At 36.3% G+C, this 237971-nt stretch overlaps 1 protein-coding gene across 1 annotated transcript; it reads right to left on the bottom strand.

Annotated features, from left to right (window-relative positions):
- Positions 1-2536: 2536 nt before the first annotated feature.
- LOC306866589 (serine/threonine-protein kinase BRSK2-like) lies at positions 2537-234572 on the bottom strand (the record flags this gene model as incomplete). Its single annotated transcript, XM_079411847.1, has 20 exons — positions 2537-2744; positions 11723-11816; positions 12845-13025; positions 15377-15500; positions 17968-18016; positions 20493-21174; positions 23275-23335; positions 31513-31581; positions 33258-33408; positions 35304-35401; positions 35558-35722; positions 40587-40618; positions 45855-46001; positions 48508-48576; positions 48683-48716; positions 60111-60227; positions 69792-69932; positions 76542-76627; positions 110588-110682; positions 234479-234572. 20 exons carry the CDS (start codon positions 234570-234572, stop codon positions 2537-2539), a joined length of 2697 nt encoding a protein of 898 aa, XP_079267973.1.
- Positions 234573-237971: the final 3399 nt, after the last annotated feature.

Genomic DNA, 237971 nt, shown 5'->3' with positions numbered 1-237971 from the left:
AAAGAAAGATTCGTAAAGTCCACGGTACTTTAACAAATCAAGACATGAGAAAGGTTCTTTAAACGAACAAAATTGTGCTGCCCTGAAACAAACAATCACATTATTGTCATAAATAACATTCAAGTTTTCATATATATATATCATTTAGATGATAATAAATAAGGACAGAGATAAAACAGAAGGAGAAATACAAAAATATCCACAATGTATTCAACATTTGTTGTATCTGCTGGTAGCGAACATGAGAATGATCGGAAAAAATGAAATAAAACAGACAAATCACTGTATTTCAATGTCTACCGAAATCGATTAAATGAAACAAGTTGTTCCATCACATAATAAATACAGAAATAAAAGGGTTAAATAATAATTAAAAGACTGGCAACACAATATTTCAAATCTGAATCTACAACAGAACTAAAGCTAGTGTCACATCTAGACATTTTATTTGTACATAATTATGTTCAATCTGTACAACAGAGATTCATTCATTAGGATAAATTCATTCAGTACTACCCCCCCCCCGCCCACCCCATCCCATCCCAAACTCACTGAAATCCATGTTTCAGTCCTTTTGCAGCAATGATTTCAGATCAAGTGATGTTCTTCAAACATAGTCATAAATAAATAAAATAAATGAGAGCGCAAATAGAAACCATTCAATTTGAAAAAGTCCACATCCTCCAGCACAAGCTCTTAAAGTCATCTTTTACTTCTTGATTTGTGTTCCCATTTTTTATTTTCTTTTTTATATGGTCTTTATGAATCAATGAGTATGTGCTTATGTCTAGTATTTTAAATGTGAATCTGTTCCAAACCTAGTGAGCTGCCTTCTAAAGCACAATAAACACTTTTGCAAATATTTTGTTTAATGAAAATTTGTCTTTGATGGCAAAATCAAGGCAAAAATGTTGCATACCAGGCTTAAGGCAGTTTCTTAACTCATTTTTAACCCCAAAAATAATGCGCTTTATTAAGGAAGCTTATTTCCAGCAGGAAAAAAAGTTAAGCCGTATTGCGACTTTTTTTAATAACAATTCTGACTATTCAAAAATGTGAGATAGGCCTATAAACTCACAATTATGAGAAAAAAATCTTATTGCTAGTTTATAACTTGCATTTGCGAATTCTTTGAAGTCAGAATTGTGAGATATAAAACTCGCAATTGAAAGAAAAAAGTTCGAATTGTGTTTTGTTTTCCTTACTTGTGAGTTTTTATCTCAATTCAGACTTTTCTTCTCAGAATATCATGCAATTCTGAGTTTACATCTCATATATGTGAGTAAAAAGTCAGAATTGCGATATAAAATGTCTGAGATAAGTCACAATTACCTTTAAAAAAAAATTATTCTGTGGCAAAAATAAGCTTCTGTGTAACATACAACAAACAACTCGATTCTCAATACATTCAGTAAAGTTTGCCATTAGCATGTTGCTAAGCTAACAACTTCCCTCTTCATAGGAAGCAACTCCATGTGACATACAAATGGCATTCCTTACACTGTGCACACTGGATACTTGATTCTTAATTGATTTCTGCAGCGTTTGCCATTAGCATGTTGCTAAGCTAACAACTTATCTGAAACACTCATAGGCACCAACTCCATGTGACACATGGCTCTCTTCAAGTTTGTGCACAAGAGACTCGATTTTTAACTGACTTTAGTACAGCTTGCAATTAACGTGTTGCTATGCTAACAACTAACTGCACAGAGAGACTCGATGTTCAGTTGATTTCAACAGAGTTTGACATTAGCATGTTGCTATGCCAATAGCTCCAAACTTTAATGTGCATAAAAATACATAACATACAAATACGGAGTCCTCAGTTTTATGAAATTGATTTAAGTGCTTTCTCTGTCATATTTAATGGATTTTTATGAAGTTTGTTGCATTGAATTAAGGGTATCTTAATCAAAGTGAGATACCTTGAGGAAGCTCACTACATTTTGGAACAGAGCCAGTTTTTTTGCAGTCGGTTCCCACCGGCTGGTCAACCATTTTAACAGGTTGGTGTGCTGAGGTGATGGCAGGAGAGCACACAGGTTGAGTAGGAACAAGTGTGGGTGTTTGTATTTTAGGCCTCGGAGAGATCGGAGAACGGGAAGGAAAGAGTATGATGAAGGATGAAGCGTCCATCTTCTTGGAAACCTGCATGTTCATCATGAAAAGTGCCGTCTGTCAATAACTGTCCATCTCAGGATGTGCAGGGAAGTGGGGGGCGGAGTTTTAATACGTTTTCTGGATAATTCCTAGCAGCAAAGACAAGCCGTCACAAAGGTGAGGAAAACGGGAAGACAGACGTAAAGACATGAAAATATCTGGGGTAGAAACGACAGGGGTTCGGGAAGGGGACTGTCACAACGACATGGCAGAGACGGTGAAAGGGAAAATGTGTCTGGATTTGTGTCAGAATTTGTTTTTAAGTCAATCCATCATACAAAAGTTTGTCCAAATATAAATTCCATCACCTATAAGATTATGTACATTTTGAGTTCTTTTGTAGGTACATTTGAAAAGCTCGATTGGTAAAGTTTTAGGGCTGCTCCTGTGCCCCAATGGATGCCACCAGCATGGCATTGTCCCTGGGATTGCCCGCTGGGCATTTAGAGTCACTAGGCTGAGGGTCGTGGCGACGGGCGTTAGGTGGGTGTCTGTTGGGTGTGCCAGGTGGAAGAGGCACCTGACCGCTCTTCTCGTCTGAAAAAAGTTGTTTAATTACGTCAAAGAAGTTACTCAATGGGCTGCCTAGGTACACAGACAGGAAGAAAAGGAAAAAAAGAGAGAACAAATAGAGAAATGAACAATGGGCTCACACGAGGAGTAGTGGACAGAAAGGGGTAAAGAGATAGGAGGGGGAGAGAAAGAGGAGGAAAATGGGAAGACTAAGACTTGGAGAAGCTTTAATGGCCACACAAACATTTAAAGTTGGAAATTCTGTACAAGATATGAGGATTCCCTGGTTAAACCTAATAAAACCAGCTTAAAATGGTACACTCTAAAAAAATGCTGGGTTAAATACAACCCAGCGCTGGGTAATATATAGACGAACCCAGCGATTGGGTTACAGCCCAGAATGTTGGGTTAAACATTAATTAACCCAACTGTTGGTTGAAAACAACCCAGCATGTGCTCTGTCCAATATTTACCCAGCGCTGGGTTGCATCAAACCCAGCATTTTTTAGAGTGTAGCTAGCTGGTTCCTAGCTGGCCATTAGCTGGTGGAAGTTGGCTTGCAACTGGAAATAAAAACCATAATGAAAACCTAGTGCTATGCTCTACGTGTTGAGCAACAGGAACATAGTCACAGCAACATAATTAGCTGCAGTTTAAATGGATGATGAGCTGGACTACCAGATTGGTTGAGCTAGTAGACCATATTGCACCAGATAAATCACCTTAACTGCCAAAAATAAACTTGACCTGTGTTTTTTTCCCAACCCAAGTTCAACTAGGTTCCCACTAGCAGCTCAGCCAAATTAACACTCTTGGACCAGCAATAAACCAGCTTGCATGTTCTAAAAGCAACTTGACCATCTTAAGATGGTATGACCTGGTTTTTACAGCAATGTCCTTTGATCAAGTGTACTAGCTCAACAGGGTTCCCAACCGCTGGTAGTTCAGCTGGTCAACCTCTTAATCCAGTTTGGGACTAGCTATAATCCAGATACTGTGTTCCATAACAGAGCTACCACTTTAAAATCAACGTGAAACAGCATTTACAACACATTTTACTACTGACAAGATATATATCTGAGCAAAACAGAATATTCCCTCCAAAAACTAAGGTGGGACTTTATTTTTCTCATAAGCAATTGTTTTCTGAGGTTCAAGATGGAATCAAATGTGAGTTTGTTGTTGATTGTTGTAGACTACTACATTTTGAGGAGGCTATTTGACCTGGAGGTGGAGGTTAAAGGTCATCTCCAAGAGCATCTTTGACCTCTTTTCAAATCTATTATTTACTACTATTTGAAGTACCTACTTTAAAAGGCATTAAATTGCTTGCTAACAGGTGAGATTGGTGTAACAACAGTAACTAAAACAAATAAATAGCTTTAGCTAACATTATTTCTAGCCAGGGGGCGCCAGTCGGGAAGGTTAGTTGCTCCATTTTGCTGAAAGACAAACATCTTTTCATTACGTTGTACTTGTAAATCATTTGAAATAAAACCAGGAACATGTATTACTAAGGTAAAGAGAGTTGATTTTGATTTCATGTTGATTTTAAAGATGGTTTTAGCCCTGGAAGGGGTGAGGCACATGGGCTCACATGGCTTTATACAGCCAACATAAAAAAGGCTAGATAATTAGAAAATGGCCTAAAGTAATGAGAGAAGCGATGTGGCGTCTGTACATCTGTCATTGCAGAGAGAATGACACGTAGATCAGTCAGGAAACCCACACATGAGTACAATGTACCCTTTAATCTTCATTCTGCTCACACCTCAAAGTCACATAAGCCTATGAAGTGTCCTCTGTCTGGTTCAATTACACACCCTCTTACACAGGTGGAATATACATCAACAAGATATAATCAAGCACTCTATATTCGGCCTTGTTTTTGTAATTATGTTCATGAAAAATAATTTTGGATGAAAGACTACAATGTCTACAAACATTTTTCACAAATGTTTTAACCAAAGTCTGTACAGGCTTAGTCAATCAAAATTGTATTAGTCGCAGAATTATATTAAATTATATTAAATCGTGGCTTTGGCGCTTTTATATACGCGCACGGATCACTGTATACTCGGCCAGGGGCGGACTGGCCATCTGGCAGACCGGGCATTTTCCCGCTGGGCCAATGTACTTTTTGGGCCGGGCCTATACATCTTCTCATACCATGTTTGTCTGATCGGCCCATAAAACTCTTAGCAGCCTATAGTTTTTCTGCCTAAATAGTTGATGGCGCTGTGGTCTTTGCGGCTGTTTAATGTATTTGTCAAAAAAAGTCGGTTTAGGATTTTTTCCCCCCAGACAGACCGGCCCATGAGACATTTAATCAGCAGCCGATTGGTTATTTTCTTAATTGACATTGGGCTGACCCAATCACATCTTTAAACAACTCCCCTTTTGGGCTCTCTCTCTCTCTCTCTCTCTCTCTCTCTCTCTCTCTCTCCACACACACACACACAGTGGTGTATTGTAACGAAGTAACAGTACTTAAGTATTTTTTGGGAGTATCTGTAGCCTACTTGAGTTTATATATTTCAGCCAACTTTTACTTTTACTCCGATACATTTCCCCGAAGCATGTTCCTTACTTTCAACAAAATAGTCAGAAGAACACAGACTGCAGGAAAGCAGGTTTGAGAATCAGTGGTCTGGCGTTTTTAAGTTAGAACAGCTTTGCTCATGTGCAAACCGTGCAAACAAGTGCGCGCACAATCACGGGCGATTCATTTTCCACTCAAAGTGGAGTCTGGGGTGTGTGATATACAGTATATCTTCTGCAATAATAGGGTAAGTGTTGTTGTAATGATGTGTGATCTGACATTATCAAGTAGGCTATATCATCAAATCACACACAGAGTGCACGCACTTGATTTATTAATGTATTAAACAATTCCAGGCATTCTAAATTGTAGACGGCAAAAATGCTCCTGTATGCTTTTTATATTTATATAATATAGTTAATTTCTAAATTCTACATTTTAGACTTATTGCTTGTTTTTGCTCAATTTTGCCAAAGAAAATAGTTCCAAACAAAGATCACAGCACTGTTTTGCGTCTCTGAGCAATGGACGGAGTACTTATTGAATGAATCAGTCGTTTTGAATGAATCGGTTGAATCTCAATGACTCACTCATTAATGGTCACTTTCTGTCACCAAAGTCTTTACTGTCACCTACTAGCGGTTTTAATTTCACATTTTGTCTATTTTTTTCATGTTTTAAATTATTTCAAATATCAGTATTCGATGTTTTATGTTAAAAACACAACATTAGGCCTATTTATGCATCTGTAACTGCAGTTTAAATGCATCCATGTCCCCCTGAGATACATTAAACTGTGTAAATAAATACATCTTAATGCTATTTCAGATGCAGATTCCAGAAATGTTTTCTTATGTTGGAATGAAAGACACTAAGTACCGGATGAAGTGCTTCTTTCTCTTACCCAAAAATACAAAATGGAAGAAAGAGTTAAAACTGAATACAATCTTGCTACTAAAGCTGCATGAATATTTTATATATATATATATATATATATATATATATATATATATATATATATATATATATATATATATATATATATATATATATATATATATATATATATATATATATATATATATATTTATTTGCTTCTTTTCCATTTTGCATTTACTTGTACTTTTACTTTCAATACTTAAGTACGTTTAAGATTTTTTTAAATACTTTTCGTACTTAAGTACAATAAATATCATATACTTTAAGACTTTTACTCAAGTAATATTCTAAACGAAGACTTCAACTTCTAGCAACGTCATTTTTTGGTAAGATACCTGTACTTTTACTTGAGTATGGCTTTCGGGTACTTTATACACCACTGCGCGCACGCACGCACACACACACACACACACACACACACACACACACACACAGGATGCCTTCTTATGCTTTTAAAGGTTCATCCAAGGAGTTTACAGATTTGACTAAGTAAGTTTACAGTTGAATGCTATACTATGGGAAACTATGATCATCTGATCAACAATTTATCATGTCTCTTCCCTTTCTCCCTCAAACACACAGGCACATACACAGGAAGTCATAACTATATAGGCCTATAGTTTTAGGATTCATCAGTGTGGATTATAGTTTTATTATATTAATAAATTACACTTTTTAGAAGTTTTTAATGTGTCAATTCTCACTCTTTCCTACCTATTATTATATGGCTTTAGTGCTTTTATGGAATAAGAGCTGGTATACATATTCAAGGGCGTGCAAAGATGGGTAGTATTTTGATCGTATATAGTGGGCCGGTCTGGGCCAAAATGCCAGGGCCGATTTTTTGTCCCAGTCCAGCCCTGTACTCGGCGTGCGTTCACCGGCACGCTCAAGAATTGTGATAAGATTTGTGGGAGCCATTCCTATCTGATGGTAAAATGTGCGATCTATTTGAATTCTATTGAGAAATTGCCAGTTTAAAATGCTATAGAGAAAGTTGATCATTTACTTAAAAAGGCAAATAAACTAAAAAGACTGATAAAAAGAGAAAACAATCTTGCACCAGCACTAACATTAATTAAAGTCTTTTTAAGCTACTCATGACCACCTTTAGAATGTATCACGTTTTATTGAAGGCTTATTTATTATGGTAAACTTTATCTAACTTGTAAAATGTATAATAGATAATAGATTTTTCCTATAGATGTATATTACAACTGTGGCATGTTGTAGCTATTGTTTCTGTATTGTTAAGAGCCTGATGAACAGTTGGAGTAAGAAATAAACAATATCAATATAAGAAAACAGTAAGTTCGATTTTCCCATGGCATGCTGAATTAGAAAATTCTGTCAAACTATAGCCTATAAGTGCCGAAAAAATATAAAATACGTTTTATCCTATGTAAACGAGTATTTTTAACTAGGCTAGGTTGTTACTTTATTGCAGTATGGATGGTTTTACAAAAATAAACATATAGCCTAAGTAAACAAACCAATAAATAAAGCTTATGAGGGAACATGACCCAGGACTCCACTAAAACAGTTCACGCTTCAACCCCCCCAATGTTCAAACCAAAACTACGCCCTTGCTTAAAATACTCATTTTTGCTCATACAGATAAGAGTAATACATCTTTCGAATCTGTAAAAGGTCTACTTTCGTTGTGTGCACTCACAATAACAAAACATTGTGCTTTTGTAAAATAATGAAACAAATAGGGTGCACTTTATGGCATTTAGGTCTCTGTAAACTTCAGTACGTAAAAAAAAAAAAAAGAACCTAAACTTGGTGCTTGCCTCATAGACATGAAAACTATATCTACAGAAAGCGAAATGTGTACTTTTAATTGAACCAGTTCAAATGGAAAACAAATATTTTAAGATTATGTAATCCATATGTAATGTGCACGTCCACTGTGGAGATGTCGAGTCAGTGTCGTCGACTTTGTCACTGCAGCTCAAAATACAGAAAACACTAGTTTATCAATGAATTATTATAATGTTAAGGCAGTCTTCTTGCTGTTTTTTTCCCTGAAGCATTCATAATCATTACTTCTGCCGGTGCGCTGTGGCAAGCTTTATGCGTGCGCTTGAATGCGTGCAATTAAAGGCCCATTATTATGAATGATATGCACTGAAAAAAAAAATATTCATTCAATTTACAAAATTGTTTTAAGGTAAGTGGTTTTGTTGACTAACTTTCAACTTTTTTTATTTAGATGTAGCTAAAATAGATTGTATGCAATCACTTACCTTAAAAAAAATGTGATTTTTGATATGAATGTGATTAGTTGATTATACTGCTTCAAATTCAAATAACTTTCAAATACTGAATGGCATAAACCTCAAACTTTGGCAAATGCAGTAACTAGTTCCTTCCCTCATTCTAAGAAAAGTTCTGTAAACTTGTTTTTCGAAAGGCTATTAAAAACCTGGGAATCCTGATTGCTGGAACTGGTGACTGGAAATGGCGATTTTCAAGTTATTGGCATTTGTGTGTAATATGCAGCAGACGGTCTGTGAATAGTCCATCTGAGGCTCAGACAAGCCTTGAGCTAACTCTGACAGCATGAGAAAACCCCCTTTAGTGTACTTGATTTAGGATACTTCCAAGCTCATGAATACACATGCAAACCTGCACAACTACACCAACTGGCACACAGTGGTGTAGGGTTCGCTTGAACATTTAGGGGCACATCAGAGCCTCTGGTGTACATATGCACAGTCTCATATGTTTTGCTCACATAGTCAAGAAATTAAGACAAGATTTGTAAGCCACATACACACTAAGAAGGTAATAACCAGTTTATGTTGTGCTCATTTTAACAGTAAGCGCATTAAACCTAAACAAACAAAACAAAACTGTGCCACACTTACTGATTCAATTACGTTACACGTGAAAGGATATTTATGGGGTTGGGTGCGCTTTAAATAGGATGTAAGGACATGCGTCATTACAAGTGCTGTGATTATCACAGGTTTATATAAAGGCGGCGGATGTGTGCGTGATAAATTAGTTAGTGACCCCAAAAACTTTGTACATGATTACAGTGTTGCAGAAATGTATATAGAGGCCGGTATTTTCATGAGCCTGGGTTGCACACTTAAAATGAATGTCAATGTATTAGACGAGTGGTCCCTAAACAGGGGGCCTCAGCAAACTGTTAAGCGAGCCACAGGATTAAAACTCAATATTAATATATTTTCCAATTTACTGTAAAAACATACAGATCTTGAAATTTCTGGAATCCCAAACTGAATCATGGTTAATTATATCAATACTCCCAGTTTCTGTTAAAGGACTAGTTCTCCCAGGAATGAATGGGTCAATGGGTGTCGACAGAATGAGAGTCCAAACATCTCATAAAAACATCACAATAATCCACAAGTAATCCACATGACTCAGTCCATCAATTAACATCTTGTGAAAGTGAAGAAAAAACCTGCATGTTTAACTCTAAACCGTTGCTTCTGGCCAAAATACGAGTCCATAATCTATAAAAAAAAACTTCTACCAATGAAAAAGTCCAACCTATTGTCCTCTCGCATCAAAATGCACTCACATTTTTAGAACTGCCCTGAGGGTGAGTGCATTTTCAGCTCATTTTAATTTTGTTAGCTAATGCAATGACATTCAGACATTTTTTAAGTGTGACTCAAGTGTCTAAATACTCTCTGGGCCACTGTAATTGTGCTGCAAGATGGTGTATTTAACACAGAAGCCGTAAGAGTCTTACCACACTTTGACTTTGAGACTTTAGCAGCACACTGAGAGTTCTCTGTGAGAGAGAAACATGCGTGTTGACAGCAGACAACACTATCAGCGCAGCCTGACAATAAAAAAAAAAAAAAGTTTGAAATTCCCTAAATCTTTTTTTGGTTTATAAATTGGATCAGTGCATTAGCTCATTAGATTCGCTGTGTACGCTCTTCATCTTGCCCATGTGAAGCAAATGAGCAATTTCCAATTAACAAGCATGGAGCCAGATGTCTTCATCTAGACTACATTAGGGGCAAGAAGACTTCGGTTGGGTGGTTATTAGACAAGTTTGTGTGGATAATTATTCTTGTTTGGAATAAAAATAGTTTTTATGAATCTAAAGAACGGGAGGTTAGTTATTTGCATACACATAGAAAACCACAACCTCCTACACAAAATAACATAATTAATGTCTATTTTTGGAGCGGTGAGTGAAATCTGACTGCAGTGTGTATGTGCCATTCATCTGCAGTGCAGTAGTGCTTTCAAACCACAGTGAGTCATACAGCGCTGAATGAGACACGGAGTGCATGAATGTGACGTGTTTAAGTGAAAGCAATGGAGTGAGAAAAAAAAAACAGTGAAAGACAGTGGTTAGGGAAAAGAGAAAAACGATAGGAGGAAAAAAACAAAGAACCACTTTCTTGAGATGGTCTGGGATGTCTTTCTATTGCCCAACACTCCCTGAAACCTCCCCATTATTAAATACTACTTCATTATTAAATGCTATTTCATGAACTGTACTAGAAGTTACTAATTACTAACATGTGTGCATAAAAAGTGGGGTTCAAAATGCCACTGGGGGGAAAAAATACTATATTTTGCTTTTTTAACATTTTTAGTTAAAATAAATAAATAAATACATAAAATAAAATAATCATATATATATATTTTAGCCATATACAGAACCATCATATTTTGTCAGAGTGTTGAACAAATACCAGGAAGAGAGCATCAAAGTTTTTCAAATTATCACAAAGTCCCTGGAGATCCATTACCAGTAGTTACTGAAACAATCGTATTGGTGTGCATTGGGGGGGGGGGGGGGTCTGTGGGTTTATATGCATTGTTTTTTTTTTGTATTAGATGCTGTTGTTCACTACAGATCACTAGGTGGAGCTATTATCAGGGAGATGATTGGGACACAGTCAAATAGCATCATGTGTCAAGAAGAGAGGATGTGCACGGGGTGGATGGAGAATAGGATGGAAAAGTTGCTTTTCTTTGCGATTCTCCTTTGAAAAGAAAAACATACTCAGCCATTTATCCTTGAAGCTCTGGATAGTTCAAGGTAATAGAAGGTATATAATGAGGAAACCTTTTCCAGAACCTGATATTTTATAATAATGTGTGTAATAATAATGATTTGTGTGCTCTGGTTGGTTTAGCACAATAGCTGATGCAGACAGAGCAAGACGTTGTTTTAGGATTATCCCGACCTAAAAAGGTAGCAGGAACCATTACATAACAAGTCCAGATTGGTCATCCAACAAGGACACCGTGTCCCAATACTAGAAATCATGAAGCTGTGGTGTTCACATTTGGAGAACTGTCAAAAAATCTACCGTTAATGCCGTCTGAGAAATGGGAGCAGCAGTGTGGCCGAAGGGAATCACCACGAATTGAAAAACTCCCCATGTCTTCTACCGTCCCAGTGGGGATTGCTTTAGGGTGGGATCATGTGGAGAATATTGTGATGCTGTGTTGTGTAGTGCTGACATGCATGATGGAGGAGGGGTATAAACAGGCATGAGAGGGATCGTGGGGCTTGGGACGGAGTGGGGGAAGGGACTGGGGGATTTATACTCACCAGATAGCTGCTGGACTCCCGGCTGGTCGTGTGTGCTTAACAACTGCGCCTGAATTGTTTCTACCACCCGCTTGAAACGCCGGCTTGGACCTACAATACAGTGTCACAGGTCACATATAAAACCCTGTTGACATTTTGAAATAGGAATTTGGGCCTTAATACCGATTAATTGAGTACTCATTCACTTGGTTTGCATTCAAGTAAGAAAAGCTCCACAGACGAAAAAAAATTGGAGCCTTTTAAGAATCTGACAGGAATTTATTGTAAAACTACTTTCTAACTTGCAGTCTTTCTTATCTTTGCTAGGTGGACAACAACATTATTTAACATCACGCTGTAGTGGATACGAGCTGATGCTGGCGCTCTCATGAGTAGACATAATGGATATTAATGGCAGAAAATAAGGGAGAATGATGCATTAGATGATGCATTATTTTTAGGTGTTCTATTTATCTTATGTTGTTATAGTGCAGTATACCGATGGGATAATTTGTGTGTAAGAGGCTATTTGATGGAATTAAATGGAAATGTTTGTAAGAATTGTTCCTTAGAGGACAGAAAGAAAATTCCTGGCAAGACTAAATGTAGGACTGTCAGGAATGGGCTTTATGTTAAATATTTAAAACATTTTGTTTGTCCGTTACGTTTTCTCAAGGCAATGGGTCTCATTCACTAACTACGCGGAAGCACTAATTTGTGAGTGAAATCGTACAAACATTTTACATAACTCATCTAACTTTAGTACTCAAATTTATTTTAAATTAATTAAACATTAAACTATATATATATATATATATATATATATATATATATATATATATATATATATATATATATATATATATATATATATATATATTAGCTTTTTCATCCAGCCATATTGCCAGCTTGACCCAACTAGTGCGCTACATTGGATAATTTTTCCTTTTAAAAATACTGTTGAAGGTTGTTCTGACTGATTTAATGAAATTATCCCAAATATGCTTCAACATCATGGAGAAAAATAAAATAATTCACATTTTACTCAGCTATTTTCTTTTATTTCAAGCTACGCTGGCGTTCTAAGGTCTTGATGAGTGCTGATGTAGCAGAGGCTTGATTGCGGTTGCTGTGGTTACCTGAGAGCAGAGTGAAGGTGACTGAATAGATGCCGTTCTCCTTGGTGGCCGCGGTGCTCTCTGTGTACGTGATGTCGACCTGGAACTTAACAGGCTTCTGGAAGACGGTGGGGCCGGCGGTGGATTTGTACTCGGCCCGAAAACTCGTCTGCGAGATGACGCTGTGACTGAGGCTGGGTATCTGAGGAAGGAGGAAGACAAGGATCGATCCACTGTTACATATTTGGAAGCAGCTATGAAGAACAACAATGAGAAACTTGGAAAAGTGTGGCTGTTTATTAAGGTGCGGTCACATGTACGGTTATTTGGTGAATTTTCACGGGTGAAATCCAGTCATTTCAATAGGAATCTAGGCCTTTGGGAATTTCAGATTTCACAGACTTCACATTAGGTTTAAGTCACCATGGGAACTCTCGATGTTGACTCACAAAATGCTGCTTTATTTAAAAGTGACTTATGAGTTGATTTGTCAGAGTTTCACTATGCTATTGCCGATGGATGTTTTTTTGCCAGCAAAATTTCACTGAAATTTCTCCATATACCATTGCTTGGAAAATGGTCACGAGCAAAATCCAGTCATTTCAATAGGAAAGTTTGTGAATTTCATGTAAGGGTGAAAGATTTCCACATGCAGATTTCATATTGAGTTCAAGTCATGGGAATGCACTGTGCTACACACAACGCTACCAGTGTTGGGTAGTAACTGATTACATGTAATCTCGATCAGATTTAAAAAATTAAAGGATTAGTTTACTTACCAGAATAAAACAAATCCTGATAATTTGCTCACCCCCATGTCATCCAAGATGTTCATGTCTTTCTTTCTTCAGTCGAAAAGAAATCAAGGTATTTGAGGAAAACATTTCAGGATTTTTCTCCATATAGTGGAATTCAATGGGGATCAAACGGCTGAAGGTCCAAATTACAGTTTCAATACAGCTTCAAAGGGCTCTACGTGATCTCAGCCAAGGAATAAGGCTCTTATCTAGTGAAACGATTGGTTATTTTCTTTAAAACCACAAATCCTTGTTTTGCACTAGCTCTGCGATTCGTGTCCACAACTTCACGCAATACTTAATAACATTGGAAAGGTCACGTGTGCTTAGTTCTTCATCTGTGTACTCCGGTTCAAAAAGGTAAAAAAAACTAATTTTCTCCTCCAACTTCAAAATAGTCCAACATCGCTGTTTTACCTCTTATTTGTAAAGTTTGACTTTCTTTGCACGTTCGCTAGGTGTTATACACTGGGTCGGTACTTCCGTGACCTTTCCAACGTGACAACGTAATGCGTGAGGTCGAGCTAGCACAAGACAAGCATTTGTGGTTAAAAAGTCAAAAAAAAAATTTCTTTAATGACCGATCGTGTAGCTAGATAAGACCCTTATTCCTCAGATGGGATTGTGTAGAGCCCTTTGAAACTGCATTGAAACTGCAATTTGGACCTTCAACATGTTGATCCCCATTGAAGTCCACTATATAGAGAAAAATCCTGGAATGTATTCCTCAAAAACCTTAATTTATTTTCGACTGAAGAAAGAAAGACATGAACATCTTGGATGAAATGGGGGTGAGTAAATTATCAGGAAATTGTTATTCTGGAAGTGAACTAATTCTTTATTAAATTACATTTTAAAATACTTGCTATTGGACTACAGTTACTTTTTTATTGATTACATATTCACACAATAGCAATAAATTATTAATAATATTCACCTAATGTATTTACTTGAAGTACCCCATAAGATTTTAAGGTAGCAAGTTAATAATTATGTAACACATTTGCATGTTCACAGTCCTCTGATGCAGGTTAATGGTCACATGACATGGAGGTAAACTAAATATTTTATTTCTCGTTCAACATTTTGCTATTTAAATCAATGTGATAAAAGAGTTAGGTCAAAAGTAATCAAAAAGTAGTCCAATTTTATAAAATGTTTAAATGTAACTGATTACATAACTACAATTTTTGTCAAGTAATTTGGAATAAGTACCAGACCACAATTAGTAAGTAATCTACCTAGCACTGCTACACTATTGACACTTGACTTTTACCCTGCAAAATTCTGCAGAAACTGCGATCATATGACCACACCTTTACTTTTGCATAGCTGAAGGCGAAGAAAACGTCGCTAAGCGTGACAAGCAACTTTTTAAGCGCACATTTAAAACACTTGCAGGTTTAAACGGCAGACTAAACTCCCTTCCCTTCTGCACAAACCTCTCGAGGCACAACATCTATATGCTAATGATTCATGCCCTGCGTTGATTTTCCATTGACCTCTAATGAAAAAGGCAGCCACGGGAAGGATTTACATCACAGACTAGCATTTTACAGAATTGAAACACAAATCAGAAAGGTATTTGCCAATGTAAAAACACAGGCTTCCGGCCAAGCCTTTCAAAACTGGAGCACCGGGCAAAATCTTTCAATCTGATAGAGAGAAGGCAAAAGCATATATTCAAATATTCATAGCTGTCGTTTACAACAGAGGAATGAAACGGGATTGGAGGCATGCAAAAGAGATTGCTTACCGAGAGAAAGGCGTGGACGATGTCGGCTTTTATAGAGCTCAGTGGTTTGTCCCTAATAACCACGAAGATCTGCTCCTCTTTCTCTAGGTTGATGAAGTTACCAAACCAAGATTTTTTGGCAAGTCTGCAGAGTGAGAGAAATATGAAACAAAGTTTTTATGAAGTCTTCAGGGGATACAAGATCAGTCCTCATCAGAGCTCAGAATAAGATAGATCCTATGGCGCTTATGCAAAATAAATTGATATTGAATAATTTATAAAAGAGACTATGCGAAAGAACGGCACACAGCAGAGGGTCTACAAATTAACATGATGAACTTTGCATGAGGTCATATTGATGGATGGGAAAATAATCAAATAAGTCATATAAAAATCCATAAGGCGCTCTTGTCTCAAAGCTAAAAAAAAAACAACTGTTTGGACATTTATTCATTTTTTGAACCTAAAATGCGTATAAGGAAGTCAATGGTTACAAAATTGAAAAATATGACTGAATAATGTGTTGTGACAAAAAAAGACTTGCCAAGTGGGATCACGTATTTAGAGGCGCACAACGCAGTTGCACTGACCTCTACAAAGTCTTGGGTATAAATTTTCCATAAAATTGGCTATGATAAAAAATATTTGGAAGATATATCTATAATTGAATGAATGGGCTCTGAATTGTTAATCAGTAGCACCCACTGTTGCATTTCTGTAAAATTCATAAAAGATGCATCTACAAGTTTGAATATTTCTGGAATGTTGCCATGTTTAATTTTTTTTTTTTATATATAATTACATATTTTAAATTCAATATTTTAAGAACTGTAAATAAAAATATACTTTATTGTGAATCTGTAATTATTTACATTTATAAATCTGATTAAATAATCCGGAATATATGATGATTGTAAATCTCAATATCTTTTACAATTGTATATGCAGTATTTTTAATTAAATATATATTCTATATATATAACTGTTTATATATCAGTTTTTTATATCATTTTTAATACTTTTACTCAGCAAGGATGCATTATATTGACCAAGTGACAGTAAAGACTTTTTTGTTTTTATATAAATGATGTTCTTTTGGACCCCATTTGTCAGAGTCCAGAGTCCTACGGATGAATCACAGCCATGCTGACAGAGCGATGCCACATTTTTTTTAATATTGTTGAATTTGTTTTGACAATTAATAATACTAAGAAATGTCTCTTGATATTTTAAAGTGTAATACTCTTTACCATTTAATATATCAGTGAACATGTTGACTTTGCATTGCTAGAAAATTTCAATATGTGTAGATACTGTAAATATATTTCTGTATGTTGCTACGATAAATTTCTGAGTATAAGTCATATTTATATCAAAAGACAAGTATTATTAAACAACTGTTGCATTTTTGCTGCAGTAGGTCTCTCAAAATTAAAGCATCTATGTTGATGGAAAAATCAAGAAAAACCCCTGGTGTTTAAACTAGCAGCTGTAATTTGGTCTCGTTTTAGTATATAAAGGAATAACCGTCTGTCTAAACATCGTTCTAGCTCTAAAAAGCTTCAGTCCGCCGCTGTTGTGTATCAACAAAGCACAGTCGCTCGCAACTTAGCTTCCAGAAACTGATTTATGGCAGAGGATGACAAAAGAAAGCAGAGAGCGCCGCGGCTTATCCAGCTGGCGTGGAAAGCGAGAGAGAGGCGGATAAGTTATGGAAGACAAAATAGAAAACAAAAGAGGATGAGGCATCACTCCGTGTGGGGGAGAGAGTTTGTGACTGCTGTCTGCTGTGCTCTGAGACCCGCCTCAGTGGGAGAAAGATATGACTGAGCTTCCATTAGACTGGAAAAAAAAGACTAAATGGTTTAACAGAGGCCAACATAACTCACAATGATTTCTGAAGTGCTGAGGGGGGTTTATATCAACACTGTTGTTGGGTAAGTATTGTTCAAGGTCTACTATTCGTCTTTTTTGTCTTGGACGTTTCTTGGCGGCTGTGTTTCCAGCATAGAACTGACCTAATGGTAAGCTGGAAACGCATTATGACATTTTTATGGAAACCAAATGTCCCGATACTAATAATAAAACGTCAAATCACCTACAGTGTAGGAACCTCCCAACGGTACACATGATAACAACAGCTAAATAAAGGGAGTAAATAAAATTTACATATAATTTATAAGACAATATTAATTAAAAGTACACTAAGCCAGGTCTTATCATGAGTAGCAAAAAAAAAAAAAACCTATTAAAAATATAAAAAAATTTAAAATTATATATATATATATATATATATATATATATATATATATATATATATATATATATATATATATATATATATATATATATATATAATTAAATAAAAAAAATAAAAAAATTCCTAGCAGTAAGTGATCCAAGAATTCCAAGAAGGCACACACTCTCTCTCTCTCAAATAAATAAAATAATAGAATAAATGCATAGAAAATAAATTCAAATAATACTGCTTTCTCTCTCTCTCTCATGATAAACGTTCATGACTACTACAATTAAGTATAATAAGCCTAATAAAAAAGACAACAGCAGTCAATGGGAAATCTGTAACATACTATAAAAAGCTGTGTACTCACTCTGGGGAAGACTCTGGCGTGAGGCTGGACATTTCCTCTTGAGTAGGAACTGTCCAGAATAAAGCAAGGATGTTAGCATGTTCCATTTTTGTCATTCATCAAAAGTTGTGTATCATTTTACAATAGCTTTCTAACTAATTCAACATCTCAGTATGTAGGACAGATATAATTAGAGCCTATATTTGCATGCAAATGTGCATTGTTTGTGAGTATGTCACATGTAGCCCGTTTGGCTTGGGATTAAAGGTTATGTCAACAATAAAACTGGATCATTAAGAGGTCGCATGCAGGAGTAGTTATTTAGAAATGGAAACTGATGCTACTGAAACAACTTGAAGTGGTAACCATGGTAGCAGGCTTAATATTAGTTTACAGTCAGTATGTACATCAGAGCATTTAGACAACAAGCCATGAAACAGATCCAGTCAAACTGGAGGAGGTAAGAGCTATATTTTAGGCCTGTAATGACTCAATGTAGAGTGACTGCATTAAGAGGGATTTGGAAGAACTAGTCAAAATCATCTTATTCTCTCTTTGTTGGCCACCCAAACAATTCCAGGTGTTTGTGACCTGCAGTATTACTGAGCCAATAGCAAACCAAGTTTATTTAAACACCCCATGAAACAGTTGGGGGGGGGGGGGTTTCTTTGTCGATAAAGTTGAGATACTGGAAAAGTCCAACAGAAGTTGGGGCAGGACTGTTTTTAAGTAGCCAGTAGTCTTTAGTCTATGATGCAGCCTGACAAAACCAGAAGACACAACAGTTTTCTATTTCTAGTTTGGGGCAGGTTGAATTTAAAATTAAAGGGATAGTTCACTCAAAAATGAAAATTCTGTTATGAATTACTCATCCTCATGTCGTTCCAAACCCGTAAGTTCGTTTTTCATCTTCAGAACACAAATTAAGATATTTTTGATGAAATCCAAGAGTTTTCTGACTCTCCATAGACAGTATCGGAACTACCACGTTCATGGCCCAGAAAGGTAGTAAGGACATTGTTAACATAGTACATGCGACATTCAGCGGTTCAACCGTAAAAAGCTACGACAAAGCTACGACAATACGTTTTCTGCACAAAGAAAACAAAAATAACAAATTTATTCAACAATTCCATCTCTTCCGTGTCAGTCTTCAACGTGTGTTCACAAGAGTATCACGACACATGTGTATGGTGCTGCTGACGCAGAAGCCGGCGTTCTGATGTCGAACCCAGCTGCGCTGTGGCTTATTTACAAGCTGAGGAATGCATTCGCATGCGTCGTGGTACTCTCGTGAATGGCAGCAGAGACTGACCCGAAAAAGAATAAATTGTTGAAAAAAGTTATGATGTTTGTTTTCATTACGCATGTAGTATTATCGTAGCTTCATAAAATTACAGCTGAACCACTGTCACAGACTATTTTAACGATGTCCTTACTACCTTTCTGAGCCTTGAATGTGGTAGTTCTGATACGGTCTATGGAGAGTCAGAAAACTCTCGGATTTCATAAAAATATCTTAATTTGAGTTCTGAAGATAAACAAAAGCCTTATGGGTTTGGAAGGACATGAGGGAGAGTAATTAATGACAGAATTTGTATTTTTGGGTGAACTAACCCATTAAGACTACAATATACTTCAAGTGAAATCAAAGAATGCACTGGCGTGTTTACTTTGGCTGGTAAACACTTTTGAGCAACCACTGGTCACTGGTCATAGGTAGGTGTGCTCTTACATACTTATCTAAACCCGCTCACAGCAGTGTGGGTGGTGTCTGGATGTTCATTAACACTATATCGCTGCAAATATATTTAGAATTTCTTTTTACTCCTAAGCAAAGAACAAATAAGAAATATACCGTGAGTATATAATGGGCTTTAAGGGGTCAGGGCATTCTCATTCTAGACCAGGGGCGTCCAAACCTGTTCCTGGAGGGCTATTGTCCTGTAGAGTTTATCTCCAACACAAATTAAACACATCTGAACAAGCTTATCAAGGTCACTAGAAACTTCCAGCCGAGTGTGTTGGAGCTGGTTGGAACTAAACTCTGCAGGACGTTGGCCCTCCATGAACAGGATTGGACACCCCTCTAGAGCCTTTTATTGGACAAGAATCTCTAAGACAGGGGTTCTGAACTCTGGCCCTTGAGGCCCACTGTAGGGTTTAGCTCCAACCCTAATCAAACACAACTGTCTATAGCTTTCTAGTTGAGAAAAAACTGCTATAAGATAAGATGACATCATTAACATTGTTGGCTCATCATTGGTTTTCCCAAAAGAGAATGCATTATTCTTGTCAACTTTTATGAGTACAATAATATCTAGATTTGCCTCAAAGCTAACATAAATGGATTAAACACCACACACTGTAACTATAATTTTAATTTCATAGTGTCGTGAATCGTAGCCTGGCCATCCGTCCAGAGTTTTACCTTTCTTCGGCCCAAGATGCTGGGATAGGCTCCAACATCTCCGTGACCCTACTTAGGACAAGTGGTTTGGAGAATGCATAAAGAATTGTAGCTTGTTTACTCTATCCACCAATACCTTGCAGTTTCCTGCGGTGAAAGCGTGGTGAGCCCAGGAAGCTGTTCTTGATGGAGTTGAGGCGCGTCTTCCAGGGCATTCCCCCGATGGAGGGGCTAGGGGGTGGCGTAGGGGTCGGCGTTCCCGCTGGACTGTCCTTAGGCGTGTGCACGGGCGTTCCTTTGGGGGTGGGGATTGGGCTGCCCCTTGGAGAGGGGTGAGGGGTCACCTGTATGGTGGGGATAGATTTGGTGGTGTGGTCAGAGTTGGGAACAGGGTGGAAGTGGTGTAGTCGGATAGGGGAAAGAGGGACAACAGGCCTAAAGGGGACCGAGAGTTGCGGGGGTATGATGGAGGCTGGGGTTGCCCGCCGCACCAGTGGGCTGCCCGGTATACAGGGTGCTTGAGGTTGACATGGAGTCGAAGGTTCTGACTTGACTGTCGAAATGTGTTCGGGCTCAGATTCGGGTAGTGGGTTTGATCGGGCGGATTGTAAGGGTTTGTCTTTGGGTTTGGCTGGAAGAGTTTGGGTCTTTGGGCAGGGCAGGAGAGACTCAGATATAGAGTTTGGCGTCAGGAAGTTAGAAGTGGGTTTTTTTGACTCGTTCTGATCTGAGTTTGGTTTTAGGGAGTCGGTGATACTAGAACTGGGGGACAAGAGCAGCTCAGTGGACTGAGGCGGGACACAGAACTTTCGGACAGGCTTTAGGGGAAGGTGAGAACCAGAGCAGAACACATCGATATATGCAGGCACGAGTCAAAGCATTGTGGGTAAAACACACAAAAAGGGAAGGAATAATTTAAGGAGGAATAAGGAACCATGGTGGTGTAGAAGAAACAAAAAAGCATGCAGTTAGCCAAGACCGGTGAGCTAAAGATGCAACAAGACCATTGTGAAGAGAAAATGAAGTCTTTTCAGGCACACCAAAGAAAGCTGCCAATGGGAAAAAAGGGATTTAAGAGCAAATTTTCTGCCATGAAATGAGCAATTTGGGTATCAAACAATAAATCATGTATGAGAGGTGTGGACAATGTAATTTGCAGTATGATATTGGACTTATGCTCAGAATCATCTGTTAACAAACTAATGTCAAAGAAATGCAATGCCTGACTGTGTCCAAGTTCTGAATCATGCATAAACCTTCTGAATGTGAATGTCTCAAAACAAAAAAAAGCTACCAAGTTGCAGAAATACTTCAAGCACTAATCGTCTCTTCACAGTTGGAATCCAGAAAAGTAATCAAAGCAAACAAATTCACAAAAGTAACATTAACCTAATTTATGTCAAACATGAAAAGACTGACTGCACATCCTCAATTTTCATGTGACATACAGAAAAGAGGTTTAGAGTGAATTTCTAAATCAATTTCCTCTTGGAATCAGCACTATACGTTGGCCAGCTTTAGGGTAAAGCCTTGATAATCTGTGAGCCGTCTTAAACAAGCCAACTGGAAAAGTTTAGCCAAGAGCTTCTGTGCTAATCAGAGGAGAGGGATTTTCTACAGCGTTCCCTGAGCTGGATTTCCACTTGGGGAAAGACACAGAGAGCAGCAGATAGGATGAAAGAGTATATCTCCATGAAACAAAAACTGCTGTCTTCTGAAACTCACTCTTGCACGATTTCCTTCCTTGTTTACTTTGCTTGCTATAGGACAGAAAGCTGTTTCCAGGGTTCCAACACCTTATGACTGGTTCATTTTCATGAGCTTTTAAGTCATTCATGCTGGATAAGGATTTTTAGAAATAATAATTTCCGTCTCAATCAAAAAGACCTGAATTGTCAGTGATCACTAAAACACCTAGTGGTTTTGTTAACTGAAATAAAATATACATACATAAATAAAATTAAATATTAAAAAAGGATAACTTTTTTTACACTACTTGCCAAAGAAACATTTCTGATTTTCATTTAGATTCATTTGACATTCCAAAATAACTAAACTAAAAAACTGAAATTCTAATTAATGAAAGCTATTTAGCCATATTTAAAAATAAAAACCTGACACTTAAAATTAACGGGGGAAAAAAAATATTTTTTAACTTATAAATAATAATATAAATATATTATAATAAAATAAAAATGACAAAACTTTACAATTATAATAAAAAGATATTAAAATTAAATTAAATTGAATATATACACACATTAAAATAATGTCACTAATATATCACTAATATAACTAAAAACAGCACTACATACTCTGTATCATGAGCACTTTGCTTCTTAATACCATATGACATGTATGTATATATACAGTATCTCACAGAAGTGAGTACACCCCTCACATTTTTTTAAATATTTGATTATATCTTTTGATGTGACAACACTGAAGAAATGACACTTTGCTACAATGTAAAGTAGTGAGTGTACAGCTTGTATAACAGCTTGTATAATTTGCTGTCTCCTCAAAATAACTCAACACACAGCCATTAATGTATAAACCGCTGACCACAAAAGTGAGTACACCCCCAAGTGAAAATGTCCAAAGCTGTACACTCACTACTTTACATTGTAGCAAAGTGTCATTTCTTCAGTGTTGTCACATCAAAAGATATAATAAAATATTTACAAAAATGTTAGGGGTGTACTCACTTCTGTGAGATACTGTAGATATATATATATATATATTAGTTTTTATGGAAATCAATACTATGTCACAAATCACAGCTGTGTAATACATACAGTGTGCTACCAACACAAAATGGAGTGATATGTGATATGATTGCCATGATGGTGACTGAGCAGATGTGTGCTGATTGGTGGACAGAGAGAAGCGGGCGCGCTGGGGGCAGGGTTACTCACCCGTGGGCTGCTGAGAGGGCTGGTGGAGAGACCAGAGGACGCGCCGCTGATGGATCGTGACCTGTGAGGACACAGACCATAAAGCACACGCTTACAGCTGAGAGGGGACAGGAAGTGAGAACAGGGTGCTGATGAACACGCAACTGTAGAAACAATAAGAGCCAATCTGATCTCTCATTCTCAGAGATTAAGTAAAATCAGGCTTAATATGTCAGTTTACAGTAATTTTTTTGTTTTAAAAATTTTGGCCACATCAGACCATAAACAATTTTATTAATGGGTATAAAAAGAGTATTTAATATTATTGTTTTTTGTTTGTTTGTTTTGTTTCTTTTTTTAATTAATTAATACTTTTATTCAGCAAGGATGCATTAAATTGCTGTTCTTTTCAACTTTCTTTTCATCAAAGAAGCTAAAAAAAACCTGTATTTTTGATTAAAGAAATGCAGCCTTGATGAGCAGAAGATACTTCTTTCATGAAAAAATCATACTGACTCCAAACTTTTTGAAAGTATAACATGCATAAAACATATGATATAAATCAACAGTGCGCTGCATTTTATTCATCATCAGCCAATTAAAAGATCGAAGATCACAACAAGAGAGCGGCATCAGCAGTGGAAAGATAAGTTACTATACTTTCAGTTTCCTTCACGGCAGTTTGCGCATTGGCTTGCTGGCTATATCCGTGGCAATGCGTGTAGCATTACCGCTGTCATATCTGACTATCACATGTCATATAGCCAATAACACGCGCTCACACATTTGTTTTTTAACATTTTGGTAGGAGTAAAATGTGCATATGTGGTTTCAACAACCAGATGCATTTACACTTGTCCAGTTTCATCTGGAATGTGTCTCAGACAAGTGGTTTGAACGGCTGGATTTAAATCCGGCTCGAAAGCGTTTCGAATTCAGAGGACTGCTTTTTCACGATCGGACAGCTGTCCAACAAGAGAAAACACATGAAGTGACCAGGTGTAAACAGGCCCAGAAAGAGTGTGCGGGTAAGGGCTCTCTGCTCTCTCTCCCTCAGTTAGCATGTGCGCTATCACAAGCGCAGCAGTCATTTACATCACTCATAAATCACATGAACCGATCAAATACGGCTTTGGTGGGACAAAAATTTGTTCAAAAAATTTTCAATGTAGGAAAAACCCTGGAAGTGACATAAAAGTCCAAAACAAGGCACAGAAAATGCAACAAAAACAAGAAAGACCTGATTTATGAGGAGAGCAATCACGCTTATTTTCTAAAACTGAACACCTCAAAATTGCAAAAACAAAGTAAGCAAAAACAATATCCTTCAAAAAGGTCTCTTCAGTATAATGGATAAATAAAATAATGTTAATTAAAATGAAAAAGTCAAAGTCTTCTTGCACTGGATGTGCTGGTTTCGGCCTCATTGCCATGCAGCAGCAGTCATGTATATAATTACATATTACATCTCATATATAAAACAATCTCATATATAAAACACCTGTGATTCACAACTACTGGCTAAGGAACTTCACATAAAGTAAACTTGTTGAAAGGTTTGGGTAAGGGCAAAATGCACAAGATAAAGTTATTTCAGTGCCCTGTAGTTGGCGATATCACATCTTTTGTAGCATAAATAAACTGCTGCAGAAAAGCTAGGTGCCATGCTAAATGTAATGTGTAACTGCAACACTCATTTCAAATGTAGTGGAGTAAAGAGTACAGATACTCGTTAAAAAATGTAGTGAAGTAGAAAGTTGTAAATTTCTTTGATATTCAGTACAACTACAAAGTATTCGAAAAGATACTTAAGTACAGTAATTAGTTACATTTACTCAAGTACTTTTCACCTCTGCTGCTAATTCTGTCTCTTTTTTCTTGACAATAAGTGCATTTATTCAGCCGCATAACGTCTTTGCGAGCACATCAAACAGGAGACGTTTCAGACGCGCGTTTCAGAAAAGGTGGAGTTGAGAGAAAACACGATCCGCATCACGTTCAGCAGCGACATCTCTTAAAGAAATAGCAGCCAAAACAACCAAATAACCAGCTGCTGTGATGTCTGTTTATCAAGAACAAAAATAGGAAATCAATAACTTTATAGTTTAGAATTTAGTGTTTGATAACTTTATTCAATTTCTGTATATTTCTGCTGAGGGGCACTGGTAGATAAATGAGATTTATTATAATGGGTTTATGTGAAGATTGTTTTAAGTTCACTTAAATTAGAAGTTATTTTTAAAGTCTAATAAATGTTCAAATTGATAGCTCTTAATTATAATGTAAAGTAGAATGGCTATAGTCAATGGTTAAATATCAGGGGGAAACATTTTTATAGGGAAATCAGTATGAATTGGTATCAGTCATACTGGCCTTCAGCCATAAAAACAAAAATGCCATTAAAAATCATCTTCAAGAACGAAGCATGTCCATTATCAGCTCACAGTCTGTCTTCATCAGCACAGAGAGCCGCCCAACACAACAATCAGCAGCTGTTCTTTCACTCTCACCCATCATTCTAATCCCAGCACTCCTCAGTCTTTTCTGACATATTCATCTTTCCCCTTACAAACAATGCGCCACTGTACGGTCATATATCTTAAAAAAGGGCCCTAAAAAAAGGGTAAGCGTCACTAAAAACAACACATGCCGTTGTGTCAGCAAGAGCCACAATGTTTTGAGCAAGAGACATACAAGAAAGTGATCACAAGAGCGAGAAAGAAAAAAACACTTAAAGAAAGAAAGGTTAAAGTGAAAGTTCACTGAAAATGAATGGCAGGATTTTTATTTTTGAACATTTGCTGTTAATTTACTCACCCCTCAGGCTATCCAAGATGTAGGCGCCTTTTTGTCTTCAGTAGAACAGTAAAGATTTTGAGCTGAAATCGTGGTCTTTGGTGATTCATATAATGCAAGTCAGCAGCTACCATCACTTTGAGAGTCAAAAAAGCATATCGAGGAACACAGAATTAACACCTGTGGCTCCTGACGATATACTGAGGTCTTACGAAGCAAAACGATCGGTCTGTGCAAGAAACTGAACATTATTTACAACATTATTACCTGTAATCCAGAGCCTCAAGCAAACAAATCTGAGCTTTTTCTGCAAACAGGTTATTTCGGTCGGTTCGTTTCTGGTTCAGTTCACAAGTTTGTTTTGTGTAATCATGCAATGACGTCACATATACAGTGGGGATCGAAAGTTTGGGAACCCCTTGCAGAATCTGTGAAAATGTGGATAATTTTACCAAAATAAGAGAGATCATACAAAATGCATGTTATTTTTTATTTAGTACTGTCCTGAGTAAGATATTTTCCATAAAAGATGTTTACATATAGTCCACAAGACAAAAAAATAGCTGAAATTATTAAAATAACCACATTCAAAAATTTGGGAACCCTTGGTTCTTAATACTGTGTGTGGTTACCTGGATGATCTACGACTGTTTTTTTGTTTTGTGATGGTTGTTCATGAGTCCCTTGTTTGTTCTGAACAGTTAAGAGCCGGGGGTGAAAACTTTTTGAATTTGAAGATCAAGGTAAATTGTACTTCATTTGTCTTCCAGGAAACATGCAAGTATCTTCTGTCGCGTCAGAAGGGCAGTACTAAATGGAAAAATATGATATTTCAACAAAATAAGAAAAATTTGGACATCTTCATCCTGTTCAAAAGTTTTCACCCCCCGGCTCTTAATGCATCATGTTTCCTTCAGGAGCATCAGTGAATGTTTGAACCTTTTTTTATTGTTGTGTTTGAGTCCCTCAATCATCCTCAGCGTGAAAAGGTGGATCTCAAAATCATACAGTTACTGCTGGAAAGGGTTCAAATATGCAAAGGATGCTGGAAAACTGAAGATTCTGCAGGACCTGGAGGATTTTTCTGAAGAACAGTGCTCAGTTGAACTGTTCAGAACAAACAAGGGACTCAAACACAACCATCACAAAACAAAAACACAGTCGTAGATCATCCAGGTAACCACATTATTTTAATAATTTCAGCTATTTTTTTTGTCTTGTGGACTATATGTAAACATCTTTTATGGAAAATATCTTACTCAGGACAGTACTAAATAAAAAATAACATGCATTTTGTATGATCTCTCTTATTTTGGTAAAACTATCCACATTTTCACAGATTCTGCAAGGGGTTCCCAAACTTTTGCATGCCACTGTACACAATTATATTATTAAAGCAGCCAATAATGATGTTTACATGTCTAAAGCATATCAAGTGAATAAACTAGTTTTCTTTAGCTTACCTATTTACATAAACCAAGAGAAACCAAAAAAACGTGAATTTCGTCCCTTGATTCAAGTGCTCGGTTCACGCATTCTCATATCAGCGACTCACCGATCTTTGATTCGAACTGTTTGCTCAGTTCAGTGACTGTTGGAGGAACTGGAGCACTGAATCAGTTCATTCATCATAGGATCCGATACGCCACTATTTCGGCTCATTTTGAGTCAGAGTGACTGTCCAGCATCCCAAAGCGAGTTTTGATTGAGTAACTTGTAGACCTTTGATGCTCGTGCCATGAAATGTTTCAGACACTTTGGTGAATTGGTTCAATGAGTTCACTAAAACTAATCAGTTCAAAAGAACATCACTCCGGACTGTTTTCCTGAGGCTATGGATTACAGGTAATATTGTTGTAAATAATGTTCAGTTTCTTGCACAGACTGATCATTTCTCTTCATAAGACCTCAATATATCATCAGAAGCCATGGGTGTTAATTGTGTCTTCCTTGATATGTTTAATTTTTTTCTCAAAAATAGGCAGCCGCTGACTTGCATTATATGAATCACCAAGGACCACGGTTTCAGCTAAAAATACTTTACTGTTCTACTCAAGAAAAAAAGTTACCTACTTCTTCAATGGCTTGAGGGCGAGTAAATTAACAGCAAATTTTCATTTCTGGGTGAACTGTCCCTTTAAGATAAATGTTGATGTTTCTATTTAAATCAATAGGCCCAGCTGAAACCTTTTAATGAGTGGCATTTCTCTCTTGTGTGGGAGTCTAGAGTGAATAAAGATGCCGTGATGACTGTCAGATGGCTAGACAGAATCCAGCTAATGCTAATTTTAGTTATGATTTTATTTTGGAGTTATACAGGGGTGAGTGGAGACAGACAGTACATGGCTTACTGATATATGCAGAACAGCATATGCAATGCATGATTTTCTAAACCTATATATTTAGATGCGAAAGGCATTAGATGGTGACTAATCAGAGCATTATAATCTTTGTTTACATGTAAATAAAAAAAAGACAAAATGATTTACACAACTGATGATTATTCAAATTAAATCAGTGAAAAAATTTTTTGGAGGCAGTTTGTTTAAAAATAAGGATTGACTTATGTTAACATATCATGATTTTTGACCTAAAACAACCACATAAAAACTCACTTTTTCTTGCTCATGTACTTTCCATTTAAAAAAACTCACTCCTTCCCACATGCTTCATCACACAGATCCAACTTTTAAAAATTACATTTTAAAGTCTCTTTTTAGTCTGACACACACTGATCTCAAGCCTTTTAAAGTCGATAAACAGCACAAAAACACAAATGAAGCATCAGTGTCTGTTTCTGAGGTCGTTTCTAGTTCAAAAAAAGCACTATTTTAGTATAGTAAATCATGATACAGAAAAATTGTTGGCACGAAAACAAACAAAACACTAAATAAAAACAAACCCAAGACACTAAGCAAAAATAAAAATAAAACAAGAAAAAATAAAAACAAACAAACAAAAAAAAGAAGAAAAAACATAACATGCACACACAAAAGACAAGACACAAAACAAAAATAAAACCACAAAAAAATAAAAAACAAAACAAAGAACAAAAACAACACACACACACACACACAAAAACAAAACAAACCAAAAAACAAAACAGGAGAAATATAAACAAAAACAAACAAACAAAACACAGAACAAAAACAAAATAAACTAAACAAAAAACTAAATAAAACCGGAAAAAACAAGACAACAACAATAAATTTAAATTCAAGACTACACTAAAGATGAGATGTATATGACTATGCCATTACATATAAGGTAATGTAATGGCATCTAAAATCACAGCTAAAAACTGGAAAACTAAGTGTATAATCTATCTATACATCTACTGCAAACAGAAGTAAAGATGCAGAGAGTTTCCGAGAACACCTTCCCTTGACCTTCTTAAGCTTAAACAATGATTTCAGGATTATCTTGACTCATTCATTCATTGCAAAGATTTTTTTTGTTTTGTTTTTTACCACAAATGGTAAAATAAACATTGATAACCACTGGAATTTAACATGTGTAATGAATTACCAGGACAAATATAATGTAATTTGACAACAATCTAACATAATTCCTTTTGTAATTGTATTTTTGCACATCTTTGCACTAAATATTATATTTAAGCAGAAAGTGCTCTACTAGCATATAGTGCATATAGTATGCAGTTAGCAGTGGCTAATATCCCACTGAACACAGTCAGCGCGAGACTCGTCTTTCTTCAGATATGCGGCTGCATCCTTCTGAAAGGCAATCAGTGAGAAATCCTCAGGTGGCGTATGTGTCAGTCTCAGGTCGCCTCCTGTCAATTCTCCATTTCAATCCTGCCATCAGATACGCCTGGCCATTTGAGTGGGAATGAAAGGAGTGTAATGAAATTGAGTTTTGAGATGAATAGGAGGAATGAGACCTACTTTGTTATGAAACAGTGGAAGGTGAGGGTTCAAAGTGTAAGTGGAGAAATGGGAGTGAAGAGAGCGGAGACTAAAATAAATAGATGTGGGCTTCATGCATGGTAAGGCTGCAAGGTGATGCTTCAAGATAGATGGCACAACATCGGATATACCGAGAGGTTTCATATACTGTAAGCTACTTCATTTCATGATATACATCTGAGAATTACTGGACCCTTCACAGAGCCTCGATTCACAAACTATATGTTGATTAAATAAAATTAAAAAACGTGTTTTTGTACCACCACATTTACTATTTAAATTGGTTTATTAAAATATATATTTAAAGGGAAGCAGGTGTAGCCTTTAGCATTGTATGTAATCAAATAATATATTTTCAGCCTGATTTCATGAAAATAATTAATATACGATCTGACATTTGTTTTATTATTATTTTATTCACTTAAAAAGTTACGTTTTTTTCTAGCTTTTTCGGAAAGAAAGAAAGAAAGAAAAAGAAAGAAAGAAAATTATTATTTAAATTAATATTACAAAAGAACTTAATAAAATGCTGTCTTGACAGCTAATTAAAATATGATTTATTGGAAGTACTAAAATTACTAAAAAAGTTTAAAATAAAATTTCAATGAATACTGAAAATATAAAAATAAGAGCTAATTAAATTAATAAATATTAGAATAGTATATAAATAATACTGCAATACTGCATCATATCTTAAATTTTTTTAATTTGAAGTACTAAAATTACTGAAAACCGAAATATAAACAAATTAAGGCAAAATAGAATATTAAAGAAAAAAATATCAATTAACAATAGCAATAGTTGACATAAAAAACATCAAATTTATCAAACTTAAAATTAAAGTGAAAAAGAAAAATATTAAAAAAGCTAATTCAAAATATTATTCAATACTACTAAAATAAAACGGTCATAAAATGAGTTTCTTATAGTATGACATCTGATAATAGTGTAAAGATTTACTGTAAAACTTTTAAATGAGTACTTTGTATTATTTTACAGTTAAAATCTAAATATACAACCAAAAAGAAAAAAATATCATAAAAATAAATTAAGAAGCAACACTGCATGAGATAATAAGGCTCAGAATATATTATGTTTCATGTTAATTTAACGTTTCTTATTGATTAATACCACTTTTGTCAGTTTATAATGTACAATTTTGTGAGATTCACCGTTTATGACAGTACTCTGATATTGTATCAAGACGCAATTCATGGCAACGTAGTTTGTCCTAAAGTACTTCACCATCAGCATCATATTACATTTTATATATTAAGTAGAAGTATGCTAATTAGCCTTCAGCAAGTTATTTTTTTTTTTTTTAAACATGAAGTTCAAACTCACATATCAGAACACTATGCAGCCCTAAAGTGTGTTGAAATAGTTTGAACTAAATGATTCTTTCAGTGGATTATTGCAGACAGAAGTCAGGAGCCTGTAATGCAGTGCAGGTCAGTGAGAGGGTCTCTCTGGACAGGAAAAGCGTCTCTGCATCTTCAATGACTACAGCTGGAGGTCAGAGTTCGGCTGGTACCTTTCCTCTTTGCTCTTTGCTTTACGTTTGGCATCCGAGATATCCAAGCTTTTACTGAACGTGCTTTTACTGCAGCGGGAGACAAAGCCAGCGAACAGTGAGTCTCTGAACACTGGACTAACGGCTATAGAGACTAAAAGACAGCGCTGTGGCTTTCTTCTCCCAGGGGAGGAAAGTGCTTTTTTCAATGGTGTTGGTTACGAAAGTATTTCTCTCATTCATTTTTATTTTAGATAGCGTTTTAGAAAGACAACCTGAAACTTGAAGTGTCACATGAAAAATGGAGTTGAGGTTGAGTTGAGAAAAAAACAAGTGATTGGTGAACGACAGGAATAATTTCTCAAGCCTCCGACAGTATTCGCCTCACAGCGGCGTTTCTCAACACAAACAGAATGACAAAGAGCAAACTTGAAAAAAAGCTCTGATTTCTCTGTATTTTGAGATTTTGTTTGAGTATCGAGGAATAGCAGCTCACAGACTCTAGTTAACGTGTGTGTGTGTGTGTTTGTATATTTCTTTGTATCTTTGTATGCTCTATTGACAGATTCCATGACATTGTTGATTAACATAAAATAATAATTCATATTAAAAATACCCTAAAAACAAAAAGTTACAATTATAAAAATAATTTCAACTCGTCCCTTAGTTTGTGAATAAAAAGAAATTACACAATCAGTCAGTTTAGAATAGTTATGATTTTATCAAATGTTTTTTGTAAGAAGTCTCTTATGTTCACCAAGGCTGCAGTTATTATATATATATATACTGTTTTCAGTGATGCAAAGCTGAATTTTCAGCATCATTGCTCCAGTCTTCAGAAATCATTCTAATATGCCGATTCTCAATTATTAATAATGGTTCTAATTATTATCAATGTTAAAAACAGTTTCCGCTGCTTAATATTTTTATGGGAACTGTGATACATTTTCATTTTTGTCAGGATTCTTTGATGAATAGAAAGTTCAATGATTTCAAATAAAAATATTTTATAATATTATAAATGTCTTTGTCACTTTATGCAAAAAAAAAAAAAAAAGTATTTCACACCGAGTCCGAAATATTTGCATGCGTTTTTCAGTTTTTTCGTATTCTCCATCCTTTGCTATCAAAATGCATGCTACAGATGCGAAAACGCAGAAAATCGAGCCTGATCTGAATTTTTTGACAGACGAAAGTTTCGGAGGCTGTGTGCAAACGTGATTGACACAACGTGAGGAGGTATTTATTTTTTAACGTGTCAACATTTGGGATGAAAATTTCAGACTCAGTGTGCAGTGACCTTTACTCTTTTCTTAGTTATGATTAATTACTTACTTATTTGATTTTACTTACCCTAAAGTTTTGAATGGTATTGTATCACAGTTTCCATAAAAAATAGTAAGCAGCACAACTGTTTTCATCATCGATAATAATCAGAAATGTTTCTTGAGCAGCAAATCAGTATATCAGAATGATTTCTGGAGGATCATGTGACACTGAAGACTGGAGTTATGATGATGAAAATTCAGCTTTACATCACAGAAATAAATTACATTTTATAATATATTCACATAGAAAAGTTATTTTATATTGTAATAATATTTCACAATATTATTGTTTTTTTACTGTATTTTTGTTTAAATAAATGCAGCCTCAATGAACATAAGAGACAATAGAAGTCATCATCAGAAGTATCCTCATGAATGTTGATGGATGGATGGAAATGGAGAATATCAGCAGTGTGTGTGTGTGTGTGTTTTCTGCACCTCTGTCCATGTTGTGTCATGTCGATGGCTCGTCGTGCCGGTACAGGTGAACCTCCATCCGTAACGCTTAGCACCTCCATAGACTTCCTCTCCGGCCTCCTCTTCCCGTGTCTGTTCAGCATGGGTGAGTCGACGCGCTTCCGCGGTGGATCTGCATACACACACACACACACAGAACCCAATTCAATACTTTACACCAATGGCTGTGCTCATCTTCAGCATAAAGCAGTGGTCTGAAAAGCCACTTCTGATTGTGAATTAAACATTAGCACCAGCGCCTGCTGCAATTAATGCATTTGTAAAAGCACATTTGAGGGCAGTTCCGTGAACCACATTTGCATACATTTTTATAAAAGCTATATACTTGTATATGTAATAAGACGTTAATAAATAAGTTATATTTTAGACACAATATTGTCAGTTTTACTTACTGCAGCAGAACAATTGTGCATCTCTGATTCATTTCTGAATGAATCAGTGTTTTGAACAAATCATTGTAACTTTTACTGCAACCCATTTATCAAACAATGGTTTTGATAACATTGACTTCCATTGTGTGAGAAAAAAATTAAAAATACTACAAATACTAAAATACTAATACTAAAAAAATACTACAAAAGAAGACATTTCTCAAATTGTCTTCTTTTATATTCCACAGCAGAAATAAAGTCATACAGATTTGAAATCATGTCATGGTGATGAAATGATGGTGAATTTTCATTTTGGAGTGAACTCAATCACCCATTAAAACCCATCAATCTAATGGCGTTATGCAATTGTAACTGCAGTATAAATGCACTCATGACACCTTTGAGCTGCAATAAACTGCCTGTAAATATAGGTTGCCCAGGTTGCTTTGATAAGGCATCTGCATTGTTGGGTCTGGTGTCTCTCATCTTCCTCTTGACAATACCCCATAGATTCTCTAGGGGTTCAGGTCAGGAGAGTTTGCTGGCCAATCAAGCACAGTAACACCATGGTCATTGAACCAGCTTTTGGTCCTTTGGCAGTTTGGGCTGGTGCCAAGTCCTGCTGGAAAATGAAATCAGCATCTCCATAAAGCTTGTCAGCAGAAGGAAGCATGAAGTGCTCTAAAATTTCCTGGTAGATGGCTGCGTTGACTGTGGACTTCAGAAAACACAGTGGACCAACACCAGCAGATGACATGGCAGCCCAAATCATCACTGACTGTGGAAACTTCACACTGGACTTCAAGCAACATGGATTCTGTGCCCCTCCACTTTTCCTCCAGACTCTGGGACCTTGATTTCCAAATGAAATGCAAAATTTACTTTCATTTGAAAAGAGGACTTTGGACCACTGAGCAACAGTGCAGTTCTTTTTCTCCACAGCCCAGGTAAGATGCTTCTGACGTTGTCTCTGGTTCAGAAGTGGCTTGGTAGCCCTTTTTCTGAAGACCTCTGAGTGTGGTGACTCTTGATGCACTGACTCCAGCTTCAGTCCACTCCTTATGAAGCTCTCCCAAGTGTTTGAATCAGCTTTGCTTGACAGTATTCTCAAGCTTGTGGTCATCCCTGTTGCTTGTGCACCTTTTTCTACCCAAATTCTTCCTTCCAGTCAACTTTGCATTTAATATGCTTTGATACAGCACTCTGTAAACAGCCACACCTTTCAGTAATGACCCTCTGTGACTTACCCTCTTTGTGGAGGGCGTCAATGTTCATCTTCTGGATCATTGCCAAGTCAGCAATCTTCCCCATTATTGTGGTTTCAAAGAACAAGAGATACCCAGAATTTATACTGTAGTGATGGTCATTAATTGAAACTCAAATGTAAATATTCTAATATTTTGAGATACTGATTTTTGACTTTCATGAGCTGTAAGCTGTAAATGTTTTACGTTACATGCAATGAATCTAAAATATATGAAAGTTTCACTTTTTAAATAAGTTTCAAGAAAAAATTAACTTTTTCATGATATTCAATTTTTTTTAGATGTACCTGTATATAGTATAGACTCAAAATTCTGTATAATACACTTCTGTATTCATTTTGGTTTCATTATTTAGAGTTACTGTTTCATACCTATATCGTTGCGAGGAGGGAGGTTCTGGTCTTCATGGCTGGGGTATCTCTCTTTACGATCCAACAGAAGGAAATAGATCATCTTCTCCTGATTCTCACTGATGAGACAGAGGACGAGAAACAGCCATTTATAAAAAAAACATTAAAAACTAAATAAAATGCTAATTTCCCTTTGTTGCCTTCTAGCTAGAAAAAAACTATTTAATAGATCTAACAGAAGATATAAAGACAAAACTAACTAAAAGATCACTCACTCATCCGACAGCAGGTCCTTCATCAGCTTGTTCTTGTCCCGGAAGCAGCCCAGCGAGTGCATGCTCTCCAGGACGTCCGGGTCGATTTCTTCAGCTGACGGGATGCAGCGGATCGCCACCTTCCTGGGCACTGGCTGCTCCGGCTCCGGCTCGTTCTTCCCTCCTCTGAGGAGAGCAGAAGCCAGTCAGTGACACTGACATACCACACATACAACAACAACACAAGCTCACTACTCCTGCCATCAGAGAAAATATTCCTGAGCAAACACAGTCACACGGTTTTGGAAAGAACTGTCAATCACTCAGCAAAAGAATAGCGAAAATGAATCTTTACTAAAAATTTCCAATGCTAGAGAAAACATGGATTGACTCGATTGAATTTTTGCTCCCATCAATATAAATATGCTGTCTATTTGACATGTGGATAGATATTGCAGCATGGGGCATAACTTGTTACTTTACTTTGCTTAATTTCTTGCGTCCAACTGCAGCAAGTATGCCAAAATAAAGCTTTGTCGTCACAGAAATCCTGATTTATAGTGGTAAATTAATCATTTTACTTCTGTAGTGCAACATATTTCTGTGTGAATGCTGGATATTGGCTATTAGATAATATTAATATGAATTAATGTTAATATGAATAATTAACATATAGTACATATAAGATGTATAGTGGGTGTTTATTAAATTAATTAAAGGCACAATATGTAAGTTTTTGTTGCTAGAGGGCGCATATTCAAAACAAACAGAGAAACGAAAGCGTAGATTGATGACATAATGCCTGCATCCCAATGTGCATACTATCCATCCTAAATTCTGTGTGATATTAGTAATTTGCAATACTATTTAGGACAGATAGTGTGGATAGTATGCACATTGGGACACAGGGAATGTATTATAGATTTATTAGGTGACTGTAGTATGAAGCAGGGTGGGGCTGAAAGTCGTTGAAGCGAAATGAGGACGCTGGAGCGATTGCTAATGAAGGACGAGCGTGATCATAGACTGTAAAAAAAAGATGGACGACGCGTCTCCACTTCCTTCCACTATAGAAAAGTGAAGCCAAAAGGATCTCAATATGGCTGTTGCCATCTTGAGAAAATGGCGTTATTTGGAGCCAGAGTCTGCGCAGTAGAGATTCGTTTGGAGCCAAAGTCTGCGTAGTAGAGATTCATTTGGAGCCAGAGTCTGCGCAGTAGAGATTCGTTTGGAGCCAAAGTCTGCGTAGTAGAGATTCATTTGGAGTCAGAGTCTGCGTAGTAGAGATTCGTTTGGAGCCAGAGTCTGCGCAGTAGAGATTCGTTTGGAGCCAAAGTCTGCGTAGTAGAGATTCATTTGGAGCCAGAGTCTGCGCAGTAGAGATTCGTTTGGAGCCAAAGTCTGCGTAGTAGAGATTCATTTGGAGTCAGAGTCTGCGTAGTAGAGATTCGTTTGGAGCCAGAGTCTGCGCAGTAGAGATTCGTTTGGAGCCAAAGTCTGCGTAGTAGAGATTCATTTGGAGTCAGAGTCTGCGCAGTAGAGATTTGTTTGGAGCCAGAGTCTGCGTAGTAGAGATTCGTTTGGAGCCAGAGTCTGTGCAGTAGAAATTAGTTTGGAGCCAGAGTCTGCGTAGTAGAGATTCATTTGGAGCCAGAGTCTGTGCAGTAGAGATTCGTTTGGAGTCAGAGTCTGCGCAGTAGAGATTCGTTTTGGAGCCAGAGTCTGCGTAGTAGAGATTCGTTTGGAGCCAGAGTCTGCGTAGTAGAGATTCGTTTGGAGTCAGAGTCTGCGTAGTAGAGATTCGTTTGGAGCCAGAGTCTGCGTAGTAGAAATTCGTTTGGAGCCAGAGTCTGCGTAGTAGAGATTCGTTTGGAGCCAGAGTCTGCGTAGTAGAAATTCGTTTGGAGCCAGAGTCTGCGTAGTAGAGATTCGTTTGGAGCCAGAGTCTGCGCAGTAGAGATTCGTTTGGAGCCAGAGTCTGCGCAGTAGAGATTCGTTTGGAGCCAGAGTCTGCGTAGTAGAAATTCGTTTGGAGCCAGAGTCTGCGTAGTAGAGATTCGTTTGGAGCCAGAGTCTGCGCAGTAGAGATTCGTTTGGAGCCAGAGTCTGCGCAGTAGAGTAGAGATTCGTTTGGAGCCAGAGTCTGCGTAGTAGAGATTCGTTTGGAGCCAGAGTCTGCGTAGTAGAAATTCGTTTGGAGCCAGAGTCTGCGTAGTAGAGATTCGTTTGGAGCCAGAGTCTGCGCAGTAGAGTAGAGATTCGTTTGGAGCCAGAGTCTGCGTAGTAGAGATTCGTTTGGAGCCAGAGTCTGCGTAGTAGAAATTCGTTTGGAGCCAGAGTCTGCGTAGTAGAGATTCGTTTGGAGCCAGAGTCTGCGCAGTAGAGTAGAGATTCGTTTGGAGCCAGAGTCTGCGCAGTAGAGTAGAGATTCGTTTGGAGCCAGAGTCTGCGTAGTAGAGATTCGTTTGGAGCCAGAGTCTGCGTAGTAGAAATTCGTTTGGAGCCAGAGTCTGCGTAGTAGAGATTCGTTTGGAGCCAGAGTCTGCGCAGTAGAGATTCGTTTGGAGCCAGAGTCTGCGCAGTAGAGATTCGTTTGGAGTCAGAGTCTGCGCAGTAGAGATTCGTTTGGAGCCAGAGTCTGCGCAGTAGAGATTCGTTTGGAGTCAGAGTCTGCGCAGTAGAGATTCGTTTGGAGCCAGAGTCTGCGCAGTAGAGATTCGTTTGGAGTCAGAGTCTGATCAACCATAACATCACGCCCCGTTTTTATGGCATCAAATTACTAGATAAAATGAAACTTATCACAAAAACGAACAATTGAACATACATCAACATGATAACAACTACCTTAAATGACCAAAGCCATATTTCAGAAAATTGTATTGGAAGTGTAATTTATTTTTTTATTTTGACTCAAGTCCCATTCATTTACATGGAGAGGGCGGGGTTTATAGCCTGTACTGCAGACAGCCACCAGGGGGCGATCAACGAGCCCGTAGCTTCACTTTTCAGGATGGGTGAAGTACACCCGAGCGTGATACACGGTTCGAAAGCAGCAGAGCTTTTATTATGCCAGTCGACCGCTTCCGCTTCTTCCGGTCGTGCGTATGTAGAAAAAAGCAGCGCTGTTTTATCATACTGGATACATTTGAGTGTGTTGAAGGATTTATACATTCTTCGAAACATTTGGGATAATGTAAGTACACAAGTCAGCAAAATATACAACACTGTTCCAGTGGTTTTTGGATATTTTAATATAAAAGTCTTACATATTGTGGCTTTAAACTGAATATTTTTATATTTTCCAAAACATTAACAAAAAACTTAATATAATTGCATAACTGATTTTTTTCTCTCTCCCACACTAACCCCTTCCACCAAAACAAATCTTTTAAATATGCATAAAATATAAATAAATGAACAAATACATGAATAAATAACAGGCTACATTTAGTTATGTAAAAATAAGGTAAAAGTATACAGAATAAAGCTAGGCTCGTTTGTTCAGTAGCCTAAATCAATGCTTATTTATTGGGCTATTGGATAATATTAATATTAGTATGAAGATAATTAACAGAGCACTATATATACCATGCATAATCATTCATAATTGAATTCATTAATTGCAAAAAAAAAAAACTAGAAAAAAAAACTTGTAAACCTTGGACATATTCAACAGCGAAACAACAAATGACAATTTTTTAAATTTAATTTTACATCCTTGCTAAATAAATGTATTTACAAAAATGTATATATATATATATTCATCATAAAATCCTGAAAACATTTACTCAACTATTTTGAATATTGATAATAATAAATGTTTTTTGAGCAGCAAATCAGAATATTAGAATGATTTCTGAAGGATCGTGTGACTGGAGTAATGATGCTGAAAATACAGCTTTTAAATCACAGGAATAAATTTACTAAATTAATAATAAAAGTATAATATAATAATAAGAATACATTAAAATATATTCAAATAGAAAACCGTTATTTTAAATAGTAAAGATATTTCACAGTATTACTGCTTTTGCTGTATTTTGGATCAAATAAATGCAGGCTTGGTGAGCAAAAGAGAATTCTTAAAAAAATTATAATAATAAATCTTACTGTCCAAAAACTTTGACTGGCACTGTAAAATGTGTTGCTGCAATTAGTTATAACAACTTAAAATTTGTTAAGATAACTTAAATATCCAACTTAACTAAACTTGTAATTTTAAGTCAAGCACAAACACTTACTTTTTTAAGTTGAAAATTTACATTTTATTTTATTTTATTACTTATTCTAATGCTTTTTTGTTGTTGTTGTTGTTATAACTAATTGCAGCAATAGTACAGTGTAAGTAATACACATTCACTAGTGAACAACAATATAAAATGAGTTGTGATCCAATAGCCTGTGTGTCCTCTGTGATATCAGTGAAAGGGCAAATCATTTCAAAGGCTTTTTAATGAAAGATTATAAAGACAAACAATTGTGTCATTAGAATAACGTGTGCTAATTAACTGTGCACATACATCCCACAGCATAATCTACATACGGACGTGAACGGACTGCTTTCTGTGTCAAGTCACAATTAATAAAGCAACACAAGCATGTGTTTCATTCTCAGCCTCGCAGCCCTAACAACCCCAGCCAGTTCTGACCCTAAATCCACAACACGCGTCTTCATAACCTTCCCTCTCAGATCCGCTCCAAATATTTGCTGTCGCCATCTGTTAGAAAAGACGGTGGAGCAGCGATAAACATAAGTATTCTGCTTAAAAACGCAGGCGGCGTGTCTGGCGTGTCTTTGACCCGAGAGAGGGACGACCTTCGCCTGCTGTCTCTGTCTCTGGAGGAAACCAGACGAGGCGAGCGGCTGGAGGAAAAGTGTCCTTGCTGCTGACATGTGGGGTCTGTGCCGTTTATCACACGCGATATAACACTGCATCTCTGAGACAGACACACTTTTGATCCTGTCTATCCGTCCCTAACACCCAGTCCGCTGTTTCTGTGTCACAACGATTGTTTCCTGCCCCCAAAATCATGTGAGTTCAGTACTTACATGTACCACGTGTGCTTCTGGATCAGCTCTAACTGTAAGAGAAACACACAGAGAGAGATGGTTAAAGTCCCAGCAGAAAAACAGCAGCCATTAATGAAACATTCAGAGAACAGGTCTCAATGAATCACTCCAAATTATACTTGCTAATCTAATTTCAAGTCAATTTGAAAATAATATTAAAATAAAAACAAAATTGGAAAAGCAAAGCCTCATTAATTTTGCAATGTGTATTGCTGTAGTGCTATGACTAAATAAATAAACAAACAAACAAATAAATAAATGAATAAATACATACATATATATATATATATGTATATATGTATGTATATGTGTGTGTGTGTGTGTGTGTGTGTGCATTTTTATGTGGTTTATGAGGACACAAATTAGTATAATGACATGGGTATGACAGAGGTATTACAATATGAAGGTGGTTTATGAGGACACTGTCTATGTCCCCGTAATTCAAAAGGCTTAAAAAACTTACTAAATGGTGTTTTTTTGAAAATCTAAAAATGCACAAAGTCTCCTGTGAGGGCTAAGTTTAGGTGTAGGGTTGGTGTAGGGCAATAGCACACACAGTTTGTTCAGTATAAAAACCATTACGCCTATGGAGAGTCTCCATAAACCACAAAAACCAACATGTGTGTGTGTGTGTGTGACCATGGATCACAAAACCAGTTTTAAGTATGAATTTTTCGAAATTGAGATTTATACATAATCTGAAAGCTGAATAAATAAGCTTTCCATTGATGTCTGGTTTATTAGGATAGGACAATACTACTATAGAGATACAACTATTTGAAAATCTGGAATCTGAGGGTGCAAAAAAAAAAATCTAAATATTGAGAAAATCACCTTTAAAGTTGTCAAAGTTCTTAGCAATGCATATTACTAAGTTTTGATATATTTACGGTAAGAAATTTACAAAATATCTTCATGGAACATGATCTTTACTTAATATCCTAATGATTTTTGGCATAAAAGAAAAATTGATAATTTTGACCCATACAATGTATTTTTGGCTATTGCTACAAATATACCGCAGCGACTTAAGACTGGTTTTGTGCTCCAGGGTCACATATATATACCATTATATATCATATATATGTATATATGTACATGTATATGTATGTATATATATATATATATAAGGGATATTCCGTATGTGTTTTTTATATGAATATTATAATCTTAATATGATCAAATAATTAGGGCTGTCTATTTTAAATGGTAATTTAGTGTTACTAATTATAAGGAAAAAAAATGCATACTCATGACCCCTGTTTTTTAGTATCAATTCAATATCAAATATTATATTTCTTCCTTATATTTTCTGTTACAATTCTTATTAATTTTAGATATTGTTGTTTTCATTTAAATTTTATTTAAAGTTCTTGTCATTTTGTTCAGTAATTTTTTGTTTTGTTTTTCTTAATTTCAATAGGTTTATTTCATTAATTAATTTTAAATAGTATTTTTTATGATTTTTTTTTATTCCCGTTTTAGTTTCCGTCATTTTATTATGCATCAAGTTAAACTACATGTAAGAGAGAAATGTTGCCTGAAATAAAAATGAATAAATAATAAAATAAAATAAGCTGAAATAAAATGCGTTTTTGTATATATCATTTTAATTTAGTTAATGTTTAATTTCTTTCAAGTAATGGATATTTAAAATCTATTTTATTATAATTATCTATTCTATTATATTTTTGAATTGCTATTCATTTAAAACATTATCTATGTGCAGTTAACTATAAGTAAAAAGTGATTAAAAATTTAAGATTCCCCCAGCCTATGCAATATATTATTTCATAATAAGGAATATATTTGATATATATTTATATAATATATATATATTTTTTATATTATCACATAAGGACTGTCAATTTAAACATGAATTTAGTGCGATTTATGACTGGCTGGATCTGGAGTTTGTGAGTTTCACTATATCAAATCTCTGAAAGACTTCAAGATTTGACATTTACACAGCACATAAAAACAAAACAAACGAGGTTGTTCGCTTTACACATCAGTCTGCCAGTCTCTTCCTCTCAATCAGCTCTTGGCTAAAATGAGTTGCAAAGACCAGCAGCCTTTAAAGACGTCAGTGCAGTAGTCCGCTGTGAACTCTAGTGTTGTAGGCTTGGTAAAAGAGCCGCAGAAAGCAACCCTTCTGAAAAATGACAAATGGGACAGGCTACGGTCTCGTGACCTTCATGGAAATGTGTAAGAAAAGGCCACGAGGCCGCAAGTCTACATCCAGCACCCAAAGTCTGGTTCCAGAAGACGAATACTAGAGCGAGTCCAGCTGAGAGGTAATGGAGACGTTTCATCTGAGAGCAGATACATCCGCGTCTGATGACAAATGACCGGCTGTGTAGAGATGAGATCCAATTATTATTTGCATATCTGTGCTCGAGGGGGTCATAACTGCTGTCTACTGTTTTCCTCAATCATCTGTTTCTATGATATGTATTTCACATATGCTAACTCACAAACAAATTTGTGTAAAAACATGCATGTGTCCATTTTGCTTTAAACTGAATGTGTTGATGGATGGATGGATGGATGGATGGATGGATGGATGGATGGATGGATGGATGGATGGATGGATGGATGGATGGATGGATGGATGGATGGATGGATGGATGGATGGATGGATGGATGGATGGATGGATGGATGGATGGATGGATGGATGGATGGATGGATGGATGGATGGATGGATGGATGGATAAATGTAATATGTAGATGTACCTTATATTGTTGAGGCCTGTTTATGTTATTAGGGTTCATTACTAATATCTTACCAAAAAAATAAATTTCCAATATGCTATAAGAAACAGCTGTCTGATATGCTGTCAGGAATGTTTGTTGTGAATTTTGCATTGAGAAAATGAATCATTGCTCATTGCAAAGATCATTTTTTTCATTGTCTTTCTTCACAATTCAGCCACTATCAAACTCCATCAGTGCTCTTAAAGACGTGTGTTTCCTACAGGCTTGTCCTTGAAAGCCATTGTGACTCATTAAAATGCCACACTCGTAAAAGGTAACGAGAACAAGCTAACGAGACGAGGGACGTGATCACGAGACGTGTTCTGTGAGATTGACGACTGTCATGCAGGAGATCTCAGCTCGGTTGCTTTTAACTAACAGCTTTTTCTCTGAATTTTTCTTCTGAAATAGCAAAGAAATGAGACTGAAATCTCTTGTGCAAAGTGTCCATTTGTAGTCTAGGGGAAAAAATGGAGATATTAATATAGAACTTTCATGTGGAGCCAGAGTTCCACTTCCTGTTTAAGCTGTTTCTCCATGGAAACACAGTCTTGAGACGGTCTTCCTGCGGAGCGAGTGAATGCCTGTATAGAAGTGTGACGTAACCACGACGGAGGAGCCTCACTCATGAAGAGAACAGATTTCATAAGAACTACAAAAACTACCTCAGCTCCTTGAGGTTACTGTGATATTTCAGGAAAGAAATCAAAAGGAAAAATTTAATAAATATTGAGTTGTGCTCTTTCTAAAGAAAGTGAAGCCTTTTTGCGTTACACCATTATTTTCATGACGATTAAAAACATTTTCTGCCTAAAACTCCCTTAATGTGTCAAAACCTTTTTAACTCATTAAAACTAAAATTAAATAAAGATGTTTAATTTAGCCTAAAACGAAATATTGCATAAACTAAATGAATTAAATGCAAGACAAAAACTATCATCATACTGTATGTAAATACTTTTCAAATTAATAACATATAACATTTTATATTCACATTCAAACTATTTTAATTAAAAACTAAAATAAAAAACATCCAATGTAAAAACATAAAAATGAGTGATAAAAATAAAAATGTTATTTTGTATTACATACTTTTTTACAAATTAATTACATACAATTTTTTTATTCAATTACAACACTGAGAATTAGATGTATTAAACATTTACAAAATGCAAAAGATCAATAAAAATGAGTGATGATAAAAAAAACACATACACATTTTTTAAGTGATTTCACTTTTTTAAACATTCGTTAGTATGTATACTGTTGCTGTTTGAGCATAAACAATATCGGCAAAGTTACGACGCTGAAAGTTCAATGCATGTCTTTTAAAATTCTGGCAGTTAAATGCCTACGAAAACGGCTCGTAGAGACTACAATGAGTTACTTCCCGGGTTTGTGACGTCACAAACCCAAATAAACCCCGCCCCCGGGAACATGCAACAAAGGGGGCGGGGCCATGTTGTGCTGCTTAACAGAAGAGTAAGAGTTGTTGTTATATATACAATTTTATTTTGATTATGGGGTGAAAAATAAACCAGATCAGATGTTCCTTACAGGTTTTAAGAGATTCAGACTGAGACTTGACCTTTGACCCTTGAATTCTCTTGACCCTTGCACCAAGAAAAAGGTCAATCTGACCCTAGATTTGTTGCTGATTTGGATTCAACAGTGTTCTATAGTATTTCAGCAAATATTCTGATCCCTGTCTCTCGTGTCAAAACGTGAATCACAGTCTGACAAACAGAAGGACTCTGATTTCAGCATTTATTCAAGTCAAAAGCAGATTTGTATTGTTTAGTATCTGCGTCCTCTGTGAGGAGAGAAAGGTCAAAGTGATAGCAGATGTGTCTGGACACGCGGAGCTGATCTCCAAACACACAAACGCACTACCTTTGAACTGTCCGACTAGCTTTACTATCTGCACATCAAACTTACATTTCAAACTCCTCTTTCTCTTTATCGCCATGTCACAGTATCAAGATTCCCCACTGAATCCAAATCAAGAGAGTCAGAAAACACCAGAGAAACGTGTTTTCAAAATAAAATCCTACCTTTCTCTAACTGCTAACTACTAACATCTTATTTAGCATCTCCTCACATTAATCATGCATGAAAAACATGCAGAAGACATCTGCGACCAAAGGAACAAGATCCACAGCATGTTGTCTGACTTGTTATTGTATAAAGCCCAAAATATACTTTGGTTGTTACGTGTAAGTGAGGGTCCGTGTACTCTACACCAATTTTTGTAACCCACATACTTTGTACACGCAGGTCGCACACGTGCACTGAATTTGTTTTGCAGTAATCAGTTGTTCCTCAAGGTGGCAGCACTTTTTTGGTCAGTTGCAAAATGTTGACAGAACAAATACTTACTTTTACTGTAACAGTTGGTGTTTACTTAGTTACTAGGATTAAATAATTAAATCTAGCTTTTATATCTATAAAACTGATGTTATATAACTAACCCCATGAAAATGTCTTACCGTTAACCGATTGCTGGCGTTGACCTCGATCATTCCTCGCAGAAGGTTCTGGCAGTCCGGTGGGATAAAATGGGGCATGTGAAAGACACCCAGCTTCACTTTTTCTAACAAGTTTCTTAAATTATCATCATCAAACGGTAGAGCCCCCTAAAAGAAAGACACAGACAACAAAAAGAAAATGCATCAGTCTTGAGAGAAGTTCTGAGTAAATGAGGATTTCTGGAGAAGAAGAACAAATCAGAATAAAAGTGCTCAGAGGATTGACCCATAAATGCTAAGTTTTCATAAAATAACTCTCGCGTCGCTGCTTTTTCTTATGTAAGGGGTCGGTCGGTACTGCTGACATGCTACAGATGAGGGTGATGAGGTTTCATTTGAATTTCTGATGAAAAACAAAACAGAGGAAGTACAAAAAACAAAAGAGACAGTACAAGAGCATAAATGCACTCCAATCACTTTGGATCGGAGAGGATTTTGTGCATTCAGCATCGTGTCAGTCTGCCAAAGCACAGTCTGTCAGAAGTCAATTATATTTTTGGTTTTGGTGCTGTCTGCCTTTCCACAGCAGGTCAATATATATTTCATAAAGGGACGACCGAATGAACTTCAGCAGAAAAGAAAAGAAAAGAAAAGAAAAGAAAAGAAAAGAAAAGAAAAGAAAAACAAAAACAAACGCGAGACGAGACGAGACAAAAGACACAATGAGATATTAAGATGAGTCAAAATGAGACAAAAAGAAATGCAATGAGATGAGGCAAAATTTAAATAGAGAAGAGACAAAATAAGATGAGATGAAACAAGACAAGCCAAAAGAAATGCAATGAGACAAAATAATTAGATGAGAGAAGAAAATAGAAGAGATGAAACAATATGGAACAAGACCAAACAAAAGACAAAATGAGATGTAATGAGATGAGGCAAAATAAGAGACAACAATGAGACGAGACAAAACAAGACGGAATGAAATGAGACTAGAGAGGAGAACAGAAGAAATGAGACACAAAAAGGCAAAATAAAAGTAGATAATATAAAACAGAGAACAAAAATGAGACGAGGTGAGATTACAATAAATGAGACTAGATTAGATGAGACAATATGAAAAAGTGCAGAGACAAAATGAGACGAGACAAAAACAGATGCAATATGATGAGACAAAACTAATGAAGAGAATAGACAAACCGAGATAAGGAGACGTGACACGAGGTGAGACAAAAAATAAATGAGGGAGGAAAACAGGAGACAAAACAATATGACATAAGACTAAACAAAAGAAGACTAAATGAGAAAAAGAGACAAAAATGAGACAGGATGAAACAAGGTGACAAGAGTTGAGATAAAATAAAATGCAGGTGAGATGAGAAAGAAAACGGAAAAAGAAAAGAAAAAACTATTTGAAATGAGAAAAAAAATTTGAAAACAAAATGAGACAAGATGAGGTGAAATAAGAAAAGACAGAAAGAGACGCAACAAGCTGAGTCAAAACCAAAGAAGAGAATAGATCAAAATGAGACAAGGTGACATGAGATGAGACAGGAAAACGGAAGAAAAGAGACAAAACAACATGAGACGAGATCAAAATGAAATGGAATAAGACAAAACAAAATGAAAGAAGTCAATAGACAGTGCAAGCTGACATGTGATGATATGAGATGAAAGAGGAAAACAGAAGAGACAAAACAACATGAGACGAGACCAAACAAAACGAGACAAAATGCAAGAAGATGTGAAAGAAAGCACAAAAATTAGACGAGACGAGGTGACGTGAGACGGAAAATGAGATACAATGAGATGAGAAAAGAAAACAGACAAGAGACAAAACAATGAAGACCAAACAAAACTAGACAAATTGAGATGCAACAAGATGAGACAAAATAACAGACAAAAATGAGACAAGATAAGGAGTCATGAGATGAAGAAAGTCACTGAATGATCTCTAAAGAAAGGACTCGGTCATCATAATTTCTAGAACGTCAAAAACAATCCAGCTCGGCTTTAAAATGCAGGCCACTAGCTCTGTGTGGAGAGATAAACCTCTCAAAATTGAACAAGAGCATTTCAAATGAGCTGGAACTCTCTGCGGTTCAGACGCGCAGGTAAAACATTTCGAATAAAATCAGCTAATAATGCAGTGCAGAGGTGCGTCCCATACTTGCTCTAAATTTTATTGTCTTTGGGACTGAGAAACATCAATTCCCAGCCTTCATTCAAATATGCCTGTTCATTTCCACAAAATACCATTTCTGATGAAAAAGGATCTCTGATGACATTCTGAAAGCGTGAGTTTAACCTTAATATCCATCACACTGTCAAAACAAGCAACGTAATACAATGTGTTTCAATGCTGTTTGTGTCTTTCTACGCAATTTAAGCGAACTGAAGAGAAGATATTTGCCATAATCAAGATATAGTTCATGCAAAAATTTAAATTCTGTTAAACCTTTATGACTTTCTTTCCTTTACCAAAAGGAGATATTTGGTTGTCGTGTTTATGCTGCTCTTTTCCATACACTAAAATTGTATTTTTAAATATATAATGTTTCTCAGAATAAATGTAGTCATATGAGTTTAGAGCAACAAGAAGGTGAGTAATTGTTGACAGAAATGTTATATTTGGGTGAACTATTCCTGTAAGGTAAAGTCTGGAGTGACTCACCACCAACAGAGCAAACAGAATGACCCCACAGCTCCAAACGTCTGCTTTCCTTCCGTCATACTTCTCTCCCTGACAGAGACAAGACAAAGTCAAAACGCAATGACTCCAGATCAGGTCACACATTCAGAGTTCTCATGTTTACTTCCACAAAGCAGAAAGTCTGACAGTCACTCACCCGGATGACTTCAGGACACGCGTAATGAGGAGATCTGTGAAAAGACAACATTAGCTTGAGTTACCCACACCGCTATTCATTTCCCAATATGTTTGTCTTATTTTAATTGTTATATTTGTAACCCCCCCCCCCCCCCCCCCATTTTTATCCTTCATTAAACAGTACATACAGTAAATACATTAAAATGTGTAAAGCAAGACATTAAATAACATTTTACAATAAAAATTCAATAGTATAATTGTAAAAATATATAACATAATTAGGTCGTTTCCCATACAAAATGTCTCAATATATAGTGATTTTTTTAAAAATTCTAAATAAATACAATTTTATAAAATATTGACATTTAATTACATGTAATCAATATTTAGCGTGTGAGAATGACATTTTTCACAGCACTGAAACAAACCATTACCATATTTTAATATAATATTTTATATTTGTAATTGTCCCCCGTTTTTATCCTTCATTAAACAGCCTTTGCTGCCAAATACATTAAAATGTTTAAAGCAAGACATTTTACAGTAAAAATGCAATTTTATAATAAAAATAAAATATTATAATTGTAAAAGTGTAACATAATTCAGCTGTTTTCTATACAAAATGTCTCAATATATAGTGATTTTTTATTCTAAATAATAAATAAAAAGTTTACATTTAATTACATGTAATCAATATTTAGCGTGTGAGAATGACTCTTTTTTTTTGCAGAACTGTAAAAACACATTACCATATAATTTTAATAAAATATTTTTTAAAAAGCCTCCCGGGGACTCATATTTTGAACTGATTTACTGAAACAAACAATTCAAAAGTACTGATTTGCAGTACATATATAGTACATTACATTTCTATTTCATATTCATTTTACAATGTTTATTACTTTGAATTTCAAATTGTTCAGATAGATAGATAGATAGATAGATAGATAGATAGATAGATAGATAGATAGATAGATAGATAGATATTAAAAAAAATTATATACACAATATTTTTCAACAATTTTTCAAACAATATAAAGAGAGTTTTACAAAACATTAAAAACTAAAATTATATATATATATATATATATATATATATATATATATATATATATATATATATATATATATATATATATATATATATATATATACATATATATATATATATATACATATCAAATAAAAAATTGCATAAAAAAAAATTAAAAATCACAGCTGTGGTGCTCATTGGGATGACAGCGGTTCGAGTCTGACCTACAACATCTCCTAAACTCTTTCCAATAATTTTAATTACTATACTATTTTTGTCAAATAAACATATAAAACCATAGAAGGCAAGCTGTAATTCCCCGAAGCAAAAGTGCTCTGAATTTCAGCAGACGTTTCTCATCTGCACTGATCCGTGACGTGCGATACTGTTTGCTCAGAATGATTAATATCAAGATCTGGTTGGAGGGACAAAGATACACTAAAGAAGACGATAACATCTTCCCAGAGTAATTAGGGTCACCAAATGTTGACGGTACTTCCTGTTTCACCAGCTGACATCCTGTCTCCATTAATCTTTCTTGACAAATCCTCTTCTACAACAGTCCTGTGCATCATAACGCTCTTCCCATCGACGCAAGAGTAAACGTGTTTTTGCAGAGATAAATAGGCATGTTCAGAGTTAATCATATTATTTAGAGAGTTTCTCAGTGAGCTGTCAGCATCTCCCATGATCCCTCGAATACCTTCGCAAGCGTGCACCTATGCAAATATGAATATCCTGTTAGTGAGAGCTTTGGCTTATCATCTAATGTATTCAACTTGAAGAACTCAACTGCATACAGAAACACTAGAAACGTCAAGAGAAAAGCTCGAGAGATGATGTGGAGATGTAGGAGGAAGACCTTCATGTGAGGAAGCTTGTTTCGGCCATAGAATAAAAATAAATAAAACTTTTTTAATTGCAAGTTTCTCACAATCCCCCCCCCCCCCCCCCCCTTAGAGCTTATATCTCAAAATTCAGACTTTATCAGAATTGTTTTCTCAGAGTTTGTATCTTGTAATTCTGTTTTTGTTGTTTCTGCCATGGAATTAAAAATAAAAACGGTAATTGCAATGTTTTTCTCTCACAATTCTCTCGGCGTATTGCAATTCCGTTATTTGTGTCCGCCACAGAATTAAAAATAAAAACGGTAACCGCAACTTTCTTATCTCGCAATTTAGACTTGTTTCCTCAGAATTGCGAGTTTGTGTCTAGTAATTCTGTTTTACCTCAATATTTAGACATTTTTTTCCTCCCGATTGTGAATCCATACCTCAATTTGGACTTCTCTTTTTAGCTTCTTATCTCACAATTTAGAATTTTTTTCTTGCAAATTGTGAGTTTATATATCACAATTCTAACTTTTTTCTCAGAATTGCACGTTTATATCTCACAATTGCAAGTTATAAACTTGTACTTGTAAGTTTACATCTTATAATCCTGAATTGTTTCTCTGAATTCGGAGTTTACAGTACATTTCATAATGCTGTTATTTTGTTTGGTAAAAAAAAGGTAATTGCAACTTTAAATCTGACAATTCTGACTTTTTTTCTCCCAGTTTATATCCCACAATTTCATTTTTTTTTTTTTTTTATAAACTCAGAATTTGTGAGTTGTTATTTTCAATTTTGAGAAGAAAAGTGTGAATTGTGAGATATAAATTGCAATCATGAGGAAAAAAATTCCGAATTATAAAACTGCATTCAACTTTTTTTATTGTTTCTTGTTGAAAGCAAAATAATAGAATTGAGGGATGCAATCTCAGAATTTAGAGAAAAGAAGTCCAAATTGAAAGTTAACATATCAAATTTTCAAGTTTGTATCTCGAAATTCTGAGAATTTGAGAAAAATGTCAGAATTTTGATTAAAAATAAAAATATAAAATTATAATTGTGAGATTAAAAAAAAAACTGCAATTACTTTATTTATTTTTTAATCTCGTGGCAGAAATAATCTTTCATATTCATGGACAACTCCGAGAGAAAGAGTAGAATTGTGTAATAATTCTGACTTTATCTCAGATAGAGATGTCAATGCACATGGTATCATCCAGAATACTCTACAAATATGCATCACAAAAAAGTGTTTTTCATAATTCATAAGTCGGTTCTCGGACTGGTGAATTTATTGATTCTATCATTATGTGTTTTATAATAAAATATTGCTGAATCTGTAAACATTAAACTCTAAAAAGACACAGTTTCACTCCAAACTCATTGCCCTCAACACATCAGCTCAACAGCACTTTTGCTTATTACATTTCTGAAGGCGTAACGATCGCAGCATTTCAGTGTTTTCCTCCGCGGCAGGTGCGCTGAATTGCAGGCATCAAAACGAATTGGATGTTTTAAGGCCGTAAAATGTTTTCATTGTTTATGTTGATAAGGAAGCTAAATTAGAGATAAAAATACATCCATTAAGGGATGAGTTTATGGAGGACCCCTGCAGCGCATGGTGCCAGATCATTTTTCTACTCCAAGCTGTTTGCTAAAGCTCATTTCCTCGCTCATTTCTGCAAAACTCGTCAACCAATGACTTCATAACTGATGTGGGTGTGTATGAACCATCAGACATATGGGTTCAAATGTCTCTTTTTGGTACGATGTACAATGATCATTAAGCCAAAATAGTGCGTGGTAATTGGGATATGACAATAAACACCATAAACTCCAGCGGAAGGCATCCATGAAGCTCTGAATCAATAGAGCCTGTATTATTTCGAGAGTGTAGGTCAGACTGAGCCAAAGTGGGGCTGTTTTAGGTTGCATCTGTCAAACCCTGAGTGTATCTACATGACAATTTGGATAAAAATGTGCTTATTTATTCATTTCATATAAATGAGAGTATACAAATTAATGAATAAACATATTGTTTTTTTAAGAATCAGTGATTAAATAAATATCAAATATTTTTGAATGAATGAAATAATAAATAATGTCTGAATAAATAAATAAAAAATGTTTCAAATAAATAAATGAATTGTTAAATTAAACAAATAAAATGAATGAACAAATATTTTGAATGAATTCTGAAAAATAAATAAAAATGTTTCAAATGAATAAATGAATGATTAAATTAACAAACAAAAAAAAATGAATGCACAAATATGTTTTACAAATAATGAATGAATGAATTAATTAATTAATGAAAGGAATGCACGCATTTAAAACCAGTAAATAAAACTAAATTATTTTTTTTTGAATGTTTGAATAAACAAATATTTTAAAAATGAGCAAATATAAATAAATAAATAAATTCAAACATCTGTCTCTCCCTAAAGGTGCTCTTCTTTTGCATAAAAGTGAACATGTATGCATCTATTTATTAAGCATCTGTGTAAGTAATAATCTGTGTGATGTACAGACATAAGAAACTGAATGTACAGTCAGCCAGACGCTGTCACAAAATAAACCCTTTCATGAGGGTTTAAAATAGTTGTGGGGTCACTGTAAAACATCAAGGACACTGGGTTCAGAATCAGCCCAGATCGGCTTCGGAGCTGATGGGAGATTTACAGATTCATCCCGATAGATGTTGAGTCACGCCGCTGCGAGGAGACTGTCCTGTAGCTTCTGACCCACGGTGAGCGGAGCTCATTATATAACGTGAGGTGACTCTGTACAGAAACTGTCCCGCTGATTTCCCTGCAGTCAGCTTTAATCTATGGCCACGGCTGGCTGTAATCCTAAAGGTCGGGCGAACACGGCAAAATTAATCTACTGACGAAAGACAAGAGGCTTTGTGGCATATGTGGGGGGCCAAGTCAGTTATTGAAAGGAGAAATAATGATAGAAAGAAATGAAGGGCAATAAATGAGTTCTGCTCGTTTTTCTCCAGCCCAGGCCTCGATGAAGCGAGAAGAAAAGAGAGGGCTGATGATGTCAGAAGTGGTGGGTCATACATTTCAGCTCAAAGTTCATTGGTTGCTTCCACATATCTGACTTCCCATTAAAGTCCACATTTTTTAAACTCAACTGGAAATGTATGAATAAAAGCAATGCAAAGATTTTTTAAATTTGATTTAGAATGATTCATGTATTTTTTCTGCTTCACATTTGATTTAAATATATTTTGAATGTGAACTAACTTACACTAAGTACACTGAAAAAAATTTAGAATATATTTTTTTAAGGTAAGTGGCTGCAAACTATTTATTTTAGCTACATTTAAATAAAAAAAAAAGTTGAAAGTTAGTCAACTAATTTGTATTTTTATTTTAATGTAGCTAAATACATTGATTGCAAGCACTCACCTTAAAATTTGTTTGTAAATTCAATGAATAATTGTTTTTCAGTTTATTTTGAAATACTTCTAAATGACACTACTTTTTTCCAAGACATTTATACTTTCATTCGAAAAAAAGCACACATTATATCGATTAAAAGTGAAATTATAGACTTTTACAGTATTATATTTATTGTTCAAATAAATTATGTTCTTTTGGACTTTCTATCTACTATGACTGAGATATAGAGATTTTACTATAATTAGGGATGCACGATATTATCGGACTGATATCGAAATCGGCCGATAATGACTTTAAATGTAAATATCGGCATCGGCCTGACATGCAAAATTATGCCGATATGTCTTGCCGATAAGGGGTTAACTCGCATGTGCTCAGGGTGTGCTAGCGATTAGATCACGTCAGCAATGTGGCTCATTCTTGAAGCAAAGTTTTGTCTGAATGATGAATAGATTGACTGTTTTGGATCGCTGCATTTAATGTGTGAAGGCATGTACAGAATGACGCGTTCGGTGTGGGATAGAGTAAACAGTTATTATAGCACAAGCAGGGGCAGCAGTGACAGCCTCCCCCAGGTCCTAATGCCCGTTCGGTAAGGAGTTTTAATCTGTAGGGGGCGCTGTTGGCCTACTACTAATTAAATGAAAAGTAAAATAGCCTACACAAATAACATTTAGACTGTTTCGGATTAAATAAATCAGTAATTGATGTAATAAAATAAGTATGTTTTGATTTAATGGTCAGAAGCTATAGCTTACATGAAAAAAAAAAAATCACAAACATGACACTTGTAAATTAAATAATTTTATATATACTGATTTATTCATTAATGTGTAACGTTTAATTTTTTAAACAAATCATGAGCTCTAAAAGATTTTCAGAATTTTTACAACTCTTTTGTTTTAGACCATCTACAAATGTTAAATCTTAAAATAAAATATTAGGGTTAACACTGCATCTTTCTGGGGGGAAAAATGCAGCGATTGATATAGTTGATTTATATTTATTTTCAAAGCTTCAATGTACTGTTAAAAAACCTTTATTATTTTTTATTTAATTCTAATAAATAAGTTCTTGTTAAAAACTAACCAAAATTAATAATATTTTGCTTATAATTTCTGCACAGGAGAGACTTGGTGTTGTTTCCAAACAAAAGGAAATATATTGGTATCGGCATCGATATCGGCCAAAACGAGTTGCAAAATATCGGCATATCGAATATCGGCAGAATTCCAATATCGTGCATCCCTAACTATAATTTTTATTAATATTTTGAAATAGTTTTTATTTACACATTTTTCATTTAAATTTTAGTTAAATTTACAAATTTTGTTGTGCGTTTTTGTCATAATTTTTTATTATGATGATTACATTTTCTATACATTTTTAATTTTCTATTCAGTATATATATATATATAAAACCTATTATACACACACACACACACACACAGACAGAGATATATAGACAGACAGACAGAAACGCACACAGATACATGGATAGATGGATGTTATTGAAAATAAGAACTTGTTCTTAATGACTTGCCTGGTTAAATAAAAGATATATATATATATATATATATATATATATATATATATATATATATATACACACACACAGTATCTCAGAAGTGAGTACACCCCTCACATTTTTGTAAATATTTTATTATATCTTTCCTGTGACAACACTGAAGAAATGACACTTTGCTACAATGTAAAGTAGTGAGTGTACAGCTTGTGTAAATGTGCTGCCCCCTCAAAATAACTCAACACATTGCCATTAATGTCTAAACCGCCGAGTACACCCTTAACCTGTTAACCTTCACCCCCATTTGGGGCTCGCAGGTTAAAATAACCTACCTAAATTAAAATGGTAACAGTTTGTGACAAAGTGTGCTTACACAAACAAATTAGGTATCTTTGGAAAGAAGAGACTCTGGGCTTTACTATCTATCATCCAGAGTTGATAATGCTCAAAAAGATAAAAAGTTATAGGCACTGACGTGCCTTGAAAAATATTTTTCCACACTGAATGTTTTTTTATTTCATATACAAATACATGAAATAAGTCCTGGAGCAATCCAGAAAAGTAATGGATCGAAAGCCATGTGTCTCATGAGTTATATTTCAAATTTGAAGAAGATACCATGAAAAATGAGATTCCTGCAATATTTTTTCTGAAACTATTTATAGTCCCCCGCACCCCCCTGTTTGAGGAAAAATAACCACCAAATGTATTGCAGAATTATACAAACTATTTTAGTCATTATACATGTTCCTGCATAGTTTTTCAATTATAAAATAATAGACAGATTTATTTGAGCACTAAAAAATACAAAAATAATTATTTGAGTAATAAAAAAGGAAAAAAAAAATAGAAAAAAAATGCTTTGTATATAGTATGTATACTGACGTATTCTGATTGCCAGACATGAAGTGATATTGCCAGACATGGTCATAGAGTCAGTAATCACACGCTGATGTGCTTCCATTCAGATGATAATCATACAGATGGGCCATATAATCAATAATAGCTGATCAATGAATCACAATGATAGCCGTCATAGAGTCGGTAATAAACACGCTGATGTCCGTCCATACATATTATAATCATGCAGACACGGCCACATTCCCCACACAATACACACACACACATATAAAAATGTAGAAGAAAAAAAAAACAGTTTTTTATGGATAAAGCAGATCGCTAAGTTACGCCCCGCTCAGATGACAGTTGCGTCACAGAAGCGTCACTGCCGGCAGGAGGGAGCGCCAAATCAAATAATCTATATTCCGCTTTTCTGAGACTTTTTTTTCCGTGGACGGTCTCATTATGTTTGTAAAACCGTATGCTGCAACACCGTGTTGTTTTTTTACCACCAAGACGCTGTTTTTGAGCGTAATTTATTCCATAACGGACGCGAACAATAACTCTCTGAAGAAATGAAATGTAAACAAAAGAATATTCATCCTTATTACAACGTTATTGTTTCGCTGGACTAAAAGTGCTCACTGGGATGTTGTTCTGTGGACCCTTACCTCTCTAACTAAACTGGGATTTCAGCAGTGGACGCGTTTGTGGCTCGTTATTACAATGATAAAGGTACGTACGGCTTTTTTACTCTGCGTGTTTGGATGTGTACTGCTTACACAAATGTAGCAAATTTGTGCCACTCATTCCTTATAAGCTTTCCATTGAAAAACAGCGATCTGTCGTCGATGCTTGAGGCTTAGACCCTCAGAATGATATATAGTTTGTCAAGATTAACTTTGTCCCGTTTCATTTATTCTATTAGAAAACAATGACACATGCAAACAAAGAGCGTTCAGTGCGACGTCGCTCTGGTGAACGGTAACAGGTTAAGTGAAAATGTCCAAATTGGGCCCAATTAGCCATTTTCTCTCCCCGGTGTCATGTGACTCATTAGTGTTACAAGGTCTCAGGTGTGAATGGGGAGCAGGTGTGTTAAATTTGGTGTTATCGCTCTCACTCTCTCATACTGGTCACTGAAAGTTCAACATGGCACCTCATGGCAAAGAACTCTCTGAGGATCTGAAAAAAATAATTGTTGCTCTACATAAAGATGGAGTAGGCTATAAGAAGATGGCCAAGACCCTGAAACTGAGCTGCAGCATGGTGGCCAAGACCATACTGCGGTTTAACAGAACAGGTTCCACTCAGAACAGGCCTCGCCATGGTTGACCAAAGAAGTTCAGTGCACGTGCTCAGCGTCATATCCAGAGGTTGTGTTTGGGAAATAGATGTATGAGTGCTGCCAGCATTGCTGCAGAGGTTGAAGGGGTCGGGGGTCAGCCTGTCAGTGCTCAGACCATACGCCGCACACTGCATCAAATTATTCTGCATGGCTGTCGTCCCAGAAGGAAGCCTCTTCTAAAGATAATGCACAAGAAAGCCCGCAAACAGACAAGCAGACTAAGGACATGGATTACTGGAACCATGTCCTGTGGTCTGATGAGACGAAGATAAACTTATTTGGTTCAGATGGTGTCAAGCGTGTGTGGCGGCAACCAGGTGAGGAGTACAAAGGCAAGCGTGTCTTGCCTACAGTCAAGCATGCTGGTGGGAGTGTCATGGTCTGGGGCTGCATGAGTGCTGCCAGCACTGGGGAGCAACAGTTCATTGAGGGAACCATGAATGCCAGCATGTACTGTGACCATACTGAAACAGAGACTGGGCCGCAGGGCAGTATTCCAACATGATAACAACCCCAAACACACCTCCAAGACGACCACTGCCTTGCTAAAGAAGCTGAAGGTAAAGGTGATGGACTGGCCAAGCATGTCTCCAGACCTAAACCCTATTGAGCATCTGTGGGGCATCCTCAAACAGAAGGTTGAGGAACGCAAGGTAGCTCTGTGATTTCGTCATGGAGGAGTGGAAGAGGACTCCAGTGGCAACCTGTGAAGCTCTGGTGAACTCCATGCCCAAGAGGCTTAAGGCAGTGCTGGAAAATAATGGTGGCCACACAAAAATATTGACACTTTGGACATTTTCACTTACAAGCAGACTAATATATATATATATATGATGAAATATGTAGCAGATATTTCTGGACAGTTTTCATGAGATTTGCCTAATTAGTAACTACTTCTGACAGTTCACAATTTAGATGAAGGAAAACAAGCAGCTGATATGTGATGCAGACTGTGACAGTTTCATGAGTTAAAGATGTACATTTATAATGATGAAAAACAGGATATTTTTTGCTCGTTTGATTCAAAAATACTGAATATTCACTCTTCAAGACAAAGCTCCTTGCTAATCTGTCCCAACAGTTTGCAGAGATGCTGTTACTCATTTCATATAAAAAAAAAAAAATCATAACAGACCAATCATAAAAAAGCCAATCATAAGAGACATGATTCATATATTGACGTCTTAAAGGTACAGTAGCAAAAACCTGTTTAATGTGGGTCAGAGAGAGGATGGAAAATGCTTATGAAGAACTGAATTACTATCTATTTTCAATGTACTCCAGAGTTGCCTGTAACGATGAGTGAAAGCACATCACAGCAGAGTCACAATCGCATTTGTATTTGTGTCAGATTATATTATATATGGTGATTACACTTATTAGGGTCTTTCTAGATGTTTGTATTTTATTTTGTTCTCCTGAACTCCAGTTATATTGCTAGTTAAGCTTTCTTGATATTTTGGACCGAAAGAGTGAAATATTTAGGCCTAAATTTAAGATTTATGTATTTGAATTACACATTTTTTTTCATCCATTTAAATTACAGAGTTTTAACAAAGAAACTAACAAAATGCGATGCAGCAAATTAAATTAGTTACAGAATAAAACAAATTCATGGTTACAGAAATATTTACCATTGCATTTATATGATTATATTTAAAACGATCATATATAAAATGCATACAAATTGCTTAGAATAAGCAAACGTTCTCAATTCATTTGCTGCCCTATTTTTCGCTGTGCAAGTTTTACACTTAACTGTTTATTTATTTTATTTTTAATTAAAAAAACAATATTTATATTTATTATTTTTTTTGAACGTCCTTGAATCTGGATCTGCACTTGCCTGCGCCGCTGTGGAGGACGAGGAAGACCGTTTACGATTGTGAGCAAAACAATACATGATGTTTTGAAAGTAAAAATCTTTCCTGTAATTTGATTTTATTTAAATTTTCACAAAGCACTGCTTCAAACTGAATCAGCATAAATCTGTTTATTGTGAAAACAATTAAATTTATGCATTTAAAAAGTATGAACATGGTTAAATTTGCCTTGCTGTGTAACATGCAATATTTTATTAGTTAAGTAAGATTAAAACAAACGGGTTTATATACATACATATATATATATATATATATATATATATATATATATATATATATATATATATATATATACACACACAGTATAACCCAATTTATATAAACCTAGTAGTTAAAACACATTTACTTTGTTAGTAATATTACAGAAGTCTTACCAGTTTCTATGTATGCCTAACAAATATGCATCACATTAAGTTTATAAGATGTTTATGTTACTGTGTAATCCAAGTGGATGGACATTTTTCATATGCAATTACATCAATCTTAAATTTAGATCTAAAGATTTTCAGTCTGAGCTGAAGGCATTGACTGTCCTGATCATTAGTGTTATAATGACACTTGGTTTCACTCACCCACAGCTGGTTTCCAGCAGACTGTCTCCCACCTGCAGGGATGCCATGCCGAAATCTGCTATTCTGATGTTATTCTTCTCATCCAGCAACAGGTTCTCCGGCTTCAGGTCCCTGTGACTGTACAAGAGCAAATGAAGGAGAAGAAAACAAAATGTGAAAACTGTAGCTTGAGTTCTCACAGTAACACTGCATATTACAGTATATTTGGCCTTGTATCAGCTAGACTAGTTGCGTCCCTGAACTTGTAATGAGATTTCTTCTGTTTCTCTCTTTCAGCACTACTAGTCTACAAGAGCCTGTGGGAGCCCATCATGAGAGATGTGTCAGTGTGTGATGTTAAGTGCTCATCTGACCACAGGCGAACATGAATTAACAGCTTCCAACCATAGAAATGAATTAAAAACTTTCTCTTAATTAACTTGCTGCCCCACTTTTCACTGTGTGAAGCAAGATGACAGTTTTGAAGACTTTTTCAAATAAACAAGTGTTGTGAAAAAATAAAACAAAACAAAACACAAAAGCAAAACCAAAAAACTAAGTAAAACACAAACAAAACAAAGCAAGGCAAAACAGTGCAAAATAAACAACACAAAAAACAAAATGACAAAACAAAAAGCAAAACAAATATAAAAGCAAAAAGTAAAGAAGAAAAAAAAGAGCAAAACGAAGCAAAACAACACAAACCAATAACAAAAAGCAAGGCAAAACGAAAACACAAAAAGCAAAAAAAGCAAGGCAAAAACACAAAACAAAGTAAAATAACAAAAACAAAAGGCAAAAAATAAAACAACAAACAAAACAAAAAACAAAGCAAGGCAAAACAGTGCAAAACAAAACAAACAAACACAAAACAGAGCAAAATAACAAAACAAAAAGAAAAAGAAATATAAATATAAAACAAAAAGCAAAGCAAAAAAAAAAAAAAAAAAAACAAGCAAAAACAAAGCAAGGAAAAACAATGCAAAACAAAAACACAAAAAGCAACAAAAAAGCTAGACAAAATAAAGCAAAATAAAGCAAAAAGCACGGCAAAATAACAAAACAAAAGGCAAAACAACAACAAAACAAATCAAGGCAAAAAAACAACAAGGCAAGTCAACAAAGCAAAATGACAAAATGCAAAACAAAGCATGTTTTGAATGTTTAAATGTAACAAAATAAATAGAGAAATTGTGAAAAACATGACAAAAAAAATAACAGCTCAAATTAATACTTATTTAAAAAAAAAAAAAAATCTAGTCTACTTAATTTCAGGTAAATTAGCCTAACAAAGTTGCCTGAACAAACTTAGATTTTAGAAAGTGAATAATTTATGCGATTACTGATGCAAGATTTTTTGTTTTGCTGTGTGCTGATTCATTGTTAAATATTTGTAGCGTTGTGTGGTATTTTTAATTGATGCTCATTGATTCTCAATATCGTTGATATTTAATTGATCATTCTTAATGTGTCTCTATATTAATGTAATTTCTTTACTTTGCAAGATGTTCACTTCATCACAGAAGAAATTTAACTTTTAGTCTGCGAAAATTTAGAGTGACAGTGTCACTCCAAATGGGCATAAAACGAACACACAAACATATTATGAACCCGAATCTCACATGGGCTAATAAAAGTGAGTATGAAGAGATTTACGCCTCAACGACGTTCATGGGACAAATTGCAGAGGTGGGGTTTATTAGCTGTCACACCGGTAACATCCATAACGGCTCTTTAAAGTCACTTGCTGACATATTAATGTTGTAATCTCTCCTGAACAGAAACTGTGTGTTGATATGATCAGCGGCTGACCGTATATTTTCCTAATCAAAGAGCAGTGAGGTTAATTTCAACGCCTCTGGTCTGCAGGTTAATGGAGAAACGGGGCAAATCGATCTGCATGTTAGTTTGGTTTTTGATAGGATCAGGTTTGTATTTGCCACCGAGGCACCAAATGTTTCCCTCAGTCCGCCAAGTAAATTGCATATTTATTGGCCCAGTGATAGTTTAAAATTGTAACACACATGTTGTTATGTTGTTTGCTGATAGAGATCTGCATTTAAATGATGCTTAATATATTTTTTATGGTTCCAATCAGTTCTGGCTGAAGTGTTTCTTCCTATAAAAACCTAATAAAGAGTATCTGTTTAGCATCTTTATGTCGAAGGATTGCTGTATTTATTATTATAAATACAAACATGGTGGGAAACGTGGCCTGCTGGGTCATGCCAGTTCTGATGTGTTGTGTTTTGGTGCTTATCTGCATACGACAGAAGTTTAAACGCAACTTTATTTCTGAAACCAAGCCATCCTACCACCTTCATGTCTTCTCTAGTCGTATTTAATAAAACAGCAAAAAGCTCATTGGAATGAATGAAAAAATGAATGAATGAATGTCTGGAATGGATGAATGACTAAATTTGTAAATAAAACGAATGGGAAAATATAATAAATGAAATAAAAAAATAAAGAAAATGAACAAATGATTTAAAATGATTGAATGAATAAATAAACAAACAATAAATTTCAATGAATAAATGATTAAATCAAATAAATGTTTTGAATGAATTAATGGAAATGAATTAACAAATATTCTTGAATGAATGAATAAATCAAATAAATAAAATTAAATTAAATAAACGAGCAATGAATTACTGAATAAATCAAATAAATCAACATTGAAATTAAATGATCACTAAAATAATTTTTAAAAGAATGAACAACTAAATAAATAATTTTTAAATGAATTAAATAAATTAACAAATATTTTTAAACAATAAATGAATTAATGAATACAATGAATGAACAGTAGTTTTACAGTAATTGATTATTAAATATATTTTAAGTGAATGAACGAATGAATGAAAGAATAAAATAATGAATGAACAAATATTATTGAAAGAATTAACAACTAAAATTGATAATGATTAAATAAACTGTTTTGAATGAATGAAAATTGACTTTTATTTTCAAATGAATAAAAGATTAAATGTTTTAATTGAATAAAATAAAATGCATAAACAAATATTCTTTAATTAATTAATTAATCAATAAAATGAAAGTAAATATTTTAAATGAATTAATTAATATGAACAAATGTTTTTAAAAATGTCTGTAAATAGATAAGTTAAATAACGAAATATGCTTCAATGAATGAATAAATGAATGAACAACAAAAGAATACATTTTTAAATGAGTAAAATGAATACATATTTATAAAGAAATAAATTGGCCCAATTAGCACTCAAACAAGCTTTACATTATTGTAATGTAAAGAGCAGCAGGTGGCACATGCAATAGTACATTAGCTATCTTAATTACATGCTGTTCACAGCGGTCTAATTATGAGAGAGTTTAATTACAGAACATGTATGTCTACATGTGTAGTGGTGCTTTGGCTTTTCTGCATGCTGGCTATTTAATGTTGGCTAATTTACTTTCTTAATACATATTCTTGGTATTATGTGCACAATTTCTCAGTACACACTGAGCTCAAGAACACTTTCCCTACTCAGTGACATACAACAAAATTCGAAGACCCTCTGTAAAGGGTGACAAGGAGCTCCGCCCACAACTTATGACATCATGCATTTATATCAGGTACAAAATAGAGGAATATTAGTTTTAACCAACAGGTGCCAGTGGTGCAATTCTCAACATTTAACTGAAAACTCTAGGAATGCTTACTTTTATGATGCAATCCATTCCCAATAGATCAAATCAAATCATGTACCACTTTTTTTAAAAGGCATAGTTCACCAAAAACATAGCTGGCAATTTATGCAGTCTCAGGCCATCCAAGATGTAGATGAATTTGTTTTTATAGTATAGGATTTGGAGAAATGTAACAATACATCATTTACTCGTCACCAGTGGATCCTCTGCAGTGAATGGGTGCCGTCAGAATGAGAGTCCAAACAGCTGAGAAAAACATCACAATAATCTACACCACTCCAGTTCATCAGTTAACATCTTGTGAAGCAAAAAGCTACATGTTTGTAAGAAACAAAGTTTTTTTTACACAATTTTAGCCTGTGGAGTCTGTAATCCATAAGAACGCTTTCTCCATTGAAAAAAAACCCTGTCTTGCCTGAATCAGGAGAGAAATATGCACAGAAGCGATGGTTAAACATCAAAAGTTAAAAATATTAAAGATGGATTTGTTTCTTACAAACACACGGCATTCCACTTTTCAAGTCATTAATTGATGGACAGGTGTGGTGTGGATTATTGATGTTTTTATCATTTTTTTGGACTCTCATTATGACGGCACCCATTCACTGCAGAGCATCCATTGGTGAGCAAGTGATGTAATGCTACATTTCTCCAAATACTATGAAGAAACAAACTAATGCATTTTGACAGCAAGACAAAAGTGATCGTATTTTTCCACCAAAAGCCAAACATGATGATTATCATCCATTACCACTGACAGTTTTCCACACATTCCCTGAATTGACAGCTGGGATTTCACTGTGGGATCCAACACAGTGGCAACCTACAAAACCATTACAAGAGTTGAGATCTCATCCAAAACGTTCTCTAGTGGCACATAAAAACCTTTTAACACAGTTGGGCACTCAGAAAGCCAAATAACAGAAGCAAAGAAAGTGCATTTGTACTGATTTCAGATTTCTTAAACGATCTCCTTGTGACTCTTATTACCGCTGAGAGATTGAGGGGGTCCTACTGTACAGATCTTCATATTTGGCCATTATTTCTGAGTGTCAAGTGAGTCAATATAGGAAGAATCAGTAAAAATGGACTGGGGGAGGTTTTCTTTCCTTTCAGACAGACTGCTTGTTATATATGTATACTCTGTCTGACAGCTGTTGTCATACATGGACTCTATTAGTATGTATATTTGGAAGAATATTCATGTCTAGCAGCTCCAGAAGGACGATTTCGTAGGTGGACAGAAAGACACTGAATGAGCAGTCAGCCTTCAGCTTTTAAAACATCTAAACCGTTATGCTTCAAATAGCCATGTCAATCTGTCAATCACAATAAATAACCAGCACCCATTTAAAAAAAGGTCTAGGCCTACATTTCAGGAGAGATTATGTATGGACACTCAACGGTAGAACATGTGCTCTGTTCCAAAAGCAGGTAAAGCAGGACCGGCAAATAGCCCTTGACGCAATGGATTCAAATGGAGTTTGATGTTAGCATGTTGCTATGCTAAAAACATGATAAGATGTGTAGGAAGACCAAATGTCTTATTTTTCCTGGACATGTCCTGTTTGGGATTTCTAAATTTCCTATGTCTGGGTTTTGGCTTTGTTTTCCTATTGTTTTCATACTTGCAGAAGATAATGACTGAATAGTAGTTTGACCAATAGCGTTCCCCCACGCGAAACTCTCGACTGTGCAGATTCCTATTTAAATGACTGGATGTCACCTGCAAATTTTTGTCAAATAAGTGTGAACATACCTATACTGTATTGAGCATAAAAATCCACAACACTAAATAATGGGGAAAATAGTACATTTTTAAATTAAGTTAATAATTTCTATTGACACTTGAAATGAAATGTTCAATGACTGGCGATAAATGTTAATGCTCAATTACAGAAAACATGAGATAAAAATGTTTTTATACTGAAGCAACCATGTTAAGTTAACTTGCTTCTACAAGTCTTTGAGATCTTTTATTGTGACTCGTGTTTAACAGGACTCATACTAGAGCATTTCACTTCACAAGTGTTGCTGTACCGGGTGCAATTAACCCAAAAAAGGTGAAAAATGGAGGTGAAAATTATTGTAATTATGCATACAATGGTTAATTAGTGTAATTAATGCACATACTGAAGCATAAATATGCTGCCTACCATTTGGACCAGCCGTCACACACACCTGTGATGCCTTAAAATGCTGTCTAAGCAGGTTATCGAAAATATATAAGCTGTGTTTGTGGGCAAAGAGAACTATAAAAAAATGACAGACAACAAAAAGACAGACTGCAAGACAAACTGTGAGACGAATAATGAAATGGGAAAGGACGGACGTGTAAAACGAGAACATTGGGTGGGTATTTCTCCCATCATCCCCTGCTGACTGTCCCAGCATGAGATCAGAGGGGCCGGGCGGCTCTCAGTCACATATGAAGTAAGCAAACAGCCGGGAAAGTATGACAGCATGACAGGGACATTTTTCATGGCTGCTGCAGCATACTGCCCTACTGCTGCTCTGTGTGAGGCCTGCAGCTCTGAGAAATGAAGCAGGGACCAGAGACGGCAAGACATGGAGTCTGTGGGGCTCAGCAGACACACTAAAGGTGCACAAAAGAGAACTTTATTGCTGATCTGAGATCAGTGTGTGGCTGCCATTCATCATATATGACACTCACATGATGGTATGTGTTTAGAACAGAAAGATTGTGTTGAGATTGCATGTTTTATTTTTGTTAATTGTATCCAGTTTCTTGTTTTATTTAAATAATATATCTTTTTATTTTTTCCATTTGCACTATTTAAGTGTGTGTGTGTGTATACAAACCCTGATTATACTGTATATTAATACATTTGATGAGACAAATACACTTATATAATTTATAATATACATTCTGAAGTGAAATAAAACTATACTATAACTTTAGACCATATATTTAAAATGATAACTTCATGTATATTCCACTTCACATTATTTCCTGTTTGGTCCTTCATATATGGAAATATTGATAATGAAAAATAGTCTATTTTTGACAACAAATTCATGAAAATGATACATATGCATATTCAAGCATGTTTTAAGAATGTGAAATTAAAAATTAAACTATAAAATATACATTGACAGAGAACTATTGATAAAGGAATGGTACCATGGTTTGTTTGCATTTGTTTATTTATTATTATTATTATTAATATTTGTATTTAGCTAGTCCATTTACCATGGTAACACCATCATATCCTTTGAGATATGTAAACACCATGGTACATGATTATTGTAATTATTCAGTTCCATAGTAAATATCAAAGTACCACAGTATATCTGGCTGGCAGGACTATCATCTGCTAATAAAAAATAAAAAAAATTGTGCAAAGATGCCTCCCAGTCTAGTTTCTCCAGTCTTAGTTCCCAGTCCTAGTCTTGTTCTTTGCCTGATTTTCCATGTATCCTAGCCTGTGTATCTCGATTCTGTGTTTCCCTGCCTACTCTGGATTTTGCTTGCTCTGGATTACCCCTGTTGTCGCACCCTGTTTGGATATAGTTTGCCCCTCGTCTGGACTATAGTCTGTCTGTTGGATTTCCTGTTTGCCTTGCCCTCTGGATTACGTTTGCTGTTGACTGACCCATGCCTGTCTCTGGATTACTCTTTGTCTTACCTGTGCTATATCTGTTTGCTGGTGTTCGACCCTTGCCTGTCTTGACCATGTCTTTGAATAAAGTTTTGCATTTGGATCCACACGTCTCTCTCAGTCGCCTCGTTACACAACCCTTGAGACATGGAAAGTTGTTGCAGATGGATGGACAGAGGTTTCAAGATGGTAGAATCTAATTAGGGGTATAATTTTGATTTTCAAACCTCTGAGAATCTAGCTGCATGATGGTGTGTGTTTACAACAGAAATATTCTAGAGGGGTTTCAAAGGGTCAGCTTGTTCTGTTTATTGTGAAGATGATTTTGGACAATTGTGTATGACTCTTTCTATGCAAAATCCCAAAAAAATTTAACCCCCCCCCCCCACACACACACACAGAAAAAATAAAAGAAATACTACCACAGTAGTACCACCTGATACAGTCAAAGTACCATGGTACCACCACAGTACTTTTTCTAAGGTAATTTTTTCATCTTGCCAGTAATATGGATGCAAAAAATGCAAATGTGTATATACACTGATTACCCATAATACCTCTCTTTTATCTCTAAATAAATCAGTTTGATATCACCCTCTCACGTTAAATAATAGTATTTGCTTGTTTATCCAGGTGTCAGTGTTTCAGAGCTGCAGCTCAAAGCAAAGATTCTGCCTTCAAGTCACCGTTGTCTGAATGATCATATTTACGAGATGAGAGCACATGAACGGCACCATAATCCTCTAAAAATGTATTTGTGGCACTGCCAGAAGTTTGCCACAGGGGCTTCCTGAACACTATGCTAATGTCTTAATTAGCAGTGGGGAAACTGGAGATTTCTGGGTTTCTGAGATTTCTGAGGCAAAATCATACCAGAACCTAATTGGTATTGATGATAAAGAGGTTATGTACTGTTGATGAAGAACTTGCAGAAAATCATTCTCTAATGACCGTCCTTTGCTCTTCGTTTTGCGTTTTGTCTCATTAGCATTTGGAAAAAATAGAGAAAGGTCCATTTGGATTCGACCAAAATCATTTTAACGCACATCATGTTGTAATTTATCGTAAGCAGGAACTTCGCAGAAGGTCTTGAAAGCAGCATAAGTGCATTTATGGGGGTTAAAGACCATTTCACAGTATTTGTCCAAAGTTTGCTTCAGTGCAACAAGGCATTTGCAAAACAAAAGGCCCGATTAAAGCTGATGACGTGGTTCAGAAGTCAATATTTGCTAATGATGTTTGTAAAAGAACATGATCATTATACATCGTCGGTTAAGCCCTCACCTTTTTCAATTTTCATAACCCTTGTTTTATGCTTCAGTGAACCAAACAGGACCAATTATCAAAAACAAACGAAAATACCAGCTTACAGAAATAACAGCCTCAGATATTTTGTCAAATTAAATGCGCTTACGCTGTGGTTTTATTGTGATGGCAAACTGTAATCAATGCAGAGTTTTTGGTTTAAAAAGTGCAAAAGCCACTGATGTGTGATAAGCTATCAAGAAGCTCATGAACACGGTTCAATTTTACTTTGAGTTAAAAAACATTTTGTCTTCAACTGATGTGGTCATGCTGTTCTGGCATATAATTAATAGCCTGGAAACACACAAAACGTGTCACTCAATCCTCACTTGGACATGCAAATTGGAAATATCACATCCAAAAAGCAGTTCAGATGAGGACTCTGATCATAAATCAAGAACAGAAACTATAAGAGGCGACGTGACTTGCTTTGCCTTTCCTTGGACGTCTTTTGAGAGAAAAAAAGAGCTTGAGTCTGATATCTTGATATGGTTATAATCGAAAGCCCCGGGGTATGAATATGAATTTAACGAGCACAAGAGGGAAGAGCTCTCGCCAGCTCGCCGGTCGCCTCTAATCTATTAAGTGTGAAAAAGGTGGGAAAGACTAGGCTGGACTGGCTTTTAGGACGCATTGCTGAGGTTTTGTGTTAGGATCAACTCTTCTTTTGTGTTTTCTGTCTGCTTATTCAACCCTAATTCAGTACACATTTCAACCTTGTTTGTGTAATACCTTTGGATTAAGGTTGGAGACCAAATGTTCCCAACAACAAAAAATAAAATAAAAAATGATGAGACAAACAAACAAATCAAAAGAATTAATAATTAATTTCAACCCTAATAAACTTCACATTTTTGACTTGTTTGTGTAGCATTGTTTGTTTGTTCTCAAATGGATGGATGGACAGATAGCAGGATAGATATCGAATGATTGGACAAGGATGGATGGATGGATGGATAAAGAAAGCTCTTGACACAAAAAGAGATCTTGGCACAGTTTGTAGTGGCTTATTGCTTTACGTGCCTCAATCCGAGAACATGACCATATTGATTTTAATTAAAACACATCAACATGTTCAGGAATGACTGGTCACACTCACCATATTGAGTGACTGTGGCAGAAGTCCAGAGCTGAGATGATCTGTCTGAAGAACTTTCGAGCTTCTTTGGGTGTTAATCGGCCTTTCTTTACCAGATAGTCAAACAGCTCTCCACCCGACACGTGCTCTAAAACCAAATACCTGCAAACAGAAACAAGACAGAGAGAAATAACATAATAGACCCTGACATAATCCTTACTGAAACAGGGAGTTTGTGCAGGACATATAGATGAGCCAGACTTTGCTTAATATAACAGTCAGCACCCTTTTGTGTACGATAAACCATGGCTGAATTTGGAATAGCAAGCTTTGCATACTAGATATAAAAATGAACTAAAAATATTAAGGAAGTATGCTAGCATGTTATTCCAAATTCAGCCCATGACTTACTTGCAATTGACCTATCGGTAAGCCCCGCCCCCCTTAGTTACTGTTGCTCACTCGGACAAACAAATGGAGTTGCTAACTGTCTTACAATGACAGCTGCAGTGTGAAAACCTTGTCACAGAATGATTTTTTTTTTAATTGAACACAGAAGGACCATCATTCATATGCCATGGAGGGATAGATAAAATAAATATGTAAAAACACAGATCACGATACAAACAGGAGAAGCCTTATGTTACGATTGTCACGATTGCAATGACAACATCCTGGATAAACACCGTTCATGTAATGCAGTGTAAGATTAAGGCACTAAAATGTAGACCTTTGTTTATGTGATTTTGACCTACACTGTACATGACGTGAGAACAGTCCGCCATTTATGTTTGTATGTTAGCATGGACTCACTAACTTTAACGTTAGCTAGTTTTAGCCAGAGATACCTTGCTGAAACGCAAGATGACATTAACGGTCTGCTTGAGCAGATGAAAATTGTAAATGAGAGTACGGCAACCAGAAAATGAACATTTTCAATTTCACTGGGATTGGGGTTGAATGCTTAGGAACATTTTACTCTGTTTTGTTTGGGTTTATGAAATGGAATAAAGTATAAAGTATAATAAGTACCCAAAGCACATCGTTTTATTATTTTTGTAGCATAAACACCATCAAACCGATCAAAGCTTCCAATGTTTCTCTATAGCGCTGAAACCTAAAGATGTCCGAGTTCATGTGCAACTGATACTCAACTGCCATTGGCTCATCCAGGGGCGTCATGCACTCATGATTTTTGAGGGGGCACGTGGCGGGATGGGGTCATGCTTGTCATGTGACACAGCAGCCACGATAGCACTTGTATAACTGATATAGGTTTATGTTTTATTTATTTTTTTACTTTTTATTCAAAATATTTACAAACCTGTTAACTATATCAGGAAATATCTTGATTCTAAAATATGTGTAAGTAAATGCGTTTTGCACCTTTATAGATTGTTATTTGATCAATAAATGGTGATGGGCAAAGTAAACTAATAGTGTAATCTATTAACTATACATAAAAGCCCTAATTTTTACTTAAGTACCAGATATGGGTGTCATGCCATAAAATATTTTTAATACGACTTTGTATTTAATGTGAATTTAATAACAATATTGTAAGTTACTAATTATAACACTTTCATTTTACAGAGAGCATAGAACATTTACATTATCAAAGAACATTTTCACTCAGTCTAGCCAGAGTTCAGGCACTCTCAAAAACTCCCATTAAAATCACTGAAGCTGTTCACACTGTGAAATGAATATCTTAAATTAGTATTTTGTACGCACATTTGCACTTTGTTGTTTCTGATGAGAGAATTCGACAGATAATTTAGTCAGCTACTAAGTGAACAAAACACCGTTTCAGCGATGACTCATCTGAATGTCTCTGGCCATTGCATTCATAAGCTCAACAGAATCGTGAGTGATTGGTTATAATGCACAGTGCTATAAAAACGCATCTATATCTGGCTCAGCGCCAACCAGCGAATACAGATTTGAATTTAGCAGCTGATGCTGTGCCGCACTGAAAAATCTAATCACAAATGATTGTATCAAATACAAAAAATATTATTCGGCTATTTTTTGTCTTTTGGAAGCTGCATTCAAAATCCACTTGGCTCAGAAATCTGAGGGGGCACGTGCCTCCTCACTTTGAATGGGCATGACGCCTCTGGGCTCATCTGCGTTCGAGGGGAGGGGCTTACCGATAGGTCAATTGTTAGTCAGTGGCAGTTGGTATAGAGTGCAACTGTTGGGTTTCGCTGGTAAAAAAAAAATAAAAAAAAATTATAATCAAAATTTTTTTTTCATTAGGTGAACTGATTTTGTACGATAATTTATAAACCTTTAAAGAAAGACCTACTGTAAGCTATGAGGTTGTAATCGATAGTACATGCTTTTTTTCAGCCATCAGGCTGCATTATTTATACATATTTTTAAATAATCACATTCAATAGCAGAATTCCTGGTGTAAACCTACATTACCCATAATTCTGCTGAGGAATTTCACCAATCAGTGAAGATCTCTTTTAACACCCTTTAAGCACAAATTATGTAATGTGGCTCCATCCAAAATCACATACTTCCCTACTATTAGGCAAAAAACTTAACTATCAAATGAGGCCACAAGAGAGAATTTGCAGTAAATCAAGCAACTGACGAATGTAGATTACATTCATAGTCAACAGTGTACATTCTCCATCATTTATAATTTATTTATGTCATTCGCAATGCTTCATGGGATTGTAGTTCTTTCCCTCGTGGACTAAAAATTGATTGGGTAGAAATCTGGACTAGACCAGGGGCCTGTACCATGAAGCCGGATTAGGTGGCTAGCCAGCTATGTTTCAGCTTAGTTTCCGCCAACCCTGGGTTTTAGGTACTATGAAAGTAGCTCGGCTTTAATCGGTGTTCGTTGCCATGGTATCTTACGCTGCACAGCTAACCTGCTCCGGGGCAGGTTATGTTCTGGTTTAGAGATCTCAATCTGAAATTTGACCAATCAGCTTCAAGCAAAGGGACACATCTCTGACGCAATAAAGCCACTCCTCCAGTTTCTCTTACTCCAAATTAAAGGACACTACATAAAACATTTTTAAAGATAAAATCATGTGATTTTTAGACATGATTATTTTTTATTATTTATATAATTAGTATACCCTTAATCCATTACACAAGACAGCTTAATTTAATAGTAATTATTAAGCTTTTATTTTAAATTAATATAAACATAGATAATATGCAATATAAATACGTTTTAGAATCAATAGCTGTAAACATGACTACATATGAGTTTCAATTTTTAAGTGTTGTTATATCTATAAATATTATAAACTTTACAAATTTTACTTGCACTTATATGGTAAGATAAGTTTTCCTCTTTAATGGATCGATTGTTTCATTTTGCTGTGTAAATGTGTTTAAATTCTTCATATTGTTCAATCTTTTAATCTTTGGTAGTGAATTCGCACTGACTCTCTCACGAGAAGTGAATCCCAGTTTCAAGGCATGTGATTGGCTGCTCATTATGATGTCACACTTTCATGTGCACAAGCTCCATTAACTCAGGATCAAGCCTGAGTTGACAGAGAAAGTTGATGATCAGCTTCATGGTACCAACAAAGCCGGATTGAACTGGTTTGGTTTTGTCAACTCAAAACTAATCCTGTAACCCTGAGTTTGTTTAGCCACCATCATGGTACAGGCCCCAGGAGTCGTCAATATTTTAGGTACATTTTTAAACATTTCAGTTTGTAAATATTTAGGAGAACACTAGCATGTAAAGTGAATAGCATCAAAGCTAACAAATGTGGATTTCATGAAGTCTATACAGAAACCTTGTTAACAGAACTAATGCTTTCCTCAAGATGCTTTTCAAAGCATCTATTACAATCTCAAAGAGAATAGAAAATTGCATCCTCCTAGTATGGGAGATATTCATTTAAACAAGCAAACAGCGTCGAGAGTGATTCTCTTTGGTTGAAGGTTGTACCCCTGATAGCACACGTACATCTCTGAGACGTCTATTTGATGTCTGCATGCTGAGAAATACTGGACTGACAGCATCCGTTCTACAGCGGCCGAGCGGCGAGAACTGAGAGCGCACAATGGAAGGTGAGTGTGAAGATAAAAGGGATACCAGCAAGTAAACACAATAAAACTTTTAGTTAGTTTTAGTTTAGTTTTTTTTTAAGTCTCCTTGGCGATAACGTGCTGTTATGGTTTGAAATTAGGCTGTTTCTGAAAGATGTTCTTGTCAGGGAAAGTTTGGAGTGACTAGAGTTAAATCTTCAAATACAAACACACACACTACGAGTCAAAAGAAGCGAGTCATAAACAATAATGAAACAACATTTGAGCATGTGTGTGTTACTCTGCCAAGCCAAAACAATAGCCAGCGAGTGGTTTGTATCTGTGTCTAGATGCTGACAGCTTGGTGTCATAGCTTGATTTACCTCCACTCGATTCTTTCTTTTTGCTACTAAACTGAATCTCAAGCCATTAAATTTACCACTCTGTTTCATCACTGTCAATGCATTTTCTAATGCTCAAACAATACAAACGCAAGTGTGAGATTGCTTTTTCACAATAGCTCAATACACAAGTTAATGCTTAGATACTTACATCTTAGACATATATTGCGATTTATTTAGTCTTTTTTACTCCATTAACAAAACTAGTTCTAACGGAAGTAACAACAATCATTGCAGCTGCTCGGAGCAATGCATAAGAGGTGTTTTCAATCATTGTTTGAACAAATCGATTGAGTGAATAATTCAGTGACTACTGACGTAACCTGATAGAGTCACTGAAAAGAAGTGTTAAGAACACAACACTGTTATATAGCATAGAATGACTGTCATATTCATATACCATGTTTTTAGCATCGTAAAAACAATAAACATGGGAAAATAGTGCCATATTACCATGATAAGTGATGTGAATAAAACCCGTGGAGTGCCTCAAAATTGACAAAAATACATCGAATTGACGAGGTGAACAGAAACAAACAACACGATTTGTAGTGTAAGATTACTTTTACATAAAAGTGCAAATTAATAAAAGAGAATCACATTGGCATTGTTTTGTATTTTTTGCCCCATTAGCAAAATAGCTCTAAAAGAAGTCACAACAATCATTCAAAGCATCTCTAAATAACACAGTAGAAGTGATTCAGCTCTTAAAGAGCCCCTATTATGGGTAATGAAAGGTTCATATTTTGGTTTTGGGAGTCCCCAACAACAGGTTGACATGCATGCAAGGTCAAAAATACTTTCATTGTCTTATAATATGTAATTATTTTTTACCTTACTTGCTCAACGACTCCCAAACGATTCGCTCAACGATTCATTTTTCCAAACCCCTCCTTTCCGTGACGCTAATCTGCAGTGATTGGGCCGATTGGTCTCATTTTTATTTCATCATGCCTATAATGCCTGATAATGCTGCGTTTGTGAGCGCAGTGCTGATTTGTGTACAGCATTACTGGTGAAACCACTATTTTTACCGCTCCAAATGCGGCACCTAGTGGCAAAGAACAAATCTGCATTTTCATTCAGACTAAGGCAATAAAACCAACAAGTGGGCGGGCAATTTGCTAATGTTTCATGTTGACGTCAACATGAAATGGCTTGGGATTAGTTTTAAAAATGACTTGCTTCAATGATTCAGGGTCGACTCTTTATTTGAGAGACAAGAACTTTATACACGGTGCACTTTCAGATTGAAAATTTTCGTAGGATGGTTTCATTTACTTAGAGATGTGTTTCACACTGCATGAAAGGTAATTTTCAAAAATCCATAATAGGGGCACTTTAATGAATATGTCAGTCCTCTGTCGTGTGTGTCATGTGTTCCCGCCTCGTATCCATATTTGGTTTGTTTCCTGTCCTTGTTTAATGTGATCATTAGTTAATTCTTGTCCAGCTGTGTTCGTCTCATTATCTATGATTAACCTGTGTATTTATAGTCCTGTCTGTTCAGTTAGATTTTGTCTGGTCTACTCGTTACTCCCCGGTGTTCCTGTCTGTGTCAGCCTTGCCTTGTCTTGCTCTGTATTGTTTGGAGTTATTAAACACTGTATTTTGAGTTTACTCCTCGTCTGCATCTCGTTCCTCCCTGCTGTGTGCACCGTGACAGAATCAGTGTTTGAACAAATTGGTTGAGTGAACGATTCAATTAAATCACTTGTCGCCACCTAGTGAAAGTCACTGATAGAAGAAATAACACCATGACACTGTGTTATATAGCTAGAATGAGTCGTATTCACATACCATGGTAAGAATGGTAAACATGGTAAAAAAGTACATATTACCATGATACTAAGTGATGTAAAAAAAAATATGTATAAAACTCATGCGGTGCTTCAAACTGAAGAAAATATAAACAAGTGAGTGATGAGGTAAACATAAATCATTTTTATGAAGATTTCTTGATGGCAAAAAATGCTAAGTGAATTATCATGGTGTTTACATGAAGGATGACTCGTGGCCCCGTTAGCAGCTCTTAAACTGCTGTGACTAACAGGCTGCTTCACACTTTCATCATTAAGATTGTTTTAGCACCAACAGAATCACTTTCTTACAAAACCTTTTAAGATCAAACACATTTACACTTGCATTTCTGCCAAACTTTTAGGCTATAGACACCAAACTTTGTTTGTTTTTGGTTTGCAATCCTAATCATATTTCATCTTTATTAAATAATTATTTATTAATAATATCTGTTTTATATATTTATTAATAATGTATATAATGATACTGAATACTACAAATTAATACAAAAATAAGTAGAGCAATACTCTATCAAGATTCTTATACTTACAAATATTTCTTATTTTCGTAGACGTCGTGCAACTTTAATACATGTGGGTGTTCTATTAGCTTCAAGATGCCGATCTCTCGCTCCACCTGTGGAAAATAAGAGTTAAAAAAGATTGAATTCAGAGCACCTATAATTCAACTATAGTAAGCAACAATACTAATCAAAACATGTAACATTTCATTCATACATTCATTCATGTATCTATCTTTCATTTGATAATTAATACTGACAAAACCTATAATGGGTACTTTAACTACACATTGGCATATAAACAATCAGTAGTTAGATATAAGATCAAGCTGCATTTTTATATGTTGTATGCTTTTTATTCACTAAAAAGAATTGACTCATAAGATTCATTTATTCATGAATCGGACTGTACTGTGGTGCATTTCCCAAAAGCATCATAAGCTACCTATATAGTCGCAAGTTCCATTGAACTTGATCGCGATGGAACTTGCAACCATAGATACTTTTGGGAAACCCCTGGTTGCATTTTATGTTTTTGATTCACTACAAAGAATTGACTCATTAGAGTCATTAATTCAGGAATCAAACTGTACAGATCACATTTTATGTTTTTGAATCACTAAAAATAATAGAATCATTAGAGTCATTTATTCGGGAATTGGACTACACCAGCTGCACTGTATATTTCTGATTCACTAAAAGAACCGACTCATTGGTGTCACTGTTCGGGCAGTGTATGTTTTTGATTCACTAAAAAGAATTGGCTCATTACACTCATCAATTTGTGAATCGGACTGTACTGGTCATGTTTCTAGTTCACTAAAACAAACCGACTCCTTGGAGTCATGAATAAGAAATTCTGATTCACTAAAAGTATCAACTCAGAGTCATTTGTGTGAGAATTAAACTACACGGATCACTGTGTTTTACGTGAATCATTTAACCCTAGCTAGATGGTTTGGCCAAGCCAAATAGACAACATTTTTCTGATTTGGACCGAGTGACCTTCAATATGTCACTGCATCTGCAATGTTTGAGCTGATACTGCAGTATTTGGGACCTGAGAGCAGCCAAATTGCAACTTATCCTCCATCAGACGGCTGAACTCTGAGAGGTTTCATAAATGTGAAATGAAAAATGACAGATCAGCAACAAAACCTTCAAGTTCAGATGCCCATGTCAAGTAGAGCAAACCTTTGCAGAATTCTTCAGGAACAGTCCATAGCGCTACTTTGATACATAAGCATCCTTGTCAGTCTATTGAATAGACTAAGCTTATAAATTGATTCCCACATGCACAATAAACATATTTTCTCATAGAATCTAGCTTAAGACGACTAATAAGGCGAGTCTACATGAAAGATCTCTCTGACCTGACAGAGAACCAAAGGAAATCTTAAAATCACAAGCACTTCACAAAGAACTGAGCTCATAAGTCACAGACTGAACCTAAGATTGTGCCAGTTGTAAGCAAGACAATCGTGTTTGATTTACATCAATGTCTTCTGGAATATTCCTAGCATGCACACCTGCCACTGCAGATCAGAGCAGAGGATGGGGACATAGACGATATTTCCCGAACCCATGTGACCCTAATGTTCCACAGCAGCACTTTTGATCTGGCCTCTCGAAATCTCCTGAATTACTTACGCTCATTCCAACTCACTACACTCCAGTACAGACCGCTCATGTGACTCGAGTCAGAGGACCCCAATGCTTTGAACTCTGTGGAGTCAGCCTTCAAGCTTCAGTTGTAACTCTGCAACTTGACTTTGACCTTGTTTGCTGTTGACCTTTGAAATCGCAATCAATGATATACAGAACATTTGCATCATGTTACATGTATGATGACACAAAATCGTTCAGAGAAAAAAAATTCTAATTCTATATGAGACCACATCTCACAGTTGATGTATTGTGTTTGAAAACATTATCTTATGAAAATTACATTTGAACATTTTTGGAATAAATGGACCAACGTCTTAATCTTGCTATGGTTAAATTAATTGGTACTTTGCTACATTGAATCTAATGCATCCTAAATAAATAAAATGAAATAATAATTTCACTTTTTTGCATTTTTTGATGAATTATATGTTCAAAACAACAGTATTTGTTAAAATAGAAATCCTTTGTAACATTATGTCTTTACCATCACTTTTGATCAATTTAATGCATCTTTGCTGAATAAAAATAAAATAATAATTTAATAATAGCTCTTGCTGACCCGATGGAAAAGTGGTGTACCTCCTTATTTTATTCACACATATATCAAGTTCTACACTCACATTGTTTTTTCCTTGGTCACAAAATAAACTTTTGAAAGAAAAAATAATAATTCTGGAGAAAATGATGATGAAAAAACTATAAATAAACAATTAATACAAATTATTAATTGTTTAAAAAAATATATATTAAATTATTGTGTCACAATAAATTTTACATGTGTTTATGATTATTTCACTCTGATTAGATTACCATAGTTTTTATCATTTTATCATTACCAAAAATTGTATCATTCTTTTTTTTTTCATGCATTTTAATATTGAAATAATCTGGGACAAGAATAAATAAAATCCACAATAAAATCATACATACAGTAAGTGCCATTTGAAAATGAAAAAGTTACCAAGATTTAAACGTGAACTTTATATAAACTCAAATTTGTTCGTTTCAATAAAGTCAACCCCTGGGACAAAGTACAACCGGAAGTTAAAGAAACCCAATTCTGCAGCCCACAGGTTTGTTCTCCACAAGGAGAACGATCCTGTTCCCTTCAGCAAAGCACTTAAACCCAGGTTTCTCCAGAGGGGATTGTCACTGTAATAATTTGTGCCGCTGCTCTATGCTGAAGTCGTAGAAACACATTCGGTGCTGCTACAGTGGGGGGGAAATGATTTGATCCCCTGCTGATTTTGTACGTTTGCCCACTGACAAAGAAATGATCAGTCTATCAATGGTAGGTTTAATGGTAGGTTTATTTGAACAGTGAGAGACAAAATAACAACAAAAAAAATCTAGAAAGACGCATTTCAAAAAAGTTATAAATTGATTTGCATTTTAATGAGTCAAATAAGTATTGATCCCCTGTCAATCAGCAAGATTTCTGGCTCCCAGGTGTCTTTTATACAGGTGATCTGAGATTAGGAGCACTCTCTTAAAGGGACCGCTCCTAATCTCATCTTGTTACCTGTATAAAAGAAGCAATCAATCAATCAGATTCCAGACTCTCCACCATGGCCAAGACCAAATAGCTGTCCAAGGATGTCAGGGACAAGATTGTAGACCTACACAAGGCTGGAATGGGCTACAAGACCATCACCAAGCAGCTTGGTGAGAAGGTGACAACAGTTGGTGCGATTATTCACAAATGAAAGAAACACAAAATAACTGTCAATCTCCCTCGGACTGGGGCTCCATTCAAGATCTCACCTCGTGGAGTTTCAATGATCATGAGAACGGTGAGGAATCAGCCCAGAACTACACAGGAGGATCTTGTCAATGATCTCAAGGCAACTGGGACCATAGTCATTAAGAAAACAATTGATAACACACTACGTCGTGAAGGACTGAAATCCTGCAGCACCTTCAAGGTCCCTCTGCTCAAGAAAGCACATGTACAGCCCGTCTGAAGTTTTCCAATGATTCAGAGGAGAACTGGGTGAAAGTGTTGCGGTCAGATGAGACCAAATCCAGCTCTTAGGCATCAACTCAACTCGCCGTGTTTGGAGGAGGAGGAATGCTGCCTATGACCCCCAGAACACCATCCCCACTGTCAAACATGGAGGTGTAAACATTATGCTTTGGTGGTGTTTTTCTGCTAAGGGGACAGGACAACTGCAACGCATCAAAGGGACGATGGACGGGCCATGTACCGTCAGGGCTAGGGCATTGCAAATGGGTAGTGGATGGGTATTCCAGCATGACAATGACCCAAAACACATGGCCAAGGCAACAAATGAGTGGCTCAAGAAGAAGCACATTAAGGTCCTGGAGTGGCCTAGCAAGTCTCCAGACCTTAATCCCTTAGAAAATCTGTGGAGGGAGCTGAAGGTTCGAGTTGCCAAACGTCAGCCTCAAAACCTTAATGACTTGGAGAGGATCTGCAAAGAGGAGTGGGACAAAATCCCTCCTGAGATGTGTGCAAACCTGGTGGCCAACTACAAGAAACGTCTGACCTCTGTTATTGCCAACAAGGGTTTTGGGTAACACGTTAGAATAGGGAACACTTCTTTACTATTAACTACGACTTTTCCCTCAATAAATTCCTAATTTGCTGCTTAATAATAGTTAGTAAGGTAGTTTAGGTATTTGGTAGCATTAGGGATGTAGAATAAAGTCATGTAGAATAAGGCATTTATATGTGCTTAATTACTACTATTAAATGGCTAATATTCTTGTAATTTGCATGCTAATAAACAACTAGTTAAGAGACCCTAAAATAAAGTGTTACCGGGTTTTCCCAACAAGTACTAAGTCATGTTTTGCGAAGAGGTCAAATACTTATTTCACTCATTAAAATGCAAATCAATTTATAACTTTTTTGAAAAGCATTTTTCTGGATTTTTTTGTTGTTATTCTATCTCTCACTGTACAAATAAACCTACCATTAAAATTATAGACTGATCATTTATTTGTCAGTTTGGCAAACGTACAAAATCAGCAGGGGATCGAATATTTTTTTTCCCCCACTGTATATGTGGCAAAAACAAAGATCCTGATCCATGCTAATCCAATCTGTCCTAACATTCTATAACTAGCCTCAGTATTCTGCTAAATGTCTGGATTGATTTGGCTTCATCAACTGACATCATTTGCTCAACATTGAGTCAAAGTCCTTCTCTTGCTGTTTTAATCAGGCATACAGATGTGATATGACTATTCAGGGAATAAACAATCTGGCCAATAGCTGAAGAGAGCACTGGAAGAGCCACGGAAATCCCGGACAAAGCCATCTTGACAAACGTGGCACCAGACCAAACCTCACTGAATGGCTGATCCAAAGCCAGTCCGAAGAGCCAAGCAGGAAATTTGGCTGAGTGGAATGTCATTTAACACAAGGATGTGCCACAGGATCTCTGCTGAACATAAACTGCGCTCAGGGGCTTGAGGAAAGCCATGGGATGAGAAATCTCTACTGCAGAAGACTACTCAATAAAAGCAAATGAAGTTGAGGATGTCTATAATAGCAAGAAAAAGCTATCCGTAAGCATTTCAGTAGCATTCATCTCAATGGCAGTAGCTCAACAGGCACATGCCAACTTGAAAGTTTGTGCGCTGGCAAATTTAATCAATTCTGGAAACATTTTCTGAGCAAATCACATAAGCTGTAAAAAAAAAAAAAAAAAACGTAACCGTCAAGTAAAAAGTAATGACATATTTTTATCAAACTCTGAATATGTATATAAGTGTACATCATTATTTTCAATATATATTAGTGCTGTCAAATGATTAATTGTGATTAATCACATCCAAAATAAAAGTTTGTGTACATAATGTGTGTGTACTGTGTATATTTATTATTTATATATATATATATATATATATATATATATATATATATATATATATATATATATACACATTCATGTTTATATTTAAGAAAATATGTTGTTTATATATTAAATATATTTATATATAATATAAATTATATTAATATAAATATATAGATTTAAATATGTAAATATGTTCAAAATATATACTGTATGTGTGTGTCTTTATATATAATAAATATACACAGTACACACACATATATTACATAAACAAAAACTTTTATTTTGGATGCGATTGATCGCAATTAATCATTTGACAGTACAAATATATATACATTTAAATGTGAATTATTATCAGGTTTTTTGGGGAGTCGTACAACATGACATTTTACAACCTAAACTAAACTCGCCTTGTCATAAAAAGGTCAAATTATGTAATATTTTAATAGACTTATTGATAAAGACAAAAAAATTGCTATTTGTTCATTATTTTTTTCTGCACGTTGGTTGCACCACATGACTTTAGTCATGCCTCTTGTGCAATTTCAAATAATAATAAGCAACAAAGCAGTTTTGTTCATTTGATTGTATTCTAAAATAGTAATAAATTTAATGTCAAATCTGATGTTATTTTCAAGAATTTCATAATTTTTTTTTTCTTTATTATTATATCAGAACAGTTCCCCTTAACCTTTAAAAATTAATTAAAAACGTTCATCATAGAAAAGGTGTATTCAAGACACTGTATGTAGAAGAAAAAAAAAACCTGTCACATATTTGGCCCAGATGCCATAAATCTGTCATCTCAAAGTATTAGGTCTAAATTATTAAATGATTAGTGCTAATTACACTGTGAATATATTTGAAGTTGAAGTTTTAAGTTGAAGGTGAAAGTGGTACCATCTAGACTGAAAATATCGATTTTAACCACTCATTGCCTATGACAAGCCCTTGAAATAGCTCTTCTAAATCTGTGAAATTTAGAAGCTCTGCAGCAGCAGTAGCGTGAAGTTATTCCTCGTGATTAAAATGTTGCTGCAAATGAGCCCGACTCTCTCCTCCATCCATTAACATCATGTCCACCCTACGCTCTCCAACTTCTCATTGCTCCATCTTACCATACTGACCCATTCCCTCAAAATGTCAGTTTGCTGGCACCTGTGCACCTACTTCTATGAATAGCCGAGCGTTAATTAACTCTACACATCTGTGTGCATGCAGCCATCCAATTTCCATATAACTTCATTAGTGAGTTATTACACCAGGTCTGGCCTCGACTCCACGCCACTGAGTCAACGTGGGCCGGCAGAGATTCGGGCTCAGATTGCAGGTTCTTGATTTGTGGGAGTGAGTTGAGATGAAGGCAATCAACCGAGCCAAATCGTTAAAACGAAGGCAGATCATTAGATTCAAGCGAGAACACCTCTGCGTGTCGGTGAGTTCGTGAGCTCTTGTGGGTCACTGGGTTTCGAAGTCCGATAATTAGCGATAATGTAACTGCCGTGCTGTATTAAAGACCAACGTGAACCTCATTTTCTGAAACGACCCTGAAAAGTTTCTTTCGACACTCCGTCGCACAAAGTCAAGGTCGAGTAAGTGCGCAAGACTGACGCTAATCCAAATTGGTTATTTGACTGGGAAATAATTTGTCTTGTAGATTCTCTCACAATCATTATTGAGTTGGCAACTCAAAATGTACAGGAATCATTTGCACAAATTCGCTGATCGTTATTGGTCTGTGGAGAGCAGTCATGGAGGTCATCTCCACTCGAGCTAAGGGAGCTAATGATTGAATACTACTGTAGGTTTTTTCATGCTATCTTTCTTTTTCATCTTTTTTGTGGAAACAAATTGAGTTGGAGAATACTGTGGCTTTGCAGTGATACATTTTAAAACTAAAACACACAGCAGTTCTTTAAGGGGTTCAACATAATTAATTATGCACAATCATAGTGTAATTTCAAGGTACAGATGGTGTGTCGAAAAGGGGTAATAAAACATCCCATGGAAAGGGGGTCTGGAAATGGGATGGTTTAGATAAATTAACCATGGCGGAGTGCTAAACCAACAGCTGTTTCAATGCAAGTGTGCTTTAGAGCCAGTTGGTTGAAATTTCCACACAGGATCGAGGCTTCATTAGTGAAACAGCTAGAGTGGTTCGTAAACCGCTATCTTGGCCGTAGTCTAGCACAGGCATACATGGCATGATTACAGCAAACATTCAGCGTAATTCTGCAACTGAATGCGTTTTATTGTAATTAGAATTGGTATATTATCAACAACTTCTGAAATTCAACAAACGAGTTGATACTGAACAGCTAACATTAGCATTAGCGAAAAAAATAAACATTGACAACTTTAACAGTAACAAGATGTTTACAATTTCTGAGCAAAAAGTGATGGTACTTACCCTAATGTCACAATGCTAGTGTGGTGAGTGTTTTCCAGATTGTTTCTTAGGGAGTTCTAAGTGGGTTTTATTGGCTTTCTATGATTTAGCACCGCTGTTTACAATGGAAGTATTTTTTTTTTTTTTTTAGATTTATTTTTGGCATGTTTGCCTTTACTATGGCAGGACAGATCAGAAAAAAAATCAGAACAGGGGGGCACTGCTGAGGTGCACATGGAGTAGATGTGTTTCATCGAGCTCCTCCAAGCCAAGCTCCTCCAAACTTTATAATAGGTGGTGATTTTAATTGTTACTTAGATCTTTATATGTATAGACTTTCTTCAAATCCACCACCTACAGTTATTTCAACACAAACACTTTGCCAAAGCGAAATTACTGTTGGAGTTTCAACCCAATGTTAATCAAAGATTCAACTTTTATATCACATTTAACTGGAAAAATGGATGAGTTTTTCACAATTAATTACAATGGAGAGGTCTCAGATTCAATCCTATGGGATACTTTTAAAGCTGTAATACGAGGTCATATCATATCTTTTGAGTCATTCAAAAAACATGCTCTGAATAGTCGACTTCGGGAAATAGAGGAAACGCTACCAGTATACGAACAAGCATACAGAGTGTTACTTTCAAAGTCTGATTATAATAAAATTAAAGTACGAGTATAATTCTATCCTGAATAAACAAATAAGTAACCTTCTCCGTAAACTTAAACAGAAAAATTTTGAGTTGGGAGATAAACCTGGAAGGTTGCTTGCAAGACAGTTGAGTGAAGAAAAGACCAAAAAGGCAATTCATATGATAAAATCAAAAACAGGAAGTTTAATAACTAATCCAAAGGAGATAAATTAATGTTTTAGGGAATTCTACTCAGAATTACATACCTACATTACATACCTATCTTGGTTTGAAAATTCCAAAGAACCCTAAATATTTGTTTAGATAAAATTATTTTGACATATTTAACAGAGTAAACATTGAAAGCTGGAAACTGCTCCCTTTATCACTAATTGGCTGTGTGAATGTGATAAAGATGGTTGTTCTCCCTAAGTTTTATATCTCCTATTCCAAAATCTTCCTATTTATTTACCTGCAACTTTTTTTAAACAACTTGATTCAGTTATTCTTTCATTTGTATGGAATTATAAAACACCTTGCATAGCAAAAGCCCACATAAAAAACCTACTGTCTTGGCCTTCCCATTTTTAAGCAGTATTATAGGGCAGCAAATGCCAGGGCTCTCACTTTTTGGCAAAGGGGCATCTGAGACCTCTCCATTATGGGTTTGTGCAGAGGATATGTCAGTGCCAGAGTCCTCTCTCCCAGCTTTGCTTTGTACAGAGTGTAAATCTATCAGTAAATTAGGAAGCAGTAATTTTGCGTTGAGAAATTCTTTGAAGATTTTTGAATCAGATTAATAAATTTTATAAATTAACAAAAGTTTCAGTCAATACACCAATATCATGTAATCCTTCGTTTGAGCCTTCTCAGATTGATGGTACTTTTTCAGAATGGAGGAGAAAAGATTTATACTGTATAGGAGATCTCTATATAGAGGGTCAATTTGCATCTTTTTCACAATTTAAAAGTAAGTTTACACTCCCACCGTCTCACTTTTTCCGTTATTTGCAAATTAGAAATTATGTAAAGAAAAATATTCCACAGTTTATAAAAAAACCTGAAAATCATATTATGCATAATCTTTTATCCTCTCATCCTGAAACCAGACATCTGGTATCTTGCTTTGTTCGTGCTTTTGCAACATCTGTATGCACTAAGCACCTTAAAGCAGTCTGGTCTACTGAATTGAACGATGAAGCGGCTGATGAGATCTGGGAAGAAGCCTTGTTGAGAATAAAGAGTAAATTCGAGATATAAATTAATCCAGTTCAAAGTTATACATCATCTTCATTATTCCAAAACTAGATTAAATAAAATATTTCCCTCTATATCTTCTCAAATGATCGATGCAATAGGGCGGAGGGGACACTGGCACATTTATTTTGGCTTTGTCCTGTTCTGTATGTTTTCAGGTCTAAAATTTTCTAATTGTTTTCTAGTGCTTACAAAATTAATATTCAACCTGACCACAGTCTGGTTATTTTTGGCAATTCTGATGTAATGGATGCTCTTCCCCATATTCATTAACAGGCTCTAATGGTAGGCATGATTGCAGCCAAAAAAGTGATACTACTCAATTGGAAATCTCCACAAGTCCCTTGTTTTCAGAGATGGTTGAATGAGATGTTCTACATTATCCAAAATGGAACAGTTACGTTTTGGTGAGCTCTCCTCACAGAAAAGATTTGAATCCACATGGGGACCTATCGTGAGACTCTTGGGAATTTAATTTCTATTTTTATATATTTTTTTAATATACATTCCTGAAGTATTGAATTTATAAAACAATTGTGAATATTGTAATTTATGTTTATATATATATATATATATATATACACATTTTTTTTTTTTTTTTCAATAACTATGTTGTATATATTTGTTAATTGAGGCATGAGTCCGTTTTTTTTTTTTTTTGTCTGTGTGGGTGTAAATATAACTTCTAAAGTTTAAATAAAATATAAAAAAATAAAAGAACAAATCAGAACAGAGTGATGAGGGCGGAATCAGGAAAGGTCCTCGAGTTGGGATTCGAACTCAGGACGCCCGTAACACGACAGCACTGTATGTCGGCGTGCTGCCCACAAGGCTATCAGCACAGACACAATGGAATTCTACGGCCAGTTTTTATTTTTCTAACATTGCAAGAAGAAATGACAAAAAAATAAGAGGAAACTACGCTCTGAGTACGGCATAAAAGAAAGGTATCCTAACAATCTTAACGAGGTGAAATGCTGCTGCTGTACGAACACAGGGCCACAGAAGGGACAAACAGTGACAAATTAAATGTTGAATTATACGATGGTTTGACATTACACTGAGAGAAGCTTCTGAAAATAGTGTTTTCAATTGACATGTGGCCTTAAGAGTTTGGTGTTCCATGGTGCATTGGATTCTAACTTTGTTGTTGTACTTTAGACCTAAATCCTTCTAATTTGTTCGCGCTGAACAATTAAGCCAGTACTTATGCAATAATAATCAGCTTCAACGATGGTTAATTTTTCTTGCTCAAAGGCATTCCCATGGATAGCGTTTCTAATGCTGCAGCTTTGCTCCTACTATAGTTAATTAGGGTAATTACATTGCTAGCAAGGTAAATCAATTGTTTCGATTTAATTCAAAATGCTTTAATTGCATAACAAAAATGGGTTCTCAAGACAAAGACTTTCTTGTAAAGATGGTAAAGCAGTAAATACAAATTATGGCAATTTACTTCCCCTAGTGGTTGGGAGCAACTTGAGATGCAGTGTTTTACAAAAGCTCCCTTTCCAATTAATGAGGTTGTGTTGTGGACTAATATTGTTGTGTTGTGTCACGCTTAGCTGTTTTCTTAGCTTGGTCAGGTTGGAGTGTTTGCTGGTTTTAAAGAGGCTTTAGGTACTTTGTAGACCAGCTGAAAACCAGTTTGGTAGGGAAAGAAGACTAGCTTAAACCAACTAAGGCCAGCAAATCAGCTCAGGCTGGTTCAGCAGGGAGAGATGTGCAAAACTACAAATTTTTTGTAAACTTTTTGTGGCTCAAGTTTCTAAATGTATTCTGCTAACTGTCAACATGCTGAAACCCTTTCTGAGAAGTTGTATCTCTTCATTCATCGCCTGTGAAGCAGCCTCTAAAATATTAAAGATAAAAAAAACAACTAGAAACACAAGAAAAGCTAAAATCCTCCTATAGCTTGTTTTGCTGTTAGCAATGTTTTGACAATCCTGTCATGGAAAAATAAAGATAATCAAATGTGGCCAAAATTATTAGAACACTAGTATTTTCACCAGCTGAAAATGGTTTTAAGTCAGCTATTTCTATCTTTTGCTGTAGTGTGCCAGTAGGAAATATCAGTTTGCATTTCCAAACATTCATTTTTGCCATTAATTGTAATAATCCAGTGAGATTTTTGTTTGCACAAGGAGTCTGACAACAGCCAGTGCCCCACACAGAGATCTGATCTGATCATCATCCAGTCTGTCTGGAATGACATGAAGAAACAGAACAAACTGAGACAAACTAAATCTAGAAGAACTGTGGCAAAGTTTCCAAGATACTATAAGAAACCTTTTCACAAAAATGAGTTCATTAAGCCCTCATCTAGCGATCCCAGTGCTCCAAATAGTAATTATACATCTAAAAGTATCTTTATTTGTACGCTTTCTGAGAGGAGTACCTTTTCTTCGCTCGCTAATCACACTGCCTCTCATCCGAAGCACAAGCATAAAGACGACAGACACCGACGGCGCTCTATACCGATTCACATATACACAGTAGGTTAAATATATTTAAGTATTCACGCAAACATAATCTGTTATGTTTTAAGTGAACCTTTGGGGAAAAACGTTGGATGTGTAACATTATATTTGACCTGTGCATTATACTATGTTTTAATACAGGCAGTCTGTCTCAATGTTAATCAAACAATAAATGAAAAGAGGGAATCACTCGCTGCTTGACTGAACTGCTTTTGTAGTTTTAATGAGCAATTTATTTTTAATGAACACACTTAAGTGATTTTTACATTTTACTATTCATTTTTCTTACTTGAATGCTTATGTTTAGATGTGAAATAAAAGTAGGTAATACACTTGTTTCTTATTTCTAACAACAAAGATAATTAATCATTAATCTAGTAATGATTCTTAAGAAAATATTTAATGTTGCTAGGTGATTTTGCTTTGGAACCTTCAGAAAACTTTAAATAGTTTTCTCTTTAAATTTACTTTGATGACTCCATCGACTTCAAACAGGTGTAGCTCAGTCATGTTTCATCCCATTCCAACAAATCATTTTGAAGGTCCTTTAATAGAGCATGTAAAAATAATATTTTTTTTTATTTTTTTTTATAATTTGCTCATTGTGACTCATTTTGACAGCAGAGGTCATATATATTATGAAAACACAAACTTTTGGATGTGATTAATCGTGATTAATCGATTTGCCAGACCTAGTTTCAGTTAGAATCAGTATACACCTACTACAATGCCACATATTTTTTAATGATGCAAACATTAGCATTAGCAATCCAAACACAAAATTTACAGCAACATAATTTTTTTATTTGCTGAAGAATATCTCAGTGGGTGCTTGCATGTACTAAACTTAATCAACTTTATTAATCAGCTAGTCAGTTACTGGATTAGTAGGAAGTTTCATTTCTGTAAAAGTTGTGCTGTTAACCTGTGTTAGGTTTGCTAATAGCATTATTTTGCAACTCACATTGCATGTTTTAATGACTGTAAAGTTTTGACATAGAAAAATAAAAATAATTGTTTATTTATTGCAATGAGAATTGATAAAGAAAACTGAGAAAAGACTATGTCAGAGAAGCACAGAAGTTTGATCAAGACCTTGCAGAACAGAACATGAGAAACTATTTCATCCACCAAAGTAGTGAAGATGGACATGCTGTCATGTCAAATAAAATGTTGCTAGCTTCACAATGGAGGAATATCTAGTCTCACTGTAACAAAGGAAAAAGTGAAGTGATCGCTACATGATGAAACAATTAGCAAACACGTTCAGCAACTGAGCCCAATAGGACCCATAGTACCATGATGCTGTGCTGCCATGTTTTCCTCTTTTTCCTCTCCTCACTCATTCCCTTCATAATGGAATCCCAGAGCTCTATCACTCACTTTCAAGACCAAGAGCCCTTTACGTACCATGAGATCAGAAAGGGAGTGACAGACTGACAGCCATGAATCAAAGTTGCATTTGGCCATTTGATCTGAGCTCATTCCTCTGACTCCATTTCTTCAGATTTTTGGAAAGTTGTATAGTCCTTGAAAAGCACAAAGGGGAAACATTTGGGCTGAGTTAAGCCAAAGCGCATCTATTCCCCAGTCGTGGTGCTGATGGTACGAGCCATGTTGGTGCCCTGGGACTTAACCGCATCTCTGTTCCTCATTAACACAACATGTGCTGAGCGTGAATGTTCTTTGCAGTGACTAGAAGCCATAGCGGTGTGAACACAGCTGTTAGCATTGCACAGCAGTGACAAAGACAAAGATAACTGGAGGAGAAGTGCAGGAAAGGGAGGGGGACTGGTATATTATACCTCTGAGCTAAAAGCCTTGCGTTACAAGAGACAAGAGCAGTTTGATGAGTCATTTAAACCACATTAACCTTAACTGTTCATCTTTAATATCGATAACGTAATATTTACATTATGGCCAAACTGCACACAAAACAATCAAGGAGCCAGACTCTTTAGTAATAAATGGTGGATAAACAAGATTTTCAGATTTACAGAACAAAATTATTAGCAGTTATTGTATGGTGGGAGTATTGACAATTGTGGCTCAAGATGCATAAATCACCTACAATAAAATAACGCCATACACCTTCAAGAAAATAATTTGGTTCTGTTATCTTCATATATATTTTTTTTTTATGTAAGCAGTCCATACACTCAGTTTCCAACCTTATGTGTGAAGGTTTATTATTTAAGACAATTAATAGAAGAATGGCCTCTCTTAATAATACTATAGCTGTCAATCAAATGGGTCTCTGGTGAACCGCAGTAGCAAAAAGAAAGTTGTTTCTGAGAGTTTGAGTGCATTCGTCCTTCTGCAAAGTGTACTTAAGACTCTTTTTTCCTGAAGATCAGACACCAAAGGATAACGTCCTGAATGCATAAAACCTTACCAATGGGACAAACACAAGGAAAGATGAAGTGCTACCTGCCCAAACAGTTTGTCTCAAGGTCATGCAAATACACACGAGGCCCCCGCGTCTGATTTGCTTCTGTGTGCTGTGTGTCGCCCTTTATTTGTACAGCTAGCAGCCGGAAGGCTGTTATGCTTCTCCTGTTTAACTCTCTGCTCAGGGATCAGCACGGCTGTGTGACATTTGTTGGCATGTTTCAGGAGTACTGAGGGATTCTGCTTCACCTCCTTGTCAGGATAATCTACAGATTCCGGTCCAAGACAGCAGAATGCTGCCTACTCATCTTTTACCTCTTGATTTAAAAATCGCACTACGCCAGGGAAAACTAATGCAGTGGGAAATGACAGGAAGTTCAGTTCAGAAATCAGCTGAGACAAGAGCATTAACTGTGAGAGTATAAAGTACACTATTCTGAACAATGTCAGAGACAAGGAGATCTTGTCTCCAGGTTCTTTTCAAATTGGAAAGGCTTCAAGAAAGTCCTTAAATATGTAACAAATCAAAACAGCAGTTCTTTACCGAGAGCTGCTGTCAAAACAAGGTCCATTGTGTAAGTGATGTTATCTCTACCAGAGCAGGCACTTTAAGGTGTTGTTTGTAGGGTTAACAGGGCTATGGGTAGTCAATAACAGCATGTTGTATTTGATTTCTACCTTGCTTTTTACCAAGGGTAAATTGCACTCACATTGACTTTATTTGAGACAGAAAGCAGTACCCTAATACACACTTGCATCCACATAGGCAGGTTCCAAGTTAATCTCAGTGGTGCTCATCTCCTTTACCGTGAATCCCAAGATCCTAACAAGGGTGCATTATCAATACCTCGGAAATGATGATCGATCTGAAAAAACCTTGCCTGGATCAGCTCGATGTAACTACAGCAAGAGGACAGATGTGATGACTCTCTCTCATTCACAGATATATTTTGATTCTCCTTCTACTACGACCAGCCCAATTCCTGCAGGATACTCAGTCTTGCCCCTCCAAGGACACAGTCTTGCTTCCTTCGGTCAAGCTCAAAGCTAAAACAGCCTCTTTCAGAAAAAGCCCCTCTCCCAATCACCGAGCTGACATGCAATGACAACTCCATCATGCTGTCAATCTAAGCGCTGATGGCAGCTGAGTTATGACTGAACCAAGGCACTAGTCGGTGCTAAAGGACATATCCTATAATATTTATGATGTGTAGTGCTGGAGAGAAAGGTCATCTGAGGTTTCATTCCACATGGCTCCCTTTCCCGTGATTGCATGGAGAATAATGGGAATGATTTATCATTCTGAGACTTTTTATCATGGTTAAACTGAGGCACCGCAGGTCAAATCCAGGGAATCCTCTATGTGGGTAAAGCTGAATGGGGTGGACCACAACAGATCTACTGCCCTTGGCTAAATTTGGCTTGAGCTCAGCACCATCATATTTGGATGATTTCAAACATGATTGGGATAACTGATAATTGCAATACTTCTGCCCTCTAGGTTTACAGCTTCTCTGCAACATCAGGAATGAACAGCGATCCAAAAGAGAGGAAAGAACACTACTTGTACAAGAATATATGGTCCTCTGAATAAAGTTGAAGTTCACATTCCTTTCTATAGATCTTGATAGCCTCAGCTGGCCAGCAGGTCAGTGACGAGGTTAAGCCTTCTAGAGACTGAACCAATCAATATAAGTTGGCAGACCATTATGGCCAGACCTATAGCCAAGTGACAAATAATAGGTTATTTCTTTTTTATCAAAGTAACTCCAATAGAAAAGTATCTTATTATTTGTTGAAAAGCTTGGGGTAAAGAATAAATTCAGTCTAGGTTTGAGTTCTTCTGGCAGTTCCAGAGGAAATACTTGGTCAATAAAGCTTCAGTGATCTGTATTGGTGTTGCTACATGCTTAACTTCTGGCTCAACTTGACTGCCAATTGTTTTCCTGTCTGGAAAGAGCTTGGCACAAGTGCCTATTGACACATTTAAAATGGAGGACAGCTTTGGCCATGAGCCCTTATGGAATATCAGGATTCCTGAAGCACTGGAACTTGAGCATGATTGAGCAATTAGGGCTTTCAATCTGCAGGGAGCAGTCACCACTCATTAGCTCTCACCAGCAGAATCCACATTTCACACCCACCACCAACCTGAGGGTGGTCAGTCGGAATGATGTTAAGCAAAACACTTCAACATGCTTATTAGCACAAGCTGCCAGACGCCAAGATGGTCAAGACGGACCATTTGCCATAAATGAGGACATGATAAAGATGGAACGGCATGAAATTTAATCCAGTGTGGACAAAGATAACCTTGGTTGTGGGTGGCAGAGTTTTAATTCTTTGTTCTTGTCTTCTGTCCTGCAGCAAAGACCACTATTATTTAGATAACTTGCACCTCTGCAAAACCGAAAAATTAAAAAAAACAACGAAAAAAATTCAAAGCAAGAGACATGTCAAATGGTACACAGTAATAACAGCCCATTTGGGCTATACATTTATCCTTCGTTAAGTGTCAAATTGCATATGGCATCTTCTATCATCTGAGCAAGAATAGATCTCATTATTAAAAATATTTCAAATTGTAAGCTGTAAATGTCAGTCCTCTGTCGTGTGTGTCTTGTGTTCCCGCCTCTTGTTTCCTTATTTGGTTTGTTTCCTGTCCTTGTTTAGTGTCATTATTAGTTAATTCTTGTCCAGCTGTGTTTATCTAATTATCTATGATTATCCTGTGTATTTAAGTCCTGTCTGTTCAGTTAGATTTTGTCTGATCTACTCATTACTCCCCTGTGTTCCTGTCTGTCTCAGCCTTGCCTTGTCTTGCCCTGCCTTGTTTGAAGTAAAGACCGTAATATTTTGAGTTTTATCCTCGTCTGCGTGTTCCTCGTCCCTCCCTGCTGTGTGCACAGTGACAGTAAAGACCAAGCCTAAATCAAGGTTTGGTGAAATACACCTAAAGAATTGTACCCTGTTCACACTGACAGTGACTTGAAGAATCAAAGAGATGGAAAGTCATTCATTTTAAATGAGAGTTGGCGATTTTCAGTGACATAAGCTGCAGTGACTATGGCCTAACAAATATAAGCATGTCCTGGTTCTTGACAAGGTTGACTGTACTACATGAATCGTCTATAAAATATAATATGTGGAAAACCATGTCAGAAACTGTTAGAGTGGTCACAGGATATACAGAGACCTGGCAACCTCTGAATGTGGTTTAATAGATAAAAACATTGATTATTCTGTAAAATTACTTAAACTTCCAGCTACATCATTATAAGTAATAAGTGTTCATCAAGTTTGTGGACTTTCCAATCTCGACATGAAAGAACACAGTGACACAGGTTTCATTTTGAAAAAAAGAGGGTTGAGGCAACAGACAATTGCACACTAAGACCACAAAGAGATAGACAGAGAAAGTGAAAAGTTTATGGCAGTGCCATTTTACTGTGTTGGAGTGACCAGCTGCAAAGTAATCTGAACTTCAAAAATACCCACAGTAATTCAGCAATTTCAGACGTTCAGAAACTGCATTGGTCTCTGACATTTCAAGCGGTGCAAAACATTTTGGAACAAAAATCCATTCCCAATTTAGAGCAGAAAGGAGCGATCCATACTCGCTAGAATTCATGTCTAGGACAAAGGAAAATCTACAGAGAACGGGGAACAAAATTAGAGAGGAATGTCAGATGACCTTCCATTGATTAGGTCACATCATGGACTTCAGAAAAATAAATCCGTAATAGGAAGGATATTGACATACCCCCAAAGTAACATGGAACAACTAATAAAATAACTAAAGAATACATACTCGCATAACCGAAATTACATGGTAATGACATGCTATACTCCATGTTAAAGTATAATTAAAAATACAATAAAATAAAGTTTAGAGATGGAGATGTGAACAACTCACTTATAATTATTAGTATTATTTTATTATTCCATCTTATTATTGTGCATTATATTATATGTATATGTGTGTGTATATATATATATATATATATATATGTGTATGTGTATGTGTATGTGTATGTGTGTGTGTGTGTGTGTGTATATATATATATTCACTTTTGAGCTTTGCACACATGAATAGTTGTAAAATAACATTATGTTATTTTACAACTATTCATGTGTGCAAAGCTCAAAAGTTGCACATAAAAGTAAATTTTTTTGCCTCACATTTCATTAAAAAAAAAATAACAGAAGGTGGGGGTGGGGGTGGAGGTAGACAAGACGAACGTATAAATAAGATCCGTGAAGAAGTCGTGGAACACTTGAGGGTGCTTAAGGACTTTATGAGGAGGAAACGCAGCAGGGAGGGAGCGAGGCCGGGAATCCTCAGCAGGGAGACACCTCTGTGGCTCTGGAAGAAATGAAGGGAGCATCTATATTCATTTGGCGGTGTGGAACGAAATGGGGGGGGGGCTTGCACTGTCATCGCAGTGTCAGGATAACCTGATTAGAGCCAGCCATGATTCATCTATCGCTCCCACTCTTTCATCTGAGCTGTTTGGAAAACTTCTCCTTTTTCGCGTTCCCTCCATCAAGCTGTAGCTTTCTGCCTCTCAATTACTTATTTTTCCTACTCTGTTTGATGCTTTTTGTATTTTCTCGCTCTCCCGAGGAACGCTTTCCACTTGTCTCATCTTTCTGTCACATGAGGAATTAATGGCTCAGACTCACATAATCGTGCACATTCAAAAGCATAAAAATCTACATACCCCAAAAAAATATAGAGTACACAATTTGTGCATTTGTACATGCTTCAGATTGTCTATTGCTGGGCTGATTTTTTTGAAAACAATATTGCACCAATACTTTATATTCATGGATGTGTATTTGTCCACTAATTTTTGAACTAGGAAAATAATGTATTAATTTCTGAAATGAATATGGAATGTTTAATGCAGGGGTCACCAAACTTGTTCCTGGAGGACCGGTGTCCTGCAGAGTTTAGCTCCAAACCTAATCAAATACACCCGAACCAGTCAATCACGGTGTTTAGGATGACTTGATCACCCTACAGGTAATGTAGGTTTGTTGGAGCGGGGTTGGAACTAAAGTCTTCAGGAAAAAGTCTTCAGGTCTTGAGGACCCAGACCTTAAGATGGTGGCAGAAGGTCTGGACTCCATTGCAGCTTTAATTAGCCAAAGATGTCCCAACAGGCAATCTGACAGACAACCACAGTTAGTTTAACCCTCGTGTACTGTTCAAAAACAGGTGACTTCCTGTATGGTCCGGGTCAAATTGACCCGTATTGGATTCAATGTAATTCCACAAAAATTATGACATAAAAAAAAACATACAATCAAATACAATTAATAAACTTTTAATATCAGTACTTTTCACACATTTCAAAGAATGAATATCTGAATTTACGATTTATAAAAATGTTTTTAACCACTATTTTTGATTGCCACTCCCCCAGACATATGAGATGTTTGCGACTGTACATATTTTAACGATAATATCTTGGTCTAAACCTAAAGTAATCTTGACAAATTATATATCATTTGAAAGGTTTCGGACTCTAGTGCAATAGACAGTGCAATAGATAAATAGCGATAGATTCTCCATTTATGATATGGTGATTTACTCTTATTCTATACGTATGAATCTTATTCTATTTTATGTATTTCAGAGATAGAATTCAAATCAAATATTAAAGTTACTGCCCAAACTATTTCTGAATAGGATGTCTACTTCATAAATATTTAAAAAAATTAAGGAAATATATAGTTCAGAACACTCAAACAATAAATGGGAATCAAGAGTCCCTGTATATCATCTAGTGGAAAAGTTTGGTACTGCATACACAAAATCGTACTTAAAAGTAAATTGTTTGAGATATCAACCTAAAATTTGGCACAAAACTTAATCAGATGATTGGCTTTGATTTTCTTGAAGATTTGGTAGTAAACATGTTTTGTAAAATTGCTATTTTAAATAAAATATAAAAAATATATATTTTTATATTTTACATTTTCATACATTTAAACTTCTATTACTTTTTATAAATGTACTTTTATAACTGTGTTTTACTTCTACAATAACCTGTGATGTTTCACCTTTAAAAAGATACCAATCTTAAGTCTGTGCTCTGACGTATTCAAGTTTTATAACAATTTTAGCCAGAAAAGTCATTTTTATTTCTATGCTCAAGAACTGTGACTTACAGTTAAAAGGATAAACAGTTTTGTTTTCACAAACTTTGAAATTAAAAAGATGTTAAACTCATCAAGGCACTGACACTAGGAGGCACTTCAGGACTAGAGTTGAGGAGCTCTGAAATACAAGAAAGGAATTTGTTGTTATTTTGTGTTTTTCAGTTGCATTTGAATGGATGCCTATGCGGGTCAAATTGACCCACGAACATCACAAACTTATAATAATTTCTGTATGTACATTTCACAACACATCATGACCCTAAACGAGAAAAAGTAACAAAACTATAGATAGATGAAAAAAGAAATTATAGCTCATTTTTACCACTTTGACTGACAAAATATTTTTTCTGTATTGAAATGAATGGGGAAAAGCTACTTTTTTTGCTTCATAGGATAGTAAAAAACTAAAATAAAATCTAACCAAGAAATGTTATTATTTTGGGTCTGTAGAGTTGCCTTAGAGCATTAAAATTGGCGGGTCAAATTTACCCGGGAACAGTATGAACGTAAGAAATTTGTCAAAACACATCAGCGTGTTGAAACTTTGCAAGCATGTTCATGACCCTAAATGAAAAAAAGTCACAAAATGTCTAGAGAAAAACCCTAAGTTAACTGATATTTCCAACAACTCAAAAATCTAAACGGGTCAAATTGACCCGGAACAGTACATGAGGGTTAAAGCAACCAACCACAGTTAGTTTTGTTCAGCATTATGGTGTGAAAGGTAAGGGTGTACCTTGGGTGTACCCTACAGTAACAGACTGGCATGCAACCAATAATTCATTTATTCAAGAATAATGTTGTGCAACTTTACTGCAACAATGGTGCAGAATCATATGATACATTTTTTAGTTACTCAAGGCTCATTTCACCCATCCATTAATATAGCTGTTATTTCTCTCTTGTTAAAAAAAGATAAAGATCCGACTTCCTGTTCTAGTTACTGGCCACTTTCTTTGATAGGGACTGATGTTAAATTATATGCTAAAGTACTATCTTGTCGTCTAGAGAACTTTACGAATAGGCTAGTTCATCATGAGTCATGACCAAACAGGATTCATTAAATCTTGCTCAGCTCCGGATAACTCAAAGAATAAGGGCATTGAGGGCATAGAATAGTTTGTCCTCTCCTTGCACAGTATTATCTCTAGATGCGATGAAAGCTTTTGACCAGCTAGAATGGAACTATATACGGGTGGTTCTACAGCATCTGGGTCTAGAATCGAGTTTCATAAATATGATAAAAGTTCTGTATGCCAATTCAGCAGCCACTGTTCTCATAGGTGCTGTTCACTCTAACCCATTCTTTATACATCGAGGTACTCGTCAGGGTTGCCCACTTTCTCCTCTGTTATTTGCCCTATCCTTGGAACCCTTAGCTCAAGCGGTCCGACAATCTTAAACTATTTCTCCCATTAATATACGGAATACTCATCATATTTCTTTGTTTGCTGATGATATCTTATTGTTTTTGGAGAAGCTGTTATATTCTATTCCTCGTGTGCTGAATTTATTTGACCATTTTGGATCTCTCTCAGGGTTTAGAATTAATTGGAGTAAGTCATGTTTACTTCCCCTCAATTCTAAAATTGATTCCATGTCCCTTTCTATATCTATTCCATTGGTTCAAAACTTTAAATACTTGAGGATAGATGTTTTTCCTTCCCTGCAGGAAATAGTCTCAAAAAACTATAATGGTATTCTAGCCAAAGTATCCTCAGATTTGGAAAATTGGTCTAGTCTTCCTACTTCTTTTCAGGCCCTTATATCGGTGATTAAAATGAACGTTCTCCCAGGTATCAATTTCTTTTCTTCCATGATTCCTCTCGCTCCACCGGTTGGCTACTGGAACAAACTAGATGCATGTGTTTCACGGTATATATGGGATGGGAAACGTCCTCGTATTAAATTGACTACCTTACAACGATGTAGATTACATGGAGGTCTTTCTTTCCCTAATTTTAGACTGTATGCTCAAACCTTTTCCCTGCACCCTTTAGCAGTTTGGTTTGATCCTGACGTTTCTGTGTCTTGGAGAGCAATTGAGGAATGTATGGTTTATCCGTATAAATTGATGCATCTTTGTTTTTTCGGGGAGTTCCGCTTAGGCAGTGTAAATCTCGGTTTGGTCCCATTGTAACCCACCTCCTCTCCACATGGAGGGATGTTGAAAGACGTTCACAACTAGCTACAAACTGGCATAGGCATTCACCTATTTTCCACAATAATAACCTTTTGTCAGGCAGTACTCCATTTCATTGTCCGCAATGGACTCATAGTAAAGTAAACACTCTAGGAGATATCTATGATGATAGTGGTTTAAAATCCTTCCAGAATCTTAAAACTCAATATAATCTGCAAGGCACCTCCTTTTTTATGTATTTGCGTATTAGATGGCCCTACGGGCATATGGGGTGCCTTGGGACTCTCAACTGCCTGTTCACCCTTTGCGCAAACTAATCCTTCCTTCTGAGGAATCTCCCTCCTCTGCTTCTATTTCTTCTTGAGCATTCATGCAAACCTTTATCTATTACAACTGTTTGGGCTAAGGATCTTAATGAGGATGTGCATGTTTTATTTTCCTATCAGGTATGGGGTATGTTTAAATTGTCTTCTAAAAACCCTAATCACCAAATTAATCATTGGAAATTGCTGCATAGGGTTTACTTGACTACAATGAAATGTTTTTAAATGAATCTGTCATCTTCTCCTAAGCGTAATCTCTGTTCCCAAGGAGTTTTAGGCACGTATTTGCATTTTTTGGGGAGTGCCCCTCTCTCTCACCTTTTTGGACTCAGCTCTCACTGGACCTATCATATTTGTTGGGTACTGAGATATGTTTGACTCCACACCATTTTTTAATTAATGAATTTTGGTACTTCACCTTGTCTGTCCAACAAAGATCTTTACTGTTAGCTACTCTCACAGCAGCAAAAAAATTGCTGGTCAACCGTTGGAATCCTCCTCACACAATGGACAGACAAACCTGGACTGTGGTGCCCTGCACTTCGGAACATTCATTCACAGACTTGCTCTACGCTACTGCCTGCAGTGTCTTCACACAAAGAGGAAACTTACTAGAGAACTGTAACAACAATTTAAGAACAATTTAAATTCACGTCTCGCACACTTTAATGTCCTTTCAATGGAATATATACACTCCCGTCGAACTGGAATCTTGGCAGAATATCCAGTGATGTCCACGTCGCAGGGCACTTACGGTTGAATAGAACAAACGTCTGAAGTGATATGTGAGGACTGGAATTGAGAACCACTGATGTAGGCAATGGCAATAGTGACAGGTCCACTTGTGCTTCTGGAAATCCAGTTTGTGGCATTGCATCATCTGACATTTCCCATACCCTCTAAATGATTTTACCCATTCATATCCAACAAATGCTCCATTAAATGTTTCTCAATTGGTAAGTGGCATAACCTCTTAGCCTAAAGTAACGCACATGAAAACAGATGTCTTCCAATATTTCATTGAGGGCATCCTGGCCAGAACAATAAAATAAACCAACAGCCTTTGCAAGGAGCCACCTGAATTGGTACCTCTGTACTGAGATCAGAGTGGATATTGAGCGCTAGTCACTGGACGCATCAAATCAATACCAGCAGAAGCCAAGGGGAGACGGTGCAGATAGTGGGATGATTCATGCCTCGCAAAGAGCGTCTAATACTCTGTTCAGAGCGTGATAGGCTCTACTAGGGCAGAAGCAATGATGGAATCTATAGCTATTTGATTCAAGAGTGCATAGCACAGATCTGCAAACCCAACGGGAAAAACTGTCTCAGCTTTTCTCTGTTGGGATAATTCATTTCGGAACAGAGTGTATGACTGCTCGAGGAGAGAATGAAGTATTCAACATGCTACATCAGTAGCTGAGAGGTCTACAGTTCTACATCACAATGGAGTGTTGCAACCTGCATAAGAAGATGAGCTGTATCCCATTTTGATTCAATCACTTGAATTATAGCCAGATGTCGACAAAGGTGCATTCGCACTGACAGAGATTAAATTGCTTGGAACTCTCTGTTCTATTTGTTGCAATATTCTGTAGTGCCGCTTCTCCTACTACAACCAGCTGAATTGGGAGATTAATCAAAAGAGCTACACCAAGGGTTTTTGAGGCCAAGGACCCCAAAATATGATGATTACCTTGTGTGGGACTCTCTTTCTAAAATACGATGGCAGCTATTCAATGTCCTGTATGAAAACCATATATACAGCATGAGAGGTTCTAGAGCGTTCCAATGCGTCCAACATGGATGTGGTGATGGCGCAGTGGATAAGACAGATGCCTTTGGTGTGAGAGACCCGGGTTCGAATCCACTGTGAGACACCAATGTGTCCCTGAGCAAGACAAACTTAACCCCCTAGTTGCTCCAGAGGCGTGCGACCTCTGACATACATAGCAATTGTAAGTCACTTTGGATAAAAGCGTCAGCTAAATGAATAAATGTAAAATGTAAATGTAAACATAGCCAGTGTTACAGAAAATCAAAAATAGTACTTTAACTCACATACATTTTCCCACACTCTATATTACTGCATTTCTCCTTCCATTCCTCTTGGTCTCCTTATCTGTATCCATCTATTCCATGTTTCCCTCTCTCCCTCTATCGTTCTGTTGGTTGTGTCTCTTTGATGCTGTGTCAGTAGAGGAGAGCGAGATACCGTGGATAATGAGCTTTAATCAGGCCCAGAGCTTACAGGAAGCACAATCATCAGAGCCCTGATGTTCAGACTAGCCACTCGCTGTGCTCAACACACACACACACACACACACACACACATACATACATACATACATACATACAGACTATGTTCACAATGCAGTATTACCTGCTATTTTATATATTTAATTTAGTAAATACTGCAGTGCAAAAGTATGTAGTATACAGTGTGTACTGTGCAGTACACTGGCATTCAATTCTAAAAAAAACAATAAGCTCTACCTCAAAGTCCCAGATCAAATAAACTCCAGTTTGTGTGTTTATATTTGTGTGTTTGCAGTTCTTATCCCTCTAAACCCTGATATGCTAATGCTAATCTATTTACTTGACCGATTTTGAAACTTGCCTGAAATCTAGATTAAAGCTCTAGTTTTTAGAGACGCACTGAACCGCTCACATGAAGAAAAGCATACATGAATATATTTATATTTATGTACACACACACACAGGGACTTATCTACTTTCTGCAGACTACGGTGTGTGTATGTGTAGCTATGAGTCAATGTAAACTCTATAATCTCGGGAGTTACAAATGTTAAATATTCCCTTAGGCCTCGACAAGGCGCCACATCCCACTCGCATTCACACACGTACACTATACACTCATGTTCAATCACAGAGACCATCAGATACACACCCGCTATCAAACAAAAGCTCTAGTGTTTACACAGTCAGCTACCTTCTGAGGTACGCAAAAAAAATAGAAGCAAGTGATTTAAAACACTCAATGCTGACAGCAAATAGCACTCCTCAAGTGAAGCACATGAGCCAGGCGACTCACAATTGATAGCATGTTGCTAAGCTAACAATGTGATACTCTTATAAGCTTAACAATGCACATAGCTGACACATTTATTGGGAAAATAGTCAATTTTAGTTAGATATAATCACATTTTTATTGATACTGCCATCCACCATTTTGGGTGTTTTTATTATTATTAGTAGTAGTAGTAGTATGAAGCTGCCTTAAAGTAAATTCGGTCACAATTCAGACAAAAGCAACAACACAAAACGTCAGTGTATACTTTCCTCATGGTCACTAACTAACTAAATAAATAAATGGCCAGTTCACACAAAAAAAATAAAAAAATTAATTAGAATCACTTTTTTACATTCATGTTGTTCTGAAACTGTGACTTTTTCGTCCATGAATTACATAAGAAGTTTAGCAGAATGTCTAAGTTGCTCTTTCCATACAATAAAAGTGGGTAGGGACTGAAGAACTCCAGTGTTATTATTAACTAAAACAACTAAAAATAGTTTTTTGGTAATTGAAATAAAATAAAATTCCATCAACCTTCCTAGATGAGCTGGACGGACTGCTGTCCTCTTTCATGGAGGATGGCACTCCACTCTTAGTCTTCGGCGATTTCAGCATTAACCTAGACAGGCCTTATGCTACAAACTTCCAGTCACTCCTAGCTTCATTTGATCTCAAACGCCTCACCACTACTAGCACGCACAAATCAGGCAACCAACTTGACTTAATTTACACACGCAATTGTACTACAGATAACATTCTGGTACAACCACTACATATCTCTGGCCATTTATTCATTACATTTACTTTACATTTTGCTACCCAGGTGCCACCATCTCCCTTACCGGTTACTTTCAGACGCAACCTACGCTCCCTTTCCCCCTCCCTTCTTTCCTCTGTAGTATCCTCCTCTCTTCCCTCGCCTACCCATTTCTCATCTCTGGATGTGAATGCAGCTACTGACACTTCATGCTTTACCTTAACCTCTTGTCTAGACAACATCTGTCCTCTCTCCTCCAGGCCAGCACGGGCTGCCCCTTCTAACTCCTGGTTATCCGATGTTCTTCGTGAGAATCGGACCAAACTCAGAGTGGCAGAGAGAAAATGGCGCAAATCAAACGATCCATCGGACCTGAGTAGGTATCAGTCTTTGCTTTCATCTTTCTCTACTGAAGTCCACACTGCCAAATCTTCACATTTCCACAACAAGATCAACAGCGCTCCAGACATGCGTAATCTCTTCAGAACATTTAATTCTCTCCTCTGTCCCCCTCCTCCACCTCCCACCACTTCGATAACCACTGACGACTTTGCCTCTTTTTTCACAGACAAAACTAGAACAATCAGTAACCAGTTCTCAACTCCACAGGACCTCCAATCAACCACATCCACTGCTCTAACTCCCATCTTCTCCTTCTGTCCCCTCACAGAGGCAGAAGTATCCAAACTTCTCCTCTCCAGCCATCCTACAACATGTCCTCTCGACCCAATCCCCTCACACCTTCTCCAAACAATCTCTCCCACAATCTTACCGGCACTCACACACATTATCAACACATCTCTCCTCACAGGCATCTTCCCCACAGCATTCAAGCAGGCTCGGGTAACGCCACTGCTCAAAAAACCTACATTAACCACTTCTCTTTTAGAAAACTACAGACCTGTCTCTCTCCTTCCATTCGTAGGGAAAACACTCGAACAAGTTGTCTTCAACCAGCTCTCATGGTTTCTTTCACAGTACAACAAACTGGATGCTAAACAGTCAGGTTTCAGGAGTGGCCATTCAACAGAGACTGCCCTACTCTGTCACTGAAGCCCTGCAAATTGCAAAGGCTGATTCCAAATCATCAGTCCTCATTCTGCTGGATCTTTCTGCCGCTTTTGACACTGTCAATCATCAGATTCTCCTGTCTACCCTCTCATCACTGGGCATCACTGGGATTCCACTTCGCTGGTTTGAATCCTATCTCACCGGTAGATCTTTCGCCTGGGGAGGGGAGGTATCCAAACCACATCAACTGGTCACTGGAGTTCCTCAGGGATCGGTTCTTGGACCCCTCCTCTTCTCCACATACACTACATCACTGGGTCCCATCATACATGCACATGGCTTCTCCTATCACTGCTACGCCGATGACACACAGCTCTATCTCTCTTTTCAACCAGAAGACCCAACGGTAGCTGCACGGATCTCAGGCTGCCTGGCGGACATCTCGGCATGGATGAAAGAACATCACCTACAGTTCAACCTGGCAAAGACGGAGCTTCTTGTCTTCCCTGCCACTCCGACTCTACAGCATGACTTCACGATTCAGTTAGAAATCTTGGTGTAATCTTTGATGACCAGCTGACCTTCAAAGATTACATTGCAAAGACTGCTCGATCCTGCAGGTTTGCACTACACAACATCAGAAAGATCAGGCCCTTTCTGACAAAACATACTGCACAACTTCTTGTCCAGGCCCTTGTCGTTTCTAGACTGGACTACTGCAATGCTCTTCTGGCTGGTCTACCATCAAACACAATCAAACCTCTACAAATGATTCAGAATGCAGCGGCACGACTGATCTTCAACGAGCCCAAAAGAGAGCATGTTACACCTCTCTTCATCTCCTTGCACTGGCTACCAGTGGCAGCTCGCATCAAGTTCAAGGCACTGATGCTTGCATACAGAACTACCACAGGCTCAGCACCCTCCTACTTCCACTCACTTTTACGAACCTACATCCCCTCCAGAAGCCTGAGATGTTGTTTTGGCAACTAACTGAAATAAATAAGTGTAAGTTGAAGTACTAAAATAACAAAATAACTAAAACTGAAATAATAATAATAATAATAATGACAAAATCTAACAAAATTACTAAAACAAACATTTTAATTAAAACTGAAAATATAAACATAAAATCTAATTCTAAATATTAATCAATACTATAATGGTATATAAATATTAAGGTACTAAAATAACCAAAACTAAAATAAAAAATAACTAAAACAAAAATAAAGATAGCAATAATAAAAATGACAACAGCTAACAAAATTACTAAAACATTAGTAATTTAAAACGTTAAAATGGAAATGATAACAGAACCTACAAAAAATTAATTCAAAATATTTATAAATACAACAATGATATATAAATGTTACTAAAATAACACAAAGGATGTGAAAACACATAAAGGTATCATAACATTGGTCTATATTACATATTTCAAATCGTCTTATGCTATATGATAGCATTGTGTGATAAACAGACCGAAATGAAACAAGTTATTCGAGTTTCATGTTTGGCTGAAGTGTTTCGTTAAACCCAAACTGAAATCCTTATCTAATGCTCATAGCTTCCATAACATCATCTTTTTTTTTTTTTTATCTAATCCTCTTTCTTATAATCCCTTAACACGGCTGCTGTGAGTTTGGCCATGTGCGCTTGTGTGGACTTCATGCGGTTACGTCCTCGATATAAAATCAGAGGTGTGGACACTCCAGAGAATGACTGTGAGAATCTCATTCCCAGCAGTACATGGCGTCTGGACCGAGGTGCCAGGACAGAAACAGAGAATGCAACATTTGCATTTAAAAAGGTGACATTTGCAATGCTGGTCTGGAGGCGCAGGCATGAGAGGAGAGACAGGTGCTGGGATAGCCCATATTCATCTCGGTGACAGGAGGACAACAATGAGAATGTCAAAGCCAAGAGTTAGACAGCACACCAAATCACACACACACACGCTCCGAAACGAAAGACGCTGTCCAAAATAACCCTGACAATCCACCCCCTCATCTCTCAAACCCTTGTGGAGATAAATTGGTGGCTGTTCGAATTGACTTTTACCGCATACCGAAGTAATTACATGAAAACAAGAACTGGAAATTGCAATATCTGTTGTAGTCGCATTAAACTTCAAGTTCAGGCGAAGTGGTACATGCATTATTTATGTGAAATGTGGAATAAATGATAATGTAAACACAGACTGTTTAGACCTGAGGAGAATATGATTAATGTGAGTTGAGTTGTCTTCATTGTTAGTGAAGTGCAGGCGGGTCGTTTGGAGTTCATGTTGCGGTTTTGGTGCTGATGAGAATCAGATATAAGGTTTGTTCGCTCTGTGAGGGGTTCTGACTGGCTGCTGTGATCAGAGAGCTGCGCTTGAACAATGAACTGCTAGATGCAGAGTGGAAAAGTACGTTAAAGAATTTCAATGTTTTATGAACAAGACAAAATGGTAATGTTATGAATTTTTGGCCATGTACCATGTTAACAGCATGTTTCTTTAAATATGTACATTACCTGTAATTTATATATACAGTATATATATAAATAGATATGTATATATACAGTATATATATATATATATATATATATATATATATATATATATATATATATACAATTTATATATTTAAAATACGATTAAAACAACCTAATATATATATATATATTAGTGCTGTCAAAATTACCGCGTTAATGCAGGCGATTAATTTTTTCAGTTTAATGTGTTAAAATTATTTAACGCCGTTAACGCAGGAGCGGGGCTAGGGATGGCCACCCCACTCATAACTGCTAATTCTGTCTCTTTTTTTCTTGACAAGAAGTGCATTTATTCAGTCGCAGAACCTCTTTACGAGCACATCAAAAAGGAGACGTTTTCGGCCCTGTGTGAAAAAGTACTTGCCCCCTAAACCTAATAACTGGTTGGGCCACCCTTAGCAGCAACAACTGCAATCAAGCGTTTGTGGTAACTTGCTATGAGTCTGTTACAGCGCTGTGGAGGAATTTTGGCCCACTCATCTTGGCAGAATTGTGGTAACTTAGCCACATTGGAGGGTTTTCGAGCATGAACCGCCTTTTTAAGGTCATGCCACAGCATCTCAATAGGATTCAGGTCAGGACTTTGACTAGCAAAACAGCAAAACAGCCCCAGACCATCACACTACCACCACCATATTTTACTGTTGGTATGATGTTCTTTTTCTGAAATGCTGTGTTACTTTTACGCCAGATGTAATGGGACACACACCTTCCAAAAAGTTCAACTTTTGTCTCGTCAGTCGTATTTTCCCAAAAGTCTTGGGGATCATCAAGATGTTTTCAGGCAAAACTGAGACTTATGTTCTTTTTGCTCAGCAGCGGTTTTCGTCTTGGAACTCTGCCATGCAGGCCATTTTTCCCAATCTTTTCCCAGTCTCTTTCTTATGGTGGAGTCATGAACACTGACCTTAACGGAGGCAAGTGAGGCCTGCAGTTCTTTAGATGTTGTTGTGGGGTCTTTTGTGACCTCTTGGATGAGTCGTCGCTGCGCTCTTGGGGTAATTTTGGTCGGCCGGCCACTCCTGGGAAGGTTCACCACTGTTCCATGTTTTCGTCATTTGTGGATAATTGCTCTCACTGTGGTTCGCTGGAGTCCCAAAGCTTTAGAAATGGCTTTACAACCTTTTCCAGACTGATAGATCTCTGATGGGGGGGGGGGGGGTGCAAACACTTTTTCACACAGGGCCATGTGGGTTTGGATTTTGTTTTCCCTTCATAAAAAAACCCTTCATTTCAAAATGTCATGTTGTGTTTACTTGTGTTATCTTTGTTTAATATTTAAATTTGTTTGATGATCTGAAACATTAACGTGTGACAAACATGCAAAAAAAATAAAAATCAGGAAGGGGGCCAACACTTTTTCACACCACTGTATACACTGTACATACATATATTTATTTGTTTATACATATACATATGTATACAATATACATATATTTATTTTTTTAATACATATAGAATTGAATGAATATTTATATTAATATATTCTACAAATGGTATTCATATTAAAATGTATTAAAAGAAAAAACATAACTGTATTGTGTTGGCAGTCCTACAAAACCATAAGTCACTGAGCCTCAGGTGCTGCTTGTTTCCAGCAAGATCTTAATTTGGGCCTCTGCCTTCTGGCGAAACCTCAAATGTGCAAATATCTGAAAGAATTGCAGTGTTTAAGGTCTCTAATCTTGCTGAGTTTATTCATTGCTGCTCGTCCCAGCCAAATCCCTTCCTCATTAATATCCGTTGAACCAAAAGGAAAACAGTTACTCTAGGTTTGCATGCAAAATTATACATTTTAAGCATATGTATTTGGGGATATTCTAATATTAAAGGCATTCCACAAGCTTGCCCCCATTTCCAAATAATAATAAGCATCTCATATTTTAATATGCCTCCCTTGAAAGACAATTATCTTTAATCAGGATCTTTCGTCTCCAGTTTCATTCTCTGTGTTCCCATGACTGCTTTTATCAGAGGAGATGATTATGGGCCAACTATTACCCAGAGTATAGTTTTACAGGCAATAAATAACATTATACTGTTGTAAGCGCTGTTTATTCATTAATTCATTTGTTTTATCTTTATTTATGACTTTAGGATAAAGAAGAGGCGGAAATGAGAGCATTAAACATTCAAACATACGTTGAAAATTCTGTCATTATTCACTGTTGACTACTTTTGTGATGCTTTTTGGTCACCATTCACTTTCATTATATGGAAAGGGTCAGCATTAACATTCTGCTAAATTTCTCCTTTTATGTTTCACAGAAGAAAGTAACTTATAAATATTCACAGAAAAAACAACAACAACAACAACTGAATTTTCATTTGGGACCTTTTCTTTTTAAAAAACAAGATTTTAAAAAATATATATGAAAAATATTTTTGTGAGCTGCAGCAGAGGGGAAGATTTTCACTGAATAACAATTTAAATTGTTTTCTCTTTTTTTTTTGTTCACACAAAGACAGACAGATAGATATGTGTGTGTGTGTGTAGCGTTTGATTTACACTGATTAGTTTCATAATGATTTTTGTCATTTTTGGAGTTTGAGAGAAATTGGTCACCATTGACTTATATTGCATGGAAAAGGGCAGCCTTAACATTTTCCTAAATTTCTCCTTTTGTGTTTCACGGATGAAAGTAAGTAATAAAGACCTTGATAAGAGTAAATATTCAGAATTTTATTTTGGACTTAATTATTTCTTTACTGAATGAATATGTTTCGATATATGCAAAACAATTGTGAGAGCTGTGGCAAAGAGGAAGATTTTTAGTGAATAATGACAAATTGAATCTTAATTCACACAAAGATATCATATAACTTCAGAATACTTAACATATATAGTGCATGAGTTACACAGATTACTTTTATGGTGATTTTTGTTGTTTTTGGAGCTTGAGAGCCCTTCGTTGCCAAAAGGGCAGCGTTAACATTCTGCTAAACTTCTCTTTTTGGTTTCACAGAAGAGAGTTACTTATAAAGACTCTGATAAGAGATAAGTTTAACTATTTCTTTAAGAAAGAAGAAATATTTTTCAATATATGCCAAGTATGTTTGAAAGCAGCTGTAGAGGGGAAGCTTTTCAGTGAATAACAACCTAATTTTTTTTTTTTTTTTTCACAACTTTTTTTTAAGATAACTTCAGAAGACTTGAAATATATAGCATATGATTTACACTGACTACTTTTATGGTACTTTTTGTCATTTTTAAAGCTTGAGAGAACTTATATTGTATCATTGTCAGAATACACTTTAATTGCATGGACAAGGGCAGCGTTAACATTCTGCTAAATCCTTCCTTTCGCGTTTCACAGAAGAAAGCTTGTTTTTTCGAGTAAATATTCAGAATTTTCATTTTGGACTGAATTATTAATTTGAGGAAGAACAGGAGGACATTCTAGTGTGTAAAGCTGACATGTCCATCCATCCATGAAATGAAATCTTACCTTCATTAAGACGGATTCACTGAGCTTTTCTCGGTTTACAATCTTTATGGCGACTTTCTGACATGTGACACAGTGGACCCCGAGCTTTACAAGACCTAGAGAAAACAAAAAGAAAGAAAGAAAAGGTTAAAAGAAAAAAATATTAGTCTAATCTTTGGTCTGCAACATGGCTGAGCAATGTTTTCGCTCACAATTTAATCAGGAAACCCCTCTCACGGGCCATTTCCTGTTACACACAAGCACGTTTCCCTCGGCATCTGCCAGACACTTCATTCATATCTCAAGACAAACAGCGTCAGGTACAGGAGATAAGCAAAACTGCGAGAGGAACTGATGGCGAACAGCTACCTAAAGGCCTGTCTGCTTTATCACTCGTGACGTGGAGCTTCATGGTGCGTAAGCAGCACGGTGTCTTGAGGAAATCATTTCTCACAAACATCCGCCACACGCTTAACACTTTTATTAGTCAAAGTGCTAAATGTTCACAGGCTTTAAGCTTCATGCTTCCCCCTCACTTCTCGATACTACACCACGTTCAAGGACTTTCCAAAGAAAAATCTTCAGCGTAAACACCTCGGGTCCTTCGGTGATTGTTGAGCAAGCGTTTTCAAATGAGACAAAAGCCACTAAAGACGATTCAGCAAAGTTGTTTGCTGCTCCGCACATAGTAGAGTTTGAATTGTTGGGTAGATAGGGAGGGTTGGACGCCTGTGCGAGACAAGATAATGAATGTTTCGTATCCTAAGGTGCACATGTATCAGAAAACTGACAGGAGCGTGAACGGAAAACGCTGTGATTTGCAAAGAGGATGCTGTGAATGTTTTTGGTTTGTATTAAAGTATAAGAAACCCCCACCTCATCCCTACCAAAGCCTCAACCCTGATGACACTCAACAGACACTCCTGACCAACCTCTAATCTCATGTGACTCAACGGCTCTTTATGAGCTGTGGAAAAATGGCTGGTTTTGAAGAGTCTTAAGATGGAGTGCAAAACTGTCCACTGCTGAAGAGGAGACGAAACAGCGAATACTATTTTTATGCTTTTAAAGGAACTGGGCTGTTCAATTATATTATATTATATTATATACAGTGGCATGCGAAAGTTTGGGAACCCCTTGCAGAATCTGTGAAAATGTGGATAATTTTACCAAAATAAGAGAGATCATACAAAATGCATGTTATTTTTTATTTAGTACTGTCCTGAGTAAGATATTTTCCATAAAATATGTTTACATATAGTCCACAAGACAAAAAAATAGCTGAAATTATTAAAATAACCACATTCAAAAGTTTGGGAACCCTTGGTTCTTAATACTGTGTGTGGTTACCTGGATGATCTACGACTGTTTTTTTGTTTTGTGATGGTTGTGTTTGAGTCCCTTGTTTGTTCTGAACAGTTCAACTGAGCACTGTTCTTCAGAAAAATCCTCCACGTCCTGCAGAATCTTCAGTTTTCCAGCATCTTTTGCATATTTGAACCCTTTCCAGCAGTAACTGTATGATTTTGAGATCCACCTTTTCACGCTGAGGATGATTGAGGGACTCAAACACAACAATTAAAAAAGGTTCAAACATTCACTGATGCTCCTGAAGGAAACATGATGCATTAAGAGCCGGGGGGTGAAAACTTTTGAACAGGATGATGTCGTCCAAATTTTTCTTATTTTGTTGAAATATCATATTTTTCCATTTAGTACTGCCCTTCTGACGCGACAGAAGATACTTGCATGTTTCCTGGAAGACAAATGAAGTACAATTTACCTTGATCTTCAAATTCAAAAAGTTTGACTCAACAAACAAGGGACTCAAACACAACCATCACAAAACAAAAAAACAGTCGTAGATCATCCAGGTAACCACACAGTATTAAGAACCAAGGGTTCCCAAACTTTTGAATGTGGTTATTTTAATAATTTCAGCTATTTTTTTGTCTTGTGGACTATATGTAAACATATTTTATGGAAAATATCTTACTCAGGACAGTACTAAATAAAAAATAACATGCATTTTGTATGATCTCTCTTATTTTGGTAAAATTATCCACATTTTCACAGATTCTGCAAGGGGTTCCCAAACTTTCGATCCCCACTGTATCACATGATATATCATATTATATCACATTATATTATGTTATATTATATATTACATTAAATATCATAGTATACTATAAAGATATATTTGTATAGCACTTTTCACAATACAAATCATCATTCAGCTCAAGTTTTTCTGTCCACTGTGCGTGTGAAGCTATAAGTAGCAGATAAACTGAACTGATTCCATGACAATCATTTTTGCTTATTTTTTTTATTAATTAATTTTTAAAAAGTATACCGTCACTTCATTACATTTTTAATTTCTTTTAAAAATTGATATTAAAAAACAAGAGTAAAACAGTTGTCTTGATAATCTAATAAAAAAGCCTCATTAAAAAAATAATTCTTACTTTTGATACTTAAGAAAATCTTTGATTATCTTTGATTACTATTTCAAAACATTAAGAAAAGTATCTGAATTATTGTTGTTCAATAACACATTAAAATGCAATTCATACAGTAACTTCAGTACACCTTTTCTTATTAACACTTTACATTTTGTATTCATTTTTTAAATGCCTTAATTAGGCTTAAAAAAATTATTTTTTAAAATGAATTTTCAAATTAGTCATGTGGTTCAACCAACACGCAGGAACATGCACAAAAATAAAGTTAATAAGTCTCTTAAAATATCAGATCTGACCTTTTAGGACAAGGCAAGGATAGTACAGCTTGTAAAATGTCATGTGGTGCGACTCCTTAATGATATTTATGAATTAATAATGTAAAATATTATGTTCACCATGACAATTATATAGACCAAATCTAAAATCCATATCAGCTTCAGCTTCTCTTCAGTGGAGAGAAAAAAAAAAACCTGCTACAATTACATTAATGTATGATAAACGATTCACAGTCCGGGTAGAACCAGTCTCAGGTCTGGATCTGGACTGCAAACTGCTAATTGGTGACCTCTGATATAGGGTGCACCAAACGGTTTCACCCTTCAGGTGAGAGAAAGAGTGGGAATATCATTCAAATGTCAGCCGCAGCTAATTAAACAATAATGACACTTGACGGCAAACCCAACAGAGAGAGAGAGAGTGTGTGTGTGTGGGCAAAACCATTAGTATGGATCCAATCATCAGAGGTCATTGGCTAGAAATAAAGAAAGAAAATCTCATAATGAGGAAAACACAAACAAAAACACCCCAAAAATAAAAAACCATCACTCAAAATGTCCTTTATAATCAAAGCCCTCTGTTTATAAGACTCGAGGAAAAGAGTTCCATGCACTTTGAGCGCTGTGACCTATTCCAGCTAGCTATGATAATACACAAAGACATTAGCACAAAATATATATGTGGAGAGCATTTCAGTGTCAGACGTCATACCGCATGACATTATCACAAAGATACAGCGCATTAAGTCCAAGGGCAGAAGAAATGGCCTTATCAAAAAGAAGAGAAAAGCCATGCGACGCGGAAAATGCTTGGCAGAACCCTTCGTGTGCGCTTCATCTGCTCTGATAAGGATTCAAGAACACTTGGTGGAGTCTCGGCGTATGACTGACGACAGGGCGGCCGCTCGCTCTGTATCGATTACAGTCTTTGTGTGCCTTCCCGATCAATGAAATTAAAAGAGCTGCTGTCAACATCATAATAATGGTCAAAAACACAATATTCACCTTGACCCAAGAGTTAATATATGCCTTAACGTATATATTGCAGTTGTCAATACTTGAGGAGATATACTTAACATATTTTTTTTAATATAACATAATATTTTATCTTCTTGGCTGAAGAGCTGCTGAATTATAGAAATGGCATATTGTGTCATTTTAATCAGTAACTTAGAATTTTTGAGTCACTGTTCTTCCAAAAAAAATAAAAAATACTGTTATGGTACTGCTTGACTTCCATTAAAAAATAAAAATAAAATACAAGCCATCAAGTGTAAGTTCCAAAAAATACTTGACTACTTTTCTGGACGACTAGTTATTTATTATAAATAAGCAATCCTGAAAGCCTGACTACTATATAATTTAAAGTTTTAAAGTTTTTTTTTTAAAGTCGTGACGTATTGTCAAGTATGGTGACCCATACTCGAAATTGGTGCTCTGCGTTTAACCCATCCAAGTGCACACACACAGCAGTGAGTAGTGAACAAATGCACACACACACACACACACCGTGAACACACACCCGGAGCAGTGGGCAGCCATGCTGCGGCGCCCGGGGAGCAATTGGGGGTTCGGTGCCTTGCTCAAGGGCACCTCAGTCGTGGTGTTGAGGGTGGAGAGAGCGCTGTACATTCACTCCCCCCACCTACAATCCCTGCCGGCCGGGGACTCGAACCCGCAACCTTTCGATTACGAGTCCGACTCTCTAACCATTAGCCCACGAAGTCTTATATACAACAAGACTTACTGTACATTACCAAAAATAAATAAATAAAGGAATACTTTACTCAAAAATTTAAATTGTACATCAAGCCTTCAAAGATGTAGTGCTCAGGTCATCCAAGATGTAGATGTGTAGCATTACATGACTTGCTCACCAATGGATGCTCTGTAGTGAATGGGTGCCGTCAGAATGAGAGTCCAAACAGCTGATAAAAACATCACAATAATCCACACCACTCCAGTCCATCAGTTAACATCTTGTGAAGTGAAAAGATGCGTATTTGTACAAAACAAATCCATCAAGACATTTAACTTCAAACTGTTGCTTCCAGGTAAATCACGAGTCCTCTATCCATAATATTGCTTTCTCCAGTGAAAAGGTCATCTGGTCTGAATCAGGAGAGACATATGCACAAATTAAGCAAAGTTTACAAGTCAAAGCAACTCTAAACAAATATGTTGGTGGATTTTGATGTGAGAGACAACAGGGGATGGACTTTTTCACTGAAGGAAGCGTTATTATGAATTATGGACTATGGATTATGGATTTTGGCCAGAAGTGAGCATTTAAAGTTATAACTGTCAGACTTTGTTTTCCTGTGTCTTGTGTTTCCACATGCCCCCATGCCCATATTTGGTCTTCCAGTTCCTGTCCTCGTTTCATGTCATCATTAGTTTATTAGTCCTCAGCCCTGTGTTGTCAATTATCTAGTTTAGTCTCCCCTTTAATAGCCCTGTGTTTCCCTGCCTCTGTGTCCAGTCTTATCGTCAGTGATCGTCTTCATGTCGGTTTCCATGTCTCCAGCGATTCCTAAGTTTACGGAGTTATTTGAAGAAGCTTCTCGTCTTTGCGTTTCCCTGCTCCAGAGTGTGTTGTGACAATAACACCTTGAATAGTTTTGTTTCTTACAAACACGCAGCTTTTCATCATAGTTCATTTATGGAGTGGTGTGGATTATTATATTATTATCAGCTGTTTGGACTCTCATTCTGACGGCACCCATTCACTGCAGAGCATCCCTTGTTGAGCAAGTGATGTAATGCTAAATTTATCCAAATATGTTCCTATAAAGAAACAAACTTATCTACATCTTGGACGGCCTGAGGGTGAGTAAATTTTCAGCAAATGTTCAGTTTTTTTCGGATGAACTATTCTTTTAAAATAGCGAAACAGAAATAATAATGTTTAATATCAAAATGTTTGAAAGGGAATAATGTTTAGTTAAAATTGTTGATACTAGCTTGAAGATCTTATCTAGTGTTCCCTTTGTGTTATGATCATACTGCAAAATTGACCTGTTTTGCTCAGAAATAACTGACTCCAGATTCTTTTAATTTCTCCTAAGGCAATGAAATAAGTTTTCTGAAGCTCTAATTTTGTTATCGTTAATTCTGTATATTCACACAAACTTGCAGACAATTTGTCTTCATGTCTGCTGGCTCATGACTTCTGAGAATTAAGGGAATTACCAGTAACAATCATCTTGTGACTATTGTGATGCTAGCTCTTCTATGAGAGGGGCTTTATTAGATTTTAGCACATTGTAGTTGTGAACCTACTGTGCAAAATATCCAGGTTCTCCTTAGGCAGGCATCAGTTTAAGGACTTTCTACCTCTGGGCATTTTCCAAAAATGAAGAATGATGGGAAAAAATAAAAATAAATAAAAGATAATGGGAAAATGTGTCTTGCGGTAGAAAATGGTTTTGGGCACTCAGGGCATTTTCTTGCTAGTTAAGGATAGATAATAATAATAATTTGAATGTTGGTTTGACAAATATAAACAAAAAGAAATAATGAAAGATAGATGGATGGATGGAGAGAGAGAGATCTAGTGTTTCCTCTCCAAGAAACATGGACAATGCTGTTTAAAAGGTGAGCTCTACCTTAAAATTCCGAACAACAAATGGAAAAGTTTCAGGCACATATGTGGCTCCCATAACCACCTCCTTATTCAAATGAGCCCCTCATGAATTATTCAGGAATCTATAATTATGCATTCCTTTTGCTGACGTGGAGATTGAGGCATTAAAAATAGATCTGAGCGGAACGGCAGCACAAGCCCCAGTGGAGTCCCGTCGCTGTTATTTTGACTACCTCTCTTTTTCTCGCCATCGCTAGATCCGCAATGCTCTCGGCCTGTCGTCCAGGAGGATGTGTTTTTCTGACAGGCCCTATCTCACTGTCCCCGTCCCGCTCTGGACGCGTCACTGACAGGCTGCAGGAAATCTGGATCCCTCACAACAGCGCTGCTAAATTCGGTTGATGGGGCGGCCAGGGGTTTTGCCGAAAGCAATTTTTAGCGTACGAGTTTGCTTCAAAAGCACAATGAGTCGCCGCTGCAACTTCCAGGCCTGGCGCTTTTCCCGGCAGTGTACGAATACATGCTTTTGTATATGTGGGCGTCTATCATTTATGCCGAAAGACCTTTACTGCTCAGCCCTACGATACCTTCCTCCCGGTAGGGGTGATCAAAATTTGAGGAGGTGCATGCATACATTTGAATGTCAATTAGACTCCGCTGACAGGTTTGGCGACGTGTGCAGACAGTCAAGTGTTTGGTTGTTGAAGCAAACGCAGTCACACGTGACAAACTGGGCCACCTACCGTCATCCGTACCAACATAAGGTGGGTAAATATTCAGTGTAAGGTTTAACCTCTGTCTACAACAGGATATTATATCTATATTCTAGATACTATATTCTATCATTTTTTTCTACACATTTTTCACATTGTTACCAGTGCCCTTCTTTACCTGAATTCACCCTATATTTTTTCTGTGAAGTTCATTTATAATGCAAGTCAAGCAGTGCTAATTTACATTTTTTCACAGACGAAAAATAAGATGATAGCGAAATAAAAACTCTTTTTGAATGACAAAAACAATGACAAAAATATATTGACATTTTCGTCAAAGAATAAAAATTAGACAAAAAATGTTAGGGAGGAACGATTGGAAAGAGATCCAGTCAGAACAAATCTGCTGCGTGGAAAGGAGGGTAGATGAGCACATTTCAGCTGTAATGCTCTGATCATACGCTTGCATACACTTGCTGTGCGTCTCTTAAAACGTTACGAGAAGAGCAGAAATATGAATACAGTAAATTTAAAAAGTGTGATGACATAAAAGAGCAATTAATTCAGTCTGGTTTTCTGAGCACACACAGCCGAATCTCGCACACAGAAAAGCGCCTCTCAAACAGCACACGATTACTGAATGCAGTCTTCTTTCGCATCTTAACGGAGAAATACACACAAAAAGATGACAAGTATTCATGTAAACACACTCTGAAGTCAAGGTTTCTTAGGTTTACATGACCAACTTTTAACACCCACTGACCTTTAGAATAGAACTTCTTAAGGCCAAAATTTTAAGGCAAATATACCTTTAAAATGTCTATATGTAAATGAGCATGGTTATGACTGGCTAACCTCAGGATAATAAATAAGCATTAATTAAACTGACATTTAAGAGAATTTTTATTAAATTTATGGCTTAAAATCAAATTAAAAGCTGTTTTTTTGAAGGCTGCTGTACCTTTAAGATCTCTATACAATATGTAAATTGATTATGATTTGCTAACCTCAGCATAGTAAATAAGCCCTGTTTAAACTGAAATTTAAAGGCTGTTTTTAAAGGCCACTGTACCTTCAGGACGTTTCTATGTAAATGAGCTCTGTTATGATTGATCAATTTCAGCATACCATTATCTTAAATAAGCACTGATTAAACTTTTTAAGTCTAAAATTAAAATTCAAGTCTGTTTCAAAGGCTACTGTACCTTTAAGACATCTCTATGTAAAGGAGCTCTGTAATGATTGGCTAATCTCAGCAAATCGCCATAGTAAATAAGCATTGATTAAACTTTAAGAATAAAATTTAAATTAAAGGCTGTTTTTAAAAGGATTGAACTTTCTAAATCTTAAAATTCATGGCTCTCTTTGAAGGCTACCGTCCCTTTAAGACCACTATACTGTATGTAAATTAGGTATGTTATGATTGGTTAAACTCAACATTCCAGCATAATAAATAAGCATTGATACATGCACTGAAATATGGGCGGTCACATGTTAATGAGCACAAAGTCCATTTAAGGCAAATTGGTTAATTTGATGGCCATCTTGACCATGAACGAACTATTTTCCAGTCAGGAAGTCCTTGAATGAAGAAAGATCTTCAAAACTGCTAGCAAAGCTTATATTTGGTATGTACAACAATGTAATACGCTAAAGCATTAATTTGACAACAACTATAATTTAAAAGCTGTTCAGACTGCTCCAGCTAATGCTCATGCTAATGTGCATGCTAATGTAAACAGTCAATTTCTCTATCAAAATGGCTCTTTGGAAGAAGACAATGGAAGTGTGGCGTTACACGAGGGTTGTGAGGAATCAATAACAGGATTCACAGTCTCACGATGTGATTGTAGTCATTAGGTTTCTTTCTCCACAAGATCTGCTTGCATTATTTTGTTCCTCTACACGGCCAGTGAGGCTATAAAGGGGCTTCCCCATAATGTTCCTCGCGTTCCTCCAGGAGTCGGTCCATAAGCTGGTTCATACCCACAGATGAGCTTTAACCTCTCATTGTGTGTGAGTAACTACACAGCGTTTGCGCGTGCATGGATACGGCTTGTGTCATGTGTCTCTGCGAGTGTGATCAGGGACTCCTGGTCCAGGCCAGCAGCAGATGTTTGCTGCTGAACAGATTAGCGTGGACAGCCCCAGAGGCTCTTTTGGACCGGTCGACATGCTTGTGTAACGGTGGCGACCGCAGCGGTTTGCACATGCTGTGTCTCTTCCATTATTATCTTGTCATTAATGCCATAATGTTACGCAACAACCACAGACTCCTCCACCAGGCCCAGCGAGGAATTCTACACATCATTAAATAACCATTTTTGATGGCTATTATCAATATTTGAGACACAGTAATACAAAAAAGAAAAGAAAATAATATCAAGTGAATATTTGGCACTGACAAATAAGAGTGACAATGTTGTTTTAGTATTTATATACTATTATAGCTTTTATTAATATTTTGAATTAGCTTTTAATATCATTTTCAGTTGTCATTTTATTTTTCTCTCGCGCGAAGCGAGCACACAGAGAGAGAGGCGCGATTCACACAGATTGAGTCCTCTCTCATTTCTTTTTGAACGGAAACATACACACAAACTTATATTTAAATACCCGTTTTGGCAAGTATTCTGCTAAACACAGTCGGTTATCTCCGAAACAGAAACAGCTGAGAAAGAAACCGGATGTGTGTCAGTATTAAGTACGTGCATTTGGTCTTAAAGAGACAGCAGCCTATAAATGAAATGCCTACTTCTGTCTACTATATTTAACTTGTGCAGTGAAGAGCACTATTGTGTTATTTTACAATTATTACATTCTGCACCTGAACACTAGTGTTACTGACTTTATAAGTATCTTTGTCGTACTCATCTACGTGTGTAATTTGTGTAATTGTTCTTGTTTTATTACCGACTTTGTTAATTCAGCTAGTAGTTTTTACTGTGGTATAGAAGTACTTAAAATAAACTTTCAGTAATAATTGAAAAGCAAACTTTTTTTTGTTTGTTTTTTGTTGATCCGAAAAATGATCCGATCCGTGACTCAAAATCCGCAATATGATCCAAACATTGAGTTTTGTGATCCGTTGCTCCACTAGAGCTTACTCTCGCGAGACTACAGTCTTCTTTCCGGATCTTACGTTACGCCTTTCGTTACGCCTACGTTATACGCTCGACCTCCTTGTTGTGAATGCGTCTGTTAGAGAGACCGGAAGCTGCACATTTCAGTTTATAAAGGTTTAAGAATCAAAATCTTTCTTAAACTAACGCATTGTTTCTCTTCAGAAGTACTTTATTAACACCCCGGAGCCATGTGGAGTAGTTTTGTGATGGATGGATACTTTTTTTTTCGGATTCAGAAACGGGCACCACTCACTGCAACTATACAGATTGGAACAGACAGGACAATGTCGAATATAACTAAGAATGTGTTCGTCTGAAAGAGGAATATCAGACACGCCTAGGATGCCCTGTGGGTGAGTAAATCTTGGACTAATTTTAATTTTTGGGTGAACTATCCCTTTTAAGTTTTAAGGAAGTCGCACCATATGACATTTTACAACCTAAAATAACTTTGCCTTATCAAAAACATCTGCATAATTTACTTTGAAAGTTTCAGATATTTGGGGGTTAGAGAGATAAAGCGAGAAAAAAGATCACCCTTACACAGAATGAAACAGCTTTTATTAGGCCACTTATAAGATTCCATTTCATCATGCGAGTTGCATACTCTTGCATATATTTTGGATTTGTCACGTGGAGTCCTGAATATCACGTGGAATGTGTTCAGTGAATGCGGATGAGATTGCATTACTGCTGTATCACGCACACGCTCCTCCGCGGCTTCATGAATGCACTTTGTTGTGTTGTTGCTGACGGAGGAGACTGTGTGCTTTCTGTGGCTCAAACTTCCAGACTCAAAGTACATCTCCTGCGTTTGAAGCTGTCAGAAAGCAGATCCACTGCACACATCCATCTGGAGTAAGAACATTGCCGCTGGAGTTCGGAAGGACACTTCTAGAAGAAGATGATGTGGGTTTTTTTGCACTGCACAGCTCCCTTGTGGTATGAGATAAACACATATGTATAAATATGGAAATGTACATAAAACTCAATGGTTTAATATTCTATCTATCTTCACCGAATAAGAACAATAAGAGAGCACAGCCCGTCAGATCGGATCTCCCACTGCGAAAGTGGTAAAATCCAGACAGAAACTGTTATTTATCCACCCTTTAATTCCGCTCATCCGTTTTCCACTCGTGGTAAGACCTCCCTCTCTGCTGGAGATAAAGCTATCAGAGGATCGAGCGATCTTTAAACTGCGGAGCGGCGAGGAAACCAGGTGGAGAGGAGGCAGGGAGGCCTGCTATCCGTGTGTGTGTGTGTGTGTGTAAGTACGGGAGCCGCACCGTCTTCTCGGCTGGATCGATGGACTGGGATACCATCTCCCACAGCTTGAGTCTCTCACAGCCTCATTTATCCTACATGAGTGTATGTGGCGCGCCGCAGTGGCCAAACAGCCCTGAAAGACTATTACACGTCTCTGCTGGCTTCAGGGGCAAATGGATCATGTGTGTGGTATTTTTTTTGGTTTGTTTTACGAGGCAGAGACCTTGTGGTGCAGATTCCAGCAGATGTTGGATTTGTTTACAGTTTTTACAAACTTTTTGGTTTTGCTCTGAAATGAGGTTTAAAATATTAGTGGTTTTTGTTAATATTTAGAATTGTGTATATACATATATACATACATACATACACATATATAGTCTTTCACTTCTGTACGCATGTGTACCAAATGAATACAGCGCTGTTTTAACCACTGTGTAGAAGTAGAATTTTCAATTTTTCCAAGAATTCTGCTATTCTGCTAAAAATGCTATTTTGAGGCTTGTTGGTGCAGATCAGTGTATACGGATACTTTTGGGATGGTTTCTTTTTCTGTGAGGTTACAGCTGCCGTTTCTGGATTACATTACATTACATTACATAAAATAAGTTTAGATTTTTATCCTCACAACTGCAAATTTATTTCTCACAATTCTGACTTTCCTCTTCAGAACTGTGAACTTATATCTTACAGTTGTGAATTATTAACTCACAATTGCTAAGTTACATTTTATAACTAGCTATTCTGATCTTATCTCATAAGTCTTTTTTTCCACCACAGAAAATAATAAATAAATAAAATGGGTAATTGTGAATTTTTAATCACACTATTTTGATGTTTTTTTCACGCAATTTTGAAAAACAAACAACTTACCTTGTAATTCTGAGAAAAATAGGCATAATTGTATGATAAAAAGTCGCACTTTATTTTGTGTTTATAATCCTGTGGTGGAAACAAGCTTCCATCATGATCACTTAGATATTTTTAAAATTGTTTAATCTGAATTCAGATAGAATTATTGCATGACTTTAATAGCCACAATGAAAGCAACTATGGATAATTTACCTCAAATTTGGAAAATAACTTAAAGGGAACATGAACATTCAAACTGTGAAAAAAGTGTGTTCCCTTATCAAAAGCTACTCTCGATGCTGCGCTTAAAGCGCTATTGGGGACATACTCATTATATACTCAGAACTACTCATTATGGCAGATCAGGAGAGGAGATGTTTACCTCCTTGTCAGAGGCAGCTCTCTGATGAAGATCTCCATGCTTTCTGCTTTGAGTGTTTAGGGAAAGAGCACGCGATCCTCGGGCTCAAGGGCGAGTGCGAGCACTGCGATCTCCTTACGATCAAAGTGCTTAGCGCGCGCTTCACCTTCTTTAGAAGCTCGTGGGGATCGCGTATTGATCTGGCTGAGGCACGTGAGACGGACTCGCCTCTTTCTCTCACGCTCTCGCCGGATCATGAAGCCCTCGCGTCCGTTTCTCAAGCACGCTCCGGCGTTTCTTCTGAACGGGCCGAGGAGACTTCATCTCTTGCTTCTGCGGAGGTAGAAAGTGCCACCTCAGAGCACTCCTCTCATGATGAGGAGTTACTCGAGATGGTTACTTGGGCAGTCGATCGATTTACATCTACAGTAGATTGGCCGCAGGAGCAAGAGGCCCCCAAACATTCAAAGTTAGACGACAGATATCTGTCGGGTGGCCGGGGGAGGGGCCTCAGCGACGGTCTCTCCCCTTCTTCGGTGATCTCCATGACGAGGTAACTCATTCATGGAATAAACCATATTCGTCCCGTATTTTTGTGCCATCAACGTCGATGTACTTGACTATCGTTGATGCAAAGGCACGGGGCTATATGATGATGCCCCAGATTGAAGAGATGCTCGCGGGCTCTCTCTCTCCTGGGAGCTCATCATCAATAAATAAGTCAACTCTCCCCACCAAGCCATGCAGAGTAACATCTTCACTGGTGGGGAAAGCCTTTCAAGCAGCTGTGAAAGATTTGAGCACAGTTGACGAAGTTGACGAAGAGGCGTTGACGAAGAGGCGTTTTTAGAACTTCGCCGGGCCACAGGTTTGTCTCTCCGTGCGAACAAGCAGACCATCAGCCATTCTATGGCTGCCATGGTTTCCATCTGTGGCTCAACCTCACGGGCATCAGGGACAAAGACCGCGCTTTCCTCCTTGATGCCCCAATCTCACCTTCCGACCTATTTGGCGATGCCATTAACACCGTCGCCACTAGCTTCCGGGAGGCAAAACGCTATGAGGAGGCATTTGTGAGGTTTCTTCCCCGCCATGCTCAAGAGTCAGGACCGTCGGCCACCCGGTTCCTTGGAGGCGTGAAGCACAAAAAGAGAGTGTGGCGAGCCAAGTACCCCCTTGTAGGGACTGGGGTGCGGCTCGCCGCGCTTCACAGTCTGCCTCAAAGAGACCGGACCTGAGGAGCATCATCTCCTCCAAGAAAAAGTACTGAGGCTTGCGTGCCCAGGACTGCGGGGGTGTGCTCCGGGAGGGGCGCGAAAATTTCCAACAGAGAATAAAGACTCCTACTGGCACCCTCAGGAGGCCGTTGTTCAAGCTCCGTCTCCACTGGTGTTTCAGGGAGCAGCGGTCTCCAGTGAAATGTTACATGTTCGGTTGCTTCCTGCCATGTTTCAGGACACCGCACATCTAACATCCCCCCCCCATCAAAGTGAAGTGTCAAAACTAGTGCCCCTTTCAGAGAAGCTGGCAGCGTGGAAGCTACTGCCAAATATCTCTCCGTGGGTAGAAAGGACTGTAGAGAGAGGCTACAGGATTCAGTTTGCATATCGGCCCCCGCGTTTCAATGGCGTGGTCTCCACTTCTGTGAAACCGGAACGAGTGTATTTGTTGACACAGGACTCTGCTGGACAAAGGGGCCATAGAGCATGTTCCCCTGCCAGACAGAGGGTCAGGCTATTACAGCCAGTATTTTCTGGTTCCCAAGAAAGATGGGGGGTTGCGTCCAATTTTAGATCTTCGTGGGTTGAACCGCTACCTCAGAACTTACAGGTTCAATATGTTGACAATCAAAATGATTGTGTCTCAGCTCCAATCGGGGGATTGGTTCGTGACAATCGATCTCAAGGACGCATATTTTCACGTAGAAATATTGCCACAACAAAGGAAGTTCCTGAGGTTCGCTTTCAGGGACGAAGCTTACCAGTATCGGGTTCTTCCATTCGGCCTAGCTTTGTCACCCTGCATGTGCACGAAATGCATGGACGCAGCACTGGGTCCTCTGTGACTCCAGGGCATCCGCATTTTAAATTACATAGACGACTGGCTGATTCTGGCACAGTCACAAGAGCTTGCGCTTCGACATCGAGATGCCGTCTTAGCTCATCTCGAATCTCTGAGACTCAATGCCAAGAAAAGCGTTCTCTCTCCTGCTCAGAGGACAACGTATTTGGGGGTTGTATGGGATTCGATCACGATGCAGGCAGAGCTGTCTCCTGCACACGTTGAATCCATTCTAAACGCCCTAAAGAACATCAAGTTAGGCCAGATAATTACTGTTCATTACCTTCAGAGAGTTCTAGGTCTCATTGCAGCTGCATCCACGGTGATACCCTTGGGCCTCCTGCACATGAGATCGTTTCAGTTGTGGCTCAGAGCCAGGGGATTTCATCCAAGGACCAATCCCCAGAGGCAAATAAGGGTTACGCGCCAGGGGCTTCGTACCCTTTCTATGTGGTTCAGACCCCGGTTTCTGACTTTGGGTCCCACTCTAGGTCCGTGTTGTCATCGCAAGATGCTAACGACAGACGCTTCCCTCACGGGCTGGGGTGCGGTCTTGGATGGCCGTCCAGCCCAAGGGATCTGGAGAGGCCATCTTCTCGAATGGCACATCAATTGCCTCGAAATGATGGCTCTATTTCGGGCCCTGAAATACTTCCTCCAGCAGTTGAGAGGCTACCATGTCCTAGTGCGGGTGGACAACACTGCGGTAGTCTCTTACATAAATCACCAGGGCGGACTGCGTTCGCGCCGCCTGAACAGGCTAGCGCAGCAGGTTCTGCTTTGGGCACAGGACAAGTTCCTGTCCCTCAGGGCGATGTACATCCCTGGGCATATGAATGTGGGAGCAGACTTGCTGTCCAGACAAGCTGTGACAAATGGGGAATGGAAACTCCACCCCGAAGTAGTCAGTCAAATCTGGGAAAGATTTTACGAAGCGGAGGTGGACCTCTTTGCTTCACAGGGTCTGGTCGCTATGGCCCATACGTGGCGCACACGAGGTCTTTGTAATGTAAATTGTCCTCAGGCACATGTCCAGGTATTCTCAGAGTCTATGTGGCCGCCATTTTGGCTTGCCATGTTCTCATTGATGGGGTTTCTGTGGGAAAGCACCCTCTAGTTCCCCACTTCATTCGGGGAGCTAAGCGGTTGAGTCTGCCCACCAGAGCGACAGTCCCTTTGTGGGATTTAGCTATTGTGCTCGACGGTCTGGTCACGACCCCTTTCAAACCACTAGAGTCAGCGCCTATTAGGTTTCTGACTCTAAAGATGTTTTTTTTTTAATGGCCATTACTTCTCTTAAGAGAATTGGGGATTTGCAGGCTCTGTCAATCTCGCCATCCTGCCTAGACTTTGCCCCTGGGCTGGTCAAAGCTATTTTGCATCCTCACCCAAATTATCTTCCGAAAGTTCCATTCTCGACCATGAATCCGGTCGTTCTTGAAGCTTTCTGCCCTCCGCCGTTCACGACACCGGAGCAGGAAAGACTTCACTTACTGTGTCCAGTACGTGCTCTTCAAATCTACGTCCACCGCACTAGCCAGTGGCGTAAGTCGGAGCAGATTTTCATATGCTATGGGGGCCGCAACCGGGGGGCGGCTGCCACGAAGCATACTGTATCGCATTGGGCGAGGAATGCTATTGCCCTAGCCTATAAGGCGCGCGGTCAAGCTTCGCCTCTAGGAGTTAGGGCCCATTCTCAATAATGACATTCAACCAGGGGGGTTGCATCTTCTATGGCTTTGGCAAGAGGTGTCCCCTTGAAGCAAGTTTGTGATGTGGCAGGTTGGTCCTCTCCACACACATTTGTTAGATTCTATAGTTTGGATGTTCATGCTACTCCGGGCTCGCACGTCCTTGAGTCGACATCCCAGAGTCATGTCTGAGACCTCTTCAATGTTTGTGCACACACTACACAACGTTGGGGGTCCAGACTCTTCCAGTGCGGCGGCGTTGGTATTGTCGTTCCCAATAGCGCTTTAAGCACAGCATCGAGAGTAGCTTTTGATAAGGGAACGTCTCGGGTTACTTGACTGTAACCCTGTTCCCTGAAAAAGCGGGAACAAGATGCTGCACCTCTATGCCGCACTGTAAGCGTGACTGGACGTCCTTTCAGACAAAAGTTTGAACTGAGGAGGTTTCCGCGTCACATCTATTTATAACCTCCAGGTGTTCGTAATCGAGTGACGTCACCTAACCGAGGTTATATAAGCCAAAGTTTGGCGTGTTTGACACACGTGCTTCAACAACCGGTCGAACAAAGAATGTTCCCAATAGCACTTTAAGCGCAGCATCTCGTTCCCGCTTTTTCAGGGAACAGGGTTACAGTCAAGTAACCCGAGACATTCCATGAAAGTTTGTATCAGATTGTGTTTTTTTTTTTTTTTTTTTTTTTTTTGCAATGATTATGTGTGCACTTTAGCGCTCTGACCACACACTCTTCTGACTGGCTGTGATTTCTGATTGATTTTGTTGTGTCTTGTAGCTCTGTCACATCTGGTGTGAACAGGCTTTTTTGTCAATTGCTTGTTGCTGAAAACTTACTGTACCAGATCTGATCAAAATTCACTAACACATTTATGCTTCTTTGCTTTTATAAACTGTGGCAACAGCAATATAATGCTTGTGTACTTAAATGTTATTAGGACTCCAACTACAACAAGAATGCAAGTGTAAGTGCTTGGTGAAATGGATTAGTCCTAGAAATTCCAACCATAACTAGAAATTTATAACCATAAAACTCCAAGGATGACCGTTTTAACTAGACATTTATAGTTGCTGAGCAACGTAGCAACTTCGTGAATTAATATAAAGTGTGTGTTACACAATGGCTTTGTACGAGTCAGAACTATCCATTTTATAATAGGCCTATACATTTCATAACAACTGCTCCTTTGAAAAACTCCATTCTGAATACACATTTCTGAGACTCATCAAGAACTACAAAATAAACTTCTCTTGAAAACGTCTGTGCATCTCAATGCTGAATATTTCGATCACTTCATCCCTGCTTTCACACTTTCTCAGCTTTCGCTCATTGGCATCTTTCTGTTTCTGTTAAACACCTCATTACTGACTCAACACTGACATTTCAGCTAATCGGAGAGAGTTTCCCGAATGGTTATACGGCTGCATCTATATGACATTTTTGGCCATGAAGTACTTTGTTCAGTTTGTCAAATGTTTGATTCTTTCATGCATCGATAATGAATATTATTTTTGATACCTCATGCAAACACTGTTAACATAATTGATTTCCTGGCTTGATACTCAATGTTCAGTTGATCAGAATGTGTATAAAACACCTGCTTTGGCATGACTGGGCCCAGTGCTATCAAATGCTAACAAGTTAATGCAAGCAATTACATTTAGCTACTTAGGCTGCTAATAAATTTTTTGAGAAAATCCATTTGATGCTTACAAGTGCAAGCCAAATTTAAAAATAAATAAAAAATAAGAAAAGTAGAAAATAAAAGTTACATATTGGGACATTTTTTCTATATATAGAAGCTAAAATATTGGCTTCTTTTCAAATTGGTAGGTTGATTTTTATTAGTGCTGTCAAATGATTAATCGCGATTAATCGCATCCAAAATAAAAGTTTTTGTTTACATACTATATGTATGTGTTGTAAGATATCAGAGACTGAATCAGACAAAGTGAAGAGGCGGTCAGAACATTGAAACCTGAGGAGCTGGAATTCAGAGAGGCTCCAAGAAACAGGATGTAATAAATCTGTCCAGATCCAGCACCAGCTAGTTTGAAAGCCTAATCAGCAAACCTCTTTCACAAAACAGCTTGCAACATTGAGACAAAACAACACTTATTGATAATTCCAATTCAAGAAGGAGACTGTCAAATTTGTTGCAAGTAATCAAGACTGATGTTCACATGTAAACCTGTGATAGAAAATCACGAGCTACAGACTCTCTTGGGCTGGTCCCCACACATAGAAGACAGACCAAACCAAAATTCCTTTGTCTAAAGAACATGCCTTCGTTCTCCATAGAACTACATAAAAGACTTTCATTTTCAATTTTTAATGAAACTAATAATTTCTATGCAGAACCCCATATTATGTTTGTACCCACATATGATTTGAATATCCTGGTTTTAATCACTCATTGTGTATGTCTTGCTTTTAATAAGTATTTAATAAGATGAAGGATTAATATTCATGTTTAGTATGTATGAGTTTGAAAATTCATGCTTTAAATGTTTCTTTCAATCAATTCTTTGTCAAATGCATCATAGTCTTGTTATAGAAATCATGTTCAAAAGGTATGCTTTGCAAGAGCCTGTAAAGTTCGGACCTCTGGCTGAACAGATTACCACGGTTTATTAGTGGGGTGGAGACACAAAGCAATACCCCAAGCAAGGACAGTATCTAATTGGTCAAGACGTCCAGATGGGACGGTCTGAAAGCAGAGTTTAAAAACTCAGGACATCCATCAAACGCCCTCTTGGCTCTCTCTCTTGTCACTCTTTCTTCTTTGTAAAAATGCTCTTGTAGTTACTCTCTCTCTTCAATTTTGCCACCGCATGCTGCTCTTTGAGCGTGCTCTGGCCCACATGCCAGCTGCTACCGCGATGGAAAGAAAACCAACCTAGTCTCGTCACATCCTTTTATTTTTATTCTTTTACTTTAGTTTCTTTTCTTTCCGTGGAGTTTCGTGTTCTAATGTAAGTTTGCTACAAAGTCCAGCTCCGACTGCACTCGCTTCAAACTTCGACCAGACCAACTCCGCATCCTCAGCCAACGCCCAAGACCTCACTTCAAAGACTACTGAACTTCCAGCCAATCAGACACTTCGGGGAACCCCCTGTCTGCAACGAGGCACAAAAGGAAACCCGTAACACAGGCAATGCAAGCAAGTAATGCCTCCAAGTTCTGAATTGGTGCATTTAATATAAACTTAGCCTCATTGAGAAACTCAAAGCGAGGGTTAAATAAGTGATTGATGGTTGTTCAGGTCTATGCAATTGAACATATTGCTGTAAACTTGGGAATTCACATTTCCATTCTCTTAAACTCATCCTTTCCTCACTTTCTGCAACGTGTGAATGTGTGAATGCTTGTGTTCATGTGTTAGATTAGTTTATGTCTAAGGTTTATATAAATAAAATCTGATTTATATTGAAAAGAGAAGTATCTTGTGTTTTCTGCTCACAAGTTAATGTCTTAATCTGCCGATTTTGTTACTGTGCTATTTAATATTGTTTTCACTATATTTGAATTTTAATATCCAGTGCAGAGTTTGTTATACGGCTCGTTCAGTGAATCGCCGTAACACTGATTCTGTTCAAATCCCTATAAAATCATAAATTATTCCCTTTGAGCTAAATTAAACTTTCTTTAAATTACATAATATTACTTGTATTACGTTACAGTGTACTGTGTACATTTATTATGTATATATACAGTCGTGATCAGAATTATTGGCACCCTTGGTAAATATGATCAAAAAAGGCTGTGAAAATTCATCTGCATTGTTAATCCTTTTGATATTTTATAATCTTTTTAGAAATCTAACCTTTCATTGGAGAATAAGAATTTAAAATGGGGGAAAATATCGTTATGAAATGTTTTTCTCTAATACACATTGGCCACAATTAACGGCACCTTTTTATTCAATACTTTTTGAAACCTCCATTTGCCAGTTTAAAAGCTCCTATAATGCCTGATGAGGTTAGAGAACACCTGACAAGAGATCAGAGACCATTCCTTCATCCAAAATCTCTCCAGATCCTTCAGATTCAGAGCTCCATGTTGGTGCTTCATCTCTTCAGTTCACCTCACCTCACTCATTTACTATAGGGTTCAGGTCAGAGGACTGGAATGGCCAGCAGAAGCTTGGTTTTGTGCTCAGTGACCCATTTTTGTGTTGTTTTTGAGGTTTATGTTTGGATTATTGTACGGCTGGAAGATCCAAACATGGCCCATTATAAGATTTCTAACAGAGTCAGTCACTTATTGATTTTTTTTATCTCTTGCTATTTGATATAATCCATGATGGCATGTGTCTAAACAAGATGTCCAGGACCTCCAGCAGAAATATAGGCCCACAACATCAAAAATACACAGCAGTATATTTCATTGTACTCATGGGGTACTTTTTATCCCTGTGTTCGCCAAACCCATCTTGAGAGTTTGCTGCAAAAAATCTCATTTTTTAGTTTCATCTGACCATAGAAGCCAGTCCCATTTGAAGTTCCAGTTGTGTCTGATAACTGAATATGCTGGAGTTTGTTTTTGGATGAGCTAGGAGAATTTTTCGTGAAACCCACCCAAACAACATGTGGTGATGTAGATGCTGTTTGACAATTTGTTTTTTAAGGTTTTCTGACCCGAGACTCAACTATTTTCTACAATTCTCCAGCTGTGGTCCTTGGCGAGTCTTTAGCCACTCAAACTCTCCTCCTCACCGTGCATTAGGATGAATTATACCACGGGCCGTTGAATGCTTGAATCTGATTGGCTGACGAACGTTCTAAGGTGTGCAAATATTTTCAGGGAATTAAACACGGCGAACGTAGTTCCAGGCACCGCATTACATGTCCATATCACTTTGCCAAATGATTTGCGTTATTTCAAATGTCCTTAAAGCCTAAAACAGCAAAAGAACCAAAACCCACAACGACACTGACCAAACAAATACATATAGTAAACATAAGGATACAAACGACAGATTATATTCATGTTTTTGCCACAAAATTACGTTTTATGTACGGAAAGCACACACGCTATCTCTCCCGCTCTCTCTCCCTCACAGACAGTTTGCACACACGTCAACAGACGCGCTAATGTTGTTAGCGCTACTCTGACGATTTTATCAGTAACAAAGTTTAACAGCTTAAAAAGTACATGACTTCTCACAAGCGAGGTAACAACAACGGCGCTGTTCGTGAAGAATGTTAACTTTAAGTTTCACTATAACTATCGTTAGAGACATTGCTGCCGAACACTTTTGAGAGACACACAGACTCGCAGAGGTAATCTTTCTCTCTCTCTCTCTCCTCTCATAACTTGGTTATTAACTGTATTAACTGCATTAGTCTGCTATCAACGGCTCAAGCCTCCGTTATGGTTTAAAATGACATTTTGTAATTTGCAAGGGAGGCGTTGGATGAGATGCGGAAGAAATAATCTTACTCACAATAGCGATTTAAGTAGAAAAACCGGATGAATGCCTTGAAATATATAATCCCATCAATGTCTTGAGGTGTGGCAACCGTAGTACAAGCGGAATAATTTACTTCGGTCCGTTGAATTATTAGAAAAATAATGCACATCAGTGCAATAGTGGCCGCATCACCACCTCGGGTATGCATTATTTTTCTAATAAATTATTCAATTATTCCTTACATAGACACAAGACCTCTTCCAGGCAGTTTTGTAACATTTTATGTTGATTGGAAATTCTTAATTATTGCCCTGATTGGGGAAATGGGAATTTTCACTGCTCCAGCTCTTTTCTTAAAGCCACTTCACTAATTTGTGAAGCTCAATTATCTTTTGCAGCACATCGGAAATATATTTGAGAAAAACATTTATTTCATAATGATATTTCCCCACATTTTAAATTCTTATTATCCAATGAAAGGTTAGTTTTTTGTGATTTAAAAAAAAAAAAAAAGATCAAAAGGATTAACGATGCAGATTAATTTTCACAGCCTTCTTTGAGCATATTTACCAAGGGTGCCGATATTTTTGGCTTTGACTGTATATACATTTATATATTTATCTTATTATATTTTATATTATATACAGACATTTTTAATACATAAACTTAGCATATTTTTCTTAAATATTTACATGCATGTGTTTGTATTTATATATACACATAATAAATATACAAAGTACACACTATGTAAACAAACTTATTTTGGATGTGATTAATCATGATTAATCGTTTGACAGCACTAATTTTTATAAAAAATAATAGATTACAACTTTTTACTTTTTGTTATATATGACTGACTGTCACGTAACTTATCAATTATATAAATATATTTTATATATTTTAACATATTTGATACTATATCTTCATTTATTTTAGATGCTTTTCTAATTGTATATTATTTATAGTATTCATAGCATACTATGTATAGTAAAGTATATTATGTATGTACAGCATATTATGTATAGTATACCGTATGTGTATGCATAGTTTATATTATTATATTATTGAGAAATGTGTGAGCAAAGGAAAAAAAAACATGACATTTTGTGTCATTCCCAATCAAGCTGTAATTTTGTTCAATTATACAAAGTGATGAAACTAACTGTGCATTTAGAATTTATGCTAGCTCTGAAATCAGCCAAGACAAAGGAACCAAACGTTTTGTTAAATAAAATGTATTTTCCACTACAAAATGAAACAATGGCACTGAGGTGTAAATGCTCAACACATTTCAGAGGAAAAAAAGGCATATTTCTCCTCTCATGCATTTATATACACTGTTTGACAGCTTTAGCAGACAAATTACATGAACTAGTGAGAGTGTGAAGTGTGTTTTACACGATCCTCTGACAGACCTCAGGAGCCCATAGCTGAAAAAACACCCATCTTGTAGTTTCTGCTGCATCCCAGGTGAATTCTAGATGAGTTCCTTCAAAAGTCTTAGGAAAACAACCACGTTTCATGTCAGCTTTAATTAAAATTTTCCCAAACCTGGACTATCTTTGGTGCTTGTCAATGTGCTCTTGCCCTCCAGAGCCCTTCTACGCCGTGGACATTCATACACATTCACCGCACATACATAAACAAGGTAATTATAAGCTCAACTTCCATTACAATTCAGGAGGTCAACTTAAATTTGAATAAGGAGTCGATGCATACCGATTATTGTTGCCAAGTGCCTGAGGGGTTAGAATGGCTAAGCAAGGAAAGCTCGATCTCAGAGCTCAATAGATCCCCGATATCAGCGTGCACATATGGTGTGGTGAAATTAATCAAGCGCTCCGAACTTCCCAATCTATTCTTCAACTTCATTTGTTTCTTTAATGGTGTTTTTGTTCCATTGTTCTGTATGAGTTATTTACCACCATCACAAGGGCTTATGGGAGACCGCAGTGAGGTGCTTTCCTTAATGAGCTCTCAACAGCTACTTTCATGTGAGAATTAGATGACTTTCTGGAAATGAAGAGACGCTACATCAAGAGGGGTACAGGAAGTCAAACTCGCCTCTTTAATTGAAAACTCATTTCTAAGACTGCGAGAACCACAAGGGAAGGATATTGGTTTTGCACAATGTCACAATCGGTCTTTCCTAACTCCTTGTAAATGAATTAACAGGAGATTTTAATTAAAAGGTGATATAGAAGCCAATGAATTAAAAAACAGACAAACTCATAAAAGAATACATTTTCTCGGATAAATCTCAGCAAGGCGAAGTATTCAAGTTTCCCCAAAATGTTGCTGATTTAAGGGTTCGAAAGCTCAACTTTTCACTTTTAAGCAGTGAAGGTCATTAACATACATTGGCAGAAATTGTCAGTCTTCTTTGAGACACATAATGCCACGAGTTGACTGGGGAATGGCGTGAGGGTGTGTGCATGCATTTGCATGTGTGTGGGTTTAATTGTTTCGAGTCTGGACGCTATGTGATAACCTCCTGCCGAGCAGAAAGAGGAAATGTCAAAAATCCCTTCAACCTCAGAGTGGTCGAACATGTTCAAAACAGACAGCGCCATAGGAGGTCTCACCCCACCTCATTGCAGTCTCTCCTTCACAGGTAAGCCACACTTTCTGAAGCGTTCGTGCTGAAGGTCATCCACTGACCCCTCCGTTGTCTGGAAATGTTGTTAACCAGCATAATTAATGCACTGGTAGTTCTTCATATAAAGATAAGGCCTAAACCAAATTATTCTGTCAATATTGTTTGTCTATTGAGAAATCTCCTTGGTCCAAGGCTTAACTCTGACACCAAGGAATTGGTATTTAAAGTTTCTGTCGTTTTCTTTGGTGAAACTTAAACCATCTCAACCATCATTTGGAATTTTGGTATTCAAACCTATAATCTTATAAGCAGGGGTAGGCAATGTCGGTCCTGGAGTGCCACTGTTTGATTAGGGTTGGAGCTAAGCTCTACAGGACAGCGGCACTCCAGGACCGACGTTGCCTATCCCTGCCTTAAAGGGATAGTTCACACAAAAATGAAAATTGCCCCATCACTTACTCAAGCCTGTGTAATACTTTCCACATGGGCAATCTGGACACGTAAACGGACAGCGCGGATGCGGACTACTTGTATTTATACTACTGAAAGTGTACGCCGATGGTGCGTTCCACGGACGTGTTCCATACATGTGCAGTAGATCGGCTTTAACAGTAAACAAACATGTGAACAAACAATTGCCCAGAGTTATTGCACATCTGGCTGTCTTTATATATTGTTTTATCGACGGATTGTGCAGGTTCATGTAGCAACGGGCTTCTTCACACAGCCTGAGCAGTTGGTGCTTTTGTAGCCTACTGACTGCACGTACTGTACTTGTCCGCGTGGTCACAAAAAAATTAGAGGCATGCAGATGTCCGCGCACACCCTCCGATGACCATTTTTACGTCACGCGGACCCTAGCGGACTCACGCATGCGGAAAGTATAACACAGGCTTAACCCTCAATCCTTCCTAGGTGTATAAGACTTTTTTCTTTCAGACAAATCAGAATATTAAAAATGTCCTGGAGCTTCCAAGCTTTATAATGGCAGTGAATGGCTGTTGATTTAAGTACAAAACAATGTGACCATCTATCATAAAAAATTGCTCCATATGGCTCCGGGGGTTTAATTAAGGCCTTCTGAAGTGAATCGATGCATTTGTGTAAGAAAAATATCCATATTTAAAACTTTACAAAATGTAATCTCTAGCTTCCACTAACTGTCAGGACATAGAGTAAGCTATGGTAAGAAGTGACAAATGCAGAAGCGCAGAGGAGAGAGCAAAACAAAACACCAGTCATGAATTAGAAATACAAAAAGGTCAGCGCCCGTAGCCTCGTGGGCAGCGTGTTGACATGCAGCACCGTTGCGCTTCGGGCGTCGTGAGTTCAAGTCCCGGCTCGCAGACATTTCCTGATCCCGTTCCCCCTCTCTCTCTCTCTCTCTCCCACTTCGCTTCCTGTCAACTTTGATCTGTCCTATCAAAATTAAAGGCAAAACCGCCAAAAATATATCTTTAAAAAAAGAAAAGTACAAAAAGAAAAATTTTGTAATAAAAAATGTCAGAGGTTTTCAGTATAAGCCAAGAGGAGACTGGTTTTCCTTTACTGTAAACAAAACTTGGTTCTCGCGAGACTAGCATATTCTCACCAGAGCTTACGCTACACCTACGTCATCTGCTGGAATGCCACTCTCTCACGAACGTGTGTACGACAGTTAGAGGAAGCTAGAGATGGCAGTTTATAAAAGTTTTAAACTTCAGAAGGCCTTTATTAACCCCTGGAGTTTTTTTTAGAATGAGGACTTTTATAATGGATGGATGCACTTTTTTAGGCTTCAAAATCTCAATGCCCATTCACTGTCATTATAAACCTTGGAAGAACCAGGACATTTAATATATCTCTGATCATATTCGTTTGAAAGAAGAAAGTCATATACACCTAGGATTTTTGGGTGAACTATCCCTTTAAACCATCTCAACCTACAATTGAAATTTTGGGAATCGAATCTATAACCTTAAGCATTTTTTTGCGGGAAGCTCTAGTTGAAACCTTTTCATATTCATAAACCCTACCATGATGATACATTGACAGTATTCGCTACAAAGGGTTCTTTTCAAGTCCATTTTTACTGATTGTGTTTGTATGATTTTGGTTTACTTTTGGCCACAAGACAGAGATCAGACAGACAATATTCCCAAAGGAAGAGCATGGATGGATGGTTTGCCGGGACAGACAGCAGAATGTACCAGCAGACAGATGGCTAGATGGATGGATACGCTGTAAAATTAATATTTCATACAACAACAGTCACTTTCAGTAAGCCAACTAGACATTTTTCAACATCCATTCCATTGCAGCATCAGCATTACTAAATACTCAGTCAGGCCAGAGGTGTAAATAAATGACCTGCAATTCAAAATTTGCTCAGATCAGCTACAAAATTAATACAACATGAGAGAGCATATAGTCTGACAAGTTAGAATATATGATATACAACTGATACATAAAAGATGCTGGTGTAGCTAAGAATGGCAGCCACAACTGTCAGACTGTCAGAATGGCTGTGAAAGATAAAATTGACTGCGAAAGATAAAATTGACTGCCATTTTCCTGCCCGGTTGTTTATAGTTATCAAATCGTCAAAAATTCCCAGGCCTCAACACAGAGGGAGGGATGGAGGGACAGCTTGGGTGGAAGTAATTACTGTTGCAGTCATTGTTGGGGCCCTTGACAGTTCCCTCTGGAGGGGCGCTTCATTTTAGTACGGCCCTACCACCTCAATCTATGCAGGCACTGCAGCTGGCTCATTACCTCAGCATCTACTGCATGCAAATGAACCAAGCTGAGAATTCCTATTAGCCTCCCTCTCTATTTCTCTTCTTTACAAAGGATGGAAAATGCAAAGAAAGAGTGCGCATATAGTTTTTGCATATAGTCTTTTTCCACCTGTTACGTCTTATGTACATATAACCAATCTAGATTTTAGATAGGTGGTTCCCAAACACTAGCACTTCACATTTTGCATGTATCCTTAGTCTGACACACCAATTTCAGGTCATGTGTCCAAAAATCGCCCCTATACCCTTAAATAGGACACTATTTGAGGGGACAGCCATTAGCACTGGTGTCCAAAACCATAGTCGACACTATCGAGTGCACTCACTTGATCAAATAATGCACCGCAATTACAAGTGTATAACCGCTGTACCCTCAACTGTTAGAGAACACCTACTGTATAATGCACTGTGAGGGTTGTGTCAAATGAATTTCCACATCTCCCCAAAAGAGTGTGTACCTGAATCATCCATTAATCCATTTTCCAAACTTCTGGTCCAATGTGGGTACAGCATGATATCATGCATGTATAATTTCTTTACTGACTATTAAATGGTTTTATTCAGGTTTATACATGCTGGTTTCCCTGACAGAGATCAAAATAATTGTTTGCATTACTACTGGTGCTGCCAGCTTGCTACATTTCAAATGATTATTTAACAGCAAGCACAAACTATTTGAGAGCAGCAGTCCTTCCAGTGCACTCAGTGTCCAAATTCGCTTACTCTTTTTCATTCAATCCTTCAAACCGGAATATATCAGTGGACTAATATAGGTAATAGTGATTGAGGGTATAGGGGTGATTTCGAACGCAGCCATGGAGTCTCTACTAATGAGTTGATGAGATGAATCAGGCGTGTTTGATTAAGGAGACATGGAAAATTAGCAGTATTGTGATGGAACCTCTGTTTTAGAGTATAGAGTATAATCCACCAACCATGAATGTGTTTGACAAAAGCATGCTAGGCCTGCTTTATGATATTCCACCTGTCCTACAAACCACTTCCTGGAGTTGTTATCTTTATTCCCTGTTGGTATATTTCTGGTGAACAAGGGCATGTCAGACCTATGTAGCCCACTTGTGCACCTCTGATTATCACCTGATTGTCTCAGCAAAAATCTTACAAAAGAACAACACAGGCACATGAGTTCCATGAATCCCAGAGTGGTTTCTGCTTTTTATTCCCATCGCTATTTTCTGGCCTTTCTGAAGAGAATGGATTCTGCTACTAAGGGGTTGGGTCCTATGTTCTTCTTAACAGAGGAAGCAGTTCTCTCTCCAGAGACAGCAGTTAAGGCAGGGGCATCCAATCCTGCTCCTGCAGGGCCAATGTCCTGCAGAGTTCAGCTCCAACCTACCCCAACACACTTGCCTAGAAGTTGGTCTTCTTGAAGATCTTAATTAATTGGTTCAAGTGTGTTTCATTTGGATTGGAGCTAAACTCTGAAGTACAGTGGCCCTCTAGAAGCAAGATTGGACACCCATGAATAAGAGGAACTCAACAACCATGTGAAGACTTCCTTTAGGAAAGACCTTACCTGCAACAAAAACCTAGAAGAGTCATTGCCATCTACCAGCTTATCAGCTGACTACATTAAGTCTGCCCTTAGTTCTTATTGTCCTCCTTCGTGTCCACACTTTGGTGAAATTAAGCCACATACATAGTGTTGGATAGTTGTCCACTAAAGTCTGCCACAGTGCAGTCTTCATAAAGCGATGGATGGAGAGTGCATCAAGCCTACCTCTTTGGTTAGGACCCATATGACAAAGTGAAGGCCACATAACCACAAGTCCACATAAAGTGTGGCATCTGGGACAGGGCTATAAGAGTTCAGAATGATGCAACTGGAAACCCTCGAAGAGTATGAGTACAAAGTAATTTGTATTCATATTAAGTTGTACCAAAATCATGATACAACATAAGACTATAAAAGATAATGGAGGATGTTTAAGGCTTGGTTCTGGTGACGTGAAATCTTCATCTTACCTGCAAGCAAGTGTAATCTGTTATAAGTATAATGCAATAAGTGTAATGCAGGCTTTATCCAGGTAATAACCATAGGATGTAACCAGAGGAATAGGAACCTTGAATGATGGTGCAGATCTTGTTAGCATGGCAGTTAATCTTGTGGTTGGTAGATCTGTTCATATGATCTTTCCAGCTGCCTTCACAATCTCCTAGTAGAACCGTGTATTCTTAGCATTTGTATTGCCAAACCATATTGCAACGCAGCCAAACAGGATTTCTACAGTCCTGTGATTATGGTTTAAGGGTTACAGGTGCTCATGTTCAGGGTTTATGCAAGGTCAAATTGCCTTCCGAGGAATCACAAGGAGGATCATCTCAATATGGTACCAGACGTTCCCCATCGCTGTTTGCAATCTGAAATCAACGGATTTTAGGGATTATTCTGTTCATATTGGAAATAACCAATCCTTCAGGGTATTTCCTGACGACAATGGCAAGGGGGATTTCTATCTTGCTGTGAATGTCACTGTTCATCCACAGGTCACCCATAAAGATGAATCCTTCTCTGGAGAACACAGCCATCCGGGAAGAATTCAGTGTAGTTTGTGACATTACACACACACACACATATTAACCAAGGTCATGAGTTTCGCCTTTGACTATGCCTTTTTTATTAGCTAGTCGGCAAGTCTGCTGGTGTTTAAGGGTGGGAAAGAGCAAGTGAGAGAGAGAGAGAGAGAGAGAGAGAGAGAGAGAAACCTTCCACTGGTTTTCCCACCAGGGGTAGGCAGACATCTGTTCTACACTACTTTAGGGGCCTTTTATACTGATGTTTGCCTGTCACATTGAACAGGGTCTAAGGAACAATTACATGGTGTGAATTGTAACACACACACACACACACACAGTCGCAGCTTCCTATTATATTATTGTCTAATGCTCTGAATGTACCTCAGAACAATGTGAGGTCCATCATGGACAAATTGAAAGAAATGTGGAACACATTTGAATTTCACCAGATTTACTTTATTACTTTATAAACTTTATTTGTCCCCGGAAGGAAATGTGTCTCGGGCAAAGTGCTACGATGTTGTTCTAGACAATAATACATACAATAATAAACCAAACATTAAATAAGACAATTAAGAGCAAACATTAAAATACAACAATGTGTAATATAAATACAAAACACAGTAAAGTGCTAAAGTGCTATAGGTGCGTTGTTCTTGTTAGAATTCAACACTTTTATCGAGGCAGGAACAAATGATAGCTTCAGTCTATTAGTTTTACACATAGGCATTCTCAGTCTCTTTCCTGATGGCAGCAGCTGGTATTCACTAAAAAGAGGGTGATTGGGATCAGTGCTAATACTTATTGCCCTTCTCATCACTGCTTGTTCATATAAAGTTTGTATAGTCTCATATTGTTTTATTCCAATGATTTTCATGGCTGTTTTGTAGATATGAGTCAATTTGTTTTTCATTTGAACAGACAAATTTCCAAACCAGACTGTGATTCCATAGCGAATGAGACTTTCAAGCGTGGCTCGGTAAAAAACAAGCAAGATATTGCTCAAGATGCTTAGACACAAGGTGAACAATGCTAAGAGCAGCATCCTCAGTACCCCTTTTCTGCTTATAGGCAAACTGACAGGTGTCTAGTAATGGCTGTACTTCTTTTTCCAGCAATGAAATTACAAATTTCATTGCTGGAAAAAGTGAGTGAATCAACAACCTGGAGGATGACTGCACGGTCTGTTGAGACCAAAACTTAACTTCAAATGCAAACCATCTTATTGCTAAAGCTAATGTTAGCCACAAATCAAATAAGATACATGTAAAAGTGAACGTTTTTTCTACAAAGAAACATAGAGGTAGGGCATGCAAAGCTCAAAAAGAAAAATAAATATACCTATGATCAGAGAACGCCTGTATTTGTGTCTCATCAGTCTATTCCTACAGTTTGTTGAGAGACAGTTCACCCAAAATGAACACACTGTCATCATTTACTCTCCTTCATTTCATTCCAAACTTGTATGCATTTCTTTTTTCTGGGAAACACAAAACCAAACATTTGGAAAAATGTTGCCATTATAATGAAAGTCAAAGAGGTCCAATGCTAATTTGGACCCCAATGACTTTAATTGTATGGACAAAAACGGTTCAAATATTCTTCAAAATATCTTCTTTTATACAGAAAGGACCTCACAGAGGTTTGGAACAATATGAGGGAGAGTAAATAATGACAGATTTCTTGTGTCTGCTGTCTTCAAAAGATGGCATTAAACTGTAAAAGCCTACATAAATGATATTTAAAAAATAGAATGTGGGAGAACAGAAAGGAGAAAAAAGAGCTGCGAAACCTAGAGGGGTCGAATAAAAATGCACAATAACTTGAAAAGAATCAAATAATTAATACATAAATTATTATTAATAAGCTGCTATACTTAGCAGTCCATATATGCAGCCTGCAAATTTGTTTATGTGTTTGTTTGTTTACAGGTGCCAAAATAACAGTAGTGGGTGGAACACAGTGGGGGGTTTGTGGTATCACTGTGCACACTTTCATTAATTAGAAAACACATTTCATAACCAAGTTATTGTTACTTCACCCCCCAAAGGGGAAATTACTCTGTGCCGAATGCAAGAGGGGTTTAGCATGCCTCCTCATATTGCATAACCAAATACATTACATAAAGTATTTCCGCAATAATCCTTGCAGCATTATCACAGCCCCAGCTGACTACAAGAGGTCTTGCTGGTGTTTTAGACATTGGAAAAACATCAAAGGCATAGTTGATAACTTCGACAATCACCAACACTGCTAGGAATGGATGAAAATTGTAATTAATTTAACAATTCTTTTTAAGTTAAGTTTGGTACTCTTTCTGATCTTTTTTGTAATAAATCTTAACTTAACTTAAATTACAACACAACTAAATCTGCATATTTTAAAACATACAGAACAACTAGTCAGAATTGTGTTTATTGAATTTAATTCCCACAGGCACACTTAACACAATCACTGTGTAAGATATCAGAGACTGAATCAGACAAAGTGAAGAGGCGGTCAGAACATTGAAACCTGAGGAGCTGGAATTCAGAGAGGCTCCAAGAAACAGGATGTAATAAATCTGTCCAGATCCAGCACCAGCTAGTTTGAAAGCCTAACCAGCAAACCTCTTTCACAAAACAGCTTGCAACATTGAGACAAAACAACACTTATTGATAATTCCAATTCAAGAAGGAGACTGTCAAATTTGTTGCAAGTAATCAAGACTGATGTTCACATGTAAACCTGTGATAGAAAATCACGAGCTACAGACTCTCTTGGGCTGGTCCCCACACATAGAAGACAGACCAAACCAAAATTCCCAAAATAAAGAAAATTTTTTCATTCTCCATAGAACTACATAAAATACTTTCATTTTCAATTTTTAATGAAACTAATCATTTCTATGCATAACTGCATATTGTGTATGTAACACATTTGTTTTAATCACTCATTGTGTATGTAGTGGTAATAGCTAAAGGATTCAGATGCATGTTTAGTATGTATGAGTTTGAAAATTCATGCTTTAAATGTTTCTCCCAATCAATTCTTTGTCAAATGTATCATAGTCTTGTTATAGAAATCATGTTCAAAAGGTAAACTTTGCAAGAGCCTGTAAAGTTCGGACCTCTGACTGAACAGATAATGATTTATTAGTGGGGTGGAGACACAAAGCAATACCCCAAGCAAGGACAGTATCTAATTGGTCAAGACATCCAGATGGGACGGTCTGAAAGCAGAGTTTAAAAACTCAGGACATCCATCAAACTTTCTTTTTTCAAAACTCTTACCCTCTTCTCTTTTGCCACCGCATGCTGCTCTTTGAGCGTGCTTTGGCCCACGTGCCATAATGAGAAGGAAAACAACTTAGTCTCGTTACATCCTTTTATTTTTATTCTTTTACTTTAGTTTCTTTTCTTTCCGTGGAGTTTCGTGTTCTAATGTAAGTTTGCTACAAAGTCCAGCTCCGACTGCACTCGCTTCAAACTTCGACCAGACCAAATCCGCATCCTCAGCCAAAGCCCAAGACCTCACTTCAAAGACTACTGAACTCTCAACCAATCAGACACTTCGGGGAACCCCAAAGGAAACCCCGTTACACAGGCAAAGCAAGCAAGTACCTCCAGATTCTAACTGAATCAGGTGCAGTTAATATAAATTTTAACCTCATTGAGAAACTCAAAGTTGGGGTTAAATAAGTGATTGATGGTTGTTCAGGTCTATGCAATTGAACATATTGCTGTAAACGTGGGATTTCACATTTCCACTCTCTTAAACTCAGCCTTTCCTTACTTTCTCTCTTTCTGCAACGTGTGAATGTGTGAATGCTTGTGTTCATGTGTTAGATTAGTTTATGTCTTAGGTTTATATAAATAAAATCTGATTTATATTGAAAAGAGAAGTATCTTGTGTTTTCTGCTCACAAGTTAATGTCTTAATCTGCCGATCTAGTTACTGTGCTGTTTAAGTGTTTTCACTATATTTTGGATTTTAATATCCAGTGCAGAGTTTGTTATACGGCTCGTTCAGTGAATCGCCGTAACACTGATTCTGTTCAAATCCCTATAAAATCATAAATGATTCCCTTTGAGCTAAATTAAATTATTTATTTAAATGACATATTAATATTACTTGTATTACGTTACAACTGATTCAGACTGATTCAGACTAAAAGAACTTCAAAACCAGTTTTGGGGTAGCGAGTAACGAGAATTAAAAGTAACGCAAGGTACTCAATCAGATTACTTTTTCAAGTAACTAGCAAAGCACCCAGTGTTGGGGTAGCGCATTACAAGTAACGAGTTACGCAATCAGATTACTTTTTCAAGAAACTAGTAAAGTAACCAGTGTTGGGGGTAGCGCATTACAAGTAGTGCAAGTTACGCAATCAGATTAAATTTTCTAGTAACTAGTAAAGTAATCAGTGTTGGGGGTAGCGCATTACAAGTAGCGCAAGTTACGCAATCAGATTACTTTTTCTAGTAACTAGTAAAGTAACCAGTGTTGGGGGTAGCGCATTACAAGTAATGCAAGTTACGCAATCAGATTACTTTTTCTAGTAACTAGTAAAGTAACCAGTGTTGGGGTTAGCACATTACAAGTAACGCGAGTTACGCAATCAGATTACTTTTTCTAGTAACTAGTAAAGTAACCAGTGTTGGGGGTAGTGCACTACAAGTAACGTGAGTTACGCAATCACATACATTTTTCAAGTAACTACTAAAGTAATGCATTACCTTTTAATTTACAAGAAGTTACAAGAGTTAGTTTGTCAGATAAGTAATGCCAGTTGAGAGAAATCAGAACAAGTGCAGAGGCGTTGTGTGCTTTGTGCAAACATGGTGATTACTGTAATTCTAAACTAAATGTGATCATGCATTTACTCATCTCACTTGCACAAATACAGATTCAGTTTTTCTTGCTGAAGAGAGAAAAATGAGCCCAGCCCAGATGAGAAAAAGTAACGCAAAAAGTAACAAAATGCATTATTCTTCATAAAAAGTAATGCAATTAGTTACTTATTAGGGAGTAACGCAATATTGTAATGCATTACTTCTAAAAGTAACTTTCTTCAACACTGTTCAAGACTGATTCTTTTCACAGATTCACTAAAAAGAGTCATTGGTTTTTGAATCAGACTACCCTGGCTGCACTGTTTGGAAACCATTATAACACAGTCAAGAGTAGTGTACATTCTCTTCAAACTGGTGGAAGAATGTATGTTCAAGAACCGTTAATGTTAACTTTTTATTTAAAAAATAAAAAAATCTCTAAATAAGAGCCAGATCTTGCTTACAAACCCTACAGAGGGTGTCAGTATCAAACTTAATTTGATAAGTCAAATCTCCCTGAACACTTGCTGGCACTGAGCAGATCAGTGTGTGTCTAGATGATTCACCGTCTTTATGGATTTCAAAGCTGCTGAGCTACACCAGTCCGGCTTAGAGGCTCAGATAGCGAGCAATCATAAATCACACACAAGCAAACGATGACACAGCTTTAGTATATCATGTTAATGTCTGTGACTCTGTCTTACAAGCGCAGAACAAATCATGAAAGTGATTACCACTTGCGTCTTGCTGGCGCAACACATTTCAGGTGCCTACAGGAATCGCTCAAAGTGATGACACGAAAGAGCGTGGATTAATGGCAGTTACGTTGTGCATTTGTAAGAGGTGCATGAATGATGCCTAAACAACATAAAATTTAAGCCAAACTTAAGTAACATCACACAAGTACAAAAGGGCGGTTATACCGAATGTCAGCACAGCTGAGATTTGATTTTAAATAGATAGTTTATCCAAAAATAGAAATCTGTCATCATTTATTCACCCTCATGGTGTGCCAAGCCCACAAGACTTTGGTTAATCTTTGAAACAAAAATTAAGATATTTTAATGAAAGATGGAATGTTTGTGTCAGTCCCTTGAAAGTCCATGTAATCAAAAAGTTGAAGATCCAAAAATAGAGGAACATAAAACTCTCAGGTTTTATTATAAATATCTGAATTTGGGTTTCAAAGGTTAACACCAAAGATTTTTGGGTGAACTATCCCTTTATGCATGAGGCCGAAAACAGCACAATTGTTAGTTTTATATTTGCTTATTACAACTTATATATATTAAAAAAAAAAAAAGGGGAATAGTGATTAATTAACATTTCCGGTTCAAAGATAAATTGCGTCAAAAAAATAAACCTATCAATGTAAAAATCTATTTTAAATGTTATTTTGAAAACATTTTGTACTATTTGTAAAGAAATAATTATATTTATTGACTCAATGTCATTTGGTGTAACCAAGAAAAACAACAACATCCTGTTTTCCTATACACATTTTTAATTATTCCCAAAAGGTTTGTAAATATATTTTCAAATAAAAAGCTTTTATTTTATTTGTATTTCTTTATATTATGAATTATTTACTAAACATAATTAAGTTAATCATCAACTTTGCCATACCATAAAAATGCCAAACTATCTGAAGTCTTATATATTTTAAAATACTTATCTTCAGAGATCATTTCTGATATAATTTCCTTTTTTATATTTATACAGTGGTGTGAAACAGTGTTGGCCCCCTTCCTGATTTTTTATTTTTTTTGCATGTTTGTCACACTTTTATGTTTCAGATCAAACAAATTTAAAGATAACAAGAAAACACAACATGAAACAAAATCCAAACCCACATGGCCCTGTGTGAAAAAGTGCTTGCCCCCTAAACCTAATAACTGGTTGGACCACCCTTAGCAGCAACAACTGCAATCAAGCGTTTGCGATAACTTGCACTGAGTCTGTTACAGACGCTGTGGAGGAATTTTGGCCCACTCATCTTGGCAGAATTGTTGTAATTCAGCCACATTGGAGGGTTTGAGCATGAACCGCCTTTTTAAGGTCATGCCACAGCATCTCAATAGGATTCAGGTCAGGACTTTGACTAGGCCACTTCAAAGTCGCTGCGCTCTTTGGGTAATTTTGGTCAGCCGGCCACTCCTGGGAAGGTTCGCCACTGTTCCATGTTTTCGCCATTTGTGGATAATGGCTCTCACTGTGGTCCCAAAGCTTTAGAAATGGCTTTATAACCTTTTCCAGACTGATAGATTTCAATTACTTTCTTTCTCATTTGTTGCTGAATTTCTTTGGATCTCAACATGATGTGTAGCTTTTGAGGATCTTTTGGTCTACTTCACTTTGTCAGGCAGGTCCTATTTAAGTGATTTCTTGATTGCGAACAGGAACTGAACTCAGGTGTGCTAAACCACAGTTATGTTTTAAGGGGGGAGATCTTAATAATATTAAATAATTAATATTTTTCCATTTGTTTTTTTTTAAATAAGTTTTTAGATTATACAATTATGACAAAAATATTAATAAAAATTATGATTTACTTTAAAATGATGCCAAACTACTTTTCTTTTGAAGGATTTCATTCTTTTGTCTTTCTTCATTATTATATAAGGACAGTTGTGTCACCCTGACATTTACTGTATGTCCCCGAAAAACATTCAAATTAATTTTAATTCAGATATTGTCAACATGTAGCGATGAATATGCATATTCAAGACAATGTTATTTATTTTTTTTCATTGAGCCAGAGACACAATTTGGCCATACAAATTAGCACATGACTTTTTGTATAATATTAGATGTTGTGTGTAAATATGTTTATGCATACTGACTGCTCGCATAGGATTAAAAACTCATGAAATATGCCAAAACAAAATGCCAAACACATGTCAAATGTTAGTGGCGTGAGATGCATCAGAAAAACACCAGATGTCAGTCACAGGTCTGAAACATGGGGAATGTCTCCTCAATGGATGGATGGATAGAAGGATTGATGGATGGGGGCAGAGGTTTAGTAGGACTGAGAAGTTTCAGCACAGCACTGCATGACAGAACTGAACATGAAGGAAGAGTGATGGAAGCTGTTGAAGGTGTAATTGAAGCGCGGCGTTCAGGAGCTCGCTGGAGCCTCCTGACTTCCTGGATCACCTCACTGAGATGTGAAGGGAACCGCTGCGAGGAAACACACCTGCCAACATCAACACCCTCACTGACAATTCATCCATACACACCTGCATCAAGCCTGATTCGCCAAAGACTGCACTGAAAACTAAAGGTTCTTTATAGCGGAAAAAGGTTTTTCTGATTAATAAAATATTCTTATTTTTCTATTAATCATATCAGTCATTAATTCCCATCAGTGCCTACACATATGTTGCAATGGTGATACAATTAGATTTTTCTGCATATAGTAATATAAAAAGATATTAAAATTGGTAGAATTTAGTATTTTTATGTACCATTAAAGTTTTTCATTAATATTTTGAATTAGTTTATTTTTATAATTTTTGTTTTTATTTTAATCTTAGTGTTTTATTATTGATTTTGTTATTTTTATTATAATTTTTTAAAATACTATTTCAGTTTAATTTATTTTTTATTTGTTTTAATTTTAGTTTTTAAATTTTTGTTTTTCAGTTAGTAATTTTTGTGCTTCAGATTGAATTTCATCTAATTGCCAAGGCAGCAATATTTGTTTTCGTTTAAATTTTTCATCTAATATATATATATATATATATATATATATATATATATATATATATATATATATATTTTTTTTTTTTTTATGTCAGCTTTAAATGCATGAACAAAAATGTTTCAGTTCATTTTATTTAACAATAATAACTCTGACTTAAATATATCATTTATGTGATGAACATTTTGTATTTCAGAGTTAAAATTCATTTTATTCATTCATTGTTGTGAGGGTCAGGTTAGTACAACTGTCCTGATATCACAACTTAAATTAATACCTTTTTGAGTAGCTTGGCATAATCATGTAATATTTTGTCTAGCCAGCGAAGCAGTCATTTGGTGCAACCAATGCACGGGGGTGAGGGGGTGTCACATCAAACACACAAACAAACAAACAAGCAAGTCTAGTCAACATTAGTTCAGGTTGTAAATGTCATGTTGTGCGACTCCATAAAAAAACACAGATATTGATGAATTAGTAAACCATGATATTTATAAAAAAACACTTTATACTTTAAAACTTTTTGAAAATATTATTTTGTACACTCGCATGTCCTTACTGTGTACAGAAAATGTGTTATTACTTTTTACTTGACAGTTGCACCATATGACATTTTAGAGACTTTTAAAAAGATTTTCAAAACCATAAGAAACCAACATACATGCAGCACACACAGAGAGCTTGGCTTTAACCTGATGACGCAAGCAGCTTTAATATCCTCTACAGCAGTGTGTGTGTGTGTGTGTGTGTGAGGGGGGGGATGATGTGACAGAAATGCAAAAAAAGCGTAATGACAAACAAAAAGTAATATGAAAGGCAGAATGTGAGTACCAGGAATGAGTGAGCGAATTACACAGAAGACTAATAGAGACCCACGCTCCAGTGCGGCACTCACTCACAGAGCAAAGCCACAGATTAGAGCTGATGCTGTAATCTGCCTGAGAATATCCAGTGATCGCTTCCAAACTGGGTTTCCACATGGACCCTGATGCTTTCTCAAACAGCGCTCGCGTGTTATAGCAGCAGTTTGTCCTCTCACTAGGGGGCATCTGTTTCTGTCTCTGTGCAGCAGATCTGAGCTCCATCACACTGGACATTCATGAAGCCACACTTCATATAGTTGTTTGTTATACTTGAAAAGAACTGTTGATATGAAACAATAACTTTGCTAATACTATTAATGAATTTTTTTTATATATTACATTGAAATAATTACTGTTATGAATAGTTGTAGGGATTTTTTGTTTGCAGAACATACTGTGAAATACATAAAATAGTATAAAATACCGTATCAGCTCAAAATAAGTAAATGAACGAAAAAAATTAATCTCAAGTCTCTGATTTTAACTGATAATTTGTCATGGTCTTTTTTCTTGTGCCATTTTATGGTTTTTATTGTTTATTTTACAATCACTTTATTTATTTATTTAGATCTCATTTAGATATTATATTAGATATTATTTAGATCTTACTTCTGTTCAAACTGTTGGGGTAAAAAAATTTTTTTTTACAATTTAAATTTTTCTATTGAAATATATTGTAAAATGTAATTTATTCCTGTGATCAAAGCTGAATTTCCAGCATCATTACTAAAGTCTTCAGTGTCACATGATCCTTCAGAAATCATTGTCATATGCTGATTTACTGCTCAAGGAACATTTCTGATTTCTGATCATTTTGTGGAAACCATTATGTTATTTTTTCAAGTTATGCTTTGACAAAAAAAGAAAGTTCAAAAGAACAGCATTTACTTGAAATAGATTTTTTTTCTAACATTATTTTATAAAATGTCTTTACTGTTCATTTTTGGTCAATTTAATGCCCTGTGTTACATTGTGTATTTCCGTAAGCAACGATATACATTTTCCATATTCTATGTATTTATCATGAAATAATAAATGAAAATCACATCTACATCTTGAGGCTGTTCATATTATCACATTATGATCATATTTCCTAAATCACAAACCACTTCTAATTTGTCAGCAAACTGATGAATCAACAGTGGATGAATTGCCTACATGCATTAATAAGTCTAATTTAGAAATTATTAAGAAAGTATTGTTTATTAACCACAATTAACTGTTAATTGCCATTATCAGCCCAGAAAAAAAAATATTATAAATGTAAAAAATAAAGAAAGTCAACAGATCCAATCTCAGTGAATTTAATATAATAATTTGCCAGTGACCCCTGACTCTCTAATCCACACAACGCAAACATCACAAGAACATATGGAAATATGTTTCACATGTTCTGATAATCGGATGGAAACGGCTAAACATATTCAGCTTGTTAGCTACTATAAGTGGGTTTAAGCATGAGACTTGACTTAAACTCTTACATTCCCCAATGGATGAACAATAAAAAGCTCAGAAAATAATCACGGTGTGTCACTGTGAACTCTTCTAAGAAAATGAACTGCATAATTCGTTCCACAGTAAGATTATAGTTCACATGTTCATGTGATGGCTAAAAGTTATGGATAAACATATCTGGCTTATTTTACACAATGCTGAAGCTTGAACTCGTCTTGACATGTGAGAGTGTGTGTAGTAACGCTTCACATCTGCCTTAATGACCTGTCGGCACCTTCACTCATTCACACAACTGAAGAGAACGACAGGCGGGATTCCCTCGGTATTACACACACACACACACACACACACACACAGACACACACGCACTAGACAAGTCTCTTACCTGTTTGTGATGAAGGACATGAAACAATCATTCATATGGATTCAATCCAGGCAAGCAGAGAAAGAAAAAGAAACAAAATATCATTATAATGTCAGTACAAAACACAATGTAGTCAACATAGTATATAATATAATATATAAAACATAATATAATCTAAATATTTATATTTTTCAGGGAGTCTCATATATGACACTTTCACACACATCATATCATTCACACATTTGTCACCTAACCAAAAAATTATCTCCATTAAGTTTTCAGCGACTACTTGGCAGACTGTGTTTGTTTTATTAACCACTCGCATGCAGAAACACTTTTAATGAAGCTCAAAAACATTAGTTTGTACTTCATTCATCATCTATCGTTTCTTCTCTCCCATTTTATTTCTCCATATTCTCCTTCTAAAACCAGGTTTAATCAATAGAAAAATAAAGTTTAAATCAACAAATCTACAAACCAATCAACCAAAATAATATTGATACATTCAAAAAAATAAACTCTCGTTCATTTAACTATCCAAACAGTTACTTAACCAGCCAATCAACCCAGCTACCATGAAGAAAGATCTTTTTTTTACCTCATTTATATATAAAATTTGACATTTTTACATTTTATATTTAAAATTACATTTTAAATTGTAAATTTTTTACATTTTGTAACGTTACTTGCACTCTCTTTGTGGAAGAATTGAATTATGATCAAATCTCAAAAAAAGAATGAAATATCACCAACAAGCAAAAGCCTTTTATTTGTACAAATATCAATGAGAAGACCATCAGAGGACAAGTTGAACACATCATCAATATGCATATACTGTAAGATGCAGGGGTGGCCAAAATTGTTAGAACACTAGTATTAGTCCATTAGGTAGTCCATAAAGTGTGAGGAAATTGTTTATTGCATGTTGCGAATGATTTTATGGTAATAGGGAGGAGAATATGTCAGAGAAGTGCCAGTGTGATGTAAATAAGAAGCAGCTTACTCTTATATTGTGTGCTCTTAAAGGGTCAGAAATCTTTAAGTGCATCCCATTTGTGTCAAAAGTGTTCTAAAAGTGACAGTTCACCCAAAAATGAAATCTGTAATCATTTTCTCAGCCTCACGATTTTGTAATTTTGTATGTTGTTTTGTTTTGAGTGTCGTTTTGTGTGCTGTGCTTTGTGTATTTGTATTGTTTTGTTTTGTTGTTTTATTTATTTTGTTTGTGCTGTTTGTTGTTTTATGTTGTATTGTTTTGCATGTTGTTTTGTGTTGTGTTATTCTGTGCATTGATTTGTATTTTGTTGCATGTTTTATTCTGTTTGTTTTGTATGTTGTGTTTTGGTTGTTGCATGTTTGTGTTATTTTGTGCATTGTTTTGTGTTTTGTTTGTTGTGTTGCATGTTTGTTGTGTTTTGTATGTTGTGTTATGTTATGTGTTGTTTTGTTGTGTTGCATGTTTTGTGTGTTGTATTGTTTGTTGTATTATGTTGAGTTTTTTGCATTGTTTTGTGTTTTGTTTGTGTTGCATGTTTTGTGTGTTGTTTTGTTTGTTGACTGTTGTGTTATGTGTTTTGTTGTGTTGCATGTTTTGTGTGTTGTTTTGTTTGTTGAGTGTTTGTTGTGTTATGTTATGTTTTGTTGTGTTGCATGTTTTGTGTGTTGTATTGTTTGTTGTATTATGTTGAGTTTTTTGCATTGTTTTGTGTTTTGTTTGTGTTGCATGTTTTGTGTGTTGTTTTGTTTGTTGACTGTTGTGTTATGTGTTTTGTTGTGTTGCATGTTTTGTGTGTTGTTTTGTTTGTTGAGTGTTTGTTGTGTTATGTTATGTGTTTTGTTGTGTTGCATGTTTTGTACTGTTTGAGTGTTTGTTGTGTTATGTTGAGTTATTTTGTGCATTGGTTTGTGTTTTGTTTATTGTGTTGTCCGTTTTGTGTGTTGTTTGTGTTGCATATTGTTTTGTTTTGGGCATTGTTTTCTTTGTTGTGTTGCGTGTTTATTGTGTTGTTGTGTGTGGTTTTGCACATTGATTTGTGTGTCATTTCTTTGTTTTGGGCGTTTACTATATTATTTTGTGTGTGTTATTTTGTATTTTGTGTGGTGTTTTGTGTTACTTTGTCGTGTGTTGTTTTGTGTTTTGCTTGGTTTCATTTTGTTTTATTTTATACAATGAAAACCAAGTCTGTCTGTCTTGTTGCTTTGGACCCTATTGACTTATATTGACAAAAAATGTATATTCTTCAAAATATCTTATTTTGGGTTCCACAGAAAAATACTCTGAGTAACAGATGAAGAACATTCATTTAACCAGTCATTTACTGTAATCAACCCATCAACCAGTCTGCTCATTACGTGTGTCACATCAATTACAGCTATGTACAGTCACCTGACAAAGAATATTTTTGGACCAATGGATTACATAAAGATAATAACATTCATAATCACCATCATCATCATCATCATCATCATTATGGTCACAAAGCACATTACTGTCATAAAGGGCCCTATACGCACTCCATATCTGTCCTCTACAGATGAAATGGAGGCTTGAGAAGGCGAGCTCTGTGTGCGGCCTCACAGAGAGTGTGATTACTGTAAATGGGACACGCTGACATCAGGTTGAGAGAGGCAGAAGAGCAGCACTCAAACAGTTTGAGCTCCTCAGCGCCGTCCACTCCAGCAGAGAGGCTTTAAACCACAGCCGAAACACAGAGACGCATCAAAGATGGACGTGACGCCTTTAATTGGAGCTCCGCGGTAATGTTTGGATGGAAAAAGAGAGGCGACAAAATTTGCCATTTCACTTGAAATGAAATTCAGCCATGCCTCCTTTTGTTTGTCCCACTCTGTGCGTTTAGGAAATTGGAAAATTAAATTAAGGTATGAATGAAAAGACTAAAAAGTTATTAATTTACTCCTTTCTTTCTTAAAGTTCACAATTCCACTTTTATGCAAATGAAGGAACAATATAATAATTATTCAAATATAATTGGGGTTTCTTGAATACATATTTGCAATCAAAACAGCTGCAAATGTATTGTGAAAGGGCGAAATGTGTGCCAGCAAACCACTGACTTGTACTAATGCAGATCACACACACACAAATAACTCGCACTTTAATCAAGCTAGAATTTTATCATTAGCTCCAGACAAAGCCAGCATTGTGTGGCGAGGACCCTTTTCCATTTCCTAAATGTGTTATTCATCATGGTTAGTTTCGGACCATTCTTAATATAATCAACTGTTTATGCAAAGCCTTCAATGATGTGTCCTGCATTAAGTGGTTAACAAATGGTTCTATAAATGTTATGATGTCTTCGTTCATGTGCATGTATTCAAATTCTACAAACATACTGTACTGTAGAACTTTACTGTAACATACTGTACTGTAGAACTTTACTGTAACATACTGTACTGTTGAACTTTACTGTAACATACTGTACTGTAGAACTTTACTGTAACATACTGTACTGTAGAACTTTACTGTAACATACTGTACTGTTGAACTTTACTGTAACACTGTACTGTAGAACTTTACTGTAACACTGTACTGTTGAACTTTACTGTAACACTGTACTGTACTGTTGAACTTTACTGTAACATACTGTACTGTACAACTTTACTGTAAAATACTGTACTGTTGAACTTTACTGTAACATACTGTACTGTAGAACTTTACTGTAACATACTGTACTGTAGAACTTTACTGTAACATACTGTACTATTGAACTTTACTGTAACACTGTACTGTAGAACTTTACTGTAACACTGTACTGTTGAACTTTACTGTAACACTGTACTGTACTGTTGAACTTTACTGTAACACTGTACTGTACAACTTTACTGTAACATACTGTACTGTTGAACTTTACTGTAACATACTGTAGAACTTTACTGTAACATACTGTACTGTTGAACTTTACTGTAACATACTGTACTGTTGAACTTTACTGTAACACTGTACTGTACTGTTGAACTTTACTGTAACACTGTACTGTACTGTTGAACTTTACTGTAACACTGTACTGTACAACTTTACTGTAACATACTGTACTGTAACATACTGTACAACTTTACTGTAACGTACTGTACAACTTTACTGTAACTGTACTGTAACATACTGTACTGTAACTGTACTGTAACATACTGTACTGTTGAACTTTATTGTAACATGTTTGGAGAACTTTACAGTAAGTTTTACAATTAGTGGACAATTGGTTTAGTATTTTTTAATTGTTAAAGTTAAGAGCAGGGTTATTATAGTTAAAATAAAACAAACAAACAATAAAGTTAAACAGTACAGTATGTTACAGTAAAGTTGTACAGTACAGTGTTACAGTAAAGTTCAACAGTTTAAACAATAAATAAATAAATGCATCAAATAAATAAATAAGTAGATGCCAAGGCAACATTTCTCGTTTTCGTTTAGTTTAACTTGAAATGCTATTAAAAAATAAATAAAATAGACTAAAATACAAATGATTAAAATCTCTCTCTCTCTATATATATATATATATATATATATATATATATATATATATATATATATATATATATATATATATATATATATATATATATATATATATATATATATATATATATATATATATGTATGTATGTATGTATGTATAAAAAAAACATCACTAAAGCTAAAATTAAAGTGAAAAGAGAAATTAAAGAATAAACTACTTCAAAATAATAATAATAATAAAAAAAAACTATAATAGCATATCAATAATAGTAAATAACACTTCTATCCACCTGTTTCTTCTCGTAAAAATGGGCACGGCCATTTGTAAATTGTATGGGTTTGGCTTCCGGACTCATTGTGTCCAGCTATTTTTAGCCGTACAAAACAGTTAGTTTTACTGCTTGATATTGCAAATTGGTGTGTCTTACCATATTATTTTAAAGTATTATCCTAATGCACTTTGTAATTCTTCTCGTTATTTACCTATAGCGACTAATGAACCGGAGGTCTCACACATAGGCTTACTTCTGCGTTGAAGAAAAAGGTGGATAGCGAGTAAAATCTTTCTACACAAGATTTCAAAAGTGTTATTAATTTATTTGTTCATTATTTAATTTTGATGTCCTTTAAATACAAAATTTTACATTTCTAAATGTAATCTTTAAATGCTATCAACAAACAAAAAATGCTAAATATTATATATTTATACTATTGTTCATGATGAATTTCTAGATCATAAAAATACTTTGCAACCAAAATTTCTATATCAGTTCATCCCTAAACGTTTCTCTCAATGAAATACAGTAAAGAAAAAAAAAATAATATATATATATATATATATATATATATATATATATATATATATATATATATATATATATATATATATATATATATATATATATATATATATATATATTATTGCTGTCGATCGGTTAAAAAAAAAAAACTAATTAAATCACACATTTTTCCTTAAAATTAATTGTGATTAATCCCACCTAACATTAACATTTTTAAATATACATTTATATCATTAACAAACTGCATGAATTTTACTGCACATTTCTGCCATATGGACATCAACTTTACATGGTCACCACTGACAAGCTACTACTAAATATAACGTAGAAACTTTCAAATAGAATCTTCAATTTTCTGTAAAGATGCTTTGCAACAATTTGTATCGTGAAAAGCGCTATACAAATAAACTTGAATTGAATTGAACTTCGTGACTTAATTGATGACATAACTACGACACTGCATGCTCATAGTTTATCTTGCGCTTTACTATGAGATTATATACAGCACGCCACCGTATTTGTGCGTGTAACAGAAGAGCATGTGCTACGAGTACAATATAACGGCTGACAGGACAGAAGAATAATTTTTTTTACTGACAACATCCCATCTGATCACAGTTCACTGAAAATTCTCCTGTTTGACTTACATACATGTATTTCATTTTTGTTATATTATCCATAAGCTTTTTGAGTCCTGAATCTTATGCTAGTTAGTAGTTACTGTTAATCATTAGATACGGTCAAATTTTCTACCTGGTCTCATGACATAAACGTATCTGGGGGCACTTTTTTTGCTCATTCTTTTGAACGTTAGCATCACACATATCCAGCTTCATATCTATGGGTTTTCATAGACGGTATGATTGTTTGGTAGCTCACGGAGTACAGAGACGCACTTGAGAGGTGAGGAACTCCGATTCGAATCCCTTGTAACTACGGTTCGACAAAACAGTTCAAATCTGCATATAAGGAACTTCAGATAGCATGGTTGCGTCAACAAATGCATTTTGCATTTGTCAACACTATCGGCTAGTGGTTGGGTTTGGTGTAGGGCATATTTCCAATACGATAGAGCATTCATTTTTAGCGACGGTCCCCTGATATTTGAATTCTGAAACGCCGCAATACGTACCTGAAGCAGCGTAATAAAACACAGCAATACATACCTATATCAATGTAATAAAAACGAGCCAGGGGTTACGTATTGTATCCGTGTTTTAACACCACTCAGTGGACATTTCTCTTTGAAACTGCGGCGAAACCTGCAGTAATGTACTTTAAAACAGTCTCGCTAAAAAGTGCTCCCAGGAACGTTTATGCCACGAGACCAGGTAGCAAATTTTCCACTATAACTTGTTCTACCAGTTCTAGTTAGTAAATAATGCTTATAAAAAAAAAATCTAAACACTGTAAACACATGCAAAGGTTTTAGATATTGGTCCTGTTAAAACAAGACGATGGGGTTGAAATCAGGAAAGATACAAATCAAAAGGATTTGCCCTGAAAGCAATTTTCCCAATCCTTTCTACAATCCCTGCAAAGCTGCTGCAATTAATTACAGCTCTACAACCAAGCTCCTCACATGAACCACACTTTTACAAAGAAATTTACTAAATAAAACTCATACAATTATTTATTTTACCCATTTTACATAGCAAATCATTTATTATTATCATTAATAGTATTAAAATGGTAATTATGGTCATGGTCATTATTATATGGTCCTTTTCCTGATAAAGTTATCATGTGGCTTCTGAAGACTTGATATATAATATAAAAAAATATATTCCATGTGTTTCACGGAAGTTAGTTATATAGGTTTGAAACATCATGACAGTGAGTAAAGGAATTTTGTCTGGGAATCGCTGAATTTTTTTGTGTGTAACCCGGGAGTCAAAGGTTTTCAGAGCATCTGCGCTGTTAAACGAGGTCTGATCTCCTCAGCAGTGACTGACGGAGACTGATCATAGAGAAGCTCTGGCGGTGAATCAGGTTATTTGGCTCCCGGTGAACGGCGCGGCCCCTGACTTTCACATGATTGATGAGCGCTGGATGAGAATGGGCAGATGTGTTGTAATTGCTCTCTGCGGCAGGATAACTGTCCTTATTATGACAGAGTCAAACCGCCTGCTTTCATAACTTTAACCCTCACGTCTGTACAGACGTCTCAAGGAGAAACTTTACCTGGAGCTTTGTTGTTATGTTATGTTAATGTTATATGTTATTTTGATTATGAAATGTTACACTGATATAGATTTTTATTCATTTATTATGCAAGCACTCACAGGTTTATGGATAACTTCGCATGCTCTGAAAATTACTAAATACATTAACAGCACATTTGAGACCCTCTTCATAATAAAAATCCCCGGCATAATGAAAATTAAGAGACCAAAACTGGCAAATAACTCTCAACAATGTGTTAATGTAATCAATTAGTACTTGGATGGAGATGCAGTTTTCACTGTTTTGGCTCTGCAGTGCAAAATATTGGATTAAAGAAATGAAACGATGGCAAAAAAAGGTAGTTAAATGCATAAAGTAGGAAATACAGTGCTGTTGTTCCCAGAATGAGATACGACCTTTTTCAGGTCCTGACTCTTCAAACTCTGGCTTTGACGGCTTGGACAAATTGGTCAAAATAAAATATTCCTGTGTTACTCTAATACACATAATTATTTAATTTGGCCATAAATTAGACAGTAGTCACGAGAAGCAGGCTATTACGCTCCATGAGTTTATGTATATTTTATGAAAATAATGGGATGAACGATTCAAATTGCCTGTCAAGCCTCTAAATTGCACACAAGGCTGACGGAGCTCATGACAGCCACGAGTCTCGCAAAGATCAGACCAGACGAAATAATCATGGGGAAAATCCTGATGAGTAAGTGTGTGTGTGTGTGTGTGTGTTCAATCTCAACACACAATTCAGATGTGATGATCTGCACAAAGTAATTGGTGTTGTCACACAGTGTTTACACTTCCTAATGAACGACAGTGAATTATGCTGCTATGTGCGAGTTAGCCAAAAAAGAGCTCATTTACATGTAGAAGTCTTAAAGGGACAGATCAGTATGGTAAAGCTGAGATCAATAATGAATAATTCATTGGTAAGTATTATTTTTTTCAGATTCTTTATTTTTGTTTGGTTGATGTCACCGATCGCTCCTAATTTAACCCAGATTTTTCGACTAATAAGGCTTCATTGAGTAACGTACACTTTTCCTCATCCAATAAATTTATAATATTAAATGGATAAAATTAAGTCCCATGATACTTTTTTGCCTCTTAAACATCCTGTTTCGCTGAAAAATGTCGTATTATCTAAGTGAAATGAGTCGCGAACAGCATTTCGTGTTAACTTCAATTCAAAGCATCAGAAAGAAGGCTGAGAGAAGCTGAATTATGATTGGTTGTGGAGGAAGAAACCTTAACTAGCTTTACAAGTAAGAAAGAACGTAATTGAATTTAGTACATACAAAGAAAAGAGACAGATTCAGATAGAGACTGACACATTTGGCCATGGTTTCCACACACGTTCCTCAGTTCATGGTCAGAGTAACGGTGCGATGCGACGAGGAGGAAGTGACCTTTAGCGAGGCTGCTGAATGATGCGGGTTAATGGGTTAACAGTGTGTGCTGGGAAAACATATTGGGGGAAAGGGAAAGAGGCACATTCATGAATCATTTACAGTTAAAAGTGGCAAGAGATGTCTTAAAATATGTATATAATATAAATAAATATTAATGGCAATATTAATAAATATGAATGTGTTAATATAAGTATTATGTTGCTAATATAAATGGGTAGTATAAACATACAAACAAACAAAACAAAATAAATAAAAGAGTTTTATTTATTTAAATAAACAAATAAATAATAAACATTAAATGTGTTTATTATGTATTTAAACAAACAAAAAAATAAATAAAAGATTTTAAAAAGACAATAATAATATTTTTATTCAGCAACGACCCATTAAATTGATCAAGTTACAGTGAAGACTTTTATAATGTTAAATATTATTTTCAACAAAAATATTAAGCAGTTTTATTAACTGTTTTCAAAACTGATAATAATAAGAACTACCTAATAATAAGTACACTACCTAATTAATAATTTAGCAGCATGTCATCATAACAGAATGATTTCTGAAGGATAATGTGACACTTTTCTTTTTACAATATATTTAAATAAAAAAAGTTATAATACTTTGCAATACTACTGTTTTTATACCACTAAATGAATACACATATTATTGTAAATAAATATATATAGTAATATTAAATTATGCAGTCATATAACACCAGATACATTTTCTTCCAGTCGTGCCTTAAATGTAGTTGACTATTTGTAAACAAACAGCTTACAGCTTGTCATGCTACATATTGGCATTTATGCCATTTCCAGAAGTCAGTGTGCATGACTGAGTAAACCAGCAAACAAAGTCATATTTACTAAAGTTCATACTGCTACAATGAACACTAGTTGAGAGTCAACGTTCATGAGGTTAACAGCATTACATTTACAAGCAAAACTGTACATTCTGATTTGCTACAATATATAATTTCACATTGACCCCATCTAGATTTCAAATACAAACCTAAACTGGTCGCTTTACGTGTCTAAGTGGGCGGTTCTTGGCCAGAAGAAGAGGTAAAGTAGACCTGACTTGATGCCAATAACCCAAAAGCCTAACAAGGGTGTCTAAGAGTCACTAACAGGGTACCGTAAGCCTCATCACTATCAGACAGAAACATCCCTGTTAGCATTCAAAAGGAGTCCCTGGTGCACCTCGGTGATCAGGAAGGAAGGGACAAGATGCAATTTGTCTTCCAAATGAGTCCCATCTGATACAAAAAGACCCAATAACACTGACAAACGAGAGAAAAACCTATCTGATGAAATCCATTCACCTACTCTCATTTAATTAAAGACAGGATCCTTGGTGATGGGTGGTTTCTATGGGTTTTGTTTCAGAACGGGAAGTAAAATCAGATATGCAATATGACGTTTTAGAGGTAAACAATGAGATGGAAACGAGTCCAGTCAAACAGGGCTTCAGTCGATGAAGTCAAGGTACACATCCGTGAAAAATGACCCATAAACCTCTTTATCCACCGACCTAAAACTATCCTTCCCCTCCCTATACTGTTGTATACAGTCTGGAGTTGTTGATTCGTACATCAGACCAAACAACAACTTTGAAGAGCATCAAAAGGGCGAGATGATATGTTATGACTGATTCACAGATGACCTCAACACTTGCGTACTTCTGCACAAGAGGCGAGAAGTCACTTCTGACACATGATGTTGACCGAAAAAACAGGGTGAAACACGATCATGGTGTGGTAAACAAGTTACTCCGGTTCAAGTAACTTTAGAGGCCACTAACCAATTGTTAAAGTGCATTACGCTGCAGTGGTTAAGAGCAGGATGGCAGTTTAAAAACCTTTTGACTGCAAGACTTTGTCAAAGAAGACATAAAAGAAAGACAAAAACATTTAATTTCATAATGGAATATGACACTGAAGATGTGAAGATTATTTGTGCATAATACAGTGTCACATAAATATTTGGACACTGAAGTCATATGTAGTAAATGTACAAATATCACTGCATAAGAACAAAATATCTAAATCAAAACAAGTGTCATTTATTTTATAGAAAGAACATAAGAAAAAAAAACATTAAAATAATTATTTGGTATATTCTGTTGTTTCAATTGTTATAACTGATATTTACACTAATACTTTATAACTAAAATGTCATTGTTTTAGTACAATTATGTCTAATTAATTATTACGTTTGCTATTCAAAGTAAAATTCTAAATTATTCAATAAATATTAATACAAAAAATGCATTCATAAATTATCATTTAAAATATTATATTAATAATTATCAAAATATATATTGTTTTTACTTACAATAATACTTTGAAAATACTTTTAAAAATGTCATTGTTTTAGTATTACCATTATACCCAATTATAAAACTACTTTTATTACTTAAAATAAAAACAATTAAGAAAATACAATATTGATACCAATAATATATAACTAATATAATAATAATATATTATTATTATTAATATAATTCTTTAATGCAGTAATATAATAATATATATTAATAAGATTAGCACATTAATACTGTTAATAATAAGTCTTATTGTTTTGTTATTACTATTTTATTACTATTACATACATTTTATTTTAAGTAATAACAGTTGTAATTAATTATCCATTAGATTATCATATTCCATTATGAAATAAAGAACTGTTATCATAACAGCATATATTTTGATAATTAATAAAAAATATAACAGTTTAAACCATAATTGTATTAATGAATGAATTGTTATCTATGTTGTTTTGTTACTGAATTATTTTATTTTAATAAAATAACATTAATAACAAAATATTCATGAATAAAAGTATAATTTAAACTATTATATTTATAAATAATCAAAATATTAAAATTAGGGTTCGACTGATTATTGGCGCCGATATCACGCATTTTTATGGTTATCGGTATTGGTTATTTTCAAAACTGATTTACCAATAAAATAATTTAAACGCATTTAAAGAAAGTTTTTGTCAGAACCCTTGTTATTCTTAATTTTGATATTATATTTATCAGTCTACTTAATCTGTAATAATCTGTATCGTTATCGGCTCTGAAAAACACATAGAATCTGTCGACCCCTAATCAAAATATATGCTGTTACTTATAATAACACTAAGAATGTAACGGGGCGAACAAGACGTGAGACGTGCGGATCCAAGTACAAGCTTTTATTTATAAACAGTCAATAAACAGGCAGGGTCAAACAACAGCAAACAGGTATGGTACGGGCAAGACACAGAGCAATCCTAGGGCTAGCGAGAGTCGACGATCGGCGAACAATATCCAACAGGGCAAGGCAGAGAGATAATCCAGGTATACGAGCAGTAGTCCAAGAGAGGTGCAAACAGAGTCCAAACAGCAAGGCAAAGGGTTAATCCAGGAAACACAGGCAAGAATCAAAACACTAGAAAAACACACAAGGCAAGACTATGACAACAAAGTGGGTTCGGTAACGCAGCTAAAACTAGGAGAGTTATAAATGCAGAACAATACTGGAACTAAACAGAAAAACACAGAATGGCTCGGTGAGGCAGCTAACACTAGGGGAGTGATAAACACAATACAATACTCGGCAGAGAGGAAGAGGAAGTCCATGGTTTATGTAGGGTGTGTGATCAGTGCAGTCAGCTGTGTGTCGTCAGTGCAATGGATGATGGGAATTGTAGTCTGAGGTGACGTGCAACAGTTAGTGTGGTGCAACAGTCCCTGTGGTGAGTGAGTGACCTCTGGTGGTGAGTTAACGGAAGTTCATAGACCAGATTCATGACAAAGAACAAATATCACTTTTTAGTATTACTATTGTGTCTAATTACTATTTGTATTACTTAAAAATAAAATATGTATGATTATTATTTAAAATATTATATCTATTATTGATAGAAGATAAAAACTTGATGATTCAAAATGTTTCAGAGAATGCATTTTTTATGTTATGAAATTAAAATCCACGCATTTTTATGCATGAATTGCCCAAATACGTTTTGGTGCCACTTCATCTAATTATATGAGAATGAACAAATTTAGCATGCAAATTCTTCCATATGTCAAACGGTGTTTTATTTTCACCATTCATTCTTTCCCTCTGGTTTTCTTCCCATGAGCAGAATCCAGACAAATAGGTTAGTTTCTTTCAAAAAGAGAAAAATAGCTTACTGGCTGGTAAACAACTGTCACAAAACTCAAGAAACCTTAGAGCAACACAACTAATAAGTACGGCAATTTCCAAACAGCCTCACACAAACACCAGAAACGCCGCATCTCCCCACACATTTCCCTCTAACGCATGACCTGCTCATCAGAGCTTCACACGGACCGCGAGAATTAATTGCAGGTGCGCAGAATCTGTCACTATCAATTCCCCTCCGTTCTCGACCCGATCGCACACCGCGTGCACCGTAACACAAACCAGCGCTGCTGCTATCATACGAGTCAAAATGAATCAGTTCCAACCAGCAGAGAAGGAAATCTTTCACCGCTGCAAATCCCAGCGTTCATTCACCGCTTAACTGCAGCAATTGAGAGCAGCTTTTATGAGCAGAGGGCTAAGAAATCAATGGCTTATAAAGCAGAAACCTACCATTTGAATTTAATTAACAGCCAGTTTATTGATCATTTGTCTGTATTTGCGATGAAGCAAAAGAAGCATTCAGACAGGCATTTATTGTTAAGAAACCTGATGAAAGGAAGGAAAGAGGAGCGAGAAGTAACTAAATTTGAGGGAAGGCAGCTCTAAACCCCCTCATCTCTTTTTGGGGAAGATTACAGCACAATACATCTGCCAACCACGCAAAAGAAACGCTCTACCGTGACCCAAATACAGCCGTGCTGCGCTCTGATTGGCTAGCGGAGTGCAGCTGAGGGCCGGAACTTTCCCCTCTCACATCACCAACTTAATAATTTACCATTTTATGTAACCGATGAGGGATTCAGGGCTCAGCGTTTGCCGTAAGATCATTTCAACACCCCCCTTCCCGAATCTCCTCGGAGCGGCGAGGATAAGGAGTCAAAACCAAACGAGGAAGTCGCTTGCAAAGTTTCAGTGTGACGCATGAGATTTACGCAGAGGAACGTCTCCGTTTGCTAATCAAAGCGACGTGAAGCAGCATATGTCAAGTTGTTCGTGGCAGAGCTCTGAGAACCAAACATGTAGCGGGTGGAGAATCTGCTTGAACTTGCTTTTCCTGTTGATTTCCAGAGCTTTCGGAGCTCTATAAAACAATCCCTCAGCAGCGCTACTAACACAAACACCACTGAACCACAGTCAACAACAAAAACACCCCGAGACAACTTTAGTAAACTGCTGCATGAGTGCTTGGAACGAAGTTGTTGTCTAGTATAAGTAATACATATTTCAGGTCCTGGAATAATTTTTAAGGATAAGAATTTAGTGGACAAGAAATCAAAATATGGACTTTGGAGTTTGATTTGCTCTCTTTCTGAAAATATAAACATTTTGGAGAACTGGTGGCCAATTTAACATTTTTTTGGAAAGCACTAAGGTCCACCGCTAAATGTAAACATCAATGGGTTGCAAGCATGATTGTACAAAAACAGATGAATAAGACAAATTCACCTTAAAACAGTTTCATACAAAGAAAAGATGATTTTTAGAAGAAAAACAAACAAAGAAAAACAAAAAAACTCAGCACTAAGGTTTTCTCCTGTAAGCAGATCATATAAAAATGTCAGAATGAGATCGTACAAATTAACCACAAATTCACCAATTGTTTAAATGTGAAAAACATACAAAAAATAGCCAATTGTACGCTAATTGTTTCATACAATTTTTTTTTTTTTTTTGCAATTTTTTGAAAAAATTAAGCACTAAGGTCCATCCCTAAATTGAAGCATCAGTGGGGCGTAAGCAGATCGTACAAAAACATCCAAATGAATACAAAAACTTCTGCAATTGTTTCATATGAAAAACACAAAAAATACAATAAATATTTGCCAATTGTTTCATATGAAAATATATGATTTTTAGAAAAAAAAAATAAGCACTAAGGTCCATCCCTAAATCTAAACATCAGTGGGGTGCAAGCAGATTGTATAAAAACGTCTGTGTCACAACTACTCAGGAGCAAGGGAACGAGGAGGCGAGGAACTGCAAACATAGACTTTATTGAGTCAAACTCAGCGAACGCTGGAGACACGGAACGACAATAGAGACCGGACACAGAGGCAGGGAAGCACAGAACTAATAAACACTGGGGAAAACTAGATAGTTAATGACACAAGGCTGGGACTAATAAACTAATGAGGAGAACTAAACAAGAACAGGAAACAGACCAAATATGGGCACGAGAGGAGGGGAAACAAGACACAGAAAGACAGGACTGACAGTCTGTACGAATTTACCACAAATTCGCAAATTGTTTCAGACTAAAAACATGATTTTTTTTTTTAAATAATCACTTAAATACTTAAATCTAATCATCAGTGGGGCATAAGCAGATTGTACAAAAACATATACACTACGAATTCACCACAAATTCAATAGTTTTGTATGCGAATTGTACGATTTTTAGGAAAAGTAATCACTAAGGTCCATCCATCCCTAAATCGAAACATCAGGGGCGCATAAGCAGATTGGGTAACACTTTATTTTAAGGTTACAGCTATTAGTTGCTTATTAGCATGCATATTACTAGAATATTAGTCATGTATTCGTGCTAATTAAGCACATATTAATGCCTTATTCTACATTCCTAATTCTACCCAATACCTAAATTTAACAACTACCTTACTAACTATTAATAAGCAGCAAATTAATAATGTATTGAAGGAAAAGTCGTAGTTAATAGTCAACAACTGTTACCTATTCTAAAGTGTGACCGCAGATTGTATTAAAACGTCTGAATGAGACTGCACAAATTGTTTCATATGAAAATCATACAAAAAGAAATGGTAGAAAAATATCCAATTGTACGCCAATCGTTTCATTTTAAAAACAAAAAGTACGATTTTTACAAAAAAACAAAGCACTAAGGTATATCCTTAAATTGAAGTGTCAGTGGGGTGCAAGCAGATTGTATAAAAACGTCTGAATGAAACTGTACAAATTCACCACAAATTAGCCAATTGTTTCATACACTTTTTAGAAAAAATTAATCACTAAGGTCCACACCTAAATCTAATCTAATTCGTCACAAATTCACCAAAAACACACAAATAAGACCGTACGAATTCACTGCATATTCACTAAAATGTAAAATAACCTTGAATAGCGAGAGTGTTTAAATATTTCCATTATATATTATCCATCTGTTTTTACTCTGACTGATGAAAGTCTATTAGCACTTTTTAAAACACTGCTGACATGCAACTGCACTTTTGCTGATGCGTGTTTATTGATGGAACGATATCAAGCACATTTTCTTGTAAAACTCAAATAATCTTTTAGTATAACTTTGAAAAATATTTTTACAGTTTAAAAAGACATCTTAGTTGTTTAATTTTTTAATAAGTGATTATGATACCAGGGTCTGAAATCTAACATGAAATGTATGGAATGAATTACAGTTATTTTAAACTAAATAACAGATTTATTACAGATCACATTTTTATATTAAAATAAACAAAAACATAATAGATTAGAGAAAAAATGTCTTAAGAGTCTTGCAAGCAAACCAGTAACTTTATTGAGTCCTAACCAGTCTTGAGTCTCACAGCGCCACCTCTTCTGATGTTTTTGAGCTATATTTAAATGAGGTTATGACATCACTAATGCACCATCTGTACATTCACAGCGTGAGTCACCGTATAAGTTATGAATACATGCGACTGCAGAGCATCATGGTAAAGCTGAAAGTCATCTCCGTATCTCTGTGTTGTGCTGCGCTGCTGGAGTCATCACTTCCTGTGACTCACCGACTGAAAGAGAGCGATAAAGAGCTGGAGCGCCAGAGAGAGAAACAGAGGCCAGAAGGCGCAGGAGGAGGAAGAAACGTCCTGAGCTTTTCATTCATAAAGCGCTGCAGTGCAGCACATGCTGTTACGCCCGCGGACTGGAGCCAACGGCGGCGGAATCGATAGTGTGCAGCAGGCAAAAGAGTATTAGACCACATCCACATGAAACAAACAAGCAGCGGAGTTTAAGGCTCTGTTCCAAACCCTAGTGAGACGCCTACCTAGGACCATTTTAAGCCATCCAGGAGTTCCAGACAGTAAATTGTGCTGTCTTATGAGTTATACAATTATGTGTTGTCATGTTTAAAATCACAACTAAGGTTATATAGGCTAAAGACAGGTTAAAGTTATTTTTAAATTGTAACAATATTTTATAATATTGCTGTTTTACTGTACTTTTGAGCAAATAAACGTAGCTTTGGTGAGAAAAAGTCTTCTTTCAAAAACACACACAAAAAAAGTTTGACTGCTAGTGTAAACTTAACATACAAATAGTTATTACAGCATACTATAATGATACTGTAATTTGAAAATCTTTTCGGCCAGGTCTATTCATTTCAAAAATACATATATAAAATGCAATCCATACATACAATAATTTGATTAATTAAAAAAAGAATCATTCTTTTAAAAAAGTGTCAGTGTGATACAACTGTCCTGATATTATTAGAAGGACAAATTTCATTATTAAAGTGTGGGGGGGTTCAAGTAGTTTGGCATAATCTTATTATTATTTGGGGGGGGGGGGGGGGGGTGTAGCAAAACGTCTTTGCAAACTGTAAAGCAGAAAAGCAAGAAAATAAATAAATGTAAATAATAATAATAATAAATGTAAATTAAGCAATAACAGTGAATTATGCATAATATATAAGCAATTACATGTTGATAATTATTACTCTGTACTTGTGTAATTACACTGTAACAAGGACACCTAAAAAATAAATCTTAAAATGATCTTAAAATATCAGATAATTCACCTTTTGTGGTCAGAGAAGGTCAGTTCAGGTTGTAAAACATCATGTGTTGCGATTTCCAAAAAAAAAAAAATTTATTAATAACAAAAAAGTGAAAACATAAAAAGCTTTTGAATACAATGCATTGAATACTAGGTCGGTCGGTCGGTCGGTCGATCGATCGATAGATCGATAGATCGAGCACATTTCTAAGAACTTTTTAAAGATTTTTCCTTGGTCACCCAGTGTTTGTGTGTGTGTGTGTGTGTGTGTGTGTCTGTGTGTGTGTGTGTGTGTGTGTGTGTGTGTGTGTGTGTGTGTCTGTGTCTGTGTCATCTGATAAACCACTCAGCTGAGCTGCAGACCCCAAATGAACTGAAGATTTTTTAACAACATACAGTATTGATCATCTGTCATTACAGTCCAGGCTGAATCTTATGATCACCACTTTCATAATCGCCAGTTCAAACCAAAAATAACTCAACTTTGCAGCTTTATTCCCTGTATTACAAAGATCCTACTCAGAAGATTCATTTTTCCTCTGTATTACATCATCTTTTAATTACATTTCAGCATTTGCATGGGGTTTTAGCACACACTGAGCAGAGCTTATCAGGTGAAGCGCTCTCATAACGGAGTCCGTTTGAACAACGTCAACTTCAAATTCATCCGGCTTAGAAATTAGAAATCATTACTCAAGCCGTGGCCTATTGGTTCGTTCCGACACATTAAGCTGTGGTGCTTGTATGGGGAAAATGAGTTCGATTCTGGCTAAATGACATGTTTTGATCACGTTCCCCCATCGTTTCGTCTTTTCTTTACAATTTTATGTTGGAAAAAATAACTTAAAATGTTCAAATTCTCTTTGTTCTTTAGGAAAAATGTAATATTTAATCTGTATCTATCCTGACCCACACACACTTTCATCTCCAGCAACGCTATCAGAGCAAACACACAGGTAAACACAAGCACTCTAATCACTGACCGTGAGTGACGCCACTCAGAGCAAATCCTGACTCCTAATCTGAGGTGCACAGACGAAGTGCCTCAATGAGGCTGAGAAACAGCGGCGCTATTTATAGAAACACCATTTCACACACTCTTCCTCATCACTCTTCTGCCTCGGTCCTGCGAGAAACACGCAAGCCCATGCTGATCACAAACTTCCCTCTCTCTCACCGGGCTCCCAAGGACACGCTGTTCTCTTGGGTTTTAATATCCCCTTTTGTTCTTTAGTCAAGTGTATAAAATAGGCCATTTTGCTCTTATTGAAACAGTTTTTAACTCATCCCCGTTATGTGCTGAATTTATCTCTGATCAGTTGTATCATGAATTGGGAAGTTAAAGTGACCAAAAATATGCTTAATTGAAATTAACTAAACAGCATACTCAAATTTTGTAATATGATATTGGAATAATCATAGTATTGTACAGTAATTAAACATCCAACTTGATCTGGCTGTTTGTAGACCAGAAGCACTGTTCAAATAAGGTTCTTCAAATGAAACGGGAATCAAAACAGTGTACAGAAAACTTCACCCGGAAAGGCTGCGTTGTTTAAAATGAACAAAACAAGCCCTGGTAATATTTAGTATAATATTATCTCAATAAGAATTATAATTTTAAATAAATAAATCAATAATAATAATAACAACATTAATAAAAAGCATGAAGAAACTGCAGTTGGCAAACTGATGTCCAGATATGCCGGCAGTGACAGCATGACTGAGTAATTTATTTTTCTGTCTGTCATACTCTCATTTTTTTTCTCCAGATTCAGACGCTATGAACACCCGGAGGAGACTGTCCCCTGCAGAGTGTCCTTGAGCGAGACACAAAGCCTGGCAGTTTGTATCATCATTTTGTGGAATTCTCCAAGTTAGATAAAAAAATAAATCAATATATTTTGGGAAAAACTATATATTGTTCTAATAATGGTAGCGGTTTTGTAACGCACAGCAGCTAGAGAAAATGTATTGTTAATACGTGAAGGTTCAGAATTCCAACTAAAGCAAACACTTATCCCATAACGGTGACTTCAAACTTTATTAATTTCAATAAAACATCAACATCTACACCTCTGTTAATTCTCAATAAGAAGTTTTGTATGAAAGAAATAAAGTCAGACTGGTTTGTAATAAGTGAAGATGCTGAGATCTAGAGAGATCTGTTAGTGTTCGATGTTCTTTTGGGATTTAAAGGGTTTCTGTTGTGTTTTTTGTGGGTCACCATTGTGCTGAAGAGTAGAGTCTGTGCTTCAGTCCAGGAGAAGACCAAGAAACACTGATGTTATGCTGCATGCTGCTTTATTTAAAGGCAGTAACTGTGGAGTTGTTGATGCAGTAATAGTTATTAGTTTTTTTTGTATGTGTGCTGTCATTAGCTGATGGTTAATTGCAAAAACAATAAGTTTCACAGAGAATGTTTCATAATGATAGTCCAGTCAATACCTGTAAAGTAACAGTTTACAAAAAAAAAAAAACTTTAAGAAAAAATAGGATGTTGTACCTTATTTTTACAGTTTTTGTTTGGCAGCTGTTTCTGCCAGTCATTGACCGTTTTTAAAAAAAAAACATTTTTTAACCATGATTTCCATTAATGATAAACGTTTGGCACCCCGTGCTGCCAAGCATTTCACAGTTTATTTACGCTTATTTTTTTACAGTGTAGGCTATCAAAACAAATAAAAATAAATAAATAAACTAAAAAAAACATGAAGCCAGACTATAACGTGTGCCTAAGCTATCAAAAAAACAAACAAACAAACAAAAAACTCAGACCGTGCCTAAACTAGCCCTGTCTTGCACATCTCATCTAGCCAAATAGAACAATGGTGACAAGGGTGCAAATTGTAGCACTGCATGCCACATGTAGGGCAAGATAAAAGAGAAGCAAAAAGAGGCTAAAATCATATCTACTCGTGGTGAGTGAGCACAGAGGGGTGAAAATGTGTGTGTTAGTATAGTGTGTGTCAGCTCTAGGTGTGACGTGATGCCACCTGGCCCGACTACCGTCTCAGCATGGCATCTAGGATCTGAGCAAGCAGCTTGCTGTGGAGAGAGACTGAAAGAAATATAGAGAAGGTGATCAAACAACCCCCAGAGATGAGAGACCATAAATCAGCAGACCATGCTCTTCCACACCGATGCACTACAAAGCAAACCTCACTGATCCTAAAACGTGATTTAGACAAGTCAAGCCATCAAAATGGACCTGACATCAAAGATGGAGTGGCCTTTCATTTAGAATTAGTTTAGAGAAGATGATGTTCTTGTTGGACAAACCTGACGATTGATAGACCTGCTGAGCATCAGCACAACACATTCAAGCACTGTAACGTTTAATCTCCCAAAACCTCATTAGTCTTATTACCCCTCAAATATCAAACCAAGCCAAACTAAAAAATAAAAGAAAACAAAACATTTGGGACCAGGCTGAGTGTGCCTAAGCAATAAAAACAAACCAAACCAGTCCAGGCTATACAATGTGTGCCAAAGGTATCAAAATTAAGGAAATCAAAACCAAAGGTAAAGAAGAAAACATTTCCAGCAGGGGTAGACAATAAGGGAAATTTGCCACTGGCCCGGAAGTTCACTGGCCCAGGTCAACGAGTCGGGTATTGATCCCAATAATCACGAAAAAGAACAGTTTGCTTGAACAACATGAATAACATTTATTTTTTTTAAGGTAGGTTTAGTGCAAAGTGCAGCAAAACTGTGCAAAAACATGAAACAAGTGCAAATAAACCTATTGCATAGGATTCATTCTCCGTAGTCACACAGCAATTCATTATATTATGTTCATACCATAGGTTTCATACACGTTAACTTTTCTCTAACTTACTTGTCTGCATATGTGGGCATTGATCTGCAGAGCTCACAGTAAACCTCTTTTTTTTTCTTGATCGTAGCCCAGCTAGGGGTGGGCGATATGGGAAAAATATCATATCACAATTTTTTTTTAGAAATATCACGATTCACGATTTTATCACGATTCTTTCTCATGTTGGTTTTACAAGTTGTCTGAGCATTACAGCCAAACTAGAAAGACAAAGCCTTTCAAGGTAACGAAAAACAAAAAAAAGACATGACAGATATTTAGGCCAAAGTGGGCGAAGATAAAAATCTGTGTCATCATTCTATCTTTCTTATTTTTTAATAAGAACAAAGATACACATTACAAATACACATAATATACAAATAAAACAAACGGTGCTTTATTTTCAGGTACAATAGGTGTATTTAGCAGAGCATTCAATGAAATTGAATGAACAAATATAAAAATAAAACACTACATAGACTGATTCCTAAAGCAACTGTATTAAAGATTTTCAGTCAAGAATAGTGAGTGATTTTTCTCTTTGTGTTTTGTTGTTTTGTTAACGTTAAATGAATAGTTCCCCCAAAAATAAATATTGTCATCTGTATGTCAATTCTGTCATAATGTTTTATTTTTATACCATCATTTACTCAAAAGTTGTTTTAAACCTGAATGAGTTTCTTTCTTCTGCTGAACATAAATGCTATTTTGAAGAAGGTGGAAAACCAAACAGTTGCTGGTCGACTTCCATAGGATTTTTCTTTCCTGCTATCAAAGTCAATGTGGACCAGCAACTGTTTGGTTACCCTCATTCTTCAAAATATCTTCTTTTGGGTTCAGCACAAGAAATTAATAGAGGTTTGGGACAACATGTGAGTGAGTAAATAATGACAGAAATTAAAATTTAGGGTGAACTATCCCTTTAATGACAGTCGACAGCATGTTTTGTGTCCTGTCCCTTTAAGAGCTGCACGCATCTAATATACAGGCACGCATCTGTTTCTCTCTTAACTATTTACTTTCAGTTTAGAGATAACCAACTGAGTCTGTATGTAAACCTTGTGTGTTTTGACAGTATTAGCGCAAAAGATAAGTTAGTTGAGTAATCAGGCGCTGTTAGACAGGCTTTTTAGTGCGCGTGCTTCAGGTGTATGCGATCAGAAAAAGCGCACGTCAGACCAGCGCGCGAATTAAACATTTAACCAGCAAGGCTTGTATGCAAATAATGTACTTTTGCGACCACGAATAAGTGCAGTGTCCTGTCAGAGTAACTCTACTGCTGTATGTCGTGTTGTACAGTATATAGAGACCGCGGCGCCAGAACTGTATTTGACATAATGTATGCTGTAGCACGATACTACCATATTTCTTCAAAAGCAGATCGTGGAGACATTTTTATCGTCCACGATCAAAAATCGTCATATCGCACACCCCTAAGCCCAGCCAATTCCAGCGGTCTCGCCACTGGGGCTGAAACTTTCTCTGCCTTTTCTTTTCGTATTCCCTTTCGCGTTCCCTCAATTCCTCTGGTGATTTTCTCTTCCTTGCCTTCTCTTTTTTACCCGGCGTTTGGCCGGGTGATGGGGGTTCAGAAACATGTAGCCTAGCTTAATAGTAGCTATAGGTAGGTGCTGAGCAGCAGTGTGCAGTTTGCGCGCGTAACCGCGGCAACGAGCAAGGCGGTGCCGACTGAGCGCATAAACCCGCTCTGTAAGGCTGTCGGGATCACGTAACGTGTTAGCGGTGGTTACCGAGACGATTTAACAGAAATCAAAACACAGAACCACAGGTAATTAATGTGAAATTAGACTTTTTTTAATCGAGGCATTATTTTTACTGGCCCCACCGGGCTAGTGGTTGGAGCGATCTGGTGGCCCTGACGGTTTTAAAAGTACGTCCGGGCCACCGGGCCAATTATATTGTCGACCCCAGTCCAGACTACCAAAACAAAACAAAACACGAGGCCAGACTAAGTGTGCCTATATGAAAACAAAACAAACAAACAAACAACAACAACTAACTTGGCTCCAACTATCAAAACAAAACAAAAAAACATGGATTGAACTATCAAAAAAAAAAAAACATGGCTCCAGCTATCAAAACTAAACATAAAAACATGGATTAAACGATAAAAAACAACAACATGGATTCAGCTATCAAAATAACAACAACAACCAACAAGTATCCAGCTATCAAAACGAAAAACAAAACAAAAAACATGGGTTCAGCAATCAAAACAAAACAAAAACATGGATTGAACTATCAAAAAAACAACAACATGGATCCAGCTATCAAAACCAAACAAAAAAACATGGCTCCAGCTATCCAAACTAAACAAAATAAAAACATGGCTCCAGCTATCCAAACTAAACAAAATAAACACATGGCTCCAGCTATCCAAACTATCTCTATACTATCTGTGTTGAGAGTTGCTGAAATCGCGTTTGGTCTTGTACTGTATCTCGTCAGTGTGTGCACTTGCTTGACCATTTTTAGTGATTAATAGGAAAGTGGTTTCAAGTGCCAGCTTAGAAGGCAGTGTAATGAAATAGTCTTTAAGAGAAGCAGTCTATCAGCGGAAGTTAAAATCAGCTCGTAAGTGTATTTACTTGTCTCAGTGTTTAGCGCAGTTGCCGTTGCTAGGAAACACTTATTTTGTTTACTGTGCTGAGAGTTGCTGAAATCGTGTTTGGTCTCGTACTGTACCGCGTATCTTGTCAGTGTGTGCACTTGCTTGGCCATTTTTAGTGATTCATAGGAAAGTGGGTTCAGCTGAATTCTAGCAGCGATTTGTTAGATAGGTATAAAAAAGGTTATTATACCGCGGCAGCGGTCGCGGCAGCCCTCGTGTGAAGCCCTCTTAGTGTGAAGACCAAAGAGTTTAAGGACCATCGACTCTACCGTGCGACTCCACCGGGCTGGGACACCGGGACATTTTTGTTTCCTTTATACGTTTACTATTGAAATGTTGTTGTATGCATTTGTCCATTTTATTTAATTTCTGTATTTTCTTAAATGGGTGTGTATAGAGTATTTACAGAGTGTTAACTTTTAGTTTTAGTTACTTTTTCTTAATTGTAAGTCGCTTTGGATAAAAGCGTCTGATAAATGAAAAAATTAAAAGTAAACTAAACAAAAGACATTGTCCCAGCTATCAAAACAAAACAAACACATGGCTCCAGCTATCAAAACAAAACAAAAACATGGCTCCAACTATCGAAACAAAAAACTCAAATCAAAATAAAAACACATGGGGCCAGACTAAGTGTGTCTAAGCTATGAAAACAAACCAAACCAAAAAAAACAAAAACATAAAAAACATGGGACCAGCTTTCAAAACACCACAAAACAAACCTCAAGCCAATACAAAACAAAACAAAACATGTGGGGCCAGATTAAGAGTTCCTATGTTATGAAAAAAAAAAAAAGTCACATAAAAACTATATATATATATATATATATATATATATATATATATATATATATATATATATATATATATATATATATATATATATATATATATATATATATATATATATATATATATATATATATATATATATATAAAATGGGTCTTTCATTTAGAATTAGAACATGTTTTTGTTAGACAAACACTTACCACTGATACAACCGCTGAGCATCGGTTCCTCTGCACAACACCGTCGAGCACGCTAACATTTCATCTCCCAACACCTCATTCATCTTACAACCCTTCAAATATCCAATCGATACCTTCTGGCCAAACATGCACTCATAGGTCTACATGTAACCTACACAAAAGAGATAATGTTGTAAATAAGCGCTAATAGAAGGGCCGTCTGCCTCTCAAAGATCACATCAGAAAAGTCACACCAGACCAGACAAACGGCGGGCAAATCAATGCATTAGGAGCTCATCCTGACATACAGGTGCTTTGAAGTCAAATCCATTTGATGTACGCTTAAAGGGTCATGCTGTAGCGCCTTTGTTCCCAGTCAGGGTGCTATTCCTTCTCTCAAATCCCATCTAGGATCTTCCAAGGCCAAACTAAACCTGATTCCTTAAGTTATATTACACTTAAATAGTACTGTTTTTAGATACTATTAGGATTCAAAGTACTATAGTAATACTATCAATATACCACAATACATGTGTGTGAGGGATAATATCATTAGCATTTGAAGGTTTTATGTCTGCATTCCATAACATGAGTGGTTTGAAGTGTTACTGTAATTCAAAACATGTCATTTTAAAATATTAACCAATTATTAAATGTAATTAAATAACCATCAAGCTATTGCTACCTAATTTACAGTTTTAATAGGTTAGAAGGCAAATTAGAAGACAAATTATTGAGCGATTAACATTTATTATTCACAATTTTGAGCTTGTGGTCAATGTTAATCAGCTAGCATTAAACGTCTTAGCTCCTAATTAGAATTTAGCATTTATTAAAATTCAGGTAGCTAGTTAATTAGTGCTCTTATCTCAACACTCAGCTGTAATAGATATTTTTCCCTTGCAATTTAAATATGCACCTTTGCTATAGTATGTGTAATGTTGCTTAATTCAATATCTAAATTAAGTACAATACCCATTTTTTCTAAATAAATAAATGGGGTTAAATGTGGGTATTATTACAAATTTGAAACAGACCTACTTGACTTAATCCATTATTCCTTAATATATGGAGATAAGAATGGCAAACAGTAGCACAAAGCTAGCAGAACAAAAACCCTGAAAGAGCTTTAGCGGCTGTGTTTCTGTGGAAAAACTAAGCTTATTTGTTCAAAATGCTGCTTTAAGCCACTGTAAGCTGCTGTACAGCTCCGTAGGAAGATATCAAGCAAGACGAATGGCATATATACTGTAGATTTCATTAGTGTGTTGAATATTTTTTGCTAATAATTAAAACTGTCAAGCTTCAGCAATTAAACATTTTGCACAAGGAAAATAATTAATGCAAGTAAGAAATTAATGCAAGTAAGAGTTCAATTAAATGTGAAAATGTTATATTGTATATGAATAAATAATTGAGCATCAAGTGATGTGCTGTATTTGCCAATTTACAGACACAAAAACTTATTTTTAATCAGTTTTTGTCTTCCCAAATCCAAGTAAAAATATACAAACATCCTAAATACAAGACATTTTTCATGCTTTAAGCATAAACATTACTAAACTTATTTATTTATAACAATTATTTATAAAATTTCCCAATGGGGAATAATATAAATGCATATTTATATATTTTTGAGGTAATTCTATTATATGGGCAATATTAGCCAAAAAGTACTATATACAAATTACTTGTCACAAGTTTGGGGTTAGTAAAAAAAAAATTGTTTTTTAAGTCTCTTCTGCTCACAAAAGCAGTAAAATAATCTCATACCAAGTAAAATATTGTGAAATGGCATTAAAATATAATAATACTATATATACACTATAATTATTATATTTGAATGCCATTTCACAATATTTTCCTGTATTTGGTATGAGATTATTTTACTGCTTTTGTGATACAATAATATTTATTCCTGTGACGGCAAAGCTGAATTTTTAGTCATTCACAGTATTTCTAATAATTTTACATTTTTATTATTCAAGTCACGTATAATATTTGTTGACAAGGGTAACCACACAACAGAAATTAAATGTGAATAAATGGCTTCTCATAGAAAAGATACACTGACACAAACAAAATTAAATTAATGAATTCATTTGAATTATTTATATGACAATTAATCGTAAACCAAAATTTAATGACCATAACAGTCCTATAAAGAAACTGAGCACATTCATTCAGCACAACTGACAGAAAAGCACTTGAGGTTATGAGAGCGAGGAGGACCCCAGTAAAGCACGGTCAGCGCGAGCGACCTGGTGTAAAAACCGGCCCCTAATAAATTCTTCCTTCATCGCCCCACCATCCTGCATTCACCTGGCTTTTATTGCCGTCGCAAGGTCATACGGGGCGGCGCAGAGTTAATGAAAGATGATAAAACAATAGTCTTGCTCTCCCCATGCCTCATGTGTGTTTAGAGAACAGATTGTGCTCCAGCTCCAGCTCACCACGCTGATATCTGTGTGTTCATATGGAGGAAGGTGTGGGAAGCCTTTGCATTTGCAGCATCAGATCCGGATCAGCACAGACGCTGGTGTTGATGCGCTTGTCATATGCTTCATCACACTGTGACAAATGATCTTATTATAAAACAGAGGCTTCGCAAACGCACTGTGACCAGAGAGGAGCCAGGTGAACGCATACACAACCACACAGAGCCTTCATATCTTCATATACTCAACATAAACAAGAAAGACTGGCACTAAACTGAACCCCTAGAGGGTGAACACTAAAAAATGCAGTGTAGGATTTAGCTTGAAACTATTTTCACTCAGAAATTGCTAACCAGTTTCACAATAACAAAGAAACAGCAAGTAACTCATTGAATTAAATGTGAAATTTTGAAGTAGAAAGACAATAATCTTTGGAAAAAAATCATATTTTACAGTGTAAACAGAGTGATTCTTGCATTTCATGTAGAGTACATTATGTTTTGTTTTGTTGTAATATGGACATAATACAGCATTTTTCGTCGTTTTTGTGAAATCTGTGTGAACAGGGATCATTTTGGCAATGTTGTCATCTATACATGAACTTTTCAAGAACAAAAAAGATAAACTTTTCTGTTTTCAATACAGTCACTGTTGTGCAAACATATCCTGAATCACTATTGACAAACTAAGTCAAACTATTTGCTTTAAGCTTTTTTTTTAAAACCAACATTAACAGAGGAACTACATTACCCACAATCCTAAAGCGAAATCCACCAATCAGAGAAATCGCTGTTATCATGGAAACAGAACAAGCAGCAAAAATGATTGGCTACTCCCATGAAACACCGTGAATGACATCATTTAGTCTCATTTCAACCATAAACTATGTAGGCTACATATCTGAAGATGTTGCAATACACTGAAAATATGTTGTTTTATTGCTGATTGTACACAATATTCTTTTGTAAATGTATATTTTTTTATTATTATAATAATATTTTGCTTCAAAAGTGGCTCCCAATATTTTGGGGGTGACAGCTACATGTAAATTGTGTTGATGTAAATTTGATCTAAATTATTGTTACTTACACTACATATTACATTACTCACTTCTGAAACTACCATGATTGACATAGTGACGCTTTGACTTTTCATGGTGTAAACTACAAATATGGATTTAAACAGTTAAACCAGTTTGATTTATATTGCCATTTGGAGTTATTTTTGGCCAATGAAATATTAGCGATTGGAAACATGTTATTATTTATTTCAGTTTATTTTCTGGTACAGGTCAGATTCCAAAACTGATAGCTCTCAAGATCCATGAATCAAGTCAATCAGATACTTAAAGCAAACAAATTACCTGTGAGATCTTTTAAGCACATGCACAACATTATAGTATCAACATCTTTGTTAAAAAAAGTTTCCTTTTACGTTGTTACCTGTCCATTTCTGAATGCAAAAACTAGCACAATAAAGCTAATTAAAAGTTTATTTTCCACCACACCACCCATTCTCTTCGTTTTATATCGGTTTATCGTGTTCCATCTTCATAGATGATTTAATTTCCTGCGTTGAAAATAAATAAATAACATTAATACCCAAATGACTTGCTTAATGGAATGCTTAATGACATTTCTTTTGGAATCCGGCATGTATTTCAGCCTCAGTGACGTGGGAAGGAAGCCAAAACAACAAAGAGACTTCGATTGCTACGTACGGTCTAGAATTACAAACGTCAGAACACTCAAACAGCCAGAACTTCAGCGATCTAGATGTGTGATTTTCTCAAGCTGGTTTGTTTTGTTCTGTAAGGCTGGGTAACATAACCACCCAGGAAGATCCTTGGTGTATCAAATCCAGCCCCATTCATATGAAAGCGAAAGACATGAGCCCATCTCTCTAGAGAGCAGCAAGAGAGCGGTGGCAGCATCTTATTTTGTCTCTCTCACTAACCCATCACAACAAAGACCAGCGAATCTGTCCATGTGTGCCAGCTGGCTTTTAGCCAGAGTGACTCTCGGTAACGGGGTTACAAGACAAATGGCCCCTTAACACCGCTGGCCATCTGAGATGACCCAACTTGTCCATTATGATCCAGTACTCGAGAACACAAAGAGCCTTTGTTGAGTGGTCACAGTTATCCCTCTGTATGGATTCAAAGTCAAAGAAAACAAATACAGCAATATGATCTTTTGGACCAAAGTAACTGGTTCTGAATAATTACTGAATTTACAATACAAAACATACAACAAGACCTGTGTACACCAATTTTTAGAGAACAATTGACTCTTATGACTACACAGCAAACAACCCAGAGTGAAATTAACTCTCCTGGGAGTACATGTGAGACCACACTCAAGAGCGTAAAAGTGTTAAAATAAGAGTGTTAAATTAACACTGAAGCGGAGTTCAAGTTAATGGGATAATTAAGTGATTAATTGAGTGATGACTGACCATTGTTGAAGACACCTGATGTTAACGAGCAGAATCACCAAAGATGAAAATCACAATTTTTGTGTCACCATTATAGTGGTCAGTGTTTGCTTTTGGTTGGGCTCTTGACCCTTCAATTTTTTAAAGTTAGGCTTTGTTTGGCTGTTGTACCTGAGTTATAACAGAAAAAAGTGCTCATGTGATGTTGGGTATGTTTTTATATAACAAACGTTTGACCTGAATCACCAAACTCATTTAGCACCTAAACTTAAAAGTTAGATTTACCTTGTTGATTATAACGGCCCTGTGGTTCTACTTGAACTAATTACTCAAACATAGCTACAGTACAGTTTGTCCAGTTTAATCCAATTCCTAAATTAATTATTCTTAAGAGCAGACTCCGTTTTAAGTGAATCAAAAACCAAGTGTGGCACACGTTTTAGCGAGACGCGAAATACGTACCTATAAGTACATATCACTGCAGTTTCCAAAAGAAATGAACACTAGAGGCAGTAGAACTCTGACGCCTTTTATTCCTTTTCACACAAATTTACAGAGTTTCGATTAATAAAGCGTAATTTTCGCACAATTACTTGAATAATTTCATGTTATGACTTCAAAACAATATTAATATGCTGTGAAATTTGAAAACTGACGATTTTGAACGTTAGCATCACACATGTCCAGCTTCATATCTATGGGTTTTCATAGAAGGTAGGTTTGTTCAGTAGCTCACCGAGTACAGAGACGTACTTGAGAGGTGAGGAGCTCCAGTTCGAATCCCGTGTAACTAAGGTTCGACAAAACTGTTCAAATCTGCATATAAGGAACTTCAAATAGCATGGTTGCATCTACAAATGCGTTTTTATATCAGTTTTGCATTTGTCAACACTATTTGGTAAGTTTAGGGTTGGGTTTGATGTAGGGCATATTTCCAACATGATAGAGCATTCATTTTTAGCGACGGTCCCCGGATATTTGAATTCTGAACCGCCGCAATACGTACCTGAAGCAACATAATAAATACACAGCAATACGTACCTGAAGCAACATAATAAATACACAGCAATACGTACCTGAAGCAACATAATAAATACACAGCAATACGTACCTATATCAACAAAATAAACCCGTGCCAGGGTTTACGTATTGAACCCGTGTTTTAGCGCCACTCAGTGGACATTTCTCTTTGAAACTGCGGCGAAACGTGCAGTAAGGTACGTAAAAACAGTCTCGCTAAAAAGTGCCCCCAGGTACGTTTATGCCATGAGACCAGGTAGCGCACAAACAGTGTAGTCCAATTCCCAAATGAATGACTCTTATGAGTTGTTTCTTTTTAAATGAATCAAAACCTAACCATGAGTATTGTAGTCCAATTTTCAAACAAATGACACTTATGAATTGGTTATTTGAAGTGAATCAACACATTGCAAGCACAATGAAAGACAGTTTGATTTAATCGAACCAATAGAAATACATCACATATATCAGTGAATATGTAAATCAATATACGTGGACTATTGCATAATAAAGTTGCCAGCCAACTGGAAACTGCAAAAGTACTTTGAATTTGGTGTTTGGCAAGTGTGTATTTTGGATGCAGAGTACATATAAATGTTGTATATATAATATTTCTATATTATACTGAATATATACAAAGAATGTTGTTTTTCATTTTATAACTGGTACAACAGCAAGTAGGTTTCAGCCTATTTGACTCTAAATGAGAGAAGACAGACAAACTGGTAAAACTACTGTAACAAACTGGCATGAAGTTTACACTGCATCTCTCTCAAACTCAAAGTGTATGTGCATGAGTGTTGAGGCGTCACACACTTGAAGCGCAAGATATTTCTTTAGAATGAAGTGCGGTTCAATAATAAGGATCAATGTAAATGCACTGGGAATTAAACGTTCCTCCTCAGCGGACTAACGCTAAGAGCTACAAATCTCATTCATCCACAGTACGAGTTAGTAACTTCTGGACGGTCTTTAAAGCCTGAAAACAAAGTACAAGCCAGATCTCAGACAATAATGTTAGCATGTACCCAAACATTAGCAGCGAAGAGTTCTTAAAACAGCAAACACTATCAGGACATAATCAGCCTCAGAACAGATAAAACCTAAAGGAGTCCAAGCCGTTATGCTGTTTTGACATCGAAAGGCACTTGGCAGCATGTGTGCGCAGGAGAACGTCCAAGAACCGTGACATAACAGCTCAGGCGACCTGGAGAAGAGGATTAGCTAAACGCTAACAATTAAAGGCGTTTAGCTGGCATGCTAAAGGCACAGGTGAAAGAGTTTTGCTATGACTTCTGTTGCCTGGGTGCACAAACCGTGACATTTGCCAAGCCTCGCTGAGGGTGTTCGGCTGCTTTGGTGCTAAACAGACGTTTCCTCACAACTCTTCAGCAAACGGCTTTAATTGAAATGCTGGACTAGCATTCACAAATACAAATGAGGAACAGAAAACACAAGGTCTTCTAGTAAAAGGCCTGTTTACACTAGATGTTTCAACCTGGAGTTTTCAAAATAATTCAGTTCACGTACACACAAGTCCAAAATCAATTCCTTCACACAAGTCTGAAATATTGTATTATACTTTACTGTATACAAAATATTGTACTGCAAAGATTGAACTTAAAAAAAAAAATACAGATGGCAAGTAAATTGTTTATTGTTTGATAACAAAAAAAGTACCTATACATGCAATTCACTGCAGTTTCCAGTTGAAATAAATGGCAGTAAAACACAATTTATGATTACAGTGGCAGATTATCGATTTATAAAGGCTCATTTTTACATGATTTCTTGCCGAATACTGTTATGACCCCGAAACACAAACTAATACAAAACTGTAAACTTGCTCAGTAGCGAACCCGGTACAGAAACACTTGGGTACGAGTCCCGTGAAACAAGAGTCACCATAAAATAGCTCAATGTCTTGCAGAAGCAAGATAAAATGACATGGTTCCATCAGCAAATGCTTTTTATATCACTTTTGTTAAAACTATCAGGTTTAGGGTCGAGTTTAGTGTACATTATTTTAATCATTAATCTTTTGATCACAAAAAAAAAAATGGTGGGCATAATTTAAAACAATGGAACTAGTTAATATATTGTGGAAACAAATTCATAATTTGTGGCCTCTTTTTCCCACTCCATATAGAGTATTTCATATGTTAGGTCCATTTTGTTTAGCTGAAAAAACTTCAACCATTCAATGGCATTTATTGAGAATTAAGTCGTAGCAAATAATTAGTAAATAGTTTAAATAGAAAAGAAAATGTAAAATTGTAAATAGAAATTTTTTATTTATTTATACTTGGTCTGATCACGCTTTCAAAATACTTAAAGAGACGGGGAGAAAGAGAAAGAAGTAGTATATCCACTTCAACAAAAATATTCATGCTTGATCACAGAAAATAATATTCATTGGTTTTGATCTTGAGGTCCAGATGGTCCAATAAATTAGCAAAACCCTCCTAACACCCCTGAGGGTAAAAAAAACCCTTCATTTTTGGGTTACGGAAGCCTTACAAAAATCTATTAAAATCGACCAGTTAAAGGTTAACGGCCACAAAGAGCCTATGGCCTTAATAATGTATCTATCTCTACAAACATATATTACTGCTGATGAATAATAAATGGATGCAAGTCCTGCTCTTCAACCACATCTCTGAATGTTCTTCTTAACACAGTGGGTAACCGAGGTTGGCACTTTTGGTAGCTTGACATAAACGGGCAGCAATCCAGCCATCCTGATCTTGGATACATCTCATAAAGAGTTTCCACACTCCTACTCTGGCCAAAACACAGGCAAGTGTGGGACCACCATGTGATAATTTGACCTGTTCCCGCATGCTTCTCGCAGTCCCACCGGATGGGCGTGAGACCGGGGACCCAAGAGAGGCAGGGGAAGATATTTCAAGACTGGTGTCCTCCACCCACTCAGAGCTGAGAGCTTAAACCTGTGGGGCTGACAGACAGGAGAATCGGACTCAAGCGCTGTCACTTCCTGTGATTAACCACCGCTGAGGCCCGCTCAGCGCCAGGCAGCCAGCATCTCTAATTCAAGGATCACTCTGGGAAATGAACAAATGTGGTAATAAAGCACTAACCCTTCTCCCAGCATGCACTATATCTGGCAACAGCTCAAGGATGACATGATACTCATTTCACTTTTGTCAGGTAGTGAAAAAAGAAAAAAAAGCTCAACATGCAATTAATATAGATAGCAATACGGTGTTATTTCAATAATATTTTTATATATTATATTATTTTTTACATTTTAAATTAGCTTTTATATTTTCACTTTCATTTTAGTATACATACAATTTTTATTTTTATTTTTTAGTTTACATACAATTTCTTAATAATTGTATGTGCTTTTGTCATTTCTCTTTTTATTTGAGTTCTAGTTTGTTCATTTTTCCTGTTTGCAAAACTTAAACTTTTTCATCTCTAAAAGAAAGAAAGAAAGAAAGAAAGAAAGAAAGTTTAAACCAAATGGGTTTTCATTTCTTTTCCAGCAGAGAGAATCTACATTGGATCATTCTAAAATCATCCATTGTAGTAGGCTTTTGGCTTTTGTCACGCTGTGCAGGTAAAATATTCTCTTTATAGAGGTTGCTTCATTTACAGAGGCTGCCACAACTGAATCAGGCCATGCACACAGCATCCATTGAAACCTAGTTTCAGAGATATAATCCACGTAAACTGCACTCTTCCCACCGGGAGATGATGGGAAAAGACAAATAGCTGCCCTAGGGTTAGACCCGTTTTTGAGCCAGAGGTCTGTGCGAAAAAGTCTCTTTACATGAGGGAACATCAACACAAAACTCATTTTACTTTGATAATGTCATGCATTTACATCATTTACTCACCCTCATGTGTATCCAAACCTGTATGATATGTTTTTCTGTTGCAGAACACAGAAGAAAATGAAGAATTTTCCATAACATGAAAGTCAATGGGGTCCAAAAGCTTCAAGCAGCAAAAGAGACATAAATGTAACAAAAGTAATCCATACAACCCCAGCGGTTTAATCCAGGTCTTCTGACGACTAAACAGAGCTAAATATATGCAGTTATTCACTCTTAAATCAAAACTAGTTTTTGATCAATTCATGCATATAGAGTCCAAATCAAATATGGCACCACAACAATGACATCAAACCTCATTGGTGCATGTGTCATGATGTTAAGTCACATGACACAAGAATCAATCAGGTTTGATGTTAATGATGTGTACTCCACCTTTAGTACGTCCAGTACCGCCGCTCCCTATACGCAGAGTATGCAGTTTGCGTAGGGTACCAACTCCCAGGGGGGGCACCATCCCAGTTTCTCCCAAAAAATAAAAATAATAAAAACGTGACATGCCATTCCCGCATCCGCGACCGCTCGCACCTCATGTTTGCGGCTGAATGCAAATTATGATTATTATTGATGGACAACTATGCCCGTGAAAAGACATGAGCAATCCGCCATAACAAAAAAACATGGTTTTGTTACTTCAAATAATAAATTTACAAAGTAGTATTAAGATTATATTTTTGTTGTAAAAAAAACAAACCTAAGCCAACAACAGCCTTTAAAATGCAGGGAAAAAAAATAATAGAACCATCACAGAAAATTCTAATACCATCACAAATAAATCACAAATGCCATTACAAACAATCAACTTTTAACCATTAATAAAATGGTTTTCTGTTGTGTTTTTGGGACATATTCCTTTAGGATTTATTGGTTTTAACAAGCCACCAATAGAAGGTGACCAATTACCAGTAGAGACCAACAGGGTCCATTACAGTTTCCATTAAAAGCAATACAAGTCCATTATAACCAGTAAAACCATTACAAATTTTGTGATGGTGTCTATAGTTTTTTTTCAACATTACATGTTACAAATGCCTGCAAAGGGAGCCAAAGGCCTGGTCATTGCTGCTGTTTGTTACACTTACAGGACGATCATATCCTTGTTTAATAGGCTATTGACCAAACATTTAATTCAAATATCCACTTAATCTTTCATTTTTGGCCACCTTTTTGCTATAGATGACACAGCCTCTATAATTTCTTCAACAAAAACATGTGGACAGCACAACCCTTATAGTTTTATCGTAGTGAAACTGCTTCATTTTCTTTTGCGTGATTTCTGAATGCTTCAGATTAAATCAATCAGACAACTGTATTACTGCCATAGGTAACTGTCTAGAGCTACAATTGTAAAGTTATATTTTGACCCCTATAGTAGTTTTTTTTTTTTTCCCATAATATTTGAGGGAGGGGGCACAACAAACCAATCCTGCTTAGGGCACCCATTTGGCCAGCAGTGGCCCTGAGTACGTCCTTTTCAGAGCTTGTAATTTTTGGACCCCATTGACTTCCAATATTTAAAAAAAAACAAAAAAAACAGCCGAAGCATTCATCAAATATCTTCTTTTGGCTTCCGCAGAAGAAAAACAATCATATACAAGTTTGGGACACAAGTTGAGGGTGAACAATGAAGTCTTTTTGGGTGAACTACCTCTCAATAAACAGGTTTTCCGGGTGGAGTTTGATAATAACCTACAGCTAGCAAGTGTAAGCTGAAGTCCCTAAAACATACAGTTCACTGGAGAACTGCTGAGTGGGTTTATGTCAAACAAATGCTTCTGAATAAACAAAGGCTGTCAAAGGAAAAGAATGAGACGGCTCTATTCTCTTATGCTTCTCCTGGGCAGCCTCATTAGTATCTGCCCTGCAACTGAATGCATGCAGCGGAGGAGATAGGCGTTGTCCAGGGAACAGATGAACGGTGAGAGATACGGACTGACATTTGCAAGAGAGAAAAGGCAGGATTAGTGCGATGGGAATAGAGTCAGAGAGAGATTAAACCGACATGGGCGCATGGGTTTGGGGAGGGAGGTGTTTTAGCTAGTTGCCCTCGAGTCAGGTCAGCCAAGAGGTCGTGAACTTTAACTTCTCTTGTGCTTGGTTACAAATTAGTCCTGCTGAAGACATTGAACTGAGTAAATGGGGTCAGGATTTGATTTCATGTCTACTGCTTTAATTTTTTGGGTGAACCATCGATTTCAGAGAGTAAAGTTCTGCCATTTTTCTGTAATTTCAAACCCTGTTCTTGTAAAGACCAAATGAAATCTGTCCTAACACACTTTGTCACTTTGCCTGCTGCTTTCATTTTTGGGTGAACTTTCCTTTTCAGAGAGTAAAGTTCTGATTTACTCATTATGATGTCATTTCAGAACCTTTATTTTTTTAAGACCAATTTTCGGACCAAATTCAAGATATTATTTGCTGTAAATCCACAGTACTCTCATGGCAATCCATTATCATTTTACATTTTGGTTAATTGGTGTTGAATACGTAGGAATTCATACAAATTCATTCAAATATATTTGTGTGCTCTGCTTATACCTCACTGACGGTTAGGTTTGGGGGTGGACATTCATGCTTGCTGTAGCTTTTTTCTAAAAATGGTACATTTTGTACAAAAAAGTTACAAATTCAAATGAATTTGTCACCAATTTACGAAAGCATCAGGTAGTTTTAGACTTTCTTCTAAAGACCAAGTTGCAAACCAAATTTAATTATTTGTTTTTACATTTTGGCAAATTGGTGGCAAATTTGTCCCATTTGCATTTTTCATAAAATCTGCCTAGACCCCACTGACAGTTATGTTTAAGGGTGTACCTTGATGCTTATTTCTAAAAATCTTTCATTTTTGTATGAATAAAATTTGACAAATTTATGAAAATTTGCCACCAGTTCACCAAAACATAGGAATTCTGCTCAGATTAGGTCTGCTTTAGTCTCAGATATTGATAGTTCACCCAAAACTAACGTTGTCATAATTCACTCATCCTCAAGTCATTTCGAACCCAATATGACTTTCTTCTAAAGACCAAACTACAGACCAACTTCTGCTTAATTTTTATTCTAGAAATCGTATCTTTTCATACAAAGCAAATCACATGAATTCGTACAAATTTGTAACCATTTACCAAAATGTAAAATAGAATAGTTTCTTAATCTGGTTGGTAAATTTTGACATCGGCCCCAGCTCTCCTAGCCACTTTTATGAAAGTAGTGAGGTCCAATTCATGAACAAATCATTCTTTTGAGCCAAATCCTTTCAATGTTTTGGCAGATCCAGCTTACAAAACTTATCTGAATGAGGTGTGTATGGATTTGACCAATCAAGTATCCTAGTGCAAGGCTTACAAGTGAAAGGCAGCTTGAAGTCTGAGAGATTCAAAAGGCATTTTCAGCACCTTGGACAGCGCTCTTCGTGCAGGACAGCTTTTCAAATTTTGCATCCATACATCACTGAATTATGGGCACATTCATATAAAGTGAAAACATTCTTGAAACACGGTATCACATGGCAAATGGCAAATATTACATCACAATACTCAATATAGCCTAACTTTGTTTCAATTGCTAGTGACTCCAAGTAATGCAATAAAGTCAGGCATAATTCAGTTTAAATTATTTTTTGTTTATCATGGTTGCATTCAGGCATTCAAGATTTGAAAACGATGCAGTTCATAATCACAACAGGGCACCAGTACTTGAGCGGGCTGAAAACTCTAGAGATCAGTGTATGATAGGAAGCAGGTTTTCTTCAAGTCAGTGTGAAGGCTTCCAGAAATGCCCCGTTCCCATGAGGGACTGGAGTCCAATCGTGGTGCCCTTCCCCTGGGATGCAAATACCAGCTGCCAGAGCATCCAGTCAGTCCCTGGGAGCCACAGTCCGACCCGAGCAGCAGCCCAGGAAGAAAGTGCTCTCCAGGGATGGACCAAAAAAGCATTCCTACTTTTATCATCATCTCAAACCCACTCCCACCTGGAGCCAGACCCACAGAAGATGGCAACTGAGCTGTGGAACTGTTTCCAAATCTGTATCTGTATCACCAAGAAAGTAGAAAAACCTTGGAATCAAAATATATTCTAAACTCCAACAGTAAGAATTTCCTGGAAGTGTATGTGCAGATGCAGTGAGCATCTATCTAGCCAAGTCAACATAATACGGCATTCCAATCTAATGTACAATTTTCTTCTTATTGTCAGGGTGTTTGGTATTATTGCATAAGCTTTATTACATTAATGTTAAATAAATATAAATTACTTCCTCTCAATCACTGACATCAATTATTTTCACATATTATCGCAACCCTTCTTAACTGATGAAAAGTCCAAATTAATTCACGCCGCTGTGGAGAGATCAGATCTTTTTTAGCGTTAATACCAATGACTGTGAGAATTACAAGAGATTAAGATTCCTCACTTCAGCAGTACAGATCCAGAAGATTTGCTAATTCATGTTAAGGATGAAAAGATTCACACCGGATAATAACGCTGCCTTTTTCCACTCATAAGTGACTACTCATCAAGATTCCCTAACCTTCAAAGCTATATTACCCTTTTATGACAGTTTTAGTCAGGAACGATACAATGAGCACTTTTTGAAGACAAAATATTCACTGGATGTGTTTAAGTTTGCAAGGACAGCGGCATCAAATCTTAAAGATATTCTGAGTAGCACAGAGGTCTATTGTTGTGGTACTATTTCAGGTAAACGCACACCTAAAACAACTGATGGTGGATCACTTTTTATGTCGGTCAGGCGGTCTTTTCTTGCCTAAGTGGGTGATTCTAGGCAGGAATAACCTGCAAAGTGGACCATATTTGCCTCACTTCCCCTGTGGTCAAAAAATACCAGCTACCAGAACCTCCAGTCAGTCCCTGGGAGCCAAGTCCCGATCCAAGTAGCAGCCCAGAAAGAAAGTGCTCTCCAGGAAGTTGCCAAAGCCTAAATCGTTTTTTGACTATTGGCTACTTATGATGACAAGGAAAGTAATTTTAAAGGTGACGCAAGTTTTTACAAAACAAACATTGTTTTTCTTTAAATGAAACCAGCAGCACTGCCCTTCAAAATTGCAAAGGAATTACACTTAGAGGTGGTCACTTATCTTGGACCAGGACAAGTAGAACAACCTAGATGACAATATGATCAAATCTGAACAGTGTTTGTACTTCTCAAACAAGAGGTTACAGGGTTGTAAATATTGAGTTTTCCGACCAAATTAGAATTTGAATAAACAATCCTGATCATATAAACAAACAGAGATATTCATAGATTAATTCAGACTTTGAATCACAAAGTCTCTGGCCGTATTTGACCAGAACACGGGATAAAATATAATTATGTTTGGACACAGAAAACATATTGAGCACCATTTAAATCTGAAAGCATAATTGTTTGTCCAGTGGCCAAAACGACAGCGAATAAATGTACACAATTACAAGCAGATTTGAAAAGCTCTCGAACGCAAATGTTAATATGTGAGTCAGGAGTGAATATATAGAGACAGACACATTGTGAAATCTACCGGCGTTTGCGAGAGATTATCCCTGCAGTAGGCCACTGGGACCTGGAGCTTCTGGGGGTTTGGGGGGAACAGAGAGAGTTTGAGATCTCCATAAATCCTCAGACCACAGCAGGTATTAGGAAAAGGTTTAGTGAAGGTGAAAGATTAGTGAAAGTCCATACATATAAAAAAAATTACAACTAAATTAATACAATACATCCCTAGTATCTGTAAGTTTTGTTTGGGTTTGAGCACACTGCTTAATACTTAAACACATACCAATAATTCATGATATTCTCAGAGCAAACAAATGGAAACAGAGAAACATATCCTGGAGTATCCTGTAAACAAATACCACAAAAGGCTATTTCCTTGTTTATACCAAAGCCAAAGACTGCAAATGTTTCCCAGATCTGTCATTTCATGGGGTCCCCCAATTCAAAAATGTACTGAAGGAAAATACTAATATAATATGAAGTTATTGGATCTTCTTTCCATTTTAACGGAAAGGTGGAGGAAAAACAAATTTATCCAATCCTTAGTAAATACTGCTTTGCCAATAATAGTAGCAACGAGACTACTCATGTGAACACAAAGTTGAAATCTTCAATGTAGGCATTAAAAGCTGCTAAAATAAGAGCTGAAACATAATAGTAATTACAGCTCTGAGTGGCAAAAAACTGAATGTGGCACAATAGTGAAGATACTTCAACTTGTGGACCCTCATTCAGAACAGTTAACTAGCAACCAGAACCTGAAGCCCACTACACATCAAGAAATAAATACTACAATAGCACTTTACATAAAACAGTGCATATATTTACAGTTCATTGGGTTATGAATGAGATATGATTCATTTTACATCAGCTAGTGTATTCCTTGTTTCTGTTACAGAACAAACAAAAATTGTCGGACACTGTTGAATACAATAATACCATGAGACATACACACACAAAAAAAAAAAAAAAAAAAAATATATATAATAATAATTATATATATATATATATATATATATATATATATATATATATATATATATATATATATATATATATATATATATATATATATATATATATAAATAAATAAATAAATAAAATATAAATATTATATATATATGTTTAATTTATTAATTTCTTGCAAAAGTGGATATATGTCTTGCAACTGCAGCTTAGTTTCTCATAAGTTGCCTGTTTCTCGCAAGTCACAGTTGCACATTTTTTTCCTCACAAGTTGCTTGTTTCTCGCAAGTCATAACTTTTTTTTCCTCGCAACTCTTTGTTTCTTGTAATTTTGACACGTTTCTTGCAATTGCAACTTAATTTCTCACAAATCAGACTTTGTTTCTCTCAAGTCAGACTGTTTCTCGCAACTTCGACTTTGTTTCTCACAACTGTGATTTCGTGAATTCTCAGTAAATAATGTGTAAAATAAATATATAATTACAATCTAACACTACTGACCACTACAACAATCTCAACTGTAACTCAGGCTACCATTGGCAGGCTAACTTTGCCAAATTCCACATTGCCAAACTCATCACCATCATTGCCCCTGGCTCCCATAGAGGCTTATTTTGGAGAGAACTGGCATCACAAGTTCTCAGTGAAATCAGATTCTGGCTTTGCCCCCAGGCTTGCCAATTCTTGCCTGTGGAGTTTGGATGTGATTTCCCAGTGGGTCTTGCGAAACATGCCCTGTCTCATCAGTGAATTAGCACACAATCTCTCGACGCGTCTTCCTCCTGATGAGGTGTACGCTTCTGAAAGCCTCTTATGAGGAGAAAAAACAGGGACCAGTGGGTATGTCAAGTCTTGAGAATCGGCAGAACTAATGCTTGTTTGTGTGTGTGTGTGTGTGTGTGTGTGTGTGTGAAACCCATAAAAGACTGCGAGACTGTCACATATGATGATTTGAAGTGGCTCTCAGTAATCTTATATAAATCAAATTTAATCTCGCTAGCACCCACAGCCAACATAAAGCAATCAAAGGAAATTGCACTTTATCAGCAGATGTGTTGATACAGCACAAGCAGGAACCGTAGTGATATCGCTGGGTGATATTAGCTTGTTTGAACCCTTCAGTTGTAAGAATTAAACATACTGCTACCGTATCTTTAAGACTTCCATATGTCAATGAACTCTATGCATATGAAATGAGCAGCAATATCCATCATTATCATGACAGTTTCTTTATTATTCAGATTTGCTTAGGTGCTAAAGTGTTTAGTTGAGTGGTTGCTAAGATGTTCTGGGTGGTTTCTCGTAAATGCATCTTTATATCTAGCATTTTCCAACTTTATTTCTTGCATTTGCAACTTCAGTTTTCATAACTGCAACTACAGTGGTGGCCAAAATTATTAGAACACATAACAGATCTGAAAATATTGCCTCCAAAACATGATTTAATTTCGTATTGTTCATGAAACATGCAGATGGTTGCTCTGATGGTTGCTCACAACAAATATCAGATGAAGTGAGTTGTACCATTTTTATCCACTTTAAACTTTTAATATTTGGTATGTCCAATTTTTGCAGCAATTACAGCAGCACATCTCTCTGGCATAGTGCAGGGCTCTAGACTGCAACAAAAATGGCCGAAAATGCGACAGTTTTTTGAGAATGAGCGAGTGAGATTCTGACGTGGTCGCATTTGTGTGAGTGCATGGTCTGAGGACGGACAGAGGATTTGGTTTTCAAGCTCAAGTAAAAGACCGCTTCTTAAACCAGAGAAGGTGAACATGTTTGTTTTCTTCTAGGAAAAAAATGCAAGCACTGTCACCGAGAGCCCGTTTATTTTTACTTTTTTTGTTTTCATATTGAAAAGCTTATCTTTGCTGTTTTCCTCAAGTTACGCTATGTGGGCTTTCTTTAATTAAATTTGTATTTGTAAATTTGTAAACTTTCTGTAATTTATTAGTCAATATATACAGAATGTGGCCTCGTCTTATTTGTTTTTGTTAATAAAAATAAGCTAGTTTGTCATTGTAGCCTAATGTTTTATTGTTGTGCTATTTAATTCAGAATAACAATGAATCCATCTTTTAAGCATTTGTTTTAGTCTTAACGAATTCAAATTTTCTTGACGAATACAAGAAAACGCAAATAAAAATTTCGGACTCAAAATTTGGACTTGACTTGGCTTCGGATGCTTTCACTTTTACTTTTGAATTTGCGATCTTGCACCTTGCGATCACGTTTTACAGATAATTGTCTGTTTTGCTTACGTGATCGCAAGGTACAAGATCGCAAAATCAAAAGTAAAAGTGAAAGCATCCGAAGCCAAGTCAAGTCCAAATTTTGAGTCCGAAATTTTTATTTGCGTTTTTTCGTTTTCTTGTATTCGTCATTCTTTCCTATCAAAATGCTTGCTACAGATGCGAAAATGCAGAAAATCGAACCTGATCCAAATTTTTTATGACGGACGAAAGTTTTGGAGGCACTGTGTAAACATGATTGACACAACATGAGGTCGTATTTATTTTTTAACGTGCAAAAATTTCGGACTCAGTGTGCAATGACCTTTACTCCCTTTCACAAAATTCAAATCATAAATAATACTGATGAAAAAGAACGGGTTGAATGTTAACCACATTTGTTTCTGTATAACTCTTAACTATGATAAAAGAAAAACTATTAATCAGCATGCTTCGACTAACCCCATGTTGTAGCAAAAAAAAATTTTTTTTTATTTTTATTATTTTTTTTAATGCATGTGACATCAGTGGCTTAACTTAAATTTTGCGAAGCTACGAGAACACTTTTTGTGCACAAAGAAAACAAAAATAACAACTTTATTCAACAACTCTTCTCCCCCTCTGTCTTCCGTCATTTGGGAGAGTATCACAACGCAAATGCACACTTTACCCCAAGTGCAAACAACGCTGATTACGCCAATTATGTTCATGACTTTGCTGCAACTACTAACATTTCTCGCAACTTCATCATTCATCTGCGACTTTTATTTCTTACAACTGCATCTTAGGTTTCTTGTAATTGCAACTTTTTTCCTCACAATAGTGACTCAGTTTCTTGTAATCTTGACTTTCTCACAATTGTACCTTTGTTTCTCACAACTGCAACTTTGTTTCTTGTAACTGCAACTTTATATCTCACAGATGCTTACAGAGTCCAAGTTAAATAAGCCCACCCGCAAATTAAAAGTCACTATGATATTCTGTTCCCACCTTCAATGCAAGCCAGTCATTTTTCATACCTGTGTTAAGGCCATCATCTGAAATTTTTGCACGTTAAAAAATAAAAACGACCTCAAGTTATGTCAATCACATTTACACACTGCCTCCGAAACTTTCGTCCGTCATAAAAAAATTTGGATCAGGTTCGATTTTCTGCGTTTTCGCATCCATAGCATGCATTTTGACATGGCATTTTCGGACTCAGTGTGCAATGTCCTTTATTGTCCGACTGGCAAAACTGCAAGTGTGATTGCTTAGAAAAGTAAAAGCACACTTCTAAGTGAACCACATGATTTGAGGCATCACTCATGTGTGTAGCACATACAGTGAAGGACGAGCTGCACATTGAACCTTAACAACAGTAATAGTTTAGTAAGTAGCATAGTAATGCCCATTCATTGCTCTTCATTTTGCTAGACAAGGTGAACCGATCAGATTGCACTCAAGAGGAAAACCAACACAATAAAGACCCCCCGATGACCTAGAGCACCTCAGGGCTCATCAGTCACGACTCCACTGATCAACCGCCTAATGAAACTTTGAATACTTCACTTGGCGTGATGGATTACACATGGTTAATTTCCAATATTTCATCCTAAATCGCTCTTCCCAGAGCAAGGCAAAGCTCAGCTCTCCGGGCTGACTGAGGGAGACTGCGAGATACTGCAGTTGAACGTTTTACTCATTTGAAGGCACGATTGCACGCTAGGCCTCTCTCACATTCACGCTCTAGACTTCTCAAATTAGCTTGGTAATAGCCAACATATCAAGGGGCTTTTGAAAGCGGAGGGGGAAACATGGAGCGGTAATGGAGTGAAATGAATGCTGATGAAGGCTTTTCATTTTTTTTTGTGTTATGTTTTATGCAGTGAATGTTCGACTTTGTGTGAAATGGAAAACAAATCAGGCTAATCAACCCTAGTTAGATGTTGTGTAGCACGACTGAGCAGGTGTTTAGTCGTGTTTTACGTTATAAGGGTTTAATGGTTTGCCATGTTTCTTGCATTTAATATATTAAAAGTACAACTGTCGCTGCTGGAATCTTCAAATTCAACAAACTTTTTGTTGCTTTAATTCAAACACAGTGGGTTTCATTTACCATATACGCACATATTTGTGCATAAAACCCGAGAAGTCATCATAATTCAAATGAATACTTACTTTTCTAAATTAGAAATTAAATAAGTTATTCTACAAAAAATATAATTTATGTATGCATGTATAAAATACATAAGAAAAATAGATTCATTAATATTAAAAATATATAATAGAAATAAATATATTAATAAAAATCTAGTCTTATTTTGATAGATAACATTTTACATATTTTTATGAAAAAGCTATTGAAAATTTATTGAGAAAATAATGGTCCATACTAATTGTAGGTTTATCTCAAACGCCAGATTTCACTCCATAATTCCAGATGTCATAATAACACAAAATACATAAAAATATATAGCTTACAGTTAAGTAAAATGAGTCGGATATTAATTCTGATTCAGTGAGTTCATTCAGTGAAGGATTTCTTGAACTGATTCAAACCAGTTTGTGAGTCTTTTTGAACAATTAGAAGAAACGACTCAAAAGAATCATTTGCTCGTGAATCAGATCATTAGTCATGCTGTGCAGTATGTTTGTTTCTACATACAGTCCATAAGAAAAATGTTCTCTCAACATTACATTGCAATGCACATATATGATTTCTAAGATTCAGATTAAGTCCTTGCTTTTTTAAAAGCTTGGCTTTGCATTAAGGATTAATTATTTTACACCAAAATACTTAGAATTAACTAGTCCTCAAGGATGCTTAACCATGACAACATATACAATATTTTATAATAGTTTTACAAAACGTTCATCTCTAGCTCAACACTGCTTTTTTACAGGTTATTTGACAAAAACGAGATTTTGAATAGAGGAGTTCAAAACAGCCAGAGGAATTACACTGGAGGTTTGGTGCTTCTCTCACAACAGGTTTCCATAATAATTGAAATGACAATGTGATAAAATCTGACCGAGAGGCTTTTATCACAATCACTTACTCCCAATCCTAATATTTTGAGTTTTCCATTTTGTCTGGCCATCTGGTAGTAGATTTAAACTGCCGGGATGGTATCAGCTCCACCGGTTAGGTCAGATCGCAGTGATAAAATCTCCTCCATGAACTCCTATCAACAGCCTTCATCCAAGCTCACTAAAGGAGTGGGTGGCCAAGAGGACGATTATGATAACAGATACCGCTGGAGGCACGGCATAAGGTGCACTTCACTTCAGAAACACAGCCTTGGGTCTCTCATCTGCCAAAACGCTTCCCATGTCCTCAAAGTCCTCATTTCTTCAGCGGGAATAATACAAACCAACAAACAGCACAAGCCATTTGAGTTAATGACAAATAAATTTGATTCATATATATATATATATATATATATTTATTTTCATTACTTAAAACAAAACAAACATTTACTAAAAAAATTAAAATACTTTACCTTCTGGTAATTTATTTTATATTAAAATGAGCAATGTTAACTTATTTTAACATTGCTAATGTTATTTTAGTTTAAACTTGAATTAAAATAAATGTTCGGTTTAACTTGAAGAAATTAGGCTATAAGAGAAATACGTTCCTGTTTTACAGTAGAATGTATTTCTCAAAGTATAATAACAATTATAATACAGTTGATAAAAACCTTATTTTTTAGGAATATCACACAATTGTTTGTCCATGTTTTAATTTAAAGAGTAATTCCTTGTCGTGCAGCACTTTGTTTGCCAATTTATTTATTTTTTTTCTTTTTGTGAACAATTATTTTTATTGAGTATAATAATCCCCCTCCACCCACCCACCAGGCAGACCCACACCATACATAAATTCTAAATAAATTATACATCAAAAAGAAAGAAAAGATTTAAATATATGGCAAAAGTGGCAGTCCAGTTCTTCAAAGTCTTTGTCCTTGCTCCATGGATACGAGCTGTAGATAGCTCCATAGAAACAACGTCCAGCAAAGATAAGCCCCATACACGTCTGGTCATTGAATGGGAAGGAACCCAGCAACTGACTAACATTTTCTTTGCAGCAGTAAGAGCAGCTAAAAGTAAGTTTCTCTTTTGTGGAGACAGAGCCAATTCAGAAAAATAATTTAAGAAGAAAAGATCTGGAATCAAAACCACATCCTTTTTTAATAGAAATTATATATTCAAGCTGAGTCCAGAAAAGAGAAAGTGCCTTTAGCCAAGTTTTTGTTCAAATTTTTTGAGACAATATCCTGCAAGAACGGATAGATATCTATACCTAAGTATGTGAAAGAATGCACCACTGGAATAAAACCAGAAAATGTTGCAGACCCAGCACAAAAATTGAGCGAGAGCAGATATGACTTTGTCCAATTAATTTTGTACCCTGATAGATTACTAAACTGATTGAATAAATTTAAAACATGGGGAACTGATAGAACTGGATTGTCTAAAAATAGCAATGTGTCATCTGCAAATAAAGATGTGTGATGTGAAGTGTTTTTAATGGATATAGGAAGTATAAGTTCTGACTGACATACAGCTTGAGCAAGAGGCTCTAGAGATAAAGCAAATAGTGAAGGTGAAAGAGAACAACCCTGGCGAGTGCCTCTTCCAAATGGAAATGATTGCGAATTTATCTGGCCAGAGAGAATGGTGGCAGAGGGATTAGCATAGAGGATTTTAACCCTTGTGCGACCTTATGGACATTTTTGTCCATTACAGTTTTGTTTTTTGTTATAAGTGTGCCTGTGTTAATACCAACTGCATAAATTTTGGCTCAGGGGTTTATTCTTTTGGAATTTTAATATTTCACCCTCATTTCCTTCAAAAAAATCTATTTTACCCTCCCTACATAAAATACTCACACTCAGGACCATGTCCCCATTGAAACCCATTAAAACAGCTATTTTTAATCGCAGTGCCGTTTAACTGTAAAATGATAAAATTTTTGTTAATAGGCTTTCATTCTGTTGGCAAGGCTTCAAAATTACATTTTTTTTTTTTTATTTACCAGATGGTGCCATTTTTTCAGGTTTGGTCTATAAAGGGTCTATAAAGCAAATACTTGCTTTATTCCTGTTTTCGGCTTCTGCATATTATAGAGCCAATTGGATAAATAATGCAGCTATAATTGTGTGGGTGTGTTGGTATGGATGTCAGAGTGTGGTTTGTATGTGTGTCATAAAAGAAAATTGTGTTCTTGCAAAAATTGAGAGAGAGAAACTCTACTGCAAATCACAAATCCAAGCACTGTGTGCAGCAGCAGAGTTTTGCTGGCATCTAATCGGGAAAATTTGGTACTGCACCCAAACTAAATTTTACTGAAAGCTCATTTTTTGAGATATCAACCTCAAATTTGGAACACAACTTGTTTAGATTTATGGCTTTGATTTTCTAGCAGGTTTAGAGTTCAACATGTTTCATATATAAAATATTCATAAAATAACAAAATATTGTTCATAAATCATTTTCATAAACTTAAACCTGTATAACTATTTTATTGTTTCACTTTTTAAACTTTTTTTACTTCAACAATAATCTGCCATGGGTCTTCTTTAAAATGAGACCACACTTAAGTATCTGCTCCCAAGCTTCCAATTTTTATGACCGTTTTTTTTACATGGACATTTTTGTTCACTATGGACCTAGGTGTAACTTTTTTTTATAGATGCACAAGGGTTAATCATATTTATAAAGTTAGAGCTAACACCTAGGTGATCTAGCACTGCCCACAGCACTGATCTAGCACTGCCCCATGCCCACAGATAGTTCCACTCCAAATGGTTGAATGCTTTCATTGCATCTAAAGAAAGTATAGCAGCGGGAGAAATCAATTGTTCAGATTAGGAGATTATGTGAAGTTGTCTTAAGTCATAAAGCATTCTAGGAAGCAGGCTAAAACTTTTGCATAAATCTGTACCAATTAGAAAAAGTGGGCGGTAACTTGAACAAAGTAGAGTCTTTATCTTTTTTTAATAGGAGAGATATAATGGCCATGTTCATATTTTGTGGAAAGGATCCTTGATCAATCGAATATTGCATCATATCTAACATAAGTGGTCCCAAATCGGACCAGAAGGTCAAGTAGAACTCAACTGGTATGCCATCTAGGCCTGGGGATTTCCCCTTGCTCATAACTTTAACCGATGATTCTAATTCAATAAGTGATAAGGCAAAAATCAGAGTCTGATTCTGACAGATGTGGAAGATTAAGATTAGATAAAAAAAAAGAAGTGTAAGATGTGGGTTCACATTTAGAGTTGGAGCTATATAGATCACAATAGAAGGAACAAAAAGTGTCAGTTATGCTCTTCTGGTAAGTCAGAACCTCACCGGTTTGAGATTTCACCGCTGTAATATTAGCAGATTTTTCACTATTACGCAGTCTGAGAGCCAGTAAATGGCTAGGTCTGCTACCTTGAAAATAATAATTTTGTCTGGATCTTTGAATAAGAAATTCGTCTCTCTCTCTATATAACAAATTAAGTTCTTTCCTAACGGTTTCAATTTTAGCTGCCGTACGATCAGAAAAATGTGTTGGTTTGCCTGTTCCAATGATCGGAGATTGGATTCCAGGTCAGAGATTTTCTTACGGTGAATTTTCTGGTGAAAGGAAGCAAATTATATTGAAAAATTCCTTATGAAGCCCTTTGTCGCCTCCTACAATATCCATGGGTCATCTACCGAGCCTTTATTGATGTCAATAAATTCATGTAGTTTACTTCTGAACTGATCACAAAAAGTCTCATATTTTAATAAATTAGAATTAAAGCGCCATCTGGGCCTCGCGAAGGTCGCTGGGTAATTGAAAGCTTCAAAAAATTACTACTATGGTCTGAAAGAGAGAGGGGAAAGATGTCGACTTCAAGTAGCATTGGCGTCAAGGAAGAGGAAGCAAAAATGTAGTCAATCCGTGAATATGATTTGTCTAGCTGAGAAAAATGTGTATGTTTTTGGGAGGGGTTGAATAATCGCCATGCATCTACTAATGAAAAAGAGGTTATGCATTGATTAAATCTGGGAGTAAGAAAAATTGTCACCAGATCTATCAAGTTCATTAGACATTACTGCGTTCATATCTGTACCCATTACTATCTCAAAGTCTGTTAGATCAGTGAGATTAAAGCAATGTCGACCTTTTTTCGTCGCAATAGTTCTAAAAAAATTGTACATTTATGGGGGCCATTTAAACCATTGACATTACAACTTAGAACATTAATTTCAGTCATTACTATCAAACAAGTAAGTGAACTGAACAAATGAGAGAAAATAATACCGCTGCAAATGAATTCTCTCAAGTCTGCCTTTAACCCATCCCTCCCTCACCGAAAAACTCATTAACAAAGAAAACCCACCCCTTAGAACTTTTACAGACTGGGGCGAAAACAAACCCCAGACAGCGTAACGGTCTTAGTCAGTGACATTAACATGACAGCCAAAGCAATTCTCTAGAACACCGCCATTAGCTTTATTGTAAGAGAACAGAATAACTTCAAATTCACAGAGTAATAAAGTGGGGTAAAAAAAAAAATGAAAAGTAAAAAAAAAAGGGGGGGTATGTATACTTTCTATAACGAGGAAGCAAACAAACAATTGCATCATGTGCACCGAACACTGCACATCAGTGACACATAGCTTCCTAGCCCACATGAGGAACTGCCAGTAGCCGATCGTCACAAAGTTCCAGACCAGCAAATCAGAAGTCGAGTCACTCGGTATTATCAAACCCTTATGCCATGGCCATCCCGAGAGAATGAGGAGCGGGAATGGAGCTCAGGAATTGATGCGCTTCGTCCGGTGAGTGCATTAGTTTGGTCTCGCCGTGTTTCATGACGATCTTCAGAGTAGCTGGATACTGAAGAAAGGTCTGCAGACCTGCCTCTTTCAATTCCTTCCGTACTGCACTGAACGAGCTCCGCTTCTTTGCCGTCGCGGGAGAGAAGTCAGGGAAAAAGCTCAACATCGCACCATCACCCGCTTTTACAGGGCCATGGTGTCTTGCTTCATTGCTTCAAATTTCTGTCGTTGTAGCATAACAGTTTGAAGAGAAACACTCGCGTTTGGAGAAATCAGTTGAAGCTCTGGAGTAAACTCGGTGCGCACGTTTGATCACAATATCTTTGCCCCAAAGTGATGGTATCCAAATCGGCAGAGACCATTTCAGAAAGCCAATCGGGCCATCCTTCTTGGCACCTTCAGGCAGTCCCAGCAGGCGGAGATTACTGCGTCTGCTGTGGTCTTGTAAATCAGTCACTTGTCACTCGAGGGCATCCAGACGCACAGTGTGTTCGTTGATCACCTTTTTCTGCTCTCTCTGTTCCCCGATTAAAAAGTCAACTTTAGACCATATATTCTGGATTGTAGTCATATGAGAGGCGAATTTGGTGCGCATTGCTGCTAATTCAGTTTTAAAAAACTCCTCAAATTGCTTTATAGTGATCGCCATATTGTCTTCCATGTCCGCTCGGCCTGCTGCGGCGGCTGATTTAGTTTTCTTCTTAATTGGCGAGGATGACGGTGAAAGATAAGCGAGTTTCCGACTGTGAGACATCTACAGACCAACGGCACATGAAAAAACTACCCCAAATGTAAAAAAAAATTACAATTAAAAATTTAAAAAAAAAAGTCGAACAACAGTAAAAAAAAAAACGGGCTACATAAGCAGAGCTCAGCTCAGCTCAGCTCGGCTCATGAAAGCGTCACTTGATCTCCTTGTTTGCCAAAAATTTAAAGGAATTGTTTAAAATTTGTTTAAATACATTTTGATAGATCTTAAAAGTTAAGCATTCCTTTGATTCCGTTTGATAATACATTTGCATAATCATAAAACAAAGAATTCTGAAAGATTTCAGGAATAATAGAACATTTCTCAAATAAAATAAAATTATAATTAAAAAATAAACATTTTATATGGCCACTATTATTGATCATTTAATAAATTATATTAAATAAATTATATAAAAAATAAATATGAAATCCTTTTTGTTTTTTTATTTAAACTATTAAAACAGAATCCAGAAAAAAAAAAAAAAAAAAAAAAGGAAAACCTGGGAAATCCAGAAAAAAAATAGGGGTCAAATAGTTTTCATATGGTCTCCTGAGGTTATTTCTACAACATGATGTTCCTGCACATGTTTGCGCACGTGACTTTGGTGGTCGCACCACATGACTTTGATTTGGCTGAAAATTATTTTTAAAAAAGTTTCAAAACTTCAATATTGCCAGGAATGTTAAGGCACAAGGCAATGATAAGTCTAATAGTTGGATCCGGATTAAAGCGCCAGTGTGAGGTTTCTATTCCCGACGGTGACAGAGCGCTACTCATCGACATCATTAAATTCTGAAGCTCCCCGGGTTCATTGTCAGAACACAAATGCCAAATTTCACGGTTAATAAGCAAATCAAAATGAAGCCCCTAAAAGTTGGTTCCCGCCATATTTCTAAGAGTAGCCTTTTACTCAGGCTGCTATTTCTCTCGTATTGCTCCTCTCGATTCATTACCTTCAAAGCGTATTGTTTGCTTATCTTCTCCCAGTCTCGCTCCTGCTGAGTTTTGGCCTCAAGTACTAGGCATGCTTTACTCAAACCAGAACCAGAGTCATCCTGTGTTTTTCTCCATATTCTTTCACGATGATCAAAAGACATTGTTTTCATCGAAACCACTGCAGGATCGATATGAAATTCAGTCAAGGTTTCAACATATGACCATCCAACATCCATATGCCTTACATGTGGACTCCATATTAAGTGTGATTTGAATGAAAACGAGGCTCTGAGGATCACTAATGATTCGCAGCATAAACTCAGATTTGACCATACACTAAGTATTAAACTTTGGTAACTTAATTCGTCCTACACCATTCCAGAACAATCTGGGTTATAATTTTCACTTTGCAGATGACAAAATGGGAAGGGAAAGTGTGCAGTGTCCAGAGGGCTGCAATCATATCGTGGCACCCTTATATATATATATATATATATATATATATATATATATATATATATATATATATATATATATATATATATATATATATATTATATATTATATATTATTATTATTATATAATATGTTATAATAATGATTTACATTTGTATATTATACAAAAGTACATCATTTATCTTTTAAATGTATAATGTAAAATGTATAAAAATGTAATTTTCTTAAAATGTATTAAAACATGTTTTATGTAAAATGTATAAAATTTTATAGAAAAATTATGTAAAAATATAAATAATTGTTATATTGTAGAAAAATACATTATATAAATAAATTAGCTGAATTAAAAATTAACATTTACATTATTAAAGATAAATAACTTTTGTATTATACAAAAAATACATAATACAATTATTATTATTATTATTATTATTATTATGTTTGTTTGTAATTTTTTTTTTACACTATAGCTTTGTGTAGAAGTCCAAGAAGTGCCATTTTTCATGAGTACATGGATGGTTGACATTTAGACAAATAAATAAATAAATCCACATGAATATTATGAGGAATGAAACTAACAGTTTCATTACACACACATTTTGGTTCAGAAAAAAAAAAAAAGTACATGATAATTTAATCTTTGTTTCATTTCTTTGAGCTGAACCCTGAAGCTGTCATGTGGTGCGACGTTTCACATATTCCATGAAAAACTAAAAAGCACATATTTCTGCTGAAAAAAACATCACATATTAATTTCTAATCATTAGTCTACTGAAATCAAAAATATCAATTTGGGCACAAGTCTCTGCGTATGAATTTCATGATATTTCATAAGCGTACCGCTGGAGCTGTGAAAGACGGAGCCCAAAGATGTGTGTGCTTGGTTTGCCGAGCCTCGGGCTTTCGCTCGCACAACCAACAGCAGAGAAAGACGTGTTTCTGTAATCTCAGAGGAACCCAGAAACCCCCCAAACCTCCACTAACTATGAACATATTTGAGAGCAAAAACACCGTCCAAATACCATCACATGACTTCAGCACAGCATTACCGTGTAGAAAAGAATGATATATGAAAAAACTGAATTAGGCATAAAAAAACGGATGTTAAGCTACATTAAGCAGCTATAGCATGGTCACATTGTTATAAGATCTGAACCATGAAAATCCTACAGCAAATATCAATGATATCCAGCTGAACTTTGGCTCTTTGGACTCATATGATCATGAAGCGTATAAACCCAGGTCTGGCTCCATTAAACGGTGGTTAAACTCGCTGAACAGCAGCTCTACTGAAGCTCAGCCTGTCCACCGACATGCTCACATTCAGCCCCAAAATCAAAAGATAATAACAATAAATTACCAATTATATTGAGGAGTGTCTCCCTGCAGCCCACAAGATCCAGGGGGCGTATTTGGATCAAGATCCAGGGGGCGTATTTGGATCAAGATCCAGGGGGCGTATTTGGATCCAGGGGGCGTATTTGGATCCAGGGGGCGTATTTGGATCCAGGGGGCGTATTTGGATCCAGGGGGCGTATTTGGATCCAGATCCAACTCCTCCCACCTTACATATACCTAAACCTACCCATCTCCACCCCCTGATCCCTAAACCCACCCATCTCCTTCCCTAAACCTACCCATCTCCACCCCGATCCCTAAACCTACCCATCTCCACCCCCTGATTCCTAAACCCACCCATCTCCACCCCCTGATCCCTAAACCCACCCATCTCCACCCCTAACCCCACTTATCTCCACCCCCTGATCCCTAAACCTACCCATCTCCACCCCCTGATCCCTAAACCTACCCATCTCCACCCCCTGATCCCTAAACCTACCAATCTCCACCCCTAACCCCACCCATCTCCACCCCCTGATCCCTAAACCCACCCATCTCCACGCCCCGATCCCTAAACCCACCCATCTCCACGCCCCGATCCCTAAACCCACCCATTTCCACGCCCCGATCCCTAAACCCACCCATCTCCACGCCCCGATCCCTAAACCCACCCATCTCCACGCCCCGATCCCTAAACCCACCCATCTCCACGCCCCGATCCCTAAACCCACCCATCTCCACGCCCCGATCCCTAAACCCACCCATCTCCACCCCCTGATCCCTAAACCCACCCATCTCCACCCCCTGATCCCTAAACCCACCCATCTCCACCCCCTGATCCCTAAACCCACCCATCTCCACCCCGATCCCTAAACCCACCCATCTCCACCCCGATCCCTAAACCCACCCATCTTCACCCCTAAACCCACCCATCTCCACCCCCTGATCCCTAAACCCACCCATCTCCACGCCCTGATCCCTAAACCCACCCATCGCCACCCCCTGATCCCTAAACCCACCCATCTCCACGCCCTGATCCCTAAACCCACCCATCTCCACTCCCTGATCCCTAAACCCACCCATCTCCACCCCCTGATCCCTAAACCCACCCATCTCCACCCCCTGATCCCTAAACCCACCCATCTCCACCCCCTGATCCCTAAACCCACCCATCTCCACCCCCTGATCCCTAAACCCACCCATCTCCACCCCCTGATCCCTAAACCCACCCATCTCCACGCCCTGATCCCTAAACCCACCCATCTCCACGCCCTGATCCCTAAACCCACCCATCGCCACCCCCTGATCCCTAAACCCACCCATCTCCACGCCCTGATCCCTAAACCCACCCATCTCCACGCCCTGATCCCTAAACCCACCCATCTCCACTCCCTGATCCCTAAACCCACCCATCTCCACTCCCTGATCCCTAAACCCACCCATCTCCACCCCCTGATCCCTAAACCCACCCATCTCCACCCCCTGATCCCTAAACCTACCAATCTCCACCCCCTAGATGTGGATCCAACCACGCCCCCTGGATCTTGTGGACTGCAGCGAGCCCTATTTGATTATATTTAGCAAAAAGAAAACTAAGTTACTGTAGTATTGTGACAACCTGTATTTTGAATTGTGAACTTCACTGAGTTATGTTTTAGTTTTAATGAAAATTTACTGGATAACATTACTGGAAAATGTCATTAATATGTCATTAAAATGTCAGTACATCTCAGTTTTTTTGTTTGTTTGTTTTGCAGTGCATGACAATTAAATACATTTTCCTGCAAAATTCTCACTAATGTAATGCAAAATAACAGTCTCTTCTGCTCAATGCATAAATGTGATCAAAAATACAGTAAAGACAGTAATAATGTGAAATATTTTTACAATTTATAATAACTGTATGTGAACAATGTAAACTGTAATTTATTGCTGTGATCAAAGCTGAATTGTCAACATCATTACTCCAGTCTTCAGTGTCACATGATCCTTCAGAAATCATTATAATATGCTGATTTGATGATCGAAAAGCATTTTTGATTATTATCAATGTTGAAAACAGTTGTGCTGCAGTTTTTTAAAACTGTGATGCTTTTTTCAGGGGTTTTTTTTTTTGCTAGCAGAAAGTACAAACAAATATGAATTATAAATGTAGTTACTGTCACTTAAGATGAATTTAATGTTCATTAAATTAATAAAATAATTCCTTTCCAAAAAATTATGCTAATAATATATAAAATAATTGTTTTAAAATAGATGATTTCTCGTCACAAAATATACATTCACTGCTTTTTATTTCATTTGATTTGGGGGTGAAATATGACCCAGGTGTTTCTTGAAAATAAATATAATTTAATTAAATGAAAAATGTAAATGAAACAAAAATTAGAAATGTTGCCTAGCAAACTAAATTAAGTTAAAATTACTTTAAGACTAAAATGACCAATTACAAATATATAAAAAACTAAAACTAAAACTGAAAAAAAGTCAAACTAAATATTGAGACTTAAAAACAAAACTAATAAAAATGGCAAAGGCACATCAAATTACTACCAAAAAATAAATAAATCCTAAAATTAAAATGACAATGGAAAACTTCTTCAAATAAAATATTAATAAAACCATAATAGTATATAAATGATACTAAAATAACTTTGATTTGCACCAAAATAGTTATACATATAATAAACATCAATATTTGCCTACGTGTGTTTTTACAGAAAGGCTTAAAGCATGCAAAAGGACAAATGGGGCTTTTTTAAACAATGACAAACAAATCATTCAGTGTTTTGAACTGATTAAAACGAAGAAAATGAATCAAACAGAGTTTAAATCAGACAGGGTAAATCCAGTGTTATTTTAGTATCATTGAGATGCTAATATGGTTTTTATTAATACTTTGTATCAGTTTTTATTTCAGTTTAGTGGTTTAGTCAAATTTAAGTAGTTTTTGTTTTTATCACATAATATTTATTTATTTTATTGTTTCTTATTATTATTATTATTATGATGTATTACATTTTATTTTAGTTTTGTTGCAGAGATGGAATAAATAGTAGTTTTTTCAGTTAATGTTTATTTTATAATGAAAATGTTTAAGGGTTTTTTAGTTCTAGTTTCATAATAACATCAAAACTAAATGAAAAGTATCAAAGTGTTGTCGTATGGCTTATGCTTCATATTCAAAGTCTGCAGAAGCTGTATTACAGCTATGCATGACAAACTTAAGAAATGTAAACTGTAGACTTTCTTCACTGATAATCTAGATTTCCAACAAAATGCTGAAAACTTATTTGCAATATCATTCACATTTAAAAAAAAAAATGGATTTGATGTCAAACCAAACTTCGACATCCTGTCAGGATGGGGAATGAGATTTAAGAGCGACAGTGGAGAGGCTGATTTCCAAAAGTCTGTTTTCAAAGCAGTCCATTTGAGTTTTACAGATGTGATCACAATCATCTGCCATTGTATGTAAACTCCACGCTAACAAGCGAGATAATCACCAAGACAAACACGGAGCCGATCCATCAAACCATGGTTTTAGTCATGAAAATGCAAAACAACATCTCACATGCTGTTTTTTTGTATTTGGCCACCCATGGAAACCAAGTTGACCTTTTTTGACCTTCCCCAGCAGCCACCTGCCAGTTAGCCTGTTCTCCACTGGTCCCCTGAGAGCCCGCTCTCACCCTCCTCCATGATAACCGTGCCGAGAAGCCAATTATAACAGCCATCAGTCTGTCCCGAATGTCCCCAAACCCTATAATCACGGGGCCCCTTTGAACCCCCAGCCTTGAGAGTTTGCGCCAGGACAGCGCCACCGAAATCTCCCTCCGCCTTCGTTAGAGCCAGAGGAACCACAGCAGCGCCCGAGGCGGTGGAGCAGGACAGCGATGAAAGGACGTCTCAGCACATTTCACTTAGAAACATATCGATTCGCCTACCACACTTTCTCCAGAGTAATTGCTGCGTCTCCCCCCGGGCCCTCGACGGGATGGAACTAACGTTGTTACGGTGTTAATATTGTTTATTTGTTTACTTGTTTACTCTGACCTGCATCCAAGAACAAAAGAAGAAGAGCGGATCCATCCCACACGCCACACAAACAACTGTCAGACACCAACCCAAAGTGATGGATCAAAGCGCGACTTCCCTGATCAAAGCATTACGTATTGAAGCCGAAGCTCTTCTGCATAGGCACGTAGGTGTCCTGTGTTGTTTTCGTCCTCATTTCGGGTTGTTTTTTTCGTCCTCTCACATGACAGACATATCCCACTTAGAGATCAGTTCAAGGTTGTGATATAAATGTTAATATACCCACCTACACAGCGGTTCGACATACTGAACACTTACGTCAAATTAAATATGGCATCTGTTAGTGGTTTTGTTAGTACAACAGCATAGTTAATGTGGGATATTGGAATTGGGATAGTTCACCCAAAAATGAAAATTCTGTCATAATTTACTCATCCTCAAGTAGTTCCAAACCTGTATGAATGTCTTTGTTCTGCTGAACACAAAGGAAGATATTCTGAAGAATGTGGGAAACAGAGCAGTTCTGGGGCACCATTGACTTCCATAGTAGAAAAAAAAAATACTATGAAAGTAAACAAAACAACTTTCTAACAAACTTTTAAAACATATGCACACTATGATGGATTTCAGTCCTGTCAAATACGTCAGTCCACCTCACGGCTATATTAGGTACGTCCCGTCTCTCCTGCACCATAATGAGGATGAGACACTCCATGTGCCGCAGATGGGGGTGAAAGAGGGTTTCCACAAAAGCAAACGCCTCATCTTATTCCTCATATCCCACCTGTCACGACTGCATATGGAGGAGATGGGACGAAGGCAGAGGAAGCTGAAGGAAGAGTGCAGAACAACAACAAGGAAAGGCTTGACATATCAGCAGGAATTTAATACAAGGTCCCAAGACCCCTATTAGAGCCGCTGCAGACACACTGCTGCAGGGAAACCGATCATGACGCAAATTGTCTGAATGAGACTCTGGGATCTGATGGCCACTGTGAGTGTGTGCGAGAAACAGCCGTTTCAATGAGCCATAGATTTGTTAGGCTCTTGTGAACATGGCCAGAGTCACACCATTGCCTGTAGGTGTGTAAGAGAGTGTACAAACACACACACATTTGCAGGGTTCACCTGTAAGAGCAGCAGTGTAAACATGTGTGTAAATACTTTATGTAGTGGTGTCAAACAATCAGGCTAATCGCGATTAATCTTATCCAAAATAAAAGTTTGTTTACATAATATATGTGTACTGTTTATTTATTATGTATATATAAATACACACATAGTATATAGTTTGAAAATATTTACACATTTATATATTTAATACATTTTATATTATATATAAATATATTTAATATATAAATATAACATTTTTCTTAAATATATACACATGCATGTGTATTTATATATATATATACACATAATAAATAAACAGTACACACTCATATATTATGTAAACAAAAACTTTTATTTTGGATGCGATTAATCGTTTGACAGCACTACATGTATGCTAGCCAAACTTTCAACTTCCGACATAAAGTCTGGTCCACTTAATAGTATTTTCTGACCAAGTACCGTCCACAAAGAACATTGTCTGATTAACATGTTTCTTTGAACGTGAACAGTCCTTTCAGTGTGTAATACTGTTTTAAAGATGTGCTCAGTATTTAGCAGTCCAGGCTCATTCGAAAAAATGCCAACATTTCAGCAAAACAATATTACATTGCTTCTTGCACATTTCGCTTCAAAGTGAAATGTCCAGTGAGTGGTGCTAAAAGAGCATTCAGTTTTCATCGGAAACAAATGAACATGAATCTGGAAATGCTTTCTTGTTAGTTGTTGTGTGTATCACTGCAGTTCAGGAATGAAATGTCCGGTAAGTAGGGATATAATGCTTCACTCAACTCATGATTCAATTTTCTCACTGTTTTTTTTTTAACAAAATGAGATTGATTCACAGTAAATGAAAAGGTGTCCTTTTATTAGGCTATTGCTGCACGTTTCTTTTTGAAATTGAAATATAACAAAACTAAATTGAAATTTTCATCTGCTCCAGCAGAACGTTAATGTTATATTGTGCTTTAGCAAGGTATCTCTGGCTAAATCTAGCTAACGTTAAAGTCAATGCTAACGTACAAACCTAAATAGTGGTCTGTTCTCGCGTCTTGTGCAGTGTAGGTCAAAAACACAAACGAAGGTCTAAATTTCACTGCCTCTCCATATTAAACTGGTTAATTGTACATTAATTTAATCGTACCCTGCGATACATGAACAGTGTTGATATTTAATTCCCATTTGGTGGCCTTCTGTCCCCAAAATTGTGCAAAAACATCGTGGGACAAGGTTTTCAAACTGCAGCTGTGATTGTAAGACAGTGAGCAACTCCATTTGTTTGTCCGAGGGAGCAACAGTAACTAAGGGGGTTGGGGCTTACCGATAGATCAATTGTATCGCGATTTGTTTGGCATCTCAACCGATTTAAATCATCACATATATTTTAATCGATTTTCAACCAGCTCGCGGTTAATCGTTACATCCCTACCAGTAAGTGATGCTAAAACTTCAAAGCTCTATAAGTTATGAAAATAAGATAAACCCAAATCTAACTCTAACCCCGTGTCTACACCGGATATGAGCAGCGCGACAGAATACTATATAATTCATTATAATCAGTGATGCTATCTACAATGGATGCGGCGTGACACGACAAATCCCCGACAGTAACTGCTGACTCGTTCTATTTATGACGTATTGACACAAATTTCAAATCATTTTCAACGCTCACTTTGTCACGTCCAGTGTAGACAGATTTAACACGATAACTGTCGCATCCGGTGTAGACACGGTGTAACCAATAGTGTTAACAAACACAAACATGAGATAAAAATGCATATGTTGAGGCAAACATGCCAGTTTATCTTGCTTCTACAAGTCTTTGAGCTATTTTTATTGTGACTTCTGTTTTTGGGACTCATAACAAAGCATTTTGTATCATGAGTGATGCTGTACCGGGTGCACTACTGAGCAAGTTTACTATATTAGAAAAGCTGTACATATGGAGCTGGTTGCGTCATGCAAACATCAAACTGTATTAGTTTACAAATTATACACAATGCTAAAAGTGTCTTGAGGTCACAACATAGTTTTGGCGAAGGATCTGCACAAAAATAAGTCTTTATTAATCGATAATCTGCTTCTGTAATCATAATTTGTGTGAAAGGAATAACAGTTGTTGGTGTTTTACTGCTACTAGTGATCACTTCAGCTGGAAACTATAGTGAATTGAGTTTTGCCTGTGTTCTGTAAGCATGTGCTGGTTTTTTGTACCAGCTCTTTCTTATATGGACACCAAGTGGTGGGGATGAAGCATCATGCAAAAACATTTTTCAGTTTCTGATATCATGGCTTAGATGCTCTATTCATAGTTAGTTTATTTATCCACTGGATTTGGTTTTCATAGGCAGTTTAAAGATTGGTGTGCTGAAATAAGGTTACTTATTCACTGTTTCAAATCCAGGATATATTTCACTCCACTTACTCAAGCTACATCAATAATAGTGATGTTCCCAATCCCACTCAAGACCAATCATGAAGAGTGAGTGATCAAATTAATATAAAAGCACTTATATCAACTGTAATTAATCACATTTAATTGTGATTGTAGAACGTCTAAGAGTGCAGGTGCTCATCTAGATTGACCTCTGACCTTTGCTCACTGAACTGATTCAAAAGAACCAAGCAATAGTCTGTCTACATCTTACTGTAATAGTAGATGAATAATAGTCATTAAACCAACAAAATTAGAAAATAAATAAATCCTTTTTTTTCTAATTTTTTATGTTTTCATGACTATTATCATGGCCAGTGTTTAATGAATAAATCCTTGAACTATTTTGAGATATATGACTAATTGTGGCCAATGTTCAATAAATAAATCCTTTGTTTACACATTTTGATATTTTAAGGACCAATTATGGCCCACTTTTAATAAACAAATCCATTTTATTTTCATTTTAATATTTGCATGACAAATTATTGCCAACTTTTAAAAAATAAATCCATGTTTTATCATTTTGATATTACTTTTATGACTAATTCTGACTATTACAACTATTTTCAACATTACCTTATTACTGTATTTTTTATTTAGGAATTCCTATTGTTGTCAATGATGTATACAGCACATGTATATTTAAATCATAAAATATAAAAGATGTATTTCATGGTTGATATTTCATGGTCAATACGATCAAATACGACTATGACAAAATACAACTTCTTGAAATTCCTGACAGGTTTTGTGAGTTTCACCCTGTCATTAATTGGTCAAAACGAATCTTTAAACTGAGTGTCAAGAAATCATTATATTTCTTCACATAAAGCATAAGTTTTGCTGACCAAATGCTGATTTGGCAGTTCAGCTTTGCACATGGTGTGCGGAGGGTTTGCGCTCGCATGAAGCTCAGCAAGGCAAGAAAAGCAGAAAAGAGAGCGAGTGAGAGATTTTAGTGCGGGATGAGAGGGGGTTTGTCTGGTTACATAACCTCCAGAGAGCACAGGCCAGCCATCTGCTACTGCACGACCAACAGGCTCGTCCATTACTAACAGCAGCAGGGTTTAATCCTCTCATCCACAATCTTTGTTCTCTCTCATCTCTTTCTCTCTTATCAGGCCTGTATGTCTCTCTCTGTCCTCACTTCTACCTCTCTGTCCTGTCCCTGCTCCTCCTGCGCTACTGTCCTCTGTCCATGTCTGTGTTTCAGTCTTCCTCTTGTACTGCATCTTATTGCGGTTTTGTATCTGTCTGGTTTACTGTGACAGACAACACTGTAAAACAGTAGATTGCTGAACACTTTTGTAGCTAGCACTTGTACAGGCCATATTCCTCACTTCTGCTGTATTTTGTTTTGTAAGAAATTGACTTTCTAAGAAATCAAACTTCATGAAACCTGTCAAGAACATACGTCAGTAAAACATTCACCCCAAATTTATGAGAACGAAAAGAAATATAAGAATGAATAAAGAAAATAATAATAATAATAATAATAATAATAACCAACAACAGAAACTATTATTCTAAAATAAATAACAATATAATATAAATAATTTTAAAATAAAACAAAAATAAAATCTAAATTAATAATAATAATAGTATTATTATACAAATAAACATTTTATTGTATTTATTTATAATATTAACAGCAAATAGTATTCTAAAATAAATAAAATAATATTAATAAATTATTTTAAAAATAAAACAAAAATAATTTATAATAATATTAATAATAATTTATATTTTATTATTATTATTATTAGGTAAATAACAAAATAATAATATTTAATGTATATAATATAAATTACTTTAAAATAAACAAACAAAAATTAAATATTTATTTTATGTATAACAACAACAAAAACAATTGTTTATAAAAATAAATGAGTATAACTAAAATGATGACGATGATGATGATGATGATGATAACAACAAATTACAATATATAAAAAAAATTTAAAAATCTATATGCAATTAATATTTAAGTATCACTACATCATGGTAACATTTTTGCCTTTAATTTATGCTGATTTAAAGGAAAATCTTTATTGAGAATAATGAGAATGGCACAAAACGCTCATTATTCAGGGGAAAATATGCTTGCATGTCAATTAAAAAGGAACTCATTCATCAGTGTTTGTGTTTCAGGTCTGCTGGGCTGACTTGCATAGGAGTGAATGTAGTGTGAAGTCTAGCGAAACTTTACGATGAAAGAAGCTGTTTCTACTACTGCGCCTTTAAGACTTATGTAAATGATGTTTTATGTAAATTATGTTTTGACTGGCTCAGGGTGAGGCAATAGGTGACGATTTGCAGATGTGGGCGGCGGTATGTTAATGAGCTCCTGTGACATCATAAGCATCAGGATCATCTAAATGAGCCATTTTTACAGTTTAGTTTTAATAAATGTTCAGGGTCGACTGTGGAGCAGCTTCATGGTGAGAACATTACAGCATTTCACCAAAAAAACACTCCTCAAGACAGAACTGCTGTAGTATAACAGGGCAAAGTCTCAGTAACAGTCTTTATTTAGTGTAAAAGCAGGTGAAAGTGAGAAAGGAAACCGGCGAGCAGGTGTCTGCTCTAAAGATAGTGAGGATGGACGAAGCCAGTCATGGCGTTTTCACTTTCTATATGTCGCTTTCTCTCATTTCCTCTCTCTCTTCCAAAGGGGTAATTCAGAGACTTGCACATCAAAGGCTGTGTAGAAATGTGGTTTAACTCTGCGGCACAAACTCGTTGTGAAGATCCAGAGCTGCAGAAGCAGAAAGAGACTCAACTGACTGTCAAACCATATAAACCCTCACATATATGAGCCAATCACAACTAACTGCATCTATGATTAAGAGAAGGAAAACATGTTAAAAATATAAGAACTTAACTGAACTCGTTTTCAAGTTGGTACCTTTAACCTCTAAAATATTAGTAATGCAAAGCCTACTGGTTTATTGTTGTTTAGTGCGTGACAATATTTTTCTTTCTATCTCAGTCAACATGAATCGGATATAAAGCGTGTGCAGTTTTCACCAGTGTCCGGGTGATTTCTGTGGGTCTCTGTGGCGAACAGGTCATGCCAGTGGTAATACAGCGTGTAAAACAGACCGTGTGTCCCTCGGAGGCTTGAATGAGCAACACAAACATCAGGAAGCATGCACGTTTGCACAGCAGTCGCCATAGAAACAGTCGCCAGCGACAGGTAGAACATACAGAACCTCCAGCATCTGTACATCAGAATCTCTTCTGTATTTACAGCAACAGATACGATCTTCACAATCCAGCCCCACTGCATGCTACCAACGGAGACAAGCCAGTATAAGTGTGTTTATTTATTGACTGATTGATTAATTTATTAATTGATTGATTGATTGATTATATAAATACAAAACAAATAACAGCAATAAATAGTGTAATAAAAAAGTCTATATAAAAAAAAATAATGTTTTTATTGTTAGTTATTATTATTATTATTATAAAAAATAATAAATTAATTAATCAATACAATAAAAATTATATATGTTTTAATATATAATTTTTTTACACTAAATATTTATTGTTGTTTTGTATTTAAATATAATAATAATAATAATAATAATTAAATGTATTTTAGCAATATCATTGTTGTTGTTGTTTTATAAATACAAAATAAATATAAATTAAAATTAATCAATACAATAAAAATATTTATTTTTAATATATTTATATTTTTTCAGTATTATTTTTTATTGTTATGTTTTGTATTTAAATATAATAATAATAATAATAATAATAATTATTATTATTATTATTATTAAAATTTATTATTAGCATTGTTGTATTTGTTGTTGTTTTATAAATACAAAATAAATATAAAAAATAATTACAACAATGAATTATTAGAATACAAAAAACAATAAATAATAATAAAATATTTTAAAAATAAATATTTTATTTATTGTGTTTTTAATAACAATAATAATAATAAATTCATAAATAAAATACATATTTATGATTAATGTTTATAATATTTCACATCATTTTTATTGTTAAGTTTTACATTTATATAATAATAATAATAATCTCCTGAATTCCTGAAATAACAATATGGGCGACTCCTAAAACAAAACAGCTGCAATGTACAGTACAGAAACAAGTACAATATTTCCAAAAATCAAAGTGTAAATAAAAGTTTTCACAAGAGAAATTAATTTATTCTGAACACTTGGTTTCATATTGAACACGGGTTCATATTGGTTTCATATAGGTTTGAAAAATACCTTTATACCATTTTCACAAAATGATTAAATTTAAATGACACTAAAAATGTAATGCGGTGAAACAAGGTAAAACATTTATTAGTAGTAGTAGTAGTAGTAAAGTAATTCATACAGTAAATACCAGCTTTTGGTACACCCTGAACTAACTTTACCTCGTCATAAATCGAACCGGATTCCGGCTACTACTTGTAAAACACACTTGAAATGACTGCGATGTAACTGCATTTCCAAAACCCGCACAGTGTGAATAAACAGCATCTGTTTTCACCTCAGAACTTCATTCGCTCTTTGACCACTGGCTCAGATCAGCGGGAAAGCGTGAGCTGTGCTGAGTAATGACTGGAGAAGCATCCGTCTCTTTCTTTATTAGGAGGCGAAGGAACTGAGCTTTGAAGCCGCTTGGCTTCCCTCTAGATAACTACGAGCAAACGGGATTGATGCACTTAGCTTTGACGGAGCATGTGAGGATACGAGCCCTCAGGCTGGAGAGGAGCGAGGGCTTTAGTCTCCATTTCAAAGAGAATTTTTGCATTGCTGCCTCTCGATATTTCTGCGGTGACATAAGCGCAAAACTCGACAGAGATGGAGAGACGGAAAGCAGGAGGTGAAGCTCGTTAGCATCACGCTTAGCAGAAGCTCATTTGCTGCACTCAATCTTAACGTTAAAGATTCCAATATTTAATATGAAGACACATATTCGGAGGTTGTTTCTCCAAAAAGTCTAAACACTGCGACTCTGATGCTACCAAAACAAACTCTGCTTGTTAGCGAAACATGACATAGCAACACTGGCTAAACCAATGGCGTGAGTTCGGGGGCGGGACTTTCCTTGTGACCAGCCAATGAGAGGATTGTTTGGAAAAGTTGAAAGTTTTATTCTTGCAGTTCACGTTGGTGACAGAAATGTCTCTTAGCATCTCTTCAAAGATATCCTCAGAGTTTCCGCTTATTTAGATGGCTTACTTTATTAACTGAACTCTACAAAAATTAAATTAAATTATTAAATTAAATTACTGGTCTAAATTAGTGTTATTTTAGTATCTTTAATGTACTATTACAGTATTTGTTAATATTTTAAATTGGATTTTATTTTTATACTTTGTTTTCACTTTAAATGTTAGTTGAAGTTTTAGTAATTTTGTTGTTTTTCTATTTTTAGTTTTTTAACATATACACAGTATTTTTTTATTTTATTTATTAGTTTTACTTTATTTAGTTTTAGATATTTAAGTATTTCAAACTTAAACAACGAAAATGATAAATGTTGCTTTGACAATTTATAAGTTATTTAAAAGGTTTTTTTCTATTTAATTTAATTTCAGTTCATGTTTATTTTATTTCAAGTATCGAAAATGTTTGTTTTAGTTTACTAACAGTAATTTTGTGAGAAACAAAACTGCAACATAACGATACGTTAGCACCTCGCTAGTGCTAACTATAACACTACAAAACAAGCTTCAAGCGTTTACTTATCACTTTTCAGTGAAAGTAAAATTCTGCGCGAAGCTACAAAATAACAGCCAATCAAGTGTGATGTTTAATTTATAGTTTTGTAGGGCAAGAATCTGGACCAATGAGATTAGAGTGTGGGCGGACACCAAAAACTGGTGTCGGATTTACTTCGAAACAACTTTCACTCAGAAATTGACATAAAATTTCACAAATATCAGCAAGTAACGCATTAAATGTGAAATTTTGAAGTAGAAAGACTGAAATGCTATTTTATCGTAAAACATACTTCAATAATATGTTTCATTTACAACTTCGACTCTAAGGAAACTGTGAGGAAACTAAACAGATGGGTATTTCTGAAAGTTACTGTAATCGTTCTCAAGTTATTTATGACCATCACAAATGCGTCAGTATGCTCAATATGTCCTTCTCTCCGTTTTGTAGCAGCTCTTGGCTTTTACGGCTGGTTTGAGTGTTTCTGAGCGGAGCGAGGAGCAGTAACGGCGCTGAGGGCACTCAGGGGGGTATTAAGAGACTGAAGGTGATTATCAGCCTCGCAGCAGCTCCTGAGGACGCGGCCAGTCGATTAAAACTCTCAGCGCTTCGCAATAAATCTCAGCCGTCCGCAGAGACAATATTAATGAATGTGTGGAAACAGGTGGACACTTTCCATTTCACCAATTCTTTGCTGCTTTCCGTTGTGAAATGTAGTCGTCGAGGCTTTGCAGGAGTCTGAGGTAAAACTTAACGGTTTTAACAAATCAATATTACAAAAATAGTCTGTTTTATGTTTCATTATGCTATCATTTTAATGCATATTTATGTGTTAAGCCTGCAAAAATCAAGTGCACACAAGCACTGCTGATGCAACACATAACAACAAGAACCTTACCAGACTGTCTTAACAGAAATAGTCCAACATTCCCAAGATACTGTTAAATTTATAGGCCACGTTTTTCAGTACGAGAGGGAAAGTAAAGTTCAGTGCTGTTCACCTCTCACAGTCCATTAAGACCATCATGAAGGTGACATTTGTCCTGTGATTTATGGATGAATATTCACCGCAGGCGGTTTGTACAGCAGAGGTCTCAACCGTTAAACCAGCAGAGAACGGAATAAAAACCACAGGAAAAATCAAGTGCGGTGATTCAGAACAGTAACTTATATACACCGGCGTCACACAAAGCGCTTGACCGCAATGACCTGTCAAGGGTCGAGGGGTCAAGGGCTCTTAATAGCACTCGGCTACTTTCAAGCACTTGATGTGTTTGGCTCTGCAGTTTGAATGTCAGTGAAAGAAGGTAAAATCTTGACAACATGTAATGAAATGCTTAATAAAAAGGCACAAAACCAAGAACATACATACAAAAAGAAAAAAAAAAAAAAAAAACACAGGTGCATCTCAATAAATTAGAATATCGTGAAAAAGTTTATTTTTTCTTGCAAGTTTTTTTTCAAAAAGTGAAACTTTCATATATTTTAGATTCATTGCATGCAAAGTAAAACATTTCAAAAGTTTTTATGTTTTAATTTTGATGATTAGAGCTTACAGCTCATGAAAGTCAAAAATCAGTCTCTCAAAATATTAGAATATTTACATTTGAGTTTCAATTAATGATCATCCCTACATCTTTTGTTCTTTGAAACCACAATAATGGAGAAGACTGCTGACTTGGCAATGATCCAGAAGACGAACATTGACGCCCTCCACAAAGAGGGTAAGTCACAGAGGGTCATTACTGAAAGGTGTGGCTGTTTACAGAGTGCTGTATCAAAGCATATTAAATGCAAAGTTGACTGGAAGGAAGAAATTGGGTAGGAAAAGGTGCACAAGCAACAGGGATGACCGCAAGCTTGAGAATACTGTCAAGCAAAGCTGATTCAGAGTCTGAAGGAAGAGTGGAGAGGCACAGAATCCATGTTGCTTGAAGTCCAGTGTGAAGTTTCCACAGTCAGTGATGATTTGGGCTGCCATGTCATCTGCTGGTGTTGGTCCACTGTGTTTTCTGAAGTCCAGTCAACGCAGCCATCTACCAGGAAATTTTAGAGCACTTCATACTTCCTTCTGCTGACAAGCTTTATGGAGATACTTATTTTATTTTCCAGCAGGACTTGGCACCTGCCCACACTGCCAAAGGTACCAAAAGCTGGTTCAATGACCATGGTGTTACTGTGCTTGATTGGCCAGCAAACTCGCCTGACCTGAACCCCACAGAGAATCTATGGGGTATTGTCAAGAGGAAGATGAGAGACACCAGACCCAACAATGCAGATGACCTGAAGGCCGCTATCAAAGCAACCTGGGCTTCCATTACACCTGAGCAGCGCCACAGACTGATTGCCTCCATGCCACGCCGCATTGAGGCAGTAATTAAAGCAAAAGGAGCCCCTACCAAGTGAGTACATATACAGTAAATGAACATACTTTCCAGAAGGCCAACAATTCACTAAAAATGTTTTTTATTGGTCTTATGAAGTATTCTAATTTGTTGAGAGTGAATTGGTGGGTTTTTGTTAAATGTGAGCCTAAATCATCACAATTAAAAGAACCAAAGACTTAAACTACTTCAGTCTGTGTGCATTGAATTTATTTAATACACGATGTTTGAATTACTGAAATAAATGAACTTTTCCACGACATTCTAATTTATTGAGATGCACATATACATATACACACACACATACATAGGCCTACACATTAATTGACAAATACTTAGCATTTTCTATTCAGTCTTGGTATTGTCAACGAAAACTATTCAAATAATTTCCATTAAATGCAATAAACCTAAAATACAAAAAATTTAACCCTTTAAAAAAAACTAACGAAAATGTATAACGTTGCAGTGACATTTAATTGAAACAAATAAGTGCAAACTGAAATACCAGAATTATTCAAAGTAAATTTGAAATAGCTAAAGCTATAAATATTTTTTTTTTTTAACTGACCAAAATTATGAATATAAATTACTAATAAATATTATAGTAGAAAATAAATAATGCTAAGATGACACTGAATCTATTCTGATTCGAATAAATATGTATACGTCTGCTGCATTCTCAAAACTCTGGCCATTTGATAATACATAGAATATCAAAATCGACTGCGGGCGGCAGATCCTTTTCCTATTGAGCACCCAAACTAGCTATATATATATATATATATGTGTGTGTGTGTGTGTGTGTGTGTGTGTGTGTGTGTGTGTGGTAAGTAATTTATAAATACTAGAGGAAAGTCGTGTGTTAAGGATTTGTTCTGAAATATTTATTCTAAATATTAATATAAAATATTAATTACTATATTAATACTAATATATGCATCTTGTTTTAAGTGCTTTTCAGAGCCCGGCACGAAATCAGGAATTTTATTGACTGTAACTGTATGCCATTAATCTTTATGTAATACTATAAAGATTTAATGCCTCAGTTTACTGTTGTTTAAAGACGCATTTGGAAGTCTTTCAACAAATACAACCTAAATGACATGAAATGACTGTAATCTCTATTTTCCAAACTTCTATTTCTAGCAGATTTCACAAGCAATTACTGCATTTCCATAAAAAAAACACCATTAGATGTTCTCTGCGAAGCCAATTTTGGCCCTAAATGGCCCTTTTTACACAAAGACTCAAAGTAAACATTTAAACTGTTGGATATGTTTTATGGTCTGGATGCTGTGCAATTTGAAGAGGATGAGTCACTGAATTGTGTGTGTGTGTGTGTGTGTGTGTGTGTGTATCATTAACACTGATGCTAGTTTTCTCATTTAATGAGGCCGACCTGTCTAATAGCAAGAAAAGCCTCATCATGCACATTACAAGACAGAAGCTCATCGCCCCGCACACATTTAAACACCGGCTTTCTTGTTTTCTGTCATGTTGTTGTCATTATAGAGCACAATTTATTAATCATAGACTGGCTAGCCGAATCTCACAAAGCTAGTCAAGAACATGTGTGGGTCAAATTTTACCCCAAAAAAGAAAGGAACCCCGAAAAATAATTCTGCATAAAGAAAATTAAGCCTATATTTAGGATCAATTAACATTTGTTGTATTGTGGCATTATGACAGTTAAGTAACACCCCCCCCCCCCATTACACATTACCATAATGGGGAAAAAAATGTATTACTTTATTAATATAAACTTAATATAACTTATTATAACAACATAACGTAACGTAACGTAACGTAACATGGTATTTGTTGCACTTTATTTATTAAAACACCCAGATGCATTACGGTAATGAAGCATCAAATAATTTTTTTGTTGTTTTTTTGGGGAATTTTGTGGTTATATTAGTTGTGACAGTGTGACATGACTTTCTCAGATTCCTCATTACCATAATGCAATAAAACCCATTCTCATCACTGTAATCTCAAAAAAATAGTAAAAACTGTATTAAATTAAACCAAACAACTAAAAAAAATAAAACACCCGGGCATACTACAGTTTTTTTTTTTGTGCAAAGAACAATATTTCTTGTATTTTTGTGGAGAAATGTGTCTATAACATGCTTTAAGAGGTGCGTAAATAAGACTTACAACCCATTTTACTTCTGAAATGTGATGTATTTTACAGTAAAACAATATTGGAGGAAAAATAGCTGGGCAGGATTTAATTTTACCCATTAAGAATGGATTGTGTAAAGTACCTTCAAAAGTCAAGTTTGGGGGGGAGGGGCTAAAAATGAGGTCTCGATGATGTCACTGAAAAGAAAAGTTGTTTCAGATGCAGCGCAACTTATTAAATTTTACAAAAACGAACAATTTGTCAATTTTGAATAGCCTACACCCATCATATGCAATAACACCAATTCAATTGTATTTTAAAAAAAATAACATTTCAAAACCACCCAAAAACCTGCAAGCACACAAAACCTCGTCCTGAAGTGTGAGGCGGCGATGGAGCTCGAGGGGAAAGCGCGCGAGAGAGGTTGTAGTAATTGAATGTTATTATGTGGGAGAGGTCCGCGCACCCTACTGAGAGAATCCCATTAGTGGCCAGCCAGATTTAATCGCCATGTATGAAATTATTAAAAACCTCAGTGAATCGCTCTATTCCGGCCTGTTAAGGGTGATTCTAGACCGTGGGGAAGCGCTGCTCAAAAAACACACGCTAGAGAAAAATAAGACACGCGAGTGTGCCGTTGCCATGGCAACCCATGTCGCGCATTAGCGAGAGTTAGTGATGTCACTGAACGGTGGTGATCTGTGTTAGTCATCAGTGTGCATGTTGTTCAAGCAACTGCTCCAGATAAACCTATGCAAAACATACTTGTGCTGTCTGTATTCAATTCAATCAATCATCTTTAGATGTATCCATTTTCTTCCTTCTGCTCAATTTTCCAATACTCATCATATCCGACCATTTCCCATAGGCTATGTTCAGAAAAGCCTACTAACATGCTATTCCTGCTGTATTAAGTTTTCTGCATGCATATTAGACCAGTTTCACCTACAGTATGTACAACAAAACTCTAATACAAAGCAATGTATTTTAGAGTGAGACTATTTAATGAGGAAAAAAGTAGGGCTGGACTTGATTTTATCCATCTTTACCTGTACCTTTATAGGACAGTTTTGGGGGGAGGGGCTAAAAATGAGGTATTGATGATGTCACTGAAAAGAAAAGTTGTTTCAGAGTCAGAGCAAGTTTTGAAAAAATGAGAATAAGAGAATAAACTCCAATCATGTGCATTAAGACTAATATTTAACAATGCAATGCATTTGAATAGACATTTATGACAAATAAAACACAAGTAACTGCAGGTATGATATCTTTTTTTGATTAGTTATTTGTTCAGAGTGCCAAAAGTTACAATGCCACTGTTTAAAAAGTGTCCAACTTTTAAATGTAATAAAAAAAATAAAAAAAATTATATAATGCAGGAGAGACTGGGGCAAGTTGTCACAGAGGGAAGCTGTCATAATATTTCAGTGATTTCAATGAAAAAAAAATGCAGGACATTTTTAAACAGTTTTCACTTAGAAGTGGCTCTACATTTCACAAATAATGAATGAAATGGCAAGTAACGGATTCAATTAAACATGAAATTTTGATTTGAAATCGTATTTTCTTGCACTCCAACCTTTGCTTTATTTACACATTTGAGAAACCCTTTCTTACAGGTGTTGGTTTTTGACTATTTAAAGTCAAAATTACAATATTTATTTCCTCTAAAGTCAGTTTCAAGTCAGATTTTCACCGAAAGGTTCAACTATGTTTGCAGGACAAGAACATTTTCCATAAAATGTCAAGTCAGTGCAAGTTTCATGAATGTTCTAATTCAAATATTTGTTGGCCTAAACCATGTTTTATGTGTTTCGGTGTTGTATAGTTTACATTTTTTGGTGTTTTATGAATTATGCGTTTCATAATAGCGTTTAAATAGCATAAATGCGTTTCATAATCATCAAGTCCATAATAGTATGTTCAGTGGCATGTTCCATTGTGACAACTCATTGGGGCATGTTGTCAAAAAGTTTTCAATTAACTGAATATAAAATTTTGGTATTTTTTTTGGTAAAAAAATTAATAAATAAATAAAACAACACTTGAAAAAAAAAGTGTTAGAAATTGCCTTGGGCTCCACTATTATGCAGTACTGGGTAATTAGTAATCTAGTACTCCGTTCCCAACACAAAAGAGCACAAAATAAAGTCTAATAACTCTCCAGGCCACTCAATGCCCATGTTAACACCTGACTATTCGACCACAACATGAGCAGCTGTTAGAAATCCTAAATCCTGCTTAAATGATCCCAGAGTCACAGATGCAAATCAGCTGATGAGGAAGTTACAAAACAATGTTCTTCAAATCTGAGAACAATTGCTCTTCAGCAATCAGATTAAAATATTCATTCTTCTCTCGAGCCACAGATTCATCATTTTGCTGAACATAACAGCTTGTTAATTTTTATATGAAAATGTTAAAACAAATGGATGAATTAGTTACTTAATGTAATGTTGGTTTTATTTGTAAATTATGTTTATTTAATAAACGTCTATGCATTTTTAATTGAACATGTATTATAAATCACCTTAAATAGATTTCATTGAAATTTTGTATTAATTCAATTGCAGCTACTGTTCAAAAGTTTGGGGTCTGTATGATCTTTTTAACATTTTTGAAAGAAGTCTCTTAAGTTTATCAAGGCTGTACATATCTGATAAAAAAAAAACACTAAATCAGTAATATTGTGAAATATTGTTAAAATAAGTGGTTTCTATTTGAATATATTTTAAAATGTAATTTATTCCTGTGATGCAAAGCTGAATTTTCAGCATCATTACTCCAGTCTTCAGTGTCACATGATCCTTCAGAAATCATTTAATATGCAGATTTGCTGCCCAAGAAACATTTCTGATTATCATCACTGTTGAAAATTATATTAATTTTTGAGGAAACCTTTATTTTTTGGGATTCTTTGATGAATAGAAAGTTCAAAAGGACAGCATTTATTTGAAAAAGAAAGCTTCTGTAACATTATAATTGTCTTTACTGTCACTTTTGAACAATTGAATGCATCCTTGTTGACTAAAAGTATTCATTTCTAAAAGAAATTGCACTGATCGCAAGCTCTTGAACAGCAGTGGATGCATATCAGAGCAGGAGGAGATTTTATTTCATAATATCACAGAAACTGAGAGTTTGCTGCAAAAGTGTGTTTGAGCATCCAACTACAGTGATGTTTCAGAATCAATCAAAAATAACACGATTCCATGTTAAATGGCACACAGCGAGCCTGATTATGCTGTTTATCGAATTCGCTTGACAATGCATCGCACATGTAAACAGAGAGACAGCACAGATGCGTATCAGTGCAACAGTCGACGGGAGACCAAGAAAACAAAAAAAATCTCTGATAGCGTTTGGAATTGAAGGAAAATTGAGCGTAGCGGCCCCATCACTCGGTGACAATTTCAGGGCTTTTCCACTTGTCAAAAACCTGACGACAAAACAGAAGCCTCTGATACGCCGGGTTAAACCGCAAACAGAGCTCAATAAAACCTGCCCAACAAACCCTACTGCACTAAACGAAAGGCACATTTAAAGGGACGGCGCACCTAAAATTAAAAAACCGGCCATCTGCTCATTTGAAGCCTTTGTGAGTGTATTTCTTCACCCAAACACACAACAGACTTGGAAGGCAGTGCAAGTTATATGTGACCCTGGACCATAAGGTCATAAGTCGCTGGAGTATATTTGTAGCAATAGCCAAAAATACAATGTCTGGGTCAAAATTATCCATTTTTCTTTTATGCCAAAAATCATTAGGATATTAATGTTCCATGAAGATATTGTGTAAATTTCCTACCGTAAATATATCAAAACTTAATTTTTTATTAGTAATATGCATTGCATAAAAGGTGATTTTCTCAATTTTGATTTTGCTTTTTTTTTTTTTTTTTCTTCTTCACCCTCAGATTCCAGATTTTCAAATAGTTGTATCTCGGCCAAATATTGTCCGATCCTAACAAACCATACATCAATGGAAAGCTAATTTCGAAAAATTGACCCTTATGACTGGTTTTGTGGTCCAGGGTCACATATGGACACCTTTATGGTGCTTTTCGGAGCTCGAAAGCTCCAGTCCCCATCCACTCCCATTGTACACACAGCTTCAGATTTTCATTTTTAGGAGAACTGTTGTTTTGTTTGGCATAAACATTGAACATCCTGACAAGACTCACGATCTCACGGCAATTTGTACATATTTTACGAGGTGGCTAATTCGTACAACCTCACTCGTACAAATTCATACGATTTTTGCTATATTGTACGTATTTTACGAGTTGCACAATTCATATGAATTTGAACGAATGACCTACACCTAACCCTGCCCCTAAACCTAAACATCACTGGGGTGTAGACAAGTTGCACGAATTAGTCACATCGTAAAACACGTATGAGTTGGTCGTGAGATAGCGTTGCACAAACGGTTCTCAGCCAACACGTCATAACTACCATTCAGAAAAACATCAATACCGTTGGCAGTTCACATTCATTCTCTGAGTGATGGGGAATCTGTTTTGAGAGATCTCAGCTGAATTTTCACCTCTACACAATCATGCCACGGGCATATAAACACTCATTCACTCACTGCAGGTCAGAAACGGGCTTGTGATAAACCGGTCATTTCTTTTCCCACATTTGCAAATTTGCAACATTAGGTGGAGAGCTTGTGATCGGCTTTATAATCGATGAAGTTGTTGCTCACTTGGCGTGTAGAAATGGTCTATTTTCAGAATTGCATACTACCATAAACCTCGTATAATTTCTGTAGTATGCAGTATATGCTCTGTATACATCTACGTATGGAATATTCTGGAAGGTCTGTGATATTTGCCAAATTGCAGAAAACTTAACCATAACAAACTTCTTGGAATACTGTATCCCATAATGCAATGCTCCCACCTTGACCTTTACTTACCATTATATCTAGAGGCAACATCAGTCATCAGTTTTTAATTATTAACTACCACAATTTAACTACCAAAAATGATCCGTTATTTGAGTGGACATCCAAAATTTGAGATTTATGGTTGTTTTGGAAGCAAAATGTGTCAATCTTTCAGACTGCTGCAAAGAAAACCTCCAAAATACATATTTAAGTGTCTATTTTAATCGCACTTCTATCTATTTGCATCTGTTGATTTAAATTGCGATATGCATTTCAGCAGCACCTACGAAATACAACAAACTGTCCAGTTTGATTCCTATCCTGGCTATACTCTGAACGGTTTCATCATATATCATTCAGACTGATATACATTTAACATTTTATTCTTAAACATAGTGAGTTGCCATGGCTGATGACAGTATTTTCTGATTTATAACCTCTTTAACTCTAATATGTCAATGAAATTAAAAGAATTTTGAACCTTTTTGGTACAATGTTAAGACTTCAGTTCTGGAAATGTATGCAAATGAGTGCACATTTAATTAGATAATGCCTCATTTGCATATGTATACATAACATTTCAGAAAACTTACATTATTACAAAGCAACTGTTTAATGTATTGTGATTAATCACCTGGGAAAGTATGATAGATAACATTTCATCCCATTCAACTGTAGTGTGTTGTTACAAGAAAAAAATAGTAGACTGTCGTGTAAACAATCGCTGGTTCACTCGAGCCTAGCAACTGTAGTCTGGTCTCTAAAGATGAGACCAGACTACAAAAAAAACAACAAATTAAAACAAGCATTGCTGATAATCACACATACACTGGAATATGCAACAATGCAAGGTCAAATAATGAGAAAATACAATGAAATAATACACATGCAGCAAGAAAATTAAAATCCAACAGACCTTTGTGTACTTTACGGAACAAAGTGGTGAAAGGCCAAAAAAAAACTAAAATCAAAAAACAAAATTAAAAACCAAGAAAAAAAAATTAAACAAAACCAACATCAACAACCAATCGCTTTGGGTTGTGATGCTTCAAGGAGATTCAGAATGTCAATTACTAAAGAAATGGTTATAACCTGCATGAAGGCCCAAATGTCTGATGGTTAAGCATCTTGCAGCCGTTGGCTGGTTGAGGCCGGGTGTAATGCTCACATACTGAATAACTGAGTCAGGAGTCAAGACTTGCAGTAGGAAAAAAACCTCAAACAATTAAACATGCTATATTGCCCCAAAAACACACAAAGCAGCACACTGAAAGCACAATTGCTCTGTTGAATCACAAGAGTTCAGAGCAGCTCAGAGTTCAATGATAAGGAGAACAAACACCCTGATTGCCTTATTGTGCCTCGCTAATGTGGAAACCGTTAAAAATCCAGCAATGACAACAAAATCAAGCATGTCGTCATCCCATTTGTGAGCAAAACACAGCAAAAAAAAAAAAAAAAAAAAAAAAGGAAAAGATTTTTCCAATTTTCTTCTAAAAAACCAACATTAAAGCCAGAAACTGCTGCACCCTAAATATCAGCAAATGAATAAATAATAAAAAAAAACACAAACATGCACAAATATAAAATATAAAAATTAAATTAAATATTCAATTAATTAAAAAAATTATAATTATTTATATTTAATATGCTCAAGGATATTTAATATATTTTGCAATATTTTATGTATTTAATCAAATTATTATTATTATTATTATTATTATTAAATATCAATAATTATCTGTAAACATTCAATCATTCAGGATATTGTAAATATCTTATTACATTTATTGTCTTACTAATAAATTATACATTTTTTAAATATAATATTACATTTAATGCAAGTAAACGCAATTAAATATTTAATTACAAGATTTTATGTATGCAATTTTAATATATATTTTTTGTATTTCTGAACAAATATAATGTTGAAAATATTTTGCTTATAATCCGAGACCGCTATCTGTGAAAATGGTCAATCATTCAGGACACTGTAAATATCTAGTATAATAGATATCTATCATTTATTTGTAGATATTTACAATATCCTGAATGATTGAATGTTTACAGATAGATTATTGATATTTGTTTGAAAAATACAAAAATATATAATAAAAATAAAATATGCCAAAAAATATTGTAAATCATATATATATATATATATATATTTATTTATTTTTTTACCATGTATATGATTACTGTATATATCAAACCTTACTAATAAATTATACAGGATATTTATAACATCCTGAATAACTGAAAACATTCACAGACACAATCTGAGTGTGTCCAGGTTTGCCGTCCATTCATTCATACACAAGCAACAGCTCTCAATAAGCATCTTCCACAAACCTCCTGCAAGCGTCCTGTATTAGATCAGCGAAAGGAAGTGGACATATAAAACTTATAATGAAGCTTCGTCATTGTAGCAAATCACACGATTCCACCCCCAGTCTTTACACAACTGATAAATATTTTTATGCAATTAAAGCTGCAGTTAAAATAAGCCGCTGAAATCTTAAACCAGCATTTTTCACTCCGACTCCTTAGCAACAAGAAACAAGGCTCTTCTCACTTCAAAACTTCGGCTTTACTTCACCTCCTCCCTCCCTCGGTGGTCCGACAAGTCTCCGGTCCACGTGAAAGACTGTGTGAACCAAAGACTTACCATGAGGAATTACAAACACACGTGTGTTTGTGTCGGGTCCTAATCACATAATGAACACGGCATAGATCAGCCCAGGCCTTACACTATATATAACACACAGAGCTGGCATCAGGAAGCCAACAATCACTGGCCGTTCATCTTCAGACGATACCTGGATAGTGAGTTAAGCAGGACTATAAGCATCAAATACCTGAGGAAAAAGGGCATAATGGTAACAGTCAGATGCATTAGATGTGTCTCAAACGTGCCCGTGGTGCTGATCTGATTAGGCAGACTAACACAAAGGAAAGCGGTAGTTGACATATACTGTGTGATCTATGAGGAACAAGCTGATTCCTGTAGGCTGCTCGCGTCTGTGGATTACGCACTTCAACGGCCGGAGATCGGTTTACAGTGGCTCAAAGATGCTTGGACACAGTTCTGAATGTCATTATAACATTATTCCCACTATTAAAAGAAATGGTTCACCCTCAGGTCATTCAAGATGTACATGAGTTTGTTTCTTCATCAGATTTGGAGAAATGTAGCATTGCTCACCAAAGGATGCTCTGCAGTGAATGGGTGCCGTCAGAATCAGAGTCCACACAGCTGATAAAAACATCACAAGTAATCCACACCACTCCAGTCCAGCACTTAACATCTCGAGAAGCCAAAAGCTGTGTGTTCGTAAGAAACAAAACCACCATTAAGACGTTTTAACTTCAGACTGTTGCTTCTGGCCAAAATACGAGTCCTCAATCTATAACATAACAATCTGGTCTGAATCAGGAGAGAAATCTGCACCGATCAAGCAATAACAGTCCAAAGCAGCTCTAAACAAATATGTGTGTTGATTTGTGATGTGAGAGACAACAGGTGATGGGCTTTTTCACTGAAATAAGTGTTATTATAGCCTTGTATTTTAGCTGGAAGCAATGTTAAAACATCTAGATGGATTTTCTTTATCTTAAAAACATGCAGATTTTCACTTCCATTAACTGCTGGACTGGAGTGGTGTGGATTATTGAGATGTTTTTATCAGCTGTTTGGACTCTTGTTCTGACGGCACCCATTCACTGCAGAGCATCCATTGCTGAGCAAGTGATGTAATGCTACATTTCTCCAAATCTGATGAAGAAACAAACTCCTCTACATCTTGGATGACCTGAGGATGGAAAAAAAAGGCTAATTTTAATTTTGGTGGAACAATTGCTCTAATGCAGAAACTACCATTACCTTAAAAAAAATAAAATTACATTTGTTACAGTATTTATTCATATTTGTAAATCAACTGTTCACTCTTAGTTCATGTTAGCCTAAATAATATTAACAAATACTACTTCTAATGTTAAAACATACAGCCTTATTGTAAAATGTTAGCCCCACGAAAATATCACATCAAGCATAAGCTTTTCTGAGAACTAACTTCGCCATATTTGTAATGTCTTTCAGTCACCTTGGTCATTTTTAGTGGATGTATGAAGTTTTCCTCAAGTTCAACCACAAAGAGTCAAAAGTTGTTATCTATTATTTCATTGTTTTAAAGGAGTGCTTGTGCAAACTGTAAAATAAATGTTTGTACCGTCTCGAAGGCAGTGTAATTCATACGTTTTAATGCGGCTATAGTGACTAAATGCTTGTTAATTAATTGAAAAGATCAATGAATTAAACTAATAAATTCAATGAAAGGCTCTGCCTTCACACAGAGGATCTGAATGATCTTACTGCATAATCAGAAAACATACATGTTCCCATTAATATCAGAGGAACAAACGCCACTGATCTAACCACCACGGTCCAGTTAAGCAATCAGAGTCTCAGACCACAGATAAATTCCAACCAATCATTCTTTTCTTCAGCTCGTATCTAACAGGAACAGACAGTCGACTCAAACAATCAGCACAATCATCTTCCTGAAAGCATGCACGAAGCATCTTCTGGTGGAGAGGTTGTAAGAAATCACAGCTATTGTAATATTCGGAGATGGCAGATGGGCCGAAACAGCAATAAAGTGTTGCATCACTTGCTCCTTGCAGAGATTCCTACCGGCACCCCCGACACATGCTCCCTTCACATTTACAAAACACCTTCTGTTTATATACAATATTGCACAAAAACATTTTAAAAAATAATATATATAATTAGTAATAATATATAAACACAAATAAATAGAAATATTAATTTTTTACTATTAAATAATAAATAAAATATTTTATTTGATACCATTTTATTTGTTTAATACTTTATTTGCAAATAGTTACAAATCTTAAATGTGTAATATAACTATATCTGGATTATATTTTTAAAACTCGTCACACGTCAAAACCACAAAGTGTGGCAGTAGTTTGTGAACTGATGAGATATTGGCATCGCACACCTGTAAACCACATGCTAATGGAGAGCTGAAGGTGTGACCCTGTCTCAGCTAAAGTTCAAGCTCTCATAGGAAGCCCAGTTCTTCTCATTTCTATATCAATGCAATCATGTAAAACTCAAGCGGACAAGTTCATAAGCAACACACCCGAGCTGAAGAAGAAGGAGGAGGTTGAAGAGACAATTTGTTACTGAACAACACCGAAACAAATCAATGACACATGCATCCAACAGCATAATGTCACAAGACGCACAATATGAGGCACCGGACTCTCTGATGGAGATTAAAACGCAATGCATGATACAGCTGAAAAGCCTGAAAGCACAAACCTGTCTGTCCTTTCCCGAGGGTCTTTTCTAAGCGGTACGGTCCCACGTAATTGGCATGAGGGGTAGTGTTGTTTTCTTTCCCAGACAATGACATGTTTCCCGTCTAAACACACTTCGGGTGGCGTTGCAGTTCTTGGGATACAGCAATCCTCTTATAGCTGCGCTGCACCGGAGGACGCGCTTTACTCCAAATCAAGGATGTCTGCTTTTGTTTCTCCTGCCCGTCTCGGACCGATAGTCTGTAGTTGAGGTGGGAACAGGGCTCTTTTGACCTTTCCTTCTCACGGGGTGAACCGGGCGGCTTAAGATCCGACTGGCATCGCGGAGACCTGCACAGCTTGTGTCCGCCAGTGGCCGGTCTGCGAATCCGCCGTCGCTACTACGGCGAAGGCGTGCTAATTAATATTCATGAGCTGAGCTGAGCCATTGGAGAGTCAGCCAGCGACGTCACCTTGAACACTTAATATTAAAAAGACAGTTTTTAAGACTAAGAAACTAAAAGAGAACCTGCTTATTTTTTTTAATGATTAATCATTAATTACATGAGGAATTCTGTGAATAATGCTATATAAATGATAATTGCAGTTGGGCTAGTGTGTTTTACACAAAATATGTGACGCTGGAGCACAAAACCAGGCTTAAGTCGCTGGGGTATATTTATAGCAATAGCCAAAAATACATTGTATGGGTCAAAATTATCCATTTTTCTTTTATGCCAAAAATCATTAGGATATTGCGATCATGTTCCATGATGATATTTTGACAATTCCCTACCGTACATACATCAACACTTCATTTTTGATTAGTAATATGCATTGCTAAGAACTTCATTTGGACAACTTTAAAGGCGATTTTCTCAATATTTGGATTTTTTTGCACCCTCAGATTCCAGATTTTCAAATAGTTGCATCTCAGCCAAATATTGTCATATCTAACAAAACCATATATCAATGGAAAGATTATTTATTCATAAATATATAAATCTCAGTTGGGACACTTTTTTTCACAATTTAGTCCTGTGTTTTTTTTTTTTGTTTGTTTGTTTGTTTTTATATAAATACAAATGTATTAGCCTAATCAATTATTTGAATATTTAATGTATTTATCTTTCATCAGCATTTATGTATTGTCATGGTTTACATTTTGCATATTGCTTTAATGTCCATTAAATCTACTAAAGGAGCTAAGCCTTTGCCATTGGACGAAGGCGCGTGACGTCAGCAAGCCCTAATGCATATTAATGAGATGCGCCTTTGTCGTAGTAGGGTCGGTAATTTGGCGCGTGATCCGCTGCTCTTAATTGTGATTGACGGAGAAGCTCGCCAAGCAGCGCGAGCGTCTGTGAGCCGCAACCTCAGTCAGTCAACAGCTCTGATGGTTCTCTGACAGCAATCAAATAACTGTAAAATCATCCATTTTTATATAATTGTATATTTTATTTTTTATTTCATTGATGTTAATATATGAGGAATTCTGTGTGTTAAATAAACTAACAAATACATGCATACACAAATAAATAAACACATTTTACTAAATTTATTCCTGCACTTTTAATAATAATCTATATATTCATTTATCAATTCAATTGTGTGAATAGTTATTACACATATTTTTTTTCATTTTTATAAAATTCTATACAAGTATAAAAATATAAAATATTATTTTATATAAAATTATATTAAAAAATGATTTTACAATGATTATTTTAAATTAATTTCATTGTTGTTAGAACATATATGTAGAAAAAATATTAAGAATTAAATAAATGAGGAATTCTGAGAGAGAGAGAGATTTTGTCAAAAAAAGTAATTTATTTTAATTTCAGATAAGTTGTTTTAGTCCTTCAACTTATATTAGTTAGTTGCCAAGGCAACATTTCAAATTTACTTTTTTCCACATAATATTTATATTTTATTTTATTTCTGATTTAAAACTAAGTTTTAAATGATCAAATTTAAATAAAGATTAAAGTACCAAAATTATTTGAATCATTTTTATTTTTTATTTTTTTTTAGAGATAAGACTCATATAATCAGTGATTCAGATAAAAATAAATATATTAAAATAAAAAGAATAAAATGTAATAAAAAATAATTTTTGGTGATCTTACACATGTAACACGTGTACAGAGAAGCAGGTTGCAGTTCACTGAGCAGAGTGTGTTTATTTCACAACCTGCTGATCTCAGACCAGTGTGAGAGAGAGAGAGAGCACTCTTCACAGATCTGCATTACGCACCGTACACACACTCAGTGCTACACATACAGACACTTCAGCTGTAACTAAATGTCAGGAACAAAATCAGTTCCTCAAGACAGAACTTGAGATCTCAGGTCCATTCTGCTTCTTATAAGATTGCACAACACAAGCACACACTGAGTAGGAACATTGGTTACCTCAGATGTTAGTGAAGTGACATACTGCCAAGTTTGGTGACCCATACTCGGAATTCGTGCTCTGCATTTAACCCATCCATCGTGCACACACACAGCAGTGAACACACACACACCGTGAACACACACCCGGAGCAGTGAACACACACACACCGTGAACACACACCCGGAGCAGTGAACACACACACACCGTGGACACACACCCGGAGCAGTGAACACACACACACCGTGAACACACACCCGGAGCAGTGAACACACACACACCGTGGACACACACCCGGAGCAGTGGGCAGCCATTTATGCTGCAGCGCCCGGGGAGCAGTTGGGGGTTCGGTGCCTTGCTCAAGGGCACCTCAGTCGTGGTATTGAGGGTGGAGAGAGCGCTGGACATTCACTCCCCCCACCTACAATCCCTGCCGGCCCGAGACTCGAACCCGCAACCTTTGAATTACGAGTCCAGCTCTCTAACCATTAGGCCACGACTTCCCTAATTAGAGGTGCTTTATGGAACCATTTAGACAAAAAGGTTCTTCTATGGCATCGTGAAGCACTTTTCATTTTAAGAGTGTAAATAGCTTCGATTTACTTCAGTTTGGAAATTTATTCAGTTTAGAATAAAAAAAAAACATTTTTTAATTTTATGTTATTTTGTTTACCAAAAAATAGTTTTCTTAATTTTAGTTTTAGTTGACGACAGCTGCACCCACCCGGTTATTTTTCTCTATGAGATCAAGTTGGAACTCTGAAAATAGTTTGACGAATATTTCAGAATTTTTCATTAAACGTAATGGGGTCCAAACCTTTAAGCTCCAAAAAGAATAGCATGAAATTAATCCATACACCAGACTTCTACCTACTGTATAACTCTTTCACATTTCAGAAGAAGTTTATACTTTGGATTAGTTTAATAATAAAGTTACAACTACACTTCGTTTGTGTGAATGCTGATCCGAGATCCACGAGAGAAGCTGATCCAGAAACACATCTAGTGAAGCCTCAGAGTCACCAGCACCCGATTCTCACCTCCCCATCAACAATAACAGCTCTCAGTGAGGATCTCCCTTTGAAGCATTGAGGAACATCTGTACACGTTGTGTCTA

Source organism: Barbus barbus (assembly GCF_936440315.1).
Source record: "Barbus barbus genome assembly, chromosome: 48".
In the NCBI taxonomy this organism is placed as follows: Eukaryota; Metazoa; Chordata; class Actinopteri; order Cypriniformes; family Cyprinidae; genus Barbus; species Barbus barbus.
This window is presented reverse-complemented; position numbering and strand designations above follow the sequence as displayed.